A 288358-nucleotide genomic window follows, 5' to 3' on the forward strand; every position below is an offset into this window, starting at 1 on the left:
TTTGTTTCCCCACGCGCCCCCTCGTCCCCCTCTTTCGGTTCCCTGGCAATAGCTGACCATTTGCACGATATTTACTCCTGCATTGCTTAACATAGTGCCCAGATTTAGCACAACAGTTGCATACAAAATCGCTGCTTGCACTTGACCTAAATGTTGTTTTCTGGATAGTACACTGTGACTTTATGTGTCCCTGTTGTCCACAATTATAACACTTCGCTGAAGGTCTTAGCACTGCAGCAAGCGCTGCCATTTTATGCTCAACTGAACCAATTTTCGAGCAAGCAGTAACCATTTCAGACAAGGTGGGTTCCCCAGGCAAAGTGTCAATAATCTTTCTGCAGTCTGCGTTTGCATTTTCTTTAGCCAATTGTACGCACAACTTGTCTCACAAAGTTTCATCATCTATCTGTTTCTCAATAGCGGTGGCAAGTTTTTCTGCAAACTGCAGAAAAGGTTCTCTCGTCCCTTGTTGTATAGTGACATATTTCTGTTTTGGAGCTGCCATTTCCATTGTTTTAGTTAAGGCACTCATGTCAATTTGCTGAGCTTGTGCCAAAATCGAAGGATTCCACCTTGCCTGTAAATCTGGATTGGCAAAAGGCCCAGTGCCCAGTAGGGCATCAACACCCACAGCATGACGAGGGTCGTGTTGAGGCAACTGCATATTTGTTAAAGCGGTGCGCTCAGCCACTTGCCTCCAAGTTTCTTGAAATACACCATATTGTACTGGCTGGAATAGAATTGTAGCAAGATGCGTGATGTCATAAGGTGCAAACAAATCTGCATTAATTACATGTATTAATTGCATTACCTCTGAGGAATTAATACCATACTGAGCTACTTTCGATTGGAGGTCTTGCACAACCCTCCAGGCAAAGACGTGATGACTGTAATTCTGTCCTGTTCCAGGAGCTGCTTTGAAAACTGGAAAAGCCATAGGGTTATCACAAGCAACATTTGCATTGGCACTGTTCTCCTGAGGTACTCTTGGAGCACCTAACCTTTCTATGATATCCCAATTCTTTTCTTCAACTGCTTTCCTCCTAACAAATTCTCAAAACTCCGGAGGGTGTCAAGGAAGCACAGTTACTTGACATGGAGGCAAAGTCCATGGGGCAGTAAGGCTAGAGCTCTTAGGAGATGAAGGCAACAAAGCTCCTTGCCCCAACTCAGGTGTTACTGTGGGTGACTCATCACTTGATTCGCTGTTGCTGTCACTGTCAGGTAAAGGAGGATACGGCCTTGCAGATTGGTCAAGCCGCTCAGAGGGGAGCGGGGGGGCGGACGGCTGGACCAGAGAGGAGGGAAGCGGGGGGGCAGATGGCTGGGTTTCTTTCTCCGCTAAAGACATTTAAGCTAACTGGTGTAGCGGTGTAGTATATACAGGCACCATCACGAGCTGCTGTGCAGGTGTGAGATAAGGAGGCTTAGGGGTCTGATAAGAAGAGGCAAGGGCAGGTTGCCCAGAAGTTTTGGCAGCTTTCCCAGAAGCTTTGGCACCCAGCCCAGAAGCTCTGGAAGCCTTCCCAGAAGCTCTGGCAGCGTGCCAGGTAACTCCCATGGCATCAGAACTTTCTTCACCAAGTTCCCCATCAGAGGCCCTCTCTGCCTCAGAGGCCCTCTCTGCCTCAGCCCCCCCGTCAGGTTGTTATCAGCCCCAACTCTTTGTCCGCATCTTGCTCTGTATCTCTCTCTATTTTCCATTCCTTTAATGCCTCAAACAGCGCGTTCCAAGTAACTGCTAGATCAACAACTGTTTTATTTCCCGCTCGAATGACTTGCCAAAGTCTGTCCCTGACTTTTTTCCATGCCTTAACACTAAATGCTGTGTCGGGATCAGTGCCAAAATTCTGTGATTTAGCCCACAGCAATATATTACGAAGTGCATAGTCTGACATATTAATTCCCTTATTTCTTAACAATACTTTCCATGTAGACAGAACATTTTCTTCCTCTTTAGATAAATTATGTCCCATTATTACTAGTTTGTGGTCACCTACTTCCAGGTGTCTTGATTGGAAGGAAACAGGTCCGGACCTCCCTGTGGCTTCCACCTGCCACTCTCAGCTGCATCAACGCCGCCTCCCCCACTACGTCTCAGTGGGTCACAGTTGCCAATTGCTAGGACCCCGTATGGGCCCCCACCATGTTCTTATCACGTCGGCGGTCACCAAAATGTCGCAGTCGAGGCAGTCACGACACAAAGCAGAGACCACAAGCAGTCTCCGTTGGCAACACTTTATTAGTGAAAATAGCTGATCTTTTATACACTTTCCAGTTGTTCACCCTTCTTCTACCTTAACTATTGGCCACAATAAGTCAATACCATGCTATTGGTGAAAAGTTACTCTGACTCCACCTAACTTTCTAAAAATGCTTCATCCAGCTGCAGAATGCTCTTATCTTTCTTCTCTCAATCTCCTTGGTTACGGCCTTGGAGAAAGCTCCTTATCAGCTTCTTCTTCTTACTTCTCGCTCCTTTAGCTAACAGGCCCGCTGCTAGCCCCTTCCACAATGGCTGACTGCTTGCTGTCTTATAAATCTCATGGCCTTTGAGACTGGTGTTATCTAAGCAATAAATCATTCTTAGTGTGATCGTGGTCCCGTCCCTTTGACTAATGCGATGACAGCGACACAGGTGTTTTTCTGGGTTTTCAGTCCAGAGCAGGGCTGATCAGTTCCAAGAAAAAGAAAACCTACAGTCCAGGGTGCTGCTCTGCCTCAGCTAGAAAAAAAAAAACCTAACTAAAAAGCAAAGGAGAGCTCTCTCCCACTGTCTGTGCTGCAGACAACACCGTCCAGGAGAAGGATGTGGGGGAGAAAGTGCAGTTTCTGAAAACAAACTGCATGCTTCTTTTCTCCCCCCCTTCACCCTCCGAACCAGTCTTAAAGGTGCAGATCTTAATATCCAGCATAAACAGAACAGACGATTGGGGATGCAAGCACCATAAAGTCACCCTAGGAGACTAACTCAATCAAAATATACCCCATATCCCTGCACTGGTGGCTAATTCTCTATTGGATTTCCTGAGCAGGTTTGCTGGCAAGGGACCCACACTGAAGCAGCCTGTTCCTGAAAGACTGCTCCCCATGAAGGGACTCACGTTGCAGCAGTTCGTCCTACTCGGATTTGATTGGTAATACTTCCCCAAGTTTAGTCTGTTTTGCCCATGATATTATTGTTATAGATGAGTAGTGCCAAAGTTTAGTCTCACACTTAAGGGGTCAATATTAAGTATATGTTAAGAGAAGTTTTGTAGATGAATAGTTATGATTCCTCTCCCCCTTGCATTGTTATCAAGGGATAGCCTTAGTAGTCGAGGTATTTGGGAGGGTCAGTTTGTTACTATGGCAGCACCTGACCTCCAGTCAGGATGTAAGGAAGTTATTTCCACCACTGGACAGCAAAGAAGTCAATTGACAAGACTTTGGGAGGGGCTAGAGGTATAAAAGACAGAACATCCATTTTGCTGATGAGCATATGGTGACTGAATCTTTTGCTCCCGGTGCTGTATTCTTTTCTTTATTCAGTCTTCTGCTGTATTTTTGTGATAAGGTTTTAATAAACTTTTTTAATTCTTGGAAAGTGAGTATCATTTCTCACAAATGGGAGCTCTTTCTGGGATATACACCTTGCCTCCGTGGCCCTAGGAGTTTTAGAAAGAGACACGCCCCGCCACAAGTTCAGCAGGTCTATCAGACTCTCCCAGGACTACCGATGGTCGCAGGTCAAAACCCCAAGAACACCAGGAGACTGAATAATGAAAATAAAAGAAAGGGGAAGGTAAGTACCATCCTCATAATTATTTTGGCCAGATTGTAATTCCATAATCCAGGTTTATAAACGTCAGCTTCAGACAAGTTAAACACGGGGCCTGTCCTGGTCTGTTGAAGTTTCAGGATAGTGGATGGTCAGAATAAAAAAAAGGGGGAGAACAAGTGGGGGGGAGGAAAGTGGGGACCCCATGGAAAGCAAGGACCCTGTGAATGATTGAATAATTTTGTGGGGACTTGGGAGCATCAGGGAGCGCCGTGTTGAGAGTCCCCAGGTTTGCAGCGGTGGCTGCCCATCAGTGGAGACCACGCTTGTGTCGGGGGAAGGAGTTGTGGTGGTTTTCCCAGCCCGTTAGCACAAGAGGAGCGGGTGGCTGCGCCATGTGGTGCGGTGGCTCACGAGCCTGCTGCGCTGAGCTGGGACCTGGGCGGAGTCGCCACCAAGCCGAGCCGGGAGTGGGGAGGATATGCTGCTCGCCTGGCTGGGAGCCGGGTGGACCCGCTGCTGAGCTGGGCGGGGAGTGGAGCAGACGCCAGACTGTACTGGCATAAGGCCGTGGGACCAGAGCATCGAGACGAGGAAGAGAGGAACGGCAGGGACCAATCCAGTGATACGGGAGTCCCTGGATCGTAGGCAAGGTTTTTATTAATTTTTCGGAAGAAAGGTAAAGGTTTTTTTCCCCTTTCTTTCTCTTTCCTCCATCCTTGTTTCCTTTTTCCCTCCTTTCCTTTTTCCCTCCTTAGGAAGGGGGGCCTTGTTAGGAGGTCCTGTGGTTATCTGTCGAGATAGGATTGGGAACAAGTAGGTAAACCCCCGAGGAGGAGGGAGTGAGGAGGTACCAACAGGTATATCCCCAGATAGCCCACTGGGAAGAAAACTAGCCCAGGGGAAATATGACTCCAATACCAGAGATAAGGACAAGCTCAAAATTATACAGTACTGCATGGTAGAATAGACTAAAAGGGAAATTAGGAGTGATCATGTACACTGACTGAGATATGGATCAGATAAAGGATGGATATGTCAATTATTAAACATCTATGTAAGAGCTAAGAAACCATTCAATCAGGAAGACAATAACTATGCTGCCTGCTGGGAAGGAGAGACTTTACCCTCGAAAGTGAGTGTGTTTAATGTATCAGAAAATAAAGAATAGGACCTGTTAGACCACTTGCTCCCTCCACCTCCGTTAGCCCCAACTGCACCTCCCTTGCCCTCAATAGGCCTAGCCAAAACACTAGAAACTGTGGTGTTGCATTTCATTTAAATGGTATGCTCTATCTCGCCCCTTGAAAATGTATGGTTTATTCCAAGCCTGTGATCATCCTCCAAAGAATCATGTATCTGTAATCACATTGGCCCAAGTCTTGTTCCGCACCCACTTTGAATCTCCCTGTTAAGCTGTGCAAGGGAGATCAGACCCTCTCTTGGCCCTTTTCTCCCTAGGTTGTCCCTCTCTCCCCCTCCCTCCCCCTTCCTCCTTTCTCCCTCAGAAACCATGCTACTCCTGGGGGTGGGACCCCCAATAAACCCTCATCTAATTAGCACCCTCAGAAGCCATGTGGAGTCTCCTTGCCTGCCTGCTGCTACCAGCGAACATACAGTTTAGGGGGTCCCCCGGAGACTCCCCAGCATAACGAGAGGAAAGTAGATCAGGGGATGGGAGCCAGGCAATAGGATTATATCCTCTGAGAGAAGTACCACTGGGTGTGGTATAGGGAGGAATTGGATTCCTAACTGTATCACCCAATTCCTCTGATGTGAGAATGTTCAAGAAATAATTAAAAGGATTACTAAAGGACCCCATTGGGTTAGCAGAACAGTTAGACCAGTTTCTGGGGCCCAATATTTATACATGGGAAGAGATGCAATCAGTAATGACTGTGTTGTTCACACCAGATGATCCAGGCAGCTGGGATACAGATATGGGAAAGGGAGCATAGGCAGGGACCTCCTGGGGATCTGAAAATGCCCATAGTGCTCCCTAATTGGGATAATAAAAGCACCAGGGGAAGGTGTTGCATTCTTATTGTTAGTATCATATTTCTAGAGTCCCATATTGTTGCAATCGTATTTCTAAAGTCCATACCTTCTAGCTGGTTTTCTACCATGTAGCTCTTCTCTGCAGCACAGCTCCTCATGGCTTCACAGGGACTCCTCCTGGGCTCTCAACCCACCCCCTTTTATCCTAGTTATCTTCACGAGCCACAGCTGCTGCCCAACTAAGGACTTTGCAGCTGTAGCTCATTTAGAATAGCTAGGACCCACTTATCCAATACATAGGACTCTCACTACAGGAAGGCAAAACATGGAGAAGTATAGAACATTAATTATAAGAGGTATCAAAGAAGCAGTTCCACATAATCAAAATACTCATAAGGCATTTGATGAGCAGCAAAAGAGGGGAGAAACCCCAACAGAATGGTTAGAAAGATAGAGTAAAAAATATGAGGCAATATTCAGGGGTTGACCCTGATACAGTGGCCGAACAGATCTTGCTAAAGACAAATTTAGTCACTCACGCTTGGCCAGATATACGGAGAAAGTTAGAAAAGTTAGATAGTTAGCAAGAAAAGAGATTAGAAGATCTTTTAAGAGAGGCACAGAAGGTGTATGTAAAGACAAATAAAAAGAAGGCCAAGGCAAAGGCCAAAGTAATGGTAACGGCCATTAGGGAAGGAAACCAGCACGTAAAGAACTACCCAGGTAAGGCAAGGGGATCTCAAATGCGAGAAGATAGACTGAGAGGGGATGCAGCTCCTTGGGACCGGACACAAAAAGGAGAGTTTGGGAAACAAGGGAACCTGGGACTAGTTTGCTTTTACTGTAAAGAAAATGGACATATCAGAAAAAAATTGCCCCCAAAAGGAAAAGGACCTGAGGGTCTAAGAGACTAAGCAAAAAGGAGAAGCAGAAGACTAGGGGTGTCAGGGGATCTACCTCCTGGAAACAGAATGCCATCAGGAGCCCTTGATAACTTTAAAAATAGGTCCCCAGGAGGAAGAATTTAAATTCTTAGTAGACACAGGAGCTGAAAGAACTTGTCTTTGTAAAATTCCAAAGGAGTGTAAAAAGGATCAAGATACCGTGCAAGTAGTAAGTGCAAAAAGGGAAGGGTTCAAAGACTCAGTTATAAAGCAAGTAAAGTTTGAAGGGACAAATAAAATAAGAATTGGAAATGTTTTATTAGCTGCAGAAGCAGGGTGCAATTTATTAGGATGAGATTTACAGGTGCAGTTGGACATCAGAGTACTCCCAGAGGAAGGAAAAATGGTAGTTAAGCTTCTCCAATTAAGGGAAGAAGATGAGGAAAAAATTCATAAAATGGTATGGGAAAAATCAAGGTAAATTAAACATGAAACCTATAGTAATAAAAATAGTTAATGAAATCATCCAGTTTGGGTATGACCATACCCACTCTCCCTGGAAGGGAGATGAGGACTGTAGCTGGTGATCCAAGACCTACTTGAGGACAGGACCTTAGAACCATGTATGTCCCCCCATAATACACCCATATTACCAGTAAAGAAGTCAGATGGGACTTACTGGCTGGTCCAGGACTTGAGAGAAGTGAATAAAAGAACAGTGAATCAATACCCAGTAGTGTCTAACCTCTATACACTACTGAGTAATATCCCCCCATCACACCAAGGGTTTAGTGTGATAGACCTAAAAGATGCTTTTTGGGCATGCCCACTATTAGCAGAAAGTAAAGATATATTTGCCTTTGAATGGGAGGACCCTGATTCAGGGACAAAGCAACAGCTTCAGAGGACTAGGTTACCCCAAGGGTTCTCTGAATCCCCAAACCTATTCAGTCAAGCACTAGGAGAAGTACTACAACTTTTCTCCATCAAACCTGAGATAAAACTTATCAAATATGTAGATGATTTGCTTCTCTCAGGATGGGAAGAAAAACAAGTTTGAGAATCCACCACTGCACTGTTAAATTTTCTGGGGGACCAAGGACTTTGAGTATCAAATAGGAAACTCTAATTTGTAGAGCATGAAGTAAAATACCTAGGACATGATTTGTGAAGGGAGCCAGTGACTGAACCCTGAGAGAATTATGGGGATAGTCTCACTTCCATGGCCAAAAACTAAGAGGGAGGTTAGAAGGTTTTTAGGTATGTTAAGATATTGTAGGCTATGGATTGAAGGATACAGGCAGGCCATCAGGTTCTTGTATGAAAAGTTGGTGGGAAAAGAGATTAGGTGGGAAGAAGACGATGAGCTAAAGTTTGAAGCTTTAAAGCAAAAATTAGTCAGTGCACTGGCACTGAGTCTTCTTGCCTTGGACAAACCTTTCTATCTATTTGTAGATACAGAAAAAGGGGTAGCACATGGACTATTAGCCCAGGACTGTAGTAGATTGTTTTTCTGTTGTAATCTTAAGGTGTTCCTTATTGTGAATTTATAATGGCTTGTTCCATGTACCCCATTCGGTTTCCCCAATGTTTTTGCCCTGAAGTTGTTTACTACTATTTTCCCGCTTAATCTTATGTCAGTCCCCATGTCAATCTCCCTTGCACCTCCCTGATTTCCAGACCCTTCCCTGCCAATCCTGGAAGTACTGCCCTCTTCCCTTGTTCATCAAATGTAACCCCACCCCTTTCTCTAGAACCTTCCTTGTCTATCACCCTTCCCTCAAAGTTCCATTGGTGTGCCAAGCCTGATCCCTTCCCATGTTATCCCCTATTGGTTACCTAGAATTTGATCCCCACCCTACATTCCTCCCCTGCTGTTCTACTATTGGCCATCCTCCCCTAGTACCTTCCTCTGTACTTAAGTTGCTGTTACCCTGTTGGAGCTTTGTCACTTGTCTCCGGACCCACTTAGAGATTAAACCCTCTTGAGAACTTATACAAGTGGCTCATCTCGTCTCCTTTGTTCTGGCTTCCTTGACTCGGGATTCCTATCAGCAGCCACACAGAGCAGCTTTGCTGCCTCTGGGAATTAGGCAGCCTCTCGGGTTCGGCTGTCTGGTCTCTGCCCCGAGATGCATGGGATGGTTCTGAGGCAGCCCACGCTCCGAAGAATGAGTCTGGACTCTTCACTTTTTGGTCTTCAGGTTGTTTATTATTTCTTATCTACAAAATTTTCTCTCTGCCCAGCCGAGATCTGCTCAGCAAGGCAGCCACAAGCACTCTCCACCGCCCCCGAGGCAGTGTCGACTTTTACACTATAAACTACATATATCATATTTACTTTTAATTCCCAATACCTATCACCTATGTTAGACAGTGCACTTCTACTCTAAACCAATCCCCAAGTGCCAACATCACAGCAGAAAATGGAGAACAAGAAGAAGAAAGAAGAAGGATTGGACACACCCTGATTCCTCCATCTTGTCCCCATAACCCCTATACCAAAAATCCTAAAATCTATATTTTCACCCTGTGAACACATTATTCTTGCACCATTCAAACCCGTATGGCTCTCATGTCCTCATACACAGGTGGCACTTCATAAGAAGGATCAAAATCAAGCCACCAGGTGTTCCGGGCAACCTATACCAAAAATCCTAAAATCTATATTTTCACCCTGTGAACACATTATTCTTGCACCATTCAAACCCGTATGGCTCTCATGTCCTCATACACAGGTGGCACTTCATAAGAAGGATCAAAATCAAGCCACCAGGTGTTCCGGGCAACATGCCAGGGTCTCCGAGCCCCCCGAGAGAGTTCTTGGCAACTCTGGACATCCAGAGGGATGTGCTGAGTTCCCACAGCAGCCCTGCTCTACTGCCACCCAGACCGACCCAAGGGGCGGATAGGGGGCAGCCACACTTGGCACCGGCCAGGAGGTGAGGGCTAGCCAGAGGATCACCAAGTGACTGCCCGTGTCACAGGACTGGGGAGGATCCAGGAAACCAGTGGCCTTTTTATCAAAACTGCTAGACCCTGTCAGCCGGGGATGGCCAACTTGCATTCAGGTGGTGGCAATGGCTGCCCTACTTATAGAAGAAAGCAAGAAATTACCCTTTGCGGGAAAATTGAAAATATATACCCCACACTCAGAAGTATCCTAAGCCAAAAGGCTGAGCAAGGGCTCACGTATTCCTGAGTGTTAAAGTATGAAGCTATCTTAATAGATAATGATTTAGAGCTAATCATGGGCAACCAACTCAACCCTGGCTAGTTTTTGTATGGAGAACTGTTGGAGAGCTTTGTTCAGACATGGCTTATAGAAAAAGGCCATGATCATATACAGCTGGTTAAGAAGTAAAAGGCAGCTGTAAGCAGCAAGTTCTCAGGCTTTTTCCTTACGAGAAAACAATAAACACTGTGTCCTTGGGTAAGTGATGAGAAAAACATGGTGGAAAACATGGAGACCTTGAGGATGGTCAATAACAAGTCAACAGCAGGATGAGGAAAACAAGTATTAGCCTCAACAAGAAACCACAGGTATTAGCAACAAAGGAGGGGTTGGCATGTAATCTGTAACCAATGATGAGCTCGGGTTTTGCAATATGTATGAGCTTAATTAACACTACAATAAAAGTGTTTAAGCTGGATCAATAAATCTGAGATCGATGCTCATCAATCGGATGTGCAAGTCTCCCTTCACTTTCCTCAGAGAACCAGATGAGAAACTAGTACATGATTGCCTAGAGGTTATAAACTATCAAACTAAAGTAAGAGATGACGTAACAGATCAACCACTCCAAGGAGGGAAACGATTGTACATCAATGGATCTTCAAGGGTAATGCAGGGGCACTGGGTATCAGGGCACGCTATAGTAGATGAAGAGTTAGTAGCCATAGAAAAGAGAAAATTACCTTCCAACTGGTCAGCCCAAGCATGTGAGTTATATGCCCTAAAACGAGCTCTAGAAATATTAACACAGAAAAGAGGAAAAATATATACAGATTCAAAATATGTTTTTGGAGTAGTGCATACTTTGGAAAAATTTGGGAAGAGAGGGGGCTATTAAATTCAAAGGGAAAGGGACTGATTCACAAAAAACTTGTTTTAGAGGTACTAGAAACCTTACAATTACTAGAAGAAGTGACAGTAGTACATTCACAGAATGCACAGAAAGACTAGGCTGGAAGAGACCCATGCCCTGACACCTCAACTAAACCATGGCACCGAGTGCCATATCCAGTCTTTTAATAAACACATCCAGGGATGATGACTCCACCCTGGGCAGGCCATTCCAGTACTTTATCACTCTTTCCATGAAAAACTTTTTCCTAATATCCAACCTATATTTCCCTTGACACTGCTTGAGACTGTGTCCTCTGGTTCTGTCAGTTGCTGCTTGGAGAAAGAGACCATCCCCCACCTGACTACAACCACCTTTCGGGAAGTTGTAGAGAGTGATAAGGTCACCCCTGAGTCTTTTCTCCAGGCTAAACAACCCCAGCTCCCTCAGTCGTTCTTCATAGGGCTGGTGCTCCAAGCCCCTCACCAGCCTTGTTGCTCTCCTCTGGACACGCTCAAGAATCTCAACGTCCTTCCTAAATGGAGGGTCCCAGAACTGGACACAATACTCAAGGTACAGCCTCACCAGTGCTGAGTACAGGGGAGGAATGACCTCCCTGCTCCTGTTGGCCACACTATTCCTGATGCAGGCCAGGATGCTGTTGGCCTTCTTGGCCATTAGGGCACACTGCTGGCTCATGTTCAGCCGGCTGTCAACCGGTACCTCCAGGTCGCTTTCTGCCTGGACGCTGTCCAGCCACACCATCCCCAGCCTATAAAGTTGCAGGGGGTTATTGTGGCCAAAATGCAGGACTCAGCACTTGGACATATTAAATGTCATCTTATTGGACTCTGCCCATCCATCCAACCATTCCAAGTCTCTCTGCAGAGTCCTCCCACCTTCCAGTAGATCAACACATGCTCCCAGCTTAGTGTTGTCTTCAAATTTACTAATAAAAGACTCAATACCCTCATCCATGTCACCAATAAAAATATTGAACAGAACTGGCCCCAGCACAGACCCCTGAGGGACACCACTGGTGACTGGCTGCCAGCTGGATGCAGCACCGTTCACCACCACTCTCTGGGCCTGGCCATCCAGCCAGTTCTTAACCCAGCAAAGAGTGCTCCTATCCAGGCCGTGGGCTGCCAGCTTTTTCAGGAGTATGCTGTGGGAGACAGTGTCAAAGCCCTTGTTGAAGTCCAGGCACACAATATCCACAGCTTTTCTTGCATCCACCAGGTGGGTCACTTGGTCATAAAAGGAGATCAGGTTGGTCAAACATGACCAACCCCTCCTAAACCCATGCTGGTTGGGTCTGATACCTTGGCCATCCTCTAAGTTCTGTATGATGATACTGAGTATAAACTGTTCCATAACCTTACTGGGTACTGAGGTCAGGCTGACTGGTCTATAATTACTAGCATCCTCCTTCCCACCCTTTTTGTGAATGGGTGTCACATTGGCCACCTTCCAGTCATCTGGAACCTCACCAGTGAGCCAAGACTGTTGGCAAATGATGGAGAGCGGCTTCGCAAGTTCATCTGCCAGCTCCCTCATCACCCTGGGATGGATCCCATCTGGTCCCACGGATTTATGAATATCCAAGCATCTCAGCAGTTCTGACTATCTTCTCTTAGATAACGGGGGATCATTCTGCTCCCTGATACTTATCAACTGACTCAAGAGGACAGTTGTCATGAAGGCAAATCATCTTCCCACTAAAAACTGAGGCAAAGAAGGCGTTAAGCACTGTCGCAGACATCTTTTCATTAAAATTCTTTTGTTAGGATTTTTCCTGCTGAAGCTGAGAAGTTTCAGCAACCAAGTGTAAACAATGGTTATCTGCTGCTGTGGAATGCAACAGGTGGATCCGTGATTGGTCTCCTGTGGATGTTTGGATTTACTGACCACTCACGGCAGGGCTGCTCTCGCTTTCTGCCGGGACACAGATCTTTGTTATTCATTCTTTTCTATTCTTAGCTTAGCTAGCCTTCTGAGAACTTTTCTCTCTATTCTTGTTAGTATAGTCATAATGTAGTATATATATAATAAAATAATAAATCAAGCCTTCTGAACATGAGGTCAACATTCTTGTCTCTCTCTTCACCTGCAAAACCCTTGTGGCCACCGTCACAAAGCACCTCTTCCTTCTCCTCATCTGCAGTTACTAAGTTCCCTCCTGCATCTAATAAAGAACAAAGGTTGGTCTTACCCTTCCTTTTGCTATTAATATAGTTGTAAAATCATTTTTTATTATCCTTTCCAGAAGTCACCATTTTAAGTTCAAACTGAACTTTGGCCTCCCTAATTTTTTTCCTACATGCTCTAGCAGCCCCCTTAAATACTTCCTGAGAGACCTAACCCTCCTTCCAAAGATGATACATCCTCTTTTTATTCCTAAGTTCCTCCAAAACCTTGTTGCCCATCCAGGCTGGACGTTTGCCTCATCGACTTGTCTTTTAGCACACAGGGACAGTCTGTTCCTGTGCCCTCAAGATCTCTGTTTTGAAGCATGCCTACCTTTCCTGGACTCCTTTGTTTTTAAGGGCTGCTTCCCAATGAACTCTCTGAATAAGTCTCCTAAATAAGCCAAAGTCTGCCCTCCAGAAGTCCAATGTAAAAGTTTTATTGATGTTCCTCCTGATTTCACCAAATATTGAGAACTCCATAATTTCATTATCACTGTGCCCCAAGTGGCCTCCAACCACCACATCTCCCACCAGCCCATCTGTATTTGCAAGCAACAGCTCTAACATAGTCCCTCCCCTGGTGGGCTCACACACCAGCTGCAACAAAAATTTGTGCTCCACACACTCTAAAAACTTCCTGGACTGCCTCTTTTCTGCTGTATTAAGTTCCCAGCAGATGTCTGGCAAGTTGAAGTCACCTACAAGAACAAGGACTGATGATCCTGAAACATTCTCTAGCTATTTATAGAATAAGTTCTCCACCTCTTCTTCCTGGTTGGGTGGATGATAACAGACTCCCAATAGGATGTCAGCCTTGTTGGCTTCCCCTTAATTCTTACCCATAGGCATTCAACTTCATCATCATTACTTTCAATACCCATGGCATCAAAAGCCTCCCTAATATAAAAGGCCACCCCTCCACCTGTTCTCCCTTTCCTGCCTCTTCTGAAGAGCTTGTAGCCATCCAGTGGAGTGTTCCAGCTATGTGAGTTATCCCACCACATTTCTGTGATGGCGACTACATCATAGCTTTGCTGTTGCACCATAGCCTCCAGCTCTTCTTGTTTGATACCCACGCTGCATGCATTGGTATACATGCACCTCAGCTGGGCTACTGATTTCATCCCTAACTCAGGCTTACCACCCTTGGGCCTGCTTCCAGAAAGCCCAGCTGCATCCCCTATCCCCTTCAAAGCTAGTTTAAAGCCCTCTCAACAAGTTCTGTCAGTTCATGAGCCAAAAAACTTCTGCCCTTAACAGAAAGATGGAGCCCATCCAGTTCCAGCAGGCCAGGTGCCATAAAAATTGCCCCATGATCAAAGAATCTGAAATTCTGCCAAATATGTTAAAGGACATCAAAAAGGTGTGACTCAAGAGGCATGAGGGAACAATTTAGCAGATTCAGAAGCTAAGAATATAGCTGAATCAGGGACAGAAAAGTTAATGGTGGTATTAACCCCCATGAGAGAAATACAAGAAGTTCCCATATTCAGTGAGACAGAAGAGAAAGAACTCCTTAAAATAGCAGCCAAGAAAGATAATGAAGGGAAGTGGAGATTAGCAGATGGGAGGCAAATGTTGAATAAACCCTTGCCAAGAAAATGGTATAAGGCTGTAGTGGTTTGGATTAGCCAATTTAAGATTTCCTTAATTTTAAGATTTCCTGGCCAATGCACCATAGAGTGTGGTGGGTTTTGGTGCTGACCAATCACCAATACACTCACTTCCTGCTGTGAGATAGGATTAGAAGAAAGGCAAAGTAGGCTCAAAACTTTAAAAGGGTATAAAGGAAATTTTATTAAAAGTAGCTAAAAGAAAAAAAAGTAGTAAGAATAAAAAAAAACCCCTCCAGAACACTTCTCCTCCCCATACAACCTTTTCTTTCCCACTGACAATGTAAAGAAACCACACCCAAGGTTTCCAGTCAGTTTACCACCTCTAAAATAGTCTTACTTCAGTTCACTTTGGGAGAGGAGTGCCTCTTGTTAAGGTTATGGAGACTTCTCCACAAGAGGGAAAAGCAAATTCTCTCATGGCTCTCAATTTCATCACAAATAACAGCTGCCTGGGGAACCCTGACATTGTGAAATCCTTCCCATTTCCACAAGCCTTCCCACAGCTTGTTGATGGGCCATGTCAACTTATGGGGTATTGTTTTAAAGATGAGCTGTTCAAAGGCGAAAGTTCTCATTATCTATTTCTAAAATCATTTTCATCCCTGGGAACAGAGATTTTCTCCTGGGGGCACCGGACTACTCTTCTGTCCTTCTCTGTTCAAACTTCTTGTGGGATCACAGCTACTTTAACATCTGCTTACTTTAACATGGAGGTCTTTGCTCGATATCAATTTGAACTTTTCATCTCCCCATAGTTTCATGCCTTATAGGGAAAAAAAAGTCTTTTCTCCATAGCTTACAAGAGGATTTCAACCCAAGAACAAGGCATCTCCTCACCCCTCCCATCTGGAACTTAACTTCTTCCTCACTGACCTCGATGTCTTCATGTTGTTCCTTTCCACGCTTGCATCTTGTTCTTTTCTCCCATTCAAGGGAGGATTGAAGCACTGAAAGGGTTAACACATTGCCTGGGCTCTTCAAATGGTAACCTGACCCCCGGGTCGAGCTGGGTGCAGCTGGGGGCGGCAGCCGGGATCTAATCAGCCAGGCCAGAATTCAGGAGCAGCACGTCAGGATGGGGGGGAGTGGCCTTCTCCTTCCCTCTGCCTGATGGTTGCAGGCAACTCCCACGGGATAAAATCTCAGCACCGACCCTGGACTGCTCCCGGGGCTCGGCGGGTGCGGCTCGGCCCTGGGCTGGGGAGTTGTAGTAAGCAGCTAGATGTTAGTAAGGCCGACTCCATCAGGCCCCGCGGCACCCCCTCTCCCTGCCCGGGAGTAGATGGAGGAAGTGGGGGGGGGGAACCGGCAGGCAGCCCGGGGAAAGGGGGCCGGGCCCGCGGCAGGGCTGTCCAGCCAGGCCCAGGATGGGGGCCGCCCAGCCAGGTTGCCTTCCTCCTGCCCGGAAGGGAAAGAGAAAGTTCCCGAGTTTTTTCGTCTTTAACATGTGTCTTTCACAGAGGCGTGTCCAGCTTCTCAGTGGTTCAACAGACTGTCAGTTACACAAAAAGCTTTGCATCACTTCCCCAAATTCCTCCCATGTCAAACTACGACAAAGGCGTTATAAACAAAAATCTGCCAGTTTCTTTTTGTGAGAAAAAGGTAACCACTGTTGCTGCTGGGGTGCTGCTTGTGTGTTATGGTAATTACGGGTCCTTTTCGTTAATAGTTGTTTTTGTATCAGTAAAAGCCCTAGCTGGGGCCGAGTTAATGGCTCTTCTCTGGGACAGTGAAGGGTGGGGACCTCCCCAAACAGTGAGGAAAAGAGACTTAGGAGGGGGGGAGACATGCAAAATAACCCCAAGACCGGCATGCCATGAGAAGCTACTGCTTCTAGCTTGCTAAAAGGACCCCCAAACAACGAGCCAACATAGAGTTGAGAGATTGGAGTGATGTCGAGACGTGAGGAACATAGTGCTGAGCCTGCAGAGATGCTGAACACCTTCGTAGTCCCTCTCACCCTGAGCACGGGGGTCGTCCCGACGCCGGGGACCCAGAGAAAAAAGGGCAGTCATCAACATCTGCCTCCCACGAGGACCTCCAGCCCTGCCCCTAGTGGATATAGCTGTGCATATCCTCCTCGTCACACTGGGAGAGACGACGGAGACTGCAGACCTGTTGAGCTGCCCAATCCTGAGCTGATCACTTTTAGTAAAGGCATTAAAAGGAGAAAAAGTCTCCTGCCCTGTTTATTTCAGCATACACAGTACAACACTTTGGGGTACTCAAGGGCTAGATGATCCATTTCTCAGGGACTGGGGCTGCACAACAATTTTCAAAATAGCTAAGCAAGTTGAAATAGAGATTTTTGGAGTTCACTTGAGTTAGCAATATGAATTAAGCATTTAAATTTTAGCTTGTCGAATTATGTGTTGAATTTTAACCTTTTCACTTAAGAAACCTCTGCCATAGTACAAAGGGCATAGCAAAATGCAAATTTCTGAAGCTTCTTGCATAAAGAACAATACCGGGAGAAGACCAAGGGATGCAAGAAACCCAGATAAAGGGGCTCCTCTGTCTCTAAGCTCATCAAGACCGACATACGTACTCAGATAAGCACCAAGGGACCAAAAGCGCATGCGCAAAGGAGAAAAGTTCATAAGTTCAATCATGAGGAAGACCACAATCTTTGGCCTCAGAGACCACAGAGAGACCCCCTGTGTGACCACCACAGCAAACAATGCATGCTCAGAAGGGCATGTATCTAATTACCATGTGAGGCAAGGACCGGTGGGGCCAGGGGTTGAATATGTATGAAAAGGTTGTTGTCATGGTTTGACCGGAAATGGGACATCTGGGATATGTTGTTTTGCTGTGGTTACCAATGGGTGGTCGGATTTTAAGATGAGCACCTGGTTTGACCAGTGGGGCATTTGGATCCGCCTCTTGAGACTACGAACCCAAGGGGTTAAAAGCAGGGCTCTTGTCCTTCAGAGGTCTTTTGGGATCTCCGGCGTGAAGGAGTCTCTCCCCCGGCCCAGTTGCTGGCTGGGCTGGGGGAGGGGAAAGCCACGTGGCCCATCTACGGTAGGTTCGGGTTCCTGGCCCATCTACGGTAGGCTCGGGTTCGGAGGAAGGGTGGCGGACCATTGAGCGACCTGTTTATTCCCCCCACCTTTTGGAGATGGAGAGAATGCAGCCCGTGCTAGAACTGTATACCTTGAAACTTGATATCATGTGCCGGCAGCACGGCTGGAGGAGAAGGCGGGGGGGGGGGGGGGCAGTGGGCAGTCCGGTGAAGGCTTCGCAGAACACTGCCTTTCCTGGGAAAGGGATAGGAGTGGAAGATGAAGGAAGAAACCAGGCCAGTAAGGGGGGTCTGGGAAAGGGAGAAGAGAGATGTTGAAGGAATGGAGGAAGATGGAGTGGCAATTTTTGCTGGACTCTTTTTTGTTGTATATCCATGGACTCTTTCCTGGTGATGCAGAGGCTGCATTGCAGGGGGAAGCGGAGGCTCGGAGTCAAGAGAGTTTGGTTTTGAGACCCCTCGGCCCCAGGGGGTATAGAAGAAATGGGGGGGACAAAGGTCCCAGAGATGAGACTGTGCTCTGCTTGGAACGAGACGAGGCATCCTTAAAAGGCCCTGGAGGCAGGCCCCTGCCCCATCCCATGCCTGGTGGTGAGAGCACCTTGGCATGGAAAGGAGATGTCACGAGATAGCAAGACTCCGGGCGGATTGCTGATTGTGACAAGAAGTCCGTGGCACAAGGAAGGACTCCGTCTATCCCTTATGAGCTGAAGATTTGATTTTTCTAAAGGGTGGTGCCAGACCGAGTGTGGATAATTTTGGAAATGTAAATGTACTTGGGAATTTGGTGGGAGGAGGATAAGGAAGTGTTTCTGTGTAGTTTTCATTTTCCTTGTGTTTTTTCCCTTTTTCTTTTGTAGTTTAGTTTTTGTAGTTTAGTTAATAAAGTTTTTTCCTTTTTTTCTTAAGCAGGAGCCTGCTTTGCTTATTCCCGGGTACCACCTCACAGCAGATGCCAGGGAGGGGGGAATTTTCATGGGGGCACTGGCATGATTCCAGTGTCAACCGGAACAGTTGTGCATATGGAACACCTTTGTGAATAAAGATGTGGGTCAGACCAAGGCTCGGGGCACAAGTTTTTACGAGAGCTATCTTGCTTGTGCCGGGCGCTGACAATACATACCCTCTTCATAACTACATCAGGTTGTGGAGTCTTTATTTCATGTATCGCTTCAAAGTAACTGAATGGTGTGTGATACATCAGCAAGTGAATAGGAAAATCATGAGGAAAACACCCAGGGGAGGGTGAGAACTAGCCTTACAGCCCTTTTAAAACATCCATGTAGACTTTACTGAGCTTCCCCAGGTACAACAGTGGAAATTTTTACTAGTGATAGTAGATCACTTGACTCATTGGGTAGAGGCAGTACCCACTGTGAAAGCCAATACCAATGTTGTGAGTAAAACACTTCTAAAATCAATCATTCCCTGATAGGGGATGGTAAACAGGATTGATTCAGACCAAAAAACTAATTTCATATTGAAGATACTTCAAACAGTTTTTCAAGGCCTGGAAATAAAATGGGAATTACACACTCCATGGCATCCACAGAGTTCAGGTTGTGTTGAGACGATGAATCAAACTCTTAAAAGAACTCTAGTTAAGATGATGGTTGAAACCCAAATGTCATGGATAAAATGTCTCCCTTTGGCCTTATTAAGAATTAGAACCCAACCCCAGTCAGATTTGTGGGTCTCGCCATATGAAATGATATTTGGGTTACCCTTTTTGACCCCGCCCCAGAAAGTTGCCACCTATGAGGAAGGGAAAGCCAATGTCAAGAAATATGTTATGTCAATAGCACAAACCTTAGAAGGGCTAAGACATCAAGGGGCAATTCATCAAACTACCACCCTGGATTTCAGAATCCATAATATTAATCCTGGGAATTGGGTGATGATCAAGTCATGGAGAGATCAGCCTCTAACTCCTCAGTGGGAAGGTCCCTTCCAGGTACTGCTCTCCACCGAATCGGCTGTGTGAATTGCAGAGCGGGGATGGACTCATGCCAACAGAGTTAAAGGCCCAATAGAAGAACCCAAAGAATGGACTATAACATCCAGGCTGGCTGAGATGAGATTGACTCTCAAGCAGAGACCGAGAAACAACCAGAGAGGCAACAAAAGGAGCAAAAAGTAGAGTCAAACTTCCACCAGCCAGCTCAATAACTGTTTTCCTGTTTTAATAGGCAAGAATTACAAGCATCTGTTGAGGGGAAGTACACAAGGGACCGTAAGATGTGTTGGAGCAGTTTCCTTAAGAACCACAAGTGAAGTAAGACAAGAAATAGATGGCAAGACCAGGTTGGCCCCTTTGTTTGCTACCAAGAAGATTCCATAGCCCTGCTCTGGGTAGCAATGCCATAGGCATGGTAAAGTGGGAGCAAAATGGCCATACTGGACCTCTACTATTTCTACTATTCCTCAATTGTCTTTTAATACAACAGGGACTAGAGGGCAAGACCGAGTTGACCTCTGTACTCACCACTAAGATACACCTACTTTGGATAGCAACCCCACGGGCACGGTAGATGGGGGTAAAAAAGAGAAAAAGCTATACCAGAGTTCTGTGATCACATTTTGTCCATTCCAAATAAGTGTATCTAGGGAAAACCTGAGATTTTTTTTCTAATGTTCCCACTGTCCTCAACCACATCAACAGATGCTAGTATGACTTATTCAAGAAAGAGAGAAAATTTTTTTTGAGTAATTGTTTGAGCCAAATGACTTATAGAAAAGGAAAAGGGGGGTTTGTTATAGATGAGTAATGCAATAGTTGATTCTCACAATTAAGGAGAGAATATTGGAGTATATATTAAGAGAAGTTTTGTGGATTGTCCTGGTTTAGGGCAAATTTGGGAGAAAACCTCCAAAAGGGCCCTCCCCAGAAAGCAAACCCACACGGCCTCTCGCCCCAACCAGTTCGGGAAGAATTTCCTCGGAGACAAGTGGAAAAAAACCTGTTTATTTAACAGACAAAGCACTCCTCAGCACAAAAAATGAACAATACCAGATGACAAAACTCATTTGCTGCTCTGAAGAGATGACAAATTCAGAAAGTCTCTCCTGTGCGTGGTTGCTTTGTTATCAGTCCCTCCAGCACTGGAAATGGCTGCTGCCCTGAGTAGGCCCCAGTAGGCCACAAATTGCAAGCTCTCGGTGTTTCCCCAGGTCCCAGTCCAGAGCAGGTTCGAACATTTCCAAGAAAAGGGAAAGAAAAACAGTCCAGGGAACTTCTCTGCCTCAGCTAGCTAAACTAACTAAAAAGCAGTAGAGCGCTGTGTTCTGCACCATCTTTGCCAAGACACCACAGTGGGGTTCTGTGTTCCCGCAGACTGTGGAGGAGTGAGTGAGGCTGATAACAAACTCCATGCTTCTTCTTCTCCCCACCTTTGCTGTCAGAGCCAGTCTTGAAGGCACAGAATATAATATCCAGCATAAACAGAACATATGATTGGGGATACAAACATCATAATGTCACCCTAAGACACTTAAGTAAGTGATAGGTAATTTGCCCTGTAAGGTTTTGTAAAGCATTTTGTAGCGCTATGCTATTTGAAAAGCACCATTCAAATACTCTTGTTTTACAGATATAATAACTTTTGAGGGATCCTTGGCATTCAGCTGCAAGCACCTTTGACAGCATTTAATAATCAATTGTGAAATCAATTCAAATATAGTAGGTGCTGTCTTTTTAGGCTGATGGAACAAAAAGATCCATTCTAAAATGTGTAGTGGCTCAGACCACTGAGTGTCCCATTGACCTGTAGGGTGTAAATCAACAATAACAACAAACACTGTAATACAAACTTCAGGACATATCCGATACACTTATCTGTTTGTTATGGCCCACTGTTTCAAGTGCAGTTTTCGCCTCTGGAGTTAATTTCCTTGGAGAAGTTAACTCAGGGTTGTAGGGGAGTCTGTTGGAGTGACGGGGGTCACGCACGGTCGGGACGGACGGAGACGAGAGATCTCTGCAGTCAGGTCGTGGAACTATCGGTTTATTGCAAAGGGCGTGGGTGTAGGGCCCTGCTGGGAGCTGCCAGCCGCAGCTCAGAGCAGGCCCGAGAGAAGAGAGGCTTAAAGTGTAAGAGAGTTAAAGACAAAGGTTTAAGAGCAGAGAGCATGTAGAAAGGAGGGGGTGAAGAAGTGCAGAGGAGAAGACGAAAAAGTGAGCGAGAAAAGAGAGAAGAGAAGAAAGCGAAGTTCCCGTTACAATACAATAAATCATCTTCAGTGTTGAATATTCAGATTCTCTTCAACCAATCTACTACAGCATGCATATCCTATAACATTTCCACACAACCTATAAGAATCACTACATTACCACACTGTGTTACATTTTAAACCCTAAATCTTACTCTTTGGGCCCTATCTGCCAAGCTGCAGGGTCTGCTCTGACCCTTGGACCTGCCTGCTTGCAGAGGGTATTGTTTCATCAAGAGGGGATTACCTTCGGCTGGCCACACCATTGTTTACCAGTTGTTCAGTAACTAAGGGATCTCAAAACTTGCTTTCATTTCAATCTCGCTTATAGTTTCTATAGTCTCAAAATCTTTTGCCAGGCAATCATATTTATAAGGCTTTCCTGTTCCATCCTCCCCAACACAGGGTCACCTTTAAGAATATTAAATAAGGGTGATAATTGTGCGGTGGTTAACCCTAAATAGGGTCATACCCAGTTGATGATACCCAAAAGTTTTTGTGCATCATTTAAAGTTTGCACTTTGGTTGAAAATTGAATTGTTTGTGGTTGTATTGTTTGATCTAGATTTTAACTCTCAGGTACTTCCATGGGGGCTGCTGCTGCACCTTTTCTGTTGCAATTTGCAATCCAAACTCTTGCAGTGCTCGCATCAAACTTGGCTGAATGTGTACAAGGCTCTCTTTGGTTGGGGTTGCTATCAAGATGTTACCCATGTAATGATAACAGTATGCTCCTGGGAATTGTTCTCTCACTATTGAGAGTGCCTGTGCAACATGCCATTGACAAATTGTTGGGCTATTTTTCATACCTGTGTCAGCATTTTCCTATGATATGGCTCGACTGGTGCTTCATGATTGATGGAGGGCACTGTACATGCAAACTTTGGGGTGTCATCAGGATGTAAGGGAATAGTGAAAAAGCAATCTTTCAAATCGACAATCAAAATGTCTCAGGTAGCAGGTATCATAGATGGGGATGGCATTCCAAGCTGTAAAGCACCCGTACATTCCATAACTGCATTAATTTTCCTTAAGTCATGGAGTAATCTCCATTTACCTGATTTATTTTTAATTACAAACACAGGGGTGTTCCATGGACTTGTTGATGGCTGTATATGTCCTTGATTTAATTGTTCCTGGACTAGGAATTTAAGGGCATTTAGTTTTACTTTTTCAAGGGCCCACCGAGGAGCCCACATGGGTTGGTCAGTGAGCCACCTCAAGGCTAATGTAGGATGCTTTGCGCCCTTCAACACAGTGGTCCCTGATAAAAATCTGTTCCTACCTGAACTCCCCATGCTGACAAGACATCCCTTCCCCACAAGTTGAGTGGCGCAGCAGTAATATAGGGACAGATTGTAGCTGTCTGTCCTTCTGGATTCTTAACTAACACAGGTTTACTACTTAAATAACTTTGTATGGTGTCTCCAAGGCCAGCAACAACAGATTCTACAGATGTGGTAGGCCATGATTGAGGCCCTGTGTTAGCAGATATGATGGTAAAATCTGCTCCAGTATCTATCATCCCACTAACCTTGATGTGGGACAGATTTGCCCAAGGCATTGTAAGTGTACAAACCATATTTGGTCTTCAGTTGGAAACTACCTGAGTCCAGTACACTTGAGGTTCTCCCACTGATCCGAAGCCTTGGTTTCCTCACAGCTTTTGGTCTGTTTTAGGAACACAAGACTAAAAAGTGGGGCAATGCAAGTTTTAGCTGGGATGGTCACAGGAGGAGTAGGTGTTGACACCATGGCACAAATATGTCCTGCATAGTCTGCATCTATAACACCAGGGTGAACAAAAATACCTTGCAGTGTTGCACTTGATCTTCCTAACAATAGTGCACTCAACCCTCTGCCTATAGGCCCATGGGCCTTGAGGGGAACTTTATGCAATTCTAACTGATGCCTCAGGTTTTAGCTTTTATATTTTTCAGATTTTATTCTACTTCAGTGTGTAAGTCTAGGCTTCACACTAGGGGATAGTAAGCTCTTTTCACAAAATAGATAGACAAAACAATTCCTTTTTTAACTGGGGACCCAAGGACAGCCAATCCAGATCTCAGGCCCAAGAGCATAAACAACGGTGGACCAAAGAGAGAAAACAAGAAGGATGGGACTTCATGGGCTAAAGCTGTAATTGGACAATTAGCTCCAATTTGCTAATGGACCAAAACTTATAAAAGTGTGAGACCCCTTGACCTGTCATCCATTTTGTGGCCGTTTTGGGTTGTGCTGCCCAAGGTGGATCTATTTGAGGCCTCTTAATGAATACCTACTTTATTCTTAAGCTCAATATAGTCTCTGTTCTAGCTCAGCCTTCACAAGGCATCAGTTTTTCACGACCCAGATGGGACGCAAGGCATCTGGGAAACCCCTGGACCAGAGCCAGAAGAACATCCAGCTCTTGTCGTCCCTCCCCCCTTCCTCATTTCCATGGCACTCCTAGGGGGCCCAGCAAACCTTAGGACCTGACAGAGACGTGTGAGTAGATAGAGGGGTATTCTATTTAGCACCTGAGTTAGGTGGGAAGGGGCTCTTTTGTGCTCTAGAATCCAGGCAGGGTATGGTGGTCCATCTCTCCTACTGGTAGTAAGGGTGGACACTCTCTGAGAAGTGGGATTAGATTGAAGTACTACCAGTATAAAGTCAGCAGTGGTGGTACAAGGGATAAGCTCCTGTGCTGCAACTCTGGGGGCTGGGGTTCAAATCTTGTCTCTTCTTTCTCTCACTCCCTCTCCCTGGCTCTTTTAATTTCTACTCATAACTGTTAAAATATAGGATATATATTTTCCTGCTAGTGTTGTAGAAATGATGTCCCAAGAGATAGTCCCTTGAGATCAGTATTAAGAAAGTGAGGAAACCTTACCGAGGAGGAGTCAAGGGAGGCATTGTTTTTCAAATCCAAGCTTATTAGACTCTCTGAAAAGATCTGGCTAACGTATGAACTAGAGAACAAGCAGATGTGGCCCAAGTTTAGTAGTTTGGATAAAAGCTTAATATCAGGTTTGATTTCCTGTATACCGGAGGATAAATACTTAGGGTACTTAGGTGTGCTAGAGTATGCAAGGCTTTTTATGGTGTTAGCATGTCAATGGAGCCCAGCAGCAAACCAAAATGAAGACCATATCTTAGTCTTAAAGGAAAAAGGGGAGAAAAAGAAAAAAGAGCCAATATAGGACAACGAAAGTAAAACAAAGGAGGAAGAAGACTTAGATCTAGTTGCTCCCGCCCTGAGGGTGGGGTCTGTCGAGCTCAGGCCCAGGCCAAGGCGCCGTTGCTTCACCCCCCATCCCCCCGCCCCCGGCCTCTGCAGTCGCCATTGCCCGACACGATCAAGTGGAGCGGAGGGAGGTGCAGCTAGGACGGGATCCCGGTCAGTGAAGGAGGAGAAAAGCAAGCTTTGGTAGGCAGGTATGCCACTGCCCCCACTGCCCCACTGCCGCCACTGCCCCCTCCCCAGGAGGAGGAGCTGGGGGGCAGATCCTTCAGCCGGGAAGAGGGAGGGGATGGATGGCCTGTGCAGCCCATGGCACCACCACTTGAGGAGGAGCCAAGGGGCAGAGCCTTCTACAAAGAGAGCAGAGAGGGAACCTCCCATGAGGGGAGGGGTCTCTCTGTTCTCAGGCCTGTGAGTTACGACAGCAACCCTGAACACTGAGGAGCAGCTTCAGGAGATGATGTCACTGAGGCACGCAGATACGCAGCCCGGGTTACAAGACACAGCAAATCCTGCGTAGTGCTTTCTAGGATTAGAGGTAGGCAAAGTAGATTATATGGTACAACAGAGTCGACTGAATCAGAGGGTTCTTGCTCAAGTAGCTCCGAGGAAGATGAAATTGATGAACTCATTGCAGCCTTAAACAAGCAAAGGAAGGGAAAGATAGTGAGAAAAGCCATCAAAGAGCGTAGCCCTATAGCAAAACATATTAGGTCAAGAGAAGGAAAATAACTGGTTTTACAAGCCCCACTACGACAAGCTGCTAGCAACTGGGGGCCAATATATGTGTGGGTTTCATATTCCCTTAATGAGTTAGAGCAGTAGAAAGCTACTGTGGGGAAATATAAAGAAAATCCAAATAAAGTAGCCCAATTGGTAGAAAGACCAATTGATTCACAAAATCCTGACTGAGCTGATCTGAAGTCTATGTTAGACATATTACTTGACCCCATTGAAAGATGAATTGTCAATAAGGCCATCACAACATTCGTTGAGGGGAACATAACCAGTGGGCTGCTTCAAGGCACTGAGATATTTCCCCTTGAAAACCATGGGTGGAATGCAAATATACCAGAACAGATGGCAAGATTAAAATTATATCAAAACCTTGTGGTATATGGGTTAAAACATGGGATCCTTAAAGCTATGAACTGGTCAAAGCTTTACAAATGAGGCAAAATTATGATGAATCACCTACTGATTTTTTAAACAACCTAAGAGAAACTACCATCAAGCATACAAATCTAGACCCTGAATCAAATGATGGTAAAGCACATTTAGTACTTTTGTTTATGGGTCAAGCTTCAAATTATATAAGAAGAAAGCCACAGAAGATAGAAGGACTTTGAGACATAGATAAATATCTAGAGGTTGCTTGGAAAGTGTTTCAAGATAGGAGCCCAACTGAAAGAGTTAAACCCCAACCTAGTAAGAAGGCTACTCAGGAAAAGTCATCCAAGAAAACTTCCCCTGCAGAGAAAGACCAGTGTGCATAGTGCAAGAAGTGGGGACACTGGAAGAACGACTGTCCAGTGCTGAAAGAAAAATCCTCAGTTCCCCAACTCCCAGTAGTACAAACCTCAAGTGGTTCAGGTTCTGAGTGCTGGGGATCAATGGCTACCCCCCCAGTGGAGCCTTCGGTTATAGCTAAGCTGGGGAAAGATGACATCAAGTTTTTAGTAGATACTGGAGCAGCATATTCTGTGTTAAATACCTTAGAAGGGAAACTGAGGCAAGATACTGTACATGTTATTGGAGCGACCGGGGTAAACAAAACACAGCCTTTCTTCCAACCTTTAAAATTCAAACTGGGGAAGCACCGGGTAACCCATCAATTCCTCTATATGTCTAACTCCCTTAAACCATTGCTGGGGAGGGATTTGCTGGAAAAATTGGAAGCAGAAATTAAATTTTAAAAATGGGAAGGGTAAAGGAGTTGTAATTCCTGAATCTAAATTTGTCCAAGTTCCTACACTTTTTTTTACAGGAAAAATGTGGTGAAATCCCCACTGAAGTTGAAAATGCGGTCAATCCAATAGCGTGGGCCCGTGATATCCCAGGAAGATCCAAACAAGCAGAACCAGTGAGTATTACACTCAAACCAGGACCCACAGCAGTAAGGCAAAAACAATACCCTTTGAAATTAGAGAACCGTAAGGGATTAGTGTCTATAATTGAAAGATTCCTACAACATGGTATATTAGTGCATTGTGAATCTAAATTCAACATCCCCATTTTATCTGTTAAAAAAGCAGATGGCAAGAGTTATCAATTAGTACAGGATTTGAGAGTAATTAACAAAATTACAGAGGATATACACCCAGTAGTAGCCAATACCCACACCCTTTTGGCCACACTGACAGATTAATTTGGATGGTTTAATGTTGTAGACGTGAAGGATGCCTTTTTTTGCATTCCTGTGCACAAAAACTGCCAGGAGCTTTTTACTTTTGAGTGGGAAAATCCCAAGACAGGAAGAAAGAGTCATCTTGCTTGAACAGTTTTACCACAAAGGTTCAGAAACAGCACCTCAATATTTGGAAACCAACTAGCAAAGCAATTAGAGGATTGGAAAAGACAGGAGCCAGAAGGAGTTCTTCTTCAGTATGTGGATGACATCCTCATTGCAGCCAGAACCAGAGATGACTGTATACGACTCACCATAAGTCTATTAAACTTTTTGAGACTGAGTGGGTACAGAGTTTCTAGAAACAAAGCACAGATTGCTAAGGAAGCAGTAGTTTACTTAGGGCTTGAGATTTTCCGTGGACACTGACAGCTCAGCAAAGAATGGAAAGAAGCCATCTGCCATCTTCCAGAGCCCCACACTGTGAGAGAGATGCAAGCTTTCCTGGGGATGGTAGGCTGGTGTCGTTTGTGAAGAGCAAATGATGGACTGCTGGTAAAACCCCTATATGGAGCATTAAAAGCATCTGAAAAGGGAATTATCATATGGACTGAAAACACCAGAGCAGCTTTTAAACAGCTGAAAAACTCTCTGATGTCAGCTCCAGCACTGGGACTGCCAGACTTAACTAAACCTTTTGAACTTTTCACACGTGAGAGACTGATTGTGGCTCTGGGGGTACTAGCACAGCGCCTCAGGAACCAACGAAGGGCTGTGACCTACTTTTCTAAACAGCTAGACAATGTTGCCCAAGGCTGACCAAGGTGCCTCAATGTTGTGGTGGCCACTGCCATCTTGATCCAGGAGGCCCAAAAACTCACCCTTGGGCGACACATTGTAGTGTATGTACCCCATGCAGTAGCAGCCATACTCGAACAAAAGGGAAAACATTGGCTGTCTGGCAATCGAATGCTTAAATATCAATCACTATTATTGGAAAAATATGATGTTACCCTGAAAACAACTTCTGTTTTTAGCCCTGCCATGTTTTTTTTCCTCCACCTTAATTGACAATGAGCCTGAACATGATTGTTTGCAGACTACTGAAGAGGTCTATTCTAGCCAACCAGAACTGAAAGACATACCCCTGGAAAATCCAAATTGGGAACTTTTTACAGATGGAAGCAGCTTTATGAAAAATGGCAAAAGGATGACAGGTTATGCAGTGACTACACAGGACAAGGTGATTGAGGCAAAAGCCCTGCCAGCAGATGGGTCATCACAGAAAGCTGAACTTATTGCACTGACGAGAGCCCTAGACCTGAGCAAAGGAAAGAAGGTAAATATATGGACTGACTCTAAATATGCATTTAGTGTTGTCCATGCCCATGGAGCCATCTGGAAGGAGAGAGGACTTCTGAACGCTCAAGGTAATCAAATCAAACATGCTGAACGAATACTTGCCCTCTTAGAGAGCATTAAAAAACCTACAGAAGTAGCTATCATGCATTGTAAAGGTCACCAAAAAGGGAAAACCACTCCAGAATTAGGAAATCACTTTGCTGATAAAGCAGCAAGAAGGGTTGCAGGAAAAGGTATTCTTGCAGTAATTCCACAAAAAGAGGTTGATTTGTCAGGGTTCACCCCAAAATATGACCAAGCAGACCACAAACTAATTAAGTTCCCTAAAGCTGAGATCATAGAGAGTGGTTGCGCTGTTACACCAGCAAAACAGGTGGTAGTCCTGTTAGCATTCAGAAACACAAAATCATGGAATGATTATATGCAGGTGCTTTTATTGAAGAGCTCTGGGTGTCAGGGGTACAGACCCAAATCTGACTCCGACATGGGCTCGGGATGAACATGTTTTTATACCCTTATCATTATATAACTACATATTAATTATTAAACTTATATTGTCCTATTATATACATTGATTTCATCCAAGCATGGATTTTTGTAATTTCCATCCAACCTACCCAACATCGTTTCTCATTATTCTTGTTATAATTAAACAATAATTATATCCAATTACGAAACAATCATTGCATCTAACAATCATATCATTTATCATAGTCATTAAATGACTATACTAGTGCAGCCCAACATTTTCTCAGGGCCTACCAGGCCTATCCTTCCTTTCTAACTCCCCTGAATATTCCATGATTTTAGAAACATTTTATCCCTATACTATCGTTTTCCCCCTTTGAAAGTATTTTCACTTCACTATAATAAGTGTAAATGCTTTCACTTGATACAGTCCTTTGGCTTCTGAGTTTATATCTGATGTTCATCTTCAAATCCGGGGTTGTTATAAATGTTGTCATGGATGCTGACACAAACTGGAAGACTTGAAGATGATGGATGTGGATTCTTGTCCCATGTCAATGCCTTGATTATCTTTCGGTTCCAGGACATCTTTTTCTGTATTTCTCTTTTTAGGATGCTGTAAACTAAACAAATTACTAAGAACATGATTAGTAAGATTATCAAACTCTCAATGATAAACTTAATCCATTAACTCACATTCCATCCTAACCCTTTGAAGATTTTGTCTAACCAGCTCGTAGTTAAGTCCTTTTGTTCTTCTTGTGCCTCATGCTCTATTTGTTTCAACTGATTGATATCATATTCTACATCTGCAGTTACATTTGGAATGTGGATGCAGCAATGATCAATTTTTCCTTTTAAAAATCCACACACTCCATGCTCTTTCAGGAGTAACAAATCTAAGGCTAACCAATTTTGTAAAGTAATTTTTGTGGTGGCTTGTAATTTCACGTTTAAGTCTTTAAATCCTTCGCAGGTGACTCTTGCCTGTCTATCTACTTAACCTGTAAGTTTGTACAGCATTTCTCTATTCTGGTAGTTTGCTATAGGACCGAATAAAGACACTAGGGCCCACTCAAATTTTACTCCACTAGAGGGTTCTTGCCAAGTTTCATCTTGATTTTCATTATTTAGAACTCCTCGTCTTGTTCTTATCTGCAGGAGTCCATGTTTTCCATTAAATGAGGAGTTTTTCCAAATTGGACATAAAGTAGGGAGGCTCAAAATAATTTCTTTTACTTTCCCGTCTACAGGCAAATGTGTTGTCCAGGTACCATCACTTGTTGCCCATACAAATTGTCCTGGACTTCGGATTGTACTTTTACTACATCCCACTAGTATCTTATAATTCACTTTACTTTGTTTGTGTTTGATCCCTCTGCAGGCACAACCAATTTGTAAGGCTACTGCCAGTGATGGCATCTGTTTTATCTCTATATCATCAGAAGTGCAATCATAAGTTTTATTACATGCCCGCCAACTTAATTTGTCTGCCTTCATTCTACTACTAGTGTCAGTGTTCGTTACTGCTGGATCTGTTTCATTTTCAGAGCCTTCCTATATAATACACCAAGGGGTGTTTGCCATGTATTGGAATTTTTGAAGTATACTCACGGACCACGCACTGTCCCAGGGCTCCATTTGACGTTTCCAATCTTTTTCCTCACACTTCCACGCCACAGTGGTCTCTGTGATATTCTCTCTAATCTTTTTATAGTGTGGCAAGAAGCATTCCCAATTTGCAATATCTTGATCTTTAACTCACGACTCTATGATTTGTCCTACCTTGCCATGACTTGAAATACAGTCCCGTTTTCTCAGAGGCCTCATCCACTCCGCTGTTACTTTCCAGGTTTCTCTGACTATTTGCCTTGACTCCAGTACCTGTTTACATTCAATTGTTTTGTTCTTTTGTGTTTCAGGTAAATTTGACGTTATGATTCCCCAACTTATTGGGTCTCCCGCTGCATTCAGTATTGGCAGACAGGCAGTTATTCTGCTGGTATTTTGCATTTTGGATAAGTCTTTGACTAAACCAATCATTACATTCTTAGCCTGAATTGCATTGGAAACCTTTATCACCTGTGTTTCTGCCTGTACCTCCTTCTTCATTCTAGAATAAAGAGTGGTTAGTTGATCTTTTCACATTCCACATCCCAAAGACATTAATAACCATAAAATGAGCATTGGCACAACTACTGATAACATTTGAAACAGTTAAACACGTCTAATCTGCAGCTTTGTTGGTCTTACAGTTTGTGCAGTCCACTGTCCAGGACGGATTTTCTTCACTCGGGTGTAGTGTATCCAAGGATCTACTCCAGCCACTTTGCTGTAAAAGTGGTCAGCAGTACCTGATAGGGTCCATTCCACCTCTCTTTTAATGGTTCTTCATTCCAAGTCTTAATGTACACTTCATCTCCTGGATATATGTCATTAACTGGATTCTTGAGAGTCAGCAGCCTATTTCACACAAGGGCGCTCCGGAGCCAAGCTAAAGTTTTCCCGAGAGACAGAACATAATTATACACTTCCTGCTTTCCCATGACATGTACATTTGGGTTAGGTTCAGGAGATTCATATGGTTTCTCATACAATATCTCATAAGGACTAACTGTCATTTCACTCCTTGGTTTTATCCGAATCCTCAACAGTGCTATTGGCAAAGCTTGCTGCCACTGCAGTTTGGCTTCTTATAATATTTTACTGATTTGCCTTTTTAGTGTCTGATTCATCTTCTCTATCTGTCCACTTGACTGGGGTCTCCATGGTGTGTGGAGGTCCCAAGTTATTCCCAGCAATCTACTTACTTCTCTTACTACTGTGGCTATATATTGGAATAAGAATCCCAGTATTACCAGGTAGATTGTGCCTGCGCCTGTCTGACCCTTGCTGCTGGGCCAAAGGTGGCAACTGTGGTGTTTAACCCCAGAGACACCTTTAGCTGGCTGGATGCTGCAGCTGGGCAGTGAACAAGTCCAGGCTTGTTAGAAACTCAGTTTACCTCAGGTGGGAAGGCTTCAGGCGATGGTGAAGAGAAAGGAGACGGATTCTGCCGGAGGGTTAATATCCAGAGTTTTATTCCATGGTCACAGAGGTCTGAATCACAGGTAACAGCTCCAACAGAATACCGACCGCATGGCTTGATTGGGCTTTTAAGCTCCGGGACAGGGGGAGGGGAAGGGACAGGTGAGCCACCGACCAGGTGGGAGGGGCAGGGTCTCAGGGGAGGATGACACCCAGACAGGCCAATGACCTCTGGGCATAGGGGCATCTTTTGAACCTGACTAACAACACGAGGCCTTGCTGGAATGTTAAAACTGATTGACAGAACTCACTCAGCAAGGGGGCGAGGGGGAAGGGAGAGAGGTATTGGCACACCTGGGGAAGGGACCCGGAAGTTTAAAACAGGATATTGCAACTCACTGCAACAGCTATAAAATGGGGCCCCCATCTGATGATATCCCTAGGGGTACCTCGAACCTGGGAATGATTTCTTGTAGTAACCACTTAACTGTTTCTTTTGCTTGGTTTGTGCAACAAGGAAGGGCTTCTGGCCATCCAGAAAATGTGTCAACCCCCACTAACAGATATTTGTATCCTCGAGTTCTAGGCAATTCTACAAAATCTACCTGCCAATAGTCTCCTGGTTCTATTCCTATCCGAATCCTTCCTAGCTGTGCCTGTTGTCTAGCCACTGGGTTGTTCTTCAAGTAGATTTCACATTTTGACATTACTGATTTTGCCATTGTTAACATCCGCACCGAGATTAAATTTCGCTTTAGCAATTTTACCAATGCCTCTGCACCCCAATGACATTCATTATGTTTAATTTGTAGAACTTCTGTCATTATCAAAGGGGGTACCACTATCCGCCCTTGTGTAGTTACATACCACCCTTCTGAATTCTTTTGTGCACTTAGCAAACATCCCAATCTCTCATCTTCTACTGAATATTTTGGTTTTGGAGGCAAATTGAATTGACATATGTAGGAGAGACATTTTTGTGCTGTTCTTGTAAGCCAGCGAAGGCTTCCTGAAGATAAGGAAAGCCCCGTATCTCTCTCAAGGAAGGTACCAAGGCTATCACCATGACAACGTGATGAAAGAGAGAAAGTTAAAAGATATAGACTTTAGTTGGCTCACAGAGTGACGTGGCTCCTTTTCACCTATTGAGAGTTTTGTTTCTTTTTCATGACCAATGGGCAGTGTATGTGTTTGTTAAGCAAATGTAAATATTCTGTAAAACTATAAAGGCAACATGTTCCTTTAATGAAAGGCCTTATACAGCCTTCAGATCTGAGTCTTGGTGCTTGCGCCGTGTCGCGCTCTATAGCAACAGAGATACATTAAGTTTTAAAGGTATCAATGTCGTTGTTTGCACTTCTTGAGCAACCTGTTGGGCTGTCTAGTCTGCCTTTCGATTTCCCTCACAAATTTTGGAGTTTCCTGACTGGTGTGCTTTACAGTGTATAATTGCCACTTGTTTGGGTTTTTGTACTGCTTTTATCAATTGCAGGACTGCATCTTGATGTTTAATGTGCATACCTTGAGAATACATCAGTCCTCTCTCTTTCCACAGTGCTCCATGGACATGCACCACTCTAAAAGCATATTTTGAGTCAGTCCATATGTTTACCCTTTTCCCTTCACTTAGTTCTACTGCTCTGGTTAACGCAACCATTTCTGCCCTCTGAGCAGATGTATTTGGTGGTAACGCTTTTGCCTCCACTACTGTACTGATTATTGTTACTGCATATCCAGCATATCTGGTTCTGTTCTCGACAAAGCTGCTTCCATCTGTGAATAATTCCCACTCTGGTTGCTCTAGCGGGACGTCTTTCAGGTATTCTCTTGCTGAATAGGTGTACGCTATTACTTCTGCACAATCATGCTCTAATGGGCCTTCTTCAGTTGTGGTACCTAGAAACAAAGCTGGATACAAAAGGTTAGTTGTCTTTAATGTGACATCATCTTGCTTGGTCAGGATTACCTGGAATTTTATCATCCTGCTTGGAGATAGCCAATGGCTCCCCTTCTGCTCTAAGACAGTGGTTACCATGTGTGTTACATAGACATCTATGTGCCTTCCCATAGTGAGCTTCCTGGCTTCTTGTATCAGCATCACAGTGACTGCGACTGCCCGCAGACATGAGGGCCATCCGGCACTTATGTTGTCAAGCTGTTTGGAAAAATAGCCAACCGGCCTTTTCCAGCTTCCCAAATGTTGGGTCAGGACTCCTAGTGCTAGGCGCAGCCTTTCATGTTCAAACAGCTGAAAATCTTTAGACAGATCAGGTAACCCTAATGCTGGAGCAGTTGTCAGTGCTTCTTTTAATTTTAGGAAGGCTTCTTTCTGTGGTTTGCCCCAGGTGAATGGCTGCGTCTTCTGAGCTTCATACAGGGGTTTCGCAATCAGTCCATAGTCCATGATCCACAGGTGACACCACCCTGCCATCCCAAGGAAAACTCGCAGCTTTCTGGGGCTCTGGAATAGCACAAATAGCTTGAATACGGTTAGTACCTAGTTTTCGTTGCCCTTGTGAAATTTCACATCCCAGGTAAATCACAGTCTGTCAGGCAATTTGTGCCTTTTCTCTGGACACTTTATATCCTCCCATTCCCAGTGAATTTAAAATCTCAATTGTTACCTTTATGCAGGTTGCTTTTTCTTCTGTAGCTATCAGTATATCATCAATATACTGCAACAATAGATATTGGTCTCTTGGTACTTGCCCATTCTCAGTCCAAATCTCCAGCTCCTTCGCCAGTTGGTTTCCGAATAGGGTCAGCAAGTTCTTGTAACCTTGTGAAAGTCACGTCCAGGTGAGCTGGGTTTTTCTTCCATTCCCTGGATTTTCCCACTCAAAGGCAAACAGTTTCCTACTTTCGTTGTCAAGGGGTGTGCAGAAAAAGGCATCTTTTAGATCAATTACGGTAAACCATTTATATATCTCTTTTATGGATGTCAACAACGTGTAGGGATTAGCAACCATTGGATAAATGTCTTTAGTTATTTCATTTATTGCCCTCAAATCCTGCACTAGTCTATACTCACCATTTGGTTTCTTTACTGGAAATATTGGTGCATTATATTCTGATTCACATTCTTCTAGAATTTAATACTTTAAGAATTTATCAATAGTCTTTGCTATTCCTTGCCGTGATTCTGGTTTTATGGGATACTGTTTGACCTGTACAGCCCTCGCACCTTCTTTTAACTCTACATGTACTGGTTGTGCCAATTTAGATTTTCCTGGTATATCTGTTTCCCATAGAGAGGGGATCACTGCATCCTCTACTTCCCTAGGGATGGCAGGAACCAGTTTTTCTTTTATCATTAGAATTTGTCCTGTCTTTGACTCGGGTATTTTCATTAAAAGTTCCCGGTTCTCAAAGGTTATTACCACATCAAGTTTTGCCAGCAAATCCCTCCCTAAAAGCGGAATTGGACACTCAGGTACATATAAGAATTCATGCATTAAAACCTTGTTCCCAAAACACAAATCTAAGGGTTGCAAGAATGGCTGATTTTCCTCCTTCCCTGTGGCTCCAACTATTGTCATTGTTTTATTCCAAATTTCCCCTTTCAAATCATTTAGTATGGAATACGTGGCCCCCTTATCCACCAGGAATTTTACTTCTTTATCCCCTAATTTTATAGTTACTACAGGTTCCTGTTCCGATTCTAGTCAGCTGTGATATTCCCCCAGCACCATCACCTTGGCAACGTCTTCCTGCTGGAACTGATTGCCCTGGATAAACTGGTCTGGTCACTCTCTCTTCCAATGCCCCTCCTGCTTGCAATACGCACACTAATTTAAGCCTAATCTTGGCATAACCATTCCCCTGCACCCTCGGCCAAGTCCACAGCCACCTCTGCCGTGTCCTCTGAAACCTGGATTCCTTTTTTCTTGTATTACTGCCGAAAGACTTTGCTGCTGCCTTTTACTAGCCTCCTTTTCTCTATTATTGTATACCTTCCAGGCTACCTCGAGTAGTTTATCCAAATTCCTCACCTCCCTCCCTTCTAACTTATGTAATTTTCTCCTAATATCATCCTGTAACTGTCCCAGGAATATGAAGGCAAGCTGAACCTTCGCTTGCTCTGTGTCTATTTGGAGATCTGTACATTTTCTCACTGCTTCCTTAAGCCTTTCCAGAAACACAGTAGGGGATTTTTTCTTTTCTTGCTTTACCTCATAGAATTTAGACCAATTCATAGTCTTAGGTACAGTGTTCTGAACCCCTATCTGGACCCACTCCTGATATTTCTTTAGCTTCTGCATACCCCCAAGTGTAGTAGGATCCCATCCTGGATCTTTGGTTCACCTAGGTGAAGTAGGGTTGGGTGGAGTAGGGGCAGACAGAATAGGGCCAGGTGCTCTTGGTCCTGTTGGAACCATCTGAAGATCAACATCCATATTGTTCTCCCGATACAAATTTTCTTTCAGCGCCAGGTATTCTAAACAATGCTTCCCTTTCACACAGACCTCACACTTATCACTCGCAAATGCCTTGACCACCATCAATCAACACTCAGTCTGCCATTCTGGCTTATCTCGCAAATGGGAAAACAAATCAACATACGGAACCTCATCCCATTTTCTCTCTCGCTTACAAAACAACATCAACTGTAAAATGGTGTTATACTGCAAAGACCCATTCTTTGGCCACTTTTCCCCACTCTCCAGGACATATTCTGGCCACCATATATTACAATAATCAATCAACTTAGCCTTCCGCAACTCTTTCTCAAAGTTACCCTGTTTCCAATGTTCTAATAAGCACCCCAAAGTACAAGTATGTGGCATGGGGGCATTGCCACCCAAAATTCCTTTAAGCCTATCCATATTACAGCTACAATACACCACAGATGCTGAACCCGCAACACTTTCGCGATTGTCTAATGGACGGCACCTCGGCAATATGAGGAATTCCTTAGCCCAACCACACGTAGCTTTCACTACGTCTTATTGGCAGGCAACCAGACCAGAGTGAAAAGCACCTTACCTTTCCAGGGGATGTTGTGAGCAGCGTGGGGGGTCGCAGCACCGATGGGCTCCCTAAGAATCCCTAGGTGCTGGCTGTAGGGTGATCAGGTCCTCAGCAGTTCTCACAGGGTTCCATCTGGGTTGCCAAAATGTTAGCATTCAGAAACACATAATCATGTAATAATTATATGCAGGTGCTTTTATTGAAGAGCTCTGGGTGTCAGGGGTACAGACTCAAATCTGACACCGACATGGGTTCAGGATGAACATGTTTTTATACCCTTATCGTTATATAACTACAAATTAATTATTAAACTTATATTGTTCTATTGTATACATTGATTTCATCCAAGCATGGATTTTTATAATTTCAATCAAACCTACCCAACATAATTTCTCATTATTCTTGTTATGATTAAACAATAATTATATCCAATTACCAAACAATAATCACATTTAACAATCATATCATTTATCATAGTCATTAAATTATTATACAGATGCAGTTTCGCATGATCCAGTAAAGTCTGACATTTTCCCAGGGCCTACCAGGCCTATCCTTCCTTTCTAACTCCCCTGAATATTCCATTTTAGAAACATTTTATCCCTGTACTATCAAGGATGTCTTGGCAAGAGCAAACAGCTTTGAAGATTGTAAGAAGATTAAATCAGACTCTTATCAATAAAGAAAATTTCATCAAGACTTCTGCAAGCAAGAGATATTGTAAAATGCATAAGTTTGTTTATGTGGTGATTAACCCAATCATTCTAGTAAAACATTACTAGTCTTTAAAAAAAATATATAAGCATTTTACGCCACAATATATTCGGATTCTTTGACCATCTCACAGACTCGACTTCCTGTCTCTCATCATCGCCGATAGAAGGCTTGTGTGAGTAGTTTTCAAACAGCACTAGCTTGCTTTAATTTAGAAGGAAGATACTGCCAGCATGGCTGTCAAAGGAAAAGTGTATTAAAGACTTCACAACAGTTAAACTCCCAATTTACAGATCAAACAGTCAAATCTCATAGTCCAAGTTCACCTTGAGGAGCAATCTAGATCAAGAAGAAAAAAAGGTGAGAGAACATCTCTGTACCTTCACACCAATAGTGTAATTAAAATTGTCTGTGTGTCTGATTGCATTTACTGCAGCCTGGGTATATATGAAGCTGTGGTTTGGGGGACGTTGAGGAAATAATAAAAGCATTGTAATGACAAAGAGGTAAACTATGTATAAAGAAACATTTGCTCCAAACAGTTCTGTTGATAATAATAAAATTTCCTTCCAAGAGACTGCAACTGCAAAATTTACTTCTACAATTGCATAGGCATAGAAATACACACACTTTTTTTGGGGAGGGGAAAATGTTGAAAATATTTTTTCCAAACTATATAAGGAAGACTTCTTAGGACAGTGAACAATGTGAAAGATATAAAAAATTCAAGAACATTTACAAATAAAGAGAAATTAGAGGTGTAGGGGAACATGACAGAATCCACACACATAATTTGGTAATGTAGGAAAGCGATTATTAAAAGGTTTGACAGCTTTCTGAGATAATTAAAAAAATAGGACAACTGTTGGGGTTCGAATGTTTCTTGATTCCTTGTTAAGTGGTTTGTTCTGTTGTACCTCCATGTTCTCCCCAAGTTGGTTTACTCCTGGGTTTTACCCTCCCTCAAAGCTGTCCCTCATGCCATTCCCCGCCTCTTGTTCCAGCTCTTTCCCTACCTGTCAAGGCAACCCAGTCCTTTATTCCTGAACCTTCTCTGCCACTTAAACCTCAGGCCAATCCCTGTCTGCAACACCCCTTTGGAATTCCCCTACTCCTCGAAGCCCCATTGGCCCATGTGACCCATCCTCTCCACTCTCCTACACCAATTGGCCCCAGACACTTGATGTAATCCCCTCACTCCTCCCATGAGGATTCCCTATTAGTTAGCTGTTTGTATCCACCCCTTGAATTGTATCTGTATAAAACCCCTTGCACAACAGAGGTAGAGGCTTTTCATCCTGCTCCCTTCACCTGGAATAAACCCTTCCTTGTGGAACCTCAAGATGGAGAGCCTCCTCCTTTCTCCTCTGCCTGGTCCCTGTGACCGTGTTCACAGGGGTTCTTGGATGAAGGGAGAGACAAGAATGTTGACTCCATGTTCAGAAGGCTTGATTTATTATTTTATGATATATATGTATTACATTATAGCTATACTAAAAAGAATAGAAGAAAAGGGTTTCCTCAGAAGCTAGCTAAGCTAAGAATAGAAAAGAATGAATGATAACAAAAGGCAGCTCTCTTGGACTCTGTCTGAGATAGCTCCGTCTTGATTGGCCATTAATTATAAACATTCAAGATGGCCCAATCAAAAATCCACCTGCTGCATTCCACAGCAGCAGATAACCATTGTTTACATTCTTTTTCTGGGGCCTCAACTTCCCAGAAGGGAAAATCCTAAAGGAAGGATTTTTAGTGAAAAAGATGTCTGCGACAGGTCCCTGTTGTGGTTTGTGTCTGGTATCATAGAGTAAGTGGGTCTAAAGGTTCTGCCTCTGGTAAATCCCCATATCGAGGCAGTTCCCCACTCCTGGCGTGGTGACAGAGTTCTAAGACCTAGCCCGGGTTCCGGCAGTCACTTCATAAAACTTCAGTGGTTTTAGTTCCAAATATTCAGACAACTGTCATAGCTCCAAAACAGCGAAAATGGCTTATATTGCTCAGAATTGGGATGGCAAACAAAGAATATTATGTGATATCATGTGGGAAAGGCAATATGTAGGCAAGAAAATGTAAGTGATGATGGCAACTCCTTAAGAATGTAATTCATTTTCAGCAGGCACTGATGCTAGCAAAATGGAACTGCATGGATGTCCATGGGAAATGAACAGCCAAGATGACATCAAAATGGATGAATGAATCAATCTAAAAATTCATTGCAATAATCAAATAAAGTTTTGGAGGATTTGCTCTTCTGTGCCATATTCTCCTTTGGGTTTTTTCAACTAAATTTCCATATCTACTGTGTTCTTTGTTATCATTATTTGGGGTGAGCCTGCCTGAATACACATGAGAGATTTTAAAATCACAACTCGTATTGATCTTTAGGAGGAAGCACTACTTAAAATTGACTATTTATTAGATTTTATTTTTTGAAAAACCCAAGACAAGTAGAGTGCAAATTTCAAAAGTCTAGTTTGTAGTTAGCAGAAGCAATAACAACAGAATAAACCAGTAAGTTCAGATTTTCCACTGAAAGGATGTCATAAGCAGTTGTTAGTTTTCATCTCACCCAAGCACTACTGTATAAAGGCTAGGTCAGTTGCCCATGCTTCCCTCTATAGTCTGTTGCCTTTTTCCCAACCTGGAAATGAAACTTGAGATAATTTTAATAAGGAGGTAATATAAGAGTGGATCGGATCTTTATTTGAAGGCCTTCAGAGGCAATTATGGAAAGATGTCCACAACACCCCCCCTCCCCTCCCAAGGGGTGAGTACCTTTTCATAGGTTTTAGGAAATTAGCATAATTGATAAAAAGCACCATTTAGGAGGACAAGTGGTGATGCAATTCCCCCCAGGTCAAGCTCCTTCTCTGGAGTCCCCCCACCCATACTAGCTGTACTTTGTCCAAGAAATGCATCTCAAAGAGTTCTTCTCAACCTTGGTTCCCAGGAAGAACCAAGATAGGATAGGCAGATACATCTCATTTTATAATAGGCTTCTATGATGCGTGGTAATGTATTGTTAAATTTTTCATAAATTTGGCTATCGATTTGATAATTTATAACACAGTCTTGCTTAGTCTGTTCATGTGGGTGGGGTACTTAACCTGGTATGTGTTTCCATAGATGTGCTATGTGCCCAACACGGTGCTTTTTCAGAGCAGGGAGCGGGATCAGCATTGCTTTGTTGTTGTACTGTGTGATATCAGTTTATGACATAACATCAAGGACAATGAGGGTCATTTGGGATATGCATTCAGTACTGCTCTCCTACCTTTATCTCAGGTGCTACCTTTGGATGTCCATTAATAAATCATCCCTAGTCTGGAGGAAGAAAAGGGAAGGATGGTTTTCCCTGGACTTTCACCTCTTTTTCATCTTTCAGGCCTGCTACAACAGTTTTTGAGAATTTTGAATTCCCTCTGGATGTTAAAGGAAACATGTTCTTGTTGCTAAGTCTGTGTAGTGGGTTGGACGTTGGTCAAACACCAGTGCACCCACGAAAATCATGCACTCATTCTCCTCTGCTATAGTTAAGCAGAGGAGGGGGAAAGAAGACATTTTAATGGGATTTATGAGCTGAGGTAAGGATTGGGAAGAAACACTTACAGGCAAAACAGGCTCAAAACTTTAAAATGTACAAAGAAAAAAATTATTAACAGAATTAAAAGAGGATAATGAGAACTAAAAAAAGCTTCAGAACACCTTCCCCCTGCAGCTCTTCTTTCCTTCCCACTGACAGGGCAGGAAGACAAAATATGGGATTTTTATTCAGTTTGTTACTTCGTAAGATCTTTCTTCAGTTCACTTAGGGAGAAGAGTCTCATTTGTTATGCCATGGGGTCTTTCCCACAGGAGATAGTTCTCTGTAAATTTTTCTAATGTGGTTCTAATTTTCACGAGTAGCAGTCTGCCCGAAACCTGCTGCAATGTGAAGTCCCTCCCATGGGGAAAGCAGTCTTTCCACAACTGCTTTTTAGTGGGTCATTTAGTTTATGGGGTTTTGTTTTTAAGGATGAACTGTTGTAATATAAAAGCAAGGGTTTTCTATTTCTTGAAGCAGAGGTTCTCTCTCTTTCTGTTCAAGCCTTTAACCAGATCACAGCTTTTTAGCATCCACACACTCCAGCATGAATGCCTTTTTCTTATGGGCTGCAGGTGAATTCTGCATCCCCCCAAGCACTTTATGAATTACATAGAAACAGTTTGTTGTATTGAAGTCCTTACCACAGCTTGCAGAAAAATCTCAGCTCCAACTCTTGGAGCACCTCCTCCTCCCCCCCCATCTTTTGCACCGACCTTAATGTTGACATGTTGTTCTCCTCATGTGTCTTCATCTTTTCTTCTTCTCTGATTCAGGAGAGAATTTGCGTTCATAGGTTCATTTGTTCTGAAGTTCTATCAATTGAAACAGTTTTATAGAGTTCTGCAGCCCTGAAAGGTTGAGTTTATCCAGGTTCCATAATCAGGGAATCACTCACTGTGCCTCTTGCTGCTGATCATGTGGTCTCTGGTGGCACAGCACAAGCTGTGCCAGCTGCTAGTGCCACTTTGCACCTTTTCTTCATGGGAGACACTGAAAAAAAGAAAAGCTGTTGCCGCTGCTTTTGTCCTTTTGTCCAGAGCATGGCTGTCTCGGAGCCATGGCTGCGCAGCACCACCCCAGTTGCCCCAGTTTCGGCCAAGCAGTCCCAGCCACATGGCTGCTCATGGACCAGGATGATGGCAGCCACATGGTTGTTCATGGGGCCAGGATGGCCCCTGGCTGCATGGCCCAGAAGCACTGCTGAGAAAAGGAATGGCGGGGTCCACCAGGAAAGAGTCCCTGCGGCTGGCCAGGACGGGGCCCAGTGGGATCCCTGGGAAGGGGCTTAGTGCCCCCCCCATCCCCCTACTCAGTTGAAGGACTGAGCAAGTGAAAGATGGAGTTTTGAGTGAGGAAAATCAAAGTGGGGAATCCTGCAGCTCTGTAGTATGGGGCCTGGATTCAGTGGTCTGGTGTAGGGATGCGACGGGGGCATGATGGGTATTACTTGTAATTTTTTGGGGGGAACAGATGGAAGTTTTTGCATTAATAAAATGCATGATGTTTGGTGGTAAGTTGACGATATGTGGATAAGCAGTGGAATGTCCTATGGTTACTTTATGATGCTTGTATATCCAATGATGTGTTCTGTTTATGCTGGATATTATATTCTGTGTCTTCAAGACTGGCTCTGACAGCAAAGTCAGGGAGAAGAAGCACAGTTTTTGTTATTAGCCTTACTCACTCACTCCTCCACATTCAGCTGGACTGTTTTGTCTGGGCACATACAGGGCAGAACACCGTGCTCCTTTTGCCTTTTAGTTAGTTCAGTTAGTTTAGCTAGCTGAGGCAGTCCGAGTTTTCCCTGGACTGTTTTTCTTTCCCTTTTCTGGGAACCATTCGAACCTGCTCCAGACCAAGAGTCAGGGAAACACGGAGGAAATATTGTACTTTGCAGCCTGCCTGGGCCTACTCTGCAGCCTTTCCCAGCACCAGAGGGACTGATAACAGAGCAACCACCCACCGGAGAGACTTTGTGAATTTGTCACCTCTTCAGAGCAGCAAATGAGTTTTGTAATCCAGTATTGTTCATTTTGTGTGCTGGGGAGAGCTTGGCCTGTTAAATAAACAGGTTCTTTCCACTTCTCTCTTGAGGAATCCTTCCTGAATTGGTTGGGGGGAAGGGCCGTGTGGGTTCCCTTTCTGGAGGGGCCCCCTTTGGAGGTTTTTTCCCAAATTTGCCCTAAACCAGGATAGTAGCAAGTCTGGATTCCTAGTCGTTATGACATCTGAGAAGATAATCTCTGCCACTGCCATTTCTCTCAGGTGTTGAATCCCTTGTTCTCTCGTCTTCCACTGGATTTGCTGCATATAGAGATCATCTGCACACAGATACCCATGCCCAGAGGCTGTGAAGGTTATCCCCCTCCGAATTCCTTGGTCAATGACAGGATCATGTGACAGGGATCCCAAATGCCTCGCTTTAGTGTCATCCAGAATTGTAGCCTCACCTGCAGCATCCCAGAGATGGACTAACCAACTAATTATAGATTCATCAGGTCGTAGAGTGTAATCCTTCCTTAGGCCATGAAGGTCCTTCAGGGAAAAGGACTCAATTTTAGCTTCTGATCCTGTTGCTTTTACTCCTGATTTTATGTCAGGAAGTGTTGAGGGTTCTTCTCCTGCATCATCATCCTCATCATCCACTGGTCGATCGGTCTTGTCTGTGCACTTTCTGCTTCTCGTGCTAGTAGCAACAGCCATTGGTTGAGGCTTACTGTCTGGTTTAGCTATTGGCTTTGTACCTGGGGTGTTGGCTGCAGCCTGAGTGCCTGGGATAGCTGCTGATTTATCTCCCTGCCTCGCTTGCTCTGTCTGCTTCCCTACAGTATCTAGCAGCGTGCGATAAGCAGATGCCAGGGCTCAGCTTACTGCAATGATCTTTTTCTCCTTAGGGTCATCATGGCACTTCTCTTTCAGGTATTTCCCCACCTCAGCTGGGTTCTGAATTTGTTCATGTGGAAAGTCCCAGACTATAGGGTCAGAAAATTCCTTCAGGATTTGGCCCATATCCTCCCATTTCCCATACCACTCAGGATTTTCCACTTCTGGGTCTACTCCTGGGTCAGGGGTCTCATCAGCCCCTCTAGAAATCTCAGCCCTCATTCTAGAGACTCTGCAGACTGTATAGAGGAAGCTTACCAGATTAAATACCAGAAAGATGGTCTCTTTAACATTCAGGGGAAACTGAACATTCTCCAATAGGGATGTAACAGATCCAGAGGAGAAGGAGGAAATCAAAGGCTGAAAAGCCTCATCCCCTGCTCCTCCTCTAACAAACTGGGTGCATACCCATAACCATGAACCATACATACATGGAACAGACTCCAGCACCTTTATAAACTTCCTCCAAGTCATTACCACCAAGCTCAGCCCAATAGCTATTCTAGTCAGCGCCCCCCTACTGCAAAAACTACATATTAGGGACAATACTGGAGCTACTTCTGGATAAGAAAATAAACCTAGGGACCATAGAGGTATTAAGACCTCAAAACAACCTAGGGATCAGAAACACATGCAAACCTCCACCCCAAGAGACATTATGAATTCAAACAACATGGCTATTAACTGCTTTATACCAACACAGAGTAATTGTAACCAAAATGCAGTCAGAACAGGGGTTTTTCCACTCTCTTGAGCCACACATTGAGTGCCAATAATTTGTCCTGGTTTAGGACAAATTTGGGAGAAAACCTCCAAAAGGGGCCCCTCCAGAAAGCCAACCCATGCGGCCCCTCCCCCACCTGGTTCGGGAAGAATTTCCTCGTAGAGAAGTGGAAAAAACTTGTTTATTTAACAGGGAAAGCACTCCTCAGCACACAAAATAAGCAATACTGGATTACAAAACTCATTTGCTGCTCTGAAGAGGTGACAAATTCACAAAGTCTCTCCGGTGGGTGGTTGCTCTGTTATCAGGCCCTCCAGCGCTGGGAAAGGCTGCAGAGTAGGCCCCGGCAGGCTGCAAAGTGTGAGCTCTTGGTGTTTCCCTGGGTCCTGGTCTGGAGCAGGTTCGAATCATTCCAAGAAAAGGGAAAAAAAAACAGTCCAGGGAAAGCTCAGACTGCCTCAGCTAGCTAAACAAACAAACAAACTAAAAAGCAAAAGGAGCACGGTGTTCTGCCCTGTCTGTGCCCAGACAAGAACAGTGTTCCAGCAGACTGTGGAGGAGTGAGTCTAGTTCTTGATAACCAAACTCTGTGCTTCTTCCTCTCCCTGACTTTGCTGTCAGAGCCAGTCTTGAAGACACAGAATATAATATCCAGCATAAACAGAACACGCAATTGGGGATACAAGCATCATAACATCACCCTAGGTCAATGATATATATAATTATATACAAAAGTCAATGTACGAGAATAAACATTTTATTAGTGGTAATTTTTCACATAAGCATGTTCTTTGTCAATTTTTATAATTATATACATAAAATCAAACAGAATTGATGGTCAGAAACTGTGGGAAAGGGGACTGTAAACCTAGTGGGATACATAAAAATTACCTATAACATTATGATAGCAATTTGAATATTTTAATTCATTTTATTGAGCATATGTTGAGATCCTTAATCTTATGTTGAATTAACTGCATCCACTCTTAGTTTTTATTTTACTGATGGGACTATAATCTGTTGTAGTTATTTTAAAAATTATTCTTGTCTAAAAATTATGACTATTGTTAGCAAATTAAAACATCCATTATTTAAATGTCAGAGTTATACTTTGATGTAGAGGGAAAAGGGTAATTTTAAATCACAAAGAAAATTCTAAATTTTTGGCTTTTACTATTTTTTCATCAAGGCAATAACAGTGTATTAGTAAAATTCTGCCTGTAGGCTTATAAGCATAATAGTATGTAAACCTTTTATCCTGAAATTTTGATGAGTATTTATTAACTCAGTCATTTTAAATTGCATTCAAGTGTTCAGTGAGATTAAAATAACAGTTTTTCTTCATAAATTAACAGCATTAATTTAGTTCTGTGTGATTGTCTTTGTAAACATTCCCTAGACTACCCTTAAGGCATTTAATAAAATAGGAGATTGGTGCTTAGAAAAATATCCTACAACTTTCTCTTTGCAATTTTGAAGTTCTTAGAAATGTAACACTGCTCTTGTCTTGATGACATTCATCAAATATTTGCTAAATGTGTCCTTCCACATCATCTTGATATGTAACTGATGATGTGTTTAAGAGCTGTCAACACTGGTATATAAGTTTGACTGCAAAATTATTACATCGCCTATAAATGTTGTGTCATGGTTTGACCCTAGCACAATGCCAGTGCCCCCATGAGAATACCCTGTCCCTGGTGTCTGCTGTGAGATGTGACCAGGAATAAGCAAAGCAGGCTCCTGCTTAGAAATAAAGAAAACTTTATTAACTAAACTACAAGAAAAGAAGAAAAAAAACCACAAGGAAAATGAAAACCTTACAAAAGCATTTTCCTCCTCCCCCCCACCAAATTTCTCAATGCAATACATTCCCCCCAAAATCACCAACTCTCAGTCCGGCACCACCCTTTAGAATACTCAATCTTCAGTTCATCAAGAGGAGAGGAGTCCTTCTTGCACCATAGGCTTCCGCTGGAAACACGTTGAAACCTCGTGTGCTTCCATGTCACTCAGCACCGCCCGGAAAATCCTTTGCCATCGTGACATCTTCCTTCCATGCCCAGTGCTCTCACCACTGTGCATGGACCAGAGCTGCTTCTAGGGTTGTCTTACAAGGATGCCTTGTCTCACTCCAAAAAAAAAAGGCAGTCTCTCCTTCGAGACATCTGTCCCCCCCAAATTTTTTGCACCCCCTGGGGCCGAGGGGTGCCCACACTGAACCCTCCTGGTTCTGAGGCACTGCCTCCCCCTAAATGCAGTCTCTGTGTCACACGGAAAAAAAAATGGTTCCGTCCATGGCCACACAAGAAAAGTCCAGCCAAAAGGCCACTCCATCATCTCTCCCCCCACTCAAGAGTCTTCTGCACTTCCCTCGTGGCCCATCCCTTCTTATCTCATCTCTTATCTCTCTTCTCATTCAGCTCCAGGCAGATCAGCCTTTGCAAGGTTTCAATCATGCAAGAAAAGGGTTAAAAATTTCAGTCTCTGCCTGTCCCAGAGCTCTGGAACTCGAACGCTGCCCTGCCTGGCACCTTCTTGCTGCACCCCCCACTTCTCCTCCTCTGCCAGCCGCTATCAAATTCAGAAGCCGGCTCTCCCTCTCTCTCTCCCCTGGGGGGGTGGCTGCCCGATGTCTCTTGGTGCTCCTCCACCCTTCCATCCTCAAGGGCCTTTTCACCCCCCCATCTCTGTCCAGGCCCAGGCCTACCACATGGCTGCCCCTCCCCCGCTCAGCAGCAGCAGCTGAACAGGGGGAGGGAGGTCCAACCTCTTTCCCTCGAAGTCCCAAGAGAGCTTCCCAGGGGCGCAGCTCTGGTTTTTAACCCCTGTGTGTTCTCAGAGGTGTGTCCAAACCTCAGTGGCTACATCAGGTGCCAATATTAAAATCTGAGCACCCATTGGTTTGACTACAGCATCCCAGAATTCCCATTTTCCGGACAAACCAGCACATGTTGCCATTGTACACTAAACCTATGCAAGAAAAAAAGGAGAGAATGTATTTTCTGGACAGGTATTCTGGGTTGTTGAGTTGAAAAGGTTTGATTTTACAATTGCCAGATGTCCTCTTCACCTGTTAAAGTGTTGGGGTGATACTGGGGAATACTGGAGAAGAGGGTCGTTTGCATTGTGTGATTACTGACACTTGCTTTAGTAATGTAATATTGAGGGTGTTTTGCCAGTGGTCAGGGTCAGCACAAAAGACACATAGACCAACTTAAGGAATACTGTAATTTACTATTATGCAAAGCTGCAAAGAATTACAAAATGATAAGGTAAGCAATGCATCTAATCTACTACAAAAGATTGCCCATAGAGATTAAGACACATCACCAGTTACCCTTATGCTTTAGCATCATTCAGGTCTGCACATCAACTAGGGGAAGCTGTCACAGTGTAAGAAACAACTGCTCACTTTTAAAATTTTAAAGTTTTATTAAACCTTAAGAAAAGATTACAACGAAGGACTGAATAAGGAAAAATCACAGCGCTGGGAGCTCCTCCCTGTGGCTACTAGCCATGTGGCTCGTTCACAAAATGGTTGCCTCCCTTTTTATACCTTTTGGTGTTGCATCAGGCAACTTTAGCCCTTCCCTAAGTCTGTCAGTTAATTCTTCGTCTCCATCTATTGATGGAGACTGCTTTCTTGCAACTTGATTGGAGGTCAGGTGTAACCATGCTGTGCCTCTTAGTAACAAGCCTGCCCTCCCCCCAAATGCCCCAACTACTAAGGCTATTACAAGGGGAGGGGAAAGAGGACTATGGGGGACATACTACAATAACATCACTATACATCTTAACATACACAATATCTATTTCTTAATTGTGAGACCAAACTTTTACATTACTTATCTATAACAACTGCGAAGGACTGGAGAACCATGCCCAGTAACTGGGAAATCCTGCAGTGTGTCCACCTACAGGCAAAGTGACTTCCGACTTTGCTGTGATAGGGTCCTGTTTTTATACTGATGAAAAAACAAACTACCATAACTTCTAGTGTGGGAACATCTGGCTTCTTTCTCCTATTGGGTTTCTCCCAAAGCCTGGCCAGGGCTCAAAGAGGAATCAAGGGAATAATCTTTGGTCCTATACCCTCAAACAAGGCCAGATGTGGCCATGTCTGGTTTCTAAATACAGAAAGGTAAATACATGTTTTTTCAATGAGCAGATAGATATATCATGTTGCTAATAATACTTTGTTAATGAGCGGGTACATTTAACATTTGGTTGGAAGGTTCATCTAGAGGTCAACTTTGGCTCAGGGCCTGTTGTTCAGGGCCTTAGTACTTCAGAGGGGTAGACAAAAGTATCTCCTTAGTATTGTCAGGAAAATTAATCCGCCAATACCTGAGGTTTATGTCCAAAAAGAGACAGAGGAGTCCTGTTGCTTTATTCAAATAAAGGGAGAGGCCATGGGCCATTCCCCATGGGGTCTCTCAAATTTTTGGAGGACACAGCCTCCTTTTTATCCTAATTTCTTGGCTGCATGTCCCTCTCTCTTTCCCCATTGACTGAGGTACTTGAGAAGTACAGACTTCCCAAATTGCCTAATACCTCAGACCCTCTTCTAATGTATACCCTCCCCCCGTTGGTATTTTCCCTGTGACACTCAGTGGAATTCCTTATGGAATGTATAGTTATTCCCATTGTTTCTTTCATCTCTCAGTATCCAATTTTATTTATCAGCAGACCTACAGCTTGTTTGTAAAGACAAGTCCCTTATTCCTTTTAATATTGACTACATCTCTCTATATGTTATATATAAAGATAATATACATATATAACAACATATCATAATATTTAACATCTCACTATTAAGGAGTACCCCTTAATATTAAGTAGTGTTTGTCTGCCTTGCTGCATCAGTGTGGCGGGACTTCCACCCTACTGCAGAAGAGCATATCTGTTCTGTCCATCAGCTGGTGGGACTGCTCTGGACATTCTTTCTCCTCACATGAATTGATGAGATAACCCAGGCCAGCTTGTCTGACTAGTGAGTCATCTCTGGCTAGTGACTTATGTCTCTCTCTGGTGCCAGGGGTGGAACTCCCAGTTGGCAATAAACAACTTGCCTCCCTTCAGAACAAGATGCGGGGAGATAAGCTGGAATTCCTGACAGACAGACACTTGACATTACAAACTATAAAAGCCACACAAACTTTCACGGAGGCAGAAGTCTCCTACACACACCCTGGAAACATGTAGGACTTCTCAAAGTCTGGACACAAATTTCACTAATACTTTCCTGGAAATTTATTGAAAGGACTCTGTGTACTCCATCACCAGTTCAGTGGTAAGTCATGCTAACTCCTCATCTATAGTATTTCTTCGCTAGCTGCAATATAGGTACCTTTTATTGTCCACTGTATTTTTTATCTACTAGTAGTTATTTTTGTTTTATCCTGTGTAGTAAGTAGTCTGTTTAAAGTCTTCTGTCTATTAATTTCATGTCTATTCAATAAATAATTAATTTTGTAATAGACCTAATCAGAGATTGTTAAGAACTTGCGAGTGAGAGCAATTCAGGATGCAGGCTGTCTCAAACAGAGCTACTGACAGAAATCTGAATCAAAGGCAGGACTTGTCTAAGCTCTCCTCTCCATTCATAGCAATCAGTACAATAGTTGTTATCTATGCACCTATTAAGAGGATAAGGAAGGGAATTGGTTAGGACAGCAAGAGGACAGGTCAGTGATCAGCTGTGGTGATGGATGATCAGTTTAAAGCAGGCAGAATAAAGATAGGAATTAAGAGTTAAGTGAGAGGATGAAACAGAGAAAAAGAAAAATTGAACAGAAAGAATGAGTTCCCTAGCACTGAAGTCTATGAGTATATTAAATTATCTGCTGTAAGAAACTATATTTTATCTTTTGACTTACTGCAAGCTACATGGGACAAGGTATTCATAAACAGATAACAGTAGGGAAAAACCACCCTATTCTTACAAACAGAAAGACAAGAAAATAACCTTATTAAGGCTTTCCAATTTTCTAATTTTCTTGGTACTATTTGCCTGACTTAGTGGCAGATACTACAGAGCAGTCTGTCTGAGATTTTTAATAGGTTGCTTTAGTAATCCTTTCTTGCGATTTCTGATACTAACAGCAATTATCCAGGCAAGTAATGAGATTCTAATGAACATGTCTTTCCTAGATTACTTTAGAAGCTTATCAGAGGAGTCTGATAGCATTGCGAAACTAAAATATCCTGCTTTTTCTTGTCAAGACACATCCGATCATTCTACTAAGTACTTTCTTCATGAGTAACAGAGATGAAAAATGAATATATATAGTTGTGTTTCTGTGAGCCTGAAATATTTTAATTTACCACTGTTTTTAACAAATATGATATAAAACAAAAAATATCTGCACAATATGATCCAAATCTGTGCATCAATATATTTCTTTTCACCACAGGTATTGTGTCAAAGTGTATCTCCCCCGTGTACAGGCGGAGGTTTCTAGTATTTTTTAAATTTTACTGGTTTTTCTTTTATATCTATCTTATATAGTACCAGGTACTTCATAAGTACAAAAAAAATTAAACAATGTTAATTTTAGAAAATGTGACCTGAAGGAGTTCTTGTAATATCCTGACAATTTTGCTTTGCTTCATGGAAAACAAATGGCAAGAAAAGTGGGGTTGCTAGCAAACAGTGCTGCAGAGTGCTGAGCTAATGCAAATCCCTCATTTATGTAAAATAAAGGGTGAAATGAGATTTAGTGTGTGAACTCAAAAGTCACACATAAAAGAAAACAGGTTTCAGAATTGATGTGAGCGAGATAGTGGCATTACTCAAACAATGCATGCAGGGAAGTTGATTTTCTAAGAGAAAAGCAATAACAAAAATATTCTTATTGAATAAAATTTTTGTGTTAATTTCAGTATTTTTCCACTCAATTATGACAATAAAAATAAAAAGAAAACGTATGCAGTGGACCTCTTAAAATGTCTCTGTCTTGCGTACACTTAGTAGAGCATTTTCTTAATCTCATTTCTTCACTTTCTGTTTCATTATTTGGGGTACCACTTTGTGTGAATTCTCAAGGGAAGGGACCACTTTTTTACTTTCTGTGTACAGTGGCCAGAAAAAGGTAGAAGACTCAGGCAAATTGTGCAACTGGGCAGCACTTTTAACTGTTACATTGTACATCATGAGTAATCATAGCCATGCAAAAGCTTTGATGTTGTAGTGTGTTTTTAAGTTTCTTGTTTTTGCTCCCCCATTTTATGTATTATTCCCCCCCTGTTCTTTGTAAAATGGTTCTTCCCCCTCCAGTTTTCCCGCCACAGAGCCTTTGGCAGTTATGTTACTATGGTTACCCCTGCCCCTGTTAATTGTCAATCTCCCAAGTTACATAACTGCTCCTCCCTTATCCCACCATATAAGTAAAGTTTTCCTCCTCCCTGAGCCCAGTCAATCACCCCCCACTCCTCCCTGCTTTCTAGAACATTCTTCTCTCTGCGGGTTGTGGTTGGCTGGCGTCCCGGGGCCCCTCCTTTGTTCTATGTTTATTGGATAAGTTCTTGTGTCAGTTTTCTTATGTACCTCCCCACATGTTCCCCTATTGGTTAGCTGGGCTTCCCCTCCCGTCTCCACCCCTTCCCTGTAAAACTCTGTCTCCCCCCGTGTTCGTGGCCATTTTGCTGTGGGTTTTTCCACCTGTTGGTTTGCCCTGTGCTGCATGTGGGCTCTTCAATAAACCGACGTTTTACCCCCAGCAAGTGGTCGCCTCCTCTCTCGTCTCGTCCAGCGCGAATCCAAGTCCGCAATCCAGCCCAGCCCGAGGCCAGGACGCCAAGGGGGGCTGGCTTCCGATGCGCAGGGGCGTTGGCCGCTTCACCCCTTCAGCTAGCCGGACATAGGGCCGTGTACGCCCTCGCGCACTTTGAAACACAAACCTTTTAATTTCAGAGACAACATTTTTGAGATATTCTTGCCATGTTATTTGAATTGAGATCACTAGGATTTCCTCTGGCATGTTGCACGTATGTTGCTGAAAAAACCAGAATATAGCTTTTCAGCTCTTTTTACATTCTGTAATTTGTCTATTTGTGTGACTGATGAGAGTTTTTTGTAAGACAATGGACATATGCAATATATGCACAATCCAGCCTTCATAGAAACTGAGTAAGGTCACAATGTCCTTGAAGGACACGAAAGAAGAACATGCTCAGAAGCAGACGGTTCAGGATGTAAAGGCAGACAAAAAAACCTCAGCGAGATGCATGAAGAAGAAAGACTAACTTACATTAACTGAAAGATTAAAATGCATGTGCAGAAGGTATTAGCTTGAGGTGTGAACAGTAGAACACAGTATAAATATAGCTTGCTTTTTGCAATAAATCGGCTTCACTTGATCATATTGATCATGGTGTGATGTCCCGTTTCTGATCCTTTGCATTTTGGTGCCCAAAGAGGGACCCGAAGACGGCTATTTCACTGCTATGCAGAGGTTCAGCGACAGCCTTTGGGAGGTGGAGAAGCTGGTCGAAAGTATCCTCGCTTGCCCCAGCGAGAAATAGAGGTTAGAGCTCTGAGTGAAGATGAATTTATCTCTCCCTGATCAGGTGAGCGGCCCGGAGGAGGAGACGGGGTTGGACTATGAAAGAGATGGGGTCCGTAAACTCCTCCAACATAATCCTTTCTAAGAGAGGGCAGAAATATGATGCTTCCACTCTGAAGATGCTTATTTACTGGGCATGGGAACGAAACCTCGTTCCAGGGGCACAGGTCGCTTTTGAGGTATCAACATGGGAAGCTGTGGGTGGCATGTTGTGGGACTGTATTGCCTCAGGAGGACGTGAGGTTAAAGAGGCGTCTAAATATGCTACCCTGTGGAAAAACATCGTAGAGGTATTACAGGCAATGAAGGCAGAAAAAAAAAATGCCACTACAGCAGCTTGCGCTGCTTTTGCCCCGAGCCCCGATCCTGAACCACAGGCATTTCCTGCTAGCAAATTATTTTCAACTACATTAGATGTTCCTTGGCTCTGCCCAGGACCCTGTAGTCTGGTTCCACTAACCAAAGAGGAGCTCAAAACCTCAGGACCCTCAGATGAGAAACAGAGTCAAGAAACTGCCTCCCTCGGAGGTTTCAGCTGCCGACCTGAGAATAAAAGAATTCAGGAAAAGGGAGCAGCTGGTGGTGAAGTGTTAGAAATAGCGCATTCATCATCTGAAGATGAGGCTGAAGAAGAAATCAATTTGGGATCTACCTTGGTAGAGAAGGACTTAAAAGTTTTGGTAGACAACTTACAGAAGTTAGTAATTCAACAAAGGAATTGAGTCGCTCACCACAAGGACTATTCTTTTGAAAGGAGGGAGCTGCCAGCTATTTTGAGCTCTGTAAAGGGCTCTCGATGAGCAGAGGGGGAGGCAGATACCCCTCTTGACCATGGAAGATCAGGAGTTAGAGCTAGATCCCGAAATAGAAACAGCACAAAAAAGAAAGTGGAGGGGGGTTATCACTGAAGCAATAATAGAGGGGTCATTCTCCCCTAGTACTATAGAAGCCTTCCCTGTGGTAACTCAAGCCACTAGGATTTCCTCTGGGATGTTGCACGTATGTTGCTGAAAAAAACAGAATATAGCTCTTCAGCTCTTTTTACATTCTGTAATTTGTCTATTTGTGTGACTGATGAGAGTTTTTTGTAAGACAATGGACATATGCAATATATGCACAATCCAGCCTTCATAGAAACTGAGTGAGGTCACAATGCTCTTGAAGGACACGAAAGAAGAACACGCTCAGAAGCAGATGGTTCAGGATGTAAAGGCAGACAAGAAAACCTCAGTGAGATGCATGAAGAAAGACTAACTAAAATTAACTGAAAGATTAAAATGCATGCGCAGAAGGATTTAACCAATCATGTATTAGCTTGAGGCGTGAACAGTAGAATACAGTATAAATATAGCTTGCTTTTTGCAATAAATCGGCTTCACTTGATCATATTGATCATGGTGTGATGTCCCGTTTCTGATCCTCCGCATGTGACTGCCATGTTTAACTCACTGTTTATATCTGAATCACTGTTTTCTTTTATACTGGCAAATTCAGATGGATATGTCAAAGTCATACATCCCTGTAGTCTTGTAATCACTGTAGAAATGAACCAAAATGCATTACACTTGCTACTGTAGTAAAATAATGAGATTAATGAGATTTCTTCTTACCTTTTGAACCCCAAAAATCCATCTCTGCCACAGTAGATTAATTTTCTCTTTGCAAGTGGCCCATTCATAATTTTACATTCTTCAGAGATTATGAATAACACCAGACTGTAAATTTCCAATTAAACACTTAATTGGGATGCTCTCTGGGATTTTGTTTTCAAGTCTACCTTGAGACTTGAAAAGACATCTTCATCCAAATATGTACTAGTCTCTGGTTCTGCATATACTTGTCCTCTGTCTTTAGATTCAAAGCAGATTTACATGGTGCAAAATATCCCCACATAAATAAAACTCAGAACATGGCAACCACTGTAGTCCGGGAGGCTTGAATCTTGTTGACACAGTGGAAAAATCATTTGAGTTCTCTGTGACCAGATACAACTGAAGGAAGTTGTTCTCAGCTATAATAAAACAATACTATGCACAAGTTTGTCCTTTGGCAAATTATCCTTGCAATGATTTACTACTTTAGTATGTGGAATTTACTATTCCAAGTAGAGCAGTAAAATGCGCTACTATAAAATATGTTCATTTCTGAACATGTGACTGTCTTGTTTTAATAGACAAAGGTCTGCCAAGGAAGGTGGGAACCTTCCTGGAATGGAAAGATGTCCCCTCCCGCCAAATTATTTTAACTTTGAAAATTGCAGGGCTTTCAAGCAAAAATGTAGGCAAAGGAATAACAGTTTTTTACTATAAAAACAGAACAAACAACAACAAAACAATAACAGAAGTTTCTCATCCTCAAGCACTGTTTCCCCTTTGATGTAGTTATGACCACGGCCAGCAGGGGGCACTGTCGGCTCTAGCGAGGAAGAAGGCTGCAATGACTTACTTGCAGCCAGCTGGTGGCGCTGGTGAGGCAGAGAGAGTGCAGTAGTTTCCTCGCGGCCGGCAGGGGGCGCTCCAATGCGAGCTCGGGACCTCCCCAGGGATGATGGCAACTTGAACAAGAGTGAAGAGGTGGGGGGCAAGGAGCGATTCCCAGAGCACTCACGCGAACTGTGCTGGTCTCCCAGCGCTGGCAGCCACTGAAGTCGCAGTCAACGGGCCAGCCAGGACCCTCTCTCTCTCTCTCAAGCAACGGGCTTACAAACAGGCAGCAGGGAGAGCTCCACAGCAGTGCTCAGCTGCTGCACAGAAGTCCAGGGCCAAAACTGCACAACTGACCGTTTCCACTCCCAGCAGGGAGAAGACTGCTCATCCCCAGCTAAGAACTGCCAAACCATTACAGTGGTATGCCAGAGCGATTGGCTGCTCCTTTTATTTCTTTATCGCTGTCTATTAACCTAGAAAGCTGCCTCCTCCCCCCTTTCCAGTGTCTCCCTGGCAACAATGGCAAGAAATTCCATGAGAAACCTAACCCATAACAGTGACTAATTAAAAAATAATTAATTAATTTTATTCATAGATTCATAGTGTTATAGATGAGTAATGTAATAGTTGGCTCTCAGAATTAAGAGATAGATATATAGTAATGTGATTGTAATATGCCCTCCCCATAGACCTCTTTACCCTCCCCCTTGTAATAGCCTTAGTAGTCAGGACATTTGGAGAAGGCCAGCTTACCAGGAGGTGCAGCATAATAATACCTGACCTCCAATCAAGATATAAGAAAGTAATCTCCACCAATGGACGGCAGAGAAGGAGTTGGCTGACAAAACTTTGGGAGAGGCTAAAGATACAAAAGGCTGAGCATCCATTTTGCAGATGAGTATGTGGCTGGTAGTCATGGAGACTCCCAGCACCGAAAACTTTTTCCTTATTCAGTCCTTTGTTGCATTTTTTGTTAAGGTTTAATAAACCTTTGAAATTTTAAAAGGGAGCAGTTGTTTCTCACAATAGAATCCCAGACAAAGACTACTTGAGGCTTGGAGGGACCTCTGGAGATTGTTGAGTCCAACATCCCTGTTCAAAGTAGGCAACTAGAGTAGATTGCTGAGGATTGTGTCCAGTGTTGAATACCTCCAAGGACAGAGATTCCGCAACTTCTCTGGGCAACTTGTTCCAGTGTCTGACCATTCTCACAACAAAGACATTTCATCCTGTCCCTAAGTGGAGTTGGTTCAGATTCAGATAAATAAGTTCAGATGCAGATAAAGGTGGGAGAAAGGCAGTTTTTCAATGGTCAGTGCGTTCTTTTGAGGAAACAGCCTTGATAAATTTCCTTCATCACTCCAGATAATGCTGTAATTCCAATGTATTTTAGTCTCCAGTATAAGACCTTTCATTAAGTCCTCTCCACCCACTCACTAATCTGCAAGCCTTATGAGAAGCAGCTGAGATAATTTGGTTTGTTCAGTCTAGAGAACAGGAGACTGAGGGGAGACCTCATTGCAGTCTTCAACAGCCTCATGAGGGGAAGTGGAGGGGCAGGTTCCAATCTCTTCACTCTTGTGACCAGTGACAGGACTCAAAGAAACAGCATGAAGCTGAGTCAGGGGAGGTTTAGGTTAGCTATGAGGAAAAGGTTTTTCACCCAGAGGGTGCTTGGGCACTGAAACAGGCTCCCTGGGGAAGTGAAAACAAAACCCTCACCCAACAATGTGCAATTTAATCACAGAATCACAGAATGGGTTAGGTTGGAAGGGACCGCAGTGGGTCATCTGGTCCAAACTCCCTGCTCAATCATGGTCATCCTAGAGCACACGGCACACGACTGCATCCAGACAGTTCTTGAATATCTCCAGTGAGAGACTCCACACCCTCTCTGGGCAGCCTGTTCCAGTGCTCAGTCACCCATACTGTAAAGAAGTTCTTCCTCATATTTAGGTGGAACTTCCTGTGCATCAGTTTCTGCCTCTTGCCTCTTGTCCTATTGCTCAGCACCACCAAGAAGCCTATTTAATGTGAGGTTTCTGGGTCTTCTGATGCTGGCCTTGGTGAGGAAGGAAAATGAATCACCACTGCTATTTCTGTGCTGCCCTCATTTGTGTTTCAAGGATGTTGAAGGAATATGTCCAAGACCACTCTAATACTGCAGCTCTCAGAGCAAAATCAGACATACTCACTTGTGAAAAATGCGTATTTTATGATTAGCGTTTTGCAAATATTAAAATTAATATTATATGTGTTATGTTAGAAAGTTATGCTGTAATAATTTTCTTAAGTAGTGTGTTAAATATAGTTTTAGGTTATAACATAATGTTAAAATAGAAACGATGCTATGTTAGATACTTTTTTTAAAGAAAGGACAAGCACCGAGATGGCAGCCACAGGACATCTAATCTTTCAGAGAAAAAGAATTTATTGCTCTCTTATCAGAAGAAACTAACTTCTTCCTGCCTCGCTCAGCCCTGAAGACATCGTTAGGATTAAGAGGAAGAAGTTGAGACTGACCAGACAGAATCCTTTGTTTGAATGGAATTCATGCATCATGTATGAGGTGTATGAATATGCAACAGGCTATTGTCTTTAAGGGTTAGTCCTCTGTTAACGGTTGTCCTTTTTCTGGCTTGTTTTTCCCAGAAAAAAGTACTCGGACTGTCCGTAACTCTTTGTTCTTATTGTGTCATATTGTCCTAAATCCTAATTGTCCAAATTTTTATTACTCTCATTATATTACTAATTTTATAACCATTTTATTACTATTAAAGTTTTAAAATTCTAAAAACAAGTGATTGGCATTTTTCACACTACTAGAAAAATCCAAACAACTGTACACTGGCACAGTGACTGGACAAAAGATATCTAATTTAGAGAACACATTATTAAATTATTTACAGCTAAAAGGAAGCAGGAGGGGAAATCTACAAGGAGTCAGAAGAGATACTTTTTTGTTCTCAGCCCTTTATTAGACATTTTCTCTGAGTTAAGCAAGACGTTTTCTCTCTTTGTGTCTTTTTCTGATTCACCTCTCTTTTCTTTGGCCTCTGTAGACTAAGTCTGCCAATCTCTAGGCTGTGTCTCATTACAGAGTATGAAATCTATCCCATCACCGGCTGCAGTCTCTAGATACTGGTGTTATAAAAGATCCATCCATTTTCACAGTTTTGCTTTAGAATCATCATCTTTTGTCCAATTGTTCAGTACTACTCTGTCCCCATTTTTTTTTTGACTGCTAGAACAGCTTCTCTATTGCATTGAAAATGAACCAGAACGGGTTAAAAATTATTTAATAAAATACATATAATCCCAGGGATGAGATGTATAGGGGACACATTACTATGAGACTTAAAAGAGCTCAGTCTGTTTGCCTTATTAAAAAGAAGCTTGGGAGGTGACAAGCTTGCAGAGTTTAAATACCTCAGGGGGAATAGAGATGATGGAGAAATCAATGCTCATCTTTACTGCAGCCAGCATTGAAACAAACAGCAATGGCTGGGAGGTAAATTCAGTTACAGTTGAAGCCCATTCATATTTGAAAGGAGTGTTAAAAAAAGAGGACCGCAGCATGATATTGGCTTTCGCATTTATATATATTAGTTTTTGCATTGATCATAAGTATTCAGATATAATATCATGTATACCTTTATTTAGCTGTTTGTCAGTATAACAAAATCTATAAGTTTAACTATGTATTGCATAGTTTGTAGAAATAGTAGTGGGGTGAATATACTATATTATAGGCCTTAGCTGAACACTAGGTGTTAAAATACCTCTATGTAACCAAACAAATGGTGTAAAGTGATCATGTTGTTCCCCTTTCTGTTGACTGAATCCTCCAAGTGATAAGAAAACCATGACACAAACCAGAGGACAATTAGAGAATACAATGTTAAATTTAAGGAGGACATACTAAATCATTATCAGAGGATGTGAAACAGCAGGATGGAGACACAACAAGAAATAAAATATATTGACTTGACACACAGGATGTCATGCAGATAAGCCAAAGTCTGAAGAAGCCAAACAAAGGAGTTCCCAAAACATCAGAAAGTTCGCAAGAATGTTTGACTCATGTATGAAACATGTGAATATGCATGTACCTCAGCGATGTAATGGTATAAAGATAACACTGTTTGTATGTACCACCTTGTTCTTTGGCCGTTGGCCAGGAGCACCCTAGAGCTGGAAATATCGTACTTCTTTTATCCTATTGAAGCGATACACGGAATAAATAGACTCCACAACCAGATATAGTTATGAAGTGGGTATGTATGTCAGCACCTGGCACAAGCAAGATAGCTCTCATGAAAACTTGTGCCCTGAGCCTCGGGCTGTCCCACATCTTTATTCACAAAGGTATTCCATATGCAATACATTGCATAACTTTTCCATGCATATTCAACCCCTGGCCCTGCCTGTTCTCGCCTCGTATAGTAATCAGATCCACGCCCTTCTGGGCATGCATTGTTTGCTGTGGTGGTTGCAAGGGGGTCTCTGGTGGTCTCTGAGGCTGAAGATTGTGGTCTTCCTCATGACTGAACTTTTGAACTTTTCTCCTTTGCGCATGCGCTTTTGGTCCCTTGGTGCTTATCTGAGTAGTCTGTCGGCCTTGATTAGCTTGGAGACAGAGGAGTTCCTTTATCTGGGCTTTTTGTATCTCTTTGTCTTCTCTGGTATTGTTCTTTATGCAAGAAGCTTCAGAAATTTGCATTTTCCTATGCCCTTTTTACCATGGCAGAGGTTTCTTAAGTAAAAAGGTTAAAATTCAACACATAGTTCTACAGGCTATACTTTAAATGCTCAAATCATATTGCTAATTCAAGTGAAATCCAAAAATGTCTATTTCACTATTATTATTAAACTTTTCAAAATTCTAAGGAGTGAACTCCATTTTAAACACTAACTTGCATTCCCAACTCAGTCATCAAATCCCCTCCTAGCAAATCACAATCACAACCAGGAACAGAAACTCATGCCTTTCAAACTCATCTCACGCATTCACCAGTAGTGGTTGAATAAAGCACACAGGCTCATCTTTCCCACTTACTCCCTGAATTATCAAAAGAATCCCCTTTCGTAAGGGCTCCAGTGTGGTGAGTCCCCGGTACATTAGGAGATCTAATGTTCTCCTTTTGGTTTTTTTTACAAATGGCACATTGATTCCTTCCCAATCGCTGTCCTGGTGGCCACCCCCTTCCCTTTTGTCCTGGGGCTCTCTGTACTTTTTTCAGTTGGAGGTTGTAAAAACTGCTATTATCCTTGTCTGTACCTTTACCTTTTCCTCATCCTTTCTTTCATATACCTGATGTGCCTTTCTAACCAACTCCTGCAAGGGCTCACTGCCACCTCTCCAGCCCCTGCTCCCGCTGCATGTGAGCTCTCACCCTTCCACAACCGCCAAACTCTGCAAAATCATTTGCCTCCCTGGTGATCCAAACAAAATCCCTTCTTATATAGGGCCAGGCTTTGGTGGCACATCGTATCTTAAATCAAAGCCAGTCCCTGTATCTTACACTGTACACCAAAGTCGGTCCTTGTCCTGCCGGAGTGTCCAGATCCACCCCCCCCCCCCCCCCCACCCTGTCCAGGTCTCCGGGCCAGGCACTCCCAGCACCACAAACTCTGTAAAGCACCAGATGCTGGTGCAGCTCAGCAGGAGGGCACAGCCGGCAGCATCACAGGGACTGGCAAGTGACGGGATGTCCCAGAACCTCATGGGGGCTGGGGGCCACTGCAGCCCCTGCCCTGCAAGGGTGGTGGCATTGGGCACTGCCCGGTGTTGAGCCCACAGCTGCCCCACAGCCCCGGCTTGGGCCTGCACCTCCCCACCGGTCCCCAGCCTGTGCCACCGGTCCTGCTCTCTCGCACCTGGCCTCGGCACTCCTCACCATAGAGAAATCCCCTCAAGTCCTGAGTAGTTGGTGGACAAACCCAAATCCTCCACCCTGGCTTCATAATGACCCAGAGAGGGGTGGGGGTGTAGGAGCAATACCTCCCTGTTTTCCCTATCCTAGAAGCTGGGAGTACATAAGACTTGAAGCCGGCCCTGTATTAGACTGGAGACTTTGAAGATAAGGCAGAGAACATACCAGTTCTCTGTTTCTCTTTCCTTATCATACAGTTTCCCATTGCTATTTGCCTTAACCATATTCCTCCACATTCTCCTTCAGCCAATCCTCTTCCAAGATTCCTTCCTGACTGCCCTTATTGCCCCTTCTGGGCATCCATGTCCTTAACTGCCTCTGGGAGAATGTGCAAACCATCTCAACATTCTCCCAAAGGACCCTTTGAAGGTATTTTGGGATCCTCATCCCTATAGTTGAGACCCTTTCTCAACTTTACTGCCCCTCCAGGCATCCTGCCATGTTTTACTCCCTGGTGAGATTTCCAGTAGTCCTTTCCTGTGGACTCTTCATGAAGTCCCCTGGTCTGCCTCTCATCTGTCTGCTGGACTGTCTCAGGTACCCAATCAATCGCCCAGTGCTGGCCAGTGTCGAAGGGAGCTGGTCACCGAAACTGGGTGAGGCACACCTCCAGCTCCTCTTGCCATGTGCTGGCCCTAGATGTTGGAAGGATCCCAGATGAGCTCCCATCTTGTGTGGAAAATCACACTATGAAAAAGCAGTATCCATAAAGGAGACAGAAGAGCCCTGAAACTTTATTCAGATAAAGAGAGAGAGTCCACTGGGGCACATGTCTGCAGGGTTTTCTCTCTTGAGGTTTTGGAGGACACAGCCTCCATTATCCTAAACTCCTGGCAGCATGTTGCCCTCTTCCTTTCCCCATTGGCTGAGGTACTAGGAAGCCTACCCAAACCGCCTACCACATATTCCCCCTTGAACCTGTCATTTTACCCCAAACTTCAGAAGTTCAGGCTTGTGCAGACCCACTTGGCTGTTTCAGAAGCCAAGCTGTCTGGGCTCTGTAACAAACCTGCTGCTTGTAGTAGAGACATTAAGACCTGTTTCAAAGATGTTAACACCCATACCCTCACCCATCAAATTTTTTGTAAAGACATTAGCACACATCTTCCCTATCCTTACCATAACTGTTTTTGGGTCCCAAAGTGATGGAACTTTGTCACCACCTGCTGTTATCCACAGTTTTTGAAATTCTCTCTAAATTTCCTCTTCCCTTATAATTACTCTCATTGTTTCATCTGAAGACTGTGTGATCCTGTACAGTCTTCAAGCTTATATACCGGGGATTAGTCCTGACAGTCTGGTAATACCTAGGCCACCATCTCTTGTGCTGAAATAAAGGATGGCATCAGATATACTTGAAGGCAAATGCAACCAGTTCATGATGGCAGATCTAAATGCCAAATCAAGACTCAAGGTCCATGGCTTTCACACCAGCCTGGTCTGCCAAATAGATCAATCTGGGGATAGTATATCCTTTCAAGATGTCTACCTTCTGAAATGGTTTTAAAAGAGCCTTTTCAATCTGGTGTAGCCAATCTTCCAGTTTTCCCAGTAAGTCTGGTTTTGACATTTCTACCCATGGATCAATGCAAAATCACAGGTATTTCTCAGTTAGCAGGATCAGTCATATTGAGGGGCAGGCCATTAATTGTCCCTGGTGGACAGTCACTGATAGTATATGAGTCCTTGATAGGCTTGATATAGAAGTCATAGCACTTCTCCCCTTGCATCCTGAGGCCTGTAAGATCACAAAAAGCATTTAAGATTTCAATATTTCTCTTCATTCTCTCCCATGATCCACTTAACAAAACAAGGTCATCTGGAAAGGTCATAAATGTTAAATTTTTCTCACAATATTGGTAACCATATCCCTCCTCTTCAAGCTTCCACAGCAGAGGGTCCACAGCTAGGTTAAAGAGAATCTGAGACATTGAATCACCAATTCCCACTCCAAATCCTGATGGGATCTGACTGCTCATCCCTCAGGTTGATATACGTCTTGATGCTACCATACATGCTTGCAATCAGAGCAATAATATGATGGTCCACACCCTTCTGCCATGTCTGGGATGATACCAGAGAGCAACCAAAGATGGAATAGCTCCATTAACTGGAACTGGATCTATTTTAATAAGATCCCTCAAACTAAGATTTCTTTCACTGTGACCACAGCTTGGAATGCCATTTGGCCAACTGATCAAAAAACACCAAGGCCCTTGAATGTTTCAGGTAATTTCCATCTCAACCTAAACACCATGTGCACCTTGTCAAGAGGGATACTGCATCTCAGGGATTCCACCACATCCAGGATATTGTTGGTGCAGCCAGATGATAGGGAGGAAGCAACCTATAACAGTCTCTGGGCAGAAGTCAACTCAATTACCATGAAGGCATTCCAGCAGGACCACAAGGAGGTGTGACATCTGCAGCTCTGCCCAGCTAGTAACTATGGTCGTGTCTTAAGTTATAATTCCTCCGGCCAGAAAGGTTTGCCACACACCTCCCAAATCCTGATGGCTTGAAATAGTGGACGGCAATACTATTTCTCTCAATCTAGAAAGTGAGCAGAGCCAGAGAAATGCTTTACCTTAGTAAAGAAAGGGTCCTTCTCCCTCACCCCCCTTCCAAAAAAAAAAGGCAAGCAAACATCGCCCTAAGCAGTACCACTGCTCTCGTCCGGCGGCAGAGAAAACAGAGCTCCCCACCTCATCGAGTTACGAAGGCGAAACCCACCGCTAACTTCACAGAAACGACGAAGTCAAGATGGCGATCACCCGGCGACGGGAGAGAACCGCTGTAGCGGACTGCGTCTCCAAGAGCCAATTGTAGCCAGCCTTACTGCTGAAAGAAAGAAGACTACAACTCCCGGCAGCCGCCGCGCGGCCCGGCTAGGGGACCTGGGAGGGAAGGCGAGGCGCGGAGGTAATAAATAGTGGCACGGAGCACTCGTCTTGTGTAAGATGGTGGTGGCTGCTACGTTCTAAGTGGAATGCGTGGCAGGCAGACACGTACTTGTCTCCTCGCCGCCTCTGTGTTGTGGTTTTAGCCGCGGGTAGGGGCTGTGAAGCAATAGTGAGAGGGAAATCCAGGCTTGCGTGCCTCGGTGCCGGCCGGTTGCTGGTGGTACTACTCAAGAAGAGCTAGCTGCTCCCGTCCCTTCAGCAGGAAGCTGAGGCTGCTGTGGGCGGGGACCGCTTGGTTCTTCCCTGTTCGGCTATGTCGGACAATCAGAGTTGGAATTCCTCTGGTTCCGAAGACGACCCCGAGACAGAGCTCGGGCTGCCCGTTGAGCTCTGTGGGGTACTCAGCAAGGTAAGCTGCGTGTCCTCCTCCCCGCAGCCTGTGCCTGACGGCCTCGCTTCCCTTTTCCGCGTCGCACTACAGTCCCCCTCCTACAGCTTGGCCCTAACCCTAATTCTGAAGCTGGCTGTCAGCCCCGGCTGCCTGTTTCCTCCCCACCCCGCTATTCCGGAGGATCAGGCTAAGGCTCCTGCGTCCCCCGGCGCCCGTGGAGGGGCCTGGTTGGGGCGTGGGAGGCGCTGTCATGGCCAATGCAGCCGCCACCTGATGGCGCGGAACCTGCTAGGCAGACGCTCCGGCGTCCGGCACAAACCCCCCGCGCCCCCTCCCTCAGCCGGAGGCACCACCACATCCCCCCTGGACCAGGGGAGGAGGAGGCTCGCATCTGCTTAGTACCTGTCTGTCCTTCCCCCACCCCTCGCAACCTTCGAGAGGCGGCATGAGGGAGCAGTTTCTTGAGGAAGAGTCGCGGGTGAGGCTTCAGCCGCGCGCGGCTGGGGGAGGGGTTGGTGGCTGGCTGTATCTGCTGCCCCCATATCGAGCCTGCTGGCTGGCTGGCGTAAGCTTCCGGAAAGAGGCCCGCGAGGGGGCAGCCAGGTACGCGCGAGGAGGTGTCTCGTCTCCCCCGCTCCTTAGGCTTCTGGCTGAAGCTGACATCAATCCTGGGTGTGGTCTGGAGCCGCGACATCACACATCCCTGCCTGGGAGCTTCCTAAAGGCAGGCGCTGCTCGTGGTCACTTCCCAGAAGCAGGCTCCAGCACCAATGGCACAATCTTTGGTCCAACTATCAAAACAGGGCCATAAATTACCCCTTCAGCGGGAGGTACAGGAGGTGGGGAGGAGTGGAAGAAAAATTACATTGAAGTTTATCTCCCCTTTTAAAAATAAGCATCACTTTTTGCTCTTATATCACTGAAAGTTAAATGACTTGCAAATATGTGTTGGATGATACTGGGAAACTTAAGGAGTGTTTTAACACTGAATATTGAATTACTAAGTTTGAAAGCAGATTTTTTTTTAAAAAACAGAAAATACTTAGAGAATAAAGTTAAAATATCTTTATAATTAAAGCACTATGTTTTGAATTTCTTTCCTATGCAATAAGGCCAGACACAGACCTGTGTAGAAGGCACATATCATAGAGTACTGAAATTATAAGTAGGCCCTGGATGCTGAGAGGAGCTGTGATGGGGCTAGTACTCTTTTGTGAGGGACTCTGTGAACTCCTTCAGTCTTGAAAATATTTCTAAGCCTAGAGATGGGAGGAACAGCTCAGGGGAAAGAAGGCCCTTGGTTCTCATCTGTAAAATCTTAAAATCTAATAAGTTCTAGTGCTGTATTTTACTGGTGTAGCAGGTGAAGCCATGGCTTCTCCTGACATTCTGTAGCTTATATACATGCAAATGTTTCTGGATGATTGTGCTGAGTGTAGCTGATGCTGCCTTTTCTGTGAGAACATGGAATGGAATATGAATAGCCGAGTATGGTGAAACCTGTTGCAGTGAATATGCTTGAGGGACATTTACCTTTTACTAGTTGATGCCTCAGCGATACCTGAGACAAGCCAAATAAAATCAAATGGTAGCATACCAAGCTTTCTACTAAAGAAATAATTACTTTTAATAATTTAATGCATATAATTACTTTTTAAATCAATAAAAGTAGGCTACAGTTCTCTGTGTATGCACTACTGTTTCAGTTCTGCCCTTTGGTAAAGAGCAAAGCTTTGGACGAAATGGAATAATTTGGTAAGAGAATCTTATTACAAGTTGTGAGACTGGAAGGATTGCTGGCTCTAAACATTTTGGGTGCATGTGTGGGGAAAGGGGCAGGTTGGGCCTTGCCTTTTGTGAGGCAATGCACTGCCCTGTACACCCCACTCCCCCGGGCATGTATTCCAGCCCTGCAGTAGCATCCAATCACTGGCATGTTGGAAGCAATGCCCCACACTCTACCCCTGGAGCCCCAGTCTAGCCCCAGAGGGCCAGATGACCAGAAGGACCCAGGAAAGCCAAAGGGTATTTAAGCCAGAACATGAGGTGAGCACATCTTGACCCTACCTCCTCTTGGAATTTCTATCAGCTGAACACTGCTGGAACTAGGATTGGTAGTTATATTTGTTCTTTTCTATATCTCTTCTGTTTTATTTTAATTCCTTCTTCTCCGAGTTTTGAGTAACTTAAAATCAGACTGGTTTGGAGTTTGCTAAGTTGAATGGGCTAAGTTTATGCTTTGTGGAATGTTTTAAACTTTTGCCAAAGTTCTCTGATTTTCTGAAGTTGCCAGTAAAGTTTCTCTTGTTATTTTGACCTCTTGAGAATATCTTGTCAGTATTTCTCCCTTGCATCTAACTCAGAGTACATGAAAAACTGTAAGCCCTTTTAACAGTCTGTTTGAACAAGTTTTCTGGGTCCTCACAGAAGTGTATCCTACTGGTCTCTAAAAGTTTCAGAACTCCAGTGTGTTGGGTTTTTTTCCTATTGTATATCCTGCATACAATTTTATGGTGAATATAAAGAAGGAACTTTGATGTGGAAGTGTCTTTCCTGAAGCCTGAGAAATACCAGCCAAATTTTTTTTAATTGTTGTTTTTTTATTAGCTGATCTTTGAATTTTTTTTTACAGTGGACCAATTACATTCATGGGTGGCAGGATCGATGGGTAGTTCTGAAAAGCAACACACTCAGTTACTACAAGTCTGAAGATGAAACGGAGTATGGCTGTAGAGGTTCTATCTGTTTGAGCAAGGCTGTGATTACAGTAAGTGCTATTTCAGTACTGACATATTTTTGGGTGTTGCATATTTGTAGGCTAATGTCTGGTGATAGTAAACATGGGTATGGCAAATAAATTCTTGTAGGTTGTTTAATATTAAGGTTAGTTATATTAGTGCAACACTGTGGAGCTGGGGAAAGAGGATACTAATAACAAAACAAGCTGATTTTATCTGAGATTGCAATATGAAGCTTTTCATATCTGTTATCTTGGAGGTTTCTGTGGGTAGGGATAAAGTTTGCTTCTGGAGGAGGTGGAGTTTTCCCAAGGGTCAGCCTAAGACCCTGGACCAACTTTGCAAAGGCGTCAGCATCCATCACAGTCTTTATACTTTGCTTTAGAAAGAGAGAGTAGTATTTCTTTGACTGTACTTTCTGAACATAATTCTGTACAAAAATTGTGGAAGAAAATGTTGTGCTATTTTATTTCCTTCTCTAAAGGGGGAGTGCTGTTTCTGCCTAATGTTAAAAGATCCGGCATTATGCTAGTAAGAATAAAGAGCCTACATATAAGTGAAATCTTATAAAGATGAACTTGCCTTAGAAGATAAAGAAGAAAAATATTTTTGTAGCTTTCAGAGTTATATATATTAATTATGACTAATGCTTGCCAAAAAGCATGCTTTTCTGTGTTACTGTTAAATAGCCAGGTATTTGACTGGGGGAGGGGGAGAAAGCTGGACTTGTGTAGCACATAACTTCCTAGAGCAGTAGTGTTAAATCCTAGTATTTATGTTCTTATTCCACCAAATGCTTTGCTTTCAAACTGAATTGAGGATGACAAATAAGAAGTTCCCTTTACTAATATTCAGCTTAAAAATAGATGTGGTTTTTTTTTTTTTAAACACAGTTGGATTTGGAAAAAAAAGACTGGACTGATGGCATCAACTTTATGTATTTTGGGAAAAAGATTGTGAAGAAAATACAGATTTTTACATTTAGATGTCTGACAGGTATTGTAGTCATCTGAAAATTAAAATAGATTGCCTGATTTCATTCAAAGCTCTTTTTAAAGCTGCTTAAACTTTTAAACTTGCTCAAAATTTTATTTTTTTCAGAAATTTATGGTGCACAGCAGCAGCATCTAGAAGTGCTCATTTAAGTGTACTTCTGGTAGCCTGTAGAGGTACTAGTCTCTGATCAGGACTTTCAAAAAGGTGTTTTATTCACTAGTAAGAGGCATAACATGTCAACCAGGCAGAGACAGGAAGGTGGTGGCAGGGAGGTAGGCCAAGAGATGTCTGGAAATGTGCTGTAGAGTACATCTCAGCAGCTTGAATTCTAGTTCTGGTGGTGGAGAATATAGTAATGCTGATATTGTTTTGGGAATGTTTTGGTATATTGTGCTTTGGGAAGGAAAGTTGGTGAGCTCCTTTTCTTATGACTAGGAAGTGTGTAACACAAACTTCTTGCAGATAGTGTTTTTCCTCTCTTTTATCTGGCACTTGTTGCATCTGGTAACTTGGTGTTGAATTGTTGACTCACCCCCTTTCCCCCCAGTTCTGGAGCTTCTTGAGTATATTGAGAAAAGATAAAAAGTATTTCTCAAAATTATTCTGATATTTTAGTTGTTTTATTTTCATTCAGAATCATGTTTGGTGACTGGTATTTGATAGTTTAATTGCTTGTAGTATGAAATGGCACATTTAAAACCTGGTAAACTGCTGGTAATTATTTCTAGTTGCAGTTAGTAATTGCTATGTAAGTATTAAAGGTTCAGGAATGCTATTAAGTCATGTGTCTCTAGGATACAGAAATTTACTTTCTCAGAATGAATGCTTCTGGTTTGATAGTTTGGTAGCAAATTATTTTTTTTTTAAAACCTGTTTTCTATAATAGAAAATTAATTATGATAATTGTTTATTCTTCCTGTAGTAGATAGGTAATCTTTATTTTCATGTCCTTGTAATGTCTTAATATAAGCTTACTAACATGTATCTAAATGCATAGGAGAATACCAGTAGTTGCTAAAATGTGTAGATAATAATGAAAAGCTATTTTTGTTATCAGTGGAACTTATTTGTTACTGTATGTTTTGTGATGACTTTGGTAGAGAAGTTTGGTTTTTTAGTGACTTAATGTTCAGTAGCACTGATCTGATGTAATTGGGATCCTCATCTTGAATATTTGTCAATAGTCTCACTATACTGTAAGTATAGTTTTCCTTAATCTCACTAATCCAGTCAGGCATAGTAACTACCTGTCTCCTAACCTTCTGTATTGCAGGAAATTTTCCTTAAGTTCAAAGCAGGCTATGAGTGGTATGAAATGGTGTTGATTACCGTAATGTTTCCTTGTAGGAGAGGGAGGGGACTGGATTCTCATGAAACCTTCTTTAAGGTGCTCAGATTAGGTATACCCATTTGTCTGATGGGAGATGTAAGGATTTTCTGTGTGTAATTAATGCTACTAGTAGTATAGAATGTCTATGTTTCATTGATGTATAAGGATACATTTGGAAAACTGGTCTCATTGTGTAGTCTTACTGTACTTTCAGCAATGAAGATAAGCCTTATGATAAATCATAAAATTAGGAGACGTGAATGCTGCATTTGGAAATCCTCAGATTCCTGTGACAATAGTCTTTAATTGAATGGAAAATGTGGCGTCTGGTTGGACTATATTAACCACTGTGACCGAGAAGCTGATTTCTCTGTAATAGAGGACTAAAGGATTGTAACACGCCAGAACATCTAAATGTAAGGGGGTAAACTGAGGTTCCTTTACTTTGGGTCAGTGCACAGAAGAAATACCAACCAGATAGTCTCAAGAGGTCAAAATTACACAAAAGTTTACAGGTAAAATATAAAAATCAAGGAAGTTTGGCAAAGGATTTAATACAACATCCAATTCAACATAAAACACTTATCATAGCATTAACTTAGCTGATTTAACTTAGCAACCTTTAAGCTGTTTATTGTTACATTACCATGAAAAGAGAATTAGAAGGAGAAGAAAGAAAGACAAAAAAGATATAGAAAAACACACATCTAGCTACCAACTCCTGGGTTCCAGTGTGTATTCCAGGAGGAGGCAGGGTCAGGCACATGGTCACGTCATGGTCAGCCTTTTAAATCCCAGGGCCTCCATGGACCCTCCTCTCAGGTGGGACTTCTGGTCATTCAGCCATTCAGGAGCTGGGTTAGGGCAGTGTAGCACTGCCCCGGTGTACCCTGATTGACAGACACTGTGGGACTGGGATGCTGGCTCTATGCCTGGGGAATGGAGCATTTCACTGCCGTGCCAAAGCAAGGTCTGACCTGTCCCTTCCATCACACACACATACATCCCAAAATGTCTCGAGACATCAATTTTTTCCAGTCTCTGACAAGGATGAATATTCTATTCTTACTGGATTACGTTAAATAATGAACTCTCAAGAACTAGCCATGTGAATTAACTTATGAAAGAAGGCACTGAAAGTCCATATATTATGCTATGTTGTGTTTTACATTATCTGGCTAAAAGCCTCAAAGGTGTTTAATTAGTTTATAACAGAGAGGAGGCTTGAACTCAAGTTGAAAGTTCTGCTGTGATCAAGGGATGAGAAGGAATTATGGGTATTATTAAAAAGTTGATGTATGCACAGATTCAAGTTTTTTTCTATTACTCTAGCTTGGACACACTAAATTAGTGCTGCAGTTGGGTGAAAGGTTTTATTAAAAAGCTAAGCTGTAAATCCATGCCCTGAGCAGAAGTACCATAGCAATAAATTTGTAATACTTGCTAGTTGCATGTGGAAGTATTGCTCCCAATTGTCTGAGGTTGGAAAACTATGTTTTAGTATGAGAACACTTCATTAAATAATTGATTTCCTCTAACTTGATGAAGTACTTTCTCAGCCTTAATTGCTGCTAAAAAGATGACTTGAGTAAATGAAGATATAGAATACAAGTCCTAACTAGATAGGGGTGTATTTAGAACACAAGGCAATTATACTTTTAGGCTTTGGTGTGAGCTTTAAATAATTTAATAGTTACATCCAGATTGGTAGAAAATCTTGGTTAAATGGGAGAGAAATCTGAATGGTGATGGTAGACAGTGCACCCAAAAAAACGTTGCAGAGGCACATGTGGTCAAGAATGCTTATTCATACATGAAAGGCCTGAGGTGATTGTATTCTGGAGTGGAAAATGCCAAAGAGCAATAGAAGAGTGAGGGGAGAGAAAGATTTGATGCCTAGGAGATGAGATGGAGCTGCTGTTGGTGAGACAGGCAGAAATTGTTTGCAACATGGGATTCTCCTGGACAATAATTTGTAGCATTCACATACTCAGTACAAATATGTATATGAATATTACAGTCTGAGTTATCTGAACCAGCAGTGGCTGGGTTGATGTTCAGAGTGAAAATGTCAGAATATTGTCCTGTATTGATCAAAATACTGTATGAAGTACTAATATCCTTGGCAAGCAAAATGCAAATATTTGGCTGGGTGAAAAACTGGAAGATTTCTTAGTATGTATTGAAGAAATTAGGTCAGAAGTGGAAAAGTACGCATTCAGATCAGTTTAAATGAGACTGGTAATCATTATGGAATTCTTTGTCATAATATGACCAGTATGGGTGAAAAAATCAGTAATTTATGAAAGTATTAAATAACAAAATATTTTTGCATTATGTAATATTGCTAAAATATTCAGCTTTAGTACTTGAATAAAATCATATCATATAGTCATAGAATATCCTGAGTTGGAAGGGACCCATCGGGATCATCAAGTCCAATTTCTGGCCCTTCACAGGACATCCCAAGAGTCACACCATGTGCCTGAGAGTGTTTTCCAAAAACTTCTTGAACTCTTTCAGGCTTGGTGCTGTGACCACTTGCCTGGGGACCCTGTTCCAGTGCCCAACCATCCTTTGGGTGAAGAATCTTTTTCTAATATCCAACCTCAACCTCCCCTGACACAACTTCATGCCATTTCCTCGGGTCCTGTCGCTGGTCACCAGAGAGGAGATCAGTGTCTGCCCCTCCTCCTCCCCTCACAAAGAAGTTGTAGACTGCAATGAGGTCTCCCCTCAGTCTCCTGGCTGAACAGACCAAGTGACCTCAGCTCCTCCTTTAGACATGAACTTCAGTTGCTTCTTTTGCCATGTTCCTCCTGAATTGTAATCAGTGTTGTTTAGATCAAATCTTCTAGCATGCTTCAGCTACTTAGTCTGTTTGCCATGTCTTTCCACTCAGTTGAAGTCTACCATTCTCCAGTTAAGAGGACCAGTTAAACAGAACTTGCTACTCCATGTCTCCAGATGCTAAGAACATCGATTGCATTGTGATTAGAGTCTAATAAAGTCTTAAAAGTTTAAATTGCAGGAGAAAAGTTGTTTCACAATTAAATATGTATACATATATAGACTGACATCAGGTCAGTTTTAAACAATGAAAGCTTTTAGGCTGACATTTGTTAGCAGTATACTTTGTGCTTATAATTAGCTCTTACAGGTTGTTAATTATCATTATACATTAGTTCTTATACACTAACCATTATCATTACATATTCAAAGCAGTCAGTCTTTACCACTTTTATCCTAAATTAGCGGCAATATGCAGTACCATGGAGCAAGTGCCATATAGCTGGCTTGATAATGGTCTTGATGGTCCTAGTTGTTGAGGTCGAGGCGACCTGATGGGAGGATGTGACACAAACAGGATGGGGACAGTAGTGGTAGCACTACATTTATAGAAATGCTTGTACAGTTGTACTGTATCAAGTTGCTTATGTTTGGATTCAAAGCAAACTAGTCTTTGTCTTTTTAGTATGCTGCTGTGTGCAACCAGTCTCTGTCCTAGCTGCAGCTCTCCTGCTTTCATAGAATGGGAACTTTCCATTCCCAGTACTGTGAGTCTGAGTCCTGAGTGCTGTACTCTTTCTGACAGCACAGCATAGAACTTCAAAGCATGACTTTGCTCTTATGGTAGAGTATCCTCCTGAGTGTTGCCTTGTGGTTTTCTTGTGAAATCCATATTGGATTGTTGGTGTATGTACAGCTTTTGTATCTTTCATGGTATACTGCAGTACACAGTATGAGATACAACAAAGACAGCTAATTGATACACAGATAGTGATTTTGAGGGTGCAGCAGTCTATAGGATTTCTGTTCTTGTATTTGTCCTATTAAAACTAAAATAAGTGATACATGGAGTTTCTGCATTCTCTAAAGTTCATATGAAGCTGTCTTGCTTCCTGCCCGATTAACAACTCTAGCTTCTTCCTTTATATGATGGGATTCCTAATGAGTTTAACTTGGCAATTTCACATCAGTTCTTAGCTGTTGTTTCTCCAGGTGGTATAATTCAGATTTTTTTTTCCCTCTATGGCTAATATATGCTGCTGGCAGATATTATAAATATTTTTCTCCTAATGAATACCTGAGAAGCATCATTTGCGTTTTTCTGCAGTTCTCTGGTTTAATTCGCACCAAGGTGACAACATGCATACTTCCATTTTCAGTATTTCATATCATGAAATGGTTTAAGTAGGAAGGGACCTTAAAGATCATCAAATTCCAACCCCCCTGCAAAGGGCAGGGACACCTTCCACTAGACCAGGTTGCTCAAGTATCCTGGTTTAGGGCAAATTTTGGAGAAAACCTCCAATAGGGACACCCCCAGAAAGCAAACCCACATGGCCCCTCCCCCCCAACCAGTTTGAGAAGAATTTCCTCAGAGAGAAGTGGAAAAAACCCTGTTTCTTTAACAGGCAAAGCACTCCCCAGCACAAAAAATTAACACCAGATGACAAAACTCATTTGCTGCTCTGAAGAGATGACAAATTCAGAAAGTCTCTCCTGGGAGTGGTTGCTCTGTTATCAGTCCCTCTGGAGCTGGGAAAGGCTGCTGCCCAGAGTAGGCCCCGACAAGTCACAGAGTGCGAGCTCTCAGTGTTTCCCCAGATCCCAGTCCGGAGCAGGTTCGAATGGTTCCAAGAAAAGGGAAAACAAAACAGGGAAAACTTGGACTGCCTCAGCTAGCTAAACTAACTGACTAGCAAAAGGAAGGCTGTGTTCTGCCCTGTCTGTGCCCAGACACCACAGTGTTCCCGCAGACTGTGGAGGAGTGAGTGAGGCTGATAACAAATCTCCGTGCTTCTTCTTCTCCCCTGCCTTGCTGTCAGAGCCAGTCTTGAAGGCACAGAATATAATATCCAGCATAAACAGAACACACGATTGGAGATACAAGCATCATAACATCACCTTAGGACATTAAGTCATTCCTGGAGTTAACAGATAATTATCACTAAACAAAAGTTATGCCTTTAATAAAGCCGAGGGTTCTTTAGACTGTGTTCAAACAGTACAGGCCCATTGGTTATATCCTCATTTCTTGTAGTGTGTATTTGTGAGTGACCATGACACAAACTCAGACCGGCAGGGAACCTGAATCGTTTATTCAAAGAAACTAGATGGTTTTATACCCTTTTTCAAGGCACAGTATTTCCTTACAGGGTAATTCTCACTATGTGACCTGTTCCATGTTGCCATGTCAGCAATGTGCTTTCTAAATGTCCTTCTATGGGGTGATCATGTGCTGTTCACCTATCTGTCAGCTTCTGGCAAGCTCTTCTCCTGCAGGGGTCTGCCGCATATCACCTTGTCCCCCCAAGGTCAGGTGGAGACAAGCCTCTCTGTGCTGCCATGTGCTTCTGCAGGTGGGGCCCACAGCCCACAGCTCAACTTCATCCCATCTCTTCACAGAACTCCCTCTTTTTTGTTTTATATAAACAAAAATCATGAAACAAAACACTAATATTAGAATGTTTGGCTCACCTCCCAAACCAAACAAACTCCATTCCTCACAAAAGCAGTATCTTTCCTGTGAACAGGGAGATACATGAAAACACCCAATAACTGGTAACCGCACACATCTCCTTCCTATGAATGGAGACAATGATTAAACGGATAGAACCTTGAGAAACAACTTAAAATTGTCTAAAACCTTTACCATCACCTAGAGTCTGAAATTGCTGGGGAGTCCCATTTCACAGTGAAGACTCGGAGAGACTTTCCCAGGAAAAACTTTCAAGTTTACCTCGAAAGAGGGTCCAGCTTTTATAAGATCAGATGGGCAAGTGAAAGTGATTTGATTATACTTTTAGTGCAGAAACACCTGGGTCTGATGGTATAATCCCCAGTCACCCAGGGCTAGGGCTTGGCCAGAGCCTCAAGCCTTGACTGAGAGGGTTTTCCTAAAATACCTACAAAATTTCCAAAAAAACTTAATTAGTTGAAAAGGTATCAATTGTAACATGAATGTATTTCAGTTTACCGAATTTAGGGGTATGTGTAACATCGGTCTGCCAGATTTCTAGAGCTTGAAGTCCCTGGGGATTAACTCCGAGGGCAGGCCAAGGGTGCCGCCTGTTGACAGTTGGCACAGGCTTGCATAATTTGCCATGCTTGCTTGTGTGTAAGCTAGAATTGTTTTCGAAGAGCTGCTGCACTCTGGTGAAAAAACCCATGTGACAGACGTGCCTGAGAAAAAACATCCGGCACAACAATGGCCCCAGCTAACTGGTCTGCACGGGCATTACCTTCAGAGATGGGGCCAGGAAGACCAGCATGGGAATATATGTGTAGGATATACTACCTTTTTGTATGCAACTGCACTGCAAAATGCAAATGTAGTAATTGAGAAAAGAGTAATGGGTTAGTTACTTCTTTGATATGAGCTTCTTCTATTCTTGTCACAATACCTGCAACATAAGCAGAGACAGTAACAATGCTAAGCTCATCTTGAAATTTTTCAAAAGCCTTAACCACAGCTGCTAATTCTACCAGTTCAGAAGAACCGTGAACTACTTTTATATCTTGTAGCCACTGCCTGTTACTTCGTCACACTATTACAGACCGCCCAGTCTTCCCAGAGCCATCTGTAAACACTGTGCAGGCATTGCCGATTGAAATTGAGGAACAGTAAGCATTTTGAATAAAATTAAGATAAAAATTGACAAGGATGCCATCAACTTTTCTATGACCCTGTTAAGCACTTAACACTTGTGTGATCTGTTCTAAGGCTCTGGATGTCAGGATGCGAGGGGAAGTAAGTTCAGGATTCCCTTTGAATAATTGGGAAAGGGGGTAGAGTTGTTCAGTTGTAAAACCCAATAAAGGGTGTGTACCTGTCATAGTTGAGACTGTCATAATACAAAGCCACACAGTCCATTTTCAGAAGGCTTCAAACTGTTTTTATTATAGCATGCATGCTTTTTATACCTTCTTACAAAACTCATAAGTTTACACTTTATTAATTGGTCATGAAAGACAAACAAAGTGCTTATTGGAATAGACAGTTGCAGGTTTCGCTTATTTATTCTTCTTTCTTTCTTGGTTTCTATGTCAATGACCTTGATAGAAAATTCTTTCAGGGGTAAACATGGATCCTCTTATCAAACTTCTCTCTGGCTCACAGAAGTCGCTGTAAAACCTCTTCCACAATTCCCCCTTTTTTTATATTTGAACCGCAAACACAACTGCTAAGGACTTTTGCAGGGCCCTTGCAAAAATCCAAGCAGACAGGAAACACACAAAACAATGATGACAACCACCAGCAAAATTAACAACCCAACTTCCAACAATACTCCAAACTGTTCAACAATACCCCAACTTGCAAGGAAACCACTCAACCATTTCCATCCTTCATTCACCTGCAAATTACTAACTTCTTCCTTCAAATCCAAAACTCCTGTGAACTGATCCACTATGATCTAACAAGCCCATACAACACATATCTTTAAAATCCTGATGTTCATAACCATGCACAAACAATAAAGATGTACCAACAAGGCACATAGAAAATGAATTTTCAAATGCTGTTACAGACCCCGCAGTCCCTTAATGACACATTTATGGCAGGATGACACTTTCACTTTTAGTTGAATAGATTTTTCTCCACACAGAATTAGAGACCAAGTCATCTGCCTAGTCACCACTTAGAACTAAGTAGCATCCACTTAACTTTACAACCAGTTGCTGCTATCATAATGGGCAACTAACCTAGTTGTTTGAAGTATGGAACCTCAACAACTAATTCAAAATCCTTATGCAAAGGCAACACTTCTCCCCTAGGTACATTAAATTCCCCTATTTTGGGAACGTTGATGCCATGCAAAGGGAGATGGTACAAGACACGTTACTCAGCACTACCAGCCTCTCTGTAGAAAAATACAAAGAACATAAGTAAAGGTAACATCCACCAATTTAAATTTGAGTTTTCAGTGTGAGTCAATATCCCCATTTACTCTGCCTTCAATTGTCATCTTCACAGCATGTTCTTTGAGGGTCCATGCTTCAATCCAGCTGTGGAACCACCCATCCTATTCTTTCCTATATACTCCAAATAAGACTTAGCACAACGAGCAAAAACCCTATGAGGGCCATTCTCTGTCAGAACACACATATCCCTTCCTTCACGTTAATTCCACTGAGCCAGTCCACCTTCCAGTAATCAAATCTTTAACCCATACCTTAATATTTTTATGAACATTTGACTATTTAGAATTCAAAGAAGAAAATATATACAATATAGGAGACAGTTGTAAATTGGGTAAAGGACATAAAAGTTTAGCACATAAACAGCTTTATCTAATCTCACTTAAGGTAACTCCTTATACATTCCTCCTTTTTATTTTTAAACCTGGTGCTTCAAAACACCATGAGCACGTTAAAAAAATTCCTTGACCTATTGAAATATGGGGAATGATCAACACTCCAGGGATGAAAAAACACCTACAGGTGTTTTGTTGGTTTTTTTTTTTAAGACATATGCCAGACTGTTATCTGTCTTTACATATGAGGAAACACCTAAAATAGAAGAGGCATGGCAAAAATGATGAATGACATCCCAAGCTGCTTTACCTGCCAATGCTAATGCAACCATGGCATGAAAAAAGATGTCAATTGTAGCATAAATAGGCTTTAAATGGCCAAACTCAGGCATTTTTATAACATCTGTTTGCCATTCATAAAAAGGGAGTAGGTCTCTAGGATTGGTACCATAATATTATGAAATATGAATCATATGCCAATCAGGATAAGAAGAAACAATTGATTTTGCTTCACTTTGTGACAACTTAAATTGTTACTGTAGTGCCTAAGCACCTTGGTGAAAAAATTGATAACACATTAGGTACTGTTTTTACTGCCAAAGCAGCCACAAGGGAATCCACATTGACCAATTAAGGAGACCATTGTTGAATCATAAATTCATGTTCCCAATTATCATTCTTTTTCCAGGCTACAGCTGCTTTTCCAGTTTTCCCTGATCCATCTGTAAAAACTGTTATACATTCCACTGGAACATGAGAACAAATTTGTTTCCCCTAAAAAGGAATGTGCCTAGTCAAAGTCAAAATAGGATGAAAAGGTAAATGATACACTATTTAGCCTGTAAAATAAGATAAAGCAGATTGCAATTCATGATTATTTTGAAAACACCGTTCAAAATACTGTTATACAGATATCACAGTAGTTACAGGATCATGGCCTAAGATTTTATGACAACATCTGTGACCCTTGATAATGATATCTGCAAAAAACTCAAAGTCCTGAAGCTGGTTTTCAGAATCTGAAAGATAAATATATCCATTCCAAAATAAACCATTTATCTTCTCAATCATCATCCCATTGACACAATATTCCACATGGTATTTTGTTCTTTAAAAATAAATAATTGCACACCAGCAAAAGTTTTCATCCTGTTAACAAGTTTGCATGTCAAAGCTAATTCAACTTCTTCCATGACCTTTTTTTTTACTGCATCAATCAAATATCTCTCATCAGTAGAAGAAGTAATCCCTGACAATAATTCAAACAAAGATTGCATTTAAAGATTAGTTATCCCTAACTATGACCTAATCCAAACTATTGCATCAACCAATTTTTATACATCAGTAACGGTTTTAACATCAATGTCTAATTTGACAGGTTCAGGCACAATCTGAGTATTGGTTATTATCAACCCCAAATATTTCCAAGGCATCTATTTTTGTACTTTCTCTGGGGCAATAACTAAACCCAAAAATTTTCAAATTTATTACAGCACATTGTTCAAGATCTGACAACTGTTGTTTTTTAAGAGAAGCCAACAAGATGTCATTCATGTAATGGTAGCTCTTGCACCTTTGATAAGGCCTATGCCGCAAACTATTAGAATTTTCCATTGATATCTTTTATTAGGTTCAGCATGATTTAAAGAGGGCACAGTAAAAGCAAATTTTTCCTTATCTTGTTCAGCCAATGGAATGGTAAAAAAGTAATCTTAAATCAATGATAATTATCTCCCATCCCTGTGGAATCGTTGTGGGTATTGAAAGACCTGGTTGTAAAGGTTCCATTGTAGCCATTACAGCATTTATCTGCTGAAGATCATGCAAAAGTCTCAATTTTCCTGATTTCTTTTTTATCACAAAAACGGGTATTCCATGAGCGAAATGACTCTTCGATATGTCCAGCTTACAGCTGTTCTGCTACTAATGCTTGCAGGGCAGTAAGCTTTTCAATAGGAAGGGGCCACTGGTCAATCCAGACAGGGTTATCTGTCAACCATGTCAAGATTATAACTGGACATTTAAGGACTTGCATCACAGTGGTCTCTACTAAAATTCTCCACGGGGCCCTGGCCAAACCTGATTGTTTCACTATAACTCCACTTTCTGTTTTTACAAAAAATGCATTTGCGATAGTTCTTTTGAAACAGTGAACAAGGCACAAGAACATAGCTAACACAATGACAATTACAAGGAGGATCAACAACAATCCCTTGACCAAAGATGCAGCCCATCCTGTTAGTCCCCATTGCCCGAAAAGTTCATTGACCCAGTCTGGGATTCTTTCTACTTTCAAGTCCTTCACGAGATCTTTGAGTTTCTGGATGTTCACATGGATGGACTCCGAACTCGAAGAGAGGTTGAAGCAGCACATTCCTTCAAAGTCCTCACATCCATGTCCGTGGGCAAGCAGCAGGAAGTCGATTGCTGCTTGGTTTTGGAGTGAAGCTTGTCTTGTGGTTTCTTCTTCCTTTAAGAGATCACTTAAGGCTGCTGATGTGGCATTAGCTTGTTTACTGAGCCAGCACCCAAGGTGATTGATTTCACCGAGGGCTTTAGCTGCAGCTACCCAGGGTAAAAACAGAGAGAAAGCTATCTTTTTTGGTCTGTTCCAATCGTATAATCTCGATCACAATTTTCATCGAATTCAGTGTAGGACCTTTTTTGTCATTTTGATTCGCTTTCTTTTTTCCAATTATGTAACAGGGTGATGTTTGGAGTAAGGGTAGAAAGTTTTCCAAGGGTACAGGGACCTCCCTGGAGTCCGGAGGGGATCCCCGCCCATACTCTGTCACCACAGATGAGAAACATTCCCTTGGGTAATACTTTGGGATGGAGGGAGGACACAGAAATCACACGAGCGGTGTAATTGCACCAATCATGAGGGTTATAGGCGTTGTTCACTGGTGATACATCTTTTCGATTTGTTTTTGTGTTGGTCAATTTCTGGCCAATCGTTTTTCAGACACCTAAAGTAAAATTTGACACAATATGTGGCCTTGGAGGATCCCAATAGATCCAATTCTTGGGGTTCCTCTTGAGCATCTGGCAGAAATTTTGTCCACTCGTCCCAAGTATCAGCCCCATTGGGTCTCTTACCTGTGGTGTGGAGAACCTCGGAGTTCTGGACAGGCCAATCATCTGCTACAAAGGGAATTCCTACTAGACATGTAGAAAGTGGATTATCAATGCTTCTCATGGACAAGCACATGTTGTCTTGTTTTACTGTTTTTGTTAAGGTTACCCAAACATTATGGCTGGGCTGTGGACTAATCCAGCCGAAGGCACGCGGTACAGTGTAGAGCATCCAGGCAGCGGTGAGGACAGCACCGACGGAGATATTTTTCATCTTTGGGCAGGATTAGGGCATCTGATAGGGAATATAAGCACATTTGTTATCTTTATGATGAGAGGGATTTTTGCATTGTTCTTTTCTGTGTTCCCCTCCGCCCCCCCTTTTTCTTTTAATTTCTAAGCTACACTAATGGAGGAGGAGCGGGTAGAAGGTTAAGGGGTTTTAAGGTTAGGAAGAGGGAATAATAAGGTTTTTTAACACAGTGTAATAACACATAATTCAGAGAACACTTTTGTGTTAAGGCTATCTGTGGCCTAGTACAGCAGACTGTTGTTTAACTTCCTATTTTGTCTGCTGCCTTGTAATGGGGCGGTCTGTTCTTGTGTTTATGGGTGTTCGGCGATGTCTTCGTCTCCAGGCTGAGCTGGTTTGGTTTTGAGGTGGTCTTGCGTTTGCCTCAGAAGAGTTCTTGTCCTCATCTGCAGTAGTGTTCGCTGTGCCTAAGTATGGTTTTACATATTTTCCTGGGTACCACCTTGGACCTGATGGTAGTAGCATGCACGCATACCCTCTACCCCAGGTAATCAACTGATGAGGCCCAGAAATTTGGTGTGTTTCAGGGTCCTTCACGAGCACAGGTGGTTTCTCCGTGAGCTTTGCTTGGGTGGTATTTGCAAAGTGGTGAAGTATTGGGAGGTCAGGCTCTGATGCTGTGCAGTTCAGGAAGTTGATGACATAGAGAGCCTTGCAAAGTCTCTCCACTGGAGATGTGATTTTCATGTCCCTGTTCTGTTGATTGAGGACTCTTTTGATGGTTTGATGTGTCCTTTCCACGATGGATTGTCCTGTGGGGTTTACAGGTATGCCCGTCTTGTGTGCTATGCCCCATTCATTGAAGAACTCCTTCAACTTGTGGGAGGTATAGGCTGGCCCATTATCTGTTTTAATCTCCTTTGGTACACCCAGGGTGGCAAAAGTGAGGAGAAAGTGTTTTATTGTGTGCATGGTCTTTCTCCTGCATGTGATGATGCAAATACTGCTCCTGAGAACGTGTCGACTGAATCATGCACGTACTTCGACCTTCCAAAAGGTGCAAAGTGAGTTACATCTGTCTGCCACAGCTGACGGCTATTCAGACCTCGGGGATTGACTCCTGTACCCATAGATGATATCTGGTAGTTTTGACAGTTCGGACAGGTAGCCACAAATAGCTTTTGCCTGATCCTTTGAGAGCTTAAACATTCTCATAAGGGCAGGTATATTTTGATGAAAAAACGCGTGTGACAGCTTTGCCTGAGCAAAGATGTTAGGAACATTAGCAGTTTCTGCTGCCATTGCTAATGCATCTACTTTCCTGTTGTCTTCTGCAACAAAACCTGGGAGGCCCGTGTGAGACCTCACATGCATTATGTGGTAGGGTTGCTTTCTGTGGGAGATCAGGTGTATTAATTTAGAGACCAGTTGGTATAACTTTGGGTTAGAGACCTCTTTGAGAAGAGCATGTTCTGCTCTCATTGCTATTCCAGCAACATAAGCTGAATCTGTGACCAGATTGAAAGGCTGATTTTTAAATTTTTCAAAGGCTCTGACAACAGCTGCTAATTCTGCAATCTGTGGCGATCCTACTACTGTTTTTACGTCTGATTGCCAATCTTTTGTTTGGGGGTCTCTCCAAGTAATCACTGACTTGTGGGATGACCCTGAGCCATCTGTAAATAGGGTTAGAGCCTTGAGAGGTTTTCTACTTTGGATTTGTTTTGGAATCAAGTGGAAAGTTTCATTCTTGTTAAAAAGCTCGTGTTGTGGGATGTCTGATGAAGTTTGACCTGTATAACTGTCTAGAGCAAACTGTAGACTCGCATTGGTCTTGATCAAATCCTCAAAGTCTTTAAGTGTTATTGGCAAATAAATGCATTCAAAATCACAACCTGAAAGAGAGCAAAGGTGAGTCCTAGCCTTTTTTATTAGGTGTGCTATAATCTCCTGGTAGGTGGTCAATGTCTTTGTAGGCTGGCTAATTGTAAAAACCCATTCCATATCAACAAAGGATCTTGCAGCTGAGGGTCCCATTGGAAGATCAGTCCATGGAATCGAGGAGCTTTTCCCAGGATGATGAACTGGAAAGGCAGACTAGGCTCGTAGCGATGGGCTTTGCGTGAAGACAGGGCTTCCTGGACTTTGACGATGGCACCTCTGGCTTCCTCTGTGAGAGTGCAGGGAGAGTCCAGTTCCTTGGGTCCACGAAGCAGGTTGAACAAGGGAGCAAGGTCCTCTGATGTAATTCCTAGCAGTGGACGTACCCAGTTGATGGATCTGCACAGGCTGTGTAAGTCCCTGAGGGTTTTTGGGTCGTCGTTGATGACGATCTGCTGAGGTAGGATGGTTCTTTCCCGGATCTGGACTCCAAGGTAAGTCCATGGCTCAGTGTACTGGATTTTGTCCTCACGAATTTCCCTTCCTGCCTTTTCAATGGCTTCAATAGTCTTTTTAACTGTTTTGTCCAAGTAAGCTTTGTCTGAACCACACACCAGAATGTCATCCATATAGTGATAGATGAGAGCGTCTGGAAATGATTTCTGAATGGGAGGCAGGATGTGAGACACGTACCACTGGCAGATACTGGGGCTGTTTTTTAGGCCCTGAGGAAGATAATGCCAATGATATCTTTTGAGCAGAGCTTCTTTGTTAATAGAGGGAACGGAGAAAGCAAACCGTGGAGCATCATCAGGGTGCAGTGGGATGCTGAAGAAACAGTCCTTAATGTCTATGATAGCAAGTGTCCAGTCTCTCGGCAGCATTGATGGGGAGGGCAGGCCAGGCTGAAGAGGGCCCATGTCCTCGATGACCTCGTTGATTCTGCGAAGGTCGTGGAGAAGCCTCCACTTGTTTGTACCAGGCTTTGGTAGAATGAAGACTGGAGAGTTCCAAGGGCTGTCGGACTCCACTATGTGGCCTTTTTTGAGCTGTTCTTCCACGAGGGCATTTAGGGCACGCAGTGTTGCCTTCTGGAGCAAGGCAGGCGACCTGGTTCAGAGGAACAGCACGGCGGCCCAAACTCTCCAGGGCCGCTCGGGCCAATGACACACGCAGGCATCAATATGATGGACGGTCAAAAGGCCTTTATTATCTCATCTCTTGGGTTTTTATAGTCTAAGGGGTCTCTACGTCAAAAGGGGGTTTGTCCTTCTTACCTATGGTTAGTAAGGAATGGAAAGTTACTGGGTAGGAGATGGAAAGTTACTGGTATTCGGTTAAAGGGGGGCTAAATTCCTATGTTAATTTCTTATCTACGGGGAACTGATGGTCTTATCTAAGGGGAACAGAGGGTCCTGCCTTTCCGTGACATCGCGAGATCTTCCGCAGCACCTTTCCCTATCTACCACATCTCCCCCCCCTTTTTCACAAATGAATGAGGTAGTCATATACATAGGTACTAAAATGAGGTATAAGGTTGTAACTTGACAAGGGAAAGGGGTCTTGGGAAACCTGAGTAAGCTTTTGCCAGACAAGTTCGGAAAATCTTGTGACTGGCAGTGTTCCCTGGTTGGATTCACAGCAATTGTCGTCGGCCTAAGAACCGAATGTTGGTCCGTTCCAGGCGGCTCTGAACGAACGAGACCAGCTTGTTCAGCAGGCATGGTCCGAAGGTGACTGTTAGAAACAGCATCGCCAATGGACCTATCAGGACAGAAATCAGAGTGGTTAGCCAAGGTGATTGATTGAACCAGGACTCGTACCAGCCCTGTTGGGCTTCCCTGTCTTTCTGTCTCTGAGCCAGTCGGTTCCGGAGTTCTGCCATGGAGTCTCTCACTACTCCCGTGTGGTCTGCATAGAAACCTTCAAGGCGGCACACCGGCCCCCTTGCTGCATGAACAGGAGGTCCAGGCCTCGCCTGTTCTGCAAGACCACTTCTGAGAGTGAGGAGACTGACTTCTCTAGAAAGGGGATGGATTTCTCGATCCTTTGCAGGTCCTCGTCAATCGTTGCCTGCAGCTGGGACAGTCCTTGGTGCTGGGTCGCTAGGGCTGAGACACCTGTGGCCGTTCCGGCTGCTCCCAGGCCGAGCAGCATTGCGATAGTTATACCTGTCAATATTTTGACAATTTTGGTGCAGACGTTGCCTTTCTGCCTAGCTAGGGTTGCATTGCCAAAGCATCTGCCTCGGCCTGTGACTTGACTCAGGGTGATTCCCTTGCGAGGGGTATCCCATCTGCACTGGTGAGGGGCGTCGGCTGTGGAGTAACTGAAGGGAGTGTTTAGAGCGTCTCCCTCGTAAAAGGGAGGTTTGACATCGTAACAAAGCCAACAGGATTCGGTTAGGTTAGGGTTGGATTCGTTCAGGGATACAAAGGTAGCTTCTAACATACGAAGGATTTGGTCTGAGTCTGACTCGGTTAAGCGGCTCATCTGAAAGGTTTCCGCTTGACCGGTCGGGACATTGCTGACCCCTATGGGTAAGGTTTTGGGGTAGGTTACGTTTCTCCCTTTCGGCACGCTTTTAATCGCTTTGTTGGGTCCGACCGCTCGGGGTGCCGTCGGTTGGAGCCTGATAATTTGCACGTTCACCCTCTCTTTTGACCCTTGAAGGACCGCTGTCCACGTTTTGCCTGTGGCCCAGCTAGGGTGATCTGGCTGCAAGACCGTCATGTTGTACTCAGTGCATGCCCGAAATCTAGGGATTTTATGTTGGTTTCGATGGAAGTTTCCGTGAAAGAAGAAGGGTGTTTTGCAACCGATGGGTGCCCAGGTGAACTGTAAGAATTTGTCTGGCTCTTGTGGATCCCACCCAGGCCCCGACGGTCTGGCATCTGTAACTATGGTTTCGCAGCCCCAGTGCCCACAATGTCCCCACCCTGGGTGATTGCAGTAGCTTTTCCCAGGGTTTGAAGCTGGGCACCAGTAGGATAGGTACGAGTGTGTGACGTGTGGGGAATAGGGGTGTACCTTTGGCTGTCCTGGAAACAGGTCGGTGATGCGGAGCACGAAGGATGGGGTGTTCGGTGTGGTGATTTCTCTGAGTACTTTGCCACTACTAAGGTGTCGCATGACCCACCTGAAGGGCCGATGGAGGTAGTGGTCTGGGCTGGCTTGCCCCCTGGCAACAAGCCCCAACAGCAAAATCACACAGAAACACCCTTGGTGCTTGGGTCTCACCCGTGCGGGTCTCTCGGGTGCTGCCTGGCGGCTTGGTGGTCTGTCACTTTCGTCTGGAACCGGGAAGTACGCGTCACGAGGACGTCTCACGAGCAGGTCCTGTAAACAAATACTCGCAATTCTCGTCAGTCTCATTCTGCTCGTCCTGAAGGTCTGGTTTAATCGACTTAAGTGGACACCACCTGATTTTGCCGTCCTTTTTGACTGCTGCGTACCCTCGCCCCGTGAGCATCAGCCTCCAACCCCGTTCCCACTCGCCTAGCTCGTTTCCGATTACCACCTATGGGCCCTCTTCTAGCGTTCGAGTGGCCCAGTGTTTTTGGACGGGACTGTTTGTTTCATCCACCCTACGGAATTGATTCAGTGCCAGCAAAGCGGTTGCCAGCATACGTGCCTGATCTCCTGGGGGAATGGCATTGGCAAAGCCTTCTGCTTTTGCCAACACTTCTATCTTGGTTTTCAGGGTCTGGTTTGCTCTCTCAACTATGGCCTGTCCGGTACTGTTATATGGGATGCCTTGCACTAACGTGATGCCCCATTTCGAGGCGAATTCCTGTACTTGTTTGGAGGTGAAATTGGAGCCGTTGTCCGTTTTGATCTGCTTGGGGATACCAAGCCAAGCCATGGCTGTCAGCCAGTGCTGAATTGTGGCTTTGGAGTTGGTTTTGGGGTGCTGTGTGGCTATGATCGTTCCGCTATAAGTGTCCACTGTCACTGCAAGCCATGCTCGGGGCTTCAGCAGTTCGCACCAGGTGAAGTCCGACTGCCAGATTTCTGAGGGCTGGAGACCTCTCGGGTTGACCCCGTAGGTCCAAAGGGGTGACTTCTGGCAATGAGGGCAGGTGGCTACCACATGTTTTGCGTCCGCCGTCGAGATTCCGCATCTCTTCGCCAGTGCTTTGACTCCGATGTGGAGCGACTCGTGCAGTTGACGAGCTCTTTGCAAGGTCCAAACGCCTTTTGCTGCGGCGTCCGCTTTGTCGTTGCCGATCTGGAAGTAACCTTTGACTGGGTCATGGCTGTTGATGTGGATGACTGACACGGTGCCCTGTCGCGAGGAGAGTGCTTCTTCCAGCATTAGGGCTGCTGCTGATGTTGACACTCCTGGTCCTGCCATGGCTAGGCAGAGCCTCGCCACGAATATAGAGTCCGTTACGATGTTGAGGTGTTCGTCTTGGAAGAGTCCGCACGCCAAAACCACTGCTGCTGCCTCCAGCTGTTGCACTGACAGTGTGGAGTCATTCGCTTTGACGCAGTGCCATTGCTCTCCTGCCTGCCACACTGCTGCTGCGGTTGAAGTCGTGGAGGAAGCGTCTGTGAAGACCGTTGGTCCTGGCTGCGGTCTGTCCTTGACCTTCGGTGGCATGTCCATGTCGACCACGGTCAGCATCTTAATCCAGGGTGACTTGGAGGAGTAGGTGATTTCTCCTCCGAAGCCGGAGAGAGCAAGGGCCAGGTACTCTGATATTGCGGCTGACTCCGTGGTCGGCTGATTGCGAAATGGAAGGTGGATGCTTGTTGGCTCTGTCCCTAGGTGTTTCAAGGCGAGTCTCCTGCCTTTCATGATGAGGCTGGCGATGCATTCGATTCCTGGGGAAAATGCTCGAGCAGGTCTTCCGAGGACCACCCATTGGATCGGTCGGGCCTTTTCCATAAGTCCTTGGGCCAGTGCTCCCACTCCCCCCTTCGGTGTAAAGTGGACGTACAGGTCCAGTGGCATGGCTGGGTTCCACCTGGCAAGCGTGCCAGTGGCCATCTGGCTTTCGATGAAGTCGAGGGAACTCGTTGCTTGCGGTGTCAGTTCCTTGGGGTCCCAGGGGTGCTTTCCTTTCAGGAGGTCGTACAGAGGGTCTATGACCTCGGGAAGAATCTGGACAATGTTGCGAAGCCACTGCAGCGATCCTACCAGGCGTTGCACGTCGTGGAGCGTCTTGATGTCTTGACGGACCTTCATCTCGGGGGATGTTACGTAGGAGCTCGTGATGCCTACTCCCAGGAAGGTCACGCAGGGTCCTCTCTTGATCTTTGCGCTCGCGATCTCGAAGCCGTTGGCCTGAAGGGTCTCCGTGATTGTGGTCACCAGGTGATCTACTTGGCTTGTCGATGGTGCTGCGACCAGGATGTCGTCCATGTATTGGATGATGGTTGCGGTGGGATAGGAGTGTCGGACTGGCATCAGTGCTTTGTCCATGGTGATTTGGCATATGGTCGGGCTGTCGACCAGGCCTTGTGGAAGCACTCTCCATTGGAAGCGAAGGTTGGGCCGCTCGCCGTTCCGAAATGCCACGGAAAAGGCGAATCGTTCTCTGTCCTCAGGGTGCAGGGGTATTTAAAAAAGCAGTCCTTGATATCTAGTACTGCGCATGGCTGCCCTGCGGGGATGGCTGAATTCGTGGGTAGCAGTGTCTGGACTGGACCCATTGGTCGGATCGTCTTGTTCACTTCTCTCAGGTCGTGGATGAGACGATAGCCTTGTCCGGACCTTTTGGGGATCACAAATACAGGGGTGTTCCATAGGCTGGTGGAGGGTTCTATGTGACCCTTTTGCAGTTCGCGGTCGACGAGTTCCAGCAAGGCTGCCGCTCGAGGCTCTGTCAGGGGCCTCTGCTCAACCCATAGAGGGTCTGATGATTTCCAAGTCAATTTGATTGGCAGCGGGGGGTGTACGGCAGTGGCCCTTGTGGTAAATTTGTAATCCGAAATCCGAGCATGGAAAGGACGTCCCATTTCCCCGGGGCTGGGATGCTTGGAGTGAGGGTGCTGCCAGGGAAAGCTGTGCCGGCTGGGGACAGCTCGCTGAGTTGCTGCCCTTCCCCGGAAGCCTGGGCTAACGCGGTCGTCCTGCCATTCCTGCTTAAATACTATCCGCCCCGCCCCATCAAAAAGCATGCGGCTTATTTGCGTAATATCAAAAGTGAGCAGATCATTATTGCTAGAAAGGTTGTCCTCGGGAGTGGGTACTACAGCTGAATTGATCCCTATTTCTGAAATCGCTTTGGCTTCTTTTGGGTTAACTGGGGTATATGCCCTTTGTTGGTTCCCCCGCGCTCCGGCAACCCCCCCCGGGAAAGCGTGCATGGAGGCTGCCGGTGCCCGGTCCCCACAAGCTATTTTTATTTTGCCCCAATCGGTGAGTTTGTGTTGCGATTGTTTCCCGATATTGTTTAAAGCTTTATTCGGTTTCGCTCGAAACCGCATTAATTCTGCTCTCTCAGTTTCCGAGTCCCAGCCGGGCTCGGTCGGCTCTTCCGAGCTGTCTGAGCAGCTGTTACTTGACTCTGAGCCGGAAGCTGACTGCCGGTACACTTCCGGCGCTCCATGCCGTTTTGTGCGGCTCCGACCCCGCTCCTCCCTTTGGGGGTGGTGCCGCTCCCTCCCCCTGGGGTACCTCCGCCTCCTGCTGGGGGAGGTCCTTGCCCTATAAGGACCTAATTTGAATAGAGCGCTCTGGTTGGTCTTGCACTCTACCGTGGGGACCGCCCCCCCTCCCCGCTCGCCCGCGCATGCGTTGTTAAGCAGGCTGACTGCATTTCCGCCCTTCTCCTCCTCCCTTCCACCCTGACCATGTGGTTCGGCGCCATTTTAAAACGCACATGGCGGGGGCGAGTTTTTACCGATCCCTATGGGGTTTGACAATCTGGCCGCGTTCCGCGCCTTCTCCGCGGGTCTCTGCCAGAAGCATCGCGCGCGCTGGTCTGCCTCTTGTGCTGGATCGGCGACCGGCGGGGAAGGGACGGATAGAAAAACCGCGTTTTTTACGGATGGTTCCGCGGGGGGGCTAGGACCTGGCGGGCTCCGTGGGAAGGTCGGGGGGTCCCCTGGGGGCTCCGGGGGGTCTCCTGGGGGCTCCGGGGGGTCTGGGCTCGGGAAGGGGTGGAACGCGCTCGGCCCCCGCATGTTCCCGCCATCAATCCGATTGCTCTCAGAGGCGGTTTGTGTTGCGGCGCCCACCCCCGGCTTTGGTGTAGCTAGTAAAAGTATACGCGCGGCTTTCCGCGTCTCCTGTTCTTCTAACGTCTCGCGTAGGGCCTCTTCTACTTTCCCCCACGCTTTGAGGTTTTTACCACTGCCTGCGGACTTAGAGTCCTCTGCTGAGGCGGCAGTGCACTTCTCCCGCGCTTCCGAATATAATATATTTACCAGACGTCCGATCATCCCCAGCTCTAGGAGCCTTGCAATAGCAAGATTAGAGTTCCTGAGCTCACCTTTAATTCCCCATTGCTCATGAGCCTGACTTACGACCTTCGCTGTGGATTCCATGGTCCACGCTGGTCCGGAGGCGTCCCTCCCGCTGTAGTCGGACCCGCCGCTACAGCCGCCGCCCTCTGTCCAGGAGAATTCCCGTTCCCCGGGCGCTGCAGCTTTCCCGGGTTTCGGCACCAGTATGTTGCCTTCTGGAGCAAGGCAGGCGACCTGGTTCAGAGGAACAGCACGGCGGCCCAAACTCTCCAGGGCCGCTCGGGCCAATGACACACGCAGGCATCAATATGATGGACGGTCAAAAGGCCTTTATTATCTCATCTCTTGGGTTTTTATAGTCTAAGGGGTCTCTACGTCAAAAGGGGGTTTGTCCTTCTTACCTATGGTTAGTAAGGAATGGAAAGTTACTGGGTAGGGGATGGAAAGTTACTGGTATTCGGTTAAAGGGGGGCTACATTCCTATGTTAATTTCTTATCTACGGGGAACGAATGGTCTTATCTAAGGGGAACAGAGGGTCCTGCCTTTCCGTGACATTGCGAGATCTTCCGCAGCGCCTTTCCCTATCTACCACAGCGCAGCTTGGCTTTCTTTAGGGGCCACTGCTCAGTCCAATTGACTCGTGGATTTTCCAGGTGAGACAGGGTATTTCTGGCAGCACGCTCAACTCAGTGGCCCCAGTCAGAAATCCTGAATGGGAATACGTAGGGAAGCACCCCACTGGGATAAAACGTCTGTGCCCCAAAGGGTGATGGGGGCCCTTACCACAAATGGACAGATCGTTGCCAGCTTGCCTTCAGGCCCTTCAACGAGGATGTTGTTTTTGCTCCTCATGGATACTGTAGCTCCACCAATCCCGGAAATCGTGCCTGCAACAGGTTGTAGATCCCAGTGTGCTGGCCAATCTGAACGGGCGATGATGGTCACATCTGCTCTGGTGTCCAGCATCCATGGCAGGTGGGTCCTCTCTCCTTTGTGGGAGAGGCCGCACTCAATGGTAGGCTTGGATGGTCCCATGACTTGTGCCCACATAGCTGTAGGGTTGAGAGGAATCTGTTCCCTGTGATTCTTTGGGAGTAAAAAGGCCTGAGCTATTGGAGTTCCCTTAGAAAGAAAAAATGGTTAATCTATGCAGTATACCTGCACGAGGATCTCTTGTCCTGGCTGCACTGTCAGCACTTCTGGAACAACGAAGATTTCCTTTGGAGTATTAAGAGAGTCACCTGTAATTAAAATGTCTGAAGGATGCCCTTTAGGTCCATATTTTCCTGTGGGAACACGGTGAACATTCTTATCATTAAAGTCAATGGACGAAGCAGTTACCAGTTGCCGGCGGGTACCTATCTGGGCTGTCCCATGGGTTGGGCTTCTTCTTTGGGTCTGGAGCAGGCTGGGTTTGTACATGATTGGGTCTGGGTGGCCTTTGATTTGTATTCTGCGCCCGAAGGTCGAATGGGCGGCTCAAGGAGTTTAAAGGACACGGCTGATAGTGTTGCTGATGTTGGGGTCTTTGATAATAATTACGATGGTATCAGGGGGGTGATCTCTCCGGGCAGTCCTTTATATAATGTCCTAGCTCTCCACAGTGATAGCATTTAGCTTGTTCCTTAGAGGGTATGACTGCATATGCACCCGAAACTCCTTCAGCAATACCCTTAGCAACTGCTTGGGCCACTGTATTTTCAGTGGACATGTGACGTGTACAGCATTCTAGCATTTGCTCTATAGTAGGATGTGAATCCACGGGTAAAGACCTCAAAATGGCCTTACATTTCTCATTTGAGTTGCTGAAAGCGAGCTTACATAAGAGTTCCTTCCTTGCCTCAGCGCTCTCTATTTGTTTCTCCAAAGCATCTCTAAGTCTGTCCACAAATTTTATAAAGCTTTCTTCAATGCCTTGTTTAATGGTAGAAAAATGCATTGTTGGCATTGACTCATCCTGCATAAGAAGCAAGGAGGTTTTAGCTGCGATTGCTACATCCTGCAGCGCTTCTTTATTCAGAGTTTCCATTTGTTCAGCTGGCTTTTGAAAGTCTCCTTCGCCGGCCAACTGTTCTACTGTATAGTTGGTCTTAGTAGCATCAGCAGTATATGAATCTGATAATGTTTTTAAGTGTTTCTTCCAATGCCTGTCCCATAACAAATATTCTGCCGGTGACAGAAGGCATTGTGAAATATTTTTTACATCGTGAGGAAGCAAGACGTGCAGAGAACATGGCTTCTAGGAAATTTCTAAAGATATGTGAACTACGTCCGTGTTCCTTGGCTATATTTCTCAATTGCACGAGTTCCTTATTAGAAACTGGTTTCCACGTCTTGATATTAGATTCCCCACCATTCCTTCCTTGCCTGTACTCGACTGGAAAGGCTGTGATTTTCTGTGCTAGGTCACAATTCCCAGACTTCGTAGCTTCTATCTAATAAGAGCCCATGGGTCTATGATAATCATATCAAAATCAGATTCATCAAAAGAGCTCTCATTGTCTGAGGAAAGCTGTGAGGGATATGCTACCCGTGAATTCCTTTTTTTTTGTTTAGAAGCGTTTTTCAAGGTTTTCAATGACTGGCCAGAAGTTGGCACTATTGGTTGAGGGGTAGCAACACAGCAGGGACTGGATCGGGTTGGTGGGGTGACGCCACGGGTGGTCTCTGATCCGTTCGGGTTGTCGGAGGGTTGGGTCAGGGGTTGGAGGGACGCGTGGGGGCGGGGAGGTGGGGACGCACGCCTTGGGGGTTTGGGGGTGCGCAAGCAGTGCTGCTGGTTTGTGATACCACAGGTATAGGGTGAGCTGGTGTTACTGCGCATGTGTGCGGATTGGGGCAGGGGGATAGGGTGTGGACATGGCTCGGGAAAGCGGCGGGAGGGGCTGGCCTGCTCCCAGCCGGGGCTGGGAGGGCCGGGGCAGTCTCGGGCGGGGCGGGAGCAGGGGCGGTGACGGCGGGGAGGGCGGCCGCGGGGGCGGGGGGTAGCAGCGCGGGGTTGGGGGATGCAACGGCTATAACGTGACCGGGGAACGCGGCGGGCGCGGCAGGGGGAGCGGGGGGCAGGGTGGGGACAGCAGCGGGAGCGGGGGATACGGCGATGGAGGATGCGGGGGCGGGGAACAGCAGCGCGGGGGTAGGGGGGACCGGGATCGCGGCGACGGGAGGCGGCCAAGGCAGCACGGGGGCGGGGGGAATGAGGAATGGGTAGAGCGGCGCAGGGGGAGGGTTGGTTGCAGCGGGAAACGGGGAGTTGGGCAGCACGGGTCCCGCGAGGGCGGGGAATGTGGGGGGGGGCTGCTTGGCCTCTGCCTGCGAGGTGGTATCTGCAGGAAGCACTGCAGAGCCCAGGGGCTCTCTGGCCTGCAAGGCACATTCCTCTGTTATCTTATCAGCGTAGTTAGCATATGAAGAGGAAAGATCTGTTAGTTTGCAGCTTTTTTCAGAATTTGATTTTTCAATCGTTTTTGTTATTATATGAAATAAAGGTAAGAAGTTAGTAACAGAAAAGTCCTGTTTTGTTTGAGACCTATAAATAATGTTTCCAACCGTATCCCAGAAAGAATTTTCAGTAATTGTGGTCTTATCAGTTTCAGGAAATCGGACCACAATCCAAGCTACAAATTTTTTAAGAGTCTTTTTTGACAGACTACCTTTAGAAAAAGTGAAATTGTTTACAGATAAGGTTTCTACAATGGTTAAATATAACTCTCTCTCAAGTGTGGTTAGTTTTAGGGTGCTTATAAAGTTACCCATGTTTTTCAAGCCCTTTCCACAGAAAAACGAGAAAAAAAGAAAAAAAACGAAAAAGGTTTTTTAGAGCAGCCAAAGGTATGCGCGCAATCTTAAGTAATACTTACGTCCTTTGGGGTCAGGGGTCTGTGGAAGGGGGTCTGCTGCTCAGTTCTCCTCGGACTTTATCTCATCCAGATGTATGTTGAGGGTCGAATCGAGCCTTCTGCAGAGAGGATTTTCTAAAACGAAAAGTCCTTGTGCAGAAGGAGAGGCTTCCGAACAGGCAATAACAGTAGATCCCGAAAGGCTCCGATGCTCCGGTGATGCTTCACCCCTGGGGGTAGGGGGTTTAACGATCAAGTTGGGCAGCCACTTAAATGAGCCTTAATTGGTCTTATCCTAAGTCAAGCTATTACAGCTCCAGAGCTCAGTCCCCAAGGGGACTGGGTGCCAGAAGCCAGCTCGCTCTCAGACCAAGGCCGCGGGTCAGCCCCTAGCAAGCAGGGAGATATCCAGCTCTTATAGTGATTAGGCAGCTCTCATGATTTCAGCTTTGCTTGCTAGGTAGCTTCCCTTGGCTTAAGGCTCCAGCAGATGGTAGAGAGAGGAGGAGGAGAAGACGCCGGCTGTTCCATGAATAAGGCTTTATTGGAGGGGTCCGTGAAGAGTCTCAGCTCTTCTTCTTCCGAGTTAGTAGGGGTACAGTATGCTACTTTTATAGCCTTGGCCCGGATCCAATCCTGACCAATGGCAAGATGTTAGAGTGACCATAAGTGACCAATAGTAGGGTTAACAAGATATTGCCTTACATGGCTATAGGGATAGGTTATAGGGCGGATGTCCCTGGAGTCAGGAAGCTTCTTTGCTGCTGTGTCAGCATTCAGATTCTCCACGGGGCCCTGGCCAAACCTGATTGTTTCACTACAGCAGACAGACCACCTGTAGTCGAGCCAACCAGCCCCATGATTCCAAAACCTGCTTGAGTGAGAGGCCATGATTGAGACCTGTGACAGTGGTCACAAGAGTTCTTGGATGAGGGAAGAGACGAGAATGTTGACTCCATGTTCAGGAGGCTTGATTTTATTATTTTATGATATATATATTACATTATAACTATAGAAAAAAGAATAGAAGGAAAAGTTCTCAGAAGGCTAGCTAAGCTAAGAATAGAAAAGAATGATAACAAAGGCAGCTGGCTCCGACAGAGAGCGAGAGCCAGCTCTGCCGTGACTGGTCACTAAATCAAAACATCTACAGGAGACCAATCACGGATCTACCTGTTGCATTCCACAGCAGCAGATAACCATTGTTTACATTTTGTTTCTGAGGCCTCAGCTCCTCAGAAGAGAAAAATCCTAAAGGAAAGGATTTTCACAAAAAGATGTCTGCGACAGAGACCAAAGAAAAGTTGTAAAGTTACAGTTACATCTGCTCCCATGCTAATCAAACCTGTTATTATTATGGTCTCTGGATGATGCCCCTTGGCTGCAATGATGCATTCCTTTTCCGGGCAGTGATCTGTCACTTTTTGAATCCAAAATACTTGAGGTGGTCCTGTAGATCCAAGATCTCCTGTACCACGACTCCAATTCATTGCAATTGGAACATAACTCACAAAAAGAACAAGTTGAACAATACAAATTCCTTTTTAAATAGTAACAGAGGGTTCACTAACAGATTTCATAGCATAAATTTTTCCCACATAATCAGAATAAATAATGCCTAAATGTACATTAATACCATAAATAATATACAAATATCAAATACAATACATCACACACACTGATGATATCCGTTTTTAAACTAAGCATTTCATCATTACAATATTCAGTAATGTTCCCTTTAGATTTTTTCTACTGTTTTTTATCAGACTCTAGAAAAGATTGTTTCATATTAAATTTCTAAACTTTTCAACATATCAAAACTTGCTGACAGTAGACTAAGTACTAATTTTAAGCAAATATCTCTAGCTGTAGGAAAGTCCTCTCTGTAATTTCAGGCTGTCTCTTTACTTCATTAAGTTAGTTATTAGTGTTGAAGCAAACTTAGAGCTTGCAGCAATTGTTCCATTTTTACCCTTTGCTGTTATTTAAAAGGTCTTCATTGCTTGTTTGTCTCACATCTTCTGTCTGCATTTTTTCTCTTTATTCTCTTCCTTACTACTATAGCTTACATTGATTGAACACTCACAATAACAAAGCATTCTAACCCTGTCCTATGGGACCATAGGCATCAAGAAGCATTTTACATGTATATCTGGTCAAAATAATTACTATGTCAACTATAGATATAGCAATCAACAACATTTATAAGAATTATTATTTACATTAAATCCTTATCAACTTTAAATCATAGATATTCAGCACTGCATAGCACTAGGTCCTTAATTACACATTACTGTTGTCACACCTTAGTGTTAAAATTACTCATCCCTGTGGAGCCCTGTGGGCCTGAGAATTGTTCACAAATGAATAGCTTCGCAGTGCTGGAAAGGTTTGTAATTGTTGTCAAAATATTTATGTCCCATCAAACCAGTGGCCCCAGGGTGTCATAGGGCCACATCAGGGCCTCGATGAGGGAGGGGTCCATGTTCCTCTAGGTGGAGCGGCAACACAGAGCTCTAAGCAGGTCCCAACACTTTCGAAGGTCCTGAGAGAGGCCTAAGGCAGCCATCAGCCAAAGGGGGATAGGGAAACGGCACAGGACGGCTCCAGCCCTGCCCCCACCAAGTTCCTCCAACAGCAGCAGACACAGCCCCCACAGTCTGGGTGCAGCTTCCGCCCCCCCCCCCCTCCCTTGCACAGCCTCTGAAAGGGCAGCAAGGGTGGGGGGAGTCTCGTGGGGCTTGAGGAGGGGCCCAAACAGTCATGTCCCTCCCTTACACCCACAGCACCCCGTCCTAGGTTCCAGTGGAAGGGGAGGCTCCTCCAGGAGATCTTATCACTGGTGTTTCAGGCAACAAAGGGCAACAAAGAATACAGAGTTAATGAATCCATTCGTCTGTTCAGTTCAGGAGGGAGTGGAGGGACAGATGACTTGGGGGTGAGTGGGAGGACAAACAGCTCGGCTTGTTCTTCAATTTGTCTCTTCTGTGAATGCATTTCAGCAAAAGTAACATATTTTCACTTAGCATTCAGTTTGATTAATTGCTGTGCCAAACAAAGGCACACAGGCTTAACACAGTCCTTCAGAGACACACTGAGGAGCACCACCAGCCTGTCTCCCATGATAACAGAACCTGGAGAAATCCCTGCAAAAGCAACTCCAGCAGACTCCTCAGGGAAAAACACATTCTCAAGCTGAACCCCATCTTTCTGTTGTTCCCCATCAACTCCTATTTCTTGTTCTGTCTTCCATATTCTGACACTTAAAGGCAGTACTGGCATCAAAGTCCTATGATTTTTCCACAACACACCATGAAGGGCATAATTAAAGACTTGAAAATCCTTCTTCTTCAACAGAACTTTAAAACAGTTTCTCTTCCTTTATGAACTAATTCTCCATTATGTTCCCCAGTGGCTCACCTTTATTCCAGGTGTCAAAGTTTGGTCTGAACCTACAGCAGCTCCCCACGCTGCTTTACACTTCACTGGAGCTCCCCGTATTCCCAAGTGGCTTGTTGCTGTTGAATTAATAATGGCTGAAGGGAAGTGACATTGGCTCCATGCTCAGGAAGCATAAAGCGAGCTTTATTAGGAGCTTCACATATTTTATAGACAGGATCGTTCACCCAGAACCTGATTGGTTCATAACAACACCCCTCACATATCTGGTTAATTAGGAAGAACACCTTCCGGTAATATCTTTCCATAAACATCACGTACAAGCATTCCACATGTTCACAAACACCAGGTGCAGAGACTAAGATAAGAATTGTTTTAATTCCTTCTCTGAGCATTCTCACAGCTTTCCCCAGGATGATGCTTGGGAAAACTATCTGTTTCTCTCTGTGAGTAAACTGTCGCATCCACAGTGGCCCCCTTTTTCTTTAAAGTGGAAGACGGCGTTTGTAATCCTTTGCGGGGCCCCTTACAGGAAGGAGAACAAACATACCTCAAGAGGTCCCTTTAGCAACTTGCTGGTTATCAATCAGAACCTCAGTCAGATGCTGACTTAGAATGGTCAGGGAGATTCTCCAACACATACCATCGAATTCTTTACAATCACATCCTTTTAACAACATCAAATCTTGTTCCTTCTTATAAGAAATCCTTACTATTTCTAAGACAGTAACAAAACATCATTAGCCTGCTCAAAGAACTGGCAGTCTAACTTGTCAACAACCCTTTTCCAGAAACAAAGAAAAAGTAGAATACTCATACTCTACTCATAGAGGGACCATCTGATTGATGATCGGCATCCTGATCATTGTTCAAAGGTTGCCTGTTGGCCACATTCTGCTTTTGGTGTTGCAAGTCAGGGTGAAGACACCTTGCAGGTATCTACCTGTAGTGGTTTTGGTTCGCCAATTTCAAATTTCCGCAATTTTGAGATTTCCCAACCAATACGCTGATGTGTGTGGTGGGCTTCAGTGCTGGCCAATCACCAATGCACTCACTTCCTGCTGTGAGATGGGAGTAGGAGAAAGGCAAAGCAGGCTAAAAGCTGTAAAAGGATATAAAGAAAATTTTATTAACAGTAACTGGAAGAAAAAAGTAGTAAGAATTAAAACAAACCCTTCAGAACACTTCTCCTCCCCCCACAACCTTTACTTTTCCACTGACAGTGTAAAGAAACCACGCCCAAGATTTCCAGTCAGTTTACCACATTTAAAATAGTCTTTCTTCAGTTCACTTAGGGAGAGAAGTCTCTCTTGTTAATGTTTTGGAGACTTCACAACAGGGAAAAAACCAGTTCTCTCGTGGCTCTCTTTCTTGGAATAGCAGCCCCCCAGGGAAATCTGCTCTTGTGGAGCCCTTCCCATTTCCACAAGCCTTCCCACAGCTTGTCGATGGGCCTAGTTGACTTATGGGGTATTGTTTTAAAGATGAGCTGTTCAAAGGCAAAAGTTTTCATTATCTATTTTTAAAATAATCTTTATCCCTGGGAACAGAGATCTTCTCCTGGGGGCACCGGACTACTCTTCTCTCTTTCTCTGTTCAAACTTCTCATGGGATCACAACTACGATAACATCTGCTTGCTTTAACATGGAGGCCTTTGCTTGATATCAATTTGAATCCTTAATCTCCCCATAGTTTAATGCGTTATAGGGAAAAAAGAGTCTTTTATCCATAGCTTACAAGAGGATTTCAGCTCCAAAATCAAGACATCTCCTCCTCCCTCTCATCTGGGACTTAACTTCTTCCTCACTGACTATGATGTCTTCATGTTTGTCCTTTACATACTTGCATCTTGTTCCTTTCTCTCACTCGAGGGAGGATTGAAGCACTGAAAGGGTTAACATCCTGCCTGGAGCCTGCAGCTGGTCAACCTGACTCTGGCTGGGATGGGTGCTACAGACAGCAGGAGCTGCAGCTGGGGGAGCTGCTCGGATCAAATCAGCCAGGCCAGAACTCAGCAGCAGCAGCATGCCGGAGGTGGGGGAGTGGGGGGGTGGCTTCCTTCTTGCCCCTGCCCAATGGTTGCGGGCAAGTTCCATGGCAGGGTAAAATCCCGGCACCGACCTGGGGCTGCTCCCAAGGCCTGGTGGGCTTGGCTGGGCTGTGGGCTTCGGGGGGTTTAGCAAGCAGCCAGTTGTTAGCAAGACTGGCTCCATCTGGCCCCGCGGTACCCCCCTTTCCCTGCCCAGCAGTCGATGTTGGGGGCCAGCAGGCATCACTTTTTTGCATCACTTCCCTAGATTTCCTCCCATTCCACACCATGACACCACCGTACTCCAGTGTCTGTGGAAACATGCATACCCGCGACCCCAAGCCGTAAGCTCGCACAGACCCTCCCACTTATTAGTGGTTAGGTCCCGTATCCAGACTTTCGCTCAAGGCAGGTGCGTCTCACCTGAAGACTGCAATGAGAAGAAGTGATTTAAAATGACAGGATTGTTTGAATTTTGTGGCACTGTAATATGATTGATTGTATATAGAACTTTTTCCAATCTGTTGTGCGGGGTTTCTTCAGGCATTCCCCTTTTTTGTTTATCCAGAACACGCTTTAAAGTACCACGAGTGCATTCAACAATAGGTTGACCAGCTGGCGAATGTGGAATACCAAGTTTATGTGAGACTCCTCATAGGCGCAAAAACTGCTGCATCTTCTGCGAGACGTAGGCTGGGACCATTATCAGTTTTCACAGAAGGAGGTATACCCAGAAATGCAAAAGCCATCCTCCAATGGGCCGTCACATCACTACCCTTTTCTCCAGTGTGAGCAGGTGCCCACATAGCAGAGGAGAAAGTGTCAATAGACACGTGCACATACTTAAATCAGCCAAATTCGGCAGTATGAGTGACATCCGTTTGTCAAAGCTGCAAGGCTTTTAAGCCTCTGGGGTTCACCCCTGTACAGACCCATCCATGCCCAGAGTGTTTGTGCTTATCGGTGGCTTCAGGGAGTGTTGTGGAGGAGACCTGTCTGCGGTGTGAACAAGTGAATGACCTCCTTTCACTGGTGGCTGAGCTTGGGGAGGAAGTTGAAAGGTTAAGGAGTATCAGGGAAAGTGAAAGGGAAATAGACTGGTGGAGTTCAGCCCTACCATCTTTAAGGGAGGCTTCTGACCAAGAGACTGAGGACTTATATGCCTCCCGCTCTCAGGCAATAGAAGGGCACCTGGTAGATGAAGTGGAGTGGAAATGGGTCCCCATCCGGGGAGGTAATAACAAAAAGTCCTCCCCATCCCCATCATCCAGCCAGGTACCACTTCAGAATAGATATGATGTCCTAGATCTAGAGACCCAACTAGATGATTTAGGAGAAAATAATCTGCCCAGTGAACCCCCCAGTTATGATTCATCTGTAAGACGGATCACTACCTCTAACATCAAGAAGAAAAGAAGGGTAATCGTAATAGGTGATTCCCTTCTGAAGGGAACTGAAGGTCCCATATGTCGACCAGACCCATCCCACAGGGAGGTCTGTTGCCTCCCTGGGGCCCGGGTGCAAAATATCACTGAGAGACTTACTGGGCTGATTCAGCCCTCTGATTATTACCCACTGCTGATACTCCAGGCTGGCAGTGATGAGATTGAAAACAGGAGTGTCAAGGTAATTAGAAAGGATTTCAGGGTAATGGGTCAGGTAGTTGATAGGGCAGGAGCACATGTAGTGTTCTGCTCAGTCCCTTTGGTGACAGAGGAAAATGATGAAAGAAACAGGAGAATCCACATCATCAACAAATGGCTTAAGGGTTGGTGTCATCGGCAAAATTTTGGGTTCTTTGATCATGGGGAAACTTTTACATCATCTGCTCTGCTGGAACCAGATGGGGTACACCTCTCTGTTAAGGGCAAAATGTTTTTAGCTCATGAACTGGCAGACCTCATTGAGAGGGCTTTTAACTAGGATTGAAGGGGGAAGGGGAAGCAGCTGAGCTATCTGGAAGCAGGCCCAAGGGTTGCAAGGCTAAGTTAGGGGTGAAGTCAGTAGCCCAGCTGAGGTGTGTGTATACCAATGCACACAGCTTGGGCAACAAACAAGAAGAGCTGGAGGCCATGGTGCAACTACAGAGCTATGATGTAGTTGTCATCACGGAAACATGGTGGGATGACTCACATAGCTGGAGTGCTGCACTGGATGGATACAGGCTCTTCAGAAGAGACAGGAAAGGAAGAAGAGGTGGAGTGTCACAGACATTTTTTCATAAAATCCTTTCTTTTAGGATTTGTCCTTTCTGGGAAGCTGAGGCCCCAGAAGAAAAATGTAAACATTAATTATCTGCTGATGTGGATGCAATAGGTGCACCTGTGACTGGCTCATGTTCCATGTTTACAATTAAGGGCCAATCACAGGACCAGGCTCGGGGACAGATTCTCAGAGAGCTCTCTTGTTTTGGGGATTCTGTTCTATTCTTAGCTTAGCAGCTTCTGCAACTTTTCTCTCTATTCCTATTAGTATAGTCATAATGTATTATATGAATTAAACAGGGCCAGGAGACTTCTTCTCCTTTTTAATGCCTTTATTAAAAGTGATCAGCTCAGGGTTGGGCGGCTCGACGGGTCTGCAGCGTCCCGTCGTCTCCCAGAGCGACTCAGAGGAGGAGGATATGCACAGCTCTGTCCACTAGGGGCAGAGCTGGGGGATCCAGTCCTCGTGGGAGCCTTTAGGGCGTGGTATTGCCCGCCAGATGTTACTTCGGTCCGGGTCTCGCTCCCTCCCAGACCTGGCCCGGGGGATCTCGAAGACAGGGTGAGGAACGATGAAGGTTTCCAGCATCTCTGCAGGTCTAGCACTCCGCTCCTCACATCCAGACATCACTCCAGTCTCTCAACTCTTATTTGGCTCGTTGTTTTAGGGGTTTCTCCGTGGGTTTGGAGTCGGGGGTCCCACAAAGCATTCTGGTCCTTGGAGTCACTTTGCATAACCCCCCCCCCACCTTCTCAGGTGTCTTCTCCTCACTGTTTGGGAAGGTCCCCACCCTTCACTGTCTCAGAGGAGGGCCATTACCTCGCCCTAGCCAGGGCTTTTACTAATACAAAAACAACCATTAACGACAACGACCCGTAATTACCATAACACAGGCAGCAGCCCAGCAGTAGTGGTAACTTTTTTTCTGATAGAAAAAAATTAACTGAATTTTTGTTCATAACATTATATATCATATATTAATAAATCCAGCCTTCTGATCATGAAGCAAGATTCTTTTCTGTCTCTCTCACCCTGAGGAACCCTCACAAGTCACTGCAATAGTGGAGGGGTGGCCCTTTATGTTAAGCAGACTTTCGATGCCGTAGAAATTGAAACTAAAGAAGATGGAGTTGAATGTCTATGGGTAAGAATTAAGGGGAAGGCCAACAAGGCTGACAACCTACTGAGAGTCTGTTATCATCCACCCAACCAGGAAGAAGAGGTAGATGACTTATTCTATAAGCAGCTAGGTAATGTTTAGAGATCATCAGCCCTTGTTCTTGTAGGTGACTTCAACCTACCAGACATCTGCTGGGAATTTAATGCACCAGTAAAGAGGCAGTCCAGGAAATTCTTAGAATGTATGGAGGACAACTTTTTATCGCAGCTGGTGGATGAACCCACCAGGGGAGGGACTATGTTAGATCTGCTGTTTGCAAATAGAGATGGGCTGGTGGGAGATGTGGTGGTTGGAGGTCGCTTGGGGCAGAGTGATCATGAAATAATAGAGTTCTCAATATTTGGTAAAGTCAGGAAGAGCACCAGTAAAACTCTTGCATTGGACTTCCGGAGGGCAGACTTTGGCCTGTTTAGGAGACTTATTCAGAGCGTCCCTTGGGAAGCAGCCCTTAAAAACAAAGGAGTTCAGGAAGGGTGGGCATACCTCAAAACAGAGATCTTGAGGGCACAGGAACAGACTATCCCTGTGTGCCGAAAGATCAGTCAACGGGGTAAACGTCCAGTCTGGCTGGGCAGGGAGGTTTTGAAGGAACTCAGGAATAAAAAGAGGATGTATCAGCGTTGGAAGGAGGGTCAGGTCTCTAAGGAAATATTCAAGAAGGCTGCTAGAGCATGCAGAAAAAAAATTTGGGAGGCCAAAGCTCAGTTTGAACTTAGAATGGCGACTTCTGTAAAGGATAATAAAAAATGTTTTTATAAACACATTAATGCTAGAAGGAAGGGTAAGACCAGCCTTTGTTCTTTATTGGACAAGGGAGGGAACTTAGTATCTGCAGATGAGGAGAAGGCAGAAGTGCTTAATGCCTACTTTGCCTCAGTTTTTAGTGGAAAGATGACTTGCCCTCAAGACACCTACCTGCCTGGGCTGGTTGGTGGTGTCAGGGAGCAGAATGGTCCCCACATTATCCAAGAGGAGGCTGTCATAGAACTACTGAAATGCTTGGATGTTCATAAATCTATGGGACCAGACCGGATCCACCCCAGGGTAATGAGAGAGCTGGCAAATGAGCTTGCAAAGCCACTCTCCATCATTTAACAACAATCCTAGCTCATTGGTGAGGTTCCGGATGACTGGAAGCTGGCCAGTGTGATACCCATTCACAAAAAGGGTGCAAAGGAGAATCCTGGTAATTATAGACCAGTCAGCCTGACCTCAGTACCTGGCAAAATAATGGAACATTTTATATTAAGTACCATCACACAGAATTTGCAGGATGGCCAGGGTATCAGACCCAGTCAGCATGGGTTTAGGAGGGATAGGTCATGTTTAACCAACCTGCTCACCTTTTATGACCAGGTAACCTGCCTAGTGGATGCAGGGAAGGCTGTAGATGTTGTTTATTTGGATTTCAGCAAGGCCTTTGACACTGTCTCCCACAGCATACTCCTAGACAAGCTGGCAGGCCGTGGCTTGGATAGGAGCACTCTTTGCTGGTTTAGGAACTGGCTGCATGGCCGGGCCCAGAGAGTGACGGTGAATGGTGCTGCATCCAGCTGGCGACCAGTCACCAGTGGTGTCCCTCAGGGGTCTGTGCTGGGGCCAGTTCTGTTCAATATTTTTATTGATGACATGGATGAGGGTTTAGAGTCTTTCATTAGCAAATTTGCAGATGACACTAAGCTGGGAATGTGTGTTGATCTGTTAGAGGGATGGAGGGCCTTGCAGAGGGACTTGGAACAGTTGGATGGATAGGCAGAATCGAATGGGATGAAGTTCAATAAATCCAAGTGCCGAGTCCTGCACTTTGGCCACAACAACCCTCTGCAACATTATAAGCTGGGGACGGTGTGGCTGGTCAGTGCTCAGGTGGAAAGGGACCTGGGGGTGCTGGTTGACAGTTGGCTGAACATGAGCCAGCAGTGTGTCCTGGTGGCCAAGAAGGCCAATGGCATCCTGGCCTGCATCAGGAATAGTGTGGCCAGCAGGAGCAGGGAGGTCATCCTTCCCCTGTACTCAGCACTGGTGAGGCCACACCTTGAGTACTGCGTCCAGTTCTGGGCCCCTCAGTTTAGGAGGGACGTTGAGATGCTTGAGCGAGTCCAAAGGAGAGCAACAGGGCTGGTGAGGGGCTTGGAACACAAGCCATATGAAGAACGACTGAAGGAGCTGGGGTTGTTCAGCCTGGAGAAAAGGAGACTCAGAGGTGACCTTATCACTCTCTTCAACTTCCTGAAGGGTGGCTGTGGTGAGCTGGGGGTAGGTCTCTTTCTCCGGGCAACAACAGATAGAACAAGAGGACACAGTCTCAAGTTGCGCCAAGGGAGATACAGGCTAGAATTAAGGAGGAAGTTTTTTACAGAAAGAGTGGTCAAATACTGGAATCATCTACCCAGGGAGGTGGTGGAGTCACCATCACTCGATGTGTTAAAAAAAACACTGGATGTGGCACTTGGTGCCATGATCTAGTTGAGGTATTAGAAGATGGGTTGGACTTGATGATCTTAAAGGTCTCTTCCAACCTAGAAATTCTGTGATTCTGTAAATTTTCAAGGTGATCTCAGGTCAGGGTTCCCCCTTAGAATATCATACAGCAGGGACAATTGTTTTGCGGTTAGTCCCAAATAGGGACGTAACCAACTGATGACGCCCAGCAATTTCTGGGCATCATTCAGAGTCTTAATAGAATCAGTGAATTGCACCTCTTGATGCTGAATGGTTTGATCCAGAATTTTGACTCCTAAATATTTCCAAGGAGGATGCTGTTGAACCTTCTTCGGAGCCATTTGCAGCCCATAAGAATGCAGAGCAGCGAGCAGCTGAGGCTGTATCCTCAGCAACTCATCCTGGGTGGATGCTGCCACCAGGATGTCATTCATGTAGTGATAGCAATATGTGTCAGGACACTGCTCATGAACTCCGGACAAGGCTCGAGCCACGTACCATTGAAAAATAGTCGGAGTGTTCTTGCAGCCCTGCGGCAAAAATTTCCATTGATATCTCTGTACAGGTTCAACATTGTTAATTGCAGGCACAGTAAAGGCAAACTTTGGTTTGTCATCAGGATGCAAAGGAATTGTGAAAAAACCATCCTTCAGATCAATGATCAAGATTTCCCATCCTGTAGGGAGCATGGTAGATGAGGGCATGCCAGGCTGCAATGCCCCCCCAAACTTTCCATCACTACATTAAATTTTCAGAGGTCCTGTAACAGCCTCCATTTCCCAGATTTTTTCCTTATCACAATGACAGGAGTATTCCAGGGACTAGTAGAAGGCTCAATGTGTCCCTGTTGCAATTATTCCTGAACCAATTCATGAAAGGCGACCAATTTTTCTTTTGTCAGGGGCCACTGGTTTTCCCAGATGAGTCTTTCCACCAGCCACCGTAAAGGCAGCATAGGATATTTTCTGTCCTTCAGCACAGTGGCCCCAATTAAAAATCTGTCTCAATTCGTCCCCCCCAGGCTGCCAATACATCCCGACCCCAGAGATTGATTTGAGCTGTAGTGACATAGGGCCAAACTGCAGCTGTCTGCCCATCCATGTTTTTGATCAGCACAGACCGTTGACTTACAAAAGTCTTTTTTGCATCCCCCACCCCTTTGATCGCCGAACCTATGGAAACCAAAGGCCACAGAGGAGGCCACGCAGAGAAGGAGATGATTGTCACATCAGCCCCTGTGTTGATCAAACCTCAGAGCTGGATCTGAGACAGGCTGGCACCTGGTAGAATCAGGGTACATGTCATCTGTGGTCACTGAGCAGAAATATCTGCAGATCAGAAGACTTGGGGAGGTCCTGTGGATCTGAAGCTGCAAACTCCATGAGTCTGCTGGTCAGTCCTGGGGACACATGACTGGAAAGGCACAAGTTGAGCAATACGAGTCCCTGCCGGGATAGTGATGAGGGGGTTGGACGTGGAAACCGTGGCACAAATTTGATCTGTAAAGTCAGTCAATGACTCCTGGATGCATAAAAATTCCTTGGAGGGTGGCACTAGATCTTCCCACAAGCAGTGCACTCAATCCTTGACCCAAAGGTCCAAAGGCATCCAAAGGAACCTTATATATAAGACCAGATTCTAAGATTTTTGTTGCTGTGGGGTGTACATTCACCCCGTCTGCTTGGTGGGTGCTACCCCTAAGCTGGCTAAGCCTGTGCCGGTACTATGCCCTGGGGAATCAGTCGTGTCAGTGCGCAGTTCCCCTTTGTACTCATCTTCCTGTTTCCCAAACCTACCAAAAGCTGACCATTGGCATGGTATCTAGACTTACATTGTTTTGCATAATGACCTGGCTTTGCACACTTAGCACACAAGAAATTAGTCTTGTTTCCTTTCTGTTTATGTGTTCCCTATTTTTGCTTGCCCTTATTTCTCCCCTGTTTTTGTTATCCATCCCCTGAGGATGTCCAGCCTGGCTGTAAGGCAGCCACCAAAACAGACATTTTGTAATCTACAGAACCTACTTTAGAACATGCTTGGACCATGTCTGTTAGCATTGGGTCGCCTGGAAGCGCATCTATGATCTTCCTACAATTGTCGTTTGCGTTGTCTCTCGCTAATTGCTTACATAACATCTGCCTCACATTATCATCCTCAACCTGCTTTTTCAGGGCTGCTGCAATTTTCTCAACAAATGGTAGAAGTAGTTCTCTTATTCCTTGAGTTATTGTCACATATCGTTGCTTGGGAGCGGCCGTCTCTATAGTTTTTAACAATGCTAAAACCCTACCCTCTGACTCTGTTCAAGAATGACAGGGTCCCAGGTAGCCTGAAGATCAGGATTAGAGAAGGCATTCTTCCCCATGAGAGCATCCACTCCCATGGCATACCTGGGATCAGTCGGAGGCAATCTCAGGTTCTCTGCTGCAGCCCTATTAGCCATCTGCCTCCAGCTGTCCTTAAAAACTTAAATTGCACAGCTTGGAACAATATTTGAGCTATATGTCTAATATCAAATGGAGCGAGCAGGTCAGTGTTTAACCCTCTGAGAATTTGTATAATGTGTGAAGAAACAAATCCATATCTTGCAAATCTTGCACAACTCGCCATGCTATGACACTGTCCCCCTTGGCTTGTCCTGTATTTGGGACAGCTTTATACACGGGAAAAACTTGGACTCCCCCTTGTGATGGAACATTGCCTCTCTGATCCACCTGTGTTACTTCCTCAGATGATGGATTAAATATTTGACTGGCTCCTGTGGCCCATTCCTCCGCATTTATCGTGTTAATGAGCCCACCGCTGGGCATCCCCACTTTCTCTAACAGGTCCCAATCCCCATTCTCCAGAGCCCTCAATTTGACCAATTCCGAAAACCGGCGAGGGCTCATCAGTCACATGGTCACGCGACAAGGGGGTAGTGTCCAGAGATGACTCTGGGATGATGTCGCTGCTCCTCAGTGCCGTCGTTCTGCTGCCAGGCCACGCCCCCAGTGGGGGGCCGGTTGCTGATCTTTGTTGCTGTTGCTGTCCACGTCCTGTGGCAGGGCTGGGCAGGACAGCCTGTGGGAGGAGGATGGCGGGCCAGCTGGAAGCACTGAAGTGGTGGTGCCGGCTGCCAGCCCCAAGGCAGGAAAGTTGTCAGCAGCCGGTGGAGTGGGGGACCTGGCCATGGCAGGTGGTGTAAGGGACCTGGCTGTGGCGGGCAGCGCAGGCTGTGGCGATGAAGCTGCAAGAGACATGATGCCCGCTGATCTGCACACAGCAGAGGGAGGAGGAGGAGGCACAAGCCTTCTAGCACCAAGATGTCATCACTTCACATTCTAACATCTCAGAGTTTCCTAACTACTTCCCTACTTCAACTTCTCTCTTTCTTCTCTCTCAATTGTAACCCTTATGGGGTCAATATTTAATCCTCTCCTATTTCCTTCTCCAGTCCAAACTTCTTTGTTGATTTTTTTTTTTCTTCATCCTCTTGGCCTAATTTCAAAACTCTAGCTGTCATTTTTCCATTTTCTGATATAACTCCTATTCTTAATTGCATTTGTAAGACTCTTCCCAATAAATTGCTACCTGTCCCTGGGACCAATAACAAATCTCCCATCTAAATTTTAGTTTCTTCCCTCAATTACCACATATTTAATGACCAGAAATGTAAAACTTTCTCTTTTTGCCCCTTTTACTTTCACTATATGTTTGCTCACACTATAACCTTTTGGAACACTTAACAGGCAAGTTCTCTCTGCCTCTGTGTCTATTACAAATTCCAGTTCTTCTTCTTGGGAACCCACTTTTAAAGTTATCACAGGCTCCAGATGGTATTTGTCCCCCCAAAAAAATTAGAGCCTATGACTTTTTTATTTTTTTTATGTGCCCATTTCTTTAAAGATTTTCAGATCTTCCGCTTACTTAGGACCATTTTCCTTTTTCTCTCAAGTTTGTTTATCTATTTAGTTGGAGTTTCTTCTTTCCCCTCTAAAAGCTGTCCCTCAAAAACCTTTTGTTTTTACATTTCACCTTTGATATGCTGTCTCATTTATTCTCTTGGTTATGTAATTACGAAAATTATTCATGTGTTTACTATCCTCCTCATTATTTTAACCCCACTCAGGAGGTACAGTTGGCATTTTGTCTTCTCTGGAGGTCCCCGCAGATTATCTTTTTCCTAAGCTTTTATTTCAGTTGCTCTGATTAATTGCTTTTCTTCCTGAGAAAAATATTATTTTCATTACCGACCGCATCTCTTCTCAAGTATAAATGTTTGGACCTAAAAATTGGTCTAATTGTTCAGCTATGCCTATGGGATCCTCCAAATATCCCTTATATTTATTTCTTAAAATTTCAGACCTCAGACGAAGTCAAAGGAGCATTTATGAACTCTGATACGTCCCCTCCTATGAGAACCTCTCTTAATGGAAATAGACCAATCCCTTTATCCCATTCTTTTCGGATTTTTATCTTCTATAGCCTTTCTCCCGTATTTTTAGGAAGAATCAGGAGAGGGCTTTCTTCTAACTGAACTTTTAGTGTTTCGATAAGATGATTCCTTTAGAGAGTTTCCCTGAGCAGCCGGAGCTGTGGTTACCAAGGGAACGGAGCTCAGGGCAGGACGGGGAGACTCGGCACAGCTCAGGGTCTCGGTCCTCCAAAGGCGAGGTCTGCAGCCGGGATCGCCCGAGGGGGTGTTTGGGTGCAGACCGAACTGGAGCATGGATAGCCCTCACGGCTCACGGTGGCTGATCCGGCAGAGACAAAGCAGCCGACTGACCCCGGCTGCAGCGGCGGGAGCCGACAGAGTCAAGGCAGCTGGGCATGGGACAGACGGGACCCTCCTTCGGTGCGGTCAGCGCGGTAACTACGGTCTACACGGCAGGACAGACCCCGACCCCCCGGCACGAACTGCGGAGCGGCCGCGGGCCAGGCGGCCGGGACTGAGGCAGACGGACTGTGCCGGAGCCGGCACAGGGGATGGGAGGCGTGGTGCGAACGAGTGGGGGAACGAACGGGAATGGATGATGTTATAGGTTAGTTGCGGTGGGGAATTAATCACCGACTAATAAGCCCAAATAAAATGAAATTTATTAATTGATACAGCAAGCGATAATAGGCAAAGTCAGCGCCCCGGGCGCGCTGGGCGACAGGAGAGTCTCCGCTCTTAACACTGCCGCACTCTTCTGATATTTCGTGGAGTTCTTATACAGTCCTGTTTCCGGGTTGATGTGTAGTACTCTGCGTATTCTTCTTTTGTGTCTAGGTGGTTATAGTCCACCCCCCGGAGGCCTGAAGATGAAGGCCGGTATTTTCCTTTGTCTGATTCCTGGAATTTTAGGCTCAATCTGCTGAGTTCCTGGAATCTTAAGTTTACTGAGCGGATAAGCTGATACTGTGCTATCAATCATAGCAAACCGCCCACCCATATTAACAGTTTACTAAACAGATAAACAAATGTTTGTGAAACCCATTGTCTTTGGTTTCACCTTCCTTATCCTTTTAAGTCTGGAAATTTACTTAAGCAAACAAATTGAGGTAGTGCAACTTTGTCAGCTTTGATGAACAAACTTAAAGTTTTAACCCATTACAGATGAGGTAATTTGTTCTCAGCTTTATACTTTCCCCGTTTTTCTTTTATTGACTTTCAAAAATGTTATTTTCTTACAGCCTTCCCCCTCCGCAGCATGTGGTATACTCTTTTTCTTCTGGATTAAACGATTTTTACAAATAAATCCAGAGCTTAACAAATCTAAACGTCTGCTTGGATACTTTGAAATGGTCGAGGAGCTAACTCACAACCTTCTCATATTGTTTTTATCATCACCCTTTTATTTATCCTTTGGCAAATTATACATCTTTCAGGTACTTGTTTTTCTACTCCAAAAATCTCAGTGCACCCATAGTTCCTTAAAAAAAATGATCACACAAAGCCTGAGTATCCCACCGGGCTTTTTGACACATGTCATCTGCTATTCCCTAGTAAGCGTTTTATTAACTAATTGTCTTCCATCAAGATGTTTCTATTTCCCCAATTTATCTTGTTCGCCACCTATCTTGTTTTAATTCCCCTTTTTTGCTTCTCTAAACTTTGGAATTTCCAATTTTTCTTCATTTGGAGTTAATATTAACTCTTTCAGCTCTATTTTCTGCTGCATCTTTAGCTTCTTGATCTGCCAAATTATTTCTTCTTATTTCTTGGTCTTTACCTTTTGGTGTCCTTTAATATGCACTTTTGCTATCTCTCTTAGGTAATTTTAATGCCTCTAAAACCTCGAAAATAAGTTTGCCATGTACTAATCCTTTTCCTCTTGAATTAAGTAATCTCCCTTTTTACATTTTTCTTGAGATAGGTGCTACTCTAAAGGCATACCTTGAATCAATATAACTCCTTTCTTTTTGTTAAATATTCTAGTGCTCTTTTTAAAGTATGTAATTCACAAGTTTGCATGTTTTTTCTCATCAACTTCTGCATACCCTGTATTTTGCAAGGAGTTGTATTTCAATTTGTTAACATAACTCCCAAAGGGCTATCTTGGGGTATTTCTGTTGGTAATTTTTTCCCGCTTTTCTTTTCCTGTATCCACCTTACTGGATTTCTGTCTCATTTTTCAATATTCTATCTATTCGTCCCCTGCTTCCGTTTTCCACTTTTTACTAACAACTTAAATACCATTTTTCTTTCAACTACTTACACCCAAAAAAACCCCTTTTTCTCACACTGCTTTTCAATACAATCCACCTCCCTCCAAGGAGATATGGTAAGGCTTAAAATGCACAATCAACATTACCTATACTTTCATTCATCTGCATTCACTCACTTTTATTTCTCATTCACTTTCACTCATTCCTTCACACTCTCAAGACACAAAGTGGATCCTTGTTGCCAGAAAATCACAGGTCCTTGTGGCCCCCTCTTTTGCCTTGGGGTTTACCTCCAGATGTCAGTGTCACCAGGCCCCCTAGAAGGGCCCTGACTCTGGCTGCCTCCGGTGCCCGTTCACCTGTGAGGCTGTCTGCGTGTCTTTCACACTCTTCAGCTACGGCCCCCTCACACACCCAGGGAACGCTAGCTTGGTTCGCAGGTCACTCACTCCTCTTTCCACTGCCTCCCCCTTCCCACCCGCCCGGGAAGTTGAGGCTGACTTTGTGTATGTCTCACTCTCACACACCACAAAACAACAATAAGGTACCTTTTACTTTCACATCACCTATTACAAGTTTAGGTGTTACTGGCCAGTCCCGGTGCTATTGGATATCCCTCAACCCAGCTGTGTTGTCTGACCCCAGATGCTCTTGGGCAATTTTTCCCTCAATCCTGCCGTGTGGTCCAACCCCAGATGCTCTTGGGTATTTTTCCCTCAATCCAGTTGTGTTGTTCAACTCCAGATGCTCTTGGGCATTTTCTGTCCCTCAACCCAACAGTGTGGTACAACTACAGATGCTCTTGGGCATTTAATTTGTTTTGCTGTGTTGTCCAACCCTGGATGTTCTTGGGCATTTTTTATCCCTCAATCTAGCTGTATTGTCTAACCCCGGATGCTGTCGGGCAAAATTTTCATCCCTCAATCTTGCTATGTTTTCCCACCCTGAGTGTTCTTGGGCATATCCTCACTCTGGCAGAATTCTGCTCAACCCTGCTCTTGGATGCTCTTGGAATGTAAATCCCTCAACCCAGCAGGTTTTTAGGGGCCCCTCCTGTCCTGTTTCCTAGTGGATTGGGCTAGGAAACCTTGCTCCCTACCTCCGAGGGGTCCAACCCTTCCCTGAGACCCAGTCCCAGTTACCCCGGGGGACTCTTTCACTCTCTTATCACTCACTTCGTCTCTTTACTGGCCGCTTCCCTCGCGGAAAGATGGAAATGCAGCATGGGAGACTCCAGCACTCACTTGGCAGGTCTGGGACAACCAGCCCACCTCTCATTCACACACATTCATCTCCCTCCACTGCCCCCCCCCTCCCCCCGAGAAGTACTTACCAATACTTTTTCCTTCCCGGGTTCTTCATGCGTACTACTAGTCTTAGGGGGCCAATTACCGCGGTTGTAGGGACCCTTTTTCCCTTCTCTTTGTTTTATTGCCTCCTTTCGTCCACCAATCGTAACCTGTGTCTGTTGGTCACCCCAGGGGAAACAGAGTGAGGCTGCCAAAGAGGGCAGGGCTCGCCTCCTCACTATGACTCTTCTAAAGCACCGGCAGCCAGGTGTTAGTAACCATCCTCTGTTACCAAATTGTGAAAAATGCCAATCACTTGTTTTTAAAATTTTTAAAAGTTTAATAGTAATAAAATGGTTTAAAAATAGTAATACAATTAGAGTAATAATAATTTGGACAATTTTAATTAGGACAGTATGAGACAATAGAAACAAAGAGTTACGGATGTCCGGGTACCTTTTTCTGGGCAGCACAAGCCTGAAAAAGGACACCCATTAACAAAAGAATAACCCTTAAAAACAATAGCTTGTTGCATATTCATACACCTCATACATGATGCATAAATTCTATTCAAATGCAGGATTCTTTCTGGTCATCATCGACTTCTTCCTCTGAATCCTAACAGCACCTTCGAGGCGGGAAGAAGTTAGTGTCTTCTGATAAGAGGGCAATAAATTCTTTTTCTCTGAAAGATTTAGGTGTCTTCAGGCTGGTATCTCACTGCAAGTCCTTTCTTTAAAAAAGTATCTTACATAGCATAGTTTCTATTTAAACAATTCTTTCTAATCTAAAACTATATTTAACACACTGCTTAAGAGAATTAATACAGCATTACTTTCTAACAGAACACATATAATATTCATTTTAACATTTGCGAAAAGCCAATCATAAAATATGAATTTTTCACACAAAACAAAAACCCCAAAAATTATATGGTATAAAAAACTGATGCCTAGAGAGGCTAGCTAGAACAGAGGCTCGACAATGTTCAAGGAATAAAGTAAGTATTAAAAATGCCTTCAAACGATACACCTTGGGCAGTACTAGAGCTAATGTCCCTAAACTGGGACATTTGGTCCATTTACATATTGGGGTTAATTGTGCAATTACAGCTTCAGGGTATTAAGTCCCATCCTCCCAGATTGCTGTCCTCTATTTGTTGTTGTTTATACTTTTTGGGCCTGAAGCTGCAACAGTGTCCTTGGTTCTCAGGCTGGAAAAGGATTGTTTTCTATAACTAAACTGTGAAGAGAACTTGCTAACACTTTATATGAAGTTCAAAGTTATATACTAATGCAGTACAGAATCTTAAAATATGAAAGCTAAAACTTAAGGCATCAAAACCATCCCCAAGACAATTTGTCATTGAGCTGTTGACTACAGCTCTGAATGCAATCATCTAGCCAGTTCCTTATCCACTAAGTGGTCCACCCATTAAATCCATGCATTTCAAATTTAGAGATAAAGATGTAGTGTGGGACAGTGTCAAATGCTTTGCACAAGTCTACATATGTGACATTAGTCACTATTCCCTCATCCTGCTCCCCTGAAACCCTGTCATAGAAGGCCACTGAATTTGTCAGAAATTATTTCATAGCACCATATAATTATAGAATATGCTGAGTTGGAAGGGACCCATTAGGATCATCAAGTCCAATTTCTGACCCTCTGCAGGACACCCTAAGAATCATACCATGTACCTGAGTGCATTGTCCAAATGCTTATTGAACTCTGTCAGGCTTGGTACTGTGACCATTTCCCTGGGGAGTCTGTTCCAGTGCTCAACCACCCTCTGGGTGAAGAATCTTTTCCTGATATCCAACGTAAACCTCCCCTGACACAACGTCATGCCATTCCTTTGAGTTCTGTCAGTGGTCAGGAGAGAAAAGAGATCACTACCTGCCCCTCTGCTTCCCCTCATGAGGATGTTGCAGATCATAATGAGGTCTCCCCTCAGTCCCCACTTCTCCAGGTTGAACAAACCAAGTGACCTCAGCCACTTGTGGCACCCAAAACTGCACATGACTCAAAGTGAGGCTGCACCAGTGCAGAGTAGAGTGGGACCATCACCTCTCTTGATCAGCTGGCGATGCTTTGTCTGATGCATCCCAGGACATGGTTGGCCCCCCTGGCTGCCAGGGCACACTGCTGACTCATATTCAACTTGCCATCAACCAGGATCCCCATGTCCCTTTCCACAGTGCTGCTCTTAAACTGCTCATTCTTTAGTCTATACACCCAACCAGGTTTGCCTTGTCCCAGGTGCACAATCTGGCATCTGCCCTTGTTAAACGTAATTTGGTTGGTGATTGCCCATCTGTCTAAATTGTTGAGGTCTGTCTACAGGGCCTCCCTACCTTTGAGGGAGCCAACAGCTCCTCCCAATTTAGTGTCATTGGGAAACTTAGTATTCCTTTGAGTCCTGTATCCAAGTCGTTAATGAAGATGTTCAAGAGAACTGGGCTGAGGCTAGACCCCTGTGGGAACCCCATTAGTGGCTGGGTGATAGCCTGATGTCACCGCTTTCGCTATAATTCTTTGTGCCTGACCTGTGAGCCATTTGCCCAGCCATCATGTAACACTGTTATCCAGTTGTGTGCTGGACATTTTGTCTATAAGGATACTCTCAGGCACAGTATCCCAAAAGATTACATCTACTGGCTTTCCTAGATCAACTAGGTGGGTTACCCTGTCATTAAAGCAAATCAGGTTCGACAAGCAGGACTTTCCCCTCATTGAAGCCATGCTGGCTGTGACCAAAGACTGCTTTGTCCTTCAGGTATTTTTCAATACTTCCCAGAATAATCTTCTCCCTGATTTGCCCTTAGGGAAGCTGTAGTGGGTTGACAGTGGCTAGATGCCAGGTATCCACTATATTGGTGTTGCACGACCTGGTTTTTGGTAGCAGGGGGCCACAGAGGTGGCTCCTGTGAGAAGCTGCTAGAAGCTTCCACCATGTCTGGCAGAGCCAATCCCTGATGGCTCCGAAGATGGACATGCTGCTGGCCAAGGCTGGGCCAATTAGATATGTTGATAACACCCTGTGATAATATATTTAAGAAGAAAATCAAAACAAAGTAGGCAGAGTTTTTTTCTAGTTAGAGAAGAGGAGGAGGTGAGACCATGTGAGGGAAACAACATGGAGACACCAAGGTCAGTGAAGAAGGAGGGGGAGGAGGCACTCCAGACGTTGGAGATGAGATTCCTCTGCAGGCTGTGGTGAAGACCATGGTGAAGCAGGTTGTCCCCCTGCAGCCCATGGAGGTCCACAGGGGATGCCGAAATGCACCCACAGCCTGTGGGGGAGGTGCTCATGATGGAGCGTGATGGAGCAGGTGGATGCCTCGAGGAGGCTATGGTCCAGTGGAAGACCTGGTGGAAAGAGAGGTCCCCCTGCTTCCAGGCTGTCCTTGGAGGACTGTGACCCATGCCACAGCAGTTTTGGGAGGACTGTGTGCCCGTGGGAGGGACTCATGTTGCAGCAGGTGCAGTAGGACTGCTACCCATGAGATTTGGAGCCACGCTGGAGAAGTTCACAGAGAACTGTCTCCTATGGGAGGGACTCCACAGTCTCACAGGGGAAAGACCCCTCTCCCTGAGCAGCAAAGGAAAATCTCAGGTGACAAACTGACCAAAACTCCTATGCCTTGTCTCCCTGCACTGGTGGGAAGGAGGGTGGGGTTTGGGGAAGAAAAGGTGTTTTTAAGGGCTTATTTCACTTCTCATTATCCTCCTCTGATTTTGTTAGCAATAAATTCACTTTGTACCTCTAAGCCGAGCCTGTTTTGCCCTTGGAGTGTTTTTCTCTCAGTCCTTAACTCATGAACCCTTTTGTTAATTGTCTCTCTCCTCTACCCAGCTGTGGCAGGGGAGGGTGAGGGACCAGCTTTTGTGGGTGCCTGGTCTTTGGCCAGTGTCAAGCCACAACATCCACCAAAGCCGCTCACTCCCCTCCACAGCTAGACAGGGGAGAAAAAATTGCAGAGGTTCCATGAGTTGAGATAAGGACCAGAAGAAATCACTCACCAAATGCTGTCAAGGGCAAAACAGGCTGGAATTAGAGATATTAATTTAATTAATTGCTAACAAAATCTCAGCAGCACAGTGAGACATGGAATAGTCAGTTCACCACCCATTTTTTCTCATGCTGCTCAGGGAGAGGAGTCCTTCCCCTGCTCCAGCGTGGGGTCCATCCTATGGGAAACAGTTCTCCATGAAGTTCTCCAATGAGTCCATCTCGTGAGCAACAGATCTCCATGAACTGCTGCAATATGAGTCCATCCCATGGGCAAGTCCTCCCCAAACTGCTGCAGCGTAGGTCACTCTTCCACAGGGTGCAGTCCTTCAAGGACAGGCTGCTTCAATGTGGGCTCCTCTCTCCACGGGCCTCCCACGGGGTCACAGTCTCCTCCACAGGCTGCAGGTAGATCTCTGCATCCCTGTGGTCCTCCATGAGCTGCAGGGGGACAGCCTGCTTCACCATGGTCTTCACCTCAGGCTGCAGAGGAATCCCAGCTCTGGCTCCTGGAGCACCTCCTCTCCCTCCTTCTCCACTGACCTTGGTGTCTGCAGAGTTGCTCCTTTCACATATTCTCATCCTGCTCTTCCCTGGCTGCAATTGCAATTGCTCAATAGCTTTTTTTTCCTTTCTTTTTAAATACGTTATCACAGAAGCGTTACCACCGCTTCTAATTGTCCCAGCCTTGACCAGCAGCAAGTCCATTTTTGGAGCTAGCAGGGATTGTCTCTGTCAGACATGGAGGAAGCTTCTGACAGCTCCTCACAGAAGCCACCCCTGTAGCCTCCCCCTCCCCTGCTACCAAAGCTTGGCCATGCTGACTGTCATCAGTCAACTCCTTTTTTCCATGTGCCTTAGCATAGTTTTCAGGAGAATCTGCTCCATGATCTTGCTGGGCACAAAGGTGAAACTGACTGGCCTTTAGTTCCCTGGGTCCTTCTTATTTCCATGCATTAGGTTTGCAGTGCAGTTTTGGGAGCAGGGGAGTGGCTACAGGGATGGTTTCTGTGAAAAGCTGCTGGAAGCTTACATTATGTTTGCTGGAGTCAGTGCCAGCCAGCTCCAAGATGGACCTGCTAGTGGCCATGGCTGAGCCAATCAGCAATGGTAGTAACACCTCTGTGATAATGTATTTAAGAAAGGGAAAAGTTATTGCACAGAAGCTTTTGCATCTAGCAAAGAGCAGAGTAAGATTATGTTAGAGAACAACTGCAGACACCAAGGTCAATGGAGGAGAGGGAGGAGGTGCTTCAGGTACTGGAGTAGAGATTCCCCTGCAGCTCATGGTGAAGACCATGGTGAGACAGGCTGTCCCCCTGCAGCCTGTGCAGGTTAATGGCGAAACAGATCTTTACCTGTAGCCCATGGAGGACCACACAACTGTGCAGGTGGATTTCTAAAGGAGGCTCTTACCCCACAGGAAGCCCATGCTGAAGCAGGTTCCTGGTAGGAGCTGTAGACCCATGGAGAGAAGAGCTCATGCTAGACCAGGTTTGCTGGCAGGACTTGTGGCACCTTTGGAGACCTACAGTAGAGTAGTTTGTTCCTGAAGGACTGCACCTGATACCAAAGTAATCTGAAAAACTTTATAACACAATTTGAAGCATTAGAAAGCAGGCATTCTTTATCAGTGATGAACACACTGAAGGATCTCTCCTTGAATGAGATATGTGTGGTTAAATTTTCAACAGGGTATTTATTCCAGCATGATCATACATATTCATTACAACATACTACCTAGCTAATACATAAACATCACTCTTCCTAGAACTAATTTGCATGCATGCACCTCCTACTGGAAGTCCTTTTATAGTCCTAGAGAGTCATGTAAAGCGGTCTCTGGTGGTCATATTCACTGAATGCTTCAATATTAGAGGTGCCCTTTCCTTGAACTTTTTCTTTGGGCATGTGCTGTTTCTTCTTGTTACATAACTTGCCAAAAAGCCACTATATTCCTCATGATCTGTTTCTTCACTGGTTTCAGCTATGTTTATCATCCTGTGTGCATACTTTTACATTCTTTTATGTTTTTTGCTAGTTAGTCTTTAAGCTCTATCCAGCAACATCAGGGGAATTGAAAATTTCTATTCTCTATGTTATTCATCACACCCTGTGGAAGGGACCCAGACTGGAGTAGTTTGTGAAGATCTGCAGGTCGTGGGAAAGACTCATATTGGAAAAGTTCATGAAGGATTGTCTCCTGTGGGTGCGATCCCACGCTAGAGCTGGGGAAGTGTGTGAGGAGTCCTCCCCCTGAGGGGGAAGGAGCAGCAGAGACAACAGCTGATGAACTGACTGAAACCCCTATCCCTGCACCACTGGGGCAGGCAGTAGAGAATGAGGAATAAAGTTAAGCCTGGGAAGGAGAGAGATGTGGGGGAAGGTGTTTTTAAGATTTGGATTTACTTCTCCTGGCCTTACTCTGATTTAATTGGTAATAAATTCAATTAATTTTCGTAACTTGAGTCTAACTTGCCTGCTACAGTAACTGGTGAATGATCTCTCCCTTCTCTTATCTCAACTCACAAGCGTCTCATTATATTGTCTTTACCCTGTTCTGGAGTGGGATTCACAGAGTGGCTTTGATGAGCACCTAGTGTCCAGCCAGGGTCAACCTACCACAGTCCTTTTTGGTGCCCAATGTGGGGCTTGAGACAACAGCAGTTTTATATTGTGTGCTATAACTATGGTAGCTATTAAATGGCAAGCTCCTGTGTGGGATATTGAGTTTGTCAGCTGCACCACTTATCTCTTTATTCTGCTGAGTTTGGAAACATGTTAATACAAATAATGTCTCTGCTTTGTCTTGACATTGATGACCTTGCTATTTTGTGAGTAGGATGAAGCTGAATTAAGTTGAGATGGTCAGGTATTAAGGGAATTGGTAGCTGCAGTTGATTTGCTTTATTGCTAGCTTTGTCGGTTGCTGTTTTTTTTTTTTTTTTGGAAATTTAAATTTATTTAGATTCAACTTAGGTTAGGATGCCTGACCAAATAAGTGAAACTATCAAAAAAAAGGTGACGCTTCAAGTACTTTTGTTGAATTCTTCCTAGCTCTTTTTTTTTTTTTTTTTGCATGTTGACTTTTGTTGTAGTTTTCTTCCTCTAGTATATTTAAACAAGAAACATTGTCTATTATACATAAGTAGCTTCTGATTTTCAGATCCTTAGAAAATAATTCTTATGGACACTGAATTGTTGCACAGAAAACAACAAATGAGATTTGCTTATAGGTTTTCTTTTGTGGAGTGTTGCACAAGTGATCTACAGTGCTTTACTTGTCTGCAAGATTAATGTATTCACAGAGCATTAAAGGATATTAACAGGTATAGACTTGTCTTTGGCATCTGGAATCAATATTTATTTTCAGATTGCATTGTTTGCCTTAATCTTAGAATCTGTTATGTCCCTATATGCTTCTATGTGTAACATTTCTTTGTATTAAAATTCAAAAAGGTGTTCAGCTGGACCTGTGTTATGCTTTGTTAAGAATAGTTTTCAGTGAAAGAAAAAAAAGGTTTTCTGTGTTGGATGTTTGCTAGAGAGTAACTTTGAACTGACAGTGTCACAGGGCAAAATAGATCCTTGTTTTGTTCATCTGTACTTTCATTACTAGCTTCACTGTAATGCTATTAAAGGCATTTTACTATTTGAGACACATGAACTGAAAGTTACATGCATTCGAGTGGTCATATCGAAGGGATTGCATGTTGCTCCCAATTATCTGACAATCCTCTTTGTTAAGGTAATTGAGGCAGAGGTTGCCACAGCTTCCTTTAGTTTCCTGCCTTCCTTGTCATTTTGATATATTCTGCTTTTATGGCTCTATCCTGGTGCTTTTTGCTATGATGTGTGTACTTCTCCCATCGAAAACTAATATTGATAGCAATAACTCTAATTTCTCTTTCCTGCTTTGAAATTAAAAAAAACATATTTTCCTGGCTGTCCCCAGTAGTTATTTTGCTAAAGGATTCCTTTGGAATGCTTGATCACTGTTTGTGTGGAACTTTTTTGTGACAATTTTGTTAAAACTGTACTAAACTGGCTTTTCTATTTCAGAAGATTGGCATTTTTTATTATGCAAGTGTATTATGTTCATTATTTGAGACAGCTGCATGCAAACAAATTTGAAATCTAGGATGAATTCAAGGCAATATTGATCAGTTTTTCTAATTGCACTATTTCTAGAGTGTGAGATATTGTTGATCATTATGATAATTTTAGCTATTTTTACATTCTTTCACAGCCTCATGACTTTGATGAATGCAGGTTCGATATTAGTGTAAACGACAGTGTTTGGTACCTCCGAGCTCAGGACCCAGACCACAGACAACAGTGGGTAGATGCAATAGAACAACACAAGGTATGTGGTTTTTCTGATTTCCTTTTTCAGTCCCTCATTAGACCTAGTGGTACTTGCAGACTTGTAAGCTTCAATGTACCGTCATTAAAGTACTCAAGGTATTTCTGACAGATAAAAGTTGTAAGATTGAAGCCATGATGGTAATTATGTTCCAAAGGAATGGATTTGCTTATCCTTCATATACAAGAGTTTAGAGAACTGTGAGCTAACAACTGAACCTTTCTTGAGCTCTAGCTTGAAAAGGCTTACATTATGTTTGAGTAACATTTATTTGTTTTGGCTATCCTCTCTCACTGATTATTGAATTGGTTGTTATCTAAAACCCACAGATGCTAAACTTCTTAGTCATACAGTCCATTCTCCTAGGTTTTTATTTGGTTTTTAGGCTCATCTCTTTGTTAACTTGGCTGCTTTAACTGTATCTCATTACTGGCTTTTGTCTCCTTGTCTTTTAAGGCCCTATTGTTCATCAGCATTTTCATTCAGTTTTCCTGATCTATGCCTTATCTCTTCTGATGAACTCTGTTACTTTCATTTTGCCTAAAAGAGCTTGAAGGTCAGATATTTTTTAAAAATGTAACACACAAAACATCTGTTGTTTTCAGATGAAAGATAGGCACTACTCCAAGGTGTTGAGTGTGAATACAATACATAGCGCAATAAAACATTTGCATCTGGGTTATTGTTACAAATGAGAAGGGAGATTTTGAATGGCCTTTGCTTTTGTCCAAGTTTCTGGCAGTAGGCAGCAGCTTTATTGAGGTGGCCAGCACCCCAAAACCACTCTCGCTCACAAGTTCTTAATAATGACCAATGACAACATGAATTATTTATTGAATAGACAAAAGGAAAAAACAGACATAAGACTTTTAACAGGCTTACTTACTAGACAGGATAAACAGAAGATCTACTTGTAGATTAAAAAAAAAAAAGTGCACGATAAAAGGTACCTATATTACAGCTAGCAAAGAAATAGTATAGATTAGGAGTCAATGTAAATTACCACCGAATTGATGACAGAATACTCATATAATCCTTTCCCTCAATTCCCAGGAAAGTATCTGTGAAATTTACATCCAAACTTCAGGCAGAAGTCCCACGCATTTCCAGGGTGTATGTAGGAGACTTCTGCTTCTGTGAAAGTGTGTGTGGCTTTTATAGTTTGTAAAGTGAAGTGTCTGTCTGTCAGAAATTCCAGCTTATCTCCCCACATCTTATTTTCAAGGCAAGTTGTTTATTGACAACTGGAAATTCCACCTCTGGCTCCAGAGAGATAATGAATTCACTAACCAGAGACAACTCACTAGTCAGACAAGCTGGCCTGGGTTATCCGATCAATTAATGTGAGGGGGAAGAATGCCCGGAGCTATTGCCCCAGCTGATGGACAGAATAGATAAGCTCTTCTGTGGTAGGGGGGGAAGTCCTGCCACAGCTATATAGGTAGAATAACCGAATAACTCAAGTTGGAAGGAGCCCATAAGGATTGAGTCCAACTCCCTGCTCCTTGCAGGGCTACCTAACACTAAACCATATGACTAAGACTCATCCAGACGGTCCTTGAACTCTTGACAGGCTGAGTGCCATGACCACTTCCCTGGGGAGCCTGTTCCAGTGATCACCCACCCTCTCAGCAAAGAACCTTTTGTTACTGTCCAATCTGAACTTCCTCTGATGCAGTTTCATACCATTTCCTTGTGTCCTATCACTGGTCACCAGAGAGGGGAGATCAGCACCTCCCCCTCCACTGCCCTTCTTGAGGAAGTTCTAGATTGTGATGAGGTCACTCCTCAGCCTTCTCTTCTCCAAGCTGTGTTGCCACATACTAGCTGGTTTGTGCTAGGCAAACTAACCAGCCCCTGGGTTGACTAACAGGGGCCTCGCCCAGTTACATCTCTCCCAAGGCTGCAGGCATTTCACTGGCCAGAACCTGAAGGGGCGTGGAGATCAGATCAATGAAAATATCCAGACCAGGCTTTTCAAATGCCCTTTTTAAGGAAGGGCTTGGGAATAAATGCTCTGTTTGCCACATGAACATCAGGATGTGTGGTCTCTTTATCTCCAACCCACTTCTCTTCCTTCCCTCCCCCCCAAGTCAATGTCAGAAAGCTGAAAAACTAAGTGACCTCAACTGTTCCTCATAACCTATCACAAAGTAGTTGAGAGAAGGCTCAAGAAGTAAGACACAGTGATTATGTGGATTATTATGATCAGATTTATTGCTAATACAGTATCTAAACATTACTGATACAGTATTTAAATAACAACTTTATTGTTTATTGCAATGGATTATAGTATCATCAGGTTGTGGTCCCTCCTATTGAGTCACATGCTTAAGTGAAATCCCCCTGCTTTCTAAACTCAGAAAAGTCTAGGTGTGGCTCAGTCCAGTTAGTCTCAGATTTGGTCAATAGTCTATGACTAAAGGGTTATAATATAAGCATTTTCATCTAGAAATGTACAGGGTTACAGTCTTTGGTCTTGCAGAATTCACATTTAGAAACCAAGAAAGCACCTATGAAACTATTTTAAGATTTTATCTCTGTATTTGACTGTGTTGTCCCTAAAGCAGGGTTCATTTACGTAGTGTGAAGGAGCCAATCAACACACTGAGTCGAGATATTAGATTTTATTACCGTTGTGCAGAAAAGAGTGCCAGACATCTAACAGAGTTGGCATACCTTTTAGGAAACAGGCAGAGTCTTTTTTACAAAAAGGTAAAAAAAAAACTATACAGAAACCGGTCACTCATGCTTATATAACAAAATTCTTAACATGCATGTGGTGGTCTGGTCCAGTTCATAATACTATCATTTACATATATGAATTTCCCTGGGGGTGTGTTTTTTAGCATTATAATCATCTAAGGTAACTCTACATTATATTTCCATCCTATCAGCTATGACCAAATTATTATTTAACTTTATACTCTGTTACAGTTTCTGCTTAAATCTATTTGAACATGGCGCCATCTCACCATGCTGCCTTGGCTGCGCAGTCCCGGCTTGCATGGCAGCTCCTGGACCGGAATGGAGTTGGATGCTCCTGGCCTTGGCTGCATGGTCTCGACTGCGTGGCTGCTTGCAGCACTGGGATGGTCCCCCCTGCGGCGGCATGGCCCCCGCTGTCCCACCAGGAAGGGGCCCAGCAGGCCTGCCAGGAAAGGGCTTGGTGGCCCCCTTACCACCTCTCCGAGGCAAGAGAAAAAAAGCTTCCTGTGTTTTTTTCCTCTTTTAAATATGTTATCATAGAGGCTTTACCAGCTTTTCTAATTGGCTTAGTAGTGGGCCTCTTCTCAGAGCCAGCCAGAAATTGGTTTTGCCAGGCACTGAGAAAGCTTTTAGCAGCTCCTCACAGAAAATCCCTTCCATGGCTGGCTTCCTCCCTCCTCACCAAAAATCAAGCCATGAAAAACCACCACACTTGACCATTCACCATCTTCATACCTGTCCTTTGTATGTTCTCTAATAGCTTTATATCCTTCTTATATTGAGGCACATAAAACTGCATACAGTACTCGAGGTGAGGCCATGCCAATGCACACTAGAGCAGAACAGTCACCTCTCTTGACCATCTGGGGATGCTGTGCCTGATGCACCCCAGGAACTGGTTGGCCCTTTTGGCTGCCAGGGCACAGTGTTGACTCATGTTCAACTTGCCATTTACTCAAATCCACAGATCTCTTTCTATGGGGTTGCTCTGCTGCCTCTTGTTTCCCAATTTGTATGTATAACCAGGATTACCACATCCCAGATGGAGAATCTGGCTCTTGCTCTTGTTAAATTTCATATGGTTAATGATTGCACAGCTCTCTAGCCTGTCTAGATCTCTCTGTAATGCCTCTACCCTTGAGAGAGTCCACAACTCCTAATTTAGTATCATTAGCAAACTTACCTAATGTTCAGTAGGTTCTTGAATCGAGATCATTTATAAAGACAAGTAAGAGCACTGGCCCTAAAATTAAGCCCTGAGGAACCCTGCTGGTATCTGGCTTTCAGCCTGATATAACCCCATTTACTATAACTCTTTAAGCCTGACCCATCAGCTATTTGCTCACACAACCTATTATGGACTTGTCTAGGTTTACGCTGGACATTTTTTCCAGAAGCAAACAGTGAAAAACAGTATCAAAAGCTTTGCTAAAATCCAAAATACCCCACATCTACTGGCTTCCCTAGGTCAACTAGATAGGTGACCTTGTCATAAAAGGTGTCTTGGTTTGAGACAATTTAGAGGAGAACACTCTGAAATGAGTTGTCTCTCTTTAAGGGTTCCAACAATCCCTTTCCACCAATAAGGGACTGTCCTGGGGTGACTAAATGATGCTGCATCCCTTATCATCTGCTCTATGCCCAGACATGAGTCCTGTAGCTTTAAGTTCAAAGGGGGGGTGTAGTGGTATCGGAACCCAGGACATTCCTCTGACTGCCCTGGATGGCTCGAGACCCTGGCAAGGGGCTCAGAGACCTTGGCACAGAGTCAAAGACACCTGTGCCTTCGATTTTAACCCATGGAAACAATTACCAACTTTGTGTGAAGATTTACAAGCCACAAGAGTTTGAACAGAATGATAGTTAATTTGTCAAGGGGTGAAAAAGTAGAACTTTGGGGATTTAGAATAGGGCTTCAAGAGGCAAGATGGAGGAATCTGGGCGTGTCCTGTCTTTCTTCTTCTTCTTGTCCTCCATCTTCTGCTGTGATGGTGACACTTCTGGATTGGTTTAGAGTAGAGACAGAATGTCTAACATAGGTGATAGGTATTGGAAAATTATTGTAAATAAAGTATACGTAGTTTTTAGTATAAAAAACTAACACTGCCCCAAGGGCAGTCAGTGTGCCATGAACCGACCTGCCAGACAGACTTCAGCGGGTCAGAGAAAGAATGTATTAGATAAGAGAAAATAAACAACCTTGAAAACCAGAACCGAGGAATCTCGACTTCTTCTTCGGTCGCAGGGGTGGGAAAAAAGACTCTTTAATACCTTGGAAGCAATTTCAGCAACACAAAACCCAAGACAGTGGTTTTGATTCACCAATTTGAGATTTTCCTGGCCAATGCACCAATTAATGTGGTGGGTCTAGCGCTGGCCAAACGCCAGTGCACCCACTAGAATATACTTACTTATTTCCTGCTGTGACATAGGATTAGGAGGAAGGCAAAGTAGGCTGAAAAGTTGAAAAGGGTATAAAGAAAAGCTCACTAACAGTAACTAAAAGAAAGAATAATAAGAATCAGAATAAAACCTTTAGAACACTTCTCCCCTACACCCTTTTCTTTCCCACTAACAATACAGAGAAACAATTCAGTCAGTTTATCACTTCTAGAATAGTCTTTCTTCAGTTCACTTAAGGAGAAGAGGCCCTCTTGTCAATTTATGGAGACTTCTCCACAAGAAAACAGTTCTCTTGTGGCTTTTAATTTCCACAAATAGCAGCCGCCCAGAAAATCTGCAATCATGAAGTCCCATCTATTTTTCACAGCTTTTCCCACAGTTGCATTTATGGACCATGTCAACTTATGGGGTACTATTTTAAAGGTGAGCTGTTCAAGAGCAAAGGTTCTCTTTATCTATCTCTGAGATCATCTTCGTCTTTGAGAACAGAGATTGTCTTCTTCTCTCCCTGGGGCAAAAAGTCTTAACCACTCTTCTCTCACTCTCTGCTAAACTTCTCAAAGGATCACAGCTACCTAACTTCAGCTTGCTTTAGCTTTGCTCATATCTACAATTTGAACACTTAATCTCCCCATACTTTCATGAGTTACAGGAAAAAAAAATCTGATGTATCAATTACATTCTTCTCCACAGCTTTACAAGAGGATTTCAGCCCCAAGGTCAAAGCATCTCCTCATCCTTCCCATCTGGGACTTGACTCTTGACTGACCTTCATTTATTCATGTTGTTCCTCTACTTGTTCTCACTCCGTCCTTTTCTCTCACCCGAGGGAAGATTGAAGGTCTGAAAGTTTTATCGGTGCACTGAAAGAGTTAATAGCTGATCCAGGCCTGCAGATGGTCACGTGATTGTGATTTCTGCCAGGCGGTGGTGGAGCTGTTTATGGTAGAGGATTTCTTCGGCGGCTGCGCTGGGGGGGGGTGCTAGGATCTCAGTAGCCAGGCTAGAACACAGCAGCAGAATGCCGGAGGCCGATGGCTTCCCCTCCCCATGCCCGGCAGTTGCGGATGAACCTCAACAGCAGCAGAATCTTGGCCAAGCTGGCCCAACCCAGGGCTGCTCCCAGGGCCCTGCGGACCCCGGCTTGGCCTGGGCTGCCGATGGGGCAGGGCTTAGTAGTGGCAAGATGTTAGAAGCTGCAGCTGTGGCCTGGCTCGGCCTTGACCCCATGGCCTCCCCTCCCCCTGCCTGGCAGCTGATGGGGCCCGGCCCCACGGCAGAGCCAGCCAGACTGGCCCGGCCAAGACAGGGTGGCCGGGCCAGCCTTGTTACCTGCTCTCAGGCCAGAAGAGAAAGAGAGAATTCCCGGGATTTTTCGTTTTTAACATGTGTGTTCACAGAGGCGTGTACAGTTTTCTAGTGGTTTAACAAAGTGTCAGTATTCAAAACGACTCACTGATTGGTTTTATCAGGCACAGAGGAAGCTGTCAGCAGCTCCTTTCAAAAGAAACTCACTTCTGTGGTGGCTCCAATAATAAAACCAGCACAGGGGGGAAGGCGGTGGAATTCTTTCAGTGGCTGTATTCAAAACACAGATAACTCACTTGTCTTTTCCAGCTCTCTCAGCTTTTTTTCTCCAGAGAGAGAGATGGAGTTTTTCTTTGCTTTTTAGCTAGTTTTTTAGTTTGCTGAGGCAAGAAGTTTTTCCTGGGACTGTGGCTTCTTCTTCTGAAACTGTGCAGCTTATCTCTGGTCTGAAACACCAGAACGTCGCTAGAGGGCCTCCCCACACTGGCCTGGAGACCAACTCTGGATCCCAGAGAGAGCTGAGCCACACCTACAAAAAGGACTCCGAATCTACAAGCTCTTCTCCGCAGAGAGAGGTTTTATTATTTAACATTATTCATTCTTTCTCATGCCTGTGAGCACCCTGCTTATTAAATAAACAGTTTTTTTCACTTTTCTCCAAGGAAAATTCTTTCAAAACCTGGGTGGAGGAGGGGTTGCTGAAACTTGACTTCTATTAGAGGACACGTTCATTGCAGGATGTTTCCTCCCAATTTGTCTCAAACCAAGAGAGGGATGAATACTAATATACATAAAAGTGGACAAATAATCGTTTATTAACAAACAGAATGCCAACAAGCAGGGGGAAAAAAGTAAATAACCGCTAGATATCAAACTGTTAAATCCCACAACCCCACTGGAACAAAGAAAGACCCAAAATTTTAGAAATACCTGTTCCCGATACAGGGCCTGGCAGGGACAACCTCGGGCTTTGCAGGACAAAAGGGACAAGAATGCATCACATCCCCCTTGGGAAGGCATGAGTCTCATGAAGCAGTTCCAGCAGCAGCTGAAGAAGCTTCCCCACTCCAAGGCACAGCAGAGCGGGCATTTCAGGTGAAGCAGCTGGGCTGGAGCCACTCAGCGTTTCCTCTCCCTGGCTCCGCACGGTCGGACAGCGACTCGGACTGGAGCAGGGCCACTCTGCTCCACTTTTGTCAACACAACACCCCTGGCTTTGGACAGGCAGATCTGGAATTCTCCCTTAAGGTCGCTCAAAGACCGCTACTGCAGCTTCTCCAAGCCCAGTTAAAAAAAAAAAAACCACAAAAAGGAAAGAAAAGAAAAGCCTTTGCCTGAACAAAGACCAAGCAGCCAGTGGCACAAATACCACATTGTGAAAAAAGCTGCAGAAAACCTGTGCAGGAAAATTTTAAAAATACCCACACATAGGAACACCCTACCCCCCACCCCAAGGTCCCCAGTTGCCAGGTCTTAAAGATACAGTAACAATTTTTAAGGGCGCAGATTGATATGGAATGCAATGTCAATATGAATCAACTCAGGACAAAAGGAAATTACGTTAATTAAGCAGGACTTTCCCCTCATGAACTCATGATGGCTGTAACCAATGACTGCATTGTCTCTCAAGTGTTTTTCAATAACTGCCAGAATAACCTTCTCTGTAATTTTGCTAGGCACTGAAGTTAGACTGACAGGCCTATACTTACCAGGGTCATCTCTCTTGCCCTTGAAAATTGGGACAATGTTACCTAGCGTCCAGTCAACTGGGACCTCTCCAGATTCCCAAGACCATTTGAAAATCACTGAGAGAGGTTTTGCAATTGTATGAGCCAGATCTTTGAGCATTCTTGGATGAACCCCATCAAGGCCCATAGACTTACAGGGATCTAGCTGGAGCAGCAGATCCTGCACAGTTTCACTATTGACTGGGAGTTTGTGGGAGTTTGTCATTCTCGCAGTCATGGTCCTTCAGCTCAGGGCTCTGGAGGTCCCAGAGGCCATCATTGGTATTGATGAGGGAGGTGAAGAAAGCAGTAAATGTCTCTGCTTCATCTGTGTGCCTGTTTGTGAGGTGACTGAATTCATCAAGCCACAGACCAATGTTATCTCTGATTCTCCTTTTGCTGTTAACATATTAAAAAGCCCTTTTTGCTGTCCTTCACAGTGTTTGCCATCTTGAACCCTAATGATGCTTTGTTCACATGAATTTTCTCCTTACAGTGATGAATAGCATCTCTATAGTCCTTCCATGTTGCCTGTCCTTGCTTCCAATGCCCATACATTTTCCTTTTCCACCTAAGTTCTAGGATGAGATCCCTGCTCAGCCAAGCTGGCCTTTTGCCTTGCTTGCTTGACTTATGACACTTGAATTTCCTGCTCCTGTGCTCTTAAGAGATGGTTCTTAAAAAGTGATGAGCACTGATGGACCCCAGAACCTTCAAAAACATTTTCCCAGGGAACTTTACTAACTGGGTTCCTGAGTAGCACCATAATTGGATTCTGTAGTCCTACAGAGGATCTTCCAGATTTTGAATAGAATGTGGCATTATTTTCTAGGTCTTGTAAACTATCCTGTATTGCAACAGCATTATATTTTTTTTAAATTCAGCTTGAAAGCCACTATACCTGATTCATGTCTAGAACTATCTGCAGATTTTTATCTGTCCTGTACTTATGCAATACAATATTTCCTATAACCAAATCAACCTTAAACATAATATTTCCCTGATGTACATGTGTTAAATTTTTGGTGGTCTTCCATTAACTTTCGTCTTTCTAGCTCTGCTGTCTTGAATTTTGGTTTCTTTCCATATATGATTCTTTGTGCTGCCTGGGTTTGGTTCAGTTTATTTAGTGATTGTGCTCATTGATCTATTTCTTTCTAAAGAATGGTCAGAATGGAGACCAGCTAGATGAGGAAAGGCTAGATCATTTAGTGCTAACTTGGTTATTAGCTGAGCTTTCTTGTTATTCTGTTAGGAGCTGCTTATCTGAGTCTGAAGTGGTATACATATGTGGACTTAAGATAATTTTAAATTTTTTGTGTCCATGAAGGCTGAGTCTCCTTCATCTAGTCAGAGCATTAACAGATAGTCTTTATAATCTCATTAGAGGTCTTAAACTATCGTTTTAAACCCCTCTCCCCAAATGGTAGCGATCTTAAGATACTTTATGGCTATCTTTCCCTTGAATTAGCTAAATATATGAATTGACTGAAGCTTCAAATGTATTTAAAGTAACTTTTTGATCACCATATAGCCAGATTGGTAACCTGGGCTGTTCTGAAATGTCTAAAGAATGCATGAAAATTACATGCCAAAATGCAAATAAGCGGAGCATTGCCTTGTGGGTGCAGTACCACAGGGACATACACAAAAACAACACAAACAAAACCACATACAACTGAAAATACCACAACATCCCCCCAACAACAAAAACCACCTTGAAAAGCACTAACTCAGTATCATATAGCATGAAAAGCTTGTGACACTACCGCTAAGCTGTTAAGAGTATGTCAATCAATATATTTGTAGTGCTATTTAATGAAAGGCAATGTATATGGTTGAAGTAAACTTGGTACCAAGTCCAATGCTGAGTCTTGAGGGGACTGGAACTAAGATACCAGGCTCAACACACATTTGGCCATGCAGTAGATAATGGGTCTCATTTCTATAAACAAGTGGGATTCTAGTAGTAAACTTAAAGGTGTTATTAATTCACTTTGTGATAACAACTGTGGTAGATCATTTTGATACTTTTACTTCATAGAAATAAAGGGAATGTTGGTGCTTGCAACTGACAGAATGACACATGATGAAACAAAGGGCTAAGCCAAAAAGCTTAAAATTCAACAACTTAGGAGTTGTTGAATTAACATCCTTAATAACGATTCTGGCCAGAAATTAGAGACAAATGGTCATTTATTTGCCAAGAATGTCCAACGAAGCAAAGACTTCCAAGGGTTTATGTACACTACAACTTTTACCCCCTCCTTCTACTATTGCATCCGATACAGATCTATCACGTCTGCTTGCTGTTCTTCTTTGAAGCAATACTGCCATCTAGCGTCCTTTTCTGGTAATTTTTGAGGAGAGGTGTGAGGACGTGTCTCCTTTTTCTTCATCACCTTTGTCATGCCGCCTTCCAGATGACCTTTCAAGCCTCACGCATGTACCTTTCCTTCTTATGGTGTCCCATTTATTACCTTATTGTTCTAATTGTTTACTTCAACATCTAATCTGTCTCTAGTTATAAAATAACTCTGAGGCTCCTCTAGTTAAAACAATACCTTTTGATTGAAGCTTCTGGGGTGTAGCAATCTCCCTTAGTACAGGTGTAGTACATTTATCAGTCTAAGCCTGGGTTACTCCCTGTTCTTTCCCATACATGTCTTATTTTATTAAATCAAAGTTAACCACTGATTGAAACAAAAAGCAGCTAAAATAGCAGAATTATAGAAACTAAAATAACAAAGTTGCAAAAACATATATTTCTTAACTAATCTCAATACTGCTCCTTACAAAATTCAAAATCACTGAATTTCTTGGCTTAAAACGATATATATTCTCTTTCATGTTAGCTCTTGGAATCAAGCTCTCTGTGGCAGTGGCAGCACATTTTTGCACAGTCTTCCTGAAAACAGTGGGTTTGCTTTAGTGAGCTTTCATTAGAGTGGAACTCAGTGAGTTCATTTTAACAGAACAGAGTTACACCCTAGCCAAAGGGAGTATGTGCTGCCCAGCCATGATATATAGTCAGTAACATTCAACACAGGTAATGTTGTTCAAAGTCCTTCCTGCCTTTTTTGTTCTTTTGTCACATCCCTCCCCATGTCCCTCCCAAAAAAGAGGATAACTGCAGAAGCTAGCATGACTCTAAAGAGCTATGGGAGACTTTGAAAAGGGGAATTCTTTTAAAAACAGAACAATAAGACTTGGGACATCTCTTGCATATTTAATTCAATGTCCACTTGCCTTTATTGGAAGCTTTGAAGGTAATCATCTTAATATAATTTCTATTGTAAAAGAATAAAATTATTTTTTTCTCTCTGAAAACAAAGTATGAAAGTATGCATCTGCTGTCTCTTTAGTGTCATCTAGGTGAATGGACTTACTGCAGAGTAATCAAAATCTGGTGTCTTGAACATATGTTTTAAATGGGAGAGGAGGAAGAAAGGTTTAATATTTGTCAGAGATATTTATTGTTATGAACATGAGCATTAGAACATATTGGTGTTTGGGAGGAGGGGAATAGGGAGAGAGTTGCTCATCTTTCTTCCCCCTGGTAATCTGAAATAACTTCTATTACCTTAAAATTGCTGGTTTGAGTAAGCAAGTATAGATGGGGCTGCTCAGCTGATATGTAATACTTGCACTATGTCTTTTTATTTTAGGAACTCTTAAAACATATGATATTGCTCATCATTTAATGTTACTAATTTTTCAAAGTGCACTTAGTACTGGACATTGTATATTTCCTGAAAGAAGACTTCAGGGCAAAGCCAATGAATTGGCAGTTTCTATTGACTATATATGTTGCAACAAACCTTAATGCTGTCGAAGGTGCTTTGAGCCTTTTGAGGGGAGAGCTCCACTATATGCATATCTTTTTCCTTTCTGTATCTGAGACTAGGTGTTATGTCTAAATACTTAAATGTTAAGATAGTTTTTCTATTTAGCATTTTGTTTTTATCATGTTAGACTTGTTCTTGACCTACAGACTAATATGAGAATTATGGAATCAGGTAGGTCTAGTCTTTGTAAACCAATTCATGCTTTCATTTAACTTTTCTAAATGTTGGTACATCCATTGTGTTTTGTATATTTGACCAGACTGAGCTTCATTTCTAAACAAACATCATTTTGATGCAAATAGAAAGGACTGTTTTTATGAAACCTCAACCCTGGCCAGCTTTAGGAATTTGAGGTTATATCAGGAACATGACAAAAAAGATGCATGTTCCCCTAAGATTCAGTACTAGTGCCAGTTCTGTTTAATATATTGAACGACTATCTATATGAGGGGATCAAGTGAATCCTCTGTAAGTTTGCAGTAACACCAAGTGTAGTGGGAATGTTGATCTGCTGAAGGGTAGGAAGGGTCTACAGAGGGATCTGGACAGGCTATATTGATGGGCCAAGGCAAATTTTCTGGGATTCAACAAGGTGAATTGCTGGGTCCTGCACTCAGGTCACAACAACACTCTGTAATGCCACAGACTTGGGGAAAAATGTCTGGAAGGCTGACTGGTGGGAAAGGACCTTGGGGTGTTGGTTGACAGTCAGGTTACCATGAGCCAGCATGTGCCCAGTTGGCCAAGAAGGCCAATGACACCTTGGCCTGTATCAGCAATAGTGTGCTGATCAGGACCAAGGAAGTGATTGTCTCCCTGTACTTGGCACTGGTGAGGCCACACCTCAAATACTGTGTTCAGTTCTGGGTCCCTCACAACAATAAGAACATTGAGGTGTTGGAGTGAGTCCAGAGAAGGGCAACGAAGCTGGTGAAAGGACAAGAGAACAAGTCTTAAGAGAGAACAAGTCTTATGATAACCATCTGAGGGAACTGGAGTTGTTTAGTCTGGAGATAAGGAGGCTGAGGGGAGACCTTATCAGTCTCTGCAACTACATAAAAGGACATTTTTGCAAGGAGTAGGGTCAGTCTCTTCTCCCAGGTAACAAGTGACAGCACAAGAGGAAAGGGCCTCAAGTTGCACCAGGGGATGTTTAGATTGGATATTTGGAAAATTTTCTTCGCTGAAAGGATGGTCAGGCATTTGAACAGGCTGGTCAGGGAAGTGGTGGAATGACCATCACTGGAAGTGTTCAAAAAATGTGTGGATGTGGCACTTGGGGACATGGTTTAGTGATGAAGATGGATGGTAGTGTTAGGTTAACAGTTGGACTTGATGGTCTTAGAGGTCTTTTCCAACCTTAAGGATTCTATGTCCTGGCAATTCCTTTATTTCTTATAACATTTTTTGTTCAACTCTAATTGGTGCAGTGAGTCTTCTTTGGTATTTGGGGAGTTTTAAGGGAAGTGGGTGTTGAGACCTGATAAAAACAAGGACTACAGCAGGAAGGAAGTAGGAAGAATTGGGAATACATTTTGAAAGCCAAGAAAAATTCATTAGATTTGATGAGATGTGACATGCAAACAAGCACTGCTGAAAGCAAAACTCTTTTCTGTTCTCCTCCTTTTTTCCCCTAAATCATTCTTGAGAAAATGCAGTTTAAACTGAATGATGTGTTCTAATAATTTTTCATAGGGTGTAAGATCAGTTTTTCTTAAATCCTGTCAGATATAACATGGACTTTTTGACCTTTGACAATTCTGACTTTATGCATCAGTGTTTGCTACCTATTGCATACTCTGGGATATGCTGAGCATTTAATGGATTTCTATTCTCATGGCTAGATGAATATCTGAGGATTGAATAGAGAGGAAAAAAAAATCCCACCCTGTGGCCTCATTTCTCTTCACAGAGAAAAGCAAGGCACAACTTTCCAAGGATATTTCTGAGAATAGCAGCGAGGAACCGCAGAGAAAGAAAAAACAATTCTTATCTCATTTACTGCGCCTCTTGTTGTTCACAAGTGGAATGCATTGTGGAAGATTTTTTACCTGAAGGGAATTGGTAATTGGATTCTGGTGTGATTGTTTTGATTCATTGACCAATTGAATCCACATGTGTGTGTGTTGGGACTGTTGGCTGACAGTCATGAGATTCTGGGCAGTTGAGTTGAGTGCTTGTGCAGATTCAGTTTAGATGTAGTGTAAAATAGTGTAATATAGTATAATAAAGTAATTAATTAGCCTTCTGATATCATGGAGTCAGAAGCATAATTTCTCCCTTCATCGGGGTTGCCCTGCTTTTACTATATCCACCCCATTTCTGTATGTGGCAGTGACAAGATAATGTTTAAGTGCAGCAGGTGAACTTTAGTGCATTGGTAGCTGAGGCCAGAACATCAGTGCTTTTCCTGATAGTGTCTAACAACAGAATGGAGATTTCTGGTTCTTGTGTAGATCTTGCTTGTCCCCCTCCTGACAGCCTAGATTCACAAGAGGGAGAAATAGCCTTCTTCCAGTCTTGCTATAGCTTGGCTGCCCAGTTGTGCAAGCTTCTTTTAGATTTATTATTAAGTCAGTATATAGAGCAAAGTGGTTATTGTCACATTGGGTTTTGGCACCTTTGCTCAGAAAAGAGTTTTATTCTGTAAATCACACTTTCCCACAGCAGTTCCTGAGCCTGAGAAGCAGAACTTTCTCTGTTGGCTTGAGTGTCCTTTTGCTCAGTGTCCTAGCTCTTCTTCATTCTCCTTTCTCTCAAGGAAATGCTTGACCCTTTCTATTCAGCTTGTATGGAATCTTAAGATTTAAAGACACCAAATAATATTTGGTGAATAGTTTTCCTGTGCACATTAACAGTTAAAGGGAATTAATGGAAAAAAACAGCATATATCCATGTAATTAAACCTAAGTGTGAACTGTGTGGATAAAGATTCTCAAAGGCCAGTCATTTGCCTTTGGTTGCCTCTTTGTCAATCTGCCTTCTCTCCCTCTCCCTCTCCCTCTCCCTCTCCCTCTCCCTCTCCTCTCCTCTCCTCTCCTCTCCTCTCCTCTCCCTGCAATATTTTGTCTTATTTGTACTACTTCTTGGCCCTTTCCCTTTCTTTAGAAAGCAGTATGTGGTTCCAGGGCTTATTAACCTGTGTACCACTATAGCTCATGCAGCTATTTGTTGCGGTGTGATGTAATAGCCTGTCCAAGTCATCCTGGTTCTTTCCCCAGGTGTGCCAACAACCTCTCCCTTCCCCTCCCTTGCCCATTGCTGAGTGCTGTCCTCGTGTGATTGGCAAAGTTCAAAAGATGCCTTTCAACCCTGGGGGACATTGGGACATCCAGGTGTCATTTGTCCCCTGAGACTTCCCCCCCCTTACCTGGTTGGTGGGATCCCTACCCCTTCCCTCCCCCTCTCCCCGGGGTTAAAAGACACAGCAATCATGCAGTTCATTAGTTCTGTTGGAGCTGTAGCTGGATTCAGAGGCCTGTGTGCCAGGAATAAATCTCTGGATCGAAACCCTCCAGCAGAACCTGACTCCTTTTCCTTCACCTCACCTATAAGCCTCTCCGCCAGAGGTAATCCTGAGCTCCTGCATGCCTGGACTTGTCCCAAGCGCCCAGCTGCAGCATCCAGGTAGCCAAAGGTGTCTCTGAGGTGAAACCACCACAGCTGCCGCCCTTGGTCAAGCAGCAAGGGCCAGACGAGCCCAGGCACGTTCCATCCAGCAATATTGGTATTTAATTCCAATAGCTATTAAAGGTGCTTATTGTCTGCAGGCAACACACAGTAACTTAGGAAAAATCTATGCTGTTTGAGAACTAAACACCCAAAAGATGTTACTTAGCTTGAATGAGTGAGTAGAGCAGTTATGATAATTTTAGTGCTGTATCTTTATAACTTTTATTTTTCAGTTTTCTTGTTTTTCATTACAGAATTCCTATTTTTTTCATCCTGTGCATGTAGTATGTTTATTTACTGTGGAGCTGCAACATTTATCACTGCTGCAGGAAAAATATGTTTACAATTCTTTACCTGTTCTTGCAGTTGCAAAGAAAGGTCAGGTTAGAAGCTTTTTTGCTCTCTCTAAGTAGTCTCCTGCACTGTGTTTGAGAGGGCTGTAGGCAGGGAAATCATCATCTATCTGCTGTAACCTGGATTGTGAAATTTCTATCTCTACCTTCCTGATAATTGCCTTGCTTTTGAAACCATCTACTGTCAGATCCTTTAGAACAATTGAAAAAATAAAATCTACAGACGCATGTTAAAGATAAAACCTACAGATGCATGTTAAAGATAAAATTAACTTTAATCCACAGAAATGCATCCTGGACTGCCCTACTTGTAGTGTCTGTTTTTCTGTCTACAGCAATCCCTAGGTAGCCCTTCCGTGGCTCATCTTCATTCTTGAAACTTCTGCAGCAAGTCTAAAAATTGCTCTTGGAACACTGGTGTTTGACAGAGCTTTTTTGCTTAGTATCCACCAAGTCTTTCATAGTACCTTCCACCTCTTTCATTCTGTGTTGCTATTTTTTTTTTACATTATTGTTTTTATAACATATTGTGGTTTGATCTCATAGATGTTTTAGTAAGATTTTTCACAAATACTGCAGAAAACATTATTAGTCACTGTATCCTAAAGTCTTTTTTGTCCCTTCCTAGGGTGAGCTGTATGTCTTGAAGGTGCTGCCTGCTGCTTGTGTTATGTAAAATAATAAATAATTTATAATGCTAACTGAAAATATGTGTTTTGTTGGACAAACCTGCATGGACGTTCTTGACAGGCACTTTATTGAGACAGAATCAAAATAATGCCTTAAAAATATGGTAGAAAAATATGAGCTTTTTTTTTTTTTTTAAGTGAGGGATCTTTTCAGTTGGTCTTTGCTTTACTCCAGAGTATTATTTACAAACTTTAGGAAATCCTTACCTGGTGGATCAGTGTGAGCCATAATGGAGGTCTGCAATGTGATTCTGTGAATACTTAGCTATTTTATTGAAAACAGTTTTTCTGATGTACTGCCTTGTTGCTGATATCAGCACCTGCTCAATTAAAGAATCACAGGAAGCTTTGGATCATGTGGCCCTTTCCTCTTGTCTTTCGTAATGAAAATAATTTTGAAAGGACTAATGGATTTCATGTACCGCCTTATAAAGCTGAAGGTGTTTCAATGTACTAACAAATACCAGCTTTGTCCGTAGCTTTGAAGCTATGATGTATGTATGGAATTTAAAGAACTGCATCTATATACTCAAAATGGTAAAATAACATTAGTGCTTGATGCTATGAATTGATACAACTTTTGCAAATTATTTTGTTTTCAAGAAGAGACTGCTGACTTCTATCATGTGCACTCTACCTGCTTTTCCAATTTTTAAATGGGAAATGAAAAATTATGTAAACAGAAGCTTGTGTCCGCATTCCTCTTGTCAATGTAATTGAGTATTTCTGCAGTGAAAAAAAAATTACAATCTGCTTTATGAGACAAATACAGCAGTGACCTGCTCTTTATGGTAGTAGAACAGTGGGGTTTTGCATGATGTATGCTTTCATGTTTGTAATAATCTGCTTGCATGTGTCTGTTGAGCGGGATGACTTGTCTTTGGCATCAGTTATAAAGCAATATTTTTGTTCTGGTTCTTCTGACAAATAAGTATTCTTGATGGAGTTTTTATTTTTTTTTCCCTTTGGCTGCTAAACCACCAATATCTGAGACAGTTTTGTAAATATGATCTATAAGTGCACTCACTTCGGATTTGTGTTGTGTGCTGTTTAGTCTGCTGTATTTGCACCTTGATTGCACATAGTTAAAACTGCCTAAATGCTTTTTGTGTAGGTGTCCTGGGGTGACTGTATGGTCGGGTATCCCCTATTGTCTGCTTTTTTGCCCAGGTATAAGTTCTGTGACTTTAAGATCGAAGTGAGGGAGCAGTGGAATTCTTTTGGCACAGTTTTTTTTTTTCTTCACATATCCTCCTCCAGGTTTGCTGCAGCTGCAGTTTCCTGTGTTGTCTGCAGTGCAGAAGGAAGACGGCTGTGCTTTTTCAGCTAGTTTCTCATCTGTGAGCTGAGGCAAAAGTTTTCCCAGGCCTGTGGCTTCTTCTTCTGGAACTGTTCATCTCTGCTCCGGTCCGTAAACTCAGACCAACATCAGGAGCCCACACCGTGGCCCAGAGGTGCCCAGGATGCTGCATCCCAGATCAGGAGAGAGAAAGCCGAGCCACACCCACAGAAAAGACTGAATTTACCAGCTTTTCTTACAGCGAGAGGTTTTATTATTTAACATTACCAATTTTTTCATGCTTGTGAGCACTCTGCTTATTAAATAAACAGTTTGTTGTTTTCACTTTCTCCACGGGGACCTTTTCTGAGCTGGTGGGGGAATGTCACAGTAACAAGTGCCTGGATAAGTTGGATTCAATCCTATACAGGGGACCCTCAGCCAACCCTGTTCAATCTTAGATGTAAGCACACCACTGGGCAGAGATCTGGGCGGAGAGAGATCCCAACCAATCAGCTGTCTAAGCCCTGGAAATTCAAACCCCCTATATAAGGAGGGTCCAAACAATAAAACACACTGTTGTCGCCTAGATCTTTGAGAGTTTGTGTCGTCCCTGTCTCCGACCAATGACCCCACATAACAGGGGAGGGGCTGCCGGAATCTGCTTTTTTCAAGAGGAGACACCCCTTTGGGATGTTTCCTCCTAAATTTGTCTCAAACTGGGACAAATATATTGGCGCCCCATGTGGGCCTGGAGAAAGTGAAAAAAAACCTGTACAAATTAAAATGTCAGGCAAATGATAATGGAAACAAAGGTCTATCTGAAGGGTTACCTAGAACAATTCAGTCAACCAGATGGATCGCAACTCTGAGTGTTAAAAAATAAAGAAGGGTAATTGTGGCAGGTTATTCCCTTCTGAGGGAGATGGAGCACCCTGTATGCCAATCAGACCTGTCTCACAAGGAAGTCTACTGCCTCCTTGGGCCCTGGGTAGGAGTGCTGATCTGTTAGAGGGTAGGAAGGCTCTGCAGAGGGATCTAGCCAGGCTGGACTGATGAGCTGATGCTAGCTGTATGAGGTTCAACAAGGCAAAGTGCTTGGTCCTGCACTTAGGCCACAATAACTCCATGCAGCGTTGCAGACTGGGGGAAGAGTGGCTGGACAGCTGCTTGCAGAAAAGGATCTGGGAGTGCTGGTCAAGAGCTGGCTGTATATGAGCCAACATGTGCCCAGGTGGCCAAGAAAGCCAATGCCATCCTGGTCTGTATTAGCAATAGTGTGGCCAGTAGGACCAGGGAAGAGCTTGTTGCCCTGTACTAGGCACTGGCGAGGCCATACGCAAATCCTGTGTCCAGTTTTGGGCCCCTCACTACAAGACATTGAAGTGCTGGATCAATTTCAGAGAAGGGCAACAAAGTTGGCAAAGGGTCTAGAGGTTAAGTCCTATGAGGAGCAGCTGAGGGAGCTGGGGTTGTTTAGCCCGGAGAAAACAAAGCTCAGGGCAGACCTTATCACTCTCTACAACTACCTGAAAGGAAGTGTCTGTTTGAGACAAGTTCTGGAGGAAATGTCCTAAAATGAACATCTCCTCTAAAGAAGGCAGGTTTTGGCACTCCCTCCCCCACCGATACAAAAGGAATTTCTTGAAGGAAAGTGAAAAAAATGGTTTATTTAACACACAAAGTGCCTGCAGGGCACGGGGAAAATAAAATGTTAGATTTTAAACTTCCTCACTGCAGAGAAAGCTGGTGGATTCAGAGTTCTTTCCTTAGCTGTGGCTTGGCTATTACCTGAGGTCCGGAGCTGGGATGAGGAGTCCCTGCAGCCTCCTTGCTGGGACTCACACCGTGGGACTCACTTCGATGTTCTGTTGTTCGGACAGTTCCAGAAGCCGCCACAGAAATCACCAGAGAAGCTTATTGCAGTCCGGGAAAAACTTCTTGCTTCAGCTAACAAAAAGAAGCCAGCTTAAAAAAAAAAAAAAGTACTCTGTCTCCATGCTGCAGAGAGACAACGGGAAAGTATGTGTGAGCTGACAACAAACCGTACGATAGTACTAGAGGTGTACTATTAAGATGTGACTGATTAAATCTTCATATAGGGACATTCAGAAATTTCACTTCTTAAGCTTAAATTCAAGTTTTACATAAATATGTCTTTCCCACTTAAAGGAGAAAACCAGAAAACATTTGCTGTCCTTAGTTAAAATGCTTTGACCTCAATGCAATGGATATTTTGGCTATGTTTTAAGACTGATCTGTTCATTAAATCATATCCAATTAAACAGAAAACAGAATGAGTCTCTACTGTCCAACTGACTATAGTAAAAGCACATTCCAAGTAATTTTAATATTTGTAGTGTATGATTAAGTAAGTAAACATTGAAGTTACAAGGAAAACAGTGAAGTTTGGTTTAGATTTGCATTTAGAAGAAATCTAAACAGCAGTGTTTTATGATGCTTTGAGGTTTGAAACTCTTACAAAATGCTCTCTTGAGGTTTATGCTAATTAAACACTTCTGAAATTATAGTATTGTATGCCTAAAACTCTTAATTTTTCTTTTAAAAATCCTTTTATTCCCTTACTTCCTCTGTTTTCACTTGTCAAGCCTTTGAAAGTCTTAAAATCCATCTAAAGAGCCAAAAGCCCTTACCTTGAGTATTTGCAAAAAACCTAATCGAGGCTTCATTATTTGTTTTGTTATATTTGAAATTCCAATCTAGTGAATTAACGTATAATCTCTGTACTGTAACACAAGTGCAATGCAATTCAAAACGTGGTCCAGTATACCAAATATGTTGCCGAAGTTAGGTATACTGCTTAACACTTGAACTAATATTCTAGAAGAGCCCTGTGTATCCAATGCAAATGTTCTAATAAAAAGCTTATTCCAATAGATATTGTAAAGCTATTGTTTAAAACAAATAGTAGTACTAATTGTTAAAAATTTGACCTTTTAGCACTTCTGTCACTACACTTATGTGACTATATTTCTAGCACTCTTGCTCAGTATAAAATAGCTTTACATTCATTATTTATAGCAGAAATTTCTACATGCATCTTGCCTTATATTGTTTCACTATAAGCTGTCATTAAAAAACACTGCTATCTCAGATAAGTTATTTTTTTTTACTAAATTAAGCATTTAAGATGTGCCTTATCTTTTGAACTTATGAGTGTCCTTTTTCCTTTTTTCTTTTTTTTCTTTTTCATTCCTTTCTGCTCTCTCACTCTCGCTCTCTTTTTTTTCTTTTCATTTGATGATTACTTAGCCATTTTCCACCAAGATTTGGAATACCATTTTCTAACTATACTTGCATTTTTCCACTTTGCTTCTACTTCTGATACTTATTTCTCTTTCTTCTGTTTCCTCAATTCTTTGTTGTCTTATACCTCATTCTTCAAATGGGCCAGATAGAAACTGACTCTTGGCTCTGTTTAACTTGTTTTGGCTAGGTAATCTCATTCAGTTGCATTCATTCAGGAATTATGCTAATTCTGGAAGTCACATTTTTCTTTCAAGTCATACTTTAATTTTTCCAAAACTGTGTTTCTCTGCCACCGCTCCTTTGTAACCCAAATACACGTTTTGTCCTGCACATTTGCAGTATTGTATAAATTCTCCTGTTATAACTAACTACAGCTTTGTGTCCTTTCTCCTTTCTTTTAATACTCTGTAAGTTCATTTGCATCTTAATTTATCAGCACTTTCTCAACTTCCCAAAGCCTATGCCATTTTCAAATTTTCTACAAAAGTCCAACACCTAGAATTCCATTGTTGCTTCTTGCTTGTTCCATATCATATGAACATATCTCCCCTTTTCCCTGCCCTGTCTGAATTGTTCTGCTGCTGTAGTATTTCTTATTCTGTCAAAGATCCTTTACAGTATTCTCTGTCTACTTGATCAAATTTATTAGCAGTATTTCAGATATTGCTCTGAACCATCTGTTTCTTTTGTCACAGAAATTTTGCAACTGACACACGTTGACAGAGAGGTGAGGATGTGTAGTATAAAATTACAAGTAATTCTTTATTCATGGTCATGAGGTATCCCATTCAAATGGGGCACATCGAATGTGATTTCACACATGGTTCTTTTACCTTTCAAGTGTTCAGATACAACTTAATTTGGCCAATCATTAATTAACACACATATATTATTGTTTTGCAAAGCAACTATAATTCTATGGCATCATTTTCCATCTGATTTTTTCATTATTGAGATGTGCCTGGAATGGGTCTTTCTACAGTTACTTCTCTATGATGCCAGATAATGGGAGGGTTTCACAGACATGTTAGAGAGGCTAGGATGATGGCATTATTGTGATAGTCCAGGGGTATCCTTTATTCTTCAGCATGGGATCTGTCCTTCTCTTTGCGATGAGCTGCAGTCCTTTAGTCATTCTGACTTAACCATGACTATGCAGTATACAATTTTAACTATATATCTTAAAAATTATAGAATAGTTTGGGTTGGAAGGGACTTTAAGGATCATCTAATTCCACCCCTCCTGCAATGGGCAAGGATACCTTTCACTAGACCAAGTTGCTCAGACCCCCATCCAATCTGGCCTCAAACACTTCCAGGATGGGGCAGCCACAGCTTCTCTGGACAATCTGTTCGAGTGCCTCACCATCCTCACAGAGTAAGAACTTCTTCCTAATATCTAATCTAAACCTTCCCTCTTTCAGTTTAAAGCCATTCCCCCATGTTCTATCACTACATACCCTTGTAAAAAGTCCTTCTCCAGCCATTTTTCAGATCCTATTCAGGTACTGAAAGGCCACAATAAACTCATCCTGGAGACTTCTCCAGGCTGAATAACCCCAACTGTCTTAGCCTTTCCTAATAGGAGGGGTGTTCCATCCCTCTAATCATCTTCATGGCCCTCCACTGGACTTGCTCCAACAGGTCAGTGTGCTGGGGGACCCCAGAGCGGGATGCAGTATTCTAGGTGGGGTCTCACCAGAGTGGTGTAGAGGGGCAGAAACATCACCCTCAACCTTCTGATTTTGAAGCAGCGCAGGATACAATTGACTTTCTAGGCTACAAGTGCACATGACTGGGGCATGTCCAGCCTCTCATTCCCTGGTATCCCCCAAGTCCTTGGCAGGACTGTTCTTGATCCATTCATCCTCCAGCCTGTATTGATACCAGAGGTTGCCCAGTGCAACCAAGCAGCCCAGGTGCAGCACCTTGCACTTGGCCTTAAGTCTCATGAGATTCCCATGGGTCCACTTTTTGAGCTTGTCCAGGTCCCTCTGGATGGCATCTCATCCTTCAGGTGTGTCAATCACACCACTCAGCTTGGTGTCCTCTGCAAAGTTGCCAAGGATACACTCAATCCCTTAATCTATGTCATTAATGCAGATATTAAATAATACTGGTCCCAATTCAGACCCCTCAGGGGCACCACCTGATACTGATGTCCATTGGGACTCTGAGCCATTGACCACTACCCTCTGGATGTGACCATCTAACCAATTCCTTATCCACCAAACAGTGCACTCATCAAATCCTTGTCTCTCAAATTTGGAGAGAAGGATATTGTTGGGAACCATGTCATAGACTTTACTGAAGTCCAGATAGATGCCATCTGTAGCTCTTTCCTTGTCCATTGATGCAGTGACTCCATCATAGAAGGCCACTAGATTGGTCAGGCAGGACTTGCCCTTGGTGAAGCCATGCTGGCTGTCCCAAATCACTTGCCTATCCTCCATGTGCCTTAGAATAGCTTCCAGGAGGATCTATTTCATGATCTTCCCAGTCACAGAGGTGAAGCTGACAGGTCAGTAGTTCTCAGGGTCCTCCTGGGATGAAGAAAGTTCATGGAAATGAATACTATAAAGACTGGCACAGTAGTTAGGGAATGAGATTTTCCAACACTGTCTTACATTCTCTTTCAGGGTTTTTCTTCTTCTTTGTCATGTGTGGGCCATTTTATGTTAACCTTTAGGAAAATACTCTTCTTACAGTTCCTCACTATCTTCTTCTATTTTACTTGTGAGGACATTTGTCAAACTTAATATTTTCTTATCTTTTTCATGCTATTGTAATCAATAGATGTTTTTCAAATTTTTTGCATTATTTAATTAGTTACTGTTTTAGGGGTACACAATAAATTGCAGATAACTACTTTTTTTCCAGATCAACATGATAACAACAACAAAAATTATTCATAGTAACTTTACAGTTACTACATGAACATCTTAAACTTGCAGACACAATCCAAGTTATTAAGCCCTTGCTGCTTCCTTACAAGAAACAAATGGGCTAGTTTAGAGGAGATATTAAACTTGCTTTCACTATTTTTTTATTAAAAGCCTCAATGTTCTACTTTTGTGTGTGGTTTGGTTTTTAGACTGAATCTGGCTATGCATCAGAGTCAAGTTTACGACGCCATGGCTCCATGGTGTCTCTTGTTTCTGGAGCGAGTGGGTACTCTGCAACATCCACCTCTTCATTCAAGGTTAGTGAATAACATTTTCTTAGTCTTGGTGTTTAAACAACACACAAAACTGGAAAGTAAATAAACCATACAAAGACTTGTTCGCACCATTATAGGAAAAAAACCCTAAACAAATCTTTAGTTTACTATAAGTGTTAATAATTCAGCATGTGATGATGAACAGATCATACAGGAAACTTTTTCATGCCTCTATGCAGTTATCCCTCTTAAATTATAGTGTCATTTTCAAATGGCAAGGATATAAAACCTGTGGGAGGATTCATTAGTCTTTCTTAGTGTACTTCTGAGAATATCAGGGCTTCTAGATGAAAGGAAATGCTGATTCTATGACTTGACAAATTACAGCTTTCTTGGTTTCATGTGTATAATATTTAACATTTTAAATTGGTTGGGGCAGAAGAGGAGCAGCACTAGAAAAGGGGGAGTAAAGGCTAGAATAAAGATCTTAAACTAGAACTGACTGTTTTCTGGTAAATAGGTGTAAATCTCATAGTATATAAGATTGTATTTTTAATAAACTTTTATTGAATGCTCCAAAGTAGCAGATGAAATCAAGATGAAAATTTGAGACCAGTGGACAAAATGAGTAAGAAACACTTTTATACAGTTTCTTATGTTCTTCTAACATTACCAGTATTTCATAGCTACTGATATCTGAAATTTCTTTGATGTGCTTAAAGAATTCATTCTTCATAATTGCAGAAATCCTTTGTTGTTTTTTTTTTTTTTTTTTGCATTGAGCTATTGCTGACCCTGTAGAAGCATTTGAGCCTTTTTTTGCTTGTATTTTTAGAAGGGCCATAGTTTACGTGAGAAGCTTGCAGAAATGGAAACCTTTAGAGACATCTTGTGTAGACAAGTCGATACTTTACAGAAATACTTTGATGCCTGTGCAGATGCAGGTTCCAAAGATGAACTCCAGAGGGATAAAGGTAAAACTGTAATTAAGAACTGTTATCTCCACAGAATTTAACTTTTTACACAGTAATAGCCTGTGAAATAGTTACTATAGCATTTGATACCATATAAATGAAGTATGTATATTAAATTCAGTCTTTAGTAATGAGATCAATTGTAGATATTTCTGCATACACTATTAACTATTTTCACTTCAGAAGTTGGATTCCCATAAAAATATGCTTAGCTTAAATATTGACCTCTAGCTATCAATTGTATAAATGATCTTTTAAGCATTTGATGTTATATAACAATAATTGTTTACTCCATAACATGAATTCAAGTTTGTTTATTGTTGTGTCTCTGTCATGGTTTAACCCCAGCTGGCAGCCAAGTACCATGCATCTGCTTGCTCACTTCCCCTTCTCTCCCAATGGGATGGGGAGGAGAATCAGGAAAGAAAATAGAACTCATGGGTTGAGATAAGAACAGTTTATTTTAAATAAAGTAAAAGATAATAATAATAATAATAATAATAATAATAATAATAATAGTAAGGAGAAGGAGAGGGAGAGAGGGAGATTTAACCCAAGAAAGACAAGTGATGCACAATACAGTTGCTCACTACCTGCTGACCAATGCCCAGCCTGTTCACAAGCTGTGATCAGCCCCCTCTTCCAGGTAACTCCCCCCAGTTTATATACTGGGCATGTAATTCTATGGTGTGGAATATCCCTTTGGCCAGTTTGAGTGACCTGTCCTGTCCATGCTTCCTCCCAGCCCTTTGTGTAGCTCCTCACTGGCAGAGCATGAGACACTGAAAAGTCCTTGCTTTGGGTAAGCACTACCTAGTGACAACCAAAACATCAGTGTGTTATCGACATTATTTTCATTCTGAATCCAAAACACAGCTCTGTACCAGCTACTGAGAAGAAAATGAACTCTATCCCAGCCAAAACCACATTTCTTTTTATTTTGAAAAGCAATAGGTTATTAGTTTTCATAGGAACAATATATTATTTTAAAAACGCAAAGGTTCTGCCATAATGAATGCTCCTGAGATGTATTGGCTGTAGCTAGAGCACTGAGTGCGCACTGGAAGTCCTAGTAGACTCAGGTGTGGATATCTGCATCTCTCTGAATTGCTCTTCCCAGAACACAGCTTGTCATATTCATGCACTCTTCTGAGGCATTAATATTCATTCCCATGTTTGTTCTGGTAGCCTGAAACTTTTGATAGTGAGAAAGCAATAGATAAGTACCATTCCACTTCTTTGAGAACTTTCTAGTGTAAAAGAGTAGATAGTTTCTCAGTTGTGGCTCCTTGCTTATCCAGTTGTAACACCAAGATAATGTTCTTCTTGCCATCAAATCAAGTGCTAAATTTCGACACTGAGAAAATGTTAGTCTCCTGATGGTTTCTGAAGGTAATGTTGATAGTGGTAAAAAAAAAAAAGGCAAGAGGGTGTGTGTCATGACTGTTATAGGAAAAAATCTTAAATGCTGCTTAGCCATGAAAATGCTCTTAATTCTTTTTTGCACACTAGAGAGTTGGGAAAGCTTTCTCACTCCCATAACACACACTTTCTCACATTTAGTGGTAGAAGATGATGAAGATGATTTCCCTGCGATGTGTTCTGATGGGGATTTTTTACATAACAGTAACAGCAGTAAGGAAAAATGTAAGTGTGTCAACTTTTTCACTGAATGTTCATATTAATGGTATGATAAGCCTGATACAAGATGAGTATTTATGTTGTTTTCTAAGCAGAAAATTACAAGAGTAGTTATTTGAATGTATGCGACAGGACATTCTTATTCATGTTAAGATAATAATGAAAAGCAGTTAAGGAATTATAATCTAAGTTATTCTTAATTCATACAAATATTAATGCAAGACTGTCAAGCTGGAATTTCTTATTTGTGTCCAAAGCCATTTCCACTACAAAAATCTGTTGAAACAGCTGCATCATTTGTATACTGGGAGCTGAGATTTGTAACAGGCAGTGGCAGTTTTTCTCGCAAGTATTATCTGCTTTAGGAGTGCGGTGAAGCACAATGCTTTTCCAGTGAGGTGTGCCCCATTATGGTTTTTCTAACTTTTATGTCAATGTAAGGATTAAGTCAACATTGTTACTGAATCTCACTCATCCTAATTTTAGCACTTTTAAAAACTATTTTTAAGTGTTATGCTGAACAGAATTCTGATTTTTATTCTTTTCTTAAATGATCTGGTTATAGTCATTGTACTCACTGCATCCAGTCACTAAATGTGAATTTCTCATGCAAGTCTTGCTTTTTAGAAATCTGATACATCTGGCCTGCCAGAAGTTGTGTATGCATTAAAAAAATCTATTTGCATTCTTCTTATACTTTCTCTTGTTTCCTGGCTGAAATTATTTCTGCATTGACATTCTATAATGGTTGACAATTCAGTATTTGTTAGACTTTGGTTCACAAAACTTTGAAGTAGTACAGTTGCAAATCTGATGGAATCGCCAAAAGAAGTACTTAGCAAAAGCATTTTTAAAATTGTAGACACTTTCTTCAAGAATCTGAAAAATATATGCGCAAAATAAGCCTTTTCTGTCAACTGCTTTTTATTTGGCTCTAGTTCCCCATGTGTTGCATGTTTTCTTGCTGTATTTAAGTTTTCTTTCTAGATTATTGCAAAAACTGTTAGGAGGAAAGGAATTGGAAGGAGTTACAGTATACTTCCAGAGAACTAAAAATATGAGTAGATTTTTTTTTCAATTATATAAAAAGTTTGCTTTGCTAAGGATTAATTGTAGTGATCAGGAGAGGGCATTTCAAAGACCCAAAAGGGTATCATTGGATATTTGGGATAGCTGCTGTAGAGACAGATGAAATTAGACAGTTGAATACCCTGCCTGGTCTCTCAGAGGACCCTTCTGCTGTGGGACTGCTGAGGGTCAAAGAAGAACAGGTACCGATCTCTACTACAACAGTGCACTGTTGACAATACTGCACCAACCGGGACTCCGTGATCCCCATTGATGAGATGATTCATGAACCGGAGAGCCAGGGAGTGGTCAGCAAGATTTGCTCACCCTTTAATAGTCCTATATGGCCAGTGCTTAAGTCCAGTGGAGAGTGGAGGCTGACAGTGGACTATCATGGCCTGAACAAAGTCACACCACCCCTGAGTGCTGTTGTGCCAGACATGCTGGAACTTCAGTAGGAACTGGAGTCCAAGGCAGCAAAGTAATGCCACCACTGACATTGCTAATGGGTTTTTCTCCATTCCTTTAGCAGCACAGTGCAGGCCACAGTTTGCTTTCACCTGGAGGGGTGTCCAGTACACCGGGAACTGACTGCCCCAGGGGTGGAAAAACAGCCCCACTATTTGCTGTGAAGTGATCCAGGCTGCACTGGAAAAGGGTGACGCTCCTGAACACCTGCAGTACATTGATGACATCATCATGTGGGGCAACACAGCAGAGGAAGCTTTTGAGAAAAGGGAGAAGATAATCCAAATTCTCCTGAAAGATGTTTTTGCCATAAAACAAAGTAAGGTCAAGGGACCTGCCCAGGAAATTCAGTTTTGAGGAGTAAAATGGAAAGATGGACATAATCAGATTCCAGTGGGTGTGGTCAACAAAATAGCAGCTATGTCTCCCGTGACCAGCAAGAAGGAAACACGGGGTTTCCGAGGTGCTGTGGGTTTTTGGAGAATGAATATTCCAGAGTACAGTCAGATTGTATGCCCTCTCTATCATGTGACCTGGAAGAAGAAGGATTTCAAATGGGACCCTGAACAAGAACAAGCTTTTGAACAAATTAAACAGCAGATTGTTCATGCAATAGCCCTTGGGCCAGTCAGGACAGGACAGGATGTAAAAAACATACCCTACACTGCAGCCAGGGAGAATGGTCCTTCCAGGAGCCTCTGGCAGAAGATATCTGGGGACACTCGAGGATGACCCCTGGGGTTCTGGAGTTTGGGAAACAAATGATCCAAGGCCTGCTACACCCCAACTAAGAAAGAGATCCTGGCAGCTTTTGAAGGGGTTCGAGCTGCTTCAGAAGTGACTGGCACTGAAGCACAGATCTTTCTTGCACCCCGATTACCAGTGTTGGGCTGGATGTTCAAAACAAGTCCCTTCCACACATCATGCTGCTGATGCTATGTAGAGTAAATGGGCCATGCTGTTCACACAGCTAGCTTGAATAGGAAACCCCAATCACCCAGGGATCTTGAAGATCATCATGAATTTGCCCAAAGGAGAAAATTTCCAACTGTCATCAGAAGAAGAAGAGGAGCAGGTGACATGTGCTTGTGCTGAGGAGGCCCTACCATATAATCAGGTACCAGAAAATGAAAAGTGACATGCTTTCTTTACTGACAGTTCCTGCCATATTGTAGGGATTAATTGAAAATGGAAAGCTGCTGTATTGAGTCCTATGCGGTGAGTTGCAGAAACTACTGAGGGACAAGGTGAATCAAGTCAGGCTGCAGAGCTGAAAGCCATCCAGCTGGCTTTCGATATCGCTGAGCCAGAGAAATGTGCAATGCTCTACCTCTACACTGACTTGTGAATAGTAGCAAATGTTCTGTGGGGGTGGCTGGAGCAATGGAAAAAGACCAATTGGCAGCAAAGAAGTAAACACATCTGGGATGCCAAAGTGTGACAAGATATAACTACCCAGGAAGAGAAGTTGGCTCTAAAAGTCCATCATGTAGATGCAGACATACCCAAGCGTTGGGCTACTGAGGAGCATTGCAACAATAAACTGGTAGATTAAGCTGACAAGATTAAAGTGTCTCAGGTAGATATGGACTGGAAACATAAGGGTGAATTATTTCTGGCTTGATGGGCCCATAACACCTCAGGTCATTAAGGAAGAGATTCAAGATATGGATGGGCTCGTGACTGAGGGGTGAACTAAACCATGAACACCATCTCCCAGGTTATCCTTAAGTGTGAAACATGCTCTGCAATCAAACAGGCCAAGGTGGTAAAGCCTCTGTGATATGGGGGATGATGACTGAAATATATCTATAGGGAGGCCTGGCAGATTGATTACATCACACTCCCACAAACCTGCCAAGGCAAACACTATGTGCTTACAGTGGTGGAAACAATCACTGGATGGCTGGAGACATATCCCGTGCCTCACGCCACTCACTGCCCGGAACATCATCTTGGGCCTTCAGAAGCAAGTCCTGTGGCCACATGGCACCCCAGAAAGATTTGAGTCAGACAATGGGACTCATTTCAAAAATAGCCTCATAGACACCTGGGCTAGAAAGCACAGTATTGAGTGGATACATCATATTCCCTATCACACACCAGCCTCTGGAAAGATCGAACAATGTAATGGACTGTTAAAAACCACATTGAAAGCAATGGGCAGTGGGACCTTCAAACATTGGGATCTACATTTAGTGAAGGCCACCTGGTTAGTTAACACTAGAGGCTCCACCCATCAAGCTGGCTCTGCCCAATCAGAACCTCTACATACTGTAGAAGGGGATGAAGTCCCCATGGTGCATATGAGGAATGTGTTAGGGAAGACAGCTTGGATTAGTTCTGTTTTAAGCAAAGGCAAACCCATGGGCATGGGACTTTTTGCTCAAGGACCTGGGTGCACTTGGTGGGAAATGAAGAAGGACAGGGAAACATGATGTGTACCTCAAGGTGATTTGATATTTAGGTGAGAACAGTTTGTGATGTTGAATTGCATATGCAATATGGGTTGTTGAATGACACTGACACTGTATGTTGTAAATACAATAGACAATGAGTATGAACTGATCCAGTTACACCAGTCATGGACTAAAAGAATTCAACAAACATCTTGAGGGTGTTTCCAGTGACTACTGAAATAATACCTGGGCTTGTGCATAGCCATATGTATATATATATATGTAGTTGAAAGGTATAAAATCTGGGCATGATATTAATGGTATAAAATAAGGGATGGATAATATCTTGGGTACAGAAACAAGGGGGTGGAGTTTTTTACACTGTCTTTTCAATACCACCCATGTCACCACTGGAGGGAGTGGTTTTGGAAGGGAAAAAGTCAAGCCTGGAAACAGGAAGTTTTCCTTTTTATTTTTCTGGGCTTACTCTGGAGAGGATGAGGGACCAGGACTGCTGTCGCTGCTACCATGCCTCCACTGCACCAGTGAACCCCTGTACCCACACCACTGCTGTCACCACCCTGGAGAGAGAGCCTCTGCAGTGGAGCCTGAGCTGTGCCAGGTGGTGCAAAGTCAGCATTTCAGCAGCACAACTCATTTGGATGAACTAGCTTTCCAAGTTTCTTTTTGTCCCTGCTTTATGTTTTCAGGCTGGGGGGAAACAGTTAGGCTGTGAGAGCCTCTTGATATATAATTTTGTTTTTCCAAATACCATGTTGCCCCTGCCCAGGGCACGTCACCATTCTGCCTTTGTCTGGGAAACCATGCTGGGTGGCATCTTTGGGACACATTTTTGTTTGTTCAGTGGTGAGTGCGCTTTTGTGGGTAAAACTCTTTTTCTCTTTTGCACATTCTTTTATTAATATTGTGTGGGTATTGCAATTTTTCAGTAAGTTGTGATTCCAACTTTTAATCTGTCCTAGTGTTCCTCCATTACCAGAAGGGGTGGAGGGAAAAGGGAGCATCTTCAGTGGATTTAATTTTCTAGCTTGGTTTTAAACTAGTACAGTTCTCTAGGATCTTTGAGTGAAAGTGTCTAGGTGTCTGCTAAGGAAGGCAGGAGCCTCCCCTGGAATGGAAAATGTAAACCCCCTCCCTCCAAATTGTTATAATTTTGAAATTAAGGAGGCTCTCAGGCAAAGGTATGGGAGCAGGAATAACAGCTCTTTATCAGGGAAAAAAATAAAAATAAAATAAACAATGCAGTAATACATAACAACACTGACAGAGTCAGAACACAACCTGACACCCTGTTGGTCAGGGTGTTGGTAGCAGTCCAATTGAAATGGTGGCTGCAGTCCTCCTGGAGAGGCAGATGTGGTTCTGTTGAAACAGTGAGCCTGTAGAAGTGCATAGTCTTCCTCTGAAGATCCAGTGGAGAAGACAGCTGCCTCTCTGGGAATCCAGTGGAAAAGGCTGGCTGTGGTCTTCCAGATCTCTGATTATATCCAGTTAGGAATGCTTGGCTCCTCCCTCTGGGTGGAGCTTCTCACAATGGGATGATGTCATTTTATCAGTAATGCTGTGACACTCAATGGCCCATTAACAGAAGTTACCTCCCCAAATGGAGGATTGGTTGTGGAAGAGATAAAGAAAACTGCCCAATTAACAGAAGATAACTGCCCCATCAGATAGGACTAGAATATGCTGCCCATTTCCAACCTAAGACAGAAAGTTAAAAAGAGCACTATGAAGGTATTCAAATTTATTGCTCACTTTCCATTTAGAAAATCTGGTAACTGAAACAATGATCATTTGTATAAAGCACCAAGGGAGAGCCTGGCTTATGCATATTTACCCAGTGGGATTTTAGAATCTAAGAATGTAGAATCTTGATTAGTAAGTGTTGCCATTCATCTGCTTAGGAAAATTAGTGTATTTGGGTTTAAGTTATGCAATAATAAGAGCAGAAGGTGGTACTTAAGGGAACCTCTTTGAAGATGGAAGGTGATTTTGTACTGAAACTACAAAGATAGAAATGGCACAGCACGAGTAACTTCCTTGGCTCAGCTTCAACATAAATGTTACTTCTGCTTTCTAATAATTTCTGACATTATTGCGTAGTGTTTGATTTCGCATTCTGTCAACCTACATACGAGTTTGACATAGACTAGGTACTTTTTTGTCATACATTTTAAGTGACTTGTTTAAATAGCCTTAGTAACAAATGGCCTAGTCAACAGGAAGAAGTAGTTGTTGGAACTACCAAATACCACAGTACTTGGATAATTCAACATATTTGATACTTTTATATCATATCTTTTTATGCTGTGTTTTTTAAATCTATAGCTACCTGCTAAAAGCAGCCTTGAAATGTTACTGTCCTGGTTCAGGGAAAATTTTGGAGAGAACCCCCAAAGGGGCTCCTCTAGGAAAGCAGATTCAATTGGCCTCTCTCCTCAACCGGTCCAGGAGAAAAATAACTCCTTGGAAAAAAGTGGAAAAAACCTGTTTATTAAACAATAAAACCTAAACAATATTAAACAATAAAACCCCTTGCTGCTCCAAAAGAGATGACAAACTGAGAAAAGTCCCCTCCCCGGGTTGCAGCTCAGGTCACTCAGTCTCTTATCAGTCCCTCCAGTGCTGGAAATGCCACGGCCCAGACCCGGCCTGGCCCAGTGGGCCACAGTTGCGAGCTGCCGGTGCTCTTCTGGGTGTTCAGTACAGAGCAGGTTTAAACAGGCCCAAAGTAAAGGAAAAAAACCCCACATTCCAGGGAACTTCTTTGCCTCAGCTAGCTAAAACTAACTAAAACAAAGGAGAGCTCTGTCCCACTGTCTGTTCATTTGCAGACAACACAGTCCAGGAGAAGGAATGTGGAGGAGTGAGTGCAGTGTCTGAAAACAAACTGCGCGCTTCTTCTCTCCCCCCTTCACTTTCTGGAACAAGTCTTGTAGGTGCAAAACTTATTATTCAGCATAACAGAACGAGACGATTGGGGATAAAAGCATCATATAGTCAACCCAGGACATTCCACCCCTTATCCCCATATTGTCAGCTTACTACTAAAACTAATATAAATACAAACACATACATTTTACATCCAATATACAGCTATACACAGACAACTGCAGTAACATTCAGCAAACAGTGATATTTACACATAGTTCTCACCTAACAATCAGATCTCCGTGAGGTACACATTGTGTTCCTCCATCTTCTTGCATTATCCACCATGTGCAACCTGGTCCCTGAGCAAAAACAACCCCATGAATGGGTTTGTCTGTACTTGAGGCAGAATTAATCCAAACTGTCTTCCCTAACAAGCCTCTGATATATACCACTGGGACTTTGTCTCCATCTACTCTCTGCAAAGGCTCAGATTGGGCAGGGCCCACTCGGTTCGTAGAGCCTTGGTTGTCAACTAATCAGGTGGTTTTTGCCAGATGCTGCTCCCAATTTTTGAAAGATCCCCCACCTAATGCTTTCAAGGTGTTTTTTAACAGTCCATTGTACCTCTCCACTTTGCCTGCAGCTGCTGTATGGTAGGGGATATGGTACATCTACTCAATGCCATGTTCCCTAGCCCAGGTGTTGATAAGGCTGTTCTTGAAATGAGTCCCGTTGTTCGACTTGATCCTCTCAGGGGTACCATGTCTCCATAAGACTTGCTTTTCAAGGCCCAGGATGGTGTGTTGCCTTCTGGAGCAAGGCAGGCGACCTGGTTTAGACGAACAGCACGGTGGCCCACTCCCCAGGGCCACTCGGGCCAATGACACACGCAGACATCAATGTGATGGACGGTCAAAAGGCGTTTATTATCTCGTCTCTTGGGTTTTTATAGTCTAAGGGGTCTCTATGTCAGCATGGGTCTGTCTTTACCATCTATGGTTAGTAAGAGGTGGACTGTTACTGGGTAGGGGATGGAAAGTTACTGGAATTTGGTTAAGGGAGGCTACCTTCCTATGTTAGTTTCTTATCTATGGGAAGCAGATGGTCTTATCTAAGGGGATCTGAGGGTCCTGGCTTTCCGTGACATCGCGAGATCTTCCGCAGCGCCTTTCCCTGTCTACCACATCTCCCCCCCCCTTTTCACAAATGAATGAGGTAGTCATGCACATAGGTACTTAAATGAGGTATAAGGTTGTAGCTTGACAAGGGAAAAGGGTCTTGGGAGTCCTGAGTAAGCTTTTGTCAGACAAGTTCGGAGGATCTTGTGACTGACGGTGTTCCCTGGTTGAATTCTCTGGTTGAATTCTCCGGTTGAATTCTCCGGTTGAATTCACAGCAATTGTCGTCAGCCTAAGAACCAGATATTGGTCCGTTCCAGGCGGGTCTGAACGAACGAGACCAGCTTGTTCAGCAGGCATGGTCCGAAGGTGACTGTTAGAAACAGCATCGCCAATGGACCTATCAGGACAGAAATTAGAGTGGTTAGCCAAGGTGATTGATTGAACCAGGACTCGTACCAGCCCTGTTGGGCTTCCCTGTCTTTCTGTCTCTGAGCCAGTCGGTTCCGGAGTTCTGCCATGGAGTCTCTCACGACTCCCGTGTGGTCTGCGTAGAAACAGCACTCTTCCTTCAAGGCGGCGCACAGGCCCCCTTGCTGCATGAACAGGAGGTCCAGGCCTCGCCTGTTCTGCAAGACCACTTCTGAGAGTGAGGAGACCGACTTCTCTAGAAAGGAGATGGATTTCTCGATCCTTTGCAGGTCCTCGTCAATTGTTGCTTGCAGCTGGGACAGTCCTTGGTGCTGGGTCGCTAGGGCTGAGACTCCTGTGGCCGTTCCGGCTGCTCCCAGGCCCAGCAGCATTGCGATAGTTATACCTGTCAATATTTCTCTTTTGTGGATCCGGCTGGGTCCCTCAAGAAGATGGTACATTTCTTCGTCTGAGTGGTACAGGACCCTAGGAACAATCAGAACTTGGACACAGAAGTCGTTAGAGTCATTGAATTTGGGAAGGAACACACAAGGACTCACTCCGGATCGCTGGCAAACCCACATCCCAGATGCGGCTGGGACTGCCCATTTATTGTTTCTCCTGTTAGGCTTGACGATTTTGGTGCAGACGTTGCCTTTCCGCTTAGCTAGGGTTGCATTGCCAAAGCATCTGCCTCGGCCTGTGACTTGACTCAGGGTGATTCCTTTGCGAGGGGTGTCCCATCTGCACTGGTGAGGGGCGTTGGCTGAGGAATACCTGAAGGGAGTGTTTAAGGCGACTCCTTCGAAAAAGGGAGGTTTGACATCGTAACAAAGCCAGCAGGACTCGGTTAGGTTAGGGTTGGATTCGTTCAGGGATACAAAGGTAGCTTCTAACATGCGAAGGATTGGGTCTGAGTCTGACTCGGTTAAGCGGCTCATCTGAAAGGTTTCCGCTTGACCGGTCGGGACTTTGCTGACCCCTGTGGGTAAGGTTTTGGGGTAGGTTATGTTTCTCCCTTTCGGCGCGCTTTTAATCGCTTTGTTGGGTCCGACTGCTCGGGGTGCTGACGGTTGAAGCCTGATAATTTGCACGTTCGCCCTCTCTTTTGACCCTTGAAGGACCACTGTCCACGTTCTGCCTGTGGCCCAGCTAGGGTGATCTGGCTGCAAGACCGTCATGTTGTACTCAGTGCATGCCCAAAATCTAGGGACTTTATGTTGGTTTCGATGGAAGTTCCCGTGAAAGAAGAGGGGTATTTTGCAACCGATGGGTGCCCAGGTGAATTGTAAGAATTTGTCTGGCTCTTGTGGATCCCATCCAGGCCCCGACGGTCTGGCATCTGTAACTATGGTTTCGCAGCCCCAGTGCCCACAATGTCCCCACCCTGGGTGATTGCAGTAGCTTTTCCCAGGGTTTGAAGCTGGGCACCAGTAGGATAGGTACGAGTGTTTGACGTGTGGGGAATAGGGGTGTACCTTTGGCTGTCCTGGAAACAGGTCGGTGATGCGGAGCACGAAGGATGGGGTGTTCGATGTGGTGATTTGTCTGAGCGCTTTGCCCCTACTAAGGTGTTGCATGACCCACCTGAAGGGCTGATGGGGGTAGTGGTCTGGGCTGGCTTGCCCCCTGGCAACAAGCCTCCCGGCTTGCCCCCTGGCAACAAGCCCCAACAGCAAAACCGCACAGAAACACCCTTGGTGCTTGGGTCTCACCCGTGCGGGTCACTCGGGTGCTGCTTGGCGGCTTGGTGGTCTGTCGCTTTCGTCCGGAACCGGGAAGTACGCGTCACGAGGGCGTCCCACGAGCAGGTCCTGTAAACAAATGCTCGCAATTCTCGTCAGTCTCATTCTGCTCGCCCTGAAGGTCCGGTTTAATCGACTTAAGTGGACACCACCTGATTTTGCCGTCCTTTTTGACCGCTGCGTACCCTCGCCCTGTGAGCATCAGCCTCCAGCCCCGTTCCCACTCGCCTAGCTCGTTTCTGATTACCACCTGTGGGCCCTCTTCTAGCTTTCGAGTGACCCAGTGTTTTTGAACGGGACTGTTTGTTTCATCTCCCCTAGGGCATTGATTCAGTGCCAGCAAGGCGGTTGCCAGCATGCGTGCCTGATCTCCTGGGGGAATGGCATTGGCAAAGCCCTCTGCTTTTGCCAACACTTCTATCTTGGTTTTCAGGGTCTGGTTTGCTCTCTCTACTATGGCCTGTCCGGTACTGTTATGTGGGATGCCATGCACTAGCGTGATACCCCATTTCGAGGCGAATTCCTGTACTTGTTTGGATTTGAAGTTGGAGCCGTTGTCCGTTTTGATCTGCTTGGGGATACCTAGCCAAGCCATGGCTGTCAGCCAGTGCTGAATTGTGGCTTTGGAGTTGGTTTTGGGGTGCTGTGTAGCTACGATCGCTCTGCTATAAGTGTCTACTGTCACTGCCAGCCATGCTCGGGACCTCAGTATTTCGCACCAGGTGAAGTCCGACTGCCAGATTTCTGAGGGCTTGAGACCTCTCGGGTTGACTCCGTAGGACCAAAGGGGTGACTTCTGGCAATGAGGGCAAGTGGCTACCACATGTTTGGCGTCCGCTGTCGAGATTCCGCATCTCTTCGCCAGTGCTTTGACTCTGATGTGGAGCGACTCGTGCAGTTGACGGGCTCTTTGCAAGGTCCAAACGCCTTTCGCTGCGGCGTCCGCTTTGTCATTGCTGATCTGGAAGTAACCTTTAACTGGGTCATGGCTGTTGATGTGGATGACTGACACAGTGCCCTGTCGCGAGGAGAGTGCTTCTTCCAGCATTAGGGCTGCTGCTGATGTTGACACTCCTGGTCCTGCCATGGCTAGGCTGAGCCTTGCCACGAATATGGAGTCCGTTACGATGTTGAGGTGTTCGTCTTGGAAGAGTCCGCACGCCAAAACCACTGCTGCTTCTTCTAGTTGTTGCACTGACAGTGTGGGGTCCCTCGCTTTGACGCAGTGCCATTGCTCTCCTGCCTTTCACGATGAGGTTGGCAATGCACTCGATTCCTGGGGAAAATGCACGAGCGGGTCTTCCGAGGACCACCCATTGGATCGGTCGGGCCTTTTCTGCAAGTCCTTGGGCCAGTGCTCCCACTCCCCCCTTCGGTGTAAAGTGGACGTACAGGTCCAGTGGCATGGCTGGGTTCCACCTGGCAAGCGTGCCAGTGGCCATTTGGTTTTCGATGAAGTTGAGGGAGCTCTTTGCTTGCTGTGTCAGCTCCTTGGGATCCCAGAGGTTCTTTCCTTTCAGGAGGTCGTACAGAGGGTCCATGACCTCGGGAGGAATCAGGACGATGTTGCGAAGCCACTGCAGCGATCCCACCAGGCGTTGCACGTCGTGGAGCGTCTCGATGTGTCGGTTGATCTTCATCTCGGGGGGTGTTACGTAGGAGCTCGTGATGCCTACTCCCAGGAAGGTCACGCAGGGTCCTCTCTTGATCTTTGCGCTCGCGATCTCGAAGCCGTTGGCTTGAAGGGTTTCCGTGACTGTGGTCACCAGGTGATCCACTTGGCTTGTCGATGGTGCTGCGACCAGGATGTCGTCCATGTACTGGATGATGGTTGCGGTGGGGTAGGAGTGTCGGACTGGCGTCAGTGCTTTGTCCACGGTGATTTGGCATATGGTGGGACTGTCGACGAGGCCTTGCGGAAGTACTCTCCATTGGAAGCAAAGGTTGGGCCGCTCGCCGTTCCGAAATGCCCCGGAAAAGGCGAATCGCTCTCTGTCCTCAGGGTGCAGGGGTATTGAAAAGAAGCAGTCCTTGATGTCCAGTACTGCACACGGCTGCCCTGTGGGGATGGCTGAGTTCGCGGGAAGCAGTGTCTGGACTGGACCCATGGGTCTGATCGTCTTGTTCACTTCTCTCAGGTCGTGGACGAGACGATAGCCTTGTCCGGACCTTTTGGGGACCACGAATACCGGGGTGTTCCATGGGCTGGTGGAGGGTTCTATGTGACCCTTTTGCAGTTCTCGATCGACCAGTTCCAGCAAGGCTGCCATTCGAGGCTCTGTCAAGGGCCACTGCTCAACCCATACAGGGTCTGATGATTTCCAAGTCAATTTGATTGGCAGCGGAGGGTGTACGGCAGTGGCCCTCAGGATAAATTTGTGATCCGAAATCCTAGCAAGGAGAGAACATCCCTTCCTAACAGGGGTGGAGAATTCTGCAAAATGTAGGGGTAGATTGCTACTGTCTGTTCTGGTCCCTTTTTCGTGTGAAGTGTTATAGCCACCAGCTGGGTGCTTTTCCATGCCCGGGACTGCCCCCCTACTCCGTTCACTGGGGGGACTTCTTTGAATTGCCAATGTCCGGGCCAATGCGTTTGGGGAATAATCGTGCAGTCTGATCCCGTGTCCGCCCAAAACTGAAGCCCTATGACGTGAGGATCTTGGCTGCCGTAAAGGCGGCATTTCCCCCACACCATCAAGGGTTCCTTCCCTATTTTCATGACCAAGGCCACCCAGGGATCCCGCTCTGGGGCGTCCCCTGCTGGTCCTGTGACTCCGGCGCGGGTTGTGGTGGTGGGGGGTGCGAAGGTATTGAGGGTGCTGCGCAACTCTGCCATTGTATTGCTGGGGGGGGATGCAAAGGTGACTGGTCCTTGTGGGGGCATAGGGTATGAGAGTCCCCTGCCCCACTGGGGGTTGCTGTAGCTGGGCCGCTGCATATTCCAGGTGGGAGGGGGCTGAACACGGCCCGGCCACCCCCTCCCTCTCCCGTTTCCCTGGGGCCTGGATCTGCATTCCTTAGCTAAGTGCCCCTTCCTTCCACACCCCCAGCACGGTCCCCTGCCTCCCGCTTGGCGTGGTGGAGCAGCTGCTGATAGGCGCCTTGGCTGGGGGCAGTTTACTGCCAAGTGGCCTGCCTGGCCACACTTAAGGCACGCCATCACGCTGGTTATTGCAGTTTGAACTGCTGCTTGGATGGGAGCTAGGTGTTCCTCCTTTGCAACGTGTCTGATCATGGCAGCTATATTAGACCCCTGTGGCAGTGATCTTAAAATGTCCTTAGTGGCTGAGTTGCATTGCTGGCGTAAGCACTCCGCCAGCACGGGACCCTTTGCCTCTGAAGGTAACGCCGAGGAATCTAATGCAGCCTGGAGCTTATCCACGAATTGAGTGAAGCTCTCACTCCCACCCTGTTTTATGGAAGACCATGGAGAGGGTTTGGCTACCACTTTAGAAGCGTCACGGATGGCTTCTCGGGCAGCTCGGGTCGTTGTCATGACCTCATGGGCTCGCAGGCCCTCAGCCTGTTGCTGGGGGGTGATCATAGTGGGGTCTGTGCCCATAAGCCTCTGTATGCTGGAACCGTGCAGTGGATGGTCTGCCCCTGTTACCAAGGCTAGCTGTTTCATGCAATTATCCTCCCATTCTTGTTTGAAAACGATCATCCCTGCACCATCGAATATCATTCTACACGTCTGCTTAATATCGAAGGGAAGCATATCGTCCCCACCAAAAAGGCCGTCAATAAGTGTGCAAACCATGGCAGAATTAATTCCCTTATCCGCAATTGCTTTAACAATTGCCTGCACATCTTTCGGATTGACTGGTGAATAAGTCCTTTGGTTTCCGCCTGCCCCCCCCACACGGACCGGGAACACTAAAGTGGCAGACGGAGCCCATTCCGCGCAAGCCATTTTTATTTTCCGCCAGTTTGTGAGCGGGGTTTGGTTTTTCTCTGGTAACCCCTTCACCCAAGCGGGAGCACTGTGGCTAGTAACCTTACATGCCGCTTCTCCCTCTCTGTTAAAGCCGTAATCCCGATCGGAATCCTCCGATCCTATCTCGGGCTCGGAGCTCGAGCCCGAGTCCGAGCCGGAAGTTGAATAAGGAGACGCTTCCGGGCTGCTCTGCCTTTTTTCCCGGACTCCGACCCCGCCCCCTCCTGCGGGGGTCGGGCCGTTCCCTCTCCCTGGGGTCCCCCCGCCTCCTGCTGGGGGAGGTCCTTGCCCTATAAGGACCTAATGTGAACTGAGGGCTCTGGTTGGTCTTACGCGCCTCCGCAGGGGCCGCCCCGTCCCCCCGCTCGCCCGCGCGTGCGTTGTTGAGCGGGCTGACCGCGCTTCCGCCCCCCGCCTCCTCCTTTCCGCCCGGACCACGCGGTTCGGCGCCATTTTCAAACGCATATGGTGGGGGGGCGTTTTTATCGGTCCCTACGGGGTCCGCCGATTCGGCCACGTTCCGCGCCTCCTCCGCGAGCCCCCGCCAGAACGTCCGCGGGTGTTCCCCCCCCTCCGATGGTGAATCCGCTCGCTGAGGGGGGTTTGGCGTTCGCGCCTCCGCGCGCCCGCCCGGGTCAGGCCCCTCCACGGTTTGTGTCGCCGCGCCCACCCCCAACTGCGGCACGGCTAATAAACAAGTTCGCGCGGCTATCCAGGTTTCTTGCTCTTGTCGAGCCTTTTGCAGAGCCTGGACAACCCTGCCCCACGATTTTAGGGCTTTCCCTGAGCCCGAGGACATGGTGTCCTCCGCCAGGGCTTTTGTACAATTATCCCACACGTCCGAATGTAGGACGCCCACGGGGCTTTCAATAGCCCCAAGCTTAATCAGTCTCGGCAATGCGAGAGATAAATCCCTAAGTTTACATTCTATACCCCATTGTGCATGCATCTCTGTTACGACCTTCGCAATGGCTTCCATGGTCCACGCTGGTCCGGAGGCGTCCCTCCCGCTTTGGTCAGACCTGCTGCCAGCAGCCACTGATATCTGGCCAGGAGAACTCCCGAACCCCGGGGGCTGCAGCAGTCCCGGGTTCGGCACCAGTTTGTTGCCTCCTGGAGCAAGGCAGGCGACCTGGTTCAGACGAACAGCACGGTGGCCCACTCACCAGGGCCACTCGGGCCAATGACACACGCAGACATCAATGTGATGGACAGTCAAAAGGCGTTTATTATCTCGTCTCTTGGGTTTTTATAGTCTAAGGGGTCTCTACGTCAGCATGGGTCTGTCTTTACCATCTATGGTTAGTAAGAGGTGGACTGTTACTGGGTAGGGGATGGAAAGTTACTGGAATTTGGTTAAGGGAGGCTACCTTCCTATGTTAGTTTCTTATCTATGGGAAGCAGATGGTCTTATCTAAGGGGATCTGAGGGTCCTGGCTTTCCGTGACATCGCGAGATCTTCCGCAGCGCCTTTCCCTGTCTACCACAATGGTGTTATGGGCCATAGCATGAGGCACAGGGTGGGTTTCCAACCATCCTGTGGTGGCTTCCAACATGGTCAGCACATAGCGCTTGTCTTGGTGTGTCTGGGACAGTGTGATGTAGTCAATCTGCCAGGCCTCCCCATACTTGTACTTGGACCACCGCCCACCATACCATAGGGGCTTCACTCACTTGGCCTGCTTGATGGCAGCACATGTCTCACAGTCATGGATAACCTGAGAAATACTGTCCATGGTTAAATCCACCCCTCGGACTTGTGCCCACTTATAGGTGGCATCTCTACCCTGATGACCTGAGGCATCATGGGCCCATCGAGCTAGGAATAACTCTCCTTTATGTCGCAAATCTAAGTCTATCTTTGACACCTCTATCTTTGCAGTCTGGTCTACCTGCTCATTGTTCTGGTGCTCCTCATTGGCTCTACTCTTGGGGACATGGGCATCTACACAGCGGACCTTCACAAGTAGCCTCCCTACCCTGGTAGCAATGTCTTTCCACTCATCAGCAGCCCAAATTGGTTTTCCTCTACACTGCCAGTTAGCCTTTTTCCACCTCTCCAGCCATCCCCACAGAGCATTGGCTACCATCCATGAATCAGTGTAGAGGTAGAGCTTTGGCCATTTCTCTCTTTCAGCAATGTTCAGGGCCAGTTGAACAGCTTTGAGTTCAGCACGTTGGCTTGATCCACCTTCTCCTTCAGTGGCCTCTTTGACCTGTCATGTGAGGCTCCATATGGCTGCTTTCCACTTTCATTTCATTCCCACAATGCAGCAAGAACCATCAGTAAAAAGAGCGTATTGTGTATCTTCTGCTGGCAGTTGGTTATATGGTGGTGCTTCTTCAGCACGTGTGACTTCTTGTTCCTCTTCATCAGCGAGACCAAAGTTTTCACCTTCTGGCCAGTTTGTAATTATTTCCAGAATCCCATGGTGATTCAGTTTTCCAATATGGGTGAACTGCGTGATGAGAGCCATCCATTTGCTCCATGTAGCACTGGTGGCACGGTGGGTAGAGGGAACCTTTGCTTTGAACATCTGCCCCAGTACTGGTAGCCGGGGTGCCAGGAGGAGTTGTGCTTCAGTACCTATTACCTCTGAGGCAGCTTGGACTCCTTCATAGGCTGCTAAAATTTCCTTCTCTGTTGGAGTATAGTTAGCTTCAGACTCTCTGTAGCTTCGACTCCAAAATCCTAGTGGTCAGCCTTGAGTCTCCCCAGGACAGTTACCATTGGTGTTTCATTGCATTTTGAAATAATTTCTTTCTTAGTGCTGTATTGGATATGTTTTAAGGCTGCTCTGTATTAATTAGGCCCCACTTCAAGCTGTCAAACTGCTATTGTTACAAAGTATTCCCACTGCCTCCACCCACATGATTTGCAGAGTAATAAAGCATAACAAGCAGACTTGAAATACAGTATAGCAAGATGAAGCTGAAGGGCTGTGTTTTTCCTTTTAAATCTCTTCCCTTATCCAGTGAATAGCGGGAAATTATTAGCACTTGTTTTTTGCTTTTAAAATAAAATTTCTTGCCAGTCTATTTTCTTCAAACAGTGATAATATAAAGCATGCATGTAAAATGCTTGTTTGAGTTGAAGGCAGTTATCAATGAGCAATTCATGTTTGGTTTTAGTGTTTCCATATGTGACATCCAAAGGAATTAATGGCATAGACTTTAAGGGAGAAGCTATAACTTTCAAGGCAACTACCGCTGGAATCCTTGCTACACTCTCTCATTGTATTGAACTCATGGTAAAACATGAAGAAAGCTGGCAAAAAAGACTAGATAAGGTAAGATGATTTTCCTTTAATTTTTGTTGAAAAAATTGTCTCTTCAGCTTAAAATTGATATTTTAAATTAGTTGGTTTAAACTTTATTATTCCATGTTTTACTTTTTTTATGTACAGCACTTATTAATTTTAGATGCTTTCATTATTTATTACTCATTTAACATGTTAAAACCAATTCTGATTGTTGGTGATACAGTAACATTGCTCATCATATCTTTTCTTTTCCCAGCCCTTGTTCAGATAGTATTCCTATAATTTTAATACTATAAAGATCCTGATAGCATTCTACAGTAATAAGTGTATTGCTTGCAGCCCTCTAAGAGAGACCTAATTATATATGCTTGCAAAATTATGTGAAAAATCTCTGAAATGTTTTGTGATACGAAATGATAATGTCCTCATTTAGGGAAAATTTGGAATTTGGGAGAAAACCTCCAAAGGGGTTCCTCTAGAAAGCAAATTCAAGTGGCCCCTCCCCCAACTGGCTCGGGAAAAGATTTCCTTGGAGAAAAGTGGAAAAAACTGTTTATTTAACGGGCAAAGCATTCACCAGCACAAAAAAAAAAAAAAAAAAGAAGAACAATATTAAACAATAAAACCTCTCACCACTCCAAAGAGATGACAAACTCAGAAAGTCCTTTTCATGGGTTGCGGCTTGGCTCACCCAATCTGTTATCAGTCCCTCCAGTGCTGGAAATGTTGTGGCCCAGGCCTGGCCTGGTGGGCCACAGGTGCGAGCTGCTAGTGCTCTTCTGGGTTTTCAGTCCAGAGCAGGTTTAAACAGTTTCAAGGAAAAGAAAAACCACAGTCCAGGGAACTTCTCTGCCTCAGCTAGCTAAAAACTAACTAAAAAGCAAAGGAGAACTCTTTCTCACTGTCCGTGCTGCAGACAACAGAATCCAGGAGAAGGATGTGGGGGAGCAAGTGCAGTTTCTGATAACAAACTCTGCACTTCTTCTCTCCCCTCCCCCCTTTGCTCTTGGAACCAGTCTTAAAGGTGCAAAACTTATTTCTGGGCTAAACAGACAAATGGGGATACAAGCATCATAAAGTCACCCCAGGACAGGTGACAGAACTGAGGAGAACAATCACTTCTAACTTTAAAGGTCTAAGATACAGGTTTTTCACTTACCTTTAGGAGACTAAAGAGATTAATTTAAGTAATGCTTTATACCAATTGGTTAATTTTTGGGGTGGGGCTGGGCTGATATTATAATATGTTATTCTTATGGCAGTGATATTTCATGGTAAGCCTACTCAACCACTATAGCAACTTGAAAGGAACAGTGTCTTCTCTCTTCAGATGAGATGCGCTAGAAACATGGCTAGGTTGTACTTCAGGCTTTGATTTCTAGAATTCTGCCATCACTGGCTGGTGTCCTGTACAGTCTTTTAGCCACTTTTGTCTTGGCTTTAATTTAACATATTTCCATATGGTGTATATCACATTTCAAATCTAACTCAATATGTGTTAGTGGTACACAATTCAAAGAATGAAGTTATTCAGACAAAATACAACCATGTTTGAATCCTTGCCCATGTCTCCTGGCTCTTCGTCTATAAGTCAGACCTGGTCCTAGCTAACTGTATTGTGACTTCTATCAACATTTACTTTATTGCATCATCTCGGTAGTTTAAGGAATTATAGCAGACCTAAGACTTGAAGCTTGTTCATAGGATTGTAGGGTAATTTAGGTTAGAAGAGACCATCTCTAGTACAACCTCCTGCTTAAAGGAAGGACAGTTTGAATCAGATCAGGTTGATCATGGATTTATCAAGTCTGATTTCTAGTCTCCAAGGCTGAAGACTGCAGAGCAATTTTGAGCATCCTGTTCTGATGCTCAGCTGCTGTTATATATCCCCTTGGAGCAGCTCTTATTACAGTATCTGCCTACTGTTTTTCCTCTTCCTACTATAGACCATTGTGAAGAATCTGGCTCAGTTTGTTGATGACCTCCTTGGAGGTATTGGAAGGCTACTATTAAGTCCCCCCACAGAAGCCTTCTCTATTCCAGACTGAGCAAACACAGTTCATTCTTGCTGATCACAGTTTGCTTACAGCACGGATGAAGTGATTTTTTTCCTTGTCAGTAGGTTAGTATATGTTATTACAGAACAATATGTTAGTATAGAATTTGGTTTAGATTAGTTGTCATATTTTTCTTCTTCTGTGGGCTAACTTTAAAGCACTTGTTTTCAGCTGTAAGCAGTTAAAAATTCAAATCTAAAATTCACTTTTACTCATACAGAATCACAGAATCATTTAGGTTGGAAAAGACCTTTAAGATCATTGAGTTCAACCTTCGAGCGATCACCACCTTGTCAACTAGACCATGGCATGAAGTGCCACGTCCAGTTGTTTCTTGAACACCTCCAGGGATGGTAATTCCACCACATCCCTGGGCATTCTATTCCATCACTTAACAACCCTTTCCATGAAGAAATTCTTCCTGAGGTTCAACCTGAACCTTTCCTGGTGCAGCTTGAGACTACGTCCTCTTGTCCTGTCACTAGTTGCCTGGGAGAAGAGGCCAACCCCCACCTGGCTACAACCTCCTTTCAGGCAGTTGTAGAGATTGATAAGGTCATCCCTGAGCCTCCTTTTCTCCAGGTTAAGCTCCTTCAGCCTCTTATCATCAGACTTGTGCTCCAGACCCTTCAACAGCTCTGTTGCCCTTCTCTGGACTTGCTCCAGCATCTCAATGTCCTTGTCATGAGGGGTCCAGAACTGGACACAGCAGTTGAGGTGTGGCCTCACCAGGGCCAAGTACAGGAGGACAACCACTTCCCTTGTCCTGCTGGCCACACTATTGTTAATACAGGCCAGGATGGCATTGGCTTTCTTGGCCACCTGGGCACATGCTGGCTCATGTTCAGCTGTTGTTGATCAGCATTCCCAGGTCCTTTTTTGTGCTGGAAAGCTTTTCAGACACTCTTTCTCAAGACTGTAGCACTGCATGAGATTGTTGTGGCCTAAATGCAGGACCCAACACTTGGTCTTGTCAAATCTCATACCACTGGCCTTGGCCCATCAATCCAGCCTGTCCAGATCCCTTAGTAGAGCCTTCCTATCCTTCAGCAGATCAACACTCCCAGCCCAACTTGGGTGAAGTCTGAACTTACTGAGGGTGCACTTGATCTGCTCTTCCAGATCATCAATAAAGATATTAAACAGGACTGGTCCCAATACTGAGCCTTGGGGAACCCCACTAGTGACTAGCTGTCAACTGCATGTGACACTATTTACTATCACACTCACTCAGGGCCTGGACACTCAGCCAGTTTTTAACCCAATTGTCATGGTTTTGGCCTGGCACAGAGCCAGTGCCCCCATGAGAATACCCTCTCCCTGGTGTCTGCTGAGATGTGACCAGGAATAAGCAAAGCAGGCTCCAGCTCAGAAATAAAGAAAACTTTATTAACTAAACTACAAGAAAAGAAGAAAAAATTATAAGGGAAAAGAAAAACAAATGAAAACCTTACAAAAGCACCTTCCTCCTCCCCCCCACCAAAATTTCCCAATGCAATACATTCCCTCAAATCACCAACTCTCAGTCCGGCACCACCCTTTAGAATACTCAATCCTTAGTTCATGAAGAGGAGAGGAGTCCTTCTTGCACCATAGGCTTCCCCTGGAAACACGTTGAAACCTCGTGTGCTTCCATGTCACTCAGCACCGCCCAGAAAGTCCTTTTGCCATCGTGACATCTTCCTTCCATGCCTAGTGCTCTCACCACTGTGCATGGACCAGAGCTGCTTCTAGGGTTGTCTTACAAGGATGCCTTGTCTCACTCCAAAAAAGGCACAGTGTCTCCTTCGGGACATCTGCCCCCCCCATTTTTCCACCCCCTGGGGCCGAGGGGTGCCCACACTGAACCCTCCTGGTTCTGAGGCACTGCCTCCCCCTAAATGCAGTATCTGTGTCACAGGAATAAAAATGGTTCAGTCTATGGCCATGCAAGAAAAGTCCAGCCAAAAGGCCACTCCGTCATCTCTCCCCCCACTCAGCCAGTCTTCTCCACTTCCCTCGGGCCTAGTCCTTGTTATCTCATCTCTTATCTCTCTTCTTATTCAGCTCCAGGAGGATCAGCATTTTGCAAGGTCTCAATCATGTAAAAAAAGGGTTAAAAAAAAATTTCAGGCTCTGCCTGTCCCAGAGCTCTGGAACTCCCCCGCTGCCCTGCTGGGCACCTTCTCGCCCGCACTCCCCCCTTCTCCTCCTGGGCCGGCCGCTATCAAATTCAGCCGCCAGCTCTCCCTCTCTCTCTCCTGGGGGGGGGGGGGGGGGGGGGTGGCTGCCCCATGTCTCTTGGTGCTCTTCCACCCTTCCATCCTCAAGGGCCTCCTCACTCCCCCCATCTCTGTCCAGGCCCAGGCCTACCGCATGGCTGCCCCTCCCCCGCCCAGCAGCAGCAGCTGGACGGGGGAGGGAGATCCGACCTCTTTGCTTCGAAGTCCCAAGAGAGACTCCCAGGGCCGAAGCTCTGGTTTTTAACCCCTATGTGTTCTCAGAGGTGTGTCCAAACCCCACTGGCCACATCAGGTGCCAATATCAAAATCTGAGCACCCATTGGTTTGACCACAGCATCCCAGAATTCCCACTTCTTCCTGGTCAAACCAGCACACCAATGAAGAGTGTATCTGTCCATACCATGGTCTGCCAGCTTTTCCAGGAGAATTCTATGGGAGACAGTATCAAAGACTTTGCTAAAGTCCAGGTAGACAACATCCACAGCCTTCTTCTCATCCACTAGGTGGGTCACCTGGTCATAAAAGTAAAACAAGTTGATCAGGCAGGACCTGCCTTTCCTAAATCCATCCTGGCTAGGTCTGATCCCTTGGTTGTCCTCTATACACCATGTGATTGCATTCAAGATGATTTGTTCCATAACCTTGCCAGACATTGAGGTCAGGGTGACAGGCCTGTAGTCTCCCAAATCCTCCTTCTGACCCTTCTTGTGGATGGGCATCACATTGGCCAACCTCCAGTCATCTGGGACCTCCCCAGTGAGACAGGACTGATGATAAATGATGGACATTGGTTTGGCGAGCTCTTCTGACAGCTCCTTCAGCACCCTCAGATGAATTCCATCTGGTCCCATAGAGTGAGTGTCTTAAGTGGCTCAGCAGGTTGCTAACTGCTTCCTCCTGAATTACAAGGGGGCTATTCTGCTCCCCATCTCTGTCTTACCAGCTCAGGGTGCCAGTTGCCCTAAAGGTAACTGGTTTTACTGTTGAAGACTGAGGCAAAGAAGGTGCTAAGTACCTCAGCCTTTTCATCATCCTTGGTGACTATATTCCTCCCCCATGAACAATAAAAAGATGGAGAATTTCCTTGGTGCTCTTTTTGTTGCTAATGTATTTATGAAAACCTTTTTTATTATCTTTCACAGAAGTAGCCAGATTGAGTTCTGTTTAAGTTTTTGCCTTTCTTATTTTCTCTCTGTGTAACCTAATGACATCCTTGTACTCTTCCTGAGTTGCCTGCCCTTCTTCCAAATGTCATAAACCTTTCTTCCCTGAGTTTCTGTAAAAGATCCCCATTCAGCAAGGCTGGTCTTCCCTGACAGCTCATCTTTCAGCACACAGGGACAGACTGCTCCTGAGCCTTTAAGATTTCTTTCTTAAAGTATGTCCAGCCTTCCTGGACCCCTTTGTTATTAAGGACTGTTCACCAGGGGACTTTTTTGAAACAGTGTCCTGAACAGGCCGAAGTCCGCCCTCCAGAAGTCCAGGGTAGAGGTTTTGTTGTCGCCCCTCCTTACTTCACCAAGTATTGAAAACTCTATCATATCATGGTCACTGTGCTCAAGACAGCCTCTGACCACCATATTTCCAGGCAGCCCATCTCTGTTTGTAAATTATTGGAATATATATCACACTGCAACAGTAAATAGCAGGTCTAGTGGGCCCCCACCCCCGGTAGACTTGTCACCAAATTTTCCGAAATATCAGAATAAGACTCCTTAACATGAATGTGGTGTTAAAGAAGGCATCATTTATTCAGGCTTGAGGTCCCACAGGGGATACTCCTAACCCTATGCAGACATGATTTTACAAGTGTTGCTTATATACAGTCACTACAATTCACCCATTACCATAAAACCCACCCCAAGTTCCCAGGTTCAGTCCTTGTTTTGTCTGTCACTACAGTCTTGAGCCAGATGTCGTCTTCTTATCTTCCAACCGTCCTTGCTGGGAAAGCAGTTTTTGCATGCCTTGTTTTGCTACTAAAAGTTCACAGGCACAGTAAAAATTGAATTAATCCTTTTGGTATCAGACTCACTTACCAGGGCTGTCAGGAAGTTCTCTTCCACATACTCCAAGAACATCCTAGAGTGCCTCCTCTCTGCTGTGGTGAGTTTCCAGCACACATCTGGCAAGTTAAAGTCTCCCAGAAGAACAAGGGTTGATGATCGTGAAACATCAGAGCCACTTATAGACTAGTTTATCTGCCTCTTCATCTTGGTTGGGTGTTCTATGCCAGACTCCCACCAGGATATCTGCCTTGTGAGCCTTCACCCTGATTTTTACTCATAGGCACTCCTACTGCATAAGTAAATATGTTTTAAAGGGGGTCACTTGGAGATTTAAAATTTCTCTGCCTTGGTAGACATGCAACTTTGTCACACTTGTCAGTGAAACTTTCTGGGGATTACAGCACATTGATGGTGATGTACTATAATTCTAATATAAAATAACCTTTTTGTTTGGATTCCTCTAATTCCTAGCTTATTAGATGAGGAGATTTTGATTGAAATAAATAGTATAAAATTGTGGTGGATCTGCCTTGGCAAATAGCCAAATGACTAACTGCTCACTTAGCATCCCATTGTCACCATTGAGTCAGAAATGACACAGAGTCAGATCAGAAGGCAAAAGCTAAAAAGCAGCCCATTTAGTCAATCCTCTCCTTTTTATACCTTGGTTCACTGCAGGTGGACCTGATTGGTCATTTAATCAACACATTTCACATGATTGGCTAATTAAGGAGATACCCATCTGTAAACAGGTCCCCCTTTTTGTTTAAAGGAGGAGGCAGTGTTTGTAATCCTCTGTGGGGCCCCTTGCAGAAAGGAGAACAAACACAGCTTCAGAGATTCCTCTAGTAGTTGCCAGTTACCAATCAGAACCTCAATTGGACACTGACTTAGAATGGTCAAAGAGATTTCCAACATATTTACCAACATCAAGTCTTGTGGTTCCCTCTTACAAGAAATACACTATTAATCTTAAAATCAGTTATCTGTTCTAATACAGTAACCATACTAATTCTAATACAGTAATCAAACATTGTTAGTCTGTTCAAAGAACTGGCAGTCTAACTTGTCAACAACCCTTTTCCAGAAACAAAGAAAAGACAGAATGTTCATTCCCCACTCGTGGAGAGGCCATCTGATTGATGGTCGGCATCTTGATCATTGTTCAAAGGTTGCCTGTTGGCCACATTCTGTTTTGGTGCCACAAGTCGGGGTGAACACACCTCGCAGGTATCCACCATACCCCAGTATCTATGGAAACACATCCATACCTGCAGCCCCAAGTGATAAGGTTGCACGGGCCCTCCCACTTATTAGTGGTCAGGTCCCATATCCAGACTTTTGCTAAAGGCAGGTGCATCTCACCTGAAGAGTGAAACAAGAGAAAATTATATAAAATGACAGGATTGTTTGAATTTTGTGGCACTGTAAGATGATTGATTGTATATGGAGTTTTTTCCAAGTGACTGTGTGGAGTTTCTTCAGGCATTCCCCTTTTTTGTTTATCCAGAACATGTTTTACAGTACCATGAGTGTGTTCAACAATGGCCTGGCCCATTGGAGAATGCAGGATACCAAGTTTGTGTGAGACTCCCCATAAGCACAAAGACTGCTGCATCTTCTGTGAGATGTAGGCGGGGCCATTATCAGTTTTCACAGAAGAAGGTATTCTCAAAATTGCAAAAACCATTCTCCAATGGGCAATCATGTCGCGACCCTTTTCTCCACTGTGAGCAGATGCCCATATAGCAGGGGAGAAGGTGTCAATAGACACGTGCACATACTTGACATGGCCAAATTCAGTGATGTCAGTAACATCTGTTTGTCAAAGCTGGAAGGCTCTTAGGCCTCTGGGGTTCACCCCTGCTGGTAAAGGTGCAGAAAGTCCGTGACAGTCAGCATAGGAACTGACAGTGTCACGAGCCTCAATTGGCGTTAACTGAAACTGTTTCTGCAGAGTATGTGCACTTTGATGGAAAAAATCATGTGGCACTTTGACTTGTGCAATTTTGTCGGGCTGAGGCACTACCCATGCAGAGTTAGCTAACCTGTCAGCCCTGGCATTACCTTCTGCTATGAAACCTGGTAAATTGGTGTGACTCCGAATGTGCAAGATGTAATACAAATGAACTCGGGTCTGAATTGCACACCACGCGGCTTTCAATAACTGAAACAAAACTGCATTATTGACTTCCTTCAGAAGTGAACAATCCAAATGTTTGGTTATATCTGTGACATAGGCAGAATCAGTGACCAAGTTCAGAGGCACTTAACATTTCTGGAATGCCATGGCAACAGCCTTTAACTCAACCAGTTGGGCCAAGCCTCACTCATGGCCTTCCAGCACTTGCCATTCAGATTCATCCTTCCAAGTAACAACGGCTTTCCCCATTTTTCCAGAACCATCAGTAAAGACGGTGAGTCCTTGCACCAGCACTTGACTACTTTTTGGCCGCAAAGACAGATTGATTGATTTTGCCAACTGCAGTAACTTAGGACTGGGCAGATGATAGGCAATCTGCCCTGAAAAGTTTTGCAGCGCACTTTGCAAAGGAGCACTGTTAATGAAGCTCCATTCAAAGTCTTCCCATTGTACTGGAAGAATAATTTTTGTGGGATCTGCTGCCATTAATTGCAAATCAAATGAGCAATCAATTCAAATAACGTGGGTGCTGTCTTTTTTGGTTGATGGGGCAAGAAGACCCATTCCAAGATGTGCAAGGGATCAGATCATTTGTCACTCCATTGGCCAATGATACCTGTAGGATGAAAATCTGGATTGATAATGAAGACAGTGATATCAATGGAAGGATCTACTCGATGAACCTGACAAGCAGAAACAGCTTGTTGGACTTCCTCCAGCGCTTGTCACACCTCAGGAGTCAATTTTCAAGGTGATCTCAGGTCAGGATTCCCCCTTAGAATATCATATAGCGGGGACAATTGTTTTGCGGTTAGTCCCAAATAAGGACGCAACCAACTGATGACACTGAGCAATTTCTGGGCATCATTCAGAGTCTTAATAGAATCCAAAATTGCACCTCTTGATGCTGAATGGTTTGGTCCAGAATTTTGACTCCCAGATATTTCCAAGGAGGATGCTCTTGAACCTTCTCCAGAGCCACTTGCAGCCCATAAGAATGCAGAGCAGCAAACAGCTGAGGCTGTATCCTCAGCAACTCATGCTGGGTGGATGCTGCCACCAGGATGTTGTCCATGTAGTGATAGTAATATGCATCAGGAAACTGCTTGCAGACTCTGGACAAGGCCCGAGCCACATACCATTGACAAATAGTCAGGCTGTTTCTACAGCCCTGCAGCAAAACTTTCCATTGATATCTCTGCACAGGTTCAGCATTGTTAATTGCAGACACAGTAAAGGCAAACTCTGGTTTGTCATCAGGACGCAAAGGAATTGTGAAAAAACCATCCTTCAGATCAATGATCAAGATTTCCCATCCCATAGGGAGCATGGTGGGTGAGGGCATACCAGGCTGCAATGTCCCCATGCTTTTCATCACCGCATTAATTTTCCAGAGGTCCTGTAACAGCCTCCATTTCCCAGATTTTTTCTTTTTCACAAAGACAGGAGTATTCCAGGGACTAGTGGAAGGCTCAATGTGTCCCTGTTGAAGTTGTTCCTGGACCAATTTTTCTTTTGTCAGGGGCCACTGGTTTTCCCAGATGGGTCTTTCCACCAGCCACTGTAAAGGCAGCATAGGATATTTTCCGCCCTTCAGTACAGTGGCCCCAATTAAAAATCTGTCTCAATTCGTACCCCCCAGGCTGCCAATACATCCCGCCCCCAGAGATTGATTGGAGCTGAGTGACATAGGGCCAAACTGCAGCTGTCTGCCCATCCATGTTTTTGATCAGCACAGACCATTTGGCTTACAAAGGTCTTCATTGCACCCCCCAACCCTTGGATGGCTGACTCTATGGAAAACAAAGGCCATGTAGGAGGTCACGCAGATAAGGAGATGGCTGTCAAATCAGCCCCTGTGTCAATCAAACCTCGAAGCCAGATCTATGGTGAGCTGGCACCCAGTAGAATCAGGGTGCATGTCATCTGTGGTCACTGAGCAGAAATATCTGCAGATCAGAAGACTTGGGGAGGTCCTGTGGATTCTAAGCCACCATCCCCATGAGTCCACTGGTCAGCCCTGGGGACACATGACTGAAAAGGCACAAGTTGAGCAATCTGAGTCCCTGCTGCAATAGTGACAGAGGGAGGTGGGTGTGGAAACCGTGGCACAAATTTGATCTGTAAAGTCAGCCAATGACACCTGGGTGCACAAAGATTCCTTGGAGGGTGGCACTAGATCTTCCCACAAGCAGTGTGCTCAGTCCTTGCCCTAAAGGTCCAAACACATCCAAAAGAACCTTATGTACAGGACAGGATTCTAAAATGACTGCGGTTACAGTATGTACATACACCCCAGCTGAGCCATGGGTGCTGCCCCTGAGCTGGCTGAGCAAGCCTGTGCCAGTACCATGCCCCGGGGAATCACTTGTGTCAGAGCACATTTCCTCTGTGCGCTCATCTTCCCGTTTCCCAGGCCTACGAAAAGCTGGCCATTGGCATGATATTTAGACTTACATTGGTTTGCAAAATGAACTGCCTTTAAGCACTTAAAACACAAGAAATTGGTATTAATTTCTGTCTGCTTGTGTGTTTCCTGTTTTGTCCTGCCCTTATTTTTTCCTTTTTTCTATTGTCTGTTCCCCGAGGATGACTGGCCTGGCCGTAAGGCAGCCACCAGAGCAGACATTTTGTAGTCTACAGTACCTACTTTGGAACATGCTTGGACCATGTCTGTTAGCGTTGGGTCACCTGGAAGAGCATCTGTGATCTCCTGACAATCGTTGTTTGCGTTGTCCCTTGCTAACTGTTTGCATAAAAGCTGCCTCAAGTTATCGTCCTCAACTTGTTTCTCCAGGGCTGCTGCAAGTTTCTCAACAAATGGTAGAAATGGTTCTTTTATTCCTTGAGTTATTGTCACATATTGTGGCTTGGGAGCAGCCACTTCTATAGTTTTTAACAATAGTAAAAACCCTACCCTTTGACTCTGCTCAAGAACGGCAGGGTCCCAGGTAGCCTGAAGATCAGGATTGGAAAAGGCATGTTCTCCCATGAGAACATCCACCCCCATGTAATACTTAGGATCCCTCTGAGGCACTTGCATGTTCTCTGTTGCAATCCTTTGAGCGACCTGCCTCCAATTGTCCTGAAAAACTTTAAATTGCACAGGTTGGAACAATACTTGACCTATACGTCTAATATCAAATGGAGCAAGTAGGTCTGTGTTTAGCATGCTGATAACTTGCATAACTTGTGTAGAACCAAGGCCATATTTTGCTTTCTCTCTCTCTCTGACCAGACTGTCATATCCACACCCTATCCAGAAGGACTGGAGTGTGTGTGTGGGGGAGAAACAGGATGAGAAAGCTCACAAGTCAAGAGAAAGACAGGAAGATTGCTTATGAGTTTTTATCCTGGCAGAAAATCTGTTGCTGATTAAAATAGGTACAGTTAGTAGGAAACAAAAAGACAAACACTAAAACATCTTTCTTCCCCCATTTCCCAGGCTCAACTTCACTCTTTAACTGCAGGCTCCTCTACACCCCTGCTTTCTAGCCCCAAGGAATGCAGTGTGGTGGGGGTGGGGGGGGTGGGGAATGGATGGTTGGATGTCAATCCAAAACACTTAGTCTATGCCACTTCTCACACTTTTCCCCTGCTCCAGCACAGGTCCTTTTCAGGGCTGTAGTCCTCTGGGAAAACTAATTTTCATTGGGAGTCCTCCATGGAACATGGTTCCTTTAGGAAATGTCCCTCTGCTCTAGCGTGAGGTCCTTCATGGACTACAGTGTGGATATATTCTCTGCCCTGGAACTCCTCCTCATCATTCTCTTCTGGCCTTGGCATTCTCTCTGTTTCTCCCTTTTTGTTCCCTCTCCTCTCTCCCAGGGCTGTTTTTTGCTCTTAAATACATTTTCACAGATATTCCATGCATGTGGTGGATGGGCTCAGCTATGTCTTGTGGTGGGTCTGTTTTGGAGCCTGTTTGACACAGGATAGCCCTTGGCCACCTTCCTCATATGCCACTCCTGCAGCCCCTCACAACCAACACCTTGACACCTACACCCTGCACAAGATTTTAAAAATGGCAGTTGAATATATTCAGACTTTTGCTAACACTATTTATTCCACTTCAGTTGTAGGCCTTGTTTTGTTTTGGGTTTTTTTGCCTTGTTTTACTGACTAAACATGGCTCTGTAAAAGTCTCTTCTATAACTATGAGCCTGAGCAACAAATAATTACTCTGTTGTCTGATAAATAGATGTACGAGGAAAATGATGTTGATATGTGTACTCTTGGGTTTCTTGGATAGGTGCTTATGTTGCTCTGAAAAAGAAATAAATATTAGAAGATGATAAAATTCAGAATGTTTTCTCTGAGAAGTTAAAGGGGAAAATTATATTAAATTGGGCAGTCATTCGTGTGTGTAATATCTGGGAGGTTTTTAAAGCTCTTGTAAGTCTGTTCAGCATCTGTAAAAGACCAGCTAGAAGAACTGAAAGGTGCAGCATCAGATTTGTCCTTTTGTATCAGCAGATTGACTATGCAGGCTCTGTGCTGTGCAGGTGTGTCAGTAAAAACAAGATCTCTGTCAGTGGCTAAAAGCAATGAGTGTTTTACAAGTTGTCTAAGTACCATTGTAATCCAGCTTTCTCTCCTTCCTTCTCCAGCCTTGGCACTTCACTAGCTTCAGAACCATGTTTTACTTGGTAGCAAAACACAAATATGTATAGTGAGGGTCCTGTTACATCACAAAACTATATAGCCTCCATCTTGCAGAGGGACAGTTTAGTCTTCTCTGCCTTTGAGGGAGTTGACAGCTCCTCTCAATTTAGTGTTGCCTGAAAACTTGTTCAGTATATCATTTAGTCCTGCATTCAAGTTGTTTATGAATATGTTAAAGAGAACTGTCCCTAAAATGAAGCCCTGTGGAATGCCACTTGTGACTGGTCAGCAGCCTCGTGTAACCTCATTTAGTACAAGCCAGTGTGTGATGTGTTTATCCAGTTGTGTGCTGGACATTTTATCCAGAAGGATACTGTGAGAAAGAGTATCAAAAGCTTTATTGAAATTCCAAAAAATTGCATCAACTGGTTTCCTCTGATCAACTAGGTGGGTTACCTTGTCATAAAAGGAAATTAAGTTTGACAAGCAGGACATTCCCCTCATGAACCTCTGCTGGCTGTGATCAGTGACTGCATTGTCCTTCAGGTGATTTTCAATAACTCTCTGTCCTGGTTTAGGGCGAATTTGGGAGAAAACCTCCAAAAGGGGACCCTCCAGAAAGCAAACTCACGCATCTCCTCCCTCCACCTTGTTCAGGAATAAATTTCCTCATAGAGAAGTGGAAAAAAACTGTTTATTTAACAGGCCAAGAACTCCCCAGCACACAAAATGAACAATACCGGATGACAAAACTCATTCACTGCTCTGAAAAGATGACAAATTCAGAAAGTCTCTCTGGTGGGTGGTCACTCTGTTATCAGTCCCTCCAGTGCTAGGAAAGGCTGCAGAGTAGGTCCCGGCAGGCTACAAAGTGTGAGCTCTTAGTGTTTCTGTGGGTCCTGGTCTGGAGCAGGTTTGAATGGTTCCAAGAAAAGGGAAAGAAAAACAGTCCAGGGAAAGCTCAGATTGCCTCAGCTAGCTAAACTAACTAACTAAAAAGCAAAAAGAGCACGGTTGTAAATTTGCTGGTTTCTCTGGGGCCAGGTCCGATCTGGCTAGCTATGGATCCTTGGCCCATTGCAGCCTTTACAAAGACAGAGTAAAAGACTGGAGGTGCTCTTCTCCTCTCGGGACTAACAATCCCACACCTTTATTGTAAAATTACTCCAGGGGATCCTAGATGGGAAGGAGGTGGTGTCCCAGGAGTAAAAGAGAGGGAATACCTCATGGTAGGAGACTTTTAAACCTGGGGGAATGGGGGGCAGAGGAAGAGGACCACAACCAATGGGATACAATTTAGGAGGGGGCAAGGGGAGGAGTAAACCTGGGACAAACCACTACCACCGGGGCTTGGGGGGGGGGGGGGGAAGACCGTGTGATCAGTGCAGATTATCAAACACCCCGTGCAAAAACAACAACTAAATAAACTATTTAGTGCAACACAGCACGTGGTGTTCTGCCCCGTCTGTGCCCAGACAACAACAGTGTTCCAGTAGACTGTGGAGGAGTGAGTCTATTTCTTGATAACAAAACTCTGGGCTTCTTCTCCCTGCCTTCGCTCTCAGCCAGTCTTGAAAGCACAGAATATAATATCCAGCATAAACAGAACATACGATTGGGGATACAAGCATCATAACATCACCCTAGGACACTCCCAGAATATTCTTCATAACATTTCAGGCACTGAAGTGGGACTGACCCTCAACAAACCATGAATAGCTATGATTAAACTAGATACCAGATTTTTCTTGCTGAGCTAGTTTATTCCATGTGATTTAAAGAAGTTATGCACGAGGTAGCTAGCTCCCTGAGCTTTGTATTATATATGCATCTATAAGGGCACATATAATGCATGAATTCAAATAAAATCAGAAAATCAGCACCTCTGCAATTGTTCCTTGGGAATAAAACTTAGACTGATCATTCCATTTATTATCATACTGACTATTATCAGTCAATATATTCTTGCTGCTTTAAATGATCATGTAATTTTACAGGAAATAGAGAAAAGGAGAAGAATTGAAGAAGCATACAAAAATGCTGTGACAAAGCTGAAGAAAAAGTCCCACTTCGGAGGGCCAGACTATGAGGTACAAATTCTGCTTTTGAAATTTTAAAAAATGCTAAGGCTTTTGAAGATTAGTTTGTTTCTCAACTGAGTGTGTATGTAAATCAAGGTCTTTGTGCAATGCGTTCATGCCACTTTTTCTGCCTTGGAAACTGAAACTAAATGAAGAATCAAAATCCTTCAGTGTTTTGAGAATAGAAGTCTGTCCTCACCTCAAGTTTCCTATTCTACTTTTGTCTAAAGCATTTTGTTTACATCTATTTTTGCTAACTTTTTAATCATTTTTCTTGCACATTTTATACCGCTCATTTGAAAGTTGTGTACTCTTACATTTTAATCAGCCAGTTGTCTAGATATGTAATGCAAATATGAAAGTCCTGACTGCAGAGGCAGTCCTAGAATGTGAAGTTTAGTTTGAATTTATTTTTAACTTGTCACTGCCACTTGAAATGTGTTGATAAATTAAATTATTTTAGGCTCTGCTTCATCTGTTAAATGGCATATGTTATCAACTTCCTCCTCAGTTTGGATATTTAATTAAAGTCTGAGTCTCTTAAACTGCCTTCTGAACAATAATGTAAAGTAATGCACCTATAAAGCAGTTTGCATAATTTTTAAGAACTCGATTCTTTTATTTACATTAATTAAGCAGGTTTCTACTTACAAATCATAGCCTGAGAAATAGCATTAATATGTTGAGATATTTAAAAGGTATTTGAGCTTATGTTCTCTGTTGTGGCTGAGGCACTGTAAAAGAAAAGAATGGATAGGAAGTTGGACTTTGTCTACCTGGTTATGAACTCAAATGCTTCTCCCAGATATCCCTGATGTAAAGTAGATTTTTGAAATTTTCTGGACTAGTTTGTTTTACAGTACAACAAAAGCAGTAAACCTAGTTTTCCTAAATTATCATTTTACTTAGTAGACACAAGTTTTTAATAATTGAATCAACTCTACCTGCTGTTTATTGTTAAACTGTTCTTTCCAAGAATTCTCAGTAGTGATCCACAGGATTTTGTCTTGTTGTGCTTTGAGCACATATCTGAAATCCACCCTAAGGCAGTGGAATACTTGGAAGCAGTCTAAATACACAATTATGTTAATATATTTACTTATGTACGGTAAATATTTTAAAGAGAAGATATTTGTTAATTAAAGCCTAAATCTCATATCAAAGCATATTGACACTGTTACTCAGTCTTTGGTTTCCTGGGGTTTTTGCTTGTTTATTTAAGTATCCCTAAATTGTACTTAAAGGAAATAACTTCCTTTAACAAGTAGAGTTTTCAGATGAATTCCAATATATGAATATTGGTGAAAATATTTATACGCATAATATATAAATAGTATTTCTAATATTGAACTTAAGTGGAGCTCTCATGTCTCCAAAATCTTGAACTAGTTTTGTTTCTTATGCTCTAGGAGGGTCCTAATAGTCTGATTAATGAAGAAGAATTCTTTGATGCTGTTGAAGCTGCTCTTGATAGACAGGATAAAATGGAAGAACAGGTATTAATAGTTGAAAAATGTGTTAATGATGGGCACTTCATGGAAGACTTCTGTGACTTAATCAGTCCTGGGGAGCATCTCCTGAAACTCTAGATATTTTAGATTGACACTTATAAGTGGGATTCACTTTACAATATTTACAATTAAATATCATTGTTTAACACTAATTTTGAGAAAGTGATTTGACAGCTTGCATAGAAAGGGATAGTATAAGTGTTAAGCTAATTGATTGTCTCTAGTTTCTAACTCCTAAATAAATTTATTAGTCCTGTATAAAACTTATCTTTATATATAACTGATGCCCTGGGTAAATAAGAATATCTAATGATGCAGCTATTTCTCAAAACCTAATTATTGCTCTGAAGTTTCTTTTGACTGTAGCAGTATGTGAAATAGGAAAGACATAGTTCTATTGGTGTTTGGTCTTGTTTAAAAATTGTGTAGGCTCTGGCTATTTCTCTAACTCATTTCTTGAATACTCTTCAGTGACAAGGATCAAAAAAGGATGTGTGTGAGGAAATATATGGAATCTGAGAAAATATAGTAGTTTATAAAATGAGAGGGAATAATAAAGTGATGCCTCCTTTGTCGTAAAATGTTTTTGCTTATGAATATAGTGAATACAATGACTTGGTTAAGAATTATAAGACTGCCTAGTGGAAATATAGTACCCAACAGAGTTTATCTATGTTGGGGTCTCTTAGAAGAAGGTAAAAATTTTTAGTTTCTGTAGTACTACTACATGGATGCAACATCTGTGATGATGCCAATCTATTTTGCTTAACCTGGAAATATACCTTGAAGTATAGATAAATGGGTGATTCAATATCCAGGCCCGTTTGCTTCCTGAGAACTCAAGCAGGACCACAACTTCATGTCTGTCATGGACAGCATTAGTTGTAGCCACTATAAAGTTTGAAGGTACCTCAGCCTTTCATAGTCCATCCATTAGCAGCTGACTACCAATAATGAAAGTTATTTTGTTGCAGTCCCAAAGTGAAAAGGTCAGATTATACTGGCCAATATCCTTACCTCCCGGAGATGCATATTCTGCTGTGGGGACTCATAGATTTGTCCAAAAGGTAAGATATTTCTCGTGATCTCCTCTGTATAATTGGCTGACTTGTATTTGTATATACTATTTTATATGGATAGGTAAGATTTTTTTAGATGTTTCTAGAATAACTTTAAGTGGTTTACTCATTTTTAATTGAAGTAGCTGGAATTGGAAAAGGACTATTTTCTGTCTTGGCTAAAAAAAATCCTGATTTCAGTATCTATCCAGAATACTCTTGATTTGTATCAAGCTTGTCAGTTAGAGATTATAAAGAAAAAAACAACAACTTGCTAACCTAGGTGTGATTAAGATACTTTCACCAAAATTAATTTAATTGGTAGAAAAAAAAATACAGTCTCTTGCATTAGGATCAATTGACTTCTTTTAGAGTTACTTGAAACACGATGCCTTTTTTAGGGCTATACTGGGAGCATAATACATCATAGGTGTTTGAAATCAGTATTTGCCACTGTGCTTGCTTCTTATGGTGCTTTTGTTTTCATTTTCTTCATTATCTTGTGCTTGCAAGTTGGTACTGAATGCTCTGTTGTGCCTTTGTTCTGATTACTTGGTTTTTTCTTTGTCTGTCTCTGGTAGCTCTATAGTCGCTCTTCCTCCATGTCTTCCATTGATCTAGTCAGTGCCTTTGATGTTCACAGATTCAGCACCCAGGTACTGTATTAATATGTAGAGTGGGGGTTGTGTATCTTTGCTGCATTTCATCCTCTTCTCTAGAACCTGGGTTTGTTGCTACATAAATCACTGTTTACTCTAAACTAGTATGTTGAGACAAAAAAAAAAAGTATCAATTTCTATACTAAATGATTGGTTTTTTACATTCTGCTTGCATGCATATCACTTGTGCAGGGGCCCAAATCTTGTGAACTGTTGGACTAATTTCATTAGCTTTAATAAAAATACCCACAACTTGAAAATTTTGCATTTCTGATTATAATAAAAGCAATAAAATAACATCTGGTTTGTGTGGGCTGGAGATGGTCATTGCTTCAAATTGAATAGTTTTTCTTCTTTTTAAATCAAAGGTTTAATTTTGTCTTTAAAATTTGTCTCTTATAATAACATTAAGACATCAAATTTTAAGGTTGTCTATTATAATTTTTTACCTCTACAAGTAGCTTTATAACCAAAAGGTCACAAAGTATGTTGTTAAAAAAATGAGATTGCGGATATGAGAACTTTTACTGAAGAGTTCCAATATACTCAATTACAATTCAGAAAATGTCTGACATCCTAAATAAGTAAGTGAATTTAGTTTTGGTGTCGTATTCCAGTAATGTACAAAATTACTCTAGGTGCTTGCTCTGAAGAGCATAGTTTAAAGTTGAATTAAATAAGTGTATTCATGTGTTTGGTCTTTCAAAAAAAATCATTCAAACAGTATTCATGCCATTACTTTCCTTCTGCTGTGGTACATATGATTGTGAATATGGGGCTTCCTTCTGGGGTCTGATGAGTTTGGGTTTGTTTGCTTGTTTTAAAATTTTTAACTAATGCTGTGTAAGGCTGCAATAAAAGGACTTTACAGTGGTTCATATATTTTGGGTTAGACACACAGGAGAAATACTGACCAGATATTCTCAAGCAGTCAAAAGTTTACTGGCAAACTTTAGAAAAATCAGAGAGCTTTGGTAAAAGGTTTACTACAACATCCAGTCAACATAAAACACTTCTCACAGCATTAATTTGGTCCATTCAACTTAGCAAACTTTAAACCCATGCGATGTTAAATTGCTCAAAATATTCCAAGAAGGAATCAGATGAAGAAGAATCAGATGAAGAAGAAAGACAGAAAGAAAAGATATAGAAAAGCACGCTTATAGCTACCAACTGCTGGGCTCCAGCAGTGTTCAGAGGGAAACTCCAAAAGGAAGGTAGGGTCAAGACATGTGCTGGCTTCATGCTCAGCCTTAAATACCCCTTGACCTTCATAGCCCCTCCCCCCACGTGGGACTTCCAGCCACTCAGAAGCTGGGTTAGGCGAGAGTGGAGCTCTGCCTCCAGTGTTCCATGACTGGCACCCCTGCAGGGCTGGGATACTGGCTCTGAGAGTGGGGAGTGGGGGGTAGTTCACTCTCTCCCCAGGGCAAGGCCCAGCCTGCCCCTCCCACACACTCACATGCATCCCAAAATGTCTCAAGACATCCATCTTTCCAGTCTCTGACACACTGCAAACAGCCTGCTTTTTCAAATAGATGGAATGGATTTTTTTTTCTGAGTAACAGAGCCTGGAATCATACTACCTGCATACCTTGCCACCAGTTTCGTGAGCAGAACCCTAATATTTAAGGATTTGCTTATTGGACTGAAATCCCAACACTTGCCATGATTTATTGCAGTCAGTTAATTTCTGGAATTTGAATTTTTTACAAGGGAAAAAGTATGCAGGTCATATCGCACAACACCGATAGGCTGATCTACTGGTACTCCAGTCACATTAATAATTCAAGTTTGGTTTTATAGTGGAGGAGGGAGGAAATCAAGTAATAGAAAGCAAGTTTGGTTCTAAAGATAGAATTAATTTTCTATCAGGCTGTATTGCCAGTTCAATGTAAGGGAAAGAGTCATTAAAATATGTGAACCTTCTCATTTTCACCTCTTAGGTCTGTGATAATATTTGTGGGTCTATATGGTGAACCTGAATATCAGACCACTCGTGTGGCTGAAAACCTAACCACTTAAATCTAAGATTGACCAGGTCCTTATCACAATAATGCAAATTGACATGAAAGATCACGGTCAAATGGACTGGATTATGGGGTCAAGGTGTTGCTCTTTCTAGCAGCTGCAGGGATTATACTGTGTAGAAGCTACTACCCAGTGTCTTAGGATGTGGTTTCAAGTTAACTGACTACAGAAATAATGATCCTGCTAACTTGAAAGAAACATACTCCCCTCTGCCCCATTCTTCCCCCATATCTTCCCTAGAACAAACTTGCCAGTTCATTAAGTTGCTTCACCTGCTCTGGTGCTTCATTGCTAGTGAACAAGCAGATGAAAGACAACTGAGAGCATGAAGAGAAAAGCAGCACACCTTTTGGTGACAACCTGCTGTAGACCTTATTATTAGAAAGTTTTCCTCTGTCCCCAGGCTGAGGATTTGGCTTTTGAAAAGGCAAGATAAATCTTGATTCTGAATAAATGGGGCTTGTTTCTAGACTTCATTTATATGAAGGGAATATTAGTAACAGGTCAAGTAGAAACTTGCAGCTTTGCTTTTAAGATGAAGATGTATAAACATATTCCGACAGGAGCTGGTTCTTCAATGTGCCTTCAGAAAGGCATTGATTTGCTTCTGCCAGTTGAGTGAGAGGTTGTGGGCTTTAAATGCTGCAAATCATTTTCTCCTTTTAAAGGACTATCAAATTTTAAAATAGATTGAGCTCTTCTGAGGGCCTTGTAAATGAAGATCTGCCCACTTAATGTTAAGACCAAGGCTGCATGGGATAGAAGCATTTTTGCAGATCATTCCTGTAGTCTGCCAGGAACCCAGAGGTAATAGTGTGGCCTCCCCACTGGGAAAGAAGCTGTGAATATTGACTTGGTGCCTAATGTGGTACCTGAAATAGTTTCAGGCTGACAGGAACCTGCAGGTAGATCACAGTTTTGACAGATAGTATGCACAAGGCAGTTGAAGGCACTGAAATTACTTGGTCAAATAGAAGTAATTGCTTGTTAGTGAAAAACAACATTCTCTTTCCTCTGAAAGCTGCAATGATAATGCTTTTCCTTTCCCAAACCTAAGGGGAAGCTGTCTGAAAGATGTATTAGCAGGAATGAAACTACTGGGAGAAGAGAGGGAGAGAAACAAACTAAAGATGCCGTTGAAGTTTTCAGAGGAAGTCAGGAGGCTAAATGCTGAACAATTCCAAAGGCCTTAAAGTATTTAGATTGTACTTAGGCACATTGTATGATTCTTGGGGTTGTCCTGTGCAAAGCCGGGGTTGGACACTGTGATCCTTGTGAGTCCCTTCCAACTCAGGTATTCTCTGATTCTATGATACTCCTGTAAATGCTTCACTCTCTTCTTTCTTTGCTATTCTCCTCCCACTGCATTTGGCATAAAGCAAAAAGCAGCAAAATACAAAACAATCACATATAAGCTGGCTTTGTCCCTAGTAGATTAGGAGCCAGGGGAGGAGATAGGGACCCTGAATATGTTGTAGGTAAAGTTGCAGGAGCATAGGGAGGATTCCTTTCTGAAAGAAGTGTGACCTAGAGCTAGAAAATTGAATATTTAAATAGCTCACATTCTTACCTGGCTTGGCTTGTACTGTCATTGTTTTCCTGGAAAAAAAAATTAGAAGAATATTTGGTAGGAAACTTGTTAGTAAGTGGCAGGAAAAGATAGCCTGTCTAAAAGCATAAACACCAATCTTGTGGATGTTTATACTTCATTTTAACTAAAAAAAGCTTAAAGAAAACAAAGAAGCCCCCCAAAACTGGACTGATAATTTGGGTTCTGTAGAGAATTTGATAGTTAAAATGAGATAAAGGAGCATTTCTGTTGAAAGGATTTTATTTTTATGTTGTATTTTTAAGGATTTTGAAATTATTCAATTACTTTTTTCCTTCAAGTTGTACAAAAACCACCCATAGGTTCAGGCTGTTAATCTTGTGATTATACAGTTCTTAGACTAATCTGTATGTTGGTCAATTGACTAACCTTTGCTTGCAATGCATTTCCTCTCTAAAAAAGAAATTTCTACTGATTCAGGAAAATAATGTCAATTACATGGACTTATTTGAGGTGATGAGTTTTAATAGTCAGCTACCTCTTAGGCAAAATAAATTACTAAATTCTTTTCAGCACTTGTATACATTACACAGCAATGGATAATTTCGCTTTTTGTCTCTGTTTTTATTTGGGGGAGAATAGGATTTGGAAATGGAGGGACAGATACGATAGAAACACAACAAGACCATAGATTTAACATAAAAACGCATTTCCTGTCCCACCCCCTATTTTCATGTGCATTATTTGAAACAAAAAAAATGTATTCACATAGCTTGATAAAAATGTATAAAATATTTGACATTTAAGAAAAACATGCAACTGTCTAGCTAAGTATTCTTAAATGAGTATTTTAAAATAGTGGACCTCTGCATCATCACAATTTATTTGAATGTAAGCATTTCTGTTCTGTTTTTCTAGTTGGCAAATGTGCAAAGATGCCAAAGAAACAGAATAGGCATTATTTTCTCATGACTGTTTCCCTCACTGCTGTTTCAATATAACTTTTGATATGTATTTACTTTTTAGAGCTTGTTTGTCTGTCTCCCTCCCCCCTCCCTCCCCTTCATCTTTTTAAATGCTCTTCAATGAATATTGTCTTTCAAGTCCTACAGTGCACTGTAATTCTATTTGGAGGTACCGGAAGTATTTTCCTACATGATGAATTAAAACTATCTCAGGTAGGAATAGTGAGTTTTGACAGTTTAAAGGTACAAAGGTAGGATAGGGAAGAACCCATAAAGAATGAAATTGGAAGCGGAATCAAGATTTTGGCTTTTGTTTCTGAAGGCCACAAGTACCTGCTTGATCTTAACCTGTAATAGAAGGCTCTATTGTCCAAGTTCAGCTCCTGCACAACATTGACTTATGGTTTCCAATACTATACAGTCGCCTGCACAAGAAGATGAAAGGAATTACTTAAAAATGTGTAATTTTTTCTCTAAAGGTGGAAGAGATGGTACAAAACCATATGACATATTCCTTGCAAGATGTAGGAGGAGATGCCAATTGGCAGCTAGTGGTAGAAGAAGGAGAAATGAAGGTAAGCATTTGTTGTTTTGCTTAATTGATATAAGATTATATGCTGTGAAGATAGATATTTTTATTCTCTTTGAATAATATTACTGAGCAAGTTATGCTGTTAAAACTCCTCTCTGAGAACAGCATTGTTTAAGTTAGGACTGGAGACTATACGAGCTGCAGCTTCTAATATATTCAGCAAAATCTTATGCAGCTCTTGCAATAGCTTTTTCTTTACAGATTCCTTTCTCATTTTCTTCTACTTAAAACTTCCTGTCAACATGGTGTGCTGTATTGATTTGGCACAGCCTGGGTTTTGCTAGCAGGGGAGGGCTACAGAAGTGGCTTCTGTGAGAAGCTTCTAGAAGCTTTCATCATGTCTGACAGAGCCAATCTCTGATGGCTCTGAAGATACACATACTTCTGGCCCAATTAGAGAGGTTGGTAACGCCTCTGTGATGACATATTTAAGAAGAAAATCAAAACAGTGCATAGTTTTTTCCAGAGGTGGCAAGGCGCTGCTGCCAGGGCCATCCTGGTGCAGCACACGGCGATGCATTGCGGCCGCCACCATCTCAGTGCGGCCAGCGGCGAGCCTTGCCTGCCTGGCCCCCCCTAGCCAGCCGTACCGTGGGCAGAAGGGCAGGGGCAGCAGTGGTGGCTTCTCCTTTCTGACGCCCTGCATGAAGAGAGGAGTTAAATAGAGCCAGCGCTGCGGCATCTGCCACTGCCCACTAGGTGACAGTGTGGCCACCTGGTGGCAGTGGAAACATGGCGAACAACTCCGCGATGTAGGACCTGCAGAATCCTGCACTAATCTTTGAATTGGTGGAACTTGTTGGCAATAATACCTACATGCAGCAGTTTTCTTCTAGTCAGAGAAGAGGAGGAAGTGAAGACATGTGAGGGAGAACATCATGGTGGCACAAAGGTCAGTGGAAAAAGAGGGGGAGGAGGTACTCCAAGCACCAGAGCCGAGATTCCTCTGCAGGTCCTGGTGAGGACTATGGTAAATAAGCTATTCCCCTGCAGCCCATGAAGTCCATGGGGGGTGCAGAGATCCACTGCAGTCTGTGAGAGAAGTACTCACACCAGAGCAGGTGGATGCAAGAGAAAGCTGTGTTCCAGTGAGAGACCCAAATACCTAGAGGGCCCCTGCTCCCAGAGATAAGGAGACAGAGGGCCCTTGCTTCCAAACTAGAGCAGCCTATCCTTAGAAGACTGCACCCCGTGGACAAGTGACCCACGCCGCAGCAGTTTCAGAAAGACTGTTTCTCCGTGGGAAGGACTCACATTGCAGCAATTTTTGGAGGACTGCTGCTTGTGAGATTGGAGCCATGCTGGAGAAGTTCACAGAAACTGTCTCCTGTTGGAGGGACCCCACGGCATAGCAGGGGAAAGACTCCCCAACCTGAGCGAACAGAAAAAGACCTCGGGAGACGAACTGAAGAAAAGCCCCACGCCCTGTCTCCCTGTGCGGTTGGTGGGAAAGAGGGAGGGCTGTGAGGGAAAAAAAGTGTTGCAAATGCGTATTTTACTTCTCATTATCCTCCTCTGACTCTGTTAATAATAAATGTACCTTAGACCTTTAAATTTGAAAGTGTTTTGCCCTGGGAATTTTTTCTCCCAATCATCATCTCAACTCATGAGCCTTTTATTAACTATTTTTCCCTCTCCACTGCCCAGTTCAAAGCAAAAGAGAGTGAGTGAAAAGCTTTCCTGGGCGCCTGGCATTTTGCCAGTGTCAAAAGACAACATGCAAATTCAATGTATGAAAATCTTATTTGGTACCAAGTTACTGTAGGCTACTCTACTGTGCTTGTACACATTCTTGTGTATAGTGATAAATAAAGTAGATTAATTCAGGATGGATAGGCAGGGCAGGCGATTTGGCGGAGGTGGCATTGTATGTAACGGAGGGGCTGGAAGGTATGGAGCTCACAGTTGGCAGTGGCACAGCTGAGACTCTCGGGGTAAGGGTCAAGGGAAAAACAAATAAAGCATGAAGGCTACCCAGCAAGGATGATGACACTGATAAATTATTCTTTAAGGAACTAAGGGACACTTCTAAGTCAACCACCCTTGTCCTTATGGGAGACTTCAACTTGCCAGATGTTAACCACACAGCTGGTACAAGCAATTCCAGGAGATCCCTAAAACACCTGGATGACAACTTTGTGGTACAGGTGCTAAGGGAGCTGACTAGGAAAGATGCCCTCCTTGATTTGTTGCTTGTTAACAGAGATGGTCTTGTGAGGGGAGATTGGTGGCTGTCTTGACCACAGTGACAACGAAGCGATCGAGTTTAAAATCTCTGTTGACAGGAGAAAAAGTGTCAGCAAAGCTTCAACCCTGGAAATGAGGAGAGCAGACTTCAGGTTGTTCAGGGAACTAGTGAGTAAGGTTCCCTGGGAAAATGCGTTTGAAGGTGCTGCAGTCCATCAGTGCTCATCACTTTTTAAACACCATCTCCTAAGGGCACAGGAGCAGGCAACTGCCAAATGTCAGAAGTCAAGCAGATGAGGCAGAAGGCTGACTTGGCTGAACAGGGATCTTCTTTTGGAGATAAGCAAAAAAAGAAGGTGTATGGACATCAGAAGCAAGGTCAGGTGACATGGGAGGACTACAGAGATACTGCTCACCACTGTAGGGAGAAAATTTGTGTGGACAAAGCACCATTAGGGTTCAAGATGACCAACACTGTGAAGGACAGCAAAAAGGGCTTTTTAATATGTTAACAGCAGAAGGAGAATCAGAGATAACATTGGTCTGTGGTGTGATGAATTCAGTCACCTCACAAACAGGCACGCAGATGAAGCAGAGACATTTACTGCTTTCTTCACCTCTCTCATCAATACCAATGATGGCCTCTGGGACCCCCAGAGCCCTGAGCTAGAGGATCACAGCTGCGAGAATGACAAACTCCCAGTCAATAGTGAAATTGTGCAGGATGTGCTGCTCCAGCTGGATTCCTATAAGTCTATGGGACCTGATGAGATTCATCCAAAAATGCTCAAAGAGTTGGCTAATGTCGTCGTGAGGCCACTCTCAATGATTTCTCAATGGTCTTGGGAATCTGGAGAGGTCCCAGTTGACTGGATGCTCGGTAACATTATCCCAATTTTCAAGAAGCACAAGAGGGTTGGTCCTGGTAAGTACAGACCTGTCGGTCTCACTTCAATGCCTGGTAAAATTATGAAGACTCTTCTGGGAGTTATTGAAAAACACCCGAAGGACAACGCAATCACTGATCACAGCCAGCATGGCTTCATGAGGGGAAAGTCCAGTTTGACAAACTTCATTTCCTTTTATGACAAGGTAGCCCACCTAGTTGATCAAGGGAAGCTAGTTAATGTAATCTTCTGGGATTTCAGTAAAGCTCCATTTTAAAGCTCAGGGCTTCATTTTAGGGCCAGTTCTCTTCAACATCTTCATAAATGACTCATACACAGGACTCGAAAAGATACTAAGTTAAGTTTTCTGATGACACTAAATTGGGAGAAGCCAATCATTTGAAGTTTAACAAAGGCAAGTGACTGATTCTGCATCTGGAATGGGACAACCCTGGATGTACATACAGACTAGGGAACAAGAGGCTGGAGGGCAGCCCCTGGGAAGAGATCTGTGCGTTTGGGTTCACGGCAAGTTGAATATGAGTCAGGAGTGTGCCCTGGCAGTCATAAGACTCAACCAGGTGCTGGGGTGACTAAGTTCAGCATCATGAACCGGTCAAGGGAGGTGATTGCCCCACTCTGCTCTACACTGGTGCAGCCTCACCTCAAGTCCTGTGTGCAGTTTTGGACACCTCAATACAATAAGCAAATAAAGCCATTGGAGAGAATCCAAAGGAGGACCATGAAGATGGTGAAGGGCCTTGAGCAGAAGCCATATGAGGAGTAGCTGAGGTCATTTGGTTTGTTCGGCCTGGAGAAGAGGCGATTGAGGGGAGACCTTATTGCAGTCTACAACTTCCTCATGAGCAGAAGCAGGCAGGCAGGCTGGCAACTGATCTCTTTTCTGTGGTGGCCAGTCATAGCACCCGAGGGAATGACATGAAGCTGAGTCAGGGGATATGTAGCTTGGATATAAGGAAAAGGTTCTTTGCTCAGAGGGTGGTTGGACACTGGAACAGGCTTCTCGGGGAAGTGGTCACAGCACCAAGCCTGTCTGAGTTCAAGAAGCATTTGGACGATACTCTCAGGCACATGGTGTGCTTCTTGGGGCTGTCTTGTGCAGAGTCAGGAGTTGGACTCGATGTTCCTTGTGGGTACCTTCCAACTGAGCATATTCTGTACTATTAACCATTTTTGGAGTTGAGATTTTTCAAAATAGTGGTGTTTTCATGTGATCTGCTTTTCAAGAATATCTGCATTGGTAGTTATCATAGAACACTGACATGGCAAATTATTCTTTTGTTAGTGTTCTGTGTAAGTTTTTATCAAAGCTGATGAAATTAGTATAAAAACATGGGCAGTGTTGGCGATTTCTCTTCATTTCTGTCTTTGTGTTTGACCACAGGTGTACAGAAGAGAGGTGGAAGAGAATGGAATAGTGTTAGATCCTTTGAAAGCAACACATGCTGTTAAAGGGGTAACAGGGCATGAAGTTTGCCACTACTTCTGGAATGTTGATGTTCGTAATGACTGGGAAAGTAAGGAATCCCTTCTTAATCTTTGCATGTTTATCAGCAAGCGTGTAGTTTATAGCATTGACCTAGTATCTGTGCTTGTTTACTGATGGATTTTTATTTCTCCTCCCCTTAGCAACAATTGAAAATTTCCATGTTGTGGAAAATCTAGCTGATAATGCCATCATCATTTATCAGATGCATAAGGTAATAACACTTTGCCTGTTTACAAACCTTCGTGAGACAATTTGGACTATATGTGTTCTAATCTATTCTGAAATACTTTACCATCTTAACAATTTAAAATATTATCCAGAACAACAGTTTAGAACAATTTCTCTATTGAACTGCAATTTTGTAAATTGTTCAAACTTGGCTGGATAGCATACTTGTTTGTGTATCTATCTGATATAGTTTGTAAATAACAAATGAGCACTTTTTTTAATCTCTAAAGTATATCACTGGCAGCAAGGCAAGGTTCATCTCATGAAAACTGAAGCAATAAATTGGCAGTGAATACAAAGAAGAAACCCCTACCCCTGTATCATACATTTTGTTGCAATAATGCAAATTATTGTTGACCAGAATTAGTTGACATTCTGCATTTGCATTGAGGTCTTATAATTCCTGGTACATTTGTTCTTTTAACTTCATTATGGTTTTCACCCCAACTAGCCCTGATTTAGCTTTACTAAAATGTTCATTTGACTTATAACCCAATTATTACAGCGGCCTGAAGAAGATCTTCAGGGTGAGAGAGAGACGAGAATCTTGGTTCATGATCAGAAGGCTGGATTTATTGATATATGATATATAATACATTATAACTATGCTAAAAGGAATATAGAGAGAAGTTGCAGAGGCTGCTAAGCTAAGAATAGAATAGAATCTAAAAACAAGAGAGTTCTCTGTCACTGTGTTCCAGAGAGCTTGCCCTGTGATTGGCCCTTAATTGTACACATGGAACATGAGCCAATCACTATGGCACTAGGTGCACCCTATTGCATTCCACAGCAGCTGATAATCATTGTTTACATTCTCTTTCTGAGGCCTCAGCTTCCCAGAAGATGAACAAATCCCAAAGAAAGGATTTCTATGAAAAAATGTCTGTGACACCCAATAGCTATAATCTAACAGGTTCTAAAAATTTGGAATGAAGTGTACACTCTTTTCTTTAATCTTGCATGATTCTAAGTATTAGTATATTCATATATTGAAACGATTTTTTTAAAAACTGGTAATGTGGTTATCTTAAAACTGATGGAACATCAGACTGATTTTTGAACACAGTTGTATGAACTAAATAGTGTTGTGGTAAAAGCTAGACTTTTTGCCCATATTGAGTGTCGGGAAAATGGCTTCTGTACAGTTTTGCTTTATTTTATGACACTTTGCTTCTGAAGCATTCTCTTAGATAATACCAATTTACCACATCTACTTCATTAAAGTAGTAACTTGTTTAAATAATATTTTTTAGAGGTATTTCTTGTGCTCTCTCTCTCACCATATTTATGGAGACATAAATAACTGTAGATGCTTCTATTTTTACTTAACCACTAGTTCAGTTTGTAGCTTACAAGTATTAATTACAATGTAAACCTGAGATTGAGAGAACAGGAGAGGAAGTGCCTCTTCTTGGTTGTCTACTGAAAGTCATTGCAACTTGGCTCCCTGCCTTTCAAAGGTCTTAAACTTTCACATTAAATTTTTAAAATTAAGTATAGCCATATAACCTGTTATACATCTGTACAACACCTGTGTTCTGCTTGAGTTTTCAAAACTGCATGAAATTACTAACTTGAATAAACTTTTTTACTTAAATAACATGACTGACCTGTTTTGCCTTGTTTGTTTTTTTCCTTTATCTAAGGATAGTAAATACTTAATTTGCAAAACTGGAAAAGCTTATATTCAGGTGTTTCTCTGCAGAGAGTGTGGCCGGCTTCTCAAAGGGATGTGCTGTATTTGTCTGCCATCAGAAAAATACCAGCATTCAGTGAAAATGATCCTGAAACATGGATTGTTTGCAATTTCTCTGTGGAACATGAAAGTGCTCCTGTAAGTATTATTTTCATTCTATCATGTTCTGCTTCAGAGATGCCATTTTTCTATTATGTGTTGTGATTCTCTTGCAATACTGGGGGGAGGGGAGGGAGATAGTGGGCATATTCAAAAATACATTTTGTTTATACCAGATGATACAATGACCCGATGAAAGCATTCTGAGCCAAAAAATTTCTCACCTTATCTCAACAGTTGGCAGATCTAAGGTGTTGCAGAAAAATGGAAGCAAAATTTCTGGTGAAAACTTTTTTAAGAATTGAGGTTCCTTCATATGGAATTGAATAAATAACTCTTCAATATTGCCCGACATGAGGATAGGCTTGTATAACTAGATATGGAATCTGTTAAACCTACAGCATACACAGTTCTGCCTTGGTTCTGTCAGACAGTAGCAATGATTGTTTTCTCTGTAGTGTTTCTGTGCTGAATACTATGCCATTGCCTGCTTACAGGGAAAAAGTTACGAACTGATATTTGTAAACACTGATGCATTATTCATTAGATGTTTCCTTACTTGTCACAATAATTGAAATAATTCACTGTATTAAGCAAGCAGAAACTTGAGTTTCAGGCATTTCAGTTTAACCCTTTCCCTACTCACCATGTACCTTTAATTTCATTCACATTCATGTCACATCCATGTAGTGCTAGAAGGCAAACTCCCAGAAACATAACTTTTGGACTGCCTTAGACTTTAAACTAAATTAAAATGTTAGCATTCGAATATGCTGAAATAAACCTAGTTTGAAGTTTACAAATGTTTTTTTTTTTTTTTTTGGATAGATGAACAATTGTTGTGTCCGTGCCAAAATAAATATTGCTATGATTTGTCAGACTTTAGTAAGCCCGCCAGAGGGGAACAAGGAAATAAGCAGGGACAATATCCTATGCAAGATTACATATGTAGCTAATGGTAAGTCTAAAATTGTTCAGTATGACATTAATTATATATGCTAATTCCTGGGAGCTGAATACTGAGGAACAAAAATGTTGATGCAGTTTTCTGTTAAATTTATGTATAGCACCACACTTCTGGTCTTCATGGTCAAAAGTACTCAAATTCATGTGCTACATCAATCAGTGAATGGGATCTTTCATTGTGTTGCATTTTGAAAGCAATAAATGAAAGTCATGTATAGCTCAGTCCTAAGTACAGAACCTTGGGGTGAATGGGGGAGTGAGCAGAAGAAATGTCTGCAATTGGCATGACTTGGCATGAGCTTTAAGTTTTAGTAATAATCTGGGGGTTTTATTCATGCATTACTATCAGGTTTTTTTTACACAATTCATGTTTGTGAAAGGATGCTTGCAAACTACAGTATAATGTAGTCTACTTCTTTTTTTTTAACTGACAGAATCTTTGTTTTTGAATGCAAAGTTAGCAAAACCAAACTGTATGTTTACTGTCCCCAGTATTCAGCAGTATATTATAGTATTGGAACCTCATACTTATTATCTCCTCTCCTGTAGCTGCAAAATACTTCGAGTATCTCACCTGCTTATTATTTTTGACCACCTATTACATAACTTGTTAAATAATCACAATCTGAAATTGTGTTCAGTAAATCTTTGCCATATAGGAGTGATACAGCTTATATTAAATCCTGTACGAATAATGCTGTATTATGTTAAACTCTGGGGTAAGCTCCTTTGTGTCTTGTCTAGAAGTTTCACAATTATTTAAAATATAGATCTTCATTGACAAATTCTGAACTGTGATTATATGGGAAGTGGCATCTATTTCAGCAAAGTATTTGACCAGTGAATTTAAGCATATTTTATAATCAGAGCAAATTTTGCTTGAAGTGCTTTAAAAATAATTTGTAAGACATTGGCTATGTAGCAACTCTGCAGGCAAATGCAGCAGTTATTGAAAAGTTAAGGCTTGACTTCTATGTTCTTTGAAATTAGAAGTAGCTTGAGTCTGTCTTTCCATTGTTTTTTGGAAGTATTTAAAGAATATCACCTTTCCTTTGGGCATTGCTCAAAGCCAACACACCATGTTTAATATTTTCTAAATAGTAGCACTGTAGAACTGGACTAAATTAGAGTAATAAGAGTAGAAAGCACTGCTAAACAAGCTGAAAGGGTTTAACTTCTGCTCATTATCCTTTCCTGCTACTTCAGAAAGAATTACAGGAATACAAACTTAAATTTTCTTTTCTAGCTTTTAGTTGATTTGTTGTATTTCAATGATTGGCTTACTGTATTTCTAGTGAACCCAGGAGGATGGGCACCAGCATCAGTGTTACGGGCAGTGGCAAAAAGAGAATATCCAAAATTCTTAAAGCGTTTTACATCATATGTGCAAGAGAAAACGGCAGGAAACCCTATTTTATTCTAGCATTAGCAGGTATGCATTCATTTTTTTTATTCTTGATTCAGTATTTTAAATAATTAAGGCCAAACAGAAGAATGTGATCTAGAAATGTCTTTCTAGCATAAATTCAGTGCTTGGATTTAATACATGTAGGTGGTTACAGGCACTCAGGACGGATAGGCAGGGCAGGCGATTTGGCGGGGGTGGCATTGTATGTAACGGAGGGGCTGGAAGGTATGGAGCTCACAGTTGGCAGTGGCACAGCTGAGACTCTCGGGGTAAGGGTCAAGGGAAAAACAAATAAAGCATGAAGGCTACCCAGCAAGGATGATGACACTGATAAATTATTCTTTAAGGAACTAAGGGACACTTCTAAGTCAACCACCCTTGTCCTTATGGGAGACTTCAACTTGCCAGATGTTAACCACACAGCTGGTACAAGCAATTCCAGGAGATCCCTAAAACACCTGGATGACAACTTTGTGGTACAGGTGCTAAGGGAGCTGACTAGGAAAGATGCCCTCCTTGATTTGTTGCTTGTTAACAGAGATGGTCTTGTGAGGGGAGATTGGTGGCTGTCTTGACCACAGTGACAACGAAGCGATCGAGTTTAAAATCTCTGTTGACAGGAGAAAAAGTGTCAGCAAAGCTTCAACCCTGGAAATGAGGAGAGCAGACTTCAGGTTGTTCAGGGAACTAGTGAGTAAGGTTCCCTGGGAAAATGCGTTTGAAGGTGCTGCAGTCCATCAGTGCTCATCACTTTTTAAACACCATCTCCTAAGGGCACAGGAGCAGGCAACTGCCAAATGTCAGAAGTCAAGCAGATGAGGCAGAAGGCTGACTTGGCTGAACAGGGATCTTCTTTTGGAGATAAGCAAAAAAAGAAGGTGTATGGACATCAGAAGCAAGGTCAGGTGACATGGGAGGACTACAGAGATACTGCTCACCACTGTAGGGAGAAAATTTGTGTGGACAAAGCACCATTAGGGTTCAAGATGACCAACACTGTGAAGGACAGCAAAAAGGGCTTTTTAATATGTTAACAGCAGAAGGAGAATCAGAGATAACATTGGTCTGTGGTGTGATGAATTCAGTCACCTCACAAACAGGCACGCAGATGAAGCAGAGACATTTACTGCTTTCTTCACCTCTCTCATCAATACCAATGATGGCCTCTGGGACCCCCAGAGCCCTGAGCTAGAGGATCACAGCTGCGAGAATGACAAACTCCCAGTCAATAGTGAAATTGTGCAGGATGTGCTGCTCCAGCTGGATTCCTATAAGTCTATGGGACCTGATGAGATTCATCCAAAAATGCTCAAAGAGTTGGCTAATGTCGTCGTGAGGCCACTCTCAATGATTTCTCAATGGTCTTGGGAATCTGGAGAGGTCCCAGTTGACTGGATGCTCGGTAACATTATCCCAATTTTCAAGAAGCACAAGAGGGTTGGTCCTGGTAAGTACAGACCTGTCGGTCTCACTTCAATGCCTGGTAAAATTATGAAGACTCTTCTGGGAGTTATTGAAAAACACCTGAAGGACAACGCAATCACTGATCACAGCCAGCATGGCTTCATGAGGGGAAAGTCCAGTTTGACAAACTTCATTTCCTTTTATGACAAGGTAGCCCACCTAGTTGATCAAGGGAAGCTAGTTAATGTAATCTTCTGGGATTTCAGTAAAGCTCCATTTTAAAGCTCAGGGCTTCATTTTAGGGCCAGTTCTCTTCAACATCTTCATAAATGACTCATACACAGGACTCGAAAAGATACTAAGTTAAGTTTTCTGATGACACTAAATTGGGAGAAGCCAATCATTTGAAGTTTAACAAAGGCAAGTGACTGATTCTGCATCTGGAATGGGACAACCCTGGATGTACATACAGACTAGGGAACAAGAGGCTGGAGGGCAGCCCCTGGGAAGAGATCTGTGCGTTTGGGTTCACGGCAAGTTGAATATGAGTCAGGAGTGTGCCCTGGCAGTCATAAGACTCAACCAGGTGCTGGGGTGACTAAGTTCAGCATCATGAACCGGTCAAGGGAGGTGATTGCCCCACTCTGCTCTACACTGGTGCAGCCTCACCTCAAGTCCTGTGTGCAGTTTTGGACACCTCAATGCAATAAGCAAATAAAGCCATTGGAGAGAATCCAAAGGAGGACCATGAAGATGGTGAAGGGCCTTGAGCAGAAGCCATATGAGGAGTAGCTGAGGTCATTTGGTTTGTTCGGCCTGGAGAAGAGGCGATTGAGGGGAGACCTTATTGCAGTCTACAACTTCCTCATGAGCAGAAGCAGGCAGGCAGGCTGGCAACTGATCTCTTTTCTGTGGTGGCCAGTCATAGCACCCGAGGGAATGACATGAAGCTGAGTCAGGGGATATGTAGCTTGGATATAAGGAAAAGGTTCTTTGCTCAGAGGGTGGTTGGACACTGGAACAGGCTTCTCGGGGAAGTGGTCACAGCACCAAGCCTGTCTGAGTTCAAGAAGCATTTGGACGATACTCTCAGGCACATGGTGTGCTTCTTGGGGCTGTCTTGTGCAGAGTCAGGAGTTGGACTCGATGTTCCTTGTGGGTGCCTTCCAACTCCTATGATTCTCTGAAAATGTGGTTTTATCATTTTTCTATGAATGCCATAGGCTACCTCTCTTTTTCAATTCTGTTTATTGTCAGACTCCAAAGTCATAGTAGTTTCATCCTTCTGTAAGAGGTAGCCCAGTAATGATTCTCATTTTTAATTTTATATTGTTAAAGAACTAGTGTAGGTGGATCATTTAAAACATAGCTGTCACTAGCCAGCAGTTCAAATGTGATAATAGTGCTGATACTATTTAAGGGGTTTAACAAGTTCTGGTTTTCCTATTAGTGTTCAAAATTTTCACTACTGTGTTTTGTCTTTGCAGTGATCAGAACAAGACTGGGTGAGCATTCCACCTTGAAGTGACCGATAAGTGCATAGAGCACTCAGTGTTGGAACAAAGGATCTACAGTCTTTTTATCATTTCTAGGGTTTGTATACTGAAGTAAAGAAGCACTGCATTACCATGAGGCTGAATATTTAATACTAACTGTCCCCTAAATGTTTTGATGAGTCAGTGTGTAATGATCAATAGATGTTTTGATAACATGCATATGGCTATTTTGATTGCTTTAGAAGAGGAAGAATGTGTACAGCTTTGAATCACCAACAGGGGTTACTGCTTTAATTTTGAACAACTTGCAGAATTTCACTGTCAACATTCCGAAGATACTAGAGCAGTTTTTGTGCATGTCTAAAAAGCACAAAAGACAAATGCACGTATAGCATACTCTATGTGCTTTATGTGCACAAAAATCTGTAGTATTTTGGTGGGGAGAGAGTTCAGTAAAGCCTAAGTGACTTATTAACAGGTTTTTTTTTGTTATAATCATAGTTCATTGCCATTTGTTTCTATAATGAATCATCTTGTTACATAAAATGTCAGGTAATAATTGTGGTCTGTCAATATCCTTATGACTTTGCCTTTTCTATTGTCTTACTCTTATGAAGATCTTTGGCTCTGAAGGAATAAGAGTGTGAAAAGCTTTATTTTTTCCCAGGTATGTTTCTATTGGATTTTTTAGTTATGCAATATGTGCTAAAGAAATGTTGCTATTAACATGATCCAGAAATTTCTAGGAAGATTCTGTATGAGAGGGCAAGACAGTGCCTGAAAGCCTAAAGTCATCTGATCATTATAAATGTGGACTGCTTTCTTGCATATCTGGGGCTTTCCCAAAGCTGTGAGAAGGTACACTATAATATTTACTGAAGTAATTTAGACTACATAAGACACCATTCTCAACCTAGAATGAGTACATTATTTTCAGATCCTGCATGTGTTTTTCCCATCTTGATAAAGCCATGGTATGAGGTTATTATAGAAAATAAGTTGCACTGATACTTGCCTCAGTCAAAAACTCATCAGTTATTAGGATGTATAGTTCATATTGGAAAGTTCTGTCTATTTGCTATGATAATTTGTCAGATATTTGCCTGCCTATGATTCTGGATATGCTCATTAAGAGAAGTGTCTGGCAGACTAGTATTGATTTTGAGGTCTTTTATCCATGTCCTGTAGCTGGAAACTCTTCAGAGACTGCTGGATGTTTCACTGACCTGTGTATTTCAAGAAAAAAGATTCAGATTTATTTTTTTCTCTCAAAAGAAAACTGAAAGTCTTGTTTGCTATAGTATGGTAGGTAATTGAAAATAAATAAAAAATAGCAATTTAATAAAGATTTGGTGAATTATTAAATGTGATCTGCACAGTGTTGAAAAAATACTTTGTTAATTTTCTTTATAGAGATTAAATAATACATAACACACAATTACACATGCATGCAGCTTTCATGTTCCATAACTTTTTCCTTTTTATTTGCCTTTTTCAAATGGTGTACATGGAATATGCCTTATTACAGAGTTATTTTATTAATTTGAATATCTATAAAAGTGCCTATATGTTAATGCTAGTAAGGCAAATAAGATAAAAAGGTATATGTTTACTACATTACTAGTGAACATTTTATGTAGTAATGGTAAAAAATATATCTCAAATATACTTCTTCATTTTAAAATCAACCAAGCAGTGGTTAATTCCACCATAGCTACTGATGGGAATGTAAAGGGAAAAAAAAGTCCAAAATGTAAAGAGCTTAACTCCATTTTTGCCTTTTCTTGTAGTTGTTGAACACAGGCAACTAACTGTTCATTAATTTAATTGGATAACTTAATTTTGCAAAGGTATGGGAAGTTTACAAACCAGTATATTGTCCTGGCGTGACGTTATGATGCTTGTATCCCCATTCATATGTTCTGTGCCTTTAAGAGCAGCTCTGAAGAGTGGAAGTTTTGTTTGGGTTTCTCTTATCAGGGACACAGAGACAGGCAGTACATAGGGCTGTTTTCGCTTCTTGTTTTCAGCTTGCTGCTTTGCTTGCTCTCTTTTCTGCTCCTGCTTCTGCTCTGCTTTGGCCTCTGCTTATTAGCTAGTTTAGCTAAACAGTCCAAATTCCTCCCTGGACTGTTTCTCCTCTCTTGTTTCTGTGACCATCTCAAACCTGCTCTGGACTGGGACCTGGGAACACCGACGGTTCGCACCGTTTGGCTGCAGCAGCTGCCCAGAGCCGGAGGGACTGAGAACAGAGCAACCATCCCCGAAAGAGACTTTCTGATTTTGTCATCTTTCTCAGAGTGGTGTCATCTGGTATTGTTCATTTTGTGTGCTGGGGGGTGCTGGGCCAGTCAAATAAACAGGTTCTTTCCACCTCTCTCCGAGGAATTCTTCCCGAACCAGTTGGGGGGAGGGGCCGTGTGGGTTTGCTTTCTGGAGGGGCCCTCCTTTGCAGATTCTTTAACAAATTTGCCCTAAACCAGGACAAATATCAACGCCCATCCTGGGGGCTCGAGAGAGTGGAAAAACCCTCTTTTGACTGCATTTTGGTTGCTATTACTCTGTGTTCATTTAAATCAGCTAGTAGCCATGCTTTTTGAATTCATAATGTCTATTGGGATGAAGGTTTGCATGCATTTCTGGTCTCTAGGGTTTGTTGAGATTTTAATACCTCTATGGTCCCTAGGTTTATTTTCTTATCCAGAAATAGCTTTAGTATTGTCCCTAATACGTAGTTTTTACATCAGAGGGGCAGTGACCAGAGTAGCCATCCTGCTGGGCTTGGTGGCAATGATGTGCAAGAAGTTTATAAACATGCTAGGGTCTGCTCCAGGTATGAATGGTTCATGGCTATGGTTATGCATCCAGTTTGTTGGAGGAAGAGCAGGAGGGAATGAGGTTTTTCAGCCTCTGCTTTCCTTCTTCTCCTATGAATCAGTTGCATCACTAGTGAAGGATGTTCAGTTTCCCCTCAATTTTAAAGAAACCATCTTTCTGGTATTCAATCTGGTAAGCTTCCTTTATACAGCCTGCTGCATCTCTAGAATGAGGGCTGAGATTTCTAGACCGGCTGATGAGACCCCTGACTCAGGAGTAGACCCCGGTGTGGAAAATCCTAAGTGGTGTGGAAAATGGGAGGATATGGGCCAAATCCTGAGGGAATTCTCTGACCCTATAGTCTGGGATTTTCCCCATGAACAAATTCAGAACCCAGCTGAGGTGGGGAAATATCTGAAAGAGAAGTACCAGGATGAGCCTAAGGAGAGGAAGGTCATTGCAGTGAGCTGGGCCCTGGCATATGCTTATCGCACGCTGCTAGATACTGTCGGGCAGCAGACAGAGGCAGGGGGGCAGGAAGATAAATCAGCAACTGTCCCGGTGACTCAGGCTGCAGCTAACACTCCAGGCTCGAAGCCAGCATCTAAACCCATGGCTGTTGCTACCAGCACTAGAAGTGGGAAATGCACGGACAAGACCAATCGATCAGGTGATGATGATGATGATGAAGGAGAAGGAACCTCAATGCCTCCTGACATAAAATCAGGAGTCAAAGCAGCAGGTGCAAGATCAGATGTGAATATTGAGTCTTATTCCCTGAAGGACCTTCGTGGCCTACGGAAGGATTACACTCGAAGGTCTGATGAATCCATAATTAGTTGGCTGGTCTGTCTCTGGGATGCTGCAGGCGAGGCTACAATTCTGGACGGCACTGAAGCCAGGCATTTGGGATCCCTGTCACAGGATCCTGTCATTGACCAAGAAATGATGAGGGGGGCTAATCCACACAGCCTCTGGGCACGGGTCTTGGACAGTGTTGCACGAAGATACCTGTGCGCAGACGATCTCTATATGCAGCAAACTCAGTGGAAGACAATAGAGCAAGGGATCCAACACCTGAGAGAAATGGCAGTGGCAGAGATTATCTTCTCAGATGATGTAACAACTAGGAACCCAGACTTGGTACCATGCACGTCTGTGATGTGGCGGAAACTCGTACGACTTGGGCCACACGAATATGCTTCTGCCTTAGCCATCATGAAGAGGGATGAGAGGGATGAGACTGTGTTTGACATGGCAAGGAAGCTCCGAGCATATGCAGATGCTGTACATGGCCCGACACATGCCAGAATCGCAGCGGTAGAAACACGTCTGCAGAACTTAGAGGATAAGATAGAGGACAATCATAAGAAGCTTAGAGAGGAGATTAAAGAAGACCTTCTCCAAATTTCAGCAGTACAGATCAGAGGTTCTGGTATCCAAGGCAGACATTTCCCAGATGGTGAGAGACGGTACACCCCACGAGCTGAGCTGTGGTTTTACCTGCGTGATTGTGGGGAAAACATGAGAAGGTGGGATAGGAAACCTACTGCTGTTCTGGCACGACGGGTGCGTGAACTGAAGGAAGCCACCAGGAGGAAAGCAGCTCCAGTTGCCCATAGCCGAACGGCCAGGTATGATGATGACATGTCTGATCCCCTCGAAGGAACATCCAAAACATATGCCCAGGGAAAGAAGGATAACCAGGCTTAGAGGGGCCCTGCCTCTAGCCAGGTAGAGGCCAGGGAAAATAGTGTTTTCTGGTCTGTGTGGATTCGTTGGCCTGGCACATCAGAACCACAAGAGTACAAAGCTTTGGTCGATACTGGTGCGCAATGTACATTAATCCCATCAAGACATGTGGGGACAGAGCCTGTTTCTATTGCGGGTGTGACAGGGGATCCCAGGATTTCACTTTGGTGGAGGCTGATGTGAGCCTAACTGGAAATGAGTGGAAGAAGCATCCTATTGTGACTGGCCCAGAGGCCCCATGTATTTTGGGCATAGACTACCTTCGGAGTGGGTACTTCAAAGACCCAAAAGGACTCAGATGGGCATTTAGCATAGCTGCTGTAGAGACAGAGGGCATCCAGCAATTGAACACCTTGCCTGGGCTGTCTGAGAATCCATCTGCAGTAGGATGCCTGATGGGAGAAGAGCAACAGGTGCCCATTGCCACTTCCATAGTGCATCGACGACAGTATAGGACCACTCGAGATGCTGTGATCCCCATCCATAAGATGATCTGAGAGCTGGAGAGCCAAGGGGTGGTCAGCAAGACCCACTCACCCTTCAACAGCCCCATTTGGCCTGTACGAAAATCTGAAGGAGAATGGAGATTGACTGTGGACTACTGTGCATTGAATGAAGTGACTCCACCACTGAGTGCTGCCGTGCCAGGCATATTAGAGCTCCAGTATGAGCTTGAGTCCAAGGCAGCAAAGTGGTATGCCACTATAGACATTGCCAATGCATTTTTCTTCATTCCTCTGGCAGCAGAATGCAGGCCTCAGTTTGCCTTCACATGGAGGGGAGTGCAGTACACCTGGAATCGACTGCCCCAGGGGTGGAAGCACAGTCCCACCATCTGCCATGGACTGATCCAGACTGCACTAGAAAGGGGTGAGGCTCCAGAACATCTGCAGTATATTGATGACATCATTGTGTGGGGGAACACAGCTGCGGAAGTGTTTGAGAAAGGGAAGGAAATCATCCAGATCCTCCTGGGAGCTTGTTTCGCCATTAAAAAGAGCAAAGTAAAGGGACCAGCTCGTGAGATTCAATTCCTGGGAGTAAAGTGGCAAGATGGACGGTGTCAGATTCCTACAGATGTCATCAACAAGATCACAGCAATGTCTCCACCCACCAATAAGAAAGAGACACAAGCTTTCCTGGGTGCAATAGGTTTTTGGAGGATGCATATTCCTGAGTACAGTCAGATCGTGAGCCCTCTTTACCTGGTCACCCGCAAGAAGAACAATTTCCAGTGGGGCCCTGAGCAGCAACAAGCCTTTGTCCAGATCAAGCAGGAGATTGCTCATGCAGTAGCCCTTGGCCCAGTCAGGACAGGACCAGAGGTAAAGAACATGCTCTACTCTGCAGCCAGGAACCATGGCTTGTCCTGGAGTCTTTGGCAGAAGGTGCCTGAGGAGACTCGGGGTCGACCACTGGGATTTTGGAGTCGAAGGTACAGAGGGTCTGAAGCCAACTATACTCCAACAGAGAAAGAAATCTTGGCTGCCTATGAAGGAGTCCAGGCTGCCTCAGAGGTAATAGGCACTGAAGCACAACTCCTCCTGGCACCCCGACTACCGGTGCTGGGGTGGATGTTCAAAGGCAAGGTTCCTTCCACTCACCATGCCACCAGTGCTACATGGAGCAAGTGGATTGCTCTTATCATTCAGCGCTCCCATATAGGTAAACTGAATCGCCCTGGTGTTTTGCGGAGAAAAGAAGAAACCTCACAACTTTATAAAAGTTGTAAAGCCCGGTATGCTTTTATTACGACGCGCGCCGGACGCAAGTCCCCCAAAAAGGCATGCGTACCTCTGAAGACCTCGGGTCTTCTTTTATCCCCCTTCCAAATGCATATGCATACAGTTTCACAATAAGTTCATACATATTCATTCTGCGTGACATTTAGCACCAGTTCTTCTTTATCAAAGGAATTTCTAAGTCGGGGGCAAATCAACCTTGTGGTCTTTCTGTTTTTCTTTCTCTGTCTCCTTCCTGTCTCCGGCATGCGAGTTTTTCCTTCAGCTTTGGCCTCACAGACTTTTCACCTTTCTTAGACACTTCACCTAATTCAGAAAGGATCTTTACTCTGTCTCACTGGGATTTTGGAGGTCATTACAAATTGGCCCGAAGGTGAGAATTTTGGTGTCACAGATGAAGAGGAACAAGAACCAGAGACACGTGCTGAAGAGGCTCCTCCCTATAACCAACTGCCACCAGAGGAAACACGCTGCGCTCTTTTCACTGACGGTTCCTGTCGCATCGTAGGGATGAACCGGAAGTGGAAGGCAGCCGTATGGAGCCCCATATGACAGGTTGCACAAGCTACCAAAGGAGAAGGTGGATCAAGCCAACTTGCTGAACTCAAAGCTGTTTAACTAGCCCTAGACATTGCTGAGAGAGAGAAGTGGCCAAAGCTCTACCTCTACACTGATTCATGGATGGTAGCCAATGCTCTGTGGGGATGGCTGGAGAGGTGGAAAAAGGCTTACTGGCAACATAGAGGGAAACCAATTTGGGCTGCTGAAGAGTGGAAAGACATTGCTACCAGGGTAGGGAGGCTACCTGTGAAAGTCCGCCATGTAGATGCCCATGTACCCAAGAGTAGAGCCAATGAGGAGCACCAAAACAATGAGCAAGTAGACCAAGCTGCAAAGATAGGGGTGTCCAAAATAGACCTAGATTAGGAACATAAGGGAGAGTTATTCCTAGCTCGATGGGCCCATGATGCCTTAGGCCACCAGGGCAGAGATGCCACCTATAAGTGGGCACGAGACCAAGGGGTGGATCTAACCATGGACAGTATTTCGCAGGTTATCCATGACTGTGAGACGTGTGCTGCCATCAAGCAGGCCAAGTGAGTGAAGCCCCTATGGTATGGTGGGCAGTGGTCCAAGTACAAGTATGGGGAGGCCTGGCAGATTGACTACATCACACTGCCCCAGACACGCCAGGGCAAACGCTACGTGCTGACCATGTTGGAAGCCACCACAGGATGGTTGGAAACCTACCCTGTGCCTCATGCTATAGCCCGGAACACCATCCTGGGCTTTGAAAAGCAAGTTCTGTGGAGACATGGCACCCCTGAGAGGATCGAGTCAGACAACGGGACTCATTTCAAGAACAGCCTTATCAACACCTGGGCTAGGGATCATGGCATTGAGTGGGTGTACCATATCCCCTACCATGCACCAGCTGCAGGAAAAGTGGAGAGGTACAATGGACTACTAAAAACCCAGTTGAAAGCTTTGGGTGGGGGATCTTTCAAAAATTGGGAGCAGCATTTAGCAAAGGCCACCTGGTTAGTTAACACCCGAGGTTCCACCAACCGAGCAGGTCCTGCCCAGTCTGAGCCCCTGAATATAACAGAAGGAGACAAAGTCCCAGTGGTACATATCAGAGGTTTGTTAGGGAAGACTGTGTGGATCAATTCTGCCTCGAGTACAGACAAACCCATTCGTGGGGTTGTCTTTGCTCAGGGACCAGGTTGCACGTGGTGGATAATGCAAAGAGATGGAACAACACGATGTGTACCTCAGGGAGATCTGATTGTGGGGTAAGAATGATGTGCAACATCACTGTTCATTGGATGTTACTGCCATTGTCTGTACATTAAACCATACAGACATGAGATAGAAGGAAATGTGTAAGTGTTGAAGGTCTGGGCAAGTGGAAGATGGAGAAGGAAATGTGTAAGTGTCGAAGGTCTGAGCAAGTGATAGATGAAGCTTTAAGTGACTAAAGTGAAAAGGGTGAATCCTGCAGCTCTGTAATATAGGGCCTGGATTCAGTGGTCCAGTGTGGGGATGTGATGAAGGCATGATGGGTATTGCTTGTAAATTTTGGGGGAACAGATGGAAATTTTGTATGAATAATGCATGATGTGTTGTAGTATGTTGATGATATGGGGATAAGGGGTGGAATGTCCTGGGGTGATGTTATGATGCTTGTATCCCCATTCATATGTTCTGTGCCTTTAAGACCGGCTCTGAAGAGTGGAAGTTTTATCTGGGTTTCTCTTATCAGGGACACAGAGACAGGCAGTACATAGGGCTGTTTTCGCTTCTTGTTTTCAGCTTGCTGCTTTGCTTGCTCTCTTTTCTGCTCTTGCTTCTGCTCTGCTTTGGCCTCTGCTTATTAGCTAGTTTAGCTAAACAGTCCAAATTCCGCCCTGGACTGTTTCTCCTCTCTTGTTTCTGTGACCATCTCGAACCTGCTCCGGACTGGGACCTGGGAACACCGAGGGTTCGCACCGTTTGGCTGCAGCAGCTGCCCAGCGCCGGAGGGACTGAGAACAGAGCAACCATCCCCGAAAGAGACTTTCTGATTTTGTCATCTTTCTCAGAGCGGTGTCATCTGGTATTGTTCATTTTGTGTGCTGGGGGGTGCTGGGCCAGTCAAATAAACAGGTTCTTTCCACCTCTCTCCGAGGAATTCTTCCCGAACCAGTTGGGGGGAGGGGCCGTGTGGGTTTGCTTTCTGGAGGGGCCCTCCTTTGCAGATTCTTTAACAAATTTGCCCTAAACCAGGACAAATTCTAATATAATTAGTTGCATTTGCACAAAATATGATGTACTTTTGCAATTCTGTAAATAAAATTAAACTACAGATACTAATTGTAAATAATATTTTCCTTTTAAATAAAAGCACTGGTACTTCACTACAGCTGGCCCTGCCTAATCAGAGTTGTAAGTCTTCTTAAAGAATATGGAAGGAGTTGCAAAATTGAGAAATAGGTATTAATTATTGACTGCTTTAAAAACAAGTTTTAAACGCAGCTATCAGCATCTCAGATTGTCCACGAGCAAGCAGCCATTAGGTCTTTTCTACTAGAAGGGATCTTTCACATTTGAAGTTCCCCTTGTCTTTTGAGCCTAACTCTCTTTCCAGTCACTGCCACATATCTGTGCATTCTGAGTTCTCTTCTTCTTGTTAAAGGATCTTTAGTATTTATACAGCTGTGGTCTTTGCAGAAGCAGCCCATGATTCTAAAATGTCTGTATTCATAAGCTGAACAAATTTGAAGGGCTGAGAAGACATTTTTCTGATCCATCACATGTTGTTCTCTGAATATCTGTGTCCATTTGGTGAATTTGAATGTTGCTGATCTAGATGTGAAGGAAATTATTTTGTAGAACTTTTATTGGGAATGAGGATGAGACAAGGTCATTGTTATCCTGCCTGAAAACCTGAAAATCATATTTTGACAAATTTATCTGTGAAAAATTTGATACATCTTGGAAAAAAACTTACCTTTTACTTAATTGGGCTGAGCTGGCTGATGTGAAGTTGTGCAGAATCTCTTTTAACTAATCAGATTGTCCATCTGTATTTTTTGTCAAGTTGTACAGATTATGCTGTATTTGAATTGCCACCATTCTTTTACAGATTGAAATAATGAATCATATTTTTCAATACCTTGAGTGTATAGAGCATAACTGTTTTGTTATCTAATAGCTTTATGTTCCTAATGATAAATATTTAAAAATTAAAAAGAAGTTGGTCCTTCCATGGTAAAATCACAAATTTTGAACCAGTATTTTAAAGTGAAAAGTATTAAAAAATATGAAGAAAAATCTTGATTTGTAGTTATTTTTAACTTCCAGTGTTTCGGAGAAACTTATTTAAAACATTTAACCTTGTAACCAACTTTTGGATTGTATCTAAAGTTATATACAATTCTATAATGTAAGGAAACCATTTGACAGGAAAACAGTTTGCATATATTACGGAGGTAATCATAGAATCATAGAACCAGTAAAGTTGGAAAAGACCTCCAAGATCATCAAGTCCAACCTTTGACCAAACATCACCATAGCAGAAAGTGTCATGTCCAGTTGTTTCTTGAACACTTCCAGGGATGGTGACTCCACCAGTTCCCTTGATGCCTGGAAATAGAACAAAACCTTCCCAATCAATGTTAAAATGATAATATAAAAGCAAACCTTTACTTGAAAGCTTTCAGGTGCATAATATGGTAAAAACTGTGCCCCAAATTAGATTAGTACAATTTTATAAGATTAAGTAATTAGTATATCTAGCAAATATTGTCCAATTAGAAGAGCAGTTGGTTAGGTAATCTCCTCCCGGGGTTCTGCCCCATTGGTGCTCTCCCCCATGTCCTAGCTCTACCTTTATTATGTCTACAATTACATGATGCAAAATAAAATGTCCTTGCTAAATAAACAAACAAGACTAAAGGGAATTCCAAGAATGCATCAATAACAGTTTGTTCATTGTGGGAAAGAGAGCTGGAAAAGTACTAGAAGTTGCAACCATACCTTAAAAATCTGTAAAGTTAAAAAAAAATGAAGAATACATAAAAAGCTAAAAATCTTTAGGTATCAACCTGGACAGCCAGTTCCAAAACCTGCCATCCATTTTGGTGAAGAAATTTTTCCTAATATCTAGCCTAAACCTCCCATGGTGCAACTTGAGGCTGTTTTCTCTTGTCCTACCACTTGTTACTTTGGAAAATAGCCCAACACCCACCTTGCTTCAATCTCCTTTCAGATAGTTGTAGAGAACAATGAGGTCTACCCTCAGCTTCATTTTTCCCAGACTAAACAACCTCAGTTCTCTCAGCCTCTCCTCATAAGACTTGTTGTCTAGACCCTTCACCAGCTTTTTTGTTCTTTAGACACAATCCAGCAGCACCTCAATGTCTTTCTTTTAGTGAGGGGCCCAAAACTGAACACGGGATTCACGTTGCAGTCTCTCTAGTGCTGAATCCAGAAGAATGATCACTGCCCTAGTCCTGCTGGACACACTAGTTCTTATACAAGCCAGGAAGCCATTGGTCTTCTTGGCCACCTGGGCAAACTGATGGCTCATGTTCAGCTGGCTGTCAATCAGCATCCTCGGGTCCTTTTCCACTGTGCCACTCTGCCTCCAGCTTGTCGCATCCCCTGGGGTTGTTGTGACCAAAGTGCAGGACCTGGCACTTTGCCTTATTGAACCTCATATAGTTGGCCTCAACCCATTGATCCAGTCTGTCCAGATAGGTCTGTAGAGCTTTCCCACCCTTCAGCAGATCAACATTCCTTCACAACTCAGTGTTGTCTGTGAACTTACCAAAAGTATGCTCAATTTCCATGTCCAGATCATCAATCAAGGTATTAAGCAGGTGTCATCCAATATTGAACCTTGAGGAACCCCACTAGTGACCGGCCGCCAACTGAATTTAATTCCATTCATCACTAGTCTCTGGGCCTGGCCATCCAGCCAGATTTTAATCCAGTCAAGAGTGCAGCATCCGGGAGGGGTGAGGGGAGGGACCATCCGGGGGACAGACCACAAGGCATACAGAACCAGGGGGTTATGTGAGGGGAACCCATGTGAAGGGGGGAATATGCCATTCACGTGACCCAATAACGTTTTTCCCCAACACCCAGTGTAACTAAATTCCTATTTAGTGCAATACAACACATCCACCTTTTCTGTTAACTAAAATTAAAGGAAATGTGTCGGACTGTTATGCAGTTCTGTGTGGGCTTGGGTCCTGAGTGAGCCGGGTTTGGACTCATATAAGCCCAGAGATCCACAGATACTGCAGGTGGCGCCCACGTGTTCCTCTCCCAGGACGGCCACGAAGTAGCTGGTAATTTCATGCGTGGATTACAGTAGTTTTTGGACTTCCAGCTTCCCCTGTCTTCTTCGTCGCGTTTTTACCGGCAAAGAAGGCGTGGGGGCAGAGTTCGGACCCCGCTGCACCCACAGCGGGCCGATTCCAGGACGGGGATTTCATTTCAGCTGTTCCAGCCAGTCACGTCCCCGCGCGGGGTGAGTATTACCCGCGCGGCTTAGTGGGACCCGGGGGGGGCCCTCACAGGGTGGGGGTGCACTCCCGGTGCAGGGAAAAAATCCGGCCCTGAAGGGATTGCGTTTCTCCGCGCGGCAGCCTGGGCGGGGCGGCTCCGGCCCTCCGCCGGTCCCTGTGCGCTGTTTGGGGGGTTGTGTGTTTCCGGCGGCGCGCTCCCACGCCGCGGGGCTCCCGGGAGCCGCGGTGAACCCGGGACTGCGCGCGGTTTCCGACGCTGCAGCAGCGCGGGCGGCGGCAGAGTGTCTGCGGCTGGCGTTTTGCCGGGAGCGGACGCGCCGGGGCAGCGGCAGACCCCGCCGAGTGGCGCGGACCCGCTCCAGCCCCCCACGCGGCGGCCACGTGGTGGTGGGGGTGCCAGCAGCTGTTGTTAGCCATTTTAAAACCCGCGCAGTCTCTTACGCAACCAGTTTCGTCTCTCCCCGGAGGGGGGGGGAGGAGGCTGCCCGGTTTTTCCCGGATTAGCTGTGGACTCAGTGCTTTCAGTTTTGTTTGTTCTGGCTGTAAAGGAAGGTAGATTTGAGTGCTGCAGAGAGCAAACATGAGTGCTAAGTTTTCTGCGGCACAGAGAAGCATTTATAACCTAATTTTAGAAACGCTAAGTATTGGAAACGTTACGGTCTCCAAAGCAGTCTTATAAAGGTTTGTTCACTGGATATCGTCTCACTTCCCTCAGTTTACCCAGCAGAATGTTAACTCTGTCTCTGCCTGGAATAAAATAGGGGCCTTACTAACAGCTAAAGCTGAGCAGGGTGATGGGACAGTTTCTCAATTTTTCCCTGTGTTCCTGGTAATTCGGAAAGAAGTCCTGAAGAGGGATTTGAAAGGACAGCCAGATGAATTCTCCCCTCCTCTAGCTTCCCCTACCTCTCCTCCCAAACCCTCTGCCCCTGAACCAAGAGAGACGAGCAAGATTTCTCGGCAATCCCAGGGTACCTGCAACTGCCAATGCTCTCCTGAGCCTCCGCCTCTCTCCCAGTACCCTGGCCCCGGCAGCTGTGCACTGGCTGACAGAGCATCTTCCCTACACCCCTCTAACCTAATCCCTGTTACCCCTTTTCCGTGTTCTAACCTCCCCCCCCCATGCCCAAAATGGCGACAACCACGCGTTTCAGCCTTCCACTTACCCTTCTTCTCCCCACAATCCTTTTCGCACACCTGTCCCCTCCCTCAACCCCTTCCAGTCCGACAACCCCTTCCTTCCCTTGGACGCTCCTCCCCCTCCCTTTGTGTCTCCGTCCCCCATTGCATCATCCTGTGACCCCGCCCCTGGTTCCCACAGTTGCCTCGCCCTTTCTTACACGACTGGTGAGGGTTCCTCAGGGTGAGAGAGATAGACGAGAATCTTGCTTCATGATCAGAAGGCTGGATTTATTAATTTATGATATATGATACATTATGACTATACTAAAAGGAATAGAGAGAAAAGTTCAGAATCTGCTAAGGTAAGAATAGAGTAGGAATCTGAAAACAAGAGAGCTCTCTGTGTATCTGTTCCAGAGAGCTTGGTCCTGTGATTGGCCCTTAATTGTAAACATGGAACATGAGCCAATCACAGGTGCACCTATTGCATATCACATCAGCAGATAATTATTGTTTGCATTCTCTTTCTGGGGCCTCAGCTTCCCAGAAGAGGAAAATTCCTAAAAGAAAGGATCTTTATGAAAACATGTCCGTGACAGCCCTTGGTTCCCATGGTTGCCCTGCCCCCCTGCCTGCTCTCCACACCCCCTTGCCCGGGACCCACGAGGGTGGGGCAAAGGGTTGGGGGGGTGGGGCCGAGGCCTGGGGGAGTGGGCCCCTGCCCAGTTATGGGGGTGGGGCAGGAGGAGGGCACATCCCTCCTCCAAGCTACCAAGCCACCGGGGTGGGAGGGGCAGAGGGAGGGGGTGGTCCCCTTCCCAGTTCCCAAGGCAGTGAGGCTGGGGGAGGGGCTGGTCCCCCTGCCGGGTCCCATGGGGGTGGGGCTGAAGGGAGAAAGCCTAGGGTCCAAATCAGGGAGGAAGAAGTCATCCCCATGGTGGCCCCTGTTCAGTACACGGGTCCTAGAACTTACCAGCCCTTCTCATATCACTCAAAGCGTGAGTTATGTAAAAGTCAGTTGGAATTTGGGAGAAATAGTGAAATTTTTAGAAGCATGATGAAAGCTACATTAATATCCCTTGAATTTGTTCCTGCTGACGTCATAGATCTTTTCCAGTGCCTGCTTACCCAGTCAGAGTTTGATCTATGGCAAAGCTCCTGGAAGAGGTCTCTCAGGGATCTTGTGGAAGAAAAACAAACGCCTCAAGGTGCCAAAGATTTAGAAAATAATAACATTACTTACAAACATCTGTGTGGCGAAGGGGAGTGGGCTAAGCCTGAGGACCAAGCTCGGGTGTTATCAAAATTCATTCTAGATAAGATTTCAAACGCTGCAGATAAGGCTTTTAACCAGCTACCAACTGCTGAAGCTAGCGGTAGTTTCCTTGACATTAAACAGTCTCCTTCAGAAAGTTTCTTGCAGTTTGTCGACCAGCTCCTTGCACAGGTTGAGAGACAAGTACGGGACCCCAAGACACAGATGGAGATAGTGAAAGAGATGGCGCAGAGGAATGCCAATGAAGTCTGCAGCAGGGTGCTCCTGGGACTGCCTCTCAACCCCCCACCTACACTGGCAGAGATGATGGAAGCCTGTGCTAGGAAGGCGGAACTGTTTGCTGCACGGGAGGCGTGGTCAAGGCCGACAGACCCAGAGACAGTGGCAGCTGTATCTCCTGGAGTGAGGAGGCCACAGATGTCACCAGAACAACTTCAACATGTCATTTGCTTCATATGCAAAAAACCAGGACACTTTGCACAGGACTGCCCCCAAAACCAGCAACTAAAGACACCCTTCACACCAAAAAACTCCAATGCCAGCCCCCACCCGCCCGGCACCACGACATAAATGCAGCAGGCTTCCCTGAAGGGGAAACCTCCCTCAACACAGAAAAGGGGGAGGAAGGGAAGCAGGGTGCCGGAACACAAAATAACCATTTACAGGATAAAATCTGGTGGTCTCACAAGTGTTTCAAGCTTGTGACCACCAAAGCTTTTGCTTTCAGGTCCACCCAGTGGACGGTCATTGGAGTGGACCTGCCAGAGGACTTGCAGAACTTGACAAAAGATGGCACAAGATTGGACAGTGAGTACTTTGTTATTGGGGACACTGCACACACACCCATGGAGATTGAGGTGGCTCCCATGACCATCAAAGGGGACATACCTAACCTCATTCTTCTGGCGCACTGTCCACAGCCACCCTTCTATTTGGCCAAGGGGCAAATCATCGCCCAGGCCAGTCCTGTTCCAGCAGAAATTTCAGTAGATGACAAGGCACCAGGTGTATACTGGGCAGAAGTGGTTGGTGAGGACAAACCCATTATGGGATGCAACCTAATGCGTGGAACAGAACACCTCCACGTGGAAGGGTTTCTTGACACAGGGGCAGATGTGACAATCATACCTGAAAAGTTGTGGCCGTCACATTGGGATTTGCAACCTGTGGCTGGTCAAATCCAAGGTGTAGGAGGATTCACATTGGCAAAGATATCAAAGAGCATTGTGCAAATTGAGGGACCAGATGGAAAATTGGCCAGTGTCCGTTCGTTTGTTACTAATTACAAAGCTCCCTTGTGAGGTAGAGACACCATGTCCCAGTGGGGGGTCAAATTGGTCATCCCTAAAACACCCCAGGATTTTTAATAGCGGCCACTGTAGAGCATCCCGCCCACAAGTTAACATGGCTGAAAGATGACCCAGTCTGGGTAAAACAGTGGCCCCTCAGTAATGAAAAGATAGCGGCGCTCGAGGAGCTTGTGGCAGAACAATTGGCTAAAGGACACATTGAAGAGACATCTAGCTGCTGGAATTCCCCGGTCTTTGTAATAAAAAAGCCAGGGAAGGATAAGTGGCGGCTCCTTCCTGATTTAGGAGAAATAAACAAAAGAATTGTGGACATGGGGTCTCTCCAACCAGAGATGCCCGCCCCAACAATGCTCCCCCTAAATTGGTAATTGGCTGTCCTAGACATCAAGGACTGTTTCTTCTATATTCTCCTACACCCGGAGGATGCACCACGGTTTGCCTTCTCGGTTCCCACCACCAACTGAAAAGCCCCAATGAAGCGCTACCACTGGAAAGTATCTCCTCAGGGGATGAAATGCAGTCCATCCATCTGCCAGGGGTACGTGGCTTCATTGCTGTCCCCAGTGCACGCCCAGATAAAGGAGGCAATCATCCTACACTACATGGATGATGTGCTTGCGTGTGCCCCCGATGACACAATACTCCAAGACACACTTGACCTAGTGGTTAAAGCTTTAACCTCTGCTAGATTCCAACTGCAGGAAGACAAGGTTCAGAGAATGCCACCTTGGAATTACCTTGGCTTGCAAATCACTGCACAGACCATTGTTCCACAAAAATTGGAAATGAAGACCGATCCCAAAACCCTGGCAGATCTCCATTCCTTGTGTGGGTCTTTGAACTGGGTCAGGCCTTGGCTAGGTCTCACTAACAGGGACCTAGCTCCCCTTCTTAATTTACTGAAGGGAGAGAGAGAGCTAGCCTCTCCCAGGGAGCTGACCCCAGAGGCAAAAACCGCCCTCCAAAAAGTGCAGAAGGCTTTGGCCGAGAGGCAGGCTCATCATTATAAGCCCCAGCTGTCTTTTGAGTTCACTGTTTTGGGCAAGTTACCACACATACACGGGCTGATATTCCAGTGGTTTGAAATACAAAAAGATCCACTTCTAATCATAGAGTGGGTTTTCCTCTCCTATCAGCGATCCAAAACCATCACACAGCCACAGGAGCTAATAGCTCAGCTAGTCTGGAAGGCCAGGCTAAGATTGCGTGAGCTGGCCGGTTGTGACTTTGAGTGTATTCACCTTCCAGTCCACCTTTCTAAGGAGGAAAAGAGCTCTCCCAAGAGGTTAAACATAAAGAGGTTCGAGGACCTGCTCCAGAGCAATGCCAGTCTCCAGCTATCCCTGGACAGCTACACTGGACAGGTATCAGTCCAAGCCCCGTCACACAAGCTGTTCAATGAGGAATTCCACCTCATTGCTCCTGAGAAAAGGAGTCGTAGGCCACTCAAGGCGCTTACAGTGTACACTGATGCGTCTGGAGCATCCCACAAGTGGGTGATGACTTGGAGAAATCCCCAGACCCAGCATTGGGAAGCTGATGTTGAGTTTGTGGAAGGGTCGCCCCAGATTGCCGAGCTAGCTGCAGTCGTAAGAGCCTTTGAGAAGTTTTCGGAGCCAATTAATTTGGTTACCGATTCAGCCTATGTGGCGGGGGTGGTGTCCAGGGCGGAGCAGGCAGTCCTCAAAGAGATCGAGGATGGGCATCTCCACAGGTTGCTCTCAAGACTAATTCATTTGGTTTCGCAGTGGGAGCACCCTTTCTATGTGATGCACGTGAGGTCACACACCGATTTGCCAGGCGAGATTGCAGAAGGTAATCGCAAAGCAGATTCCCTTTCTGCTCCAGCAGAAATGGCACGCCTTCCAGACATCTTTCAACAGGCAAAGCTAAGTCACCAGCAATACCATCAAAATGTTCCAGGTCTAATCCGTCAGTTCTAGTTAACATGCAGTCAGGCTCAAGCCATTGTGGCCACCTGTCCCAGTTGCCAGCTTCAGGCAGTGCCATCCCTGGGTGCTGGGGTTAACCCCCGAGGCCTTGGGAGCTGTGAAGTGTGGCAGACAGACATCACACACATTCCCAGTTTTGGTCGCATGAAATACGTACATGTCAGGCTAGACACATACTCAGGTGCGGTTTATGCCTCTGCCCACATGGGAAAGGGCTGTGCATGCCAAACAACACTTGCTGCAAGCCTTTTCAGTATTGGGGGTCCCTAGGGAAATTAAAACTGACAGTGGCCCAGCGTATGCCTCCAAGGAGTTCCTAGAGTTTCTCCAGCAGGGGGGAGTGGAGCATAAGACAGGCATTCCCCACTCCCCCACAGGTCAAGCTGTGATCGAGCATGCCCACCACACACTCAAAGAGGTCCTGGCTAGGCAGAGCAATTCTGCAGCATGGATGACTCCACAACAAAAGCTCTGCAAAGCCCTATTTACCATTAATTTTCTGAATTGTTCCTTTGAAAACATGAATCCTCCAGTAATACGTCATTTCAATAATAACAACTGGTTTCAGTTGTCACAGCGCCCACCAGTTCTCTTTAAGGACCCAGAAACTTGGGAAACCAAGGGTCCTTATGAGCCTGTCGCCTGGGGGCGTGGTTACACGTGTGTATCCACTCCCTCAGGCCCTCGATGGATACCCCAAAAGTGGGTAAAACCTTTCATCCCCAAAAATCCAGCTCCAGCAGATGGGGATAAGAAACAAGCAGCTGTCGCTTCCAAGAGAAGACGCTGCTGGAAAAAGAAGGAAGAATCTTCCTAAGAGAGTTAGCTACATTCTGGCAGACCCATGAACTTGTATGTGTTTGGATTGTTTTTACAAAAATGTTTGTTTTCCTTTGTAGAACAGAAAATCTACCTCCTACCTAACCTCACGATGAGCCCTGTTCGAGTTGTCATCCTGTTCACGCTGAGCAGTCTCACAGCTGCGTGGATCATTCCTCAGCCACGCCAGAACATCTGGGTGACCCTGGCACAGATGCTCCAACAGGAAAATATATGCCTGTCCCCAGCAGCAGCGAAAGACCCCATGTCTACCTGCCTGGTAGGGATTCCATTGCAAGCTAGAGAGTTCACAGACAATGTAAATACACCTATACCTCACCCAAGTCCCAGACCAAATCACACACAACCACACAAAATCCATCACCAAAGAGCTGTAACAATAAAAAACCCTATAGAGGAGTGGCTGCCAAAGCTACCCAGAGCTGCTCAGGAGCCCCAAGAGTTAGAGCTGTTGGGGTCCTCCCCTGCACCATACTGCATACACTTCTTCTTTATCCCATGTTCCAACACCACACCTTTTAACAACATTAAACAGTACCGAGAGGAATTCACTGCCAATAGGTGTTGTAAGGTTTTAAGCCATGTTGCAGCAGACAATCCAGACCATTCACATCCCAAGAGCCTCCCCAAAGGTTTGTTTTTGATCTGTGGAGACCGGGCATGGGCAGGAATCCCTTCTCGGCTTTTAGGAGGGCCATGTACCATCGGGCAGCTGTCCCTGTTGGCACCCAACCAAACCATGATTGGCGAGTGGACTCATAAGAACAATTCGGTCAGCAAAATTCATAAGAGAAGAGTAGACAATTTGGATCAAAATTGTGATGCAGAAATCTTCCATTGGGCTAAGTCAAAAAGAGTTGCTGTATCCCTGTTCCTTCCATGGGTTGCAGCAGCCAAAGCTCTAAGTGAGTTGGGCCACCTAGAGTGCTGGGTAGTCAACATCCATGGCCCTCAGCTCCCTCCTAGAAGACGAGGAAATTACCAGGCAGGCCACACTCCAAAATCGTGCAGCCATAGATTTCCTCCTGATGCTGCATGGACACGAGTGCCAGGAATTTGAAGGACTGTGCTGCCTGAACCTAGCATCAAAAGCACCTAACGTCCACGCAGATCTCCGAGAAGTTAAAAGCCTGATCGGACAAGTCAAGCAGGAATCCGAGGACTGGTTCAGCAGATTGTTCAAGGACTGGGGACTCTTGGGGTGGTGGACCTCTATAATGAGGACAATTTTGTTGGTTTTTGTTGTTCTTTTCCTAATCATGTTAGCATTCGGAATTCTACGTTGCATGCTCTTTAAGGCTATCAATGATTTGGTCTCCAACACAGCAGAGGTCAACCACTCAGAGTTTGTGGAGCTAAAGCAAATTGACAAGCCTGCAAACCATGAGTGGTGGACAAATTCATAATAATAGTCCGACACATTTCCTTTAATTTTAGTTAACAGAAAAGGTGGAGGTGTTGTATTGCACTAAATAGGAATTTAGTTACACTGGGTGTTGGGGAAAAACGTTATTGGGTCACGTGAATGGCATATTCCCCCCTTCACATGGGTTCCCCTCACATAACCCCCTGGTTCTGTATGCCTTGTGGTCTGTCCCCCGGATGGTCCCTCCCCTCACCCCTCCCGGATGTCACTCCCATTGACCGTGGTCCTCTTTCCCCGCCCCCACCACCTGCGGCATAAAACCCCACCGCAGGTGAGGCTCCGCCTCTTTGCTGCCTGGGTGGTCTCCGACACCAGAGGTGATCTGTCCCACACTAATAAACTGGACACTTTGACCCACGTGGCAGGGAGCGCTTCTCATCTCTTATCTCGTTCATGCGGTTCTATGTGGGCTTGGGTCCTGAGTGAGCCGGGTTTGGACTCATATAAGCCCAGAGATCCACGGATACTGCACAGCATGAGCGGCCAGATTTTCCAAGCAAATGTTGTGGGAGACTGCATGAAAGGCTTTACTGAAGTCCAAGTAGACAGCATCCACAACCTTTCCCTCATCCACTAGGTGGGTCACCTGGTCATAAAGGGAGATCAGTTTGGTCAAGTAGGACCTGCCTTTCCTTAACCCATCTGGGCTGAGTCTGATCCCTTGGTTGTCCTGTATGTTCCATGTGATTGCACTCAAGATGATCTGTTCCATAACCTTTCCTGGCACTGACATCAGCCTGACAGGCCTGTAGTTCCCTGGATCTTCCTTCCAACCTTTCTTGTGGATGGGCACTACATTGGCCAACCTCCAGTCGTCAGTGTCCTCCCTGGTTAACCAGGTGTATTGGGTCTGGCTGAGCTGGAGTTCATTTCCCATAACATCCCTCACAGTGCTATGCTTTGCATTGGTAGCTAGAAAGGTGTTGATAACACACCAGTGTTTTGGCTACTGCTGAGCAGCGCTGGCACAGCATCAGTGCTGTCTCTCAACATTCCACCCCCATCAAGGAGCTGGAAGTGGGCTATATTCTGGGAGAGGACACAACTAGGCCAGCGGACCCAAATTAACCAAAGGGGTATTTCATACCATATGACATCAGCTCAGATATAAAAGCTAAGGAAGGGAGGAGGCATTCATTTTTTTACAATGTTTTCCTTCCAGAGCAACCACTACATGTGCTGAAGCCCTGCTTCCCAGGAAATGGCTGAACATGACTTACTGATGGAAAGTACAGAGTAACCTTTTTCTTTTCTTTTCTTTGCTTATGCATGTGCAAACTTTTGTGGTTTTTTGCTTTAGTCACCTGCCTAACCTCAACCTTCCAGTTGTTTTCCATCTTATTTTCTCTCCCCTGTCCAGCTGGGGAGTGATAGAGTGACTTGGTGGGCACCTAGCATCCAGCCATGGTGAATTCTTTTCAGTCCTTCTGGCACCCAATGTAGGCATGACCATAACTCCCATTCCCTGTCTCCTTGTGCTGCTGGGGAAGGAGGTAGAACTTGGAAGGAGGGAGGAGTAGGGGGATAGTGTTTTTAAGGTCTTATTTCACTTCTCATTATCCTCCTCTGATTTTGTTAGTAATAAGTTCAATTAATATCTCTAGTCTTTTTTGCCCGTGACAGTATTTGGTGAGTCCTTATCTTAACTCATGAACCCTTCATTATATTTTCTCTCCCCTATCCAGATGCAGAGAGGAGTGGTAGAGAGGCTTTGGTGAGTGCCTGGCATGTAGCCAGGGTCAACCCACTACACCAGTACTGAAGATAAATGAGGGAGAGTGGTTTGACAAGCTCTTCTGCCTGTTCCTTCAGCACCCTTGGGTGAATCTGGTCCCATAGACTTGTGAGTGTCTAAGTGGCACAGCAGGTCATCAGCTACTTCCTCCTGAATTGCAAGGGGTCTATTCTGCTCCCCATCCCTGTGTATCAGTTCAGATGAGGGAGATGAAAGCTTGAATGCCACATTAGTTTACATATTAAAAAGCTCATTTTGTGCTAGTATATCAGAGGCATGTTAAAATATGTTCCTGTACAGTACTGTCTTAATATAGAGCACTTCCAAAGTTGTATTTAGGCTTTTGACTCTGTACAGAATTATTAACATTATGAAAATTTCCATGGTATGTAAATCCAGAACTGAGGAGTGCTAGAGAATAAACTTTTCTATAGTATGAGGAATTTTTAAGAACCAAGATGAACATCTGTAGAGCAAGCTTTCTTAATAGCAGAAATAGCTAGTGCTTAATGCATCAATAACATCCTACCTTTATTTGCTATGCAGTGAATCCTAATTTTTATATAGTAATCACTAAAGTTGTAGAAAGCTTACAAGTATGCAAGACTGAAGGAACAACTTGAAATTATAGAAAGCATGACTTCCACAAAAAAAAACCCTCTTAAGCTTAGCTGCATCAGGCCTCAGGTAATGTAATGCAGCAAAGGCAGAGTCCTTACACTAGCCCTGCCCTTGAAGAATGCAGTTATTTAAGCTGGCAAAAAGTATTCCTCAAAATAAAATAGAAAGAATACAGTCATATGGTTGGTCCCATAGGTTATGCTTGTATTTTCAAAATATGTTCTTTCCAGTAAGGAGATGCTGAGCATTTCTGGAGCTGTCTGTATAACTACAAAAACAAGGGGGAAATGTCAGCAGAGTTGCTGCTCTGGATTTCAAGAGAGCAAACTAAGATATTCAGAGAGCTACATAGCAGAATACCATAGGAATCTGCTTTTGAGGGCTTAGGAGTCTACAAGTTCTGGTCCGTTTTGAAGTTCCACCTTTTAAAGGCATAGGAGCAGCAACCTTAGTGTTGAAAGTCAAGAAAGTGGGGCGGAAGACCAGCTTGGCTGAACAGGGAACTCCTTGTGGAGCTCAAGAGGAAAAAAAAATTGCACAATCTCTGGGATCGAGGTCAGACTTTGCAGGAAAATTACAGAGGAATAGCTGATAAATGCAGGGAGAAGACATGAAAGGTCAAAGCTCACTTAGAGCTAAAACTGGTCAGTGTTGTGAAGGACTTTTTTAAGTATGTCAATAGCAAGAGTTTTAAAGAAAAGATGGTCATCAGATTAATAGGGATAAAGTGGAGACATTCAATGCAGTTCTTTTCACCTCAGTCTTTAATAATACTCATGGACCTTGGGCTGCCTGGTCCCCTGAGCTGGAGGATCACTAGTGTGTGAGACATGGGGGGGTCAGAAAATTAACTTAGAGTAGAAATTAATATTGGATTTAGATGAAGTGTGCAGTTTTTGTTTAGTCTGAAACTTGCTGTGCTTATAAAAGTCTACAGAGATGCGATGCACGGACAGACAAATCTTTAACTAACTAAAGTTGAAAAGGGTATTTATTACAGCACACTGGACACATGTGGAATCATTTCCAAATACATGTGCAAGGAGTCGCAGACTCCTGCTCTCTATTTATACAGAAAAGGTTTTACATATCCAAGCTGTTTCTAAGAATGCATAATACATAATCATTACCTGCCCGCTTTGTATTATAATCAGCTGAATATCCATAATGACTGCGCAATTGTACTCCCTTAATTGGGTCAGTGGGATTTTGAAATAAGGGAGTTGGTGTATGGGAGGAAAAAAGCCATCTTCCTCATGGTGAACTCTTCACCCATGGGCAGTTGGCAGAACTTTTTGATCTGGTGGTCATGGTCCAAGCCTCTCCTAACAGTTTGATTACTCTTAAGGCAAGGTATTTCTATGGTCTCTACTCCTTCACAATTGCTACATCTATCCCTGTGTCCTGGTTTAGGGTAAATTTGGGAGAAAACCTCCAAAGGGAGCCCCTCCAGAAAGCAAACCCACACAGCCTCTCCCCTCAATTGGCTCGAGAAGGATTCCTCAGAGACAAGTGGAAAGGACCTGCTTATTTGACAGGCAAAGCACCCCCCAGCACACAAAATGAACAATACTGGATGACAAAACTCATTCACTGCTCTGAAGAGATGACAAATTCAGAAAGTCTCTTCTGGGAGTGGTCGCTCTGTTATCGGTCCCTCCGGTGCTGGGAATGGCTGCTGCAAGCCATAAGGTGCAAACTCTCAGTGTTTCCCAGGTCACAGTCAGGAGCAGGGTTGAGTGGTTCCGAGAAAAGGGAAAGAAAAACAGTCCAGGGAAAATTTGGACTGCCTAGCTAAACTAACAAGCAAAAGCAAAAACAAGAGCAAAGCAGGAGCAAAAGCAAAGCGAAAGCAAGAGCAAAAAGCAAAAGCAGCACTATGTTACTGCCCCGTCTGTGTCCCGCTGACTGTGGGGGAGTGAGCAGGCTGATAACAAAACAAAACTTGGCTTTTCAGAGCCAGTCATGAAGGCACAGAACATAATATCCAGCATAAACAGAACAGGCGACTGGGGATACAAGCATCATAATGTCACCCTAGGACAGGTGGTAATGATTATGGAAAACCCAAATGATCCAAGGAATGTACAAAAAAATAACACCTAATTAAGAAATAAGGCAAAGCTTACATCACTGGTTTCAAGCAATGCCTGAATAAACCCTGAGACACCTCTGACATCTCCTTGGGGAGGAATACTTCTGACAGAAGGATCAGGACTGTTTTAGTCAGAGTTCTTATATTCTGACCTTAGCCTGTGAATTGTACAGGGGAAAGGGGGAATTACCATTTCCATCAGTATTATATTGTAAACTTTATTTGATTTATCCCAAGACTGGACATGCTAGCTGGATTATAAGTAAATGTTTGAATTGTGGGAATAATTAGTAATGTAGTTCACAAAATTTATGCTCTTGTTGCAAGAAGTGTTGAAGTAATAACTTTGTTTTGTGGATGGAAATTAATAGTGCCTGTTGAATGAGAGATACCTGAGGAACAGTGGGAAACCACAGTTAAAGAGTGTCAAAAACTATTGACCTGGAAATTAATAAAAAGGAAGTGACAAGGGGAAATAGAGGACATGTCCAGGTTGACCATTGTGCTCACCACCAAGAAGATCATATACACCTGCTATGGGCAGCAACCCCATAGGCAGGGAAGGTGGGGGTATAAGCCATACCAGACCTCTGTTATTCCTGTTTCTGTCACTCATTTGTTGTCTTTTCCCTTTTGGGATACCAGCAAGATCATGTCACAAATGTTACCCAAAGCATTACATAGAAAGAAACCAAAGTTCCTCTTTTATTGCACACACCCATGTCAACAGCCACTGTTATAACCCATCCAAACTAAGTACCTATAGGCAAAACAAGAAAAAATTATCGGATTTAAAGAAACTTAGGAAAAAGTGGTAATAGACTAGGAATTGAATGTCCAAAAGGAGAGAGATAGATTTGTTTTACATTCAGTCTTAAAGATAGAGTTCAAGATTTGTAAAAAAACAGCTAGTAAACAAAAAAGTAAAACCAGCACAGCAATCTAACTCTGTATTGACCCCAAATTATATGCCGAATTGTATTACAAGACTCCAAGCAGTCCTAAAGATGATAAATAAAGCTGCTCAGGCATTGGAATTAATATCAAGTCAGCAAAGCCAAAAAAAACTTGTAGTGTATCAGAATAGGTTGGCTTTGGACTATTTATTGGCTAAAGACGGGGGTGTTTGTGGATAGTTTTATATATCAGATTGTTGAAAATAGATGACCACGGGGATGTCATTCTAGGAAAAGCAAAAGATATCCAGAAAAACAAACAACCCAGGTACCAGTCCAAAATTAGATAACAAAGTTAAAACCTAGCAGATGGGGTAATGTATTAGAGATAGGATGATAGAAGAAAATAAGATTTTTCCTTTTATGTGTTACAACTGTTTTGATATTTCTTCCTTGTGTAATGCCCTGATTTATTTTGCTGGCATAGTCCAGAAGATGCAAGTAGACAAGAAATATTACTCAAGCCAAATGATTTACAAAGAATAAGCGGGGAGATTGTGAAAAATGTGTATTTTATGATTGGCTTTTTGCAAATATTAAAATGAATATTATATGTGTTATGTTAGAAAGTTATGCTGTATTAATTTTCTTAAGTAGTGTGTTAAATATAGTTTTAGGTTATAACATAATGTTAAAATAGAAACTATGCTATGTAAGATACTTTTTTTAAAGAAAGGACTCGCACCAAGATAGCAGCCACAAGATCTTTCAGAGAAAAAGAATTTATTGCTCCCTTATCAGATGAAACTAACTTCTTCCTGCCTCGCTCATCTTTGAAGACGCCATCAGGATTAAGAAGAGGAAGTTCACCCTGACCAGACAGAATCCTTAGTTTGAATGGAATGTATGCATCATGTAGGAGATGTATGAATATGCAACAGGCTATTGCTTTTAAGGGTTAATCCTCTGTTAACATGTGTCCTTTTTTGGGCTTATTTTGCCCAGAAAAAGGTATCCGGACTGTCCATAACTCTTTGTTTTTATTGTCTCGTATTGTCCTAATCCTAATGTCCTAGGGTGACATTATGATGCTTGTATCCCCAGTCGTCTGTTCTGTTTATGCTGGATATTATGTTCTGTGCCTTCAAGACTGGCTCTGAAAAGCCAAGTTTTGTTTTGTTATCAGCCTGCTCACTCCCCCACAGTCAGCAGGACACAGACGGGGCAGTAACATAGTGCTGCTTTTGCTTTTTGCTCTTGCTTTTGCTTTGCTCTTGCTCCTGCTTTGCTCTTGTTTTTGCTTTTGCTTGTTAGTTAGTTTAGCTAGGCAGTCCAAATTTTCCCTGGACTGTTTTTCTTTCCCTTTTCTCGGAACCACTCAACTAACTTTTACCATTACCTTTCTTCAAAACTTTCTGGGTTTAGTTAAAATTTTTCCCCACAGCAGTCTCTTCTTCTTGTATCCAGCTGTGCTAATAGCTGCAGAGGTAAATTCCTCTTTCTGTGAGCTACAATTAGTTAAACAAGAAAGACCAGGCTGATTTTCACGTGAGATGAATCACATCTATTGTGTTTTACTTTTCTGGCAACATTTAACTGCTTTAGCCTTACAGACCAATTCCTCAGAACAAAAGCTTCCTCTTTTTAACAGAAAAGAAAAAAAAAAAACCAAACAAACAGAAATACAAGACCTTACTTTAAAAAAAATAAACATTTTGTGAGGTTTGGAGAGTTAGTAATCTCTGCCTTGATCTTATCTTTATTGCAGCGGCACCAGCCAGGGCAGATCCTGCCCTAGCGGGAGTGGGGGAGGGGAAACTCGAAGACAGCCACGGGCATGGGGACCCTGAGTGCATGGCTTGGGTCCCTTTCGCCCCCTCTCTCTTTCTCTTTTCTTTCTCTCTTTCTCTCTCTCTCCCCACTTGCCGGGGCTGAGGCTGCTATCCTGGACTCGGGACTCCGGCAGGCTGGGACCCACCCCCAGCAGCTCCACTTCTGAGCCAGCCAGCTCCTGAGACCCCGCCGCTCGTACGAGAGTGGCTAAACACTTTCTAGTCTTAATAACCCCTAGTTAACTTATCTTCTTTTTCTCTTCAAGGAGGGTCCGTTCTGTTAAACCTTCTCCGGAGCCCAGTTCAGCATTGAACAACCTCCTAACAACCATGTGCTAAGACACCTCCTTGCCCTTCATACAGAAACTGCATTCAAATTCTTGTCTTCCTCCAGCACCAACACATCATAACTCTACATTCCAACATCCCAGAGTCTGCTAACCACCCCTCCCCCTTCTTCAACTTCTGTCTGTGAAAAACACCAATCACTTGTTTTTAAAATTTTTAAAAGTTTAATAGTAACAGAATGGTTAAAAAGAATAGTAACACAATTAGATGCAGCAGGGTGCGGCCTTAAAGTCAGGTGTCCGGCTGGCAGAAGGGCGGCCAACACTCAACTGCAAATGTGTGAGCACCCCTCGGCGTCAGAAGGCTTCAGGCTGTGCTCACAGCAGACGGAATCGCTGCTGGCCGACGAGAGTAAAGATTCCGGACACTCACTGGGGGCTTGTTAGATTTATTGTAGAACCCAACATGTCAACCAGGGAGTGACCCCCTGGCTGGTATCTAACATGTGTCAGCCAGTGAGTGACGTCGAACAAAGGGTGCAACAGGGTTATAAAGGGGGGAGGAATTCAAGGGAGGGGTTTACAGGGAACCAATAGGGGAAGGCAAAGGAGTGGACTTAGGATAATGGGCATGAGGGAAAACCCAATAGAAACAATATAAGGGAGTGGCCCCGGAGTCACAGCCAATCAAGTCTCCCTAAGCACAGAAGATTCTGGCAAACTAGGAGGAGTGGGGAGTGATTGACTGGGCCCAGGGAGGGGAACAAATTTACATATAAGGAAACACAGGGGAGGGGAAATCATATAACAGAGAGGATTGACATAAACTGAGGCGGGAGTAACCAAGGTAACCAAATGACAGACAATACCATGGCGGGAAGAACTGGTGAGGGCAGGACCATTACAGAAAATGGGGGAGTGATACAGAAAATAGGGGAGTAATTAAATAAACTAACAGAACACACTACAACAATTAGAGTAATAACAATTCGGACAAATTGAATTAGGACAATATGAGACAATAAAAGCAAAGAGTTACAGACGTCTGGGTACCTCTTTCTGGGCATCACGAGCCTGAAAAAGGACCCCTGCCAACAAAAGATTAACCCTTAAGAACAATAGCCCGTTGCATATTCATACACTTCATACATGATGCATAAATTCCATTCAAACACAGGATTCTGTCTGTTCATTGTCAACTTCTCCCTTCTAATCCTAGCAGTGCCATCGAGGCGGGAAGAAGTTCGTTTCTTCTGATAAGAAGGCAATAAATTCCTTTCCCTGAAAGATTTAGGTGTCCTGTGGCTGCTATCTGCTGTGAGTGCCTCATTCCTTTATTTAAAAAAACCCACTAGCATAGTTCCTATTTTAACTACAAAAGTTACCTTCTAATAACAAGACTACATCTATTTAAAATATTAATACGGTACTACTAATCAATACATCAAAATACATATTCACCGCTACTAATCAATACATCAAAATACATATTGTAAATATCTGCGTAGAGCCATATAGTATGCACTTTTCACGTCTTTCTTCTTTTCTTGCTTTCTTTTCTTTTCCCTATCTTTTTCTCTTTTCTTTGATTCAGCACACTTCAGACTGTACAAGGTGTACATAAATACAACTAGTTTACTTCCAAAAGTAAGCTTACAACTTTATTTTACTAGGATTGCAGTAGCTGTTGTAGCTTGAATACATACCGGCCAGCTGTGGCTTACTGAGTCCAACATCTTTGATAAATAAGCAACTGGTCTCTTTACTCCTCCCCAGTCCTGAATTAAAATTTTATGAGCTACTCCTTTTTCTACATTTATGTACAAATGAAAAGAGTTTTACTAACGAGGGTAAGCTTAAAGCTGGTACTTAGGCCAGTTTTAACTTCAGCTCCTCTAATTTAACATCATTTTCCTTTGTTAATTTTCCATATAAAAATTATATTGCTTGTGTGTACCCATCATCCCATAATCTGCAATATCCTAATAATCTGAGTAGTTTTCTGATTTCCCTCTTTGATACCCTTAATCCTTTTTTCCCTGAGAAAATTTAAAAGTTATACAGTAGCCTTTTTAACCTCAACTTCAGTTTCTCCGGCTAATAAAAAAATAGTTTCTATTGGCCTTCTTTACTCATCTAAGTCCTTTTATTACTGGCTTCAATTTTTCCCGTCCTTCTAAAGATATGGGGCACTGATGTACACGTATGGGACGATCCTCTCTCAGTTGTGACCCTTATGGGGTCAATATTTAATCCTCCCCTATTTCCTTTCTTTGCCTAAACTTCCTCGTTAATTTTTTTTTTCCTCATCCTTTTGGCCAAATTTTAAAACTCTAGCTGTCATTTTCCCTTCTTCTGGTATAACGCCTATTCTTAGTTTTACTTGTAAGTCTCTTCCTAATAAGTTGCTACCTGCCCCAGGGACTAATAATACATCCCCTATCTAAATTCTAGTTTCTCCCTTAATTATTACATCTTTAATGACAGGATCTGTGAAACTCTCTCCTTTTGCCCCTGTTACTTTTACAGTGTCTTCACTTACACTATAACCTTTTGGAATATTTAACAGGCAGGTTCTTTCTGCCCCTGTGCCTATCACAAATTCTAATTTTTCACAGACTCTAGATGGTATCCGTCTTCTAAAATATAGAGCCTATGACTTCTCTATTCCTCTTCTGTGCCTGTCTCTCAGAAGATTTTTAGATCTTTTACCTGATTAGTGCAATTTCTCTTATTTGTCCTAAGTCTGTCTAACTATTCAGTTGGAGTTTCTTCTTTATCTCTTAAAAGTTGTCCCTTAAAAGACCTTTTTTTTTTTTTTTTTTTTTGTATTTCACCTTCGAGATGCTGCCTAATTTATTTCCTTAGTGTTGGAGGAAGGAGGTTGAGAGGAGGGATCTGCGCTGAGGCTTAGTCCCCCAATGCACAGGCAGGGTCCGCTGCCGGAACTGCCAGAGGGGGATATTCCGGTGGAGATCGAGCCGGAGCGTGGATAGCCCGTACATGGCTCATGGCGGCTGATCTGGCAGCTCCTGGCAGAGACAAAGCAGGCGGGAGGCCCCGGCAGCAGCAGCAGCATTGCCTAGCGCAGCCGGCATGGGCAGGGCAGCTGGGAATGGGACGGCTGAGAGAGATGGGACCTCCCTCGGTGCTGTTGGTGCGGTGACCACGGACCACGCAGAAGTACGGACCCCCCGGGCATGACCGGCGGAGTGGCCACGGGCCAGGCGGCTGCGACCGGGGCAGATGAACTCACCGGCGGGGCCGGAGCCGGGGACGGGGACTGGGGAGGAGTGGTGCAGCCGCGAACGGATGGGGGAATAAGCAGGAATGGAGGAGGTAATCTCTTGTTCCCAGCCCTTTTCTTTCACCCTTTTTTCTTTAATTGCTTTGTCTCGGGGGTTTTTGATATTTTAAAGATTTTATTTTCTTTCCCACCCAGCATGCAGCATATTTTGTTTTCTTCTGGATTAAATGTTTTTTTTAACAAATAAATCCAGAGCCTGACAAATCCAAACTTCTACTTGGATACTTTGAAATGGTCGAAGAGCTAATTCATGACCTCCTAATGTTTTTTTCATCACCTTTTTTTAAATTTATCTTTTGGCAAGTTATACATATTTCAGTAATTTGTTTTGCTAATCTACAAATCCCAATACTCATAGTTCCTTGGGCAGAACGTTCAGGGTAACCCAGATATCCCTCAAAGTAGTTTGGCATCTGAAGATGGGCTGTACTGTAGTACCAGATCCAAGACCTCCAAGGCAGAGAGACTCTTTCCCCTCAGAGAGGTTCCTATGGGAGGAGTAGCGGGAGGTGTTGGCTTTGTGAATGCTCCCCTAACTGCTTCTGAGGTGAGAGGATTCAAGAAAGAGTTGGGGCATTTAGTTGAGGACCCAGTGGACATAGCCAACCAAGTGGATCAATTTCTAGGTCCAAATATCTACACTTGGGGGGAGATGAATTCCATCCTGAGTATATTATTTTCCCCCAAAGAGGTCCAGATGATTAGGGTGGCTGGCATAAGAATATGGGAGAAAGATAACAGTCCAGGACCCCAGGTGCCAACAGGAGAACAGAAATTGCCACTAATGGATCCCAACTGGAACCCTAACCAGGAGGAGGGGAGGAAGGCCATGATGGAATATAGATCTTTGATAATATGGGGGATTAAAGAGTCAGTTCCCAAAGGAACTAATACCCAATTGGCATTTGAGGGTGCACAAGAGAAAGATGAAGCTCCTGCTGCCTGGCTTAACCACCTAAAGCGGAACTTCCAGTTGTACTCTAGAATAGACCCAGACACCCTAGAAGGTCAAATGCTACTAAAAGTCCAATTTGTTACCAAATCTTGCCCTGATATATGGAAAAAATTGGAAAAGATGGAAGATTGGCAAGAAAAAGACATAAATGAGTTATTAAGAGAGGCATTGAAGGTGTATTTAAGGAGGGAGGAAGAAAAAGCAAGGGCCAAGGCTAAGATCATGGTTGATGTCGCTAGAGAAAGTGCAGGGTGGGCGGGTCCACCACCAGGAGGAGGCAAGGATAGGTCAGTACTGTCAGGTACAAGAGGGATGGAGAGACCTCAAGTCCCTTTGAGAGAATGACATTGCTATTACTGTGGAGAGGCAGGACACATCAGGAGGTTTTGTAGAAAGCTCAGTCTCAATGCGGCAATAGCCAGGGAACAAGATAATTTAGGGAAGATCCTTAGAGGTGACGATTAGAGGGTCAGGGGCTTTACACTTTAGGGGACCTGATGCAACATCTAGAAGAGCCCTTGGTAAACTTTGAGGTGGGACCCCTAAATGAAGAATTAGAATTTTTGAGTAGATACAGGAACAGATAAGTCCTGTCTCAACAAAGTATTAACAAGTATAGTAATAGTGAAAAAACATCTGAAGTTAGACAAAAAACCAGCTAGGTAGTAAGGATATCCAATAGCACCAAAACTGACCAGTAATACTTAACTTGTAATAAGTGATGTGAAAGTAAAAGGAACCTTATTGTTGTCTTGTTGTGTGTGTGAGAGTGAGTCACAAGCAAAACCAGGATACTGTTCCCTGGGCAGGTGGGGGCTGTGTCCAAAGAGTGTGTGTGTGTGTGTGTGTGTGACCTGCAAACCAGACTAGGGCTCCTCAGATGTGTGAGGGAGCCGTAGCTGTAAGAGCGTGAGTGACACGCAGACAGCCTCACAGGTGAATGTGCACCGGAGGCAATCAGAGTCAGGGCCCTTCCAAGAGGCCCAGAGATACTGAGACCTGTGGGCCAACCCCAAGGTGAGGGGGGGCTACAGGGACCCATGATTTTCTAGCAATAGTGATCCAGTTTGTGTCTTGAGGGTGTGAAGGAATGTGTGAAAGTGAATGAGAAATAAAAGAGAGTGAATATAGACAAATTAGAATAGAGGTAATGTAGATTGTGCATTACAAGTTTTACCACATCTCCTTAGAGGGAAGTGTATTGTGTAGAAGAATAGTGTGAGAGAAAAAAAAAAATAAAGTTTAAGGGGTTGAAAGAAGTATTTAAGCTCTAAGTGAAAGTAAGAAACAGATCTTGAAAAATAGAACAGAAAACCAGTGAATTAAATACGCAGAAAAATAGGAGAATAAAAGCACTCTGAGAGTTGAGTTAGCTGACAGAAATACAACTTCTTGCAAAATACAGAGTATGAGAGAAACATGCAAGCTATGGAAAAAGAGAAGTTAACCAATAACATTAAACAGAGAAACTGAGTTTTGATCGAATCATAAAATAGCACACCATTAATGCCTATATTTGAAAGCCCATTTCAGGTACTCTTCATTACTAATTCGACTGTGCAGACCAAAGGAAAAAGGTTGGACCCACATCACTCTCACCCCCTGGCATTGGACCAGGATTCAATACCAGTTTTTTTCCCCCTGGCATTCTGGCATTGGACCGGACTCCACCCCATTCTCCTTCTGGCATTGGGCCAGACTCCCAGTTTTTCCCTCTGGCATTGGGCCAGAGTCCACACCATTCTCACCTCCAGAAACTGGATAAAGATTCATCTGCTTCCCGTTAATTCACCTGAGTATACTGTGATTTAAACTTGACTCTCAGAAGGAAGAGTCAAAAAGACTGAACTGTATGGGAAAAAATTGGTATCAGAGTTCTAACATTGTTTAAAATGTTTCAAGACTGTTCTGTGTAAACTATGTTGGTAAAAAGTTTAAGACTGTAAATAAGTAATTCTGGTTAAGTTCCCCAATTTAATTCTAAAGACTCCAGGTTAATCCTCTACAGAGCACTCCCCTGGGGGAAACCAAAATTGTTAGGGAACAGACCAAGAGAGGTTTAACCAGAGAAGCGGGTAGAAGGGACTCTAAAGAGCTTGGAAGCTTCTTCTCAGTAAAATTCCCCAAGAGGCAAGGCCGGGTGGGCAGGCTGTGCAAGATGACCCATACCGGACTCTTGGGAAGGGTAGTAATGATGGCTCTGATTGCTGGTGGTGCTCTGGGGAGCCCAGGAGAGCCGTGCAGTGAATGCTACCAACCCCTCTATGAGGAGGAAGTGAGCTCCTTGTCGAGAGTCCACATCAGTTCTGACCCTGATTGTGTTAACCTCTCCCAATTGGTCCTTTATCAGAAAAATAAGAGAGTGTATTGGATAGCACACAATATTGCCACTTTTAGGCAGCCACTCCTAGGAGAGTGCCCTATAGGGGAAGCCTGGTTGTGCTTTAAATGTGATGCTGCAGAAAAAAGCTCGTAGATCTAGTAAAAAAAAAAAAAATAAATGGTAAAAATAGTAAGAAAAATGGTTTGTAACAAGTATTTAGCAGTAAAGTATTCAGCTACCCGGTGGATCCCAAGAGATCCAAACAAATTAGAGTCTGTTGAAACAAAAGAAAGAGACAAGTGTACTCACCATGAAGTTTATGAATGTTATGAGTGTACTGAAAAAGAGATAAACCCCTTTTTGAAAATGAAAGAACTATGTAGATGTTGGGAATGCCCAACAGAAGCTGAAACACATTTCAGGGGAGCTCTAAACCCCTAGGTTTGATCTCTGATACCACAGCACACACCAAATTGTCAGGAGACTGGTCTGGCAGCTGCACCGCTAGAATGATAAAACCAATTTTCTTCTTGTTGCCCAAAGAAACTGGATCAAGTTTAAGAGTTGCTATATATAATGATTTGGGAGAAATTAAACAGAACAAGCAAAGTGAAATAGAAATTGAGGAAATTCAAAATTGTAAAGTACAAGTTCAGACCCCAATATCTATGTTAAACAAAGTCATCAGGCTCCAGGCAGTATTAAAAATAAAGAATGCAATTATTAGGAACATTTCAAACGAAATAAAAAGATTAGCATGTGTAAATAATCAAGAACAAACTCCTACACTTGATTACAGTTGGTGGGAGAACCTGGAGATTTTCAAAAAGGATGTATGGGAAAGAGTAGTTTTTCTCACTGAGTGTATACTTGGAGGATTGCTCTTTTTACTATGCTTATTTATCTGTTTCATTAAAACAGCATTTGCCATGCAGACCAACCTAAAGAAACCAAGGAAAGTAACAAAGTTAAGTAACCGTGATTACCAAAGTGCACAAGAAATTTATAGTCAATTCAAAAAATTAAATATTAAACCCATTAATCAAAAATTGTAAGTTGATGCGAGCTTAAAATTTAAGCTCAATCAAAGAAAAAGAGAGAGGACTGTTATGAACAAAAATTCTGTTGATTTTTTTCTGCGAGAAAAAGGTTACCACTGTTGCTGCTGGGATGCAGCTTGTGTTATGGTAATTACGGGTCGTTGTTGTTAATAGTTGTTGTTGTATCAGTAAAAGCCCTGGCTGGGGCGAGTTATTGGCCCTTCTCTGAGACAGTGAAGGGTGGGGTACCTCCCGAACAGTGAGGAGGACAGACTTTGGAGGGGAGGGATATGCAAAATACTCCAAGGACCAGCATGCTGTGTGGGACTCCTACTCCAAACGTGCAGGAAGAACCCCCAAAACAACGAGCCACCTATGAGTTTAGAGATTGGAGTGATGTCTGGACGTGAGGAGCGGAGTGCTGAGCCTGCAGAGATGCTTAACACCTTCGGAGTCCCTCTCGCCCTGAGCAAGGGAGTCGTCCCCAAACCAGGAGCGGACGGGAAGGAACGAGAAAAAGTAACAACGAAGGGATCACCACGCCCTAAAGGCTCCCACGAGGATCAGATCCCCAGCTCTGCCCCTAGTGGACAAAGCTGTGCATATCCTCCTCCTCTGAGTGGCCCTGGGAGAGACAACGGGAGACTGCAGCCCCGCCGAGCTGCCCAATCCTGAGCTGATCACTTATAATAAAGGCATTAAAAGGAGAAGAAGTCTCCTTGCCCTGTTTTTTTCATGAATTTTTTTTTTAAAGGTATGTACTACTACAAAGGCATACCTTGAATCAGTATATATAGTTCCTTTCTTTTGTGCTAAATATTCTAGTGCTCTTTTTAGGGTATATAATTCACAAGTTTGAACTTGCTAGTTTAAGGTTAATTTCCCTTTTTCCGTAGTTTGCATGTTTTTCCCATCAACTACTGCATACCCTTTATTTTCTCCTTTTGAAAGGAGTTGTATCTCTGTTAGCTAACATAACTCCCAAAGGGTTATTTTGGGGTATCTCTGCTAGTACGCTTTTATTCCCTTTGTTTTCTTTTTTTTTCTTTCTTTCCTGTATCCAACTTACTGGTTTTCTGTCCCATTTTTCAAGATCTTATCTAGTCATCCCCTGCCTCTGTTTCTCACTTTCACTAGCAACATGAATAGCACTTTCTTTCGACTACACACACACACAAAATAAAAAAAAACCTTTTTCTCACACTGCTTTTCAATACAATACACCTCGCTCCAAGGAGATATAGTGAAGCTCAATGTAAACAATCTACATTACATATACTTTCATTTGTCTACTGAATTAAACAGGGCAGGAGACTTTTTCTCCTTTTAATGCCTTTAATAAAAGTGATCAGCTCAAGATTGGGAAGCCCGACAGGTCTGCAGTCTCCGTCGTCTCTCCCAGGGTGACTCGGAGGAGGAGGAGTGTCGGATTTTGGTGCTGTCTAGATGGTCTGGGAAAAGCCCAAAGATGGCCTTGGGCCCCCGGGGTTCGAAAGGACGAGAGGAAGCTTCAGATTTGTTCTCGGTCTCGGTGTTTATTAATTGCTTATCTAAAAGATTTTCTCTTGGCCTGACAGAGTTCTGCTCAGCAGTCAGCCATGGGCACACACTGAGAGCCCCTGGGGCGGCCACCTATCTTTATACCCGGAGTTACGTATACAATATTTATCATTTTTCTCCAATACCTTCTACTCTTATTAACCAGTGCACTTTTAGTAAAGACCAATCCCAAAGTGCCAACATCACCACAGAAAATGGAGGCCTAGAGGAAGAAGAAGGAGGAGAAGGGCACGCCCCAATTCCTCCATCTTACCTCTCTAGACCCCCCTGTACAGAAATTTTAAACCCTGTATCTCACACTCCAATTAACTTATCCCTTCACCATTCACCCCGGTGAAATCCCCCTGTCCTCATACTGATGTCATCTCCCATGTGGGATCAAAGTCCAGCCACCAGACATTTCTGGCAACATTCCAGGACTCCCGAGCCCCCCAGGGGTAGTCTGGTTCACCCTGTGCCCCAGTTCTGAGAGACTGAGATCCCACAGAGGAGGAGGATATGCACGGCTTTGTCTAATAGGGGAAGAGCTGGGGGTCCAGTCCTTGTGGGAGCCTTTTGGGCGTGACCCCGATCTCGGATTTCCACTGCCTCCCGCTCCGAGTCTCGGTTTAAGATGATTTCTTTGCTCACGGTGAGGGGCAACGAAAGTTTTCAGCATCTCTGCAGGCTCAGCACTCTGTTCCTCACGTCCAGACATCATTCTAATTTCTTAATTCTGTATTGGCTCATTGTTTTTGGGGTCTGAAATAAACAGATCCAGGAGACTTCTTCTCCTTTTTTAATGCCTTTATTAAAAGTGATCAGCTCAGGATTGGGCGGCTCGGCAGGGCTGCAGTCCCCGTCGTGTCTCCCACAGCGACTCAGAGGAGGAGGATATGCACAGCTCTGTCCACTAGGGGCAGAGCTGGGGGATCCAGTCCTCGTGGGAGCCTTTAGGGCATGGTGATCCCCGTCAGATCTTCTTGCTTCGGTCTGAGTCTCGCTTCCTCCCAGACCTGGCCCGGGGGCTCTCAAAGACAGGGTGAGGAACAATGAAGGTTTCCAGCATCTCTGCAGGCTCAGCACTCCGCTCCTCACATCCAGACATCACTGCAGTCTCTCAACTCTTATTTGGTTCATTGTTTTTGGGATTTTCTCCATGGGTTTGGAGTCGGGGTCTCACAAAGCATGCTGGTCTTGGAGTCACTTTGCATAACCTCCCCACCTTCTCAGATGTCTTCACTATTCTGGGAAAGGTACAACTTAGCCTCGGGCAAGGCTCTGCCAATACAAAAGGAGCGATTAGCCTCCACGACCCGTGATTACAATAACAAAACACGCGGAACTTGGGCAGGGACAGTGATCTGGCTGCCTTTTTGTAACTTTTTCTCACAAAAAAAATATTAACCGAATTTTTGTTCATAACAGGGTCTTTTCCGGTAAGTTTGACACTTCCCATGGCATGCTGGTCCTGAAGTTATTTTGCATCTTCTGATGTCCCCCCTCCCACGTCTTGTCCCCTCCCTTCACTGTCTGGGGAGAAGAGCCATTAACTTAGCCCTAGCCAGGCCCTTTACTGATACAAAAAGAACCATTAACTTCAACGACTTGTGATTATCATAACAAACCGGTAGCACTGTAGCAGCAACAAGTGGCTTGACTGGTTTGCAACTCTTTTTCCTCAAAAAATTGGCAGAATTTTGTTTATAACATCTACATTCACTCACTTTCATTTCTCATTCACTTCCACGCATTCTTTCACATCCTCAGGCCAGTTCATTCATACCTCTCAACTTCTGCTTAGCCAAGTTTTTGCTCCTTGGTGCCTCACCCACATGGACCATGTAAGGTATTTTTATTTTTCCGACACCCCAGGACCTTAAGTACTGATACCCCTAAGTTTCCTCACTGACCTAGGTTCAGCACTCCTGGTAATTTCCCTTTTCTTTTATTGGACAGAGGAAGGAAACATTAGCAAACCTCTTAGACTCACACAAAGTGTACTCCTGTTGCCAAAGAATGATTGGTCCGTGTGAGTCCCCTACCCTGACTCCTTCCACCTCCCCTGAGGTGTGGCTATCCCTTTTCCCTAGAGATAGAGTCAAGGGTTCAGACCTTCGCACCTTGCCTGAGCTGAGCTTTTGGGAAGGGCCCTGAATCTGGTTGCCTCTGGTGCCAGTTCACCTGTGAGGCTGTATGTGTGTCATTCACTCTCTTTAGACACAGCCCTCTCCACACGGGCAGGGAGAACAATGGCCTGTTTGCGGGTCACGTACACATTTTTCCACAGCCCCCTCCTTCCCACCTGCCCGGGAAGTTGAGGCTGATTTTGTGTGTGACTCACTCTCACACACAACAATAAGGTACCTTTTACTTTCAAATCACCTATTACAATTTTAGGTTTTGCTGGCCAGTCCCGGTGCTCTTGGATATCCCTCAATTCAGCTGTGTTGTCCAACCCCAGATGCTCTTGGGCATTTTTATCCCTCAATCCAGCTGTGTTATCCAACTCCAGGTGCTCTTGGGCATATTCTCAATCCGGCAGAATTTTGCTCAACCCTGGATGCTCTTGGGCATATTAATCTCTCAACCCAGCAGTTTTTATTTCTGGATGCTCTCGGGCACTCATCCCTCAATCCAGCAGAATTTTTAAGGACCTCTTCCAAACTTTTTCTTTTATTTTCCCTGGGCTTCCTCTCTCCAAGGGATCCCACCCCTTCCCTGAGACCCAGTCGCAGTTTCCCCGGGGGGGATTCTCTCACTCTTTTTTATCACTCGCTTAGTCTCTTTACTGACCGCTTTTCTCGCAAGAAGACAAAAACACAGAACACAGCATGGGAGACTCATCACTCACTTGTCAGGTCTGGGATAACCAGCCCGCCTCTCTTTCATACACATTCATCCCCCCCCCGCCTCCCCCCCTTATGCGCTCCATCCAAACTTACCTATACTTTATCCTTGGATCTTTGTTCTTTGTGTACACTTTAGTCTTAGGGGCAATTACCACGGTTTTAGGGAATCCTTTCCCTTTTCTTTGTTTAATTGCCTCCCTTTGTCCATCGATCTAACCTGTGTCTGGGTTTGGAAAGACAGGAGTCTGCTAAAGAAGGTAGGGGCCTCCCTTGAAATGGAGAATGTAAACCCTCCCCACCCTTCCGAATTGCTATAAATTTTAAATTAAAGGGCTCTAAGGCAAAAAAATATCAGAGCAGGAAATAACAGTTCTTTAATAAGGAAGAAAATAAAAGGATAAAATAAACAATGCAGTACACTAGAACAACACTGACAGAGTCAGAACTCAACCTGACACCCTGTTGGTGAGGGTGTTGGTAGCAGTCCAATTGAAAATGTGGCTGCAGTCCTCCTGAAATGTTTGGTGTGGTTCTGCTGGAGCAGGGATCCTGTAGAAAAGGGTGTAGTCTTCCTCTGAAGATCCAGTGGAAGAAGAGGCAGCTGCTGTTCCTCTGGGAAATCCAGTGGAGAAGCCATGCTAGTATTCCAGAATATCCTGATTATATCTGGGTAGCAATGCTTGGCTCCTCCCTCTGGGCAGAGCATCTCACAATGGGATGTTATAGTTCTTATCAGTCATGCTGTGACATTCAATAGCCTGTTATCAGCAGATGTTCCCTCCCAAGGGAGGAGTGATTGTGATCACTCAGAGATAAGGAAAACTGCCCACTTGACAAAAATCAAGTGCCATACAGATGGTAAAAGAATACATCTTGCCTTCCAATCTGGAGCAACCTGCATCTGTCGGTCTCACTAGAGGAAACAGGGCAAGGCTGCCTAATCAGGCAGGGTGTGCCTTCCTCACCCTGACTCTCCTAAGGCACCGGCAGAGAGGTGTTAGGAACCATCCTCTGCTACCATAATTGTGAAAAACGCCAATCACCTGTTTTTAAAATTTTAAATTTAATAGTAATAAAATGGTTATAAAAATAGTAATAAAGTTAGAGTAATAAAAATTTGGACAGTTAGGCTTAGGACAATACGAGACAATAAAAACAAAGAGTTGTGGACAGTCCGGATACCTTTTCCTGGGCAAAATAAGCCCGAAAAAGGACACATGTTAACAGAGGATTAACCCTTAAAAGCAATAGCCTGTTGCATATTTGTACATCTACATGATGCATACATTCCATTCAAACTAAGGATTCTGTCTGGTCAGTGTGAACTTCCTCCTCTTAATCCTGATGGCGTCTTCAAAGATGAGCGAGGCAGGAAGAAGTTAGTTTCTTCTGATAAGGGAGTAATTCTTTTTCTCTGAAAGATCTTGTGGCTGCTATCTTGGTGCAAGTACCTCTTTTGTCTCTTAAAAAAAGTATCTTACATAGCATAGTTTCTATTTTAACATTATGTCATAACCTAAAACTTTATTTAACACACTACTTAAGAAAATTAATACAGCATAACTTTCTAACATAACACATATAATATTCATTTTAATATTTGCAAAAAGCCAATCATAAAATATGCATTTTTCACACTTACATTGATTGAACATGCATAATAACAAAGCATTCTAACCCTGTCCTATGGGACCATAGGCATCAAGAAGCACTTTACATATATATCTTGTCAAAATAATTACTATGTCAACTATAGACCAGGCAATCAACAACATTTAAGAAATTATTATTAACATTAACTCCTTATCAGCTTTAAAACATAGATATTCAGCACTGCATAACACTAGGTCCTTAATTACACATAGCTGGTAAGACTTTTTATTGTTGTCAAAATATTTATGTCTTATCAAACCAGTTCCCCCAGGGTGCCATAGGGCCACATCAGGGCCTCAGTGAGGGAAGGGTCCAAGTTCCTTTAGGTGGAGTGGCAACACATTGCGCTGAGCAGCTCCCAACACTTTTGAATGTCCTGAGAGGGGTCTAAGGCAGCCATCAGCCGAAGAGGAGTAGGGAAACGGCACAGGACGGCGCCAACCCTGCTCCCAACGTGTTCCTCCAACTGCAGCAGACACAGCTCCCACTGTCTGGGCCCAGCTCCTACCTCCACCCCCCCCCTCCCCGCCCCCCTGCCCCGTACAGCCTCCAAAAGGGGGTGCTGGCAGCAACTCAGCGCAGGGTGGGGAGGGGGAAGGGCAGAGGCTTCTCCAGGAGATCTTATCACCGGCTTTTCAGGACACAAAAAATACAGTTACTGAATCCAGTCATCAGTTCAGGAGGGAGTGGAGGGACAGATGACTCGGGGGTGAGTGGGGGGACAAACAGCTTGGCTTGTTCTTCAATTTTTCTCTTCTGTGAATGCATTTCAGCAAAAGTAATATATTTTCACTTAGCATTCAGTTTGATTAATTGCTGTGCCAAAGAAAGGCACACAGACTTTAAACAGTCCTTCAGAGACACACTGAGGAGCACCACCAGCCTGTCTCCCACAATAACAGACCCTGAAGAAATCCCCACAAAAGCAACTCCAGAAGACTCCTCAGGGAAAAACACATTCTCAAGCTGAATCTCATTTTTCTGCTGCTCCCCATCAACTTCCATTTCTTGTTCTTTCTTCCACACTCTGACAATAAGGGCAGTACTGGCACCAGTTTCAAAGTCCTATGATTTTCCCCCAACAACACACTAGGAAGGACATAATTAAAAACTTGAAGATCCTTCTTATTCAGCAAAACTTTAAAACAGATTCTCTTCCCTTATTAACTGATTCTCCATTATTTTTCTGTTATAAATACATATTATATTGTTGGCTTTTCACAAATATTAGGATGAATGCTATATGTAAAATGTTAAAATAAGTTTGCTTTTATTTCTGCAGTTAACAAAAACTTACATATTAGTGAAACATGGGGTCAGAAACTAGAGTGTTAGCATTCAAAAACACATAATCACGGAGGGATTATATGCAGTGCTTTTTATTAAAGAGCTCTGGGAATCGGGGTATTACCCAAATCTGATTTCGACTATACATCCAAAATGATCATGTTTTTATACTCTATCGTTATATAACTTTCATGTTAATTATTAAACTTATATTGTTCTATACATAGATTTAGCCCCCCTCTGAATTTCCAACATAGTTTCTCATTATTCTTCTTATGGTTATATAATAATTATATTTAATTACTAAACAATCATCACATCTAACATTTATATAATTTATCATACTGCTTACGCAGATGCAGTTGATCTGGGAAAACACAAAGCTTAACATTTTAGATTCTATCTTTAACTTTTTCCAGGGCTCCACTATCAAGAGGATATATATTAATCACAGTAACTAGAAGGTATTCATTAAGAATAGACCCATTAATGATGGACATGGCTTAATATTTGCTGCATCCTTGGTTGCATGAGAAAGGGAAGAAATACATGCAAAACAGCAAGAAAGAATGCAAGGATGCCTGATAAGGGAAGGATGTTTATCAAGAATGGGATACAGTATGCAAGGATGCTGAGATAACGAGGTTCATTGGGCCCCTGAAACCAGATGAATCTGGACTCCTGGCTTGGACAGTTGCCAAATGATCAGTAAGCATGCGCAAGGCAGCAGGGTCAGAATGTCAGCTCTGAGGAAGACAACTTTACTTCATCCCCTATGACCCCCGAGACCCCCTAGATGATCACCAGAGACAACTGTGCAGGTGCAAAGGACTGATAAGATGATTAGCATACGAAGGGAGAGGGAGGGGAGTCAGGAAATTATCTATTGGGAAACTTGATGTATATTTAACATTCTATGGGATAAAAGAAAACGTGAGTGTACCGGGGGTTACACATGTCTTTGTGGAGGCATCCCGCATGTATCCGGCCGAATAAAAACATATCAACTTTAAAACTCATTTTGTCTTTGAGTTTTAGAGTCTCTCCGCATGTCAGTAATAGTAGTAGCTGATATAATTATGAGCAAACTGTGAAAAACACCATTCACTTCTGTTAAAATTTTAGAAGTTTTATACTAATGAAAATAGTAATAAAAGTTAGGACAATAAAAGACAATAAAAAGCAAAGAATTACGGATGTCCGGGTGCTTGGCACTCCACCAAAAGGCACACCTTGCTAACAAAGGATAACCGCTTAAAAGCAATAGCCTATTCATATATCTCATACATGATTCAAACATGCCTTTCAAACGAGGATGTTTCTGCCTTATTTTAGATTCCCCCCTTCATCTTGTAAATCAATATCCTAGGGTGACATTATGATGCTTGTATCCCCAGTCGTTGTTCTGTTTATGCTGGATATTAAGTTCTGTAACTTCAAGACTGGCTCTGAAGAGCGAAGTTTTGTTTTGTCATCAGACTGCTCCCCCACAGCTGGCGGGACACAGAGATGGGGCAGTACATAGTGCGGCTTTTGCTTTTTGCTTTGCTTTCGCTTTGCTCTTGCTCTTGCTTCTGCTTTGCTCCTGCTGTTTTGCAGAGATAATCAAAACTCCACAACTCTTGTGAAAGTTGTAAAGCTGGTCTGTTTATTACAGCACTGCACGCATGTGGGAATCGTTCCCTTGAAATGACATGCATACTTCTGGGAACTTCAGGTCCCTTTTTATCCCCCTCTCAAATACATATGCATACAATTTCACAATAGGTTCATACATATTCATTTTTACGAATTTCATGTGACATTTGCCGCTAGTTCTTCTTTATCAGAAAGAATTCCTAGGTCAGGTTGACCTGCTCTCATAGCAGTCTGTCTGTCTCTCTCTAGCACCCTCTATCTCCGCCCCCCTTATCTCTGTCCTTCATTGAAGCAGTTTCTCTGAGCCTAGGCTTTGCAGTCAGGCTAAATAGCTATGTTTTCTAACCACATACTCAACTCAAAAATGTTCATTTCATCTAAATCAAAATGGATTTCTACCCTGGAAAATTTCCACTCTGCCTCATTCCCCCCTTTCTTAAAAGGAAGAAGTAAATTCTTTTACTTCATGGAAATTCCTATGACAATAAGTGTACTTTAGTGCTTTACCATGTACATTTGATAAGGAGGTTAACACAGCTACTCGCTGTAGTATTCTCTAATTCCAAATCAGCAATATAATGGATAATCTTAAACTTATTCCAACTAATATTAACAAAACCACAATGGGATGACACAACTTATTAAAGATTCCATTTGCAGTTGGTGACTACTCAAAGATCACATCCCACCAGTTATGATCTGCATTTTGTTTTATTCTTTGCAGAATTCTGGTTACTTCTTTTGTATCCCGTTGGACAGTAATTAGGGTTTTCTAGTAGGTGATAGTCTGTGATCCATCACATAATTGGTTTTAATCAACTGGTGGGATGTCACTGGGGCCAAGTACGAAAAATCACACTCGATAATCTTAACAAAATTACAAATACAAAAATTAGAATTATTTCTGCTAGACAAAATAACATCATTGTTATCAATTTTTACAGCAGCACAGGCAGTTCTCAGGCACACACAACCTTTACCAGTATATATGAGCACAGTTTTCTGATCAGTGACAGGATGAATTTCGAAGTGGCAAATACTCTGTTCAGTGTCTAGACACACATCTTGGGCATTAATAGTATTGCTTTCACAAATGAATCCCAGCTCTTGTCTAGTAATGCAGGATTCTAAGTTTACCGTTTGCCACTTTTCATTCACTTTTCATGCCCACACTATGTTCTGAAGGGTAGAGCACTGTTTTTTTCATGATTTAGTCTTAGTGCAATGATGGGATGGATAACATAAACAGTGGCATTACGTATGGTAAGCACAAAGGCAGTGGCCACATTAGAAGCAGGATCATAGGTGAAATTTACTATAGTCTACCAGGATTGAAACTTCTTTTCAAAATCAGTTGCATTATCCCAGACAACTTTCCAAATTTGAGCTGGAAAATTACCTTCACTCTTTTCTTATATGATCAGAGCTGCTGTTGCTTGCATCTATCACTGTGCTTGTATACAACTGAAAGCTAAGGGCACATTATCTTGAACTGTACTAAGCACTTCTACTATTAACTTGTGGTCTTGATCCCTGGCCTTTTCTCACTTTGGCAGTACTTTTGAAATCTGTCACTGGCTAGTCCCTAATGCCAATAGAGATGACTGTAAAGGCTGCTTCAATTTTGCTAGGCTACCTGCTTCAGTGGCTAGCTTATTCATCAGTATTTCTGAATCAATTCCATTCAAAACTCTCAATCTTGTCTTTAACATCTCAGTTAGATCCTTTCTCATTCTGCTCTTGAGGTATACTTCTCTTTGTAACCACATTGCCTAGCTCTCAAAGGATGTTCTTAGGAAGGAGGAGCAGGCTGGTTGGATTTCTGAGATGTTAATTTGCATTAGCGATTCAACATGTTTGAGAGACCATTCTGGATTGAACAACAGTTGTTGTTTACCCACATTCCTCACTACGTAGAGGCCTATTTCATACACTTCGGGTTCAAGCTTGGTTTGAGTCTGAACTATTTGAGTCCTAGTGTGGGTTGTATAAGGTCTTGCTGTTGTAAAAAGCGCAGTGCCTATTTTAAATTTAAATGAGAGCCTGATAGCATCCTGAGTGTAAAGGCAGGTCTCTTCTACAGGCTGTATCAAGGTGAAATTACACCAACAGTCTGGTTCACTTAGGCTATCACAAACTTCCTGGTGCCTGTATATGGGAGAGGTTGAGACACTAATTGGATCTGGTCTCTCATAAGCCATCTCATTGACCACCTAGCACCTTATTTTGATTTCTTCTCTCCTGATCTCTTGAAGTGTCCACAGTTCTCATTCCTGCCACTCCTGCTCCTCATATACCTGATCTTCATGAATTACTACAGTGGATAGGTTTAGATCTTTTATCTCAGAAAGTTCTCCCATGGATCTAGTATACTGGTTAAAAGTCTGGGACCAAGGCCATTCAGCATCGCTTTGAATAGAAATACTCTCTAGTTCTAAAACTTCAGTTATAATTACATACAAAACAATTCTGTAAGTGAAAGTATGAACTACCCCCAACCACAGTATACTCATTTTGCCCAAGTAAGTTTTAATCTCAGTTGTCTCCTGGTGTCACTCTCCAAGGGGCTTCTGGGGCCTTCTTCTGTCGAGAGTGACGGATCTAGGCATTTTGCTCTTTGATCTTGATTGCAGTGAAGGTGGTGAGAAGTGCCTGGAACGGTTCCTCCTACTGTGGTTCCAAAGTCTTCTCTGGAAGAGACTTAACATATACATAATCCCCAGGCTGTATGTTATGTACTGGCCCATCTAACTCCCTGCTCAAAGTTCCAGCCACGTGCTTCTCAATTTCTCTGAGCTGTTTGGTTAAAGTCACCATGTAGGTGGCCAGTGTTACCTCTCTAAGGTGGGTGGACATTCCCTTTTGTATTCTATATGGTCTTCCATAAAGTATTTCAAAAGGACTCGGCTTTCCTTTAGCACGAGGTTTAGTTTGAATTTGCAATAGTGCCAGTGGAAGAGCTTGGGGCTAGGGTAGATTAACTTCTTGCCTGAGTCTTACAATCTGTTGCTTAATCAAATGATTCATTTTCTCTACTTGGCCGCTTGATTGGGGGCGGTATGGAGCGTGAAGTTCCCAATCTATGCCCAGGTGGCTACTAATCTGTTGCACTATTTTGGAAATGAAATGTGATCCTCTATCCAAGGATATTGTGGCTGGAACTTGGAAGCATCATATTATTTCTTGTAACAATACCCTGGTTACCTCTCAGGCTTTGACAGTTCTGGTAGGGAATGCTTCTGGCCACCCTGAAAATGTATCTGTCAATACCAATAAATACGGATACCTCCCTTTCCTTGGGAGTTCTGAAAAGTCAATTTGCCCCTGCTGTCCCGGCCCATGGCGTCTCCCTATCTGACCAAGTTTCGGCCTGGGCGTATTTTTGGAGTTAGTCTGGAGGCAAGGATTACACTGTCGGTTTACCTGAGTTACAGTGGCATATAAATTCCTGGCAATGATTATTTTAATCAGATATGTGTTCTAGAAAGCCTGTGGAAACTACTACTTAAAAGTCAACACTTCATTTCAATGCACTCTGTATTACTGACAGCCTTGGTCATTCTGGGAAAGGAGGCACACTTTATAAAATCTTTTAAGTAGTTAGGCCCCTGTGTGTTTTCTAGTGCTCCTCCTTCACTAGTGACCATGAAAATGAGAAGGGATTACCAGCTCTCTTTCAATGGTCGCCCACCCCTTGTGGTTGCATGTCTCTTTTGATTAGTATTATTATATTCTGGCTTACATTTGAGGAAAATCTGTCCATAATTACCTCACCTTTTGCTTTCTTTGCCTCTCCATCCACCAGCTCATTTCCTTCCTCCAATTCTGAGCTCACTCTCCAGTGTGCCTTAATATGCCTTTTCAGGCAGCTGAACTGCTTCCAGAAGCCAGATTGTCTCTTCTTTCCTTGTGAGGTTAGCAGTCGCCTCTCCTTCCAGATGGCTCCATGTGCACGCACGACTCTGAGCGCATACCTCGAGTCTGTATAGATGTTTATTTTCTTTTCCTTTTGCTATTTCTAAGGCATGGGTCAGTGCATTTATCTCGGCCTTCTGTGCAGAGGTACTTGTTAGTAAGGGTCCAGACTCTATTACCTCTCTGCAGGTAGTCACTCTGTACTTAGCATGTCACTTTCCACTGGCAATGTAGCTGGTCCTGTCAGTGGACTAGGTCTCTGCATCGTCCAGAGGAGTGTCTTTCAAGTCTGGGCAGCTGGAGTAAGTAGCTTCAATGGTCTCCAGGCAATCGTGGTGTACTGCTTCTCCTTGATTTCCACTGAGAAAAGAAGCTGGGTTGACAATATTAGTCACTACTATCTCTACATCATCTTGCTTTACCATGATGGCCTGGTATTTCAGGAACTTCTGTGGTGAGAACCAGTGGCTGCCCTTTACTGTCAGTACTGCGGACACTGTGTGGGACACTAGCACAGTCATTTTTTTTCCCAGGGTAAACTTGTGTGCCTCTTGAATATTCAGCATGACTGCTGCTACAGCTCTGAGGCAACCTGGACATCCTTTGGCTGTTGCATCTAGTTGCTTAGAGAAGTAAGCAACTGCCCTCTGGTATGGACCCAAGTCCTGAGCCAGTATTCCCAGGGCAATTCCTTGTCTTTCATGGGAAAATAGAAAGAATGTTTTATTTACATCTGGAAGTCCCAAAGCTGGAGCTGACATGAGGGCACTCTTTAGCTGGTGAAAGGCCCGTGTGGCTTCCTTTGTCCACTGGAGATCTCTGTTTCCATTGGCAATAAGAGCATAGAGGGGTCTGAGGAGCAGTCCATAATTATAAACTTACGGCTGACACCACTCTGCCATGCCTAAGCAGGTTCAGAGTTCCTTTATTGTCTGGGATTTTGGGGTTTGGCATATGGCTTCCTTGCCAGCCTGCCCTAAAGTCCGTTGCCCAGCACTCACTTCGTACCCCAGGTAGATTACTTTCTGTTTCACTACCTGTGCCTTTTTCTTTGATACTCTGTATCCTTGGAGTCTTAGGAAACTTGAAAGGCTTACCGTCCAGGCCACACATGCTTCTCTTGTCTGAGTGGTTATTAGAAGATCATCCACGTACTTCAACAGCCTCCCTTCTTCTTGTGGAGCTTCCCAGGACTCTAGATCTTTGCAAGTTTGTCTCCAATTGGAGTGGGGGAATTTTTGAAGCGTTCAGGCACATGGACCATGTGAGCTGTGTTTTGCACTGCTTCTAGGGCTTTCTTATTCGAATGCAAAAATTTTCTGGCTGGCTTTGTGGACAGGGAGGCAAAAGAAGGCATCTCTCAGGTCTAAAACAGTAAACCAGGTTAGCTCAGATGTTAAACAAGTTAGTAAAGTATATGGATTTGCTACCACAGGGTATAAATTCTTTGTTATCTTATTGACAGCCCTCAATCCAGTACTATCAATTATTGGGCTGATTTCTTCCCTGTCTTCTTTTTGAGGGGGTACTGCTTAATTCTCACTGGTTGTCTTCCTTCCTTAAGCTTGATTACTATGGGGGGGGGGCCACTTTTCACCCTCCCTGGTAGAGCAGAGGCCCATACTCCCGAAAATACTTATTTACTTATTCTAATATCTCTTGTGGTATATGGTAGAGATAATTCATGCTATATATGTCTATGTATGTATAAAATATTGTAAAAGCCTAAAAGTTATGTCTTTGACCACTCTGGCAAGGAGCATAGTCTCACTTGTATGCAACTAGTTCCCAGACAGTGTTAAGATAATATCAGGTCCGTTACTGTATGAATGGGACTGTCCTGAGCCATCATCGAGGACTTCCTTGGCGTCTGCACCTGGGCTGATAGCATCTAAAACCAGCCTGGACTATGATTAATAGAATGTCTCAAGCTACTCACAAGACCCACACCTGCAATGATCTCATCTGCCGGGCTCAGGAACTGGCATCACCCTACTACATGCGAATACATGCTCTGCATGGATACTCAGACATTCGGTCTGGACCTTTGGACTGGCCTTTGTCTGATCCTGCACATGTATAGATGCAGTTCTACATGTGAAGAGAGACAAAAAAATGTTCGGTCATCCCTGCCTCAGGCAGAATAAACTGTATATAGGCAGGCTGGTTGAGACACTTGGGGTGAACCTCTAGGGGAGATGCTGTCACTTTGTCAGCTGAACCTTGGTTCATCCATGTCATGGTTTGACACTGGCACAATGCCAGTGCCCCCCATGAAAATACCCTCTCCCTGGTTTCTACTGTGAGATGTGACCAGGAAAAAGCAAAGCAGCTCCCACTTAGAAATAAAGAAGAATTTATTAACTAAACTACAAGGGAAAAGAAAAAAAACACACAAGGAAAATGAACACTTCACAAATACATCTCCTCCCCACCAAATTCCCAATACAATACATCAATACATTCCCCCAAATCACCAATTCTCGGTCCAGCATCACCCTTTAGAATACTCAATCTTCAGTTCATGAAGAGGAGTCCTTCTTGTACCATAGGCTTCCCCTGGAAACACTGTCTAAACCTCGTGTGTTTCCATGTCACTCATAGCACCGCCTGGAGATCCTTTGCCATGGTGACATCTTCCTTCCATGCCCAGTGCTCTCACCAGAGCTGCTTCTAGGGTTGTCTTTCAAGGATGCCTTGTCTCATTCCAAAAAAAGGCACAGTCTCTCCTTCGGGACATCTGTCCCCCCCAAATTTTTTCCACCCCCTGGGGCCGAGGGGTAACCACACTGAACCCTCCTGGTTCTGAGGCACTGCCTCCCCCTAAATGCAGTCTCTGTGTCACATGGGAAAAAAAATGGTTCCGTCCATGGACACACAAGAAAAGTCCAGCCAAAAGGCCACTCCATCATCTCTCCGCCCACTCAAGAGTCTTCTCCACTTCCCTCGTGGCCCATTCCCTCTTTTCTCATCTCTTATCTCTCTTCTCATTCAGCTCCAGGAGGATCAGCATTTGTAAGGTTTCTATCATGCAAGAAAAGGGTTAAAAATCTCAGGCTCTGCCTGTCCCAGAGCTCCGGAACTCCCACGCTGCCCTGCTGGGCACCTTCTTGCTGCACCCCCCCCTTCTCCTTCTCAGCCAGCCGCTATCATTCAGACGCCAGCTCTCCCTCTCTCTCTCCCCTGGGGAAGGGGGGGGGGGGGGGGGGCGGCTGCCTGATGTCTCTTGGTGCTCCTCCACCCTTCCATCCTCAAGGGCCTCTTCACCTCCCATCTCTGTCCAGGCCCAGGCCTACCACATAGCTGCCCCTCTCCCGCCCAGCAGCAGCAGCTGAATGGGGGAGGGAGATCTGACCTCTTTGCCTCTGAAGTCCCAAGAGAGCTTCCCGGGGAGCAGCTTTGCTTTTAACCCCTGTGTGTTCTCAGAGGCGTGTCCAAACTTCAGTGGCTACATAAGGTGCCAATATTAAAATCTGAGCACCTATTGGTAACCACAGCATATCCCAAAAATAAAAACCTACTTTCTGTCAGTGAAACCACGACAACTTGTCAATCACACGAGAGGAGGGACATACAGACACATCTCACACACATTTACACAATAATAAGGTACTCTTGTCGAATCAGGTACTAATATTCCTTTACTGATGTTTATCGGTTACACATAAACTTACCTCCCAATAAAATAATCTTAGACCATTCTAATATTTTCCAAGCCTAAAATCTTTCTCTCTCCACCCAAAAACCCCGGCCATATAACAGCACTTAAAACTAACTTCAAAGCTTTACTTAAGGGTTATTGCTTATCTCTGCTTCCCGCCTGTGGTGGGTTCAGTGCTGGCCAATCATCAATGCACTCACTTCCTGCTGTGAGACAGGACTAGGAGAAAGGCAAAGCAGGCTCAAAACTTTAAAAGGGTATAAAGAAAAATTTATTAACAGTAACTAAAAGAAAGTGTAATAAGAATCAGGACAAAACCTTCAGAACACTTCTCCTCCTCCCCCCACAACCATTTCTTTCCCACTGACAATGTAAAGAAACAAAACCTAAAATTTCAGTCAGTTTACCACCTCTGGAATACCCTTTCTTCAATTCACTTAGGGAGAGAAGTCCCTCTTGTTAATGTTATGGAGACTTCTTCATGAGGAAAAAACCAGTTCTCTCGTGACTCTCAATCTGTTACAAATAGCAGTCACCCCGGGGAAACCTGCAATCATGAAGTCCCTCCCATTTTCCACAAGCTTTTCCCACAGCTGTGTTTATGGGCCATATCAACTTATGGGGTACTGTTTTAAAGATGAGCTGTTCAAAGGCAAAAGTTCTAATTATCTATCTCTCAAATCATCTTCATCCCTGGGAACAGGTTGTTGGAAAAGAAATGAAATTTAGCGAAATGTTTAATTACAGTTTAGTTTTGAGTTGTGTGTGAATTGGTTTGTTAAAAACAGTTCTGTAGCCGTTGATAGTATGTGTTGGGTTTTGTGTGTAACTTAGCAGGTAGTCTTAGGAACTCAATAAATATTTAAACTAGTGTAGGAAAGTAAGAATGCTAACCTGTCTGGAGGCAGCATACAATGTTCTTAGAATAAGATAAGCAGAAGATTTATGATCTTGTTTGTGAACTAAGGAATGTATCACAAGGGGTCTGTGGCTAGGCAAGGGGAACTGTTTCTTGGAGACCTTGTTATGAATTGCATGTATAAAAGGGAAGCACTCGTATGTGAAATTGGGGCTCGGACTTGGGACGCTAGTCCACCGGCTCCCCGGCCCTTTATAAAGCACCGCACAAAACTTATCCGAGTTTTGTGTCATTTATCAATCGGGCAACAGTTTTCTGGCAACCACGGCAGGACTCCGAGGGTTGCCGGGGCGGTTCGCATCTCGATCCACTCCAAGTCGGCACCGAGCACTTCTTGGGGAGTCATCGGTTTGTCCCTGACCCCCGTGCCTGTCGGACAACTGCGTAAGGTAAGCCCGAAGGTGCTTTATATTGGAAAAAGGTGACAATTGGATTTGGATTTGGTGGTTGGTGGAAAAGCCTAGGCTCCGGCCATAAGACGTCTAAGTACGCAGGACCGGAACTCGCCTCCTGTTTTTTTTTTTTTTTTTTTGGGAAGGACGGTGAGAAGGTATATCGGTTTATTGGGACTAAAGGTGGAATTAAAGGCTGTAATATGATGTCTTTTTAAACCTTGGTGCAAGCCAATGGTAAAATATCTGGAAATACACCATTAGGTTATATATTGAAATGATGGAAAAGTGAGGGGTACTATCAAGAATTGGATAAAAGTAAAATGATAGATTATTGTAATCATTGGTGGCCTGAAGATGAGATTGGGGAAGCGGGATGGCCGGTGAATGGTACACTGGAATTGGGGATAATGGAATCTCTGATGCAATTTTTAAGGAAAAATGAGAAATGGGATGAAATACCGTATTTAGATTTGTTTTTCATTTTATACCGGAAAGAGGAATGGCAAAAGGAGTGCGGTATCTTGGTTTTAGAAGTAAATGATGAGAGAGAGTGTGTTGGATGTAAAGAAAGAAAGGAGCATAATTTGTATCCTCCAATCGAGGAAGATTTGTCCTATTGTATAGCACCCCCAAGGGTTCCGGTTGCTCCTAATGTGCCCCCTGCTCCCCCTGCCGATATATCTATAAAAATGGGATCTAGTGAGAGTGATAGTGATAGTGATGGCGAAAAGAATGAGAGTGTTAAAAGAAATCCGTTAGCGGGGCGGACTCGCCAGGGAAGGAAGGGGCAGAAGGGGCCACAGTTAATTGCGCCGTTAAGGGAAGCTGTGGGACCACAGGGAGAAAGGATACTTATAAAGGTGCCTTTCTCCCCCGGGGATTTGGTAATATGGAAGCAATCAGGGGGGAGTTATCGGGAGGACCCGGAGAGGGTAGCAAGGGTGGTTAAAATGGTAATAAAGACTCAGAATCCGGACTGGAATGATTTACAGGTATTATTAGATATTATAATGGATTCCATGGAAAAGGAAATGGTTATTAGAGCCACTAGAGAAAAGGCTCGTGAGGAGATTTGGTTGCGACAACTAAATGAAAAAGTTGATGAGTTAGTGCCGAGTGAGGAACCCAGGTGGGATCCAAACTCTACGGGAGGAATAAGGGCTGTAAAACGATATCAGGAATTGTTGGTGGAAGGAATTAGAACAGGAATACCTAAGACTATGAATTGGTCTAAGTTGTATTCGGTCAAGCAGGACAAGAATGAGTCTCCGTCTGCCTTTTTGGAATGATTAAAAGACATGGCTCAGAAGTTTACTAGTTTAGATGTAGAGGATCAATCAGGAAAACTTCAATTGGCATTGTTGTTTATGGGGCAATCACAAGAGGATATTAGGAAAAAGTTACAAAAGCTGGAAGGGGAGGATACTCGGAGTTTGGATAAAATGTTGGAGGTAGCGTGGAAAGTATACAACAACAGGGAAAAAGAAACTGCAAAAAGACAACAAGCTAGTATTCTGGCTGTAATGCAACAGACAGGGGCAGGAGGAAGACCCATTAGGCGTCGAGATCGGGGAGGAGCTAATCGCGGACAGAGGGGGATGGCGAGAGGTCAGGGAGGATTTGGGTTTGCACCTAACATGGGGAGGTTGGATCCAAACCAGTGTGCGTTTTGCCGACAATTGGGACACTGGAAAAATGAATGCCCGGTTAGAGGAGGTATGGGCATGGGAAACATAGGATTAAGGACAGGTCCAATGGGGAATGCTCCTGTGGGAGGATTTATGGGAGGACCAGCAGAGGCCGCTCAAGCACTAGTTTTGGGAAACTATCAGAATCAAAGCTGTCTAGACCGGGATTTGAGGGTAGTTTTAGAGATAAATGGAAAGGATCAAGAATTTATGGTAGATACTGGAGCCACATATTCTGTACTCAATAGACGATTGGGACCTTTGAGTGACACAATGGTACAGGTGGTAGGGGCAACAGGGAAGCTAGAGGAACAACCATTTTTACAACCTTTAAATCTCAGGTTTGGGGAGAAGGAATTAGATCACCAATTTTTGTACATGCCAAACTCATCCACACCCCTTCTTGGCAGAGACCTGTTGTCCCGACTTAATGTGAAAATAATATTTGAGGGGGGAAGGGTGAAATTGTAAATACCTGAGGAACAAATAGCAGGCATTTTTGTGATCAAGGAAGTGGATGCCTCTCCTATTCCAGAAGAAATTGAGCAGGCTGTAGTACCCTGGGTATGGGAGTCAGGGGTCCCCGGAAAATCTAAAGCTGCGCAGCCAGTAAAGGTGGAACTAAAGGAAGGGGCCCAACCAGTGAGGGTAAAGCAATACCCCTTGAAGCTTGAGGCAAGGAGGGGAGTAGCCCCATTAATTAAACAATTTTTGGTTCAAGGAATATTACAGGAATGTGAATCGGAGTATAATACTCCAATTTTTCCAGTAAAGAAACCTAATGGTAAGTACCGTTTGGTACAGGACTTGAGGGCTATTAATGAAATAGTGAAAGACATACATCCAGTTGTTGCTAATCCTTACACCTTGTTAACATCTGTATCAGAGGAGTTTAAATGGTTCTCAGTGATTGACGTTAAAGATGCCTTCTTCTGCATCCCACTGGCAGTAGAGAGTAGGAAATATTTTGCCTTCGAGTGGGAGAGTCCTGATTCTGGGAGAAAGAAGCAGCTTACGTGGATGAGACTCCCACAGGGATTCAAAACAGCCCTACTCTTTTTGGAAATCAACTGGCCAAGGAGCTGGAGGAATGGAAGATAGCCCAGGTAACAATATCCCCATCCTTGTATGTAGTCCTGCAGTACGTGGACGACATTTTTCTGGCCACTAAGGAAAGGGAAATGTGTGTGGAATTAACAATTAAATTACTCAACATGCTGGGCCAAGCAGGGCATCGGGTTTCTAAGGAAAAAGCTCAATTGGTCAAAAATAGCGTTATTTATCTCGGTTGTGAGATCGCACAAGGGCAGAGACGTTTGGGAGTAAACCGAATAGAGGCAATATGTGCTATTCCTTTGCCTCGTAACCATCAGGAATTGAGATCTTTTCTAGGAATGGTGGGATGGTGTCGACTGTGGATCATGAATTTCGGTCTCCTAGCCAAGCCACTGTATGAAGCCTTGAAGCAGCGTCAGTTAGAGTGGACGACACAGCAAAAGAAGGCCTTCCAGGAATTGAAGCAGGCACTAAAGGAGGCCCCAGCCCTAGGACTCCCTGACCTGACCAAGGAATTCCAGTTGTGTGTGAATGAGAGGCAAAAACTGGCATTGAGGGTCCTCACCCAGAAGGTGGGATCATGGAAGAGGCCAGTGGGGTACTTCTCTAAACAACTGGATTCGGTAAGTTCCGGGTGGCCCTCGTGTTTACGAGCCGTGGCGGCAACAATAATTCTTATTCAAGAGGCCCGGAAATTGACTTTGGGGGTGAAAATGAAAGTGTTCGTTCCCCATATGGTCATGGCCGTTTTGGAGCAAAAGGGGGGTCACTGGCTATCATCCAGTCGAATGTTGCAATACCAGGCTATCCTGAGAGAACAGGATGATATTGAAATAAAGACTACTAATCATGTTAATCCAGCAGAGTTTTTACGCAGTGACCAGGAGGCTGGGGGACTGGTGCACGATTGTGTAGAGGTAATTATTGAACAAGTATATGCCAGCAGACCCGACCTAAAGAATGAACCATTGGAAGACCCTGAATGGGAACTATACACTGATGGATCCAGTTTTGTCGAGAATGGGACTCGCTATGCTGGGTATGCAGTAGTAACATTGGATCAGGTAATAGAAGCAAAGGCTTTGTTACCTGGAACTTCGGCCCAGAAGGCAGAGGTGATTGGACTCACCAGAGCCCTGTATTTGAGCAAGGACAAAAGGGTTAATATCTGGACAGATTCTAAATATGCCTTTGGTGTGGTCCATTTACATGGGGCATTATGGAAAGAAAGGGGGCTTTTGAATTCACAGGGAACCAACATCAAGCACCGGGAAGAAGTGCTACAGCTACTGGATGCAGTACATAGTCCCAAAGCAGTTGCAGTAATGCATGTTAAAGGACATCAGACTGCGGAAGGAGAAGTTTACAGAGGGAATCGATTTGCTGATGTTACAGCACGGCAAGTGGCACGGGAAATATGGACTCAAACGGCATTGGTACCGGTAAGAACAAATCCGGCTACTCCATACATGAATCAGGAGCCCAAATATTCAATAGAAGATGGAAAACTAATAAATTGGCTAGGGGCACAGAGGAATCAACTTGGGTGGTATGTTACACCAATGGGACAAATAGTGGTACCGACTCGCATAATGAAATTTATTTTGGAATCAGAACATAATAAATGTCATTGGGGGGCAGAAATATTGGTAAAATTTTTGAAGAATGAGATAATCTCTAATCAGATGTTAACAATGGCAAAAAGAGTTAATGCAATGGGCCCGGTATGTTTGAAAAATAATCCAGTAGTTAGGAGACAAATACAAATGGGAAAGTTGCAAGTCGGGCCACAGCCGGGAGATTACTGGCAAGATGATTTTTCTTAATTGCCTAGGGCACAGGGATACAGATACTTGTTAGTGTACGTATGTACGTTCTCAGGGTGGCCGGAAGCTTTTCCATGTAGAACTAATCAGGCTAAGGAGGTGGTAAAAACCTTGCTAAAAGAAATAATACCAAGATTTGGAGTACCTTTAGGATTGTCATCAGATAGGGGTCCGCATTTTATAGCCGGGGTAGTGCAGGAATTAGCACGACTGTTAGATATAACCTGGAATTTGCATACCCCCTGGAGACCTCAGTCTAGTGGGCAGGTGGAAAGGATGAATCAAACCCTGAAAGGACAAATCAAAAAGATTTGCCAGGAAGCTAAACTGCACTGGCCTCAAGCTTTGCCTTTGGCCCTACTCAGGATTCGAATTAAACCAAGGGAAAAGGTAGGCGTAAGTCCATATGAGATACTATATGGCAAACCATATCATGCAACTGTATTAAAATGGGAGGTACATGTGAGTGGGGACCAGGCGATTGCAGAGTATGTTATGTCACTTAATAAGATCTTGAATTCTTTAAGAAATACGTTACAGTGGAATAGACCGCTCACGCTGGAGAATTCTGTCCACGACATTCAGCCTGGGGACCAGGTGTACGTCAAGAATTGGATCACGGATCCGCTACGGGAATCATGGAGCGGGCCCCACCAGGTGATGATGACGACCTACACGGCGGTGAAGGTCCAGGGGATGGATGCTTGGATCCATTATACCAGGGTAAAGAAGGCACCGTTCCAATGGGAAACCCAGATGGTGTCTCCAACCCGGATGATCTTCTGCGCAAAGCTGCCTTCTTAATTATATTACTGCTAGTGATCATGAGACTAGTACATGTTCAAGGGTCTACTCTAGTACAGGTTGAAGAAACAAAGGTTACAGTCATGGAAGGGATGGATGTTCAATTAACTTGTGTTATATTTGACAGCCAGAAAGTTGAGGCCGATGAAGTTACTGCAATATGGCAACGGGGGGCTGAAAGAAGCCGAGGCAAGATAGGAGTCGGTTGGGATCAGGATAAACAACAAGGAAACACGGTACTGAATCTTACCAAGGTAACCACAAACGATACAGGAGAATATACATGTTTGGTCAAAATACGGGATAGTTTTGATTACAAAAGAGTGAGTATGAGGGTTTTGCCATGGACAGGGGATCGTGCTGAAAACATAAAGATTGATCCAGTATCAATGGCAGTGGACATGTGGGATGGGCCACCCCTCAGAATAAATTGTTCCTTCCTAGTAAGATCAAGATATCAAAGGAACCTACGGGTCAAAAGGTGGAAGCAAAATAGGGAACTGACCTGGGACAGAATAGAGGACGGGACCAGTTGGTGGGAGAAGGAAGGCAAAGGTTGTGGGTGGTCGAATGTCACTAATCCTAGAATAGGAAATGCATGGTGGAGGCATGACAGAATAATGTTATCCTTACAGACACACGGTAGAAGGAGTAGACAGGAGGCTAATGATATAATAGAACGAAATGCTGAGCAGGAAAACTTAGTGGTAGGATTAATTAGAGATTTTGGGATCATGCAGAACGTGACTAAAATAACAGCTTGCCTGCCATTACCACAGGCTGCAGGTGAACCAATTCCCTGGGGAATAATACCGGTAACCAAAATGCCTGAATCATTCAAGAATGTTTCATGGTCCTGCCAGTCAGTTCCCAAACCAGTAGAGGTATGGAAGGATTTGTGTATGACCATTCGGGCTATGACTAAAGAGGAATGTGAAAAGAAACCCACTCATGATAGTTGGATTCAAAATACCAGGAGGTGTTTAATTGCTACCCCAATAGATGAGCCATGCAATACAGTACGAATAAGAAGGAGATTCCACCGAAATGAGATGAGTTGTCAGAATGTCACACAGAATTTTGACACCTGGAATAGTTGGAAGACATTACGGGGACCTAGTGTTTTGGAACACTATAATTACCTTGGGGAAGTACAATGGTGCATCCAATGGTCAGGAGTAAAGAATCAGTCACATTATAGGGCCCTCATCACGTCTACATCTTCCCGAGAGCTCAGACCGCAGAAAGAGGATTGGAATTGTACTGAGGTTTTTACATGTGATACACCGGAAGACCGAATTGGATTGGTACCGGTGAAAATGGCATTAAAGTGGGGATGTGAGTGTAGGGGGTATGACCACACGGTTAGCAGAGGGTCCATGGATGGACCTATAGATTGCAGATATACTACTGTGCACAGTCCTGGAAATCTAGTCTGGGTGTTGGGACACGGACAGTGGACCACACATTTACCTCTAGATGGATCAGTAACACAAATCACCCTAGGGGTTCCCACATTGTGTCCATACTGGAAACAGAATAGATTGATCCAAAGGAAAGGACTCAGAAAGAGGGAAGAATCCTTAGAAGAGCAGTGGCATGAACCTGGCTCAGGAGTACAATTTGGATGGATATTAGAGTCATTATTCCCTCCGGTAGCGACATATCGAAGTAGGGAAATGCTCAACAACTTGTTAGGACAGACAGAAAGGTTGGCAGCAGCTACTAAGAAGAGATTTAAAGATCTAAATTTGCAACTGCAAGCTACATCAAGAATGACCCTACAAAATAGAATGGCATTGGATTTGCTACTGTTAAAAGAACATGGAGTTTGTGGTTACCTGAGTAGGAGAATAGATCATTGCTGTGTCCACATTCCAAATGTTACACTTGAAGTTGAGAAAGATATTTCTCAACTGGCAGAAGTGGAAACAAAAACCAAGGAAATTGAAAAGGAAGCACAGCATAACTGGATAGGAGCAGTATTTGATTCTTTGGGGCTTCACCTGTCTGGCTGGATTACGTCTGCTATACAGTATGTACTAATGTTTTTAGTATTTTTAGTGACTATATGGATTGTATATAGATGCCTCTTAGGTATGATCAAAAAGGAAAAGAAGCGATCTCTCCGATTGCTGGAGGCGATGACCCGCAGGCGGCAGAATGAAGAACACTCCCCACCTCATTATGAAGATGTTACTGTCAATACTGTTGATTGAGCATCCTTGCAGCAGGACTGAAGGATGCTCAAAAGGGGGGAAATGTTGGTAAAGAAATGAAATTTAGCGAAATGTTTAATTACAGTTTAGTTATGAGTTGTGTGTGAATTGGTTTGTTTAAAACAGTTCTGTAGCCGTTGATAGTATGTGTTGGGTTTTGTGTGTAACTTAGCAGGTAGTCTTAGGAACTCAATAAATATTTAAACTAGTGTAGGAAAGTAAGAATGCTAACCTGTCTGGAGGCAGCATACAATGTTCTTAGAATAAGATAAGCAGAAGATTTATGATCTTGTTTGTGAACTAAGGAATGTATCACAAGGGGTCTGTGGCTAGGCAAGGGGAACTGTTTCTTGGAGACCTTGTTATGAATTGCATGTATAAAAGGGAAGCACTCGTATGTGAAATTGGGGCTCGGACTTGGGACGCTAGTCCACCGGCTCCTGGGCCCTTAATAAAGCACCGCACAAAACTTATCCGAGTTTTGTGTCATTTATCAATCGGGCAACAAGGTCTTCTTCTCTTCCTGGGGGAACAGGGTCTCATCACACTTCCCTCTTTTTCTGTTCAAACTTCTCATGTGATCACAACTACTTTTACATCTGCTTACTTTATCATGGAGGCCTTTGCTCAATATCAATTTGAACCCTTCATCTCCCCATAGTTTCATGTGATATAGGGAAAAAGAGTCGTTTCTCCATAGCTTACAAGAGAATTTCAGCTCCAAAATCAAGGTATCTCTTCATCCCTCCCATCTGGGACTTGAGTTCTTCTTCACTGACTATAATGTCTTCATGTTGCTCTTTTATGTGCTTACATCTTGGTCCTTTCTCTGACTCCAGGGAGGATTGGAATACTGAGAGTTAGCATCTTGCCCGGGGCCTGCAAATGATCACCTGACACGCCGGTAGCTTGTGGAGGGAGCTGTGGCTGGAGCTGTGTCAGGATCGGTTGCATGGCTGGTCTTTGTTTTTTTTCTGCATCCCATTTCAGCTGCAGGGCTACTCTGCACGGGCTGCAGGGCTGCCTCTGGTCTCAGCCGCATGATCTCATATGGTGGCTGTGCTGGGGGGAGGGGACATGGCAGCAAGATGTTAACAGCCATGGCCCGGCTCTGCTTCAGCCAGGGTTCTGCAGTCTCCCCTGCCTTCCTGCCTGGCAGCTGCTGGGGCCCGGCCTGGCCAGGATGGGGCTCAGTGAACCCTCCAGACCCCTGGAAAGGGGCCCGGCCCTGGCCCCATGGCAGAGCCCACCTGGCCCGCCCCATGGCACTCCCTCCCCTGCCTGGAAGCCGATGGGGGCGGGGGGCGGGGGGGCGGCGGGTGGCCTAGGGGTGAAGGGGCCCAGCCCTGTGGTAGGGCCTGCCTGGCCTGGCCTGGCCAAACGGGGCTATGTTACATGTTTGCCAGCCAGAAGGGAAAGAGAGCTTTCCTGGGATTTTTGTCTTTAACATGTTTTTCACAGAGGCATGTTCAGCTTCCCAGATGTTCCGCAGACTGTCAGTTAGATTAATAACTTTTGCATCACTTCCCTAAATTCCTCCCATGCAAAACCAGGACACTGCCCTTGTAGCCAACAGCTACACAAGTGTTGTCTTTCTCACTTTTTACCCTGTTTTCAAGCAGGCCTAATCAGTTTCTCAGATCTGTCAGGCAGTGGTTTTTTGCTCAGCTGCTTAACACCCCAGATCAGCCCAACCATCTATGCCCCTAGGGTATATTGGGGTTTCGGGTTCTCAGCATCCAAACTTCTGCAGACCCTACAGCCAATATAGCCAAAGTTTCTATAGGCAACCAGGTATGGACTGAGAGCAGCAATACTGGAACTAGAATTTCTGTAGTCAGATTATAGGTGATTCCTCTCTTCTTTGTGTAGTATATGGTAGAGATAATTCATGCTATTAATGTATAAAATATTGTAAGATCCAAGCTATGTCTTTTGACCACCCCAGCCCAGAGCCGAGTCTTATTCTTATTCAACTAGTTCCTGGACTATGTTAAGATAATATCAGGTCTTTTAACATAAGAATGGAACCTTCCTGAGCGATGATCACTGACTTCCCTGGAATGCCAGGCCACTCAAGAGTGATTTCGCATCTCGAAGATTGCATGTGAATGCCGACTTCTCCGAGTGCTCTGACAACATCTTGACACCTGGACTGGACTTTTGTCTAACCCTGCACATGTATGGTCCGGGTTCTGCATGTGAAGGGGCACAAAGGAACATTTGGTCATCTCTGCCTCAGGTGGAATAAACTGTATAAGAACTCGCTGCGCAAAGCAGCTGGTGTGAACGGGGAGACTGACATTCGGGGGTCAGATCCGTGTGTTCACCCAGCGCCGATCCCGGGGTTGATGCTGCCCTTGGCTGTGGTGTTTTTTTTTTCTGATCGAAATTCTGTTTTGCTGACAATTTAATAAATAATTGCTAAATTTTCTTATAAATTTGGCTCTCGATTTAATAATTTATAACATTTGTTCTCTTAATTCCCCTTTTTAACCCCAAAATAGCTAAATCTTCACAATTCTGGGATTTCACTCAGTCTCTACCATCCGCTTTGTCCCTTCACTGGCTGATCTCCTTGCAGAGAATGCGCAACTGCAGCTAGAAGGACTCCACAATTCACTTTGCAGAAGCTGGACTGTCCAGCCTGTGTCTCATACACACACACACTCCCAGGTTTTCATGACACTCTTTTCAGTGAATTACTCACCTGTCGGAGGATGGCTTAAAGAAAAAGGCCATGAAGACATACAATTGAGAGAAAAGTAAAAGGTAAAAGTAAAGCAGTTCCTAAAGCAGTTCCCAGCCTGATTTCTATAAACAATTAGACTCTCTCTATAAACAATAGAGTTCTCAGGCAGACTTCCCATAACAAGCAGAACACCCTCTCTGGGAAAAGATGACACCCTGGGAACAGATGTGAAAGCTTTGGGAACACTGGTTCTGTTTCTAATAAACAATTGTAGGTATTCTAAAACAAAAGGAGTGGTTAGAGTTTTCTCTGTTAGGCTATCATGAACTTGGATTACAGAATATGCATGAAGTTCGTTAACACTGTTATTTAAGGTGATTGATTGATCAATAAACTCGAGTTCGATGCATTAAAGGATGGTCATTCTCCCCTCACTCTCCAACACTCACCTGTCTAGGTCTTCTTGCAGAATTAATAGGAGAAGCCCCAGGTGAAATAAACAGGGCCAGGAGACTTCTTCTCCTTTTTGATGCCTTTATTAAAAGTGATCAGCTCAGGATTGGGCCGCTCGGCAGGGCTGCAGTCCCCCGTCGTGTCTCCCAGGGCGACTCAGAGGAGGAGGATATGCGCAGCTTTGTCCACTAGGGGCAGAGCTGGGGGATCCGGTCCTCGTGGGAGCCTTTAGGGCGTGGTGATCCCCGGTCAGATGTTGATTTTGCTGGCTGTCTTAGCAGGCCCTCGTCTCCGGGGACGACTCCCATGGTCAGGGCGAGAGGGACTCCAAAGGTGTTCCGCATCTCTGCAGGCTCAGCACTCGGCTCCTCACGTCCAGACATCACTCCAGTCTCTCAACTCTTATTTGGCTCGTTGTTTTTGGGGTTTTCTCCGTGCGTTTGGAGTCGGGGTCCCACAAAGCATTCTGGTCCTTGGAGTCACTTTGCATAACCCCCCCCCCCCCCCCCCCCAGGTCTCTTCTCCTCACTGTTCGGGAAGGGCTCCACCCGTTACTGTCTCGGAGAAGGGCCATTACCTCGCCCTAGCCAGGGCTTTTACTAATACAAAAACAACCATTAACAACAACAACAACCCGTAATTACCATAACACAGGAAGCAGCCCAGCAGTAGTGGTAACTTTTTTCTCACAGAAAAAAATCAACTGAATTTTTGTTCATAACACCAGGCAAGCGGCTTAATTCAGTGAGTTGCCTCTCATCCGGGACACCCCTCCCCCCCTGGAGCCACCCGGAGCCACGGAGACTCAGAGTCTAGCTCAGTGTGAAGCGATATGTGGAATAAATAGACTCCACAACCTGATGTAATTATGAAGTGGGTATGTATTCTCAGCGCCCCACACAAGCGAGATAGCTCGTGAAAACTTGTGCCTCGAGCCCTGGTCTGAGCCACACCTTTATTCACAAAGATGTTCCACATACATTACATTGCACAATCTTTTCATGCAAATTGAGCCCCTGGCCTCACCTGTCCTCGTCTCGCATGGTAATTAGATTCACGTACTTCTGAGCATGCGTTGTTCACGGTGGTGGTCTCATGGGGGTCTTTCAGTGGTCTCTGAGGCTGAAGGCTGTGGTCTTCCTCATGGTTGAACTTTTGAACTTTTCTTCTTTGAGCGTGTGCTTTGGTCCCTTGGTGCTTATCTGAGTACATCTGTTGATTTTGATCACCTTGGAGACAGGAGCCCCTTTACCTAGGTTTCTTGCATTCCTTGGTCTTCTCCTGGTATTGTTCTTTATCTCAAGAAGCTTCAGAAATTTGCATTTTCCTATGTCCCTTGTAGAGTGGCAGAGGTTTCTTAAGTGAAAGGTTAAAATTCAACACAGAATTCTACAAGCTAAAATTTAAATGCTGAATTCATATTGCTAACTTAAGTGAAACCCCCAAAACTTCCATTTCAGTCCCCCCTTTTCTTAAAATATAGTAAATTCTTTTACTACAGGGGCCCTGATCTAAATTCTGACCTACTATCATGACAATTCTCCTTCAGCAAGATTCCATGAGTTCTGGAGTGAGGTCAAAATGGACACGCATCTCAACATCCTCCAATTCCACATGAATGTTAAAATAGACATCATTAAACTTCTAGTAACTAAAATGAATAGAACTATAATGGGGCGACATAAAGTGTACATGATCCCAGTTGTGGTTGGGGACCATTCAAATAGTGCATCCCACCAGTTATGACTTGTGTCTTGTTTTACTCTTTGGAGGACTCGGTTTATTTCAGTTATGTCGTGATAGTTAACAGAGTTCTCTGCCCATTCTTTTGAATCTCTTACAATTTTGATTAGATCCTGATGTTCCATTAATTGTTTTACTAGGGTTAAATTCATTCCAATGGGTGTGGGTGGTAACTCGTTGTATGTTGAGTAGTTTGATTTTATTAACAGGTGGGATACAACTGGTGCTGAATATACAAAGTCACACCCAGTAACCTTAATAAAGTTGCAAATACAAAAATTGGAATGATCCTTATCAGATAAGGGTATCTTGCTGTAATGAATTTCTATGAAATCACACACAGTTCTTAAACACACAGAGCCATCATTTATATACACTAGTACAGTCCGTTGGTTGGTATCCAGGTGGATCTCGAAGTGGCAGATGCCTTGGTCAGTGTCAAGGCATATATCCTGAGCACTAATTGAACTACTCTCGCAGATTAATCCCTGTTGTTCATGAGTAATGCAAGGCTCCAAGTTTACGGTTTGCCATTTCCCCTGGATTTTTCAGGCCCATACCCTATGTTCTGTACCGTGGCAGAGGTTTCTTATGTGAAAGGTTAAAATTCAACACATAAGTCCACAAGCTAAAATTTAAATGCTTAATTCATATTGCTATCTTAAGTGAACCCCCAAACCCTCCATTTTAACTGGAACCTCCAAATTGTGAAAAACAGAGCTCACTCTCTGAAATTTTAAAAGTTTAATAAGGGATAAAAGGGACAATATCCAGCACTGAGATGTTTGACAATATGCCAAAATCACAGTTAGCTTATAACAGTGTTCTTATATACTGTTACATTACAGGATTTACATGCATATTTATGAGAGCTTATACATTATTCAAACATTTCTGTGAGTTTCTATGTTCCCGGTGTGAAAAACACATTTCACTCTCCTGAAAAAATTTAAAGAGTTTAATAAAGGACAATAGGAGACAATGACCATAGAGCAAAGATGTTTTGGCCAGGTGCATCTTGGCACTCAGCCAAGAGCACACCTGCTATTTTCGAAATACTCTTTATATACCATTTCTATTGCATCAGCCTGTTACATATTCATTAAAAATTATGCATAGCAAACTTTTCCCCAAACTAGTTTACATATTCCAAGAATTGTTTAGCATTTCTCCTCATTGGGTCTGCCTCTTCTGAGCATGAGTATTCCTTGGTTGTGGTTTTAGTACATTCTTATCATCACCTTCAGTTTTGGGCCCTGGCTCACACCTTTAGAACGCTTCTTCTCCTCCCTCCCTACACCCTTTTCTTTACCACTCACAATGTACAGAAACAATTCAGTCAGTTTATCACTTCTAGAATAGCCTTTCTTCAGTTCACTTACAGAGAGGAGTCCTTCTTGTCAATTTATGGAGACTTCTCCACAAGAAAACAGTTCTCTCACGGCTTTTAATTTCCACAAATAGCAGCCACCCAGAAAATCTGCAATCCTGAAGTTCTTCCCATTTTTCACAGCTTTTCCTACAGCTGTGTTTATGGGCCATGTCAACTTATGGGGTATTATTTTAAGGATGAGCTGTTCAAGAGCAAAGGTTCTCTTTATCTATCTCTGAGATCATCTTCATCTCTGGGAACCGAGTTCTTCTTCTCTCCCTGGGGGCAAAGGGTCATCATAACTCTCCTCTCTCTCTGTTTGAGCTTCTCATGGGATCACAGATAATTCAACACCTACTTGCTTTAGCATAGGTGCCTTTGCTCATATCTACAATTTGAACACTTAATCCCCCATACTTTTCAATGAGTTACAGGGAAAAAGAGTCTGATGTATCAATTACATTCTTCTCCATAGTTTTACAAGTGGATTTCAGCCCCAAGATCAAGGCATCTCCTCATCCCTCCCATCTGGGACTTGACTCTTTCTTCACTGACCTTGGTGTCTTCATGTTGTTCCTCTACATGTCTTCATTCTGTCCTTTTCTCTCACCCAAGGGAAGATTGAAGGTCTTCAAGTCTCATCTGTGGGCTAAAAGAGTTAATATCTCGCCCGGGGCCTGCAGATGGTCATGTGACCCTGGCCGAGGCTCGATAGCTTGTGGCTGGAGCTGCGTCTGGGCTTGGGGGCTGGGGGCTGGGGGGTAGGGGAGCGGCTAGGATCTCAGCAGCCAGGCCACGGCTCAGCTGCAGCACACCAGGGGCTGATGGTCCCTCCTTCCCCTGCCCGGCAGCCGATGGGGCCCGGCCCCTTGGCAGAGCCCGCCCAGCCCGGCCAAGATGGAGGGCCAGGCTGGCCTTGTTACCTGCCCTCAGGCTGGAAGAGAAAGAGACAATTCCCGGGATTTTAATTTTTAACATGTTTGTTCACAGAGGCGGGTTCAACTTTCTAGTGGTTTAACAAAGTCTCAGTATTCAAAATGACTCACTGATTGGTTTTATCAGGTGCAGAGGAAGCTCTCAGTAGCTCCTCTCAAAAACCCCCCACTTCTATGAGGTTCTTTATCCAATGATAAAACCAGCACAGAAGCTAATGACAAAGATTTGTTCATTCAGGTTCCAGTTCAAACACCTCACTCATGTTATTAAAGTTACTGTTTCTTTATTGCATTTTTCAAGATTAAAATTAAGTTAAGAGTTCAACATTAACCAGTTCAACTGGGCTACTGAATGGGAAAGAAGAGCTCATGCTGCAGGAAAATGCATAGCTGTCATGCACTGCTATCCAACAAATCTCTTGGCATCTTTCTCCAGGCTCACATCTCAGACCCTTTCACCCCTCTTCAGGGAAGTGTGTTCAGGTGGTATTTGCTGTTGTTGTCAATCAAAGTATAACATTATTGACAATAACCTTTGTCAATAGCTGGACGGTAACCAATCAGAATTGAACATGGAGTCTTTTGAATAGCCTATAAAAAGAGCAGGGTACTTGAATAAAGTCTCTCTGCTGCATGAAACCTCGATGTCATGGACTTCAGCCAGGCTTTCGGCACTCTCACAGCAACCCCATAGGCAAACTCAGGAAGTGTGGACTGGATGAGTGGACAAAGAGGTGCATTGAGAACTGGCTGAATGGCAGATACCAGAGGGTTGTAATCAGTGGCACAGGGTCTAGTTGGAGGCCTGTCACTGGTGGTGTCCCAAAAGGTTCAATACTGGGTCCAGTATTGTTTAACTTGTTCACCAATAACTTGGATGAAGGGGTAGATGCCTCTTTAGTAAGTTCGCTGACAACACAAAGCTGAGAGGAGTGGCCAATAGCTCAGAGTGCTGTGTAGGCATTCAGGACATCAACAGCTTGGAGAGATGGACAGAGAAGAACTGTCTGAAGATCACCAAAGGCAAATTCTGGGGCTTGCACCTGGGGAAGAATAACCTCAGGCACCAGTACAGGCTGGGGGTAACCTGCTGGAAAGCAGCTCTGCAGAGAAGGACCTGGGGGTCCTGGTGGACAACAAGCTGTCCATGAGCCAGCAGTGCTCTGGTGGCCAAGAAGGCAAATGGGATCCTGTGCTAGATTAGGAAGAACATTGCCGGCAGGTTGAGGGAGGTGCTCCTGCCCCTCTACTCAGCCCTGGTGAGGCACATCTGGAGTGCTGAGTCCCATTCTGGGCTCCTCAGCACAAGAGAGACATGGAGCTCCTGAAGTAGGTACAGTGGAGGGTGACAAAGATGATTAAGGGACTGGAACATCTCTTTTATCAGGAAAGGCTGAAGGAGCTGGGCCTGTTCAGCCTTAAGAAGAGACAACTGAGAGGGTTTCAGGACCCAGGACATCCCTCTGGCTGTCCTGAGCATCCAAGACCCCTGCCAGGGGTCTCAGAGACCCTGGCACAGAGCCCAAAATGCCTGTGGTTTTGATTATGACCTGTGGAGCAAGTTACCAACCTTAGATGAAGATCTGCAAGCCATGACAAATTAAGTAGAATGACAGTGAATTTATCACGAGGTGAAAAAGTAGATCTTGGGGTTTTTTAGAAGGGAGATTCAGGGGGCAAGATGGAGGGATCTGGGCGTGCCCAGCCTTTCTCCTTCTTCTTCTTGGTCTCCATCTTTTGCTGTGATGTTGGCACTTACAGATTGGTTTAGAGTAGAAGCTCACTGTCTAACATAGGTGATAGGTATTGGAAAGTAATTGTAAACATTGTATATGTAGTTTTTGGTATAAAGACATAACACAGCCCCAGGGGCAGGCAGAGTGCCCTGGACTGTCCTGCTGAGCGGACCTTGGCAGGACAGGAGAAAAAATTTTATAGATAAGATACAATAAACAACCTTGAGACTGAGAAATGAAGAGCTCTGACTCCTTCTTCAAGCGCCGGGCTGGGAAAAGAGATTTTCTAATATTTCTCGGGGTCACTCTGACCAGCTAGAGGCCCTGAGAAGAGGGGACCTCACCAATGTCTATCAGCATCTGAAGGGAGAGTGGCAAGAGGATGAAACAGGCTCTTCTCGGTGATGCCAAGCAATAGGATGAGAGGCAATGGGCAGAAACTGATGCACAGGAAGTTCTACCTGAACATGAGGAAGAACTTTACTGTGCAGGAGACTGAGCACTGGAACAGATTGCCCAGAATGATGCCTTAAGTTTTAGCTTTCATATTTTTCAGATTCTGTACTGCATTAGTATATAACTCTGAACTTCATATAGAGTGTTAGCAAGTTCTCTTCACAGTCTAGTTAGACAAAACAATCCTTTTCCAGCTCAAGAACCAAAGTCACCATTGCAGCTTCAGGCTCCAAAAAGTATAAACAACAGCGAATTGAGAGGAGCAACTGGGAGAATGTGACTTCGTTACCTGAAGCTGTAATTAGACAATTAACTCCAACATGCAAATGGACCAAAACTTATAAAAGTGTGAAAACTGGTGACCTGTCGTCCATCTTGGGTGTAGTCTCTGTGAGAGTCCTGCACTACCCAAGGTGCACCTTGTGAAGGCCTTTCAATAAATACCTACCCTTTATCTTTTAACTCTGTCTAGCCTCTGTTCTAGGTAGCCATTCCAGGCATCAAGAGAGGTTGTGGAGTCTCCCTCACTGGAGATATTCAAGAACCGTCTAGATGCAATTTTGTGCCATGTGCTCTGGTATTACAGCGCCCTGCATGGGGTCGCTGCTGGTGAGAGAGAAACGGGAATCTTGTTTCTTGATCAGAAGGCTAGATTTATTGATATATGATATATAATACATTATTACTATACTAAATAGAATAAAGAGAGAAGTTGCAGATGTTGCTACAGCTAAGAATAGAAAGAAAGAATCTATAACAAAGTTGTGTCTAGGGACTCGGTCTCCAGCTTGCAGCTGTGATTGGCCTTTAATTATAAACATACAAACATGAGCCAATCAAGGTGCCCCTGTTACATTCCACAGCAGCTGATAACAATTGTTTACATTCATCTTCTGGGGCCCTTTGCTTCCCAGAAGATACAGAAATCTGAAAGAAAGGATTTCTGTGAAAAAATGTCTGCGACACTCTGGAATAACCCTGCTTGAGCAGGGGGGTTGGACCAAATGACTCACTGCGGTCCCTTCTAACCTGACACATTCTGTGATTCAGTGGGCATTTCTGGACATTTTTCAAGGGTTGTCCATAGACTAAGGAAATTATATCTGTGTATTCCATCAAGGTATGTAAAGGGAGCAGGGCATGGTTGATGAGGTTGTATTGAATAGTGTGGGACCTGAGCATGACATAAATGGTATGGAAGAAAGGGTGGAGAGTGTGCTGATTTTGGCTGGGATAGAGTTAATTTTCTTCATAGTAGATACTATGGGGCTGTGTTTTTAATTAGTGCTGGAAACAGTGATGATAACACAGGGATGTTTTTGTTACTGATGAGCAGAGCTTACTCAGAGCCCAGGCCTTTTCTGCTTCTCATACCACCTCACCAGTGGGTAGGCTGGGGATAGACAAGAAGTTGGGAGCAGACACAGCCAGGACAACTGACCCCAACTGATCAAAAGGTTATCCCATATCATATGGCATCATGCTCAGCAATAAAACTAGGGAGGAGGTTGTTGCAGGGCTGCTGTTCAGGTACTGGCTGGGCATGGACTGCTTGGTTGTGAGCAATTGTTTTTCATTTGCATCATTAGTCTTTCTTGGTTTTTATTTCTCTTTGTTATTCTTGTTTTCGTTGCAATTTTAAATTAATATTATTTTATTTCAATTATTAAACTGTCTTTATTTCAATCCATGAGTTTTCTCACTTTTACCCTCCTGATTCTCTTCCTCCATCCCGTCAAGGGTGCCAGCTGGGGTTAAACCACAAGACGCATAGATATAATAACTGAAAGGATTTGGCTTAGACACATTGGGTAAGTGAGGAATGAAAAGTTCTTCCAAATTCCTGGGACACTATGCCCCTGCAAAACCTTTGCACACAAGGATACAGAACTCTTGCATAGCTCTTAGAAGGGATTTTCAGGATCACACACAAATAGGAGCTCAGAGGGACACCAGCAATGTTTGGAGGCCTAAGTTAGCCCTTGCAGATGATCCTCTGCTTCATCCATAGAAGAAGAGAGAACCAAACAAGGATCCAGCTGTCCCAACACTCCCATGAACAAGATCTTTAAATGTCCAACCTACTTGCAACAGATAGTAGGGCAAAGAGGGGATTCCTCACATAACTCCAGTGCCACTATTCATGAGGAACCCAGGTCCCCATCTCTAAAGAAGGAGCAGCATTTCCTTTGGGTTTACAGTGGAAAGATGACCTTCATATAGATCAGCTGGTAAGACCAAGGGGCAATGGCAACCCACACATGCTAACAGCAGGCTGAAGGATGTTTAGCCAAACTGCTTTCTGTTGAAGATATAACCCTCACTTTGACTGTAGAAGAGGTGTCTCCTGGTCGACTTTAACAAGCTGACCTTTTTCCATGAGGAAGTGCATACCAAAGGATGATCTCCAGCCATAAATACCTATGTGATAATGTTTTAATTAGGTGCCCCAGAACACTGGGCTGCGAAGGCTGTGTGGGTTGTGTGAGAGTGTCTGAGATGAGAGCTAGAAACATCTGCTCTGTCATTTATTTGCATGATTGGTTAGTCTCCTACTCACTGGCTGCATAATTTGATCCTAAACTTGTACACAGAAAAAACATATAAATACTTGTGTGTGCTTGATAAAGCAATTCTGTCAACTTAGAACAGGGTCTGTGCCTCGATTTCTACATTGACAGGTCTTTGAGTTGGTCAGCAGAGCAGCATGCCCCGTCCCTGACAGAAGAAAGTCAATCCAAGGGTCTGCAAGTTGTACTGGCTTGTGGATTACTGCCAGCTGCACTAAACTGAACTAACATGGTTAATTCAGCCTGACTATAATCTCACAGATATCACCTGGCTTAGGCAATCTCCCAATCAAAGAGGTTCATTCTATGACTAGGTAATTGGAAAAGCTGCTGCATTACACATATACAGGAAATTTGCTGCCCCTGGAGGTATCATAGAATGGTTTGGGTCAGAAGGAACCTTAAAAAGACCTAGTTCCAGCCCCTCTGCCATGGACAGGGACACCTTCCACCTGACCATGTTGCTCAAGCCTCATCCAACCTGTCTTTGAACACTTCCAGGGATGGGGCATTCACCGCTTCTCTGGGCAGCCTGTTCCATTGCCTCACCACCCTCACAGTAAAGAATTTCTTCTTAACATCCAATCTAAACTTACCCTCTTTTAGTTTGAAGCCATTTCCCCTTGTCATGTCACTCCATGCTCTCATAAAAAGTCCCCCTCCAGCTCTCTTGTAAGCCCCTTTACATACTGCAAGGCCACAATATAGTCACCCTGGAGCCTTCTCTTTTACAGGCTGAACAATCCCAATTCTCTTAGCCTTTCCTCATAGGAGAGGTGCTCCAGCCCTCTCATCATTTTTGTGCCCCTCCTCTGGACTCACTCCAAGGACTAAAAAAAAAATGGATCCAACATGGTGAGCCTTGTGTTAAAACATCTCTTGCCAAAAGGTAGGGGAGCCCAGAAAGGATGCTGTCAGCTTGGTAGATTGGGATCTGAAAACAGCTCCAGCAGAACAAAGGACAAATTTATTTTTTTTTTCTTAGCCACATAACATGTCTCTTTTTCATCATTAGAGGATATCTGTCTCCTGGACAGTCTCAAGAACCCAATTAATTGCCCAGTGCTGGCCAGCACCAAAGGGAGCTGGTCACTAAAACTGGGTGAGGCGCGCCTCCAGCTCGTCTTGCCGCACACCAGACCCAGACAGTGGAAGGACTCTGGATAAGAGTCCCCAGTTGTCAGGAAAATCCACAAATGCCAGAGGTTTATGTCCAGAAAGGAGTGTTATAAATACATATTATAGTGTTGGCTTTTTGCAAATATTAGGATGAATGTTATATGTATAATGGTAAAATAACTTTGATTTTATTTCTGCTATTAACAAAAACTTAGACATGGTAGTAGTGGTAGTTGATAGATATGAGTGAACTGTCTGTTTGGTCAGGATAACATCTAGCAAACATGTAATGTGGACTCTGCTATTGATATGCCAACTCACCATCTGGAGAAAGCATAGACCAAGACCCAAACTGGAAATGATAAAGAGAACAGACCAAAACCACAGCCAAGAAACACGCATGCTCTAAAAAGGGAGACCCAAGGAGGGGCCATGTAAAATAGTTCCTGGAAAATGTAAACTAGTTTATGGATATGCATAGGGGTCTATGAATATTCAACAGGCGGATGTAATGGAAAAGGTATTTAAGGGGTATCCCCAAAGGTGAAGGTGTGCTCTTTGGCTGAGTGCCAAGACACACCTGGCCATAATCTTTGCTTTACTGTCTTTGTCTCCTACTGTCCTTTATTAAACTTTTTTCATTTTCACAGGAGAGTGAATGTGTTTTTCATGTGGCTGAATAAAGAATGCCTGTTTCTTAATGCTACATCAGTGTTAGGAAGTTTTTTATTTGACCAAATTTTTGGTAACAAAGTGATATCAGATCCATCTTTCCTCAGTAGTGTTGACAACTTCCCCCCCTTTTCTGGTAAGGCTCTTGCAAAGGCCTCATAATAAGAGAAAGGCTTCAAAAAGTGCTTTGTCATTATGTGTGCTTATCATACTCACTCTTGAGAGGAAAGATGTGTGCTAATTGTTATAAATAACAAATATAGTTATTGGCTTTAAATAACTAATTTTAAATTTAAAATATTTAACTATTTTTAATAGAGAAATCTAAAAAAACCACAAAGCAATATTGAAATATAGACCATGATACAGTAACTAGACAAGCCTTATTGAAGATAACTTTCCTCATTCATGCTAAGTCAGATTTGCAAAACAAGAAGCTAAATGATCTATTAAAAGAAGTGCAGAAAGTATATATACAGAAAGACAAGAAGGGAGTAAGGACAGTAACTAAGATAATGGCAGCTGCTGTTACGGGGGAAAACCAACATGTAAGAACCCACTCCCATAAAGAAGTGAGACCCCAGTCAGTGCAGAAAAAAAAAGGAACCAGGGAGAAGTTAAATGGAACAGAACTCCGTGAGAAAGTCTCTAAAGAGAGAAGAAAGAAATTGAACCACCAAGGCCTGATCTGTCATTATTGCAAAGAAAAAGGACATTTAAGGAAAAACTGCACACAGAGGGACCTAAAAGTTTTCAAAGAGGCTCAAAGAACTGACAAATAAGGATGTCAGGAGTTTTTTGGTTTTTTTTTTTTTCCAAATTCAAAGCCCCAACTAACATCTTGAGTTCTTGCCTTTAAAGTCTTTTTGTAATCCTTTAAATATAGAAATACTTAAGATAAACAACTTATTAAAGGCAATGCTAATCACAAATACAGTTTTAGTTATTGTTCTAACAAACTGCTCAAAATATTACAAATAAACTACATATTGCATTTGCAAAGAGTGCTTTAAGAGACACTATAGTTCAACAAAAAACAGTTCCTTTAAACCATGTGTCCTAGGGTGACTTTATGATGCTTGTATCCCCATTTCTGTGCTCTGTTTATGCTGGATATTATATTCTGTGCCTTCAAGACTGATTCTGAGTGAAGGCAGGGAGAAGAAGAAGCGCCGAGTTTGTTTTCAGAGGCTGCACTTACTTCTCTAAAAGCAACACTCTTCCACATTCTGCCCTGGACTGTGTTGTCTGGGCACAGATGAGCAGAACAGAGCGCTCCTTTGTTTTTTAGTTAGTTTAGCTAGCTGAGGCAGAGAAGTTTTCCCTGGACTGTTTTTTTTCTTTCCCTTTTCTTGGAAGTGTTTGAACCTGCTTCAGGCTGGGACCCCGAGAGCTTGCACTTTGTGGCCTACCGGGGCCTACTCTGGGCAGCAGCCTTTCCCAGTGCCAGAGGAACTGATAACAGACTGACCACCCACAGGAGAGACTTTCTGAATTTGTCATCACTTCAGAGAGACTAAAGAGTTTTTTCATTTGGTATTGTTCATTTTTTGTGCTGGGGAGTGTCGTGGTTTGAGAGGAAGTGAGTTTTTTGGGATGCTCTGGTCAAACCAATAGGTGCTCAAATTTGAATATTGGCACCTGGTGTGGCCACTGGGGACATGGATATGCCTCTGAGAACACGGGGGTTAAAAGCAGAGAACTCCCAGGAAATCTTCTCTTGGGTTCTGGCAGAGAAACAGGTCAGACGTCTCCTCTGCCCAGTTGCTGTGGCTGGGCGGGAGAGGGGAAGCCATGTGGCCAGGTGAGGTAGGCCGGGGCCTTGGACAGAGAGGGGAGGTGAAGAGGCCCTTGAGGATGGAAGCGTGGAGGAACATCGGAGAGTCATCGGACAGCCACCGCCGCCGCCCCCCCCCCCCCCCCCCCCCCCGCCCAGCTCCTGGCCCCAGGGGAGAGAGAGAGAGAGAGAGAGCCGGTGTCTGTGCCTGTGCCACCTTGAAATTTGATAGCGGCTGGCCGAGAAGGAGAAGGGGAGAAGGGGGGGTGAAGCAAGAAGGTGCCCGGCAGGGCAGGCATGGGAGTTCTGGACAGGCAGAGCCTGAGATTTTTAACCCTTTTCTTGGATGATGGAAACCTTACAAATGCTAATTCTCCTGGAGCTGAATGAGAAGAGAGAAAGAGATGAGAGGAAATGGGCCATGAGAGAAGTGGAGAAGAATCTTAGGTGGGAGGAGGTGATGGAGTGTCCTTTGGCTGGACTTTTCTTGTGTAGCCATGGACAGAACCATTTTTTCCTATGACACAGAGACTGCACTTAGGGAGATGCAATGGCTTGGAGCCAAGACAGTGCAGTGATGTTATGGGAGTGCATGAACAGAGACAATGGATGAGGAGGATGGTTGGTGCCCTCAATCTTCAGTGGAGGAGAAGATCTCTGTTCTTGAGACCCCTCGGCCCCAGGGGGTGAAATTTGGGGGGGGGAGAGGTGTCCCGAAAGTGAGAGACTGTGCTCTTTTTGGAACTGGACAAAGCACCCTTGAAAGGAAAACCCTAGAAGCAGCTCTGGTCCATGTGCAGTGGTGAGAGCACTGGACATGGAAGGAAGATGTCACAATAGCAAAGGATCTCCCGGCGGTGCCACATGTGACAGGAAACACGAAGTCTCAACTGTGTTTCCAGGGGAAGCCTATGGCACAAGAGGGACTCCTCACCCCTTAATGAACTGAAAATTGATTATCTAAAGGGTGGTGATGGACTGAGAGTTGGTGATCTGAGGGATGGATGTATTGGAAATTTGGTGGGGGGGAGGAGGAAATGGTTTTGGAAGGTTTTCATTCTTTCTGTGTGTTTCTTTTATATATTTGTCCAAGTTTAGGGCAAATTTTGTAGAGAATCTCCAAAGGGGCCCCTCCAGAAAGGAAACCCACACAGCCCCTCTCCCCAACCGGTTCAGGAAGAATTCCTCGGAGAGAAGTGGAAAGAACCTGTTTAGTTAACAGGCACAGCAACCCCCAGCACACAAAATGAACAATACCGGATGACACCACTCTGAAAAAGATGACAAATTCAGAAAGTCTCTCTCGGGGGTGGTCGCTCTGTTCTCAGTCCCTCTGGTGCTGGGGCAGCTGCTGCAGGCCACAGGGTGCAAACTCTTGGTGTTCCCAGGTCCCAGTCCGGAGCAGGTTCTAGTAGGTTGAAAAAGGAAAGGAGAAACAGTGCAGGAAGAAATTTGGACTGTTTAGCAAAACTAGCTAATGAGCAGAAGCAAGAGCAAGAGGAAGCAAGAGCAAGCAGAAGCAAGAGCAAGCAGAAGCAAAGCAGAAGCAAGAGCCAGAGAGCAAAGCGAAAAGCAAAAGCAAAAAAGCAAAAGCCGCACTAGCTACTGCCCCATCTCTGTGTCTCTCCAGGCTGATAAGAAAACCCAGACAAAACTTTCACTCTTCAGAGCCAGTCTTAAAGGCACAGAACATAATATCCAGCATAAACAGAACACATGAATGGGGATACAAGCATCATGACGTCACCCTAGGACAATATTGTAAGTTAATAAAGTTTTTTTCCTTCTATTCCCAAACTGGAGCCTGCTTTGCTCTATTTCTGGTCCCATCTCACAGTAGACACCAGGAAGAAGGTATTTTCATGGGGGCACTGGCATTGTGCCAGTGTCAAACCATGGCAGGAGTGCTTTGCATGTTAAATAAGCAGGTTTTTTCCACTTGTTTTGCGGAGAAAAGAAGAAACCTCACAACTTCGTAAAAGTTGTAAAGCCCGGTATGCTTTTATTACGATGCGCGCCGGCGCAAGCCTCCCCAATAGGCAAGCGTACCTCTGAAGACCTCGGGTCTTCTTTTATCCCCCTTCCAAATGCATATGCATACAGTTTTACAATAAGTTCATACATATTCATTCCGCGTGACATTTAGCACCAGTTCTTCTTTATCTAAGGAATTCCTAGGTCTGGGGCAGACTGACCTTGCAGTAATTTCTGTTTTTCTTTCTCTGTCTTCTTGCTGTCTCTGGAATGCGGCTTTTCCTTCAGCTTTGGCCCTACAGACCCCTCACCTCTTCCAGACATTTCACCTAATTCAGAATGGATCCCCACTCCGTCTCATTCCCCCCTTTCCCAGGAAATAAGTAAATTCTTTTACTTAAGGAAAACCCCCACAACAATAAGTGTCTTTTAACGCTTCACCATGTACGTTTGACAAAGAGGTCAGTACAGCTATTCGTTGTAGCATTCTCCAGTTCCAAATTAACAATGTAATAGATAATCCTAAACTTATCCCAACTAATATTAGTAAAACTACAATGGGGTGACACAACTTATTAAAGATTCCATTCGCAGTTGGTGACCACCCAAAGATCACATCCCACCAGTGATGATCCATATTTTGTTTTATTCTTTGTAGAACCCTGGTTATCTCCTTTGTATCGTGTTGGACAGTAATTAAGGTTTTCTTTCCACTTTCTTGGATTTCCTTCAGGATTTCCAATAAGTCTTGGTGCTCAATTAATTGTTTCACTAATGTAAGGTTCATCCCAATAGGGGTAGGTGGTAGTCTGTGATACATTGTGTAATTAGCTTTAATCAGCTGGTGGGATGTCACTGGGGCCAAGTACGAAAAATCACACCTGATAATCTTAACAAAATGACAAATACAGAAGTTAGAATGATTTCTACTAGACAGAATAACATCATTGCTATCAATTTGTACTGCAGCACAGGCAGTCCTCAGACATACACACCCTTTTCCAGTATATACGAGCACAGTTCTCTGGTCAGTGACTGGATGAACTTCAAAGTGACAAATACTCTGTTCAGTGTCCAAACACACATCCTGAGCATTAATAGTATTGCTTTCACAAATGAATCCCATCTGTTCTCTAGTAATGCAGGATTCTAAGTTTATTGTCTGCCATTTTCCATTCATCTTTCGTGCCCACACTCTATGTTCTGAAGGATAGAGTATTGTTTTTTCATGGTTTAATCCTAGGGCGATGATGGGACGGATAACATAAACAGTGGCATTACATATGGTAAGCACAAAGGCAGTTGCCACATTAGAAACAGGATCATATGTGAAATTCACCATAGTCCACCAGGATTGAAACTTCCTTTCAAAATCAATTGCATTATCCCACACAATCTTCCGAATTTCAGCTGGAAAATTACCTTCACCCCCTTCCCGTATGATCAGAGCTGCTGTTGCCTGCATCCATAGCTGTGCTTGTATACAACTGAAAGCTAAAGACACATTATCTTGAACTGTACTAAGTGCTTCTACTATCAGCTTGTGGTCTTGGTCCCTGGCCGTTTCCCATTTTGACAGAACTTTTGAAATCTGCCACTAGCTAGTTCCTAATGCCAATAGAGATGACTGAAAGGGTTGCTTCAATTTTCTTAGGCTATCCGCTGCAGTGGCCAGTCTATTCATCAGTATTTCTGAAACAATTCCATTTAAAACCCCTAATCCTGTCCCTAATATGCCAGTTAGATCCTTTCTTGTTCTGCTCCTGAGGTATGCCTGTTTTTGTAACCATATTGTCCAGCCCTCAAAGGAAGTTTTTAGGAAGGAGGAGCAGGCTGGTTGGATTTTTGAGATGTTAATTTGCATTATCAACTCCACACGTTTGAGAGACCATTCTGGATTGAATAATAGTTGTTGCTCACCCACATTCCTTACTACATAGGGGCCTACTCCATACACCTCAGGTTCAAGTTTGGGTTGAGTCTGAACTATTTGAGTCTTGGTGTGGGCTGTATAGGGTCCTGCTGTGGTAAAAGGTGTAGTGTCTATTTTGAATTTAAATGAAAGCCCGATATCTTCCTGTGCCCAAAGGCAAGTTATTTCTACAGGCTGTATTAAGGTGAAATTGCACCAGCAGTCTGATTAATTTGGGCTATCACAGATTTCCTGGTGTTCATGTACACCAGGAGAGGTTGAGACACTAATTTCATTTGGTCTCTCATAAGCCGTCCCATTTATCATCCGGCACCCTACCTTGATTTCTTCTCCTCTAATCCCTTGAAGTGTCCACAGCTTCCGTTCCTGCCATTCCTGCTCCCCATATACCTGATCTCCATGAATTACCACAGTGGATAGGTTTAAATCCTTTATCTCAGAAGGTTTTCTCATGGATCCAGTATACTGATTAAACGCCTGGGACCAAGGCCATTCAGCATTGCTCTGAATAAAGGTACTCTCAAGTTCTAAAACTTCAGTTATGATTACACACAAAACAATTCTACAAACTAAAATATGAGCTACTCCCGACCGCAATATACTCATTTTGCCCGAGTAAGTTTTAGTCTCAGTTCATTGTCTCCTGGCGTCACTCCTCAAGGGGTTTCTGGGCCTTCTTCACCCGAGAGTGATGAATCCAGGCATTCTGCTCCTTGATTTTGATTGCAGTGAAGGTGGTGAGAAGCACTTGGAACGGTCCCTCCCACTGTGGTTCCAAGGTCTTTTCTGTAAGAGACTTAACATATACATAATCTCCAGGTTGTATGTTATGTACTGGCCCATCTAACTCCCGGCTCCGAGTTCCAGCCACATGTTTCTCAATTTCCTTGAGCTGTTTGTTTAAGGCCACCATGTAGGTGGCTAGTGTTACCTCTCCAATATGGGTGGACACTCCCTTTTGTATTCCATATGGTCTTCCATAGAGTATTTCAAAAGGGCTCAACTTTTCTTTAGCTCGAGGTTTCGTTCGAATTCGCAATAGTGCTAGTGGAAGAGCTTGGGGCCAAGGTAGATTAGCTTCCTGCCCCAGTCTTATGATTTGTTGTTTAATCAAATGATTCATTTTCTCCACCTGGCCGCTTGATTGGGGGCGGTATGGGGTGTGAAGTTCCCAGTCTATGCCCAGGTGGCTACTAATCTGTTGCACTATTTTGGAAATGAAATGTGATCCTCTATCTGAGGATATTGTGGCTGGAACTCCGAAGCGTGGTATTATTTCTTGTAATAATACTCTGGTCACTTCTCTAGCTTTGACAGTTCTGGTGGGGAACGCTTCTGGCCACCCTGAAAATGTGTCTGTCAATACCAGCAAATATCGATACCCCCCTTTCCTTGGGAGTTCTGAAAAGTCAATTTGCCACTGTTGTCCAGGCCCATGGCCTCTCCCAATCTGACCGAGTTTCGGTCTGGGAGTATTTTTGGGGTTAGTCTGGAGGCAAAGATCACACTGTCGGGTCACCTGAGTAATAGTGGCATATAAATTCCTAGCAACAATTCTTTCAATCAGGTATGTGTATAGGGCATTTATTCCCCAGTACGTTTTCTGGTGTTCTTCCCTTACTAGTGACCACAATAGATGGGAAGGGATTACCAGTTTCTTTTCAATGGTAGACCACCCTTCTTGGTTACACGTCCCTTTTTGATCTTCAATTAATTTCCTATCTCTCTTGTTGTATTCTGGCTTACCTTCAAGGGAGATTTGTCCATCTGGAATAAGGACTCCTTCAATAGCTACCTCACCTTTTGCTGCTTCTTTTGCCTCTCTATCCGCCAGCTCATTTCCTTCTTCCAATTCTGAGCTCACTTTTTGGTGTGCCTTAATGTGCATAATTGCTACCTTTTCAGGCAGCTGAACTGCTTCCAGCAGCTGGATTATCTCTTGTGCATGTTTGATGTTCTTTCCCTGTGAGGTCAGCAGTCCCCTCTCCTTCCAGAGGGCCCCATGTGCATGTACAACTCCGAATGCGTACCTCGAGTCTGTGTAGATGTTTATTCTCCTCCCTTTTGCCCTTTTCAAGGCACGGGTCAGGGCAATTATCTCAGCCTTCTGCGCAGAGGTACCTGTTGGTAAGGGTCCAGACTCGATTACCTCTCTGCAGGTGGTCACTGCATACCCAGCATGTCGCTTCCCATTGGTAACATAGCTGCTCCCATCAGTGAACCAGGTCTCTGCATCATCCAGAGGGGTATCCTTTAAGTCTGGGCGGCTGGAGTAGGTAGCTTCAATGGTCTCCAGGCAATCATGGTGTACTGCTTCCCCTTGGTTTCCACTGAGAAAGGAAGCTGGGTTGACAATATTAGTCACCACAATCTCTACATCATCTTGCTCTACTATGATGGCCTGGTATTTCAGAAATCTCTGTGGTGAGAGCCAGTGGCCATCCTTTACTTCCAGTACTACAGATACTGTGTGGGACACTAGCACAGTCAATTTTTGTCCCAGGGTAAACTTGCGTGCCTCTTGAATGTTCAGCACGACTGCTGCTACAGCTCTGAGGCAACCTGGCCAGCCTTTGGCTGTTGCATCTAGCTGTTTAGAGAGGTAAGCAACTGCCCTCCGGTATGGACCCAAGTCCTGAGCCAGTATTCCCAGGGCAATTCCCTGTTTCTCATGGGAAAATAGGAAGAATGGTTTACTCACATCTGGAAGTCCCAAAGCTGGAGCTGACATGAGAGCATTCTTCAGCTGGTGAAAGGCCCGTGTTGCTTCTTTTGTCCACTGGAGATCTCTGCTTCTATCGGCAATCAGGGCATAGAGGGGTCTGACAAGCAGTCCATAATTATAAACCCACAGCCGGCACCATCCTGCCATGCCTAAGAAGGTTCGGAGCTCTTTTATAGTCTGGGGTTTTGGGGTTTGGCATATGGCTTCCTTGCGAGCCTGCCCTAAAGTCCGTTGCCCAGCACTCACCTCGTACCCCAGGTAGATAACTTTCTGTTTCACTACCTGTGCCTTTTTCTTTGATACTCTGTATCCTCGGAGTCCTAGGAAATTCAAAAGGCTTACTGTCCAGGCCACACATGCTTCCCTCGTCCGAGTGGCCACTAGAAGGTCATCCGCATACTGCAAAAGCCTTCCTTCTTCCTGTGGAGCTTCCCAGGACTCCAGATCCTTTGCAAGTTGCTCCCCGAACAAAGTAGGGGAATTTTTCCAGCCTTGGGGTAGTCTGGTCCATGTGAGCTGGGTTTTGCGCCCACTTTTAGGGCTTTCCCATTCGAATGCAAAAAGTATTTGGCTGGCTTCATGGATGGGGAGGCAAAAGAAGGCATCCTTTAAATCTAAAACAGTAAACCAGGTTAGCTCAGGTGTTAGGCAAGTTAATAAAGTGTATGGATTGGCTACCACCGGATACAGATCTTCTGTTATTTTATTGACAGCCCTCAAATCCTGTACTATCCGGTATGACCCATCAGGTTTCCGAACAGGTAAAATGGGGGTATTGAAATCAGATTGGCATTCTTTCAGTAATCCTAACCGCAGAAAATTTTCGATTATTGGGCTGATTCTTGCCCTATCCTCTTTCTTTAGGGGGTACTGCTTGATTCTCACTGGTTGCGCCCCCTCCTTGAGTTTGATTACTATGGGGGGGGGGGCATTTTTCACCCTCCCTGGCACATCAGAGGCCCATACCCCAGGAAATACCTGACCTAGTATTTCTTCATCAATTTCTTCCTTAATGCCAATAGCTGTCAGAGTTAAACTTAATACCTCTATGTACTTTTGATCATTTACCTCCAGAGTAATTTCCCCATTTTTGAATGTAATGGTTGCTTGTAATTGTTCCAATAAATCTCTCCCTAAGAGTGCCCTTGGTGAATTAGGCATGTACAAGAATTTATGAATACCCCATTGTTTTCCCAATTTATACCTCAAAGGTTTACAAAAATATGCCCTTTCAGACTGGCCAGTTGCCCCCTGCACTACAACATAATCATTTTCCACAGGTACTAAAGCTTTATTTAAGACTGAATATGTAGCTCCTGTGTCAACCAAAAATTCCACCCTTTTCCCTTCTTCCCCCAGCCTCATTGTAATAACCAGTGGATCTGCTGGGGTAGAATCCCCCGGTCCTCCTCAGTTGTTTTGTACGTTTACAGCCATCTGTTGGTCACTCCTTCTTCGTTCTGGGCATTGGCCTTTCCAGTGACCAATTCTTTTGCAGATTGCACACTGGTTCCTGCCTAGCCGAGGTGGTCCTTGTCTCGGCGGTCCCTGGTTGTATTTCCTCTGCCTTTCCTCCTGTACCACTGCCACCAACCTTTTCATTCCTTGTTTATATCCTTCCTCCCAGTTACTAAATACTCTCCCGGCTTCCTCTAACAAGGCTTCGAGGTTCCTCCCATCTGGTCCCCGAATTTTCTGAAGTTTACGCCTGATATCTCCAGCAGACTGCCCCAAAAATGAATTAACTAGTTGATTTATCCCTATCTCAGACTCTGGATCTAATGATGTATGACGACGCATAGCATCCCTTAAACACTCTAGAAATTCAGATGGAGTCTCAGAAGGCCCCTGCTTAAGGGAATATAAGGCAGACCAGTTTATGGTTTTTGGAATAGCTCTTTCTACCCCTGTTGCTATCCACTCTTGATACTCTGTTAATTTCTTTACCTCTGCCGACACATTAGGATCCCATTCTGGGTCTTGGAGGGGGAAATGTTCTTTTACATCCAGCTGTGTGGCCTTACAGTAATCCTCTGCCAAATTCCCTGCTGTCTTTAAGATCAGCTGTTTCTCTGTTTCAGTGAAAGCATCTAGTAGTAGCTGGATGTCAGCCCAGTCTGGATTGTGTTGTTTGATAACATATCGTAGGCATTTGGCAGTGAGTGTCGGGTCAACATGATAATTCCTCGCAATCCTTTCCCATGCTTCTAAATCAAGGGTGGTAAATGGCACTTTAATCATTAATTTGGCCCCTTCTGGTCCCACTGCCTGTCGCAGAGGGGCCTGTAGCACTACTTGCCTTCTAGTTCTAGATGCAACTGGACTCCCACGGGTAGGGTGGGTTCTAGTAGATGTGCCTTCCCCACCTGAGTCTTCCTCCTTTTTGGGGAAGTTCCCTTCCTCCTCATCCTCAGTTTCAGTCTCAACCTGCCCAGCCTCCCCCCCTCGGGGAGGAGCTGGGGGAGCTTTCACCCACTCAAATGTGTCCCGTTCTTGCTCCTCACAACGATAGACCTTATCTCATACACCGTTGTCCTATACTGCATGCTGAACAACAGCGTTTGATTTGCCCTCTCTTTGCCTTGTTATCTTTTTCAAGGGCCAAGACCAATGAGTCTGAGGGTGATTTAATCCCACAGTCCTTTTGCCACTCTTGGTGATTTCTTAAAACAAAAAACATATCAGCATACGAGACCTCATCCCATTTACCTTCCCGTCTTAAAAACAACATTAACTGCAGTAAAGTATTATAGTCTAGGGTCCCAGTGGGTGGCCACCTTGCTCTGTCCCCTAACCTGTATAAGGGCCAACAGCGTGTGCAATACTGGATTAGATCCTTTTTATTCTCAGAGCCCCCCCGGCTAGTGACTTCCTTCCAGTGGGCCAAGATGCACCCTAAGGGGCTGGCCCGTGGAACTTCCTTGCTCTGGTTAGTTCCCATTATTTCCTTCTTGCCCTATCTCGCTTCCACCCAAACCTCTTTTCACAGGACTTCACAGTAGCTTCCCAGTCCTCCTCCCACACACTCCAAGTGGCAGGTATCAGATGCGATTTCCCACACAGA

The 288358-nt window shown here is 44.0% G+C and overlaps 1 protein-coding gene across 2 annotated transcripts; it reads left to right on the plus strand.

The window, feature by feature from the left end:
- Positions 1–65192: 65192 nt before the first annotated feature.
- LOC128941413 (ceramide transfer protein-like) lies at positions 65193–199452 on the plus strand. 2 transcript variants are annotated; one of them, XM_054283168.1, is made up of 17 exons: positions 65193–65303; positions 67918–68052; positions 122521–122637; positions 146990–147097; positions 147891–148029; positions 149593–149676; positions 166844–167001; positions 182008–182100; positions 183501–183587; positions 184577–184669; positions 185242–185316; positions 190344–190439; positions 194936–195068; positions 195181–195251; positions 196974–197102; positions 197892–198021; positions 199325–199452. In XM_054283168.1, the coding sequence occupies exons 1-17, from the start codon at positions 65208–65210 to the stop codon at positions 199450–199452; spliced, it is 1872 nt and encodes a 623-aa protein (XP_054139143.1). In that variant the 5' UTR covers positions 65193–65207. The 2 variants fall into 2 exon arrangements, with proteins under 2 accessions (XP_054139143.1, XP_054139142.1); XM_054283167.1 differs by lacking the exon at positions 185242–185316 and having other exon boundaries at positions 65208–65303.
- Positions 199453–288358: the final 88906 nt, after the last annotated feature.

This window comes from Melozone crissalis, unplaced genomic scaffold (genome assembly GCF_028551555.1).
Source record: "Melozone crissalis strain CALT ecotype California unplaced genomic scaffold, PUWL_Pcris_2 ptg000035l_1, whole genome shotgun sequence".
Classification (NCBI taxonomy): domain Eukaryota; kingdom Metazoa; phylum Chordata; class Aves; order Passeriformes; family Passerellidae; genus Melozone; species Melozone crissalis.

Coding starts and splice junctions, on each gene's coding strand:
- LOC128941413 (XM_054283168.1), top strand. CDS start 65,208: ATGTCGGACAATCAGAGTTGGAATTCCTCTGGTTCCGAAGACGACCCC. Junction 149,677..166,843: donor TAACAGCAGTAAGGAAAAAT/GTAAGTGTGTCA, acceptor GTTTGGTTTTAG/TGTTTCCATATGTGACATCC. Junction 182,101..183,500: donor TCGGAGGGCCAGACTATGAG/GTACAAATTCTG, acceptor CTTATGCTCTAG/GAGGGTCCTAATAGTCTGAT.